This window comes from Choristoneura fumiferana, chromosome Z, assembly GCF_025370935.1.
Source record: "Choristoneura fumiferana chromosome Z, NRCan_CFum_1, whole genome shotgun sequence".
NCBI lineage: Eukaryota > Metazoa > Arthropoda > Insecta > Lepidoptera > Tortricidae > Choristoneura > Choristoneura fumiferana.
Genome location: NC_133472.1, coordinates 14,301,401 through 14,537,974, shown reverse-complemented (window position 1 = coordinate 14,537,974; position 236,574 = coordinate 14,301,401). Strand labels below are relative to the sequence as shown.

General features: G+C 37.1%; 7 protein-coding genes and 1 long non-coding RNA gene across 12 annotated transcripts in view; 3 read left to right on the top strand and 5 right to left on the bottom strand.

Moving 5' to 3' along the window:
• beta3GalTII (beta-1,3-galactosyltransferase 6) overlaps nt 1–4,004 on the bottom strand; it is a 24,629-nt gene extending 20,625 nt beyond the window's left edge. Inside the window, exons 1-2 of the mRNA XM_074088570.1 lie at nt 3,131–4,004; nt 485–678 (exon numbers count right to left, since the gene is read on the bottom strand). Coding sequence (XP_073944671.1) covers nt 485–678; nt 3,131–3,775 — 839 coding nt within the window. The 5' untranslated portion in view covers nt 3,776–4,004. The remainder of the gene's footprint in view (nt 1–484; nt 679–3,130) is intronic.
• Nucleotides 4,005–8,948: 4,944 nt separating this feature from the next.
• Nucleotides 8,949–62,580, top strand: LOC141428611 (probable multidrug resistance-associated protein lethal(2)03659). 2 transcript variants are annotated; one of them, XM_074088617.1, is made up of 29 exons: nt 8,949–9,354; nt 9,512–9,598; nt 12,573–12,658; nt 13,466–13,622; nt 30,822–30,947; nt 32,493–32,703; nt 33,605–33,827; nt 37,027–37,183; nt 42,744–42,946; nt 44,593–44,865; nt 45,345–45,516; nt 49,307–49,449; nt 49,787–49,939; nt 50,319–50,512; nt 51,254–51,445; nt 52,123–52,331; nt 52,694–52,857; nt 53,692–53,854; nt 54,424–54,487; nt 54,822–54,972; nt 55,583–55,709; nt 55,795–55,898; nt 56,292–56,409; nt 56,527–56,766; nt 57,155–57,341; nt 58,708–58,880; nt 59,582–59,681; nt 60,667–60,807; nt 61,247–62,580. In XM_074088617.1, exons 2-29 carry the CDS (start codon nt 9,522–9,524, stop codon nt 61,292–61,294), a joined length of 4,356 nt encoding a protein of 1,451 aa, XP_073944718.1. In that variant the 5' UTR covers nt 8,949–9,354; nt 9,512–9,521; the 3' UTR covers nt 61,295–62,580. The 2 variants fall into 2 exon arrangements, with proteins under 2 accessions (XP_073944718.1, XP_073944725.1); XM_074088624.1 differs by lacking the exons at nt 8,949–9,354; nt 9,512–9,598; nt 12,573–12,658; ... (3 more) ...; nt 33,605–33,827; nt 37,027–37,183 and adding an exon at nt 41,490–41,642.
• A 417-nt stretch (nt 62,581–62,997) lies between these two features.
• On the bottom strand, nt 62,998–109,102 carry LOC141428649 (uncharacterized). Its single transcript, XM_074088660.1, has 11 exons — nt 108,864–109,102; nt 101,157–101,372; nt 76,462–76,643; nt 76,202–76,297; nt 75,638–75,746; nt 74,488–74,621; nt 71,246–71,428; nt 68,682–68,822; nt 67,614–67,759; nt 66,579–66,743; nt 62,998–66,332 (listed from the first exon to the last, which is right to left on the bottom strand). The coding sequence occupies exons 2-11, from the start codon at nt 101,351–101,353 to the stop codon at nt 66,261–66,263; spliced, it is 1,425 nt and encodes a 474-aa protein (XP_073944761.1). The 5' UTR covers nt 101,354–101,372; nt 108,864–109,102; the 3' UTR covers nt 62,998–66,260.
• A 2,352-nt stretch (nt 109,103–111,454) lies between these two features.
• Nucleotides 111,455–127,135, bottom strand: LOC141438720 (uncharacterized). Its single transcript, XM_074102646.1, has 7 exons — nt 127,001–127,135; nt 121,430–121,500; nt 120,152–120,173; nt 116,820–116,925; nt 114,452–114,622; nt 113,645–113,776; nt 111,455–112,233 (listed from the first exon to the last, which is right to left on the bottom strand). The coding sequence occupies exons 1-7, from the start codon at nt 127,015–127,017 to the stop codon at nt 112,030–112,032; spliced, it is 723 nt and encodes a 240-aa protein (XP_073958747.1). The 5' UTR covers nt 127,018–127,135; the 3' UTR covers nt 111,455–112,029.
• A 2,392-nt stretch (nt 127,136–129,527) lies between these two features.
• On the bottom strand, nt 129,528–187,150 carry Dh44 (corticotropin-releasing diuretic hormone 44). 4 transcript variants are annotated; one of them, XM_074088495.1, is made up of 6 exons: nt 186,932–187,150; nt 154,811–154,862; nt 141,699–141,827; nt 140,644–140,736; nt 133,574–133,760; nt 129,528–130,963 (listed from the first exon to the last, which is right to left on the bottom strand). In XM_074088495.1, the coding sequence occupies exons 2-6, from the start codon at nt 154,811–154,813 to the stop codon at nt 130,923–130,925; spliced, it is 453 nt and encodes a 150-aa protein (XP_073944596.1). In that variant the 5' UTR covers nt 154,814–154,862; nt 186,932–187,150; the 3' UTR covers nt 129,528–130,922. The 4 variants fall into 4 exon arrangements, with proteins under 4 accessions (XP_073944596.1, XP_073944599.1, XP_073944613.1 ...); XM_074088498.1 differs by lacking the exons at nt 129,528–130,963; nt 133,574–133,760 and adding exons at nt 136,565–137,221; nt 137,687–137,843; XM_074088512.1 differs by lacking the exons at nt 129,528–130,963; nt 133,574–133,760 and adding exons at nt 138,360–138,583; nt 138,752–138,896.
• Nucleotides 187,151–215,177: 28,027 nt separating this feature from the next.
• On the bottom strand, nt 215,178–216,091 carry LOC141440960 (uncharacterized; the record flags this gene model as incomplete). Its single annotated transcript, XM_074105558.1, has 2 exons — nt 215,669–216,091; nt 215,178–215,589 (listed from the first exon to the last, which is right to left on the bottom strand). Coding segments are annotated over exons 1-2 (810 nt in total), but the record flags the coding sequence as incomplete, so codon positions are not given.
• Nucleotides 216,092–216,637: 546 nt separating this feature from the next.
• On the top strand, nt 216,638–217,115 carry LOC141438748 (uncharacterized). Its single transcript, XR_012452506.1, has 2 exons — nt 216,638–216,966; nt 217,016–217,115. It is a non-coding gene; the product is annotated as an uncharacterized lncRNA (long non-coding RNA).
• Nucleotides 217,116–225,466: 8,351 nt separating this feature from the next.
• IntS14 (integrator complex subunit 14) lies at nt 225,467–233,943 on the top strand. Its single transcript, XM_074088486.1, has 10 exons — nt 225,467–225,814; nt 225,900–226,054; nt 226,519–226,654; nt 227,756–227,865; nt 228,858–229,050; nt 229,765–229,862; nt 229,941–230,036; nt 230,468–230,651; nt 233,060–233,208; nt 233,616–233,943. Exons 1-10 carry the CDS (start codon nt 225,628–225,630, stop codon nt 233,850–233,852), a joined length of 1,545 nt encoding a protein of 514 aa, XP_073944587.1. The 5' UTR covers nt 225,467–225,627; the 3' UTR covers nt 233,853–233,943.
• Nucleotides 233,944–236,574: the final 2,631 nt, after the last annotated feature.

Genomic DNA, 236,574 nt, shown 5'->3' with positions numbered 1-236,574 from the left:
ATATTAGTATGATATTATGATGCCTTAATTGTTGAATTTAACGACAAAAGAAGTGAGATCTAAATGGGTGCCAAGTTCAATGGTCAGTCCTGAAATTTATTTATAACAATATAAAATATTTTATAACTTAAAATATCATTTCTTCTTATAACTTAGGATAATATATTGAAGCCTAAGGTCGGATTTGGCTAGTTTTTATAGCCTTCGCAAGTTGTAACATTGGCTAGTTCTGAGATACAAATTATTATTTTATTAAGTACCAACTAAAACTTTCACAACTTGTCAGTTACGATTATAACAAACTAGCTGTTGCCTGCGGCTTCTTCCACATTCTTTTTTTTATTTTGTTTCACACAAACCTTGTTCTGACAATAACAAACACAAGAAAAAGAATTATCCAATTTGGTGCCGTCGTTCGGGAGTTATGTGCGTACATACATTTCGGTGATTCATTTTTTTTTATATATATAGATAGAAGATATACCTTAATAGATCTGCATTCTTTCCAATAAAGTCCACAATGCTTCTGGAGACGACATATCCACCTCCAAGTGCATAAGGCAAATAATAGTCACATAGGAACCAGTCATGCTCCAGCCACTTGCCACTATAACGGTTTATTTGGGCTCGACCATTCATGTATCCCCAGTAAAGGCCCTTTGATGGTGAAGTTACCTTCTGAAATAAAATAAAAAATATGTAAAAAATACAACAAGGAAACTCTTTTTTCGAAGTTGGTAGTAATTATCAAGCTTGACTGCATTAAGTTAGTTAATTGATATTTGATGGTGAAACAGCCCCTTAATATTGAATACATGTCTCAAATTAATTAGTATGGAACCTCATACTGGCCCAACATACACTTGGCCGGTTTTTTAAGTTTATTTAATGTATAGAGGGATGGGAAAATTGTTTTTGAACTTGGATGGCAGATGCTATACAAATGGGATGAAACTTTACAATTTGACTCTTGAAAGTTGAATTTGAGAAATTACCTGAATTAGAACAAAGTACAGATAAAGTCAGGATTCACTGGAGGGGGAATGCTAATACCAGGACCTGCTTTACATTGAACTTTAAACAGGCTGAATTTAATCACCAAATGCAGTTTCCTTAGGACAGTAGCAACAGTTTCCTCAAAATAAGCTAACAGCAGCAAATGTAATCCCACTAATACAGTTGTGGTCATATAATTAAGAACGATTTTTTATAGAGAAGATTTTTTCAAAGTGACAAGTGTTACTAACTGCATATATATTTTTGTACTTCTCTCGGTATCGTAAAATTTTTCCGTACTAGCGGTAAATTACACACACACATACATATAATTACATACACATACATACATACATACATTTATATAATTGGCTGAAAGATAAATAGATAAACTTTATACATTACATCTAAACCTAGTATTACTACTTACTGGCTGGTCATATAATTAATAACGCTGAATAGTTTATTTTTTATTCAAATTTAAATAGAGAACGGACCGCCGCTTTGTGGTTTTAGGTTATTATTTGAATAATTTTGGCGCCATTTAGTGCCGTAAAGGCGATTGCTTCATATAAAAACAATGGGGAAAAATAAAACTTGTGATAAATCTACAAGAGAAGTAATACTAAAACTTCGCGACTAGAATTGGTCGTATAACATAGCCGATCATCTGCAATGTTCAAAAACTATGGTGTTTCACGCCATAAAGCATTTTGACACGTGTCAAACTACTTCTAATGTTCCGCGTGTACCTAGACAAAGAAAGGCATCTCGTCGAGATGATCGAAATATCGTTCGTATGGCAAAACAAAATCCTTTTAAAGGGTCTAATGAGTTGAGAAAATAATATTTTGGCGAAAACAACCCTTCAGCAGTCTCGGCACGCACTATTCGAAGGCGTTTGGTAGAAAAAAAGTTGCACGGAAGGATAGCAAGGAAGGTGCCTATGTTGAAACGGTGTCATAGGCAACCCCGGCTTGCATTTGCAAGATATGAAAACTGGACAGTCAGACAGTGGAAAAACGTTCTTTTTTCTGACGAGGCAAAAATAAATAGGGCGGGACGGCCTCCAAATAAAGCATTCGACCCAAAGTACACAAAAGTGACTTTAAAGCATGGCGGGGGAAATGTAAAAATTTGGGGATGTTTTTCTGGACATGGTGTTGGACCTGTTAGGCTGATAGAAGGAAATATGGATCAATTTCAATAAAAAACATACTGGAAGAAACAATGTTACCATATGCTGAAGGCATGCTTCTGGTTATTTGGACATTCCAGCACAACAATGATCCCAAGCATACTGTATGTACCGTTAAGGAATTCCTCACATCGTAATCAGTTTCTGTCTTAGATTGGCCAGCCAACAGCCCCGATCTTAACCCAATAGAGCATCTTTGGCGCGAAGTCAAGAAAAAGGTTTCAAATCAACAGTGCAGCAATTTAAGAGAACTGTATGACGTATTCTTAGAAGAATGGAACTCTATCTCTCTTGCGAAATGTCAAAAATTGATAGATTCAATGCCTCGCCGGTGTAAGGCAGTAATAAGAAGCCGTGGAAATGCTACTAACAATTAAGTTTAGTTAAAATGTATTACATTGCTTTTTTTTGTGTACAAACTTCACGTTAGTGTGATTTAGTTAATCTAAGTTTCAAATAAAAAAACTTTCAAACAGTTCAATAAATCATCCCTAATTATTTGTCCAGCTTCATTACTATTTGAATTTGTTACTAAAGAGAATAAAAACAAAATTTGTAAAAAAACTACAGCAATTATATTATTTATTCTTAATCCCGTTTGCTCTATTCATGTGGCTATTTCATAACGTAACTAGTTACTTCTAAGAAGGAACCACGACTACACATGACATGATTTAGTTAAAAATAATCTGGAACTTCAAATCGTTCTTAATTACATGACCACCACTGTATTATAAATGCAAGTTTGTAAAACTGACTGACTTAAATGAAATTCTCTATGCAGATAGTTTGAGTCCTGGTGAAGTTTTTTTTAACTCGGAAAATGCATAGTTCTCACAGTGATAAAAGAGAATTCTTCGCAGGCAATAGCTAGTATAGTAATAAGCATGACCTAAACCATTCAACATCATATACATATCAATTTCATCATCTCACCTGGTTCTTTTGTGTGACATATTTACTAAGCATATCCGAATTCATTAGTGGAGCAGAGGCCTCCAAGTCTTTAACTATTAAATCTATCCTGACAAAAGAATCATCATCACACTTGATTAAATATTTTAAGTTATCCAAATTGTCATTAAACCATTGAAAAGAAAGCTTTACTTTTAAAGCCAAATTTTCATATGTGTCAGTCAAGTCATTCAAGAAGACCATATCCTTATTTCTACTGTCTTCCATTTCAAGCTTGTCCCATTTTTCAGAGCTCAAACCTTTAGTTCCAATGACGAAATAAACTTGAACGAACTTGGGACGTGAACTACGTTTTTCTGTCCAGCTGTGGTTCCATTTGTACATTATCTCTCCATTTTGCATGTATAAGTTGTAAACAAATTTACCCCAAGTGTTCCGAATAACATTTCGCTTATTCGCATTGTCTGGGTTTGTTAATACGAGCACAGCAAATTCCACAAAATCGTCGTAATTTACCACTTGTCTTTTAAAATTGGGTAATGCAGATTCAGAAGTTTTGGCACAGCTAATTCGTAAAAAACACAATGTTACGCCGCAACCAACACAGAAGAAAAATACACTAACACGTATCATACTTCTGTATCTTTTTAGAAATACTGCTACCATTATCGTACGTACTGATGTATAATAATAGCACCCTTCGGGCTACTCTATTTGTAATTACTAGACAGTAATTTATGTGCCTTGTCTATAATGTTTTATATGTAATAAATCTTGTATCTAAGATCGTTTGGCAGAGCGTAATAAACTGAAATATTGAATTGAATGAATAGTAGCAGCTCGAAATGTTTTAATAAATATTACAAAACATTACAGTGTTTTCATTCTAGCATGGTGCGAGTGACACTTGACGCACGTTTCGTTTTACTCAAAAATAGTTGCTGCGATCTATATATATATATATATATATATATATATGGAAGTATATTTCAGTTGCATTGCCGTAAAATATTTGCTCATAAAGAACTATGTTATGCGAAATAAATTTAGCTATCAAATTTTTAAGAAACGTAATATGCATGTAACGTGACACCAGAGACTCATTTATATTTATAGTGATGTAACCTCTATAGTACTAATTTGTCTCTCCTTCCTCTTTGGTACTAATACTCTTTGGATGTGACCTAATGGATCATGAGTTATATCTTCCTTTTAGCCCTACGAATATATACCTATTCGTAGTTTTAGCCTTACTTATACTCCGTTTAATTTAAGGTTTGAATTAACGGTCAAATTGTAACACACTTTTCTCGGTATTTCGAACACAAATGGATTAAAAATGCCTACATGTACATTTATGAGCGGTATTTATTATGTTTTTATTACAGAAGTTAACACAATGAGGGCTAACGTTTTTGTCTCACTAGATTGCGCACTGTTCGTGAGGTTTTTAGTATGGGCTTTCAAAGTCTGTTGTTACGGGCGTGAAACAAAGTTTTAGCTTAATCCCTATTTAATACACCTAAAACCGTACCATAAAATATCGGCATGCCAAGTGTTTCAAGTCCCCGTTTTTTCGGAAAAAGGGGGGACAAAGGTTCCGAAAGACAAAACTGTTCTTAAAACCAGACATTCATTGCCCCGAAACGCATATTTGCATAATTAATTTCAGATATTGCAAAATATTCACAAAATTATTCTAATTATAAATAAACCCGCGTAGCTCACTCAAAACTATGAGATTTGAATTTCGGAGACCTCACCTAACTAGCGCCTCTAGCGACGAATTCATACGCGATAGCCCTCATTCTAAATAGTCTCGTTCATTTAAAAACGTGTCCAAATTTTACCGTTGTTTAATTTTTTCTAAAAATTTAATTGAATTCAAATGTTAAAATAAATGGAGTTTAAGTGGCAAATAATATTCCAACTTAGAATTTCACTAATATTCTCATCAAAATTAGCGTAATAATCGGATTAATGATGACATTAATTAAGATTAAGATTTTAAATTATTAGTTTTATCGACTTAAGTTTCGACTCTGGCTCTCTAATCTTGTGATATTGACCTGTCACCCGCACCATGCTACAATGAAAGTACTGTAAGTAAACTGTAGTGTCAATTCAATATCAATGGTGCCACCGGTACTCTACTACTCTTTGGGCGACGGTGACACTGCAGGGCTACTATTAAACTCGTAGTTCGTATCGTACCGTTCCTCTCGCTCTCGTATTAAATAGTATAAGTGTCAGTGACCGCACGACACGAACTTCGAGTTTCGAGTTTCATAGTTTTTTTTTCTACCGTACAACGGCAAAACCTACTAGACACTGGCAAAATTGTCCTCCAAGGGACAGAGCCATATTTTTGTAAAAATCTAATCTAGTTTCATAGTAGCCCTGCTGACTGACACTATTTACTTACTGCAGTATTGCCAATATGCAAATCCAAAATTATCCCAAATGGCACACAAAATTATCGTATTTTTTATCGCATACATTTATTCATATAATATATGAAAAGGTAGGGTTATTTAGGATTACCTATTATTTTGAGTATGTAAAAAGGAAGAAGGAAGTAAACAATAAATAAGTATGCTATGTCTAAAATATTATTATTAAAAATAATAACTATTTATAAGAAAGGACTATACTTCTCCTCTTGTTCTGTTTTTTCTGTTGATTATGTTGGTAGTTAGCGTTCATGTTGATCAGCAGGGCTACTACGAAACCCGAAACTTGATGTTCGTGTCGTGTGGTCTCTCTCGCTCTCATATTAAATAGTTTAAGTGTCAGAGGGCCCGCACGCACGACACGAACTTCGAGTCTCGAGTTTTGTAGTAGCCCTGCAGTGACGGTATTTCCATTTTGTTATTATCCGGGCCGGTAAATAATGTCACCCACCCGTCATCATTATCCAAAGAGTATTAGTACCAATATAGAAAAAGAGTGGCAACTCTATGGTCAAATTTGCATGTACGGTAACAAGCGCTGTCTGGTAGCTAGCTGAAGAACTAAATCTGACATAAAACGCATGTACATGCACGCACACAAAAAGCTTAACGTCTATAAAGCCCAGTTTAGACCTGTAAGAAAAATTGCGCTTGCATTTTTAACAAGTTTATGGTGCAAACGAGTTTATGGTGGTCACTTCACTTGGTCACCCGAGCGGAGCATTGTAATACAACTTAAAAAAACAGCAAAAAACCAGATAAATTTAAAAATCATCTGTGAAAGCCAGACAGCCAACAGACAGCGGAAAGAATAGGCTACTTTCCTCATATCAAATTTGGCTTGATGAATGAATATTTCCTGTAGTATTTGACTTAAGAAACCAATATTTATCGATTTCAGAAATTAAAAATGTACGATGGCCCTAAATTTTCAATTTAAATGTATAACTTTTAATTTTGAACACTCGAAAACACCGTCGACCATAAAGAAACCTAATATTAGGTACTAGACGAACCGACCTTGTTTGACAGCGTGATCGGAAGTGAGATGGGCCCGTGTAAGTTTGTAAATGTCTGTGTGAGTTTTAGAGTTGCCCTCACTGCTAAGTATGAGTTGTCTATAACCATAGGTACCGTATTGCCCCGGTATCCCCGTATATCCGGTATCGTCATATAGGTAAGGTACACAGTACAAATGAATCTTAAGGGCTGTTGCAGTAAAGTACGTACTAGAAACTTCATAAACATTTCTAAATTCTAAAAAAAAATGCCAGCAAATATCTGTCACTCCCATTCATGTCACTCGTCGTTAACTTTACACTAGACAGTTAGGGACTAGGATCGATAGATGTAGTTCAATAAACAGCCGTGACTATGATAGCTTTGTTTATGCAAGAAATGTGTGTTAATGTACAGTACTACATTATAGTTCCTCCACCTACACACTGTAAGAAATCACCCATCAAACCCATCTAGTTCTACCACTACACTACACTGACGCGTTTCTAACTCAACCAGAGCTCAACTTCAGAGCAACACAACACAACCGTTCACCATGCTACCAGATTCACCAATTTATTACCAATTATTGTTTGATTTTGTGAAATGTTGTGTTGCTCTGAAGATGAGCTCTGGTTGAGTTTGAAAGGCGTCAGTGTAGTATGTTGGTGGTGATAGATGGATTTGCAGATGTTCTAACAATGTAGGAGGAAGGTGGAGAAAATGCATAACACACATTTCTTGCATTAACATAGCTAGCTTATCATAAGGTTGCAGGTGAGCAAAGTAATTGTTTCAGTTAAATTGATAATATCAATTTGGTATGGACCTCCGCAAAGTAAACGCCTGATTCAATAAATTACACATTACTATATTTATGCAGTAGAAATATAAATTTTATTTTAACAATCATTTTTTTTATTCCACCAAAAAGTTTGTGAGCATCTGAACTCGGCGGACCCAAAGTTTCAACAGCAAATATGTACAGCCTTATTCATAAAAAATCCTTAATTGAGGTTTGATCGGTCTGTTACTTAGCAGACTGATTAAGCTTAATAGACGGTTGTCAAGAAGTATGATTCATAAACACTTGCTAGCAGTCTGCTAGTTGTTGAGCTGCTGATAGACGGATTAGACGCGTTATGTTGGCCACCTTGACAAATCAAAGACAAAAATGGCCTAATCGATAATTTAAAAAAAAAAATTGACAGCAGTGACAGCAAATTACCAGGAAAAAATAAATAAAAAGCGAGATGTTTGTTTTCCCGCCATTTCCGATCCGCATGTTTATGTTGTGCAAAAAGCCATAATTATGTTAATCATCCTTATTTTTATTTCATATTTATTGTTGCTAATTTAGAGGATTTTTAAATACAAATTCCTGAAATAATTTTCCTGTTTTTTTTAATCTGCGTAGCCCTGCCTTCACTATAAATATCTTCGGTACCTATGGTTTTTTGCTCTAGTCAAAGTCAGCTGTTCAAACTTGTGGCGGCCATTTTGTCACTTAGCAGAGAGATAAAGGAGGGTCTACGGTCCTCTAACTTTAGCAGAGCCTTGATCGACTGATTAGCGCTAACAGACGTTTATGAATCATGTTTTTTAGCATCGGGCCTTCAAGGAGCCTTCAAGGAGGCTCTAACTTTTTATGAATAAGGCTGGTAGTCTTTAGAGAGCCCTGTATTTTGCGGCGTTATTGCAGTTATAAGTTGATTGTTGAGTAATCAAATCAGTCGTATTGGTGATGATACCACATCTTTCACTAATTATACTGCATGTAATTTTCCATGGCATTTTCTAACTGAAAAGTTTAATAACACAAAATTGTATTACGCTGACTAGTACATAACCTTAAAACTTGTATTTTTATTATTGATGATAGTTTCTGGAGAAACTAAATAAGTTAAGCAAGTACTTACAATAAAGTGGTCTTCGCAAAAATAAACTTTAATTTCTGTCTATAGAGAATCAGGATCCTTTTTTGCATGTTACACCCACAGTGTTCGCATATTTATTTCACTGGGCACTAACCCATAATTTTCCTGGGGCCTTAATTGATGTGTTCTTGCGTTACGATAATAATAATTACTATATTTTTCATATGGCGAAAGTCATGGTTTTTAATGAAATATATCGAAGTTTTCGTTTTCATAATCACAAGAATATAATAATATTATATCAAAATTGTCAAATGTTTGTTTACGAGTTTTATGACGTCACAGAAAAGATAATCTAAATCTATAGATTAACATGGCCGTCAGCGTTTTCGGCAGATAACGAAAAGATAACTTTTAAATTAAAGTTTTTTTTTCTTTTGCCGCCAGAGGCGCTGACGTGTGCGTGAAAAGGTGACGTTGACGTTTTAAGTGTGCCCCCACTCATTATCATTCCGATCATCCATCACTTCCATTAGTTTTGTTTCTCTACCATACCAAAGGTGCTCGTCGTCACCTCTCTTCCATCCGGCACGTCAAAATTTTGTCGGCGATTTGTAGTAATAATTTTATTTTATTTTCTTTGTTTTATTCCGATTTTGGTTCCGTTTAAACTTTACCTTGAGAGATATTTCAAAAATTATGGAGCATTATTAAAAGGATCAATTTAGTTAATTTAATATTTTAGCTGATTTGTTTTAAGGGTGTCGTGTAGGTAGTTGTTAATTAAATGCTGTTCGTTTTTATTGCCGTGCTTGTAATTTTGAGGCATTATAATAATCAAATATGCGATTTGGTCTAGTCTTCTGAGGTTATACAGCTCGTAGTTCTTGCATCGAGTGTCCACCACCGAAAATCGGTAAGTATTATAATTTGCATGCTAACTGAAACAATGTTGTTTTAGGTAATATGCATGTCACGTTTTTTGTCCCACAGTTTCTGAAACAGTTACATAATGTATTCATTTATTTTATTTGTGTGTTGTTAAATTTTGCAATATTCAGTTTTTTTTCCAGATAACCAATCATGGAATCGTTAAAGAAAAAAGGCCGGCCTCCACATCCAAGGGCTAGTGCGAATCCCTTGTCTGCAATGACATTTGGGTGAGACTATTTTAATAACACAAACCTATTTGCTTTCATGGTTAACTTTAAGAAGAGTACCCACTTTCTATGACTACTGTAATCATAATACGCAAGTTAATATTTGTGCTTGCCCCTATGCGAAGTATCTGCCTTTTTCTGTTGTGTGATAGATAACCTCTTAAATCCTAGTGTACCTACTGTAAAAACTATAGTGTACATTAAAACACATGAAGTTAACAGAAAACAGAATAATAAGATGTACAAAGGCGAACTTATCCCAGCGGGTTAAAGGGATTTCTTCCAGTTAACCTTTGAACACAATAGAACATACAATTTGACATATCAAATGTAAGAAAAAAGGTAACGCTCACCATGTGGAGTATAAAAATTTCAAGCAAATAAGGACTAAATTTATTGAAATAGTTTCGAAAGTCATAAAACATAGTTCTCAGATTAGTCTGAAGCACTGTGTCTATTATAAAAAGTCAGGGTTTAAGAGTTTAAACGCTATGTATGAAGGTTTACTTAGTTTTGTTAGTACTTTAATTGATTTTATTGTCAGTTAACATTTTAGCATACATTACAATGGATCTTTATCAAATGGTCAAAAGTTGTAATATTTTTTCAATTTTTTGCATGCAAATGTTTCGTCAAATGATTGAATTGTTTGGTCGAAATTGTTTTTCATAATATATTGTTTGGTTGAAAAATTGTTTAGTACAACATTTGTGTGGAATAACATTATTTTGTGGAATGTATTTTAGGTATAATGTCATTCTGAATATTGTTACCACTAATTATGTGTGGAAAACAAATATTCATATAAAGTCTACGAATCTGAGGTGCAGAGCTCCTATTCCGCCTAGTTGCGGCGCTTCGCGCCTTGACACAATACTAACCTAAACTAACCTATAGATTAGTTGAGCAATCATGTTAGCTGGGTATTTTATATTGCGAGACCACTTGTGGGGGGGCTCTGCCCCCCATTCCCAATTATAGTTACACCCACCAATGTTATGGATTGCCTTTTTAGGGTTCCAGAGACAAAATGGCAAAAACGGAACCCTTATAGTTTCGCCATGTCTGTCTGTTTGTCCGTCCGCGGCTTTGCTCAGGGACTATCAATGCTAGAAAGCTGTAATTTTGCACGAATATGTATGTAAACTATGCCGACAAAATGGTACAATATTATTTTCAAAAAATATTTTTTTTAGTTTACCTCCCATAGACGTAAAGTGGGGGTGTTTTTGTTTTTCTCATCCAACCTTGTAGTGTGGGGTATCGTTGGATAGGTATTTTAAAATCATTGGGGGTTACTGAAACGATTTTTCGATTCAGTGATTTTTTTTGCAAAATATTCAATTTAAGTGCAAATTTTCATTAAAATCTAGACTATAACGGCTAAGTTTGCTTGAGAATTATTAGTAGTTTGAGTAAATAGCAGCCTAAGGTATAAAATATACCTAAACTTGGAAGATTCCGTATAAAATACGAAATCCTTAGAAAATATTACTTATTTTTTTCGTAATGGCTACGGAACCCTATTTTGGGCGTGTCCAACAAGCTCTTGGCCGGTTTTTTAGTAATTCATAGACTATATAATTTTAGACCAAAAGTTCTTTAGGATACAAAATATGTATGCAAAATAATCTTTATGCAAAAAAAGAAGTATGGCATTCTACATTATATTACACCAAACATTTTCAACCAAAAAGTTTTAAGACAACATTTTAGACCTTGCAAAGGGCACCCGATTATTACAATATCAAAAGTAAATAATAAACCTAAATGAACCTTTCATATGCATGGATAGGCAGACACAGATCATGGAAAATTAAGGCTACCTTTATCTATTTTTATTTTTACCTGTAAAATTTATAAGAAAATTTATTAATATTAGTTAAATGAGCAAACATGATTAAAATGCAGGTTTTTTACTGCTTGCTTACAACATCTTAACCTGTCCTCTCCCAGAGGCACAAATTTGTGCCCAAAATCCTTCGATCCTGTTATCCTGGGTGATGACAGGTTAATGCATGTACATACCTGACGTGGTAAGTTGTACTGCTTGTAATTGTATGCTTTTATTGGTTATTGCTAGATTACAAGTTAATATATATTAGGCTTGTACAGCTGCAGCATTGGACTGGCCATATAGTCAAGATCCCAGACTATCCGGGCTCCCCATGAGCCTTGCTTCCTGGGCTGACCGCAAACCAGGCCATAGGTAAAATAGGGTCTCAGGCCCTGAGCTTGTGAGGAGCCACCCACCCTTTAGACACATTCCAACCCTGAAAATTTGTATACTTTATTTCCTTTTCCTAAATTTACCTACCAGTCAAAAAGTAACATAGATTCAAAGGTGAAAAGTTATTAAAGGGTTTGCCATATTCCTGAATAGTCAACCTTGTTAACTCTTTAATGAAGATTGAGTTATGGACAACTAGCTTTAGCCCGCGTGGAATTCGGTTATCGCGCGCGGTTACCTCGGGAACTGTGCATTTTTCCGGGATAAAAAGTAGCCTATGTCACTCTCTGGCCCATAAACTATCTCTATGGCTATAAACTATCTCTGCCAAAAATCATGTCAATCCGTCGCTCCGTTTCAACTTGAAATACGGACAAACATACAAACACACACACCTAGGCTAGCAACCTGTCACTATTGCATCTTTTTTGTCAAACTTTAAACCTGAAATTGCTAAATGTGGCTCCGAAGCGGTAACGTTTCGTATGCTCTGCCTACCCCATTTGGGAATATAGGTGTGATGTTTGTGTGTTGTGTGTGTGTGTTGACAGACGATTCTGTACCTACTTATTGATCTGTGTTCCGTGATTTCCGTGTGCTGTGTTAATAGAAATGAATTCATCTTAAATAGCATAAGCGATAAAGCTATACATCTCTTGTCAAAATTTGCTCAACTACCTACCTATCTGCAAAAATATATTTTTCTAATGATATAATAAGCATTAATTCTGCAATTTTTTTTAGATGGACTTTGCCAATCTTTTGGGGTGGTTTGAAACATGAAATGGAAGAGGAAAACCTTTATGAACCTCTGAAAGAACATGCATCTGGTAAGAAGCTATAATTTGGTTGGACTGTAGCAAAGGGGGCACAGACAGATTTTTTTTTACCAAAATGAAGTCATAATGCCACATATTTTAAATGATGTTATCGAATAGAATACGTTAAAATAAGCGTATTTTTTGAACAACTTTTCTCTAATCATAAATGGCCGAGATATAGGGACCCAAAGTTGGACGAGCGAAGCGAGGATTGGTTAGTATGAATTATGATCACAACACACGAGTCGGGCGAGCGAAGCGAGCGTGCCGCGGCAGCGGCCGGCGAAGTGCCAGACCGAATTAAGCCGTTAAACTTAGCTATTGTTTGATCGAAATATAAGTTGAATGCTCGTTTTCTTTCTTCTACATCTCCTATCTCATCTGTAGTTGGTCACAGAGAAAAGTACCCCTATTAAAAGATGCTCATTTTAACGTACGTATATTTATAACAATCATTTAAAATAGGGCTTATACTAACATAAAAAAGTCCTGGCTCCATAGTAATTTTTGCTTGAAAATTTTCAGTGAAAGAAAAAAATTTTTTTCGCTTTTTTTTGATAATAGGGTTATTTCTTTTTTGACTCCTATGTTTTTGTATTGTTTTGTAAATTGTACTTATGGTGCCCCCTTTGGTATAGTCTGACCCATACTTTTGCTCAAATCTTAATTTCAAATTATTTTTGTTTCAATCCTAGTATTGAAACATATCTAAACAACGTTTAAATAATAAGATTTAAAAAGTGCAGCCCTTTAATATGGTGTACGTAATATTTACGCATTTACAACACAATATGCAATAACAATAACCTTGTTCAGGCCCCCTTGGAGACAAATTTGCCCGTCTTTGGGAAGAGGAAGTGGCGCGAGCTGGAGACAAACGTACGCCGAGTCTTCTTAGAGTAATTCTAAGAGCCTACGCCCTGAGGTGCATGCTATATGGATTTGTCCTCCTATTTATGGAATGCGGTATTCGGTAAGTAAATAAATAATTATCTTCGTTTCCTCTGAAATTGTAATCAATTGATATAAATATCTGGACTATGTTTCATACTGTCAAATTGGCCATTATTTTTTATTCTCAAATGATGACCAGCACTGATTACTCATATTTTTTTGTATGACTTCTACTCGTACCATCAGTCAAATAATATTTGGTGTACCACCCTAAAGTTAATAATCGTTTGCATGTCATAAAACTATAATGCCAATACATAGATGTGTCTGTCAACTTGAACTTTCAATTTTATATAGCAATGTATTAATTTTTATAGGAACTTGTTTAAAATTGATACACCACTTACTTGGCTGATGGTACAGTCACCAGCATTAATGTCTGCCACAGCGGAGCGTGCAAAAATATCTGACACGTCCTTCCGGCCCTAGAAATAGAGTCGTATCAGATATTTATGCACGCTTGTTGTGTCAGATATTGGTGCTGGTGACTGTACATATCCGTAATTTTACAGTTAACGTTATCGTGTTACCACTTGCTATTTATTTATTTTCTTGAGAGTAAACAGCGGCAAATCTTTCCAACAAACGCAGTCCTCATTCTTATCTTTCATCAATATTTCGCTAGAGCGCGACGATTTTATAGATAGAGATTTTTATTATAGTCTTATGGATTAGCTTTAATAAATTTGTCCTTTAAGATTTAAAAAGTGGCTTTCTAATTTTTATATTAAAAAAGTAAGGCTTTTATTTGAGAGCCTCAGGAATTAGAATAGAAAATTAAATAAAGCAATTTTTACACAAGTGTCGCAATATGTATCGAGACAGATGTAATTAACTTCTATTAAAAAAAAAAATATATAAGAGGAAAAAACGTGTCATTGAACTAAGAGGTAAATTGTGCTTACTAGATCCTTGTACTTTTTTAGGCTCAGTTTTGGCACGCAACAAAGTACAACAGAACAAGAAATGTCTAGGGGGTAGAGGTCAAATCTCAGAAATCAAATTGAACTCACTTCCAGGGGTCGGATTGGCATAACATTTGGTATAGATATGTTTGGATGACAACATACAAGTAATAGTGTAAATTTTTCATTTATCAGAAAGATATTTTCTGGTTTTCTCTCATGTTTCAAAAATTTTGCAGATTTATGACAACCATTTTTCGATTTGAGTGTCCGTTTTTGAAATGTTATCAATGACAAAAATGTGAAAATGATTATTTTAGCACACGTGAAAAAATTCACGGCGGTAATAACCTAACCAACAAAAAGTTGGAAAACCCCCGACATTGTCACTTCAAAGTTCAATATCTTAAAAACGGCTGAACCGATTTTGATGAAACATATCTAAGAACCATCGCTAGAAAATCTGATTTCAAATTAAAAAAAAACCGCATTCAAATCGGTCCACCCGTTTAAGAGCTACGGTGCCACAGACAGACAGACACGTACACACACACACACACACACACACACACACACACACACACACACACACACACACACACACACACACACACACACACACACACACACACACACACACACACACACACACACACACACACACACACACACACACACACACACACACAAACTCACACACAAACACACACACACACCACACACACAGAGAGAGAGAGAGACGCACATAGCGGTCAAACTTATAACATCCCTCTTTTTGCGTTGGGGTTTAAAAAAGAAGAAAGCTATCAAGCAGGCTTTAAAAGTTACGGACTTATGACCATTGCTTTAATAGCGTGGGCTTCGGTGCAATAATTTAAATAGATAATGAAAATCTATTAACGATTTAAGAATCACACGTAAAGTACCTACCCCAATCTTAGTTTAAAAGTATTTTCGTAGTTTCTAAACAATTTATGAAGAAATAATCGCATTCTGGGACTCTATAGGCATTAATAGGTAATATACACACACACGGTTATACGGTTCACATTTTGACGACCAGATGGCCTAGTGGTTAGCGAACCTGACTACGAAGCTTGAGGTCCCGGGTTCGATTCCCGTGTCGGGGCAGATATTTGTATGATAAATACGAATGTTTGTTCTCGGGTCTTGGGTGTTTAATATGTATTTAAGTATGTATCTATCTATATAATTATATTTATCCGTTGCTTAGTACCCATAACACAAGCTTTGCTAAGCTTATTTTGGGCCTAGGTTAATTGGTGTGAATTGTCCCGTGATATTTATTTATTATTTATTTATTTATAGAGGCTAGAACTTACACGCGCGTTTTTTTTAATCGCGTCTAGAATACCTACGTTTATAAAAAGTTTCATTTAATTTTGGAGTACATAAGTATATAATAAAAATAATAAACGTTTATTTCCTTAATAAGGTCGCCTTCTTTAATATATCTAAAGTATTTCGATGATTAAAATTAATGTAATGCAATGCATAAAATGTAAAGAAATAACTGAAAATGTGCTTTTGATACATTTAACAAGTCTTGTGATCAGTTCAATAATTATTATTATTATTATTATTTTTTAAGTAGCCTGTATAGTGTCCCACTGCTGGGCAAAAGCCTCCCCTCTTGACCTCCACAACTCTCGTTCTGACGCAATGTCAGGCCAGGTATTTTAGTTTAAAATAAAAAAATAGGTGACTAAACCGGAAAATATTTTTTAAAATACAGATCTAATGTACAATAAAACTCGCTGTAGCCCGCGACTCCGTCCGCGCAGAATTCTATTATCACTCACTATCCCGCAATAATCAATACGAGTAAATTACAACTTTCCGGAATAAAACTATCTATGTCCTTCCACGGAACACTAACTATCTCTATACCAGATTTCATATAATTTGGTGCAGCGGTTTAGACGTGAAGAGGTAACAAACTTACAAACAGACCATACTTTCGCATTTTTAATATTAGTGGGATTCTAACTCAAATAAGTAATTTTCTTTATAAAGTTTAGCGTAAGCTGACACTATTTTGTATTAAACTAGAAGTTGGACGCAACTTGTCGATAATCAGGCACTCTCTGGCCTACTCGATCCTTTGGCTTGTCGGAGGTATGTGGCGTCTCTTTGCATATTATACCGTATTTATCATGGGGAGTGTTCTGACGAACTCTTCGAATTGGCATTGATCACTTTTTTTTACTACTCTTTTTGTATCTTATTTTCTTAAAATATAGATAATTTCAAGATACTTATTTGAATATCTTGGCATAAAATGGCATAGTTCAATTTTTTTTTAAATATCAGATACGACGTCTCGTAAATTACACATGGCGGCTGAAACAAAGTGAACGGTGAAACTAGCTAGTTGTCAATGACAATAGATGCTAAATGTCTGTGTCACATTCAATCGGATGTTGTTTTGAGAAAGAGCAGAGATAAGTAGATAGCTTTGTCTGAAAAGAATCATATTATGTAATAACTACCTCTCTGCGAATTGTATACAAATTATGATACAATTTTATTTTTACTCATGTATATTTGGAACAGTTAAACTACGGCGTCTTTCTTTAAACATCCATTTCAACGAACTGAAAGATCTTTCTACGTTGGTAGTTGTAATAGGCGCGAGTAGGGACTTAATCTCTTCAGGTTTATATCATAATGACATCTCTTTATATATTTTAATGTTTTTTTTTTCAATTAATTACTCATTAGGCAGAAAACTGCTAGAGTACATTCTGTTTTTTATGTCAATACCTACTCTTTGGCTAATGTGACAACTGAATGACACCATGTCTGCTTGCGATCTGCGGGGGTACTACGAAATTCGAAGTTCGTGTTGTTCCGTCCCTCACGCTCTCGTATTAAATAATATAAACGTCAGCGGGGCGGCAAGATACGAAGTTCGAATTTTGCACTTCGTAATACAGGCCCTGCGTGACAGATACCATAGATAAACTTAGATACAGGTAAAGTCATTCAAGATGACGCGTGCCTTGGTTCTTATTACAATATCATTAATGGCTACTTTTGAAAAAAATCACGCGTCTTCGTGGATGGCATCACTAGGTCCCTTAATAAAAAAAAAAAGGCGAAAATACAAAGGCCAAACTAGGTCAAACATATTTTTGCCAAGATATATTCGTAGCCCTTAAGTATTTTTGGATCAGAATAGGACAAAATTGTTCAATAACCCTATCCCTCGGGATGGTTTTCGAATTAGGGTACATTGGTAAAATATGAACAATGCCAATTGCTGTCTGCGGCTAAATTCCACTACCGCACTTCGAGGAACCGTCTGTCTTTCCATCCTCACCATCTTGATGATTGGCAGTCTAGTACCGTGCGTTTTAAGCGAAACTTCTTTCCTCGCACGACGAAGATCTGGAATCAGCTTACTGCGGCAACATTCCCGGAGCGTTACAACTTAGGGATTTTTAAAAAACGAGCCTACCAATTCCTAAAGGGGTCGGCAACGCACCTGTGATTCCCCTCGTGTTGCGGGTGTCCATGGGCGACGGTGATCGCTCTCCTTCAGATGACCCGTCTGCTCGTTTTCCCCCTCATACAAAAAAAAACCGCCAGTATATCGAGTTCATCTTTCAAACTGGAAATCTTTCATTTATCCCAGCCTATATACGTCCCACTGCTGGGCACAGGCCTCTCAGAACAAGAGGGCTTGAGCCATAGTTCCCACGCGGGCCCTGGAAACATTTCAACTGGAAATATTTCATTAAAACTATGGGTAGTTTCGAATATTCGTGTACGAATAGTAAGACGTACATTATGTGTTGTTATTTTTTATTGTGTTATTTTTGATTTCCGTTAACTTTAAGGGGACAATAATTAAGTTAATTTCTCTAAGACAGTAGTGGCCTAACCTTTACTGTTTAAAAGATAATCAAGAGGTAAAATAATTAATTATTAGCAGTAAAACAGCGTAAAGGTAATTTATGACTATTATGAGGTTCTTTCGAAGTCTATAAATAATCCATGATAATAATATCTATAATTAATGCATGAAAAAATATTTTTATTCTCGAAAAATATTTTTTTTGTTCAATGAGTACCTATCGCGTATGAATTCGCAGCTAGAGGCGCTGGTGTAGCGTGAGGTCTCCGAAATGTCAAATCTCATAGTTTTTGGGTGAGCTACGCGGGTTTATTTATAATTAGAATATTTTTGTGAATATTTTGCGATATCTGAAATTAATTATGGCAAATATGCGTTCCGGAGCAATTAATGTCTGTGTTTTGAGACAGTTTTGTCTTTCGGAAACCTTTGTCCTCCCTTTTTTCCGAACAAAACGGGGACTATGCAACACTGTGGCATGCTCGATATTTTTATGGTACGGTTTTAAGGTGTATTAAATATGATTTTAATCTAAACTTAGTTTTTACACCCGTTTAAACACTTTGAAAGCCATACTTAAAAACCTCACGCAACAGTGCGCCATCTAGTGAGACAAAAAACGATAGCCCTCAAATAAATAATAAATCCAGTAAGTACACAAAATGGATTATATTTGTACATTAAACAGCTGACTAATTTATGGCTCGCAAAACATGAGTACAATGTAGCACGAGGTAGGTATTTATTTATTTACTATTATATTTATTTATTTAACATAAAGGTTTTAATTTTTTAGGCGTTCGCTTCATGTCTCGTGTCTTGTTTAATCTTTACACTGTTAATTAGTACTTATAGAAATTACCATAAAATCGAATATCGAATATTCGAATAATTCGAATATTCGAAGTGCAAGCCCTACCCACGATACAAGCTCAGCCTAGTGTGGCTGTCGCCGTTGTTCAAAGTTGTGTCTCTCCTTTTGGCAATAAAGCGTGTTTAAAGTGAGGTAAACTTTTCTTTTAAATTTTTTTTATATTTCCAAATTTCTAGAATTGTATCTGAAACAATCTCTCGCTATTTACCTCCGAATGAGTTTATTTTAAAACTTCATAATATTGTGTAAGTCAGTCACCGGCTTATAGATCTAGTGAATAATGTTTTTTCATCGTATCAAGATAAATACCAAACTTTTCCGACAAAACACGATAGCAAAACATTATTCATTACTTCTGTACAAAAATAGTGATAATAAAAAATCACAAATGGTTTTCGATCACTGTTTCTTATGCATATCTACAAATCTGCAACTCGAGTGCTGAAAACTAATTCAGCTTTCCCTGGATGCCGCTGACGCCGATGGGCGTCTGTTCTGCAGAAGCGTCGGCATCGCGGTATAGTACGTAATCTGGCGCTCGGCAATGAATGGGTTAAACTCATTACAAGTATTTATGTACTAGCGTTTACCCGCGGCTTCGCACGCATAAATCATTAGATACAGCAGTTGAATTGAAATTCCGGGATTTTATTAAATTCTCGTGGGAATTCCCTAAAATTACATCGTGGTTTTCATTGACGTTATATTATAACAACCATGCCAAATTTCATGACTCTAATCCCAGCAGTTGTTATTTCGAGATTTTATCCCTATCCCGTGGGAATATCGGGAAAAAAAAAATTGCCTATGTGTTATTCCAGATGTCCAGCTATATAAACGTACCAAATTTCCTGACTCTAATCCCACTGGTTATTAGTTCGAGATTTTATCCCTATCCCATGGGAATATCGGGATAAAAATTACCCTATATGTTATTTCAGACGTCCAGCAACCTACATACCAAATTTCATGACTCTAAGCCCAGCGGTTGTTATTTCAAGATTTTATCCCTATCCCGTGGGAAATGTCGGGATAAAAAGTAGGTATCCTATGTTTTAATCCAAGTTATAAACTAACTTGTTGGACGTTTTGTGGATAAATAAATAAATAAGTATTAGTAGGATTGGTACTAGAAAAAATTACATTAAAGCTTTATATTTCGCAGCCGAACCGGATAATCGGAAAATATTTTCGCTAACCTGCTGGCAATACCCATCCAATAACTAAGGATGGAAATAAGGATGATATGCAGAAAAGTATTGTTTTAATAAGGATCCCCTTTAAAAGATATCTCCAATCGAACACCCGAACATTAAATTTTGTAATAAGTACCTAACTTTATATCCGATAAGATAAGTAAATTCTAGGATCTCAGTTTATTGCTCATATGAATACGATTGATGATTCCACTGCTTGTCAATAAGTTTTATCAATGATGATGAATGAGACCGCAATAGCTGATCTACGAGTCTCTAGTATTAACTCTTGTAAGATCAATACTATTAAATAAATCTTAATAATACTATATACATAACCATATATAGTAGTTTAAAAAGAAATCCGTTAATCAGGAATTCTGACTGTAAATAAAACATGCGAAAAAATTGGTCAAGTGCGAGTCGGACTCGTACATGAAGGGTTCCGTAAACAGTTCAGTAAAAGTTTTTCTTGAAATTCTTCTAATATAAGTTTTTTTGTGCTAACTGTACTTTATGCCCCTGGTTACCAAAGTACTCGTCAAGACTCGTTAGTCCAAACTCGATGCGGTCGTGTCGTTTATCACAGAGTTCCTATGGTCACCCGCTAGCTTTATCATCAGATCCGACTCCGTGTTATAATAATATTGCATTTTCATCGGATTTATACATGCGTGTAAAATTTCAGCTCAATCGGTTGAAGATATCCACTTCAAATTTGAGTTGAAAGATTCCACCCGAGAAAACATAGTTACATTACATTGCAAATAAATATAATGCTTGTAGTAAGTTTTTGTTAAAATTTTCATTTTTAATACAAGCTTTTTTTGCCGAATGTACTTTTTGTTGACTGTACTTGCATTGTCGTCTAAACTATATATCTGTACCAAATTTCAAGTCTGTACTATTAACTATTGAGGAGTTCCCTCCTGCAGGGACGATCCTGGCAGGACTACCAAGATGTCACTGCCAGATTATTGTATTGTCACCAAATTTACACAAGTATGCCAAATTTCAAGCCGATCGAACAACTGGAAGTGGGTCAAATTTAGCTTTCAAGATTTGACCCAAACAAACAATAAATAAATAAATAAACAAACAGGGCAAGCTAAAGAAAAGCTTCTAAAAATATTGCCGAAATGTAATTGCAAGTATGTCGAATAATAAACAATTTGAATTCTCATCCTCTTTGGTTCTGGCTGTTTGCTTCTGAAACCATTTTAACCATTGCCAGCGAACGCCGCGCACGGCTCAAAAAAAATTGCTGTCTGTCAGCGCGGTTCATTCGCGGGAAATTCGGCGGACTTCGTATGTTGTGTAATTAAATAATAAGAAGCTCGACTAGTGTAAAACTGTATTATAAACCTTGTAAATAGTGTTAAATACTTAGTATGATTTTTTTAGTGTAAAAAACAATAGGTAAACATAGTGATTAATACGGTGTGGATTTGGCGAGCGCTTTATCAAAGTTGGCTTCATTGAGGTTTGTGGCTCATAAATTTCTGTATTAATTTTGCACAAAAACGAATAAACCAGACAATCTGCAGACAGTCACTATATTATATTATCGAAGCTTTTATAAAACATCATTAAAATCGCAAACTTAAAGGTAAATATTCAAACGATAAAGGTACCCGTTGCTAGGCGACTCGATCGCCTTAGCAGCGGCTAATAACGGCTAGCAACCAAAAACGCTGAAAAAATCACGTTTCTTGTATGACGACCCCCTTTAATTTGTAACTTTATTTTATTTTTAGTATTTGTTGTTATAGCGGCCACAGTGTTACATCATCTGTGAAAATTTCAAGTGTCTAACATTTACGGCTTCAGAGATAGAGCCCTGTTACAGACGGACGGACAGACAGACAGACAGACAGACAGCGGAGTCTCAGTAATAGGGTCCTGTTGGCACCCTTTGAGTACGGAACCCTAAAAAAGCCGTCAAGCTCCAAATCAAAGAGATGAAACGATCACTGACAAGTTGGTACTCTTCTCGGTGATTGTCAAAAACAAAAAAATCCAAGAGATGATCTTATGATAATATGACGTGTTAACTTATTTCGCACTCATCCCGTAATTAAACCTTATACCGTTTCAAAGAAAGCTCAGTTTTCTAATGTGTCCCATATACTGATTATTTTGGCTGCTACGCTACCAGTGGTGATGTGGAACTAAAGTCAGTTTGGACCTACGTAAAGATTATGAACAGTGCTCTATTACTGTATTCGACGGATACCCAGAAGATCTTAAAAATAAAGTTACGAAATCTGCAGAGCGCTTAAGAGGCGAAAACAACAAACGCCGAACAACTGCACAGAAATATTATTTACTGGCAAAATCGTTTTTTCAGAAACGAATATGGTGTTTTATTTTGAAATGTACCTACATACTTTCTTGTTACATAGCTACTGACATGCGACTACCTTTTGTTACAATTTCAACCTTACGCGCTGACTTTATTTAGCCCGCGAACTACGGGTACATCTCGTCTGCGTTTAGTTATATCCTTAAAAGTATATGAACGTTTGAAAATATGTTGAATGATTGATTAATCTGTTTTAATATATACTCAGCGGCATAAAATTTGGCCCACCCTTCATACAAAATTACCGATTCTGTATACGTTTGAGGGCCAGATTTTTTGGCGCTCAGTATTATAATCATTAATTAAGCAAAAAAAAAATATGTTTCAAAATGAAAAGACTTTTGGATAACTGAAAAAAGCTACGTATTTGAACATGAAAAAGTTTATTAAAAAATAAAAATCAGCAGAGCAGTTTTTCACTAAAAGTTATAGTGCAAAATGTTAAAAGTTCAATTTGCGGTGTCTGAAATAAAAAAAAAATTGGATACTTTTACATACATATTCTAAGTAGTACATAGGTACCTTACCTACGTATACAGAAAGAATTTCAGTCCGTGGAATTTTTCAGTGAACTATAGTTAACGATTTTCATGTTTAGGTAAAAATATCTAACTTCTCGTAATAAAAGTTGTTGGATAATTGTAATCGTGTCAAGTTTCATAGGCGGAAGAATTATTGGGAAGTCTTCATACAACGAATCTCCTAGTAGACTGGACTAAGGACCCAAATGGACTGACTGTACATGTTCATTAGTAGATAATAAAACATCTCTGAGTGCGATTTAACTATTTATAATTAAAACTAGCGATATTTATTAATATGCACTATGCACAAATTGTAAAAGTTATCACATGGATTCGGAACACAGACTAAATAGGTACACACACGTTGTTTAGTTGTTTGTGAAAATCTGTAAGTTCATTACCACAAGATAATTTAGTGACTAACCGCCGAAAGCATTGCATTGCGTTCGTAATATAAATTAAAGAAGCGAATAACAAATATGTTGATATTTTGCACCAATGTGAACGACCACTGGATTGATAACAAAGGTGAAAATGTTGCGAAATTATTGACCTGACGTAGGTTTGCTCAAAATATGTAGCTATTGTATAATTTAAGGTAATGCTGCGATTATGTTCGTCGTTTCCACATTGACCTTGCGTTTACCGTGAAGTCATAGCGCTAGCGGACACTATAACTACATTTCAATCTTTTGTCGTTCTCATTACTTGCGCGGGCCGTAGAGAGGCTACACGAAACGAAACGGTCATAACTTTACCTGCTTAACAATCGTATCGCAGGTTACTATTTTTTATATTATATATAAGTGAGCTACGCGTACAAAAACAGTTCCATTCAGACCCGTTCAGTTTCATCTCTTCTTTGCAATAACATTTTAATAGAATATCTTCTTTGAATAGGATTAAGAGCCACTTGCAGCAAAAAAAGTCACTAAAACTGTTTAGTTTAGAGAATTCCATTATGTTCTGACACTACTAAATCGCACTTTAATTAAAAACGAATCACATAAGTTTATTATTTTTCTCAAAAATGGTATAAAATGTTGCCATTACATCATCAAAATCGTCGCAGAAAGTAACGCATCCTGGAGACTAGGCTAGTGTCCAGGAAGTAACCTAGTACACTTGATATGTAATGGAATTTCATACTTACTTACTGGACAGTAACAGGTTCCTTTAAAAATTGCGAAAAAAGCGCGCAGCGGCAGTGTTGGTTGAGTGTAGTTAACTAGTACATATTTTGAAATGGGTCCATGTCATCATCATCATCACCATCATCATAATCATTTTCATCGCCAGCAATGACCATCATCATCATCAGTAACAATCATCATCATCTTCATTATCATGATCAAAATTATCATTTTCATCATTTACATCTTAATCATCATCATCATTTAAATCAAAATCTACATCATCGTCATCATCATCATCATCAGCATCAGCATCATTCATTATCATCAACTACATCATCTATATCATCATCTACATGATTTACATCATCTACATCATCATCATCATCATCATTATAATCATCTACATTAATTTTATCATCATCATCATTTACATCATCATTATAATCATCTACATCATTTACATCTACGTCATCATCTAAATCATTATCTACATCATCGTCATCATCATCATCAGCATTATTATCAACATCTACGTCAGTAGTATCATCATCATATAAATCTTTATCTACATCATCGTCGTCATCATCTTTATCATCTTCTACATCATCAACATCATCATGAACATAATTTACATCATCACTATCAAAGTCAAAATATCTTTATTCCATTGAGGCTATAACAAGCACTTGTGAATGTCAAAAAAATCTACCACCGGTTCGGAAAAACCTCTGTTGAGAAGAATCCGGCAAGAAACTCAACGAGGTATATTTTTTTAAACACATTTACAATATTATTAAATGATATCTATTCATCACAATTATTTCACTATCATCATCAACATCATTTTCATCTACATCATCGTCATCATCATTACCAGCCCATTTCATTTATACCATCATTTACATCATCTACATGTTCATGATCATCATCATCATCTAGTCCTTGTAGGTATGAAGATGGTAAATTTTGACGTAATTACAAATTTATACGGCACTCTCGGTGCACAAGTCCGACTCGCACTTGGCCGATTTTTTTAGTTGAGTTCTACCGCGACAACTTATTATTGTTTAATATTCCATATCTTATCAAAATAAAAACAAAAAAACCCTCACAAAGTCACCCATGTCGATCTCTTCTATCTCTATGACCAAGACACTTGTGTAAAGTTATGTACCTCGCGTGTTCAAAAGTTTTGAGACGAAATAAAAGTTACATAAAAAATTCAAAAATTAAGTTATATATATAAAATTTTCAGCTAATGATAAGTTGACACTAACCAACAATTACATGCAATTTCTACTCGAAATGACCGCCTCGATTCTTTATACAAGCTCTTAGACGTTCGCGCCAGTCTTCAATCGCAGCACGAATCTTCTCCAGTGGGCTTTGCTTCGCTTCTCTGATGAGGGCCCGCTTTAGAGAATCCAAGTTTGGATGGGACTTTTGGCAGGCCCTGAGTTCCAATTCAGTCCACAAAGAGTAGTCCAGTGGGTTGAGATCAGGACTGGAGGGTGGCCATTCTTCCACCGCGATGAAGTCTGGCAAATTTTCTCTTAACCAAGCTTGAGTCGTTTTAGCCTTGTGGGCCGGTGCTGAGTCTTGCTGGAAAATCCATTCTTTGCCATGAAATAAAGTACTAGACAGGGGTTTCACCAGTTTCTAAAATGTCACTTTGATAATTTTTTGCTTTCACCTTCACGCCTTGTTGGCAAAAATGGAGTGGAGTGACACCTTCGTACGAAACCCCCCACCATACCATCACACTCGCCGGATGATGGGTACGCCAGACATTTCGTGCTGAAGCTGGAACATCTTTGCTGCTTTTGGCATAAACTTTATTGTTTTGTCGGTGGAACTTTTCTTCGACCGTGAAAATTTTTTCATCGGTGAAGAGTATCTTTTTGGCATCCTGTCTCTTAAGCCACCCGCGTCGTAATTTACGAGTAATTTTAGGAAGATCTTTTCTAACCAAGCTTGAGTCGTTTTAGCCTTGTGGGCCGGTGCTGAGTCTTGCTGGAAAATCCATTCTTTGCCATGAAATAAAGTACTAGACAGGGGTTTCACCAGTTTCTAAAATGTCACTTTGATAATTTTTTGCTTTCACCTTCACGCCTTGTTGGCAAATGGAGTGGAGTGACACCTTCGTACGAAACCCCCACCATACCATCACACTCGCCGATGATGGGTACGCCAGACATTTCGTGCTGAAGCTGGAACATCTTTGCTGCTTTTGGCATAAACTTTATTGTTTTGTCGGTGGAACTTTTCTTCGACCGTGAAAATTTTTTCATCGGTGAAGAGTATCTTTTTGGCATCCTGTCTCTTAAGCAGCACTGGACAACGTTCGCGTCGTAATTTACGGAGGCGATCATTTAGGAAGTGAACTTTTCTACGACTGTAAGCCTTCACCTTGAGATCGTATTTCAATATTCTGTTGACTGAAATACGCGAAATGTTAGTCTGCAGAGCGAGTCTCTTCTGAGTGCGACACGGATTTCGACGAAGACGCTCTCTAATTTTTTTGATATTCGCAGTCGTTCTTACAGACCTCGGACGGCCACTCCTTTGGCGATGTCACGGAAAATCTCCATTGGTTTTTTTCCAGCCATATGAAGCGAAATAACAGTCGCACGTAATTCTTTTGTTCCCTCCATCACGAGAAAAATAGTTGAAATGAATTTTAAAATGCACAAATAGAACAGGAACATTCCAAATTCAAAACTAGAAAAAGAAATAAAACAGCTGCCAGTATTAATTTGTTTTATTTTTAATCGCGAAGTTTGTCTCAAAACTTATGAACACACGAGGTAGGTACTTACAAAGGAAGAGCGATACCTACTCAATTAGCTAAACATCCTTGGCCACAAAAGCGTCTATGCTATTCTGCAACTTATGTAAGTACCTAATTAGTAAAAACAATATTTTCATCCTTATGATTTCTGTCCTGTTGATTGGTAATGCTAAAAATATTGCTAACTGCTGTGGTTTTTACTAGTCACTTTGCTCACATGGACCTTTCAATGAATCATCAATAATCTGTGTCAGCGGAGACTTTGCTCCTTTGCCAATCAACCGGCCTTCCTGTCGAGCTCGTAATGCAACACTGTCGCGATCATTCTGCGCCTAATTACCGGTAGGTACTCAAAGCCACTAAGTCAGTTTTAAACGAAATAATGTCTACCGTGTTACCATAAAAAGATAGACAATTACAATTCATAGAAAACTGTTAGTTTTCTTTACGACATGTTTGTGTTTTTGGTGGCATGCATGACAAGTGGCGTCGTATCTCTAGGAGTTTTTAATCTAATTCGTTCAAGATCAATCTTTGTTGACTAGACCTTGACACTCCGTATTAAATTTAGACCATGTTTTAATTTTTTTGTTGTTGTTTTCTGCTTTATTAATTGTTTACCACTAACACTAGTTTTTCTAAGTTTGCACAAACTATACTAACAGTAATATGGATCCTTGGTCTGAAACAAATTTATTATTATTATTATTTTATTAATCACAGAGTGTTATGTGACTGAATGAATTATAGGAATGCTTTTATGACCTCTTGAATATGTCCACCGTGCGTCAATATTGGAGAATAAAATGTATGATGAAATGACAAGCGCTTGCAAACTTGCGTTATTTTATTTAGAAATTTGATTAAAATCGTGAATTTCGGATAAGTTTTTACCTCCGTGCACGTGAGCAATGAATCTAATCAAACCTTACTATTTCATTTTGGAAAGTTTTTATAACTAACAGTAGGTAAGTCTAAGATCAACATGGTTACTTGTTTGTAAAGTTACAAAATGCGTTAAATTACTGTCCTTCCGATTTAAATGTAGAATAAAAATATCGGCATGTAGTGCGACAAAATGGCATACCTACCTAGTGAATTTGTTGAAAAACTTCCTCCAAAAGTCCAAAGAGCATTGTCTTTAAGAGTTTCGGTTTACTTCTAACAAAGCAGATACAAGAAACATTACGATGCTATTTCGTCCTTGATAATTTCAACATTAAATGTACCAATTAAATATCATATATCCATCAGTGAATTGTCATAAGTGTCATAACATTATCGTGCGCGATAAGATGATCTCAAGTCATATACTAGTTATCACTAGTTTAAATGATATCTCAGTTATTATAGTACGAGTATAAGTTTCAGGTGTCTTATCAGTCAAGAAGCAACGACCTTCAATCGTTTTATTGCACAACTATCTCTTTTAGTGGGCATTGGTTTAAGGTGTATCTACACTATATTATACAAATTTATGTTCTTATTTTATTTTGTTATAATAGTGTCGGCACCTGTTTTTTTTTCGGTATACCAGTCCAGAAAACGTTGCTTGAAAATTTGTCGTAAGAAAAGCTATAAAAATAAATATAAATTATAAATATCGCAGGACAAATACTTAAATTTACAATCGTTATAGTACTTAGGTACATTGTTTATTATAGTATACTAGTATACTTGGTTTAAATATAGACGGCGGTAGTGAAAAATCTTTTCTTTTCCTTGGAAGAGAAATCTTATTGATATCACTGCGACAGATCATTCATTACAAACCTTTGGACAAATATTATATTTTTACACGTGAATAATAAATACTGTGATTTATTCTGTAAGGTTAATATAATTTTAATTATAAATATTACTAGATGGCAGGCCGTATTGTTACAAATTATAAGGATATTGAATATAAAGTTTGTATTTATTTTCGGTACGATAGCATTAAGAATTTTGTATAACGGTTGTTCAATTAATTTCCTTTACAAATCACGTGATCAAGTCACGTGACCGATCAAGAGGGGATAGCGAGACGAGGTCCACGTAGCGAAGAGAGGAGGACACTCGGAGAACGGCAATCACAGGAGTAACGTCTAACCACTTGATAGAATAAGTACGTGCGCATTTTTGTGAGAAATTGTTAAAAGTTAAATAAAAGAGTGATCAGTGATCCTACGTTTGATTTCTTATCTGACTCTAAAAATTCCATATAAAATATTACTTAACAATGCATTTGTATCATTTTGTACGTTTTGACTTTGTCACCAAATTGTTAGCCTATGTACACCTCGCATCATGAATAAAGCTGCGTGCTCTGATTCTGATTAATAATTTTATTTTGATTAAATGTTTTCTGTCCGCTGTTCGCTCAAAATGTAAAACTTCTGTTTTCATTCAGTGAAGTTCGCAGGCAGAGTTGCATTTGCACCATCGCTGGGCTCGGTACAGAACTCCCTGACAAATTGACAATCATGGACACCAAGGATGTGATTTTATTGTTCTATCATTCTGTTTTGTCTGCTGTCATCACTTCTGTCTTGTGTCGCGTACTGTAAACAATATACTCGTTTTATTTACCCTGCCACTCTCGTTTCCTTGAATTGGTTATGGGCCCTGAGTCACTAAAAATAAAACGAGTATATTGTTTACAGTAAGCGACACATGACAGAAGTGACGACAGCAGACAGAAAGGAAAGATAGAACAATATTTAAATCAAAATACAAAATGCACACATATCAAAAACTAGCCAGGGTGTTTATATTAAAATATAAACATGAAGGTTTAACAGATTTGCTTTTGGCTAGAGCAGCATTTCTGATGATTGAAAAATCGAAAAACAAAAGATTCCTTTTTTTAAACGGGTAAAGTAGAAATGCCAATCTATTAACCGAGGTAGAAGTAATTCGGCTAACAATGGCCTTACAACAAGTTTGAAAAAATGACAGGTCAGCCTCCTAATAAAATAGTTCAGTAGAAAAAATGCGTGTAACCTCTGAAACGTCTAATTATGGTAGTTGTCAAAATTCTGGTTCTCTGCCTTTTCCCAACTCACGATTCGCAAATGTTTCATTTGCCAAACTGTTTCATTTCCCAACTCAGGATTTTCTCTGAAACTATATTTTTTTCGGAACTTTCATAAAACAAACCTAACCGAACCTACTGTGTTCTATAAAAGCATAAGAATATACACTGAGATTTTTTTTTGGTTTCGGAGAGTTGAGAGTTGGGAAATTAAACTGTTACTCTGTGTGTAAGAGTACCTAAAAATGATTCCCACATTAATTCTCAACCATGTTCAATGACTATTATTAAGTATTGAAAATTGTTTTAACAAAAATAAAACTTTTCTTACGTAGTTACCTATGGGGTTTTTCTTTAAATTTATATTGAACCAAACGGGAAATAATACCCTCCTAAATAAAATAAAAAGAATACATAAACAACGGAGTGGGGTAACAAACATAAAGGAAGTTACAACCTAATAGGACACCTCCCCCTTATCGAAGGTCTGCAAAAAATAATATCTATTCCTGTCTGATTTTATCCCAGGATCCACCAGCCTGTCATGCTGGGTTCACTCATCAGCGCTTTCGAAAATAGGAGACACTTTGTACTGTATGACTGGCTAGCCACTTTACAGTCTGAAATTATACGACTCAATGCTACGCGTGAGAAGTGAGCATACATGAAGAGTATTGTGTATCGAATACAGGAAAAAATAACTATAGATCTCGTAAGAAAAAAGTAGTTCGTAGCAACGGTAGAATACTTGTTTAGAACAATAAATTAACTCTTTAAATAGTGTAATTAGACCGTGTCGTATCTTAACGTATATAATTAGTAATTACTAAGCCGAATACTAATATGTAAGGATCTACACTGAACGTGTTCATTAAAGTATGGTTTTAGTTCTTGAACAATAGTATGTAAATTGATCCGTAATGTAATGACGCTAATGACTCGATTTATTAAAGTGGTAGTTGAATCGAGTTCACAAGTATTTGTATAGCTAGTCTTGTCGTCGAAAGTGGCACTCTTAGTAGCGAACGTTGTGACAGTGATTCTCAGATCATATCCTATTTAAGAAACATTAGGTAAGCTGTGACGCTGGTCACATAGTGCTTACCTATTTTATTACTAGTGGGATATTACTATGGGTTTTGAATATATCGTCACAGGATTGCATAGCATAATCTAGCCGCAGCGCAAGTATGTACTTTCATAATAATTTTTAATTAATTTACTTTTTAACAATTGCACTCATATGTTTGGAAAGTAAATGAAGTGCCATAAAAATGATAGGGATGTAATGGGCACTTGGTTACAAAAACTTGTAACCAAGTTGAGGTTTTTTTTTTGATAGATTTTGAATATTTTATGACCTTTTAATTAAGTATATTTGAATAAATAAAGCAAATGGGTGGAAAATCTTAATTTAAGCCTTTTAGTTTAATAGTCCAGTGGAAAAATGTGGCTTGGACCTATAGTCTAATATACAAATCGGAAAGGGCTTTCACTATCTGTTTAATCGATGAAAAGTTTTTTAGAAGTATTAAATGATCATGCGTCAAAATAGTCTAAAAACCAAGATTTGAGAGCTACCTGTTAAAATAGATCTTTGATACTTCATTTCATTATGCATGGATACCAAGTCGAGTTCCATTGCAAATCTGAGATATATTGGTATTTTAGTATATGTAGTTAGTTTCTAAAACAGGTTTCTTTTAAAATATAATAATAATTGCCAGCTCGCGAAGCGAACGAGTTTGAAGTGTTTATCGAGGGCTAAATTAGAACACTAAAATAGAAATATCAATCTCTGCAATGGAATTCAACTTTGTGCTCATAAAACGAAATGAAGTAGTTTTAAAGATCCATTTAATGACCTAACTCTCACTCAGCTCTGTTGGTTTTATACCAGATTTCTTACAAAAAAGCACATGATCCTTTAGCATGTCTAAAAAATAGCGCGAATGGGTTGACTAAAAAACACCTGGCGAAAATAAGATTACCTAATTAAAATTAATCATTTATTAGTAACTTTCAGCCCAATATCGTGTTCACAATGAAGTAGCGCCTTTTTTTGATGTAAAATTTATTCATTAAACGAATGTTTTTCATTCTAGTGTTTTGTATGGTATTTCGTGTCTGTCACAGTCAGAGATTTCTTCTGAATGCACGCATATTTGCTAAGTTTTCAACGAATACTTATGTTTTCAGTCTTGCGCAACCAGTGTTCCTTGGGAAGTTGGTGGACTTTTACACAACTAGCAACAAGGTATCCGTGTCACTGGAAGAGGCGTACTGGTACGCCGGAGCTGTGGTGCTGTGCTCGGCTCTCAACGTGTTAGTGGTACATTCGTACATGATGGCGATATTGCATATGGGCATGAAGTTTCGAGTTGCCTGTTGCTCTCTCATATATCGAAAGGTTAGTTTAAATTAAGGATACTTAAGTACTTTCAATGGCGCATAATTAATATTTGTGTCAAACTCGTGTATTTTTATAATATCTAGGCAATTCTATAGTTATAGAAGTGTCTTGAAAATTCTTCCGGAATGTTTTGGCAGGTTATTGGGTTACTTTGACTGCACACCCCTGTAAAGGGTTTTCATGGGCATTTTCGGTTAAAAAAGTAATCAAGCCTTTGACGCGCAATGCTTTAAATATCGAATATGCCTACTACAACATTTGTCAACCTCACTAAAAAAACGACAATCATTTACAGGGGCGTTCAATCAAATTAACCCCCATTGTCTATTGAAATACGGTAACTCGTTTTATCAATACTGAATTCATGTTTTAGTCATTAAGTTAACATTATAAGAAACTATGTCCTATATACACAACCTACTCATTTAAACTTTGAATATGAAACGTGAAACTACCGAGAGACTTATATACTAATTTTTTGAGTATTTTACCCAATAAAAACAAACATCTTAAGGAAATCTGTTTATTTAGTTCTTATTTAGGTACATACCTACTCTTGCTGAACAGTTCATGTATGTAGAGTTCAAAGTCAAACTCAACGCCAAAAATAATTCTATAACAAGCAAGGTAACTCAACTCTGGAAAGGCAAAGCAAAGCAACTCTGGAATAATTTGAAGACGCCTTTTATAACTTTCAATTTTTGCACGCAACATTGCCTTTTCTTTTTAATGTATAGGCGTTTTCTAAATACTTAAACGATACTTTCACATTTCAACTTAACTTTTAGAAGGATTGATATTTAAATAGAAGAAAAATCGAATAGCGGACAAATGGCAGTTGATTATTCGCCTAGACGTTAATTCTGCGGTGGTATTTTAACGATTTGTATTCTTCCAGTCTTTGAGGCTATCGAAGACGGCCCTCGGGGAGACAACGGTCGGGCAGGTAGTGAATCTGCTGTCCAACGATGTTAACCGGTTCGATGTGGCAGTGATATTCCTGCACTACCTGTGGATAGGGCCGCTGGCTACGGTCATCATCACGTACCTTATGTGGCAGGAAATCAGCTGGGCCGCAATCGTCGGCGTCGGATTCATGCTCGCCTTCATACCGTTACAAGGTACTTCATATCTTACTGGTTTTGATAAGTGTCCGTTTTAATTATAAAAGTAAACATGTACATACAAGTACATATGTACATAATAATATGTACTTAAAGGGAATGAACAGGTTTCGCTTGCCATGTATCAGAGCTTGGAAATGGTGAGCTATTCTTATATTTTTTATTACTGTCATGAGTAGATATTAATTTAGATACCTACACCCTGAAGATGAAAATTAAAACAAAATAAAACTTTACTCATTATGTCATTATGTATGATTAAACTGATATGACAATACATTGCAAAACGAGTACTGATTAAGCTTTTAAATTTATTTTTAAGTTTCTGAATTATTGTAAGAAATGTAATAATTATCAGTTTTTCTATACTTTCTATATTCAATGCATTTCGTCTTGTGTTTAATACCTATCCACTTATAGTTAGGAAAATATTATAGGACAGCTACCATTAAATGACAGGATATGTCCTATGTTATGCAAGTAGCAAGCTCTCAAAACAGCTCACCCTTTCTGAGCTCTGGTTATTACAATAGACGATCCATAAACTTGTGGCCATGCTTGTCCGTTTTAGATAACAGTCAATTTTGATTTGTCTAAGACGTGTTTAAGTTTTTGTGATAAAGGCCAATAGTCCTTACTCTTAGAAAGAAAGAAAGAATACATTTATTTGCCAAAATTCGTACGGCTTAGCCTAAACAAAACGTCTGCAGCGCTCATTTTAACATCCGATTGCATCCATTGTGCGCATATTAATGAAATAATCTCGGATTAATTAGTAATGACTCTTCTGCGAGCCCATGCTAACTAGGGACAACAGGAACACGTCATCATCATCATCATCATCATCATAATGGTTTTAAAAGACCTATCCAATGATACCTCACACTATAGGGTTGGATGAAAAAAAAAACACCCCCACTTTACGTCCATGGGAGGTACCCTAAAAAAAATATTTTTGATTTTTTTATTGTAAATTACAGCTTTCTAGCATGGATAGTTCCTGAGCAAAGCCGCGGACGGACAGACAGATAGACAGACAGACAGACAGACAGACATGGCGAAACTATAAGGGTTCCGTTTTTGCCATTTTGGCTCCGGAACCCTAAAAAGATTTACTATTTAGGTGTCATCCACATTGTAAATAAATACATTATCCAAATTCCGTAATTTTAGTTGCAGCGTTTCTGACTTTGCGCTGATGACTCAACTGTGGAATACAAATAGTGCCTATCAGTGTGCCCTATACACAGCATAATGTTTACTTTAGGTTACTCTGATGGATGCGGACGGATGACACAGTAAACTGTTCACTAAGCACTGCTGATGTTAATACCGTTATTTATTAGTTGATACAATAAATGCGGTATTTGAACATTTTGTATATGTTTTATAAATTAAAACTACACAATGCCTGTTATCAAATAGAGAAACAATTATTAAGCTACCTTTACAAATAACTAAGTTATAAAGGTTTGAAATTCAAGATTAGACTGAGAAAGACATACTGGCACGTGACGTCACACGCCAGTAGCGCCATACTTGCTGCATAGAGAAAAGCGTTTGAGAAAGAGAGGTATATAGATTTTTCAAAAAATCACTATATCCAATTTTCAACGGATTTAAGTTTTCTCTTCGCTAAACACTGTCTGTACATCTATATTTTCGTAATAATATTAAGATATGGCAAATTCAGGAGTTGTCAAATACCGTATTGTAATTTAAAGAAATAAAGTTAAGGTTGAGGGCTTGTGTTACACCACTCATTAATAAATTTTGTGACAGATAATATGATGCCGTCTCTGTTTATTTTGACAAAACAAGCAGAGACGGCATCACAGATATCTATCACGTAAAATTTGTCAAGGGGTGATGAAAAACGGGCCCGAATAGTTGGAAATAATAAAGAACTAGTTGAACAAAAGTATAAAGGGAGAAAGACTATAAATTTGATGCATGGGACCATGTATCAAAGTAGTCCCAGATCCTAACAAAAAAATATTTGGTGCCACAATGGAATACGGTATTTGACAACTCCTGAATATGCCTATTAATATTATTATGAAAATATATACTCAGCGGCACAAAATTTGGTCCACCTTTCATACAAAATTACCGATTCTGCATACATTTGAGGGCCAGATTTTTTGCCGCTCAGTATAGATATACAGACAGTGTTTAGCGAAGAGAAAATTTGAAATTGGATTTATAGTGATTTTTTGAAAAAATCTGTATACCTGTCTTTCTCAAACACTTTCCTCTATGCAGCAAGTGTGGCGGTACTGGCGTGTGACGTCACATGCCAGTATGTCTTTCTCTGTCTAATCTTGAATTTCAAACCTTTCTAACTTTGTTATTTGTAAAGGTAGCTTAAAATTGTTTCTCTATTCGATAACAGGCATTGTGTAGTTTTTTAATTTATACAAAATAGTCAAATTCCGTATTACATTTGATGCGTATAAAATAAACAAAATATAAATAGGAACCTGTTTATTACAAGCTTTTAATTAGTTTCACCTGTCCCGTTGTCTGTCTGTCTATAATTAAATCTTGCAAGTTAAATTTGACCAACTTCCAGTAGTCAGATTGACATGAAATTTGGAATACTTATGTAAATAGCGTGACAATACAATAATCTAGTAGTGACATCCTGGTAGTCCTGCCAGGATCGTCTCGACAGGATGGAACTCTTCAACGGTTAAAAGCATCGACTTGAAATTTGGTATGCAAATGTATTTTGGGTGACAATGTAAGCACAGTCAACAAAAAGTACAGTAAGCAGAAAAAGCTTGTATTAAAAATTTTATTTTTATGGTTAGGTTATTTAACTTTTAGTTCTGTTGTTTTTTTATTGAACTGCGTTCTACACAAAGTTGTACTGTACATGGTCGTTTTATTTTAAACCAGCTCTTCTTAGTGTAGTGAGCTACATCATTTTTCGGCCATTTTGGTCCCCATCAAAGACACGATTTTTACACGATTGTTAAGTATTAGTATGACTAGATGAATGTCTCCGTTTTGATATGTTTAGATGTCTGCACATCAACACGACTAACTAACGTGCAGTTTTTTCTATGCATCTTATGTACTTTATTAGCGTCATGTATAGCTACCTACCTTGCGACTAACAAACGATTAAAAAGTTTAACTTAATATCACACATGTTTTGCCAGCGATTTGATAATCACGTGGTTTGCAGCTTACTTGGGCAAGAGAACATCAGTCCTGCGTTTGAAGACGGCTCTGCGTACGGACGAGCGAGTGCGCCTCATGAATGAGATCTTGTCGGGCATTCAAGTTATCAAGATGTACACCTGGGAGAAACCTTTTGCAGACCTCGTTGCCAAAGCCAGAAAGTACGTTCAAATTAATTGGTTACCTTCTCAAATATAAACTTAAAAAAAACCTCGTAAGACTATGTGTTTAATATAAGTTGCACACATTCAACCGTAGGACTTACAACTACGTTTTCATGCCATTTCACGAGAAGGAATCTTTAAAAACTTCGTGAAAAGACTCTCAAACATTTCTCATGCTTAAACATGTGTCTGACCCTAAACGAAGGTTTACATGCTACTGTCTACGTTACCCCCTGAATTACACGAAAGAATCTACGACCTATGTTCTCCAGACGACCCGTGAACAAGACATTTGAAGAACTTTCAAACATTTAGACAACTACATTGATCCGAAACCTAGCATATGGGCTTCTCAACATACTTCATATCCCGCTTGCAGCAGGCCGATGAATCAGTGGCCGTCTACGCGTCAGAACTGAAGAGACTGTCACAAAACTGTGAATTCAAATGCCCACTGTAAGAAACCTACTCTTGATTCATTCCTATCACTGCAATTATACGAGGTCTTAAAGATGGAGAAATACGAACTAAAGTACTACAGGAAAGCGAGACAACACCATTTTCGAAATTAGTACATACTGCGACTTCAATGGAAATCGGGAAAAATGAAAAATGCAACGATGTCTACCTCTATTCGTAAGTCAACAACCGACGTCATTAATAAAATAGCTCGAGTACGAAATGAACCGCCGCCGCACTCACCGAGAGATTAGTTCACCCGTTTCTATAAAGAGACTTAAAGGGTAAATGCTACCGTTGCGGAAAAGACGATCACAAAGCAAACGAGTGCGGTGCCATAAAACTATATGTCGCAAGGGTCAAAAAGAGGGTCACTTAGCCCGAGTTTGTTTACAGAGACGTGAACGTAATGAAACGAACTTACTGAACAACTCCACTAGCAGTCTGAGCGCCGACAGCGTCGGAGAGATCAATCTCATTAAGAGTGAAAAGTCTGATAAATACATTATTACTATACTTATTGAAGGCAAGAAAATCAACATGGAGTTTGACACGGCGCAACACTTTCTACAATTTCCTTAGAGACTACGAAATTACACATAAATAAGAAGATATTTAATACTAACATGACACTAAGAACCTACACCGGTGAGATCTTCAAACCCCATAGGCGTCGCATACGTCAAATGTAATTATAAACGCCAAAATTTCTATGGACAATTATACATAATCGACAAGGAAGTAGAACCGATTTTGGGTAGGAGTTGGATGAAAGAGTTCAACATTAAACTTGCCGACATGAGAAGTGTCGAAAGCTGCACAAAGATTCCGGAATTGAGTAAATTGCTCGAGGAATACGATTCCACTGTTTTTAATACAAACCTGGGGAAATCCCTAACGTTCGAGGCCACCCTGACTCTTAAGGATAATTCGCAACCGATTTTTATCAAACACGCAGAATTCCATATGCATTACGAGCAAAGTCGATGAAGAAATTGACAGACTGGAGAAACAAGGAATAATTACCAAAATCGATCATTCCGAGTGGGGTACACCTGTCGTGCCGATAGTAAAACCAAATGGAAGTATCAGGTTATGCGCTGACTACAAAATTACCTTGAATAAAGTGAATTAAGGACGAAAAATACCCAATTCCCATAATTGAAGACATCCTTGCTGAAATGAACGGAGGACAACTGTTTTGCACCTTGGACATCACTCAGGCTTACTTAAATATGGTGATGGACGAAGAAAGTGCCCTATTACAGACTTTGAGTACACACAAGGGTACTTTTAAAGTAAACCGACTAATGTTTGGGGTCAAGGTAGCCCCAAGCCTCTGGCAGAAATTTATGGACCAACTGTTACTGGGCCTTGAGGGAGTCAAGTGCTTCTTCGATGACATATAATCCAAGGATCTTCTGAACAGCAGCTGCTTACACGGCTTAAACAAGTCCTGCAGAAACTTAAAGAAAAGCAACCTTCGGGTCAATAAAGAAAGTGTCACTTCTTTAAGCAAAGTATTCAATTACCTAGGACATACGATAGACAGAAATGGACTGCATAAGAACCCAGACAAGATAAAGGCAATTTCAAATGCTCAACGCCCTACCAACGTCAATGAATTAAGAACCTTCCTAGGCATGGCAAATTATTACAATAAGTTTAATACCAAATCTTGCATCTATCACCAGTCCTCTGAATGCACTCTTGAAGAAACATACGAAATTTGTTTGGACTGCGAAATGTGAAAAAAGTATGAATTTAATAAAGAAAGAAATACTCAGTGAAAGGGTCCTAATACATTTCGACCAAGACAAACCTCTATTATTAGCTACAGATGCTTCACACCCACAGGCCTTGGTGCAATTCTGAGCCATAGACTACCAGACGGCTCTGAACGACCCATAGCATTCGCTTCTAGATCCTTGACCGAGAGTGAAAAAAATATAGCCAAATAGACAAGGAAGCGACAGCAATTTTCTGGGGATTAAAAAATTCTTCCACTACTGCTATGGCCGTAAATTCACTCTTATAACTGATCACAAGCCCCTAACGTCAATCTTTCACCCGCATCAGACATTACCAACTATTAGCACAATGAGATTGTTTCACTACGCTCACTTCCTCTCTGGATTCGACTACACTATTGAATATAAAACTTCTACAAAGAATGCAAACGCTGACTTTCTGTCACGCTTTCCGGTTGAGAAAATTAACGAAAATAAGATTGATCAACATTACATTTTTCAACTACAACAGATAAATATACTAAACATTTCGCCTGAAATAATTGCCGAAGAAACAAGAACAGACCCACAGTTACGAAAATTATTGGAAACGCTCCGGTCAGGCACGTCACTCAGAGAATCAGGATTCAAGGATAACGAATTAACAATACAAAATGACTGTATTCTAAAAGGTTCCAGAGTAATAATCCCTCAGAAATTACGGCAACAAATCTTAGAAGAACTACATTCTGGACATATAGGAATTTTGAAGATGAAACTACTTGCACGGAGTTTTGTGTTTTGGAAAAATATCGATAAAGATATAGATGACAAAGTTAAATCTTGTCGAACATGTCGATTAGAGCAGAATGAACCATCAAAAGCTCCTCTGCATCACTGGGAGAACCCGGCAGGCCCTTGGCAAAGAATACACATAGATTTCGCAGGGCCTATAATGGGCTATCAACTTCTGATTGTTGTGGATGCCTTTTCCAAGTGGGTTGAGATAATACCAACAAAGACAACCACAAGCTCATTCTGCATTAAGAAATTAGAAGAATTATTTGATACATTTGGCCTGCCTTACACCTTGGTCTCTGACAATGCTAGACAATTTGTATCACAAGAGTTGAGATATTCTTAAAGAATAATAATATTGTACACAAGACCATTGCCCCATATCATCCGGCAACTAACGGACAAGCTGAACGCTTCGTACAAATTATTAAAAAAGCTCTACACAAATTGGAGGGGGAGAGTGGTGGCATTTTAGATAAGGTTCGTACAGTTAAAGCTCTGCTTCGGGCCACACCAGTCAGTTCCGGAGATTCGCCATATATGCTCATGTTCGGAAGAGACGTGAGAACAAGACTAGCTGCGAAGATTCGAGCGCCACCAGATCCTGTACCCTAACCCAGGCCAAAGGTCAGAGAGTTCACATTAGGAAGCCGCGTCCAGGCACGGAACTACTCAGTAACCGGTAAGAAGTGGGAGTTCGGTACAGTAAACCGTCGTATCGGAAACCTACATTATGAGATTGCCATTGACGATGGGCGCACCTGGATACGCCACCTTGACCAGCTACTCCCGGCTCCAGGAATTCCTGGGAATCACGGCGGAGGTGTGTCATAGACTATTGCTGTCATGTCGTTACCTGGACACGTTTGTTTACATGTTTTGCTTGTCACTTGAAAATATATTGTGATGAACGAATTGCTCTATTTCATTTGATAATTATTTAACAAGTTCTGTTGTTTTTTTATTTGAACTGCGTTCTACACAAAGTTTACTGTACATGGTCGTTTATTTATAAACCAGCTCTTCTTAGTGTAGTGAGCTACAATCATTTTTCGGCCATTTTGGTCCCATCAAAGACACCGATTTTTACACGATTTGTTAAGTAATAGTATGACTAGATGAATGTCTCCGTTTTTGATGTTTAGATGTCTGCACATCAACACGAACTAACTAACGTGTAGTTTTTTCTATGCATCTTATGTACTTTATTAGCGTCATGTATACTACCTACCTTGCGACTAACAAACGATTAAAAGTTTAACTTAATATCACACATGTTTTGCCAGCGATTTGATAATCACGTGGTTTGCAGCTTACTTGGGCAAGAGAACATCAGTCCTGCGTTTGAAGACGGCTCTGCGTACGGACGAGCGAGTGCGCCTCATGAATGAGATCTTGTCGGGCATTCAAGTTATCAAGATGTACACCTGGGAGAAACCTTTTGCAGACCTCGTTGCCAAAGCCAGAAAGTACGTTCAAATTAATTGGTTACCTTCTCAAATATAAACTTAAAAAAAAAAACCTCTTAAGACTATGTGTTTAATATAAGTTGCACACTTTCAACCGTAGGACTTAGGTACAACTGCGTTTTTAATGTTTACTTTGAGATTGAAAAACTACGACCTTTTGTCTTCTAAGTGTTATCAGCAAAAAAACATTCGAACTGCAATAGCTAAGTGTATTCAGTAATTGTACTGCGAACAAATTATGAACGGCAAAAGAATCATTTTACCATAGAATTCACTGGAACCAACCTTTCCTTTGTTTCTTTTGCCATCAGACACTTCGAGTATTAATAGCTCACGGGCAGGTACTGTGCCTCGTTCTTTGGAAACCAAGCGAACTGTTTTATCACTACATAGACAACACTGATATGCATTCCCAGGCGTGGTAAATTTCTACCGCCGGGGAAATACGTATTGTATGTACATTTCGTTTTCAAATGTTTCGACTTGTTATTTGTTCGTTAGTTGTACCTAACGTAACCTTAGCTACATTACTACAACTCACACTGTTGTAAAGAGTACATTAACAGACAGTATTTTTTTAAATGTAAATACTATTAAGCGAGTATTAAGTTTTGTACGTTGTAAACGGCATACCAGATTTGGATGAAATTTGGTATGTAGATAGCTGAATATCTGGAATAACACATGGGTTACTTTTTATTCCGATACTCGTGCCACGGGATAGCAATAAAATCCCACAATTTAAATCATATTTTAAATGCAACGATGAAATCTACGATGTACTTTTTTGGAATTCATAGAAGAAATCAATAAAATCCCAGCTTACGCGCCCTAAGCCGTGGGTAAAGTCTATGGATATATGTATAGTGCATAATCTATTTCCATCGAGAAAAGTCGGATCGCAATCGAAGTACGACGGCGCCTAAAGTCTCAATCAAATATTTGTATTAAATGAGTGACATTTTCATGTTCATTAATATTTAACTTTATTTTATTATTTAGTGTCAAACGACAAAATTTAAAAATAAGAACTTATCAGATAAAATACGATGATTATGCACTGCACTATATCTGTAAGTTATCGTTATTTAATATGTTCAGGCAGGAGATAAAGCAGATTCGTGCGACGTCCTACATCCGCGGTGTACTGACTTCGTTCACAATGTTCACGACGCGCATCTGCCTGTTCTGCTCGATCCTGGCGTTCGTGCTCGAGAACAACGTCATCACCGCCAAACAGGTGTTCGTCGTCAGCAGTTTCTACAACATCCTGCGCCAGACCATGACCGTCTTCTTCCCGCAAGGTACTGTAAACTTATAAATAAACTCCTTTTGAATCATATCTACGGCCAAGGACTTTAATTCAAGGACCACCATGGAACCTTTTCAAAGGAAAAGTCATTACGATTTTCCTTGTTACCTAATTAATGCGATATCACTATGACGTTCACAGTGAAATGATTCCATGGTGGCTCATGAATTTAAAGTCCTTGACCGTACTTTATTTGATCCTTTTTTCAGTGGCGTGCCTAGGGTATCAGACTATGGCAAGCCGAGAGATATGTTTTAGTATTTTTTATAATTTAATGTAAGTACCTACATCCACCTTGTTGCCGTAAACTTCAATCTTCAGTTTGGACGAGCTTACCAAAGCGCACTGAAGGCATGCTATTACTTACTAGATGGAGTCCACACAAGGGACAATTTGGTCCATCTCCGAACTCATTCTCTCCCACAGGCACTGCACTTTACACCGCACTAAAACCAGAATACCTAAGCACTTATTTATTTATTGAAATGATTGCATCAAATCACAACGCTACGCTTCGAAATACACAATCATGAAGTTAGTTAGAAGTTATTCATCTCGCCCGCGCGTTCCAAACCAAACGCAACAAACTTCACACCGTAAGCCAGATTCAAAATTTCAAAGAAAGTGCTACATATGCAGCTATACATAGATATTTGCAAAATTAACGTTTTCCTAAGTATGAAGAGAGCGTTTGCAAGCCCCGTAAAAGCCCACGAGAGCGAGCGAGATGTCATGCTATTTACAATGTACGCCACTATCGCCGCGTCGACTCGCCGCGCCGCCGCCGGTCGCAATCAGCGCCACTAGCTGTGCCGCGGAATATTTATGCAATTCTTAGTATTTTACGTAAAATAAAGCGCGCTAAATTATTTAGACCCAATGCAAAGATTCGCCTTTGAATTTTAATTTTAATTATTAATTAGGCTGTCAGTCATAACTGAAATCCCTGCCAATGAGTTTACATAGCAGTACCATTACTCTCTGTCTCCGCCACTGCACGCTGTGTACCTACTTCATTAGAGTTCAACGTATAGGTCGATTCCCAAGAGCCAGCACGAATGGATTGAACGAAAGTATATAATGTCACATGGACATTTTTGTAGAATAGTGACTGATGCATGTTATTTTCATATTTACTCAGAAGTGTTTCAAATGAATGTAGTTTTTATGTGTTGAGAAAATCAATGAATATTTAAAAGGCGAACAATGAAATCTGGTGACTGATTCGGAAACATCTCTTCAAATGTTCTTTTTTTATTCTTTTTTATGCCATTGCCACAAGTTTCACTTTTGTGTTAATTAAATATCATATATTTTAACCCTCTTGCGCTCGCAGCGCCGATTCTGATGATCTTTGAATATTCAAAACAACCCCGAGATATCTCTAAAGTATCCCTGAAACATGCGAGTGGTAGAAAAATATCCTCGTGTGCAGTATTGTACGACAAATAATTAAACCAGGCCATTATGGGCGCTATAGACCCGGTTATTAGAATTGCCCCGTTATGTGGTCTCAATACATAGACCGCTTGTGTAAATAACGACGGTAAAAGCATAATAAGAGTATAACTGAAATAATGAAAAACCATTATTAAATAAAGATTGTGTACATTATTGTTCAACTGTGTATTTTTTTAGGAATCGCTCAAGTAGCTGAAGCTTCAGTTTCGATAAAACGGCTTCAAAATTTTATGTTGTACGAGGATACGAGTAAACCGGTCCCTACTCTCTCGGAAATACAAACATCCACGAAACCTAAAGTTAAGAAAGGCGAAGAGACTAAAGAGAGTAAAGACATCACTCCTCTCTCTCCAACCAAGAGTGGTTTAGAAATTCCGAGGGATGATTCTAAACTCACCGACGAGTCAAACGTTTCAAAAGAGACAAAGATTGAGGAATCTAAAGGAAATGGTAAGAAATTGGCTACAAGTTGTTTTCACGTTTACGTTAATCTCGGTCTGTAAGAGTAGCTTTCCTAACGATTTTAGTGATGAATTTAAATTTAAATTATCCTTTTTATTTTCACTTCATAGTAATCATTAATCTACCAATGACGTGCCAAAATTCAAGTCAATCGAACTATTTGAAGTGGGTGAAATTCTTTTGGATTTGATTACATTGTTTGTTCTACTTACAACTTAACTAGTACAGCTGATAAGGGTTCAAAAATCATTTCTATTTTCTCAAGTAGCCAGTAAAAGGGGCTAAAAACCCGTTAGGGCGAAATATATTTGCTTGTAAATATAAAACTGGAATGATCAAGGACCAGATGCCTTATTGTCTGACGCGCATGGAATCTCAATCGTTTTCACCACTTCTTTCTGTTACGCATTATAAGACGATGGTAGAAAGAGATGAAACAGAAGGTAAAACTAACATTTTACTTGCAGGCAGTTCAAATGTTGCGCCTCTAGAGTCAGGCGAAGAGGAAGACGCCGAGCTAGCTGCTCGCGTGGAGGAAGATCCTCGAGGGGTTCGGCTCAAACACGCCACAGCCAAGTGGATCGCGGCGCATCACGAAAACACGCTCACAGACCTGTCACTCACGATCAAAGCCGGCAAGTCAGTATCGTCATAAAAATCATAAATCAAGTATACAGTTAGAAATGTTTATCGCGTGAAATTACGATTAATAAAAAGGTAAACTTGGTATGTCTGTGTTTAAGAAGCGAGTCTGGAACTACTATAGTAGTTTATGAAATTCTTACTTAATAGGGGTCCTTAAAACACGAGTATGGTTTTATGAAACGAGGCGCAGCCGCGTCAACGGTTTTGGAACGCATTATAGAGGACTTATGATATGGGTGTAGAATCGTTTTTAAAAATAATTTCAGTAATGCAAAGCTACACTACCCAATATTGACATAGGTTACTTTTATCCCGGGTAAGTGCGAACTTCATGCTGGATGCAGACGAAGCAGCGGGCAAAAGCTAGAGGTAAATAAACACGAGATAACGATAAAACGCTCGTGTGGCGTAAATGCACACTTGAAAAGCATATATCTATCAATTACACAATCCTTACTAATATAATAATTGCGAAAGTGAATATGTTCAGTCAAGTTACAAAAATATGTATACACATTTTTATGCACCGAAAATTAAGGTCGCGTATACATATTTTTGTAACTTTGGCCGTATCGATATCTTAGCACTTGACTGTACATATGTTTATTTGTTTCTTACGCTTTCATGCTTAAGGCGCGTAACCAAATTCCCTTTATTCCCCTTTCTCGTTCTAACCTTACGACTTAAAACAAAAATATACAGTGTCTTATCTATCACTAATAATTGTTCACTTTATTTTATAACCGAAAACACACAACTCAAAAGTCAAATTCGTAGAATCTATTCTACACAAGCTAAAATATTGTCTAGGGAACTTGCAATATAAAAACAGCGCATTCGACCGGGTAGTCCCTTAGAGTACTCAACCGATTATGATGAAAGGCATTTAGTGATAATTTGGGATCTCTACAACAACATAGGATAGTTTTCATTTTGGAAAATTGCATAGTCACCACGGGCGCGCGATAAACGAATTACTCGCAGACGAAATCGCGGGCAATAGCTAGTGTTCAATAAAATCAATAATACAACGCAAATCAAGCGTAATCGGTAGTTTAGAGTAAAGAGCTTAAAATTATTTATTATGCCCTTTTAACTTAAAGATTGCTTATTCACATTTCTTGACACATTAGTAACACAGCATTATTATTGTACAAGCAATGGCTTTATTGCTAACCTTTATTCACGGCAAAACTGTAGACTTTCCAATTATGAGTTGGATATATGTACATGGTTTCTTCACATAGTTTCATCCATCTCGCTTCTCGAGCCATGACTGTGGCCGTGTCTACGGCACTCTGTGCTACGGCGAAATATAAAAGCATCCTTTGTTGTTTGCTCTGCATTATCGATGTGCCTTGGCAGTTTAAAGATCTCTTGTGAAATAAAAGGCCCGTTTACGTGAAATTACCGTCGCAATCCAGGTACAAACTATGATTTGTGTGTTGGAATGTGGGACGATATTGATAAACTATTCATGGCTTCGATTAGTCTGAACGACGGATTCTAACGACAAAGGTCAAACTCCACTAGCCAGGGGAGAGCCAAAGCCCACCTCTGTGGCCACATATTATTTCTATAAATTAACCAAATTACAGCGACACGACGCGGCTCAACGCAGCAAGGCAAATTCGGGTTGGTGGAGCGGAGAGTCATTCGAGCGTTTCAACCGCCTCATTTTCGTGGTAGCATTTTTTTATGACGAATTTGACGTCATGATAAATTATTTTTGGGAACTGTAACAGAATCCCCTACCATATCAACAAAAAAGTGGCCCTGAAAATAATACGGAAATAACGCTCGAGTAATGACCCTTGAATATTCTGCTAGCTGCCGCTAGTACAGTTTAGCCCGCCTCGGCATAATGTTTCTTCGAGTCTTTATGATTCTTTTCATCACACTTGCTCGTAAACAGTGTCGTAACATGCAGGCTACCTTAGTTGCAACCCCTCAAATAAAGCCCTCGACCTTAATGTGCTTGTCATGAAACCCGTGGTCGGTAAGTGAGTCATTGCGCGTACACATTGTCTTGCCATGAAGCCCAAGGTCGGTAAATGAGGCAGTGCCCGTACTGATGGTGCTGCGCGCGCTGCTGCAGGACTACATGGACCACCACCACATGCACACGCACGTTGCGGCGCATGCCGAGGGAGGGGGAGGGCGACGCTGCCAAGAGCACAGCCAGGTATCGCCAATATTTGGAAGAATTATATTTTTTCTTTTACAAATATAAAATTTTACTTGCAAATGTGATGAAAAACATTGTATGTCGCACGGGCGGTACTAGAATTACGAACATCGACTCATTAAAGCCCTCAGTCTTCGACTTCGGGCTTCTAATAGACTCTCTTTCGTAATTCCTTATTTACCGCCCTTAAGACACAATGTACTATTGGGCGCCCAACGCGCACGAGAGCTTGTAAAATGTCGCGTTACAACCCGATGTTGGCGCAAATTTAAATGAGATTCGACACTGACCGCCGTAAGCACTATCGTGTGTATAAAACATGCTGTTTTTATTTCATGTTGAACAATCTCTCTTACAATTGAGAATTACACTATAAAGAAATGTACCACGTTAGAAGAGTTGCGCCGCTCGAGTGCCGTCTAAATGCTTTTAGGAGAGGCTGCGCCGTTATTACTTGTACCTAGCGTTTTCTCCCTTTTTTCTTTTCTTTAAGGCCATGTTAGGTTACTATTCTCGCACTCAGCTGAAGTGGTTGCTAATTCGTCATCGACGTAATATTCACATCCTGTCGTTGCTCTTCAATGTCCTTTTTAAGCCTCAGTCCCCTACCTACCTTTCAGAAAGGTTCAGTTACTTGGCTGTTGGGTCTGGAAATTGGTTGCGGTCGAGTAGTAATCTTTCTCTCGCTTTTCCAGTCTCCAAATCCAAATCCTACTCTAAATCCTTCTCCGTGCACGCCGTGAGTCTGTGGCATTGGTTGCCAGGGGATATCAGGCCGGCACAGTCGGTTGCCACCTTACGGAATCGCTTAAGGGCGTACTGGCTTTACAGTTCTTCGTAAAATCTTAAAGAGGCAGTGTTGTGTTTTGTGTATGTGTGGTGTATATGTTTATTACATTTAGTTTATTTGTCTTGATATGTATTAGTTTATGACTTTATTATTATGCATTAGTGTGTATATATGTGTAGTGTGTGTATGTATAGTGTGTGTGCATATATGCATGTATGTGTATTTATAATGAATTATTTGAGTTAATTTGAAAGTTCGTTTCTTTTATCTTTTCATTGTACTCGTAGTCTTTTCTTGTGTCTGATATCCTGTCAATCGTTCAAAGGTTGACTGGAAGAGATCCCTTTAAGGGATAAGTTCGCCTTTGTACATCTTATTGTCCTGTGTTCTGTTATTTTCATGTGTTTTTATGTACAATAAAGAGTTTTACAATACAATACAATACTATTTAAACATTATTTATTCATTTATTTTACCATATATAATCTAATAATAAATATAGTTGCCTAACCTAAGGAAAAAATGTGAATATTAGGAATAACGAGTTTGGGAGACTGATTTAGCTGATGTATTTCAGTTCGGCCTTAGATCGTACCGTATATGAGATAGGCCGTGAAGCGTTGAGATGGCCCTGTCTTATGTCACACACGGGATATAGCAGTTGAGACGCATTGCGTCCTTACCCCTGCGGGCATTGGGTCTATTCTTGGGTTGGCACTTGCGCTTCCTACCCTGCTCCCTAGTCAATGCACGCCATAGCGTACGGGTTACAATGGCAGTCGTCGTTTAACAAGATGTTGTTTCAGGTTGATCGCGGTGATCGGGCCGGTGGGCGCAGGCAAGTCGTCGCTGTTGCACGTGTTGCTGCGCGAGCTGCCGCTCGTGGCGGGCTCCGTGCACGTCGGCGGCACCGTCTCCTACGCCAGCCAGGAGCCCTGGCTGTTTGCCGGTATAAAACAAATAAAATAATAATAATAAATATAATATAATGTGACAAGTAAAATAGCACGTTCAGCGATTAAACGCGGACGGTTTTTAGCACCGTCCTTCTTCAGAGTATTGCTTGAGAAAACTACGTGGTGCACTAAAACTGCTCGCGTTTAATCGTAGTGCTAAACCTAAGGGTTTGTTTCACCAATCTATTAAGTTCCCGTTATTTTTACCTTATGCCAAACAGATGTTTGTGTGTTGCGCTGATTGATCAGATCAAACACTGAAAATCGTAGAAACTCGTTTTATTCCGCTACTCCTTGTGTGATAAGTTGATAACTCTAGTTTGTTCACAGGGAGCGTCCGGCAGAATATCTTGTTCGGGCAACCGATGGACCGACCGCGCTACAACACCGTAGTTCGCCGCTGCGCGCTCGACCGCGACTTTTCGCTGCTCCCGCACGGAGACAAGACCGTCGTCGGCGAGCGAGGCGTCAGTCTCAGCGGAGGTTAACTTTTCTTTGTATTTTTTTCTTCAAGTTTACATACTGTTTGTTTGGATAAACAATTGACAGTCTTATTTGTGTGCGTGTTGGTTCGCTTCTGTGCTAGGGTTTTTTATTTTAATTTGTACTCTACTTTTAATTTAAAATAAAACCGGCCAAGAGGGTTTCGGACACGCCCAAGATAGGGTTCCGTTACGAAAAAATCAAGTTTGATTTTTCTAAGGATGTCATATTGCGTACGTTGTTTGTTGCCATGTATTCAGTCGAGGCGACATTGCTTTTGGTATAAACCGCGGCGGGACTTCGGCCATTTCCGTAGTTAAGTCAAAGAGTGTCAGATTATAGCTTTCGCCGGTCGTATTTGTAATAATGAAATGTGCAGGTCAACGCGCGCGCATCTCGCTCGCTCGCGCGGTGTACAAGCGCGCGGACATCTATTTACTGGACGACCCGCTGTCGGCGGTGGACGCCCACGTGGGCCGGCACTTGTTCGAGTCCTGCCTGGTCGGGTACCTTCGCAACGCCACGCGCGTGCTCGTCACGCACCAGCTCACCTTCCTGCGTGACGTCGACCAAGTAAGTGCATGTACAACGTGGCTTAACCTCGTAAGGCCCAACGTCCTCAATTTAGGACATATGTACGTCAAAGCTAATGTCAAACTTCACTAATTGACATTAAGTTTCCAAGTCTAATGATCAAATATTTGGTGTGGGCCTCACGAGGTTAAAAGTAATAACATATTTATGAATGCGAGATGCATGTGCGTGCGTGCGTGCGTGCGTGCGTGTGTGTGTGTGTGAGTTCGCGCGCGTGCATGCGTGCGTGTGTGTGTACATACAAATACAAAGTACATGAAGACCACTAATTTCGCGTAATTTCACTGCCTTATCTAATGCCAGATCCAACGGTTTACGCGAGCCCGAAGAACCCGAAGTTTTTCATCGCGCTTTTGATGCGGCACAGAACTTAATTGATTTGTCTGTGTCTTAAAGAAACATTCTTGACAGAGATTTATCCGGCCGCCACTACTGTTAGCATTTTGTTTCTTGTTTTTTTTTGCCGTGTTGTAAAAATAATTTCTTTATCTGTTTTAATTTAACACCTATGAATATAATGTTACTGGTAGAACAAGTCAGTAATGCAATGCGGGTAATTTTTCATCGGTTTCTGACTGTACCCACCTTAAGAGTACTTATAGTTTATGTATGTAGATAAAGTAATGTATGCAACTGTACATAATTAGGTCTTAAAACCACACTCGTGTTTTAAGGACTCTTATTACGTAACAGTTGCATAAACTACTATTTCTTACCCAGATAATAATCCTGAAGAACGGCACGATAGCAGCTGCCGGAAGTTTCGAGACGCTGAGTGCGTCGGGGCTGGACTTCGCGTCCCTGCTTGCTCGCGGCGAGGAGGAGGAGCGTCCGACCACGGAGCCCGCGGCGGCCGATCTCGAAGAATCGCCCCACGGCAGCTTCCGCATACGACAGATGAGCATACACTCGGTACGTTATCTGAATTAGTAGATAGCTCAAAATCTATAAGGTTTAATTTTAATTGCGACGGTAATCGCTTATTTTTTGCAAAAAACGTAAGGCTATGGTATTTTTTAACTTGATAAGCCAGAGGGCGAGGGTGAGCTTGGTAACCTGAGTATGACTTATGGCTTGTCAAAAAGAGGGTCGTAGGTTCGATCATGGGCCGCAAATCGCAAATTGCATTAATTGTAATTTAACATACTGCTCACACCTGCGAAGAAATTCATTGCTGTTCCCAATCCGCACTGGGCCCGCGTGGGAACTATGGCTCAAGCGCTCTCATTCTGTAAGGAGTGCTGTGCCCTGCAGTGGGATGTATATAGGCCGAAATCGTAGTAGAGGGTAAAAAAGTTGGTACCTATCGTCAGTATTTGGAAATTAATGTTGATCTAACTGTACTTTCTTTACTTATAGGATTTACAATATATAAAATAAATATTTTAAATGAGAACCTCAAATGAGTACAGTGTATCAACAAAAACAAAAACTAGGGTGAACAATAAGCGGTCTTATCGCTTAAAACAATCATTTCCAGACAACCATTTAGATAAAAATATAAGCTTAAGTGAATTGTTGAAATCCATTTTTTTTCTTACGAGCATGTGCAGTTTTATAAGCCATGTGTTTTCTATACTTTACTATAGCTGAGTTCAGTGGACAACTTGACGGCCACGGCGCCTCCGGAAGGAGGTCGGGAAGAGGCTGAGATGAAATCAGCGGGCGCGGTCTCCGCACAAGTGTACGGAGCGTATCTGTCGGCCAGCGGGCATTCGCTCGTGGTCACGCTGATGGTAGCTATAGCGATACTAGCGCAAGTCTTCGGCTCCGGCTCGGACTGGTGGACCAGTTATTGGTAATTATAGTTCTTGATATTCTTTAACTGAAAACGTATGTACGTGGTGTAATACTAGCATGCTAGCATTTTTACCGAATGCCTTGCAGTTGCCGTCTGAATTTGGCATTAAATTTGCTTTTTTGGCATAAGTTTGTCGTTAAAGGTATCACAATACGGATCGACGTGATTTTTGGCATAGAGATAGTTTATGGGCCAGAGAGTGACATAGGCTACTTTTTATCCCGGAAAAATGCACAGTTTCCGAGGAAACAGAGCGCGATAACCGAATTCCACGCGGGCGAAGCCACGGGCAAAAGCTGGTACATAATAATTCAGAATGATTCACAATAGGTTGCTGAACACATGAGTCTTGGTTTCAGGGTAAATTTAGAAGAGAAACAGCCCCAAGAATTGATGAATCGGATTGGTAGCAACCCGCCTGCCACACTCGAAGCGATACAAAACGTCACTCAGTCCATGCTCGATGATGTACATTACGAGAACTCGCTAATCAGTCGATATGAATGCATTTACATCTATACCGGTAAGTAAACGAACTTTAGGAAGCAGACTTTCTCCCTTATAGCGTAAATGTGCACCGGAGTTATATTTATGTGATCAAAGTGACAACTAGAACTGCTTGCAGACTTGCAGACCTCTCCGTTTTGCTACACAGTAGTATTTTAAAGTACAGAGAAACTTTAGAACGCATTCAGGATAATCGTTTAGGGACTATATGCTATGCTATAATAATATATTTTTCACTTCTCATGCTCGTAAAGTTCGTATTTATGCTGGATCTAGGCGACATAAAATGACTTTTTATGCTCTAGTGCATAAAGTAAAATCTTCATCTAAGACCAAGGTAATCAGGTGCAATAGCCACAAACAAAAAAGTTTCTATATATTTTTTGATAATTAAAAAAACAATCAAATCAATCAAAATAAATCAATAAAACTAAAAAAATATAATTATGTAGCAATCTATGAAAAATAAAAGGTACATAGCAAGTGAACAATGGTTTCCACTGTTACTATTTAATTTCCTCTCAATCGAAGTGAAAAGTGGTGTAAAACTCGAGCACCCCTCGACGTGCCTATCCGCTCTCGCCGTACCGGCTATATGAACGCCTCGGGTGAAATGGCTCGTTTTATGCTCTTGTTGTACAACAAACATTGTAAAAGAACAAATACGCAATAAATTATTTGATTAGATTTGATATGTGAAATGGGGCCAATCATAAAATAAGCCATACAAATTATGATGTCTTATATACTCCCTCTCAAATTGTGACGTAATTGGATGGCCTATATCCAGTGGTTTTTTTTTAACAAACGCAGCAACAACTGCCCTGCTAAACGTAGGAATGTATTCCAGGCATGGTGGTGGCGCTCGTGGTGATCTCGCTGCTCCGTTCGTTCATGTTTTTCTCTATGGCCATGCGAGCGTCGACGCGTCTCCACAACAAGATGTTTTCTGCGATAACGCGCGCGCCCATGCGGTTCTTCCACGTCAACCCATCCGGCCGTATTCTCAACAGGTTTGATTAACTTTAGTAGTTCCTGTTCACACGCTATACTTGAAAGGTTTAGGTAATTAACTAAATGTAAACAAAACAACGTCACCTGGTGTCTTAAATAATTAAATTCCCCCATTAAACTATATGTATGTATGGTATGGGTAACTAGATGGCACCATTGACTAGAAGTCCGTTACAGTCTTGCTTGTCCCAAACGTGACAAATGTCAGACGGACCTCATGTCATGATACTAATGCCATCTAGCGGTATTCCACCTGTCAGAAAGTCCCCATTGTCACTCCATGGAGAATCCGTGAAATTTCTTACAAAAGTATCGCTGCTTTCTATGGTTCAGATAGAAATAGAAGTACCTGGGCGACCGAGCTCCGTTCGGGCTAAAACTCGGTACCAAGCGTTTTCCCAGAGATAAAACGAAGCTAGATCGATTTTTCATCCCCGAAAACCCCTACATAGCAAATTTCATCGAAATCGTTGGAGCCGTTTCTGACATTCAGATTATATATATACAAGAATTGCTCGTTTAAAGGTATTAGATATAATCAATGATATATTTGATTGTTTTCTTCCAGGTTTTCTAAGGATATGGGCGCTGTGGACGAGGTGTTGCCCGCAGCTCTGCTCGACGTATTACAGGTACGTGTTGTTTATGAAAATTTACTCCTAGTTTACTACTATACTTTGAACCTTGAACTTCTAATGTAAATGTAAAAAAATGGAATTCATTCATTCATTCATCCCAGCCTATATACGTCCCACTGCTGGGCACAGGCCTCCTTTCAGAACAAGAGGGCTTGGGCCATAGTTCCAAAAAAATGGAATTATATCACAATAATGTTTCCACATACGATGTATCGTCTGTAATAGCGAGGTCCGTCCGTATCTTGAAAGAAACCCTTTTAGAAATATGTCGTAGTCAAATGTGTGACAGTTTGAACAAAGCTTTAACGTGAACGTTGTTTTGTTTCAGATCGGCCTCTCGCTGACCGGTATAGTTGTCGTCGTGGCCGTGGTAAACTACTGGCTGCTGTTGCCGACGCTGCTGATCGGTCTCGTGTTCTACGGCCTGCGTATCTTCTATCTCGCCTCCTCGCGCAGCATAAAGCGCCTCGAGGGTGTGAGTGAGTCATCTCTCGCAGCCCCCCCGCTATACACTCGTGATATCTGAAAACATTAGGGATTTATATTTACGCTTTGGTTTTATGAATTAGAATTCAGTTCACATAAAATAAGACTTGTATTTTCAAGTCTTGTTATGAAAGCGAAGTCCATATTCATGCGGCTACTTCAGAAAGTGATATTGTTATATAACGGACGTACGGATAGTGAGTGCCATAATGGCATGACAATTTTGATGTACCTGACTCCGGCTCTCATGTAAAATCAGAAACCCGAAAATTGTTTTAGGATCTGATGAATTGTATAGGGGACTAAATAATTCTCAATCTAAATTCCTATGTAGGTACCTACTCGTAGTACGCGAAAGCAGCCTCTTGTACTTTGTTGTACCTTCCATACTATTAGGGCCAGTACTCAAAACCACGATTTAGGCTCTTTACAAATTGTGCATAAATCTTCGCAGATACATTTTTCCAATTTGAGGTGTATGCCAGTGTGAATGTCAGTAATGTTTGTGACTTTTGAGATGTATCATCGATACCGCAAAACAACGAGGAATAGCTCATTAGTGAGTGAGTCGAGAACAATCTACAGTGGATGTGTTTTCCACAGCTCGCAGCCCGGTTTTCTCTCATCTGAACGCGTCGCTTCAAGGCATTACGACAATCCGTGCATTCGGCGCGCAGGAAGCGCTGGTTCGTGAATTCGACAACCACCAGGACTTGCACAGTTCGGCTTGGTAATTTTATTTTTAAATTGCACGTGACTAACAATATGTTTACATAAATATAACAAATTTTACTGTCTTTCATTGCATTTCCCAGGTACTTGTTCATCGCAACATCGCGTGCGTTCGGCTTTTGGTTGGACCTCGTATGTGTGGTCTATATTGCCATCGTCACGCTCAGCTTCCTCGTGCTTGGACAAGGTATAGTGGTCATTTTATTGATAACTATTTCACAAACAATTGGTTCCCAGCTCGATATTTTACGTTCAAGAAAGGAATAATTCTCATAAATCTTACGTCAAAGTTGTAGTGACGTTGATAAGTACTATTTCATGTTAAATTGACGCAAGTAAATACAACCTACCTATATACGACCCACTTACATTATACGATCTCCCGCAGTTATTACTGATTGACTGATTATTCATAGACATACCTTTTAGGAAGGATCTTTGTGGAGCTTCTTTCTACTCTTTCTGCAGTTTGGTTTTAGTTTGATTCTGTATTAAAATAGCCTTGGTCAGGTGAAAATGTGGCAAGTCAACTAATTTGATAAAATGTCCGTTTTGTAATTATTTTTTATTTTTTCTATAGAGGTTAGTGGCGGCAACGTAGGTCTCGCTATAACTCAGGCCATTAGCTTGACTGGTATGTTCCAGTGGGGCATGAGGCAGTCTACTGAGCTCGAGAACCAAATGACGAGCGTCGAAAGGTAAAATAATCCAAAACTAGTTATTTAAATAAACTAGTAACAAGTTTTCCTGTTAGCATTTTGCAGTATATCTGTGTGTATCTGCATTTGATCTATTTCTTGTTTTTGTGTGTCCAGGATAGACGAATACTCTAAGATCGAGTCGGAGCCTCCACTACAGTCGCCGGAGGGCAAGCGGCCGCCCCCGTCTTGGCCGGCGGAGGGTCGCGTAGAGTTTAGGCACATGTCTTTGTACTATGCACCTGGCGAGCCACCCGTGCTGCGTGATCTATCGCTTATAATTCTGCCGCGAGAGAAGGTCGGCATAGTCGGCAGGACCGGCGCTGGCAAGTCCTCGCTCATCAATGCTCTGTTCAGGTAAGCTTAACAGTAGCCGCCTTTCGATTTAAAACCTTTTGATACTGGTATTCTAGGTCAAATATACCTTATCGATGAACGTAAACAGAAGTTTGCTTTCAGTCATAATATTGCAAGATCGTTTTATACTATTAATTTTAATTCAATGAAGGACTTGAAGGCAGTCGATTATCGGTATAAAAATCAGTCTGATTAGTGATAATATAACTACTAAATGTTCACATGGAAAAATAAATAAAAATACCCTTTTAAAATCTTGTGCTCATGAACGAGGAACTCTTCTCGGGTAAAATGGCACGTTTTGTGCATTTGTCCCGTGATCAAATATTACGATTACGTACAAAACATATGGTAGAATTACCTAGTTCACGTAGCAATTTGGTTGTAGGCTGGCAAAGGTGGAAGGCGAGATCATAATCGACGGGCGTGAGACGTCTGCGCTGGGGCTCCACGAGCTGCGGAGCCAGATCTCGATTATTCCGCAAGAGCCGGTGCTGTTCTCCGGCACTATGCGCCACAATCTCGATCCCTTCGACGAGTACCCAGACCACGTGCTGTGGAGAGCGCTCGAAGAGGTAACTGGTTTTTTGATGTTATTTAACCTGCAACGATCGCACGTTTGTTACCCAAACGGGTTGAAATTTGTTAGTCTAATCCATTGGATCCGAACCTGTGCGGAAATTACCTCCAAAAGGGTAAATAGTCTTTCGTGAGGGGTAACTAATAAGATGCCATCGGACATCGTGGGTACAAAGGCGGCGAAAGAATCACACTGTACAGTCAAGTGCAAAGATATCGACACGGCCAAAGTTACAAAAATATGTGTACACGACTACATATATACTTAACCTTAAGGTCGTGTATACAATACATATTTTTGTAACTTTGGCCGTTTCGATATCTTTGCACTTGACTGTACATATTATAAGGGGTAAATGTAACTACAATCAGTAAGTGTCGTAATTTTTTTTAATTAGAGTTCGAGAGTGGCGGCACGTGACGTCACGCGGCACTTTAACGGGCTATAGCTTCATATTTTTTGTGGCTGATTAATCCGTCAGTTAGATTAGGTATCAGAAAATATTGGACAAAAAATTATGAAGATATAGCCAGTTAAAGTTCCACGTGACGTCACGGGCCACCACTCGAATTTTGACGCGCTTCATGTTTATAATTTTTTGTTTGATTGACAAATGAAAAAAAAAGTGACCAAGTGTTTCTGATAATCTAACGGACGGACTAAATAGTTTTTCACATCTCATGCTCGTAAAGTTGGCGTTTACGAGTATGCTGGATCTAGGCGACATAAAATTACTTTTTATGCTCTAGACTAGAGTGCATAAAGTAAAATCTTCGTCTAAGACCAAGGTGATCAGGTGTCAACAGCCACAAACAAAAAAGTTTCTATATAATTTTTATTTTACGTAAAACTAAAAATCAATCAAATAAATCAATAAAAACTAAAAAAAAAAAAATTATGTAGCAATGCATGAAAAATAAAAGGTACCCAGTAAGTGAACAATTCTTTTCACTATTGCTATTCCATTTCCTCGCCATCGAAATGAAAAGCAGTGTAAAACTCGAGCATTAAACCCATTTTCACCTCGACGTGTCTATTTGAAAATCTTAGGTGAAATGGCTCGTTTTATGCTCTTGTTGTACAATCTACTATTTTTTATCCAGTAAACTACCCAATCAGGGATAAATTCCAAAAAAAAGGTTGAAATCACTGGTCTCATCTAAACAGTATCTAGGTAGTCTGTTATAGGGTTTACGCATTCATTCTGCCCTAACCCTATACAACGAAGTGCAAAATTCGAAGTTTGTATCTTGCCGTCCCGCTGACGCTAATATAAGAGAGTGAGAGGGACGGTACGACACGAACTTCGATTTTCGAATTTCGTAGTAGCCCCCTGGATATAATCTGGTGGTCTTGTGCAGGTGGAGCTGAAAGAGGCGGTGATGGAGCTGGCGGCGGGTCTGAGCTCGCACATGTCTGAAGGCGGCGGCAACTTCTCCGTGGGGCAGCGGCAGCTCGTGTGCCTCGCGCGCGCCGTCGTGCGCCGCAACCGGCTGCTCGTGCTCGACGAGGCCACTGCCAACGTCGACCCCCAGTGAGTCTAAAGACCTCATAACGTATTGTCTAACGCGCTGACTGCATGCCCTCTTTCTACCCTCGTCTTATACCGCTTGATAGAAAGAAGTGGTGAAAACGATAGTGATTCAAAGTGTGTTAAATAAGGCTCAATTCGCACGAGTGTAAAGCGTCGCGTTACAAAACCGACTTATCGCCCACCGCTCAACGTGAAAAATTCAACATTGTTCGACAAAAAGCGCCGCGTTTTAAAAGCGCTGACGAGTGAACATAATATACTTGGGAATGCATTTGTTCTATTTAAAAGAAATGAGGCCTAAGGTGTTTGTTCACCCAGCCAGTCCCGAATGAGAGTTTCTTGAAATACTGTCCTGCACGATACTGCCGCCAACAAGCCTGTCACAGAAACCCTTCTATTTCTTAATAGCGTCTTGGAGTTATTTTTTTTTTGCTGTCAACTATCATATTATCGATGTGAAGTACGAGAAAAGATGTATTTAAGCTTATGAGTTATTTTGATCCGTCGGCTAGTTTGTCGTTTTATCATATTGTTAGTTCCACCCACACTTGACTTGACATGCCTAATATGAAAGAAAAAAAGAAAGACAATAATTTATTTATAACACCAGTGACACATTACACATGTGCAATTTCCTATGAACTGACATCACAACTTCATAATTGTTTTTCACCAAATAATAAAAATAATTCCTTTTTCAGGACTGATGCGCTGATACAAACGACAATAAGAAATAAATTTGCGGACTGCACAGTACTTACTATTGCTCACCGCTTACATACTGTCATGGACTCAGATAAGGTAAATTAGCTGGAAATTAATAGACAAAGCTTTGGTTTCCGAGGTGCCGCCATGTAGGGGCCGTGATGGGGCGGTAAAAGACGTCACTAGAACGTTGTCTATGTGGGCGGAATGGCGCGGTTTCCTAGAGAGCGGTGCCAATTATCGCTCTCTAGGAAACCACGCAATTTTGTTTACATGAACAACGTTCTGGTGACTTCATTCACCGCTTTGTTGCGGCCTCTGTGTGACGGCACCGCTAATCCTGGGAAACCCGGCCTTAACTCATAAGTGTAACAAAATGTTCATTTTAGAGAATAAATTACATTCATCTGATTTTATTTGGTTCTGATGCCGGTGTCCAATAGTTTGGGGAATTTTAGGTAATAATAATAATAATAATACATGTGTTTGTGCGCTTGTAATTATACATGTTTAATTTGAGTGGCAGTGACGCGAGCGAATGGCCGCATCACTGCCACACAAATTAAAGATGTATAATTACAAGCATACTTGATGTAAATACCGAATACCTACTGCCTTTTCGCAACGTAACGTTTGGCAACCTGTTTCATTTCGCAACTTTTCACTACGCAAACTCTAAAACTGTATATATTTCAGGATTTATTTCAGAGCCATCGTGTAGAACCCTTTAGGATAGGTTAGTTTATTAAAAAATCTAAAATATTGACTGTTTCAGAAATATTAAACAGTTGTGAAATTAATAGTTGCGAAATGAAATAGGTTGCCAAACGTTATTCGCCGAAACATGAGTAAACCTGTAAATACACATAGCGCCGCGCGCACAGATGAGTTGAACTATCTGTACAACTTGTAATTTCACGGCCCGCTTTCCACTATGACGACACACTGCGGTCGCCGCTGCTTCCTGGCGCCGTTCGTCCAAACCGCACTGTTCCTGCCCATCGCCAGCGTTGTCGTGGCCGGAGTCAAATAGGAGAGAAGAAAAAAAAATGGCGGTTGTCTACACTGATGTCTCTTGCAGGTGTTGGTAATGGACGCGGGGCAGATGGTGGAGTTCGACCACCCGCACATATTGCTGAGCCGGCCGGGCGGCGTGCTGCGCGGCATGGTCGACCAGACCGGCCGTGCAATGGCCGACATGCTCGCGAGAATCGCGTTACAGGTTCGCATCCATCTTATCTTCTACTAGCCTTTAGGATCAATTCACACCGAGACAGCACGCTGGATGTGTCATTGAGAGAATACGCTTCCGATACTAACATGTAGCGTTGCGTCGTGTCGTGCTTTGTTACTCGTCAATAATATAGCAGCAATACTAATAATATTAAATTCTTTCGAAATATTACAAACAATCAGTTTAGACTAGCTTCTACCCGCAGCTGCTTAATTTTCATATAATTCCCATGAGCGTTTACAAAAATTACATCATGGTCTTAATTTAGTTTGGATGAAGACACTAAAGTTCATGTTATAGATTTAGCGATTGAATTTTTGGGATTCTACATGCTCATAAATTACATGAAAATTTAGGCATGCATTTCGTTATGGGTTAACAGAAAATGTAAAATATGTTAACTAAATGTTATTTTGTTTTGTTCCAGTCTTATAGTAAAAAGCAGCTTTCAGCTACAGCGAGCGTCACCGAATGATCTAGAGAAATTATTATTTATTTTAGGATATTGAAATTGAAATTCACATAACGTTCCTATAATAACTGCGGTAATTAGCCATCAAACAAATAAGAATTTGATATGTTACGTGATTAAAACGGATAGTGCTCTAGGACGTTATGCATGTCCATGTCGTGGTGATAAAGGCACTGATACTTTAAACAAAATCGAATACTTACTAATCCTTCCGACCGTGTCAATATTATAATATCCGTTAGTTTCAATGTAAAAGTATATTTTATAAGAATAGTTTTTATGGCTTAATTTGTAATTTTAGAATGAATTTTATAATCGACGTGATTTTTCCTAACTTTAGACCAAATTAATTTGTAGGCCTCGTTACTTATGTTATGTTATATTATGCTACAATCGTTTTTTCCATGATTACAAGTAATAGACATACTAGTCCTGTATATCATTCATTTACTTTTTAGCTTTAAACTCTTGAAAATACTTCTGGGCATAGTTCCTTGCATAAAAGTAAATAGTATTAGTGATTTTGTTTTTAATGTCACTAAAACGGTTTGCTTGTAGGTACTGTATTATGCAACTAGGCCCTGTTTGATCAGACGTAAACATTTTGAATTCTGAGTACCTACGATACTATTAATTCTGAATTATAATTTCAATTCTCAGACGTAATTTGATACATATAACTTCTATTCACGGCAACTACACAAATGATTTTAGTTTCTCAATTTATAAACGATATCGAATAATGAAAGATCTTTAGAATGGGAGAGATCTTTTGTAAGGCGTGTGGCGTTTACTTTAAATCTATTGGAGCTTATACACTAGTAGTGTAAATAGTTGAGGTGCTAAAAAGTACTTTCATTGTACTTAATTTTTAAGTAAATTGTACGATGATGGCATCATAGATGGCTGTCAAGTTTTTACGTTACCGATTTTTCCTCTGGTTGCTCACAAGTGTACTTAAAATGTATTGCCAAGTATAAAAGTTGCATTGATATGCTCCTAAGGTGCCGTTAACAAACAAAAATATTTACAAATCGATATTTGAATCGCAAATACTGGTCTCTTTTAAAGTACCATACAATATTTGTGCTTTGAACTAACTAAATATAAAGCAAGAAGTAGTGGAATAAAAATTCAGTGATAATTTTATATTGGAAAATTATTGTTTCCAGGCGTCATATGTGATTGTAAAGATAATGTAAAATGCTGTGCCTGTTATTTTATATTATTGTATATTGGATAGTAATACCTAATGAATAAATGAAATACAATTCTTATGGATAAGATTATTTATTTGTTTTATAATGCAGCTGCGCTGTAATTGTTATATACCCTACTTGACCAACAGAACATTGAGTGAATTTATTTTAGACTCCTGACTTTGGCTGAACAAAAAACCCACACAGTCCGAGTTATACTTAGACCGTTAAACGCTAGGCGGAGAGAAACTGACCGTTCTGATTAGGGATGGATATTAAAAAAAAAATCAAAATTAGGTAATTCAATAAAAAAATGCTACCGCCCAAAGACAAATCCTCGGTTCTGTTTTTAATGATCATGGTATGTCTTCGATTGCACGGTCGAGGCTTATACTATTATAACTTAGGTACAGTTGACTTCAAAATCAATATGTAATCTTATTGCGTTCTAATAAGATAAAAACATCACACTTTTGTAGTCGATCGTACTTGAAATAAAACTCCAGCAATGGTCACAACTTTTATTGTAACTATAACCATCGATTACTAATCTACTACACTGGGCTAGCAGCGTACTAACGGAATGTTCCAAATATAAATCAATACACAAAGACAATCCAACAACTCCTTAACCGCACACCGTTAACGTAAGAACCAATCGCAATCTGTTTCAGTACAATTAACGATAATCGCCTGCCGATAATAACCGCGTGCAACATTCATAATTTATACATTGCTAAGTTTAATTTTAGTCTAGTGTCATTATTGCTACCTACTACTTACAACATGAGAAACTGACCACAACGACAATAATACTTTCGTTTAAATATAACCATAGAAACTATATTTACATAAAAAATGAACGAACTAATAAATAATGTACAAAAGGAAATTAAAAAAAAAAACACCGTAGCTCGCACTTTGATTTATCACAGAGCCCATAAACCATTTCATTTATTCGCCCTTTCACCTTTGCTTAATCGTGGATACATATGAAGCATCAACGAATCTTGACTCACCACGAGATGCAGCAAAATCCCAATGACGGCTATCGTTTTTTGTCTCACTAGATGGCGCACTGTTGCGTGAGGTTTTTAAGTATGGTTTTGAAAGTCTGTTATTACGGGCGTGAAAACAAAGTTTAGATTAAAATCATATTTAATACACCTTAAAACCGTACCATATAAATATCGAGCATGCCACGATGTTGCATAGTCCCTGTTTTGTTCGGAAAAAAGGGAGGACAAAGGTTTCCGAAAGACAAAACTGTCTCAAAACACAGACATTCATTGCCCCAGAACGCATATTTGCCATAATTAATTTCAGATATTGCAAAATATTCACAAAATTACTCTAATTATAAATAAACCCGCGTAGCTCACCCAAAAACTATGAGATTTGACATTTCGGAGACCTCACGCTACACTAGCGCCTCTAGCGGCGAATTCATTCGCGATAGCCCTCATTATGACGTAAGAAATAATTTAACCTTCATACTTTAACCCTTTACCAGGCCCCTCAGAACTAGCGTGTCTTCATACGTACTTTATATACTGTTACAACCGTATTTAACGCCTTGTAAAAAATGTATTTACGAAAGTCGGAGATGTCCTTTTAAACCAGAAATAAAAATGTGGGTTACGGTTATCCCATCGCCTGTCTAAGTAATTAACTGTCATACTCGATTTTGTCTTATTATATTCTTGATCAGGCGAAGGGATATATTCCTCCCACATCTTATTCTCCAGGGAAAGTCTTTAAAAGGAGATTTTACAGCTAGGTACATGAATTCGCTCCAGGTTGAACACAAAAACAGTTTTATTACTTACGCGAGTTTTTATGACACGACAAGACAATTTACCGGGCAATAGATCCCGCACAGTTAAACTCTAATAAGGCCATGGGATAATGTCAACCCACATCCTAATTTTGGTCATACACAAAAATGCATGAATATTTAGCAATGTTTAAGATTACATTACCTTTCAACACTCAAAATTTATAAAATATCAAAAAATTGTTCGATCTATGTACTTCTGTTTCATAGAAATTAAGGAAAGTGTTCCAATTTCTCCGTAGTTTACTGAAATTAGAGTTCAAGTGAATCTAAACGGCTGCCAAAGATATATTACGCGATTTAGAAGCGTGTTGTGAATGAAGATAATAAAATACTATTTTCAGGGATCGAGAAAATATTTTGTACGAGGTTTGGAGTTAAAACCTGACTACGGTAACCGATATAAGATGTGGGAGGAATATATCCCTTCGCCTGGTAAAGGGTTAAAAAGCTACCTCGATGACAATGGTCACCACTAACAGATGCCAGTAGTCTTAATTTTATTACCCTGTAGACTGTAGAGTAAAGGGTCAAGGTGTGCATTTGTAATTGTGCCCTTGCACTTGGCTCTTGTAATGTTATTTTTATATTACAACAACACTAAATAGTATCAATATGTTAGTTACAAAAACGGGATTAACCGCGAGGTGTCAAAATTAGTTTCATTTTGGCACTTAAACCTAACAAACTACTAGAGAAGTACATAGTTACAATTAGTACATCGATATACCTGTGTTTTAAACATGAATGTGAACTAAATTATATGATATGAGTAATGATTTCGTAATTAAATTATGAAACACTTCATTCATAGACACTGAGATCTCAGGAAACCGTACACATATTTCGAAATGACCTGAAACTTGTCTACTTTATACTATAATACTTAACTAGCACAATACGAACAATCGCAAAATTTTTGTTACTCACTTCTTTGATACCTAAAAGACAGTCATAAAATTTGGCATAATACTTATTTAAAAACTTTAATAGTACTTCTATATATTTAATTATTAAACAGACAGGATATTACTTCGTAGCACGTGAAAATAATAATTAAATAGCTTATTTTTTTTATGTGATCAAAGAAAACTCATCCAAGTGGCGCTTGCGGCGGCACATAACATTGCAATGACAGAAGAAAATTAAAATCAAAAAGAAAATTCAAAAGCACTAGCCTCATGGAATAAGTGCTAAGTTTACTGCCGAGAGGCAAAAGCATTCTTGTGTTTTTGCAAAGTACAAAAAGCGGAATCTTTAATTTACTAAACAGCTGTCGAGCTGCTAGAATTAGAAAATAAGCCGGTAATTTGACAAAATTTAGGTTATTATACAGCTCTTGTAGGGAAAAATTATTTAGAGAAGTTGGTGGGAAGTAAATATTGAAGAAAAATGCGGTTTATATGTATTTATAACAAAAGATACCACAAAGATGTAGTAGAGTTAAGTGTTGTACAGATAGGGAATAGTGAAACAGGCAAATTCAATTAGATATTATGTCAGAAGACGACCAACCAGTACATACATATACTTGGTTTGGATAGATATTTAACTAAATGTAAACAAAACAACGTCAATTGGTATCTTCAACATGAAAATGCCCAACTATCTAAACATTTATTTGTGTATTGAATAGTCTAGTTTGTATTACAATGATAGAAAAGTAAAATGTTTAAAATCCTTGAATGTACCAAATCTGGCGCTGAAGTTTGTTTACATTTAGTTAAATACCTATGAAAACCAAGTATAAATATAGTAAATAACTGTCTGTCCTATTTGTCACATATTAAATATAGCGTAAAATAGCGTTGCTGTAGAAAAAAATCGGTCGATAAAGGTGCTGCCTTAATTGTAAATCATGCAGCATTTCTTTAATACTGAGCAGTGTGCCCTCCGATTTGTTTTTTAAAGATAAGCGCTGGCGTTCTGAAAGTTAAACGAGAGCTGTCAGACTTCCCGAGCGAGAATTCTTGTCGTCTGAGTCCGCTAAGGTCGATGGTGGCTCCTGTAAGAAATCAAAGTTGTAAATTTGAAAATGAAATGTAAGTGGGTGGAATGAAAAAAAAAAAGCACCGGTACTACCGCCTCAAATGTTTAGCAATATCCTCAGGATTTGCTCAAAAATATGTCTCTAAAAAAAAGCCAGAACTTACAAATCTTAAGTTGAAGGTTTTCGTTGTTAGGTTTTTTTTGTTTAGATTTAAGTTGTTATATTTGCCGAATTGTCTTTCATTGGGTGTATTGTGTTAACCTTTGGGGAGACGGGCTGGGGCGGCGGCAGCGGCAACGCGAGTCGCAGCTGCGTCCAAAACTCGCGGTCTTGCACGTGCCGCCAAGGTACAAGTCGCGTGCGCCGAAGCACGCTCACCAGAGTTTCGCCAGAGTCTTTAGCTTCACGTTTCAGATTGGGCAGATCCTGCAAACAGCATGCCATTCAAATTATAATAATGGCGAAGCAGAAAATCAATATAAAACTGTGTACATACGTGCTGATAAGATTTGCTAATCGAGAGTTCATAAAACGAAGTCTTTCTACAAAGAAGGTTTTGTAATGCGAAGCTAAGCTAATTGTATAATATACCTCCAACTTACAATCAAATAATTAGGGCAAAGATATAAGAACATTTACTTTTACACCTTAAGAAGTAATATAGAGTCAAACTAAAACAGTGTAATACTGGTTACATCGGTGCCCTTGACCTTTGCGTATTTAGAATCATACTAAGCATTAAGTTGAAGCAAATGCGTCAGAGTACCGCCGATGTGGCGCTTAAACAAGTTTTACAATGAACAATGCTGTCATAACAGTTCCCATGAAAAACAGTAACGCAGGTGATCTGAGGACTTTTTTGTCGTCGATGTGATGACCGACGTAGGTACACCAATGCTCAAATCGCAACGAGTTTTTATAAGATTTAACCTCGCAAAATGATCTGCTATGTTGTAAGTAACCAATGTTTTCCTTTTTAGGGTTCCTTTTGTTCAAATTTTTGCTCACAAGTTTATGAACTCTACTGTACCCTCAAATTGTAGCTTAAGTTGTAAGGGTATCCGTTCATTTCGCAACTAACGTTTGGTAACCTGATTCATTTTGCAAACTCTGAAACTGTAAATATTTCAGGATTTATTTCAGGGCCATCGTGTGGAACCCTTTAGGTTAGGTTAGGTTAGTTTTATAAAAAACCTGAAATATTTACAGTTTCAGAAATTTTAAACAGTTGCGAAATGAATCAGGTTACCAAAAGAAAGTTGCGGAACATTAGTGAAACGGTTGTAAGAGTCATACCTGGAGCAATACGACGACGGGCGGTAGCGGCAGCGCGCGCAGCTGTCGCAGAGCCGCGAGGAGCTGCGCCGGCGAGTGCTGCGCCGGCGACACCACCGCCACCAGCGAGCGGCTGCGCGTGCACTCGCTCAGCAGCTCAGCGTACCCTGCGACACAACGCCTTATTGTAGGTACGCTCTGCTCACTCAAGAAAGCGCGCCTTTCCAATCGAAAAATCGAAGTTCGTGTCGTTCCGTCCCTCTCACTCTCGTATTAATTAATAATAAGCGTCAGCGGGATGGCAAGATACGAAGTTCGATTATTGCTCTTCGTAGTACAGAGCCAGTACTTTATGGATCTTAGTTGTAAGCACCTGTATCACGTCTGTGTGCTTAAAGCTAGTTAGCTAGTTTCCAGCGCATATGCTTTCTAAATATTAGGCTGCGTTTCCACCAGAGATGTCCGAGGATGTGTTGCGAGAAATCTGTTTTTCGTGAACCAATAGAAGGGCTTTATTTACCTATCCTCACTCCGCCCAGCTGTTTTTTACTAGAGCTGTGCTGTGCCAGGATGGGTAAATGAAGCGTTTCTATTAGTTCGTGAAAAACTCGCACATCTCTGGTGGAAACGCAGTCTTAGACACATAAACACTAGTTTTCGTTATTTATACAAGATGTTTATGTACAGTTGAAAATGGAACAAATCCTCCGGCTTTTCCTTAACGCGGGGAATGTTTTCCATCCACCACGGAACAAAAAATTGCATGCATAAATGTCTAAAGCCACGAGACTTTGTTTCGATGTTTTTTTGTGTTGTGAAAAACACGAACGCGTCCTTTGTCATTTTCGGTAGGTACTATGAGTCACGAATGCTAAGTTGTAAACATGAGATTTACTCGTACTACACATCGATTAATTCGGTGTGGAGGGTCGCGGTCGCGTAACGAGTTCGTTAGTGAAAGATCCTCGATGTCGTTATAAGGTTTTGACTGTATATCGGTGAGATAGGATAATTGGTAAACCATTAGATACTTAAAGACGGTAAACCTGTTGATTTTGACATGTATGTTTGGATGCAGTGATTACTTACATCGTTCGGGGTCGGAGGGTAGTTGCACGCCGCGCACGCGGTATTTGTACTTGAGTTGCAGCGTCGGCAGCAGCGCGCCGCGCACCAAAGACCCGTCCACCGGTGTCCAGCAAACGAGCACGTCAAACTCCTTCTCTAGAACTGAACATACACGACACTCAGTCACGAAAATCAAGCGTGAGGGCACAGTTTTAAGGTAAATTCTACTTTCTAAGTCGCTACAGATGTAGATAATGTTTTCTCATCATATATATTGCTTTCTCAAATAGCTTTAGTAAACTTCAGTGAGCTAGAGAAAACAAGATAAATACGAACTTTTCCGACAAAATACGACGGCAAAACAATATTCACTACTTTATTGAATCAGGCGTTACTTTGAGAAGGTCCATATTAATGAAAAAAATTAAAACATTTAAAAAATGAGTATAATTTATTTTCATTGCATAAAAACTTATAAACAAGAGTCTACGGCTCTGGATCCTGTGCTAGGAGTCCCTGTGTTACAGGAACAACTACTTACTTAATGAACTGAAACAATTACTTTGCTCAACCGCGACCTTATGATAGCTACGTTTATGCAAGTAATGTGTGATCATGCAGTTCCGCCACCTCCACACTGTAAGAACACACACAAATCACACAAACCCATCTATCACCACCACCACACTACGCTGACTCGTTTCGAACTCAACCAGAGCTCATCTTCAGAGCAACACAACCGTTCACCATACTAGATGTTAGACTGCTGATATGGAGTCTAACATGTGGTAGCATGGTGAACGTTTGCGTTTTGTTGCAGTGTAGTGTGGTAATGGTGATAGATGGATTTGTGTGTGTTCTTACAGTGTGGAGGTGGAGGCACTCCATGAACATACATATCTTGCATAAACGTAGCTATCATAAGGTCGCGGGTGAGCAAAGTAATTGTTTCACTCATACATAACATACTTAGTGGTCGTTCGTAGTCGTTCATAGTGAACCTTCATGAACACTTTCTTGGGAAAATAATGTAGCTAAGTATGTATGTAAGTATGTTCCTGTAATAACCAAATCCTAGAAGGTCCGTTTTATAACATGAATATTAGTTATTGTTATTGATTTAAATGAACAGACGTTTTGGGAAGTTTATTTTATACGGTAACGGGCGGTTTGGGAAGTGAATGTTCTGGGAAAAAAGCATTTAGCTAAATTGACGTTATGTGAAATTTATCTAATAGGGAAATTAATGTTTTGGTAAATGGGTGTTCTGGGAAACAAAGGTTTTGTTTATATTATTTTTTAGGAATATTATTTGTTGGAGAAGTAGATGTTAGAATATGGATGTTTTGGTACATGGGTGTCTTAGAAAAGAGAAGTTTTAAACCCAACGGATATTTTAGGAAACGGATCTCTCGTGCCTACGGTCCTACTTGGATGTTGTAAAAATCGGCCAACAAATATAGGATTAATGACTTAAGTTTCAGAACGCTTCAATCCGGTTATAAGCAAAGTAAATTTCCTTTAGTACATAGTTTTAATGTATAAAGAGTGTATGTTGTTTTTCAAAGCGTTAATGTCCTCGATCGGGTATATAGGAAGTTTTATGGCTATTGCTGTTATAATGTTTATGTATTCTCCTATTGGTCGATTAAGATAATATTTGTTCGTAACATGCATTCGGTCCGATTATAATATTTACTGGGGTTCGTATAGAACGCATTACACTTGCTATTGCACACTTACACCTTGATACATCAGTCTTTCACCCGACTTGATAATTTACTTAATAGCAATTCAAACTTATCAGAGATAGGCAGATAAGAAGCAAAGTAGTTCGAATTTAATACACCCGTGCAAGCTTCATGTACGAAACACTTTAACGGACCGAAATGTTTATAAATTACGGCCATTCATCGGTAAATTAAATATGCATGAATCAAATGCCTTTGTTGGGTAACCATGTGACATTGCTTTTTATTGTATTCAAATCATAACTATTGACTTATCATAGCCACAATTAGCTACAATGCAATAATATTTAAAGGAAGAAGCAAAACTTACGAATAGATAAGAACGAAAGTTATTACGAATAGATAAGTACGAAAGTTCGTATTATTCGGGTCTGTGTGTGCGTGCGTGCGTGAGTGTGTGTGCGTGTGAGTGTGTGTGTGTGTGTGTGTGAGAGAGTGAGTGAGTGAGTGAGTGTGTGTGTGTGTGTGAGAGTGAGTGAGTATGTGTGTGTGTGTGTGTGTGTGTGTGAGAGTGAGTGAGTGTGTGTGTGTGTGTGTGTGTGTGTGTGTGAGAGTGAGTGAGTGTGTGTGTGTGTGTAGTATCACTAAACTTTGTTTTTTTAGCATTAGAAAGAAGACAAACTATCTTGACGTCTTTTTAATGAAATACACTTGAAAAAAAAGTCACAGCACTGTAACATTAAGCAAGGACATATGATCATTTACATTATTTTGGGTGTCTTTGGTATAAGTAATAGCGACTGTTTTTTTAACGTTTTGCAATAATAAGACTCGTCAAGATTGTTTATTTTTCTAATGCTTACAAAAATGAAGCATAATGATGGTGCATGTTACCTCTGGCTCTCTGCGCAGGAGTGGCGGTGAGGGCTTGTGCGTGTCGCGCCAGCAGGCGCAGGCGCGGGGCGCAGCGGCGCAGCAGCGCGGCCGCCGACAGCGCGAGCGCCGCCGCCAGCGCCGCGGCCAGCGCCAGCGCGCGCCACGGCACCGTGTTGCCGTGCCACTCCAGTTCCGCGGGACCTGACGTAGGTAGCAATTACAAAGTTTTAAAGTTTTAATTACTTAATAAAAATAAAGAATAATATAAAACATTAAAGTATTCAGCCACTTCTTCAAATAAAATAAAAACCTGCAAATAACACATTGATACATCCGCAACAAGCCTCGTCAGCTTATAAAATACAAGGAAATGAAACGTTTACGAAGTTAATTTCTCATGCTTGACAAATTCGTAATTATTTTGTGCTAGATATAGGCGATATAAAATGACTTTTCGCTTCTCATACTCGTAAAGTTCGTATATGGTGGATCTAGGCGACATAAATAGTTATTTGTGTCACAAGGGAGCAAAATGGTGTATTTACGACGAGGGCGTACATTGAATCCAGAATGTAGCGAAGGATTCTACAATAGAATCCTGAGCGTAGTGAGGGATTCAAGTGTTAACGCCCAAGATGAAAATAATTTTGCTCCCGAGTGGCTCATACAACTTTTCACACCGAGCATTAAGAAACTTGAAAAAAATATTTTAAATATTATTAAAGAACAACCAGCGTAGAAAATGACGTGGCTTTACAATTATCAAGTTCAAAAAATGGCATTTGCAATAAAACTCTTAGAAAAGCCTTGAACAGAAAAGTTGCACTTTGCTCCCTCTCGTCAGGAAGGAAAAGTTACTTTTCTGAAGGAGAGGTGTGAAAATGACCTTTTATGCTCTAGTGCATAAAGTAAAATCTTCGTCTAAGACCAAGGTAATCAGGCGTCAACAGCCACAAACAAAAAGTCTCTATATATTTTTTAATAGTTTTTCCTTTTTTTTTGAAACTAAAAATTAATCTAATCAATCAAAATAAATCAATAAAACTGAGAATTTATAATTATATAGCAGTGCACGAAATATAAAATTAAGGTACCTAGTATATAAGTGAACAATTGTTTCCACTGCTGCTATTTAATTTCCTCTCAACCAAAGTGAATAGCAGTGTAAAACTCGAGCATTAAACCCAATTTCCCCTCGACGTGTTTATTCACCCTCGCCGTACCGGCTCGGGTGGCTATATGAACGCCTCGGGTAAAATGGCTCGTTATGCTCTTGTTGTACAACCTACTATTGATGCACTCGTGCATACTCGTTCCTAAAGTAAAATCTTCAATGTAATACCAAGGAATTTCTGTCTATCCACTCTTGCAAATGTATGTTTTCTCAAAATCGGTATTCAATCGCGTTGTTTGTAATCACTGCGCAAGGCATTTCAACAGGATACACAATCAATTTCGCCAAAGTAATTACAAAAGCATAGCCAGCAAATAAAAATTCCCACTTGAAAATAAATATGTACTTATTATATTAGCATTGCACCTTTCGAAAGACATATAATTACTGAATAAATAATCTGGATAAAATATATACACAAGTAATCTCGTAGTTAGGCACTCAATAATAAATTAAGTATTTCAGTCAATATGTACAAACACACAAAAATGATGCCCGAGGATAATTGTATAACCTTTGATTTATTATACCAATACAAAATCAAATACCAAATAAGTAATTGAGATCGGTAAGCCGAAATTTCAATATCAGCTGGGATCAAATTTTTACATGTAGTCAGGGTTATCAGTACCTACCATAAGCGAATCAAAGTTCTTAGAATTAAGATGCTGATTGGTAGAACATCTTTCTGATACGCTCAATAATCAGTTCTAACAACTTTCGGTACAAGGTTATTTGCTTAAGCAAAGACCATTTTATCTAGAAATAATACTTACGAGTATGTTATTTAGATTTAGATCATAAAGTTTAACCACCGTTAGTTATAAAATAATATGATAGCTTCCCGTTATGCGACAGACAATTAACTATACAAACTATATATATAGGTAGCTTCCGTGTGCCAACGGAACCTTTTTTTATTCAGTCGCTTGGTATGGTTAGCTATTAGTTAACGTGGTCCAGTTTTGGAATCCCGCCTTTTTAGTTCCTATGTTACATTGCTGGGGTACGGCTTAGCTACTAAGGTTGCGTGAGCCTAAAGGCGCGGCGAGTGTTTTTTCTGTTCATTGCGTGTGCTACAAGGTAACCACTGCTCGGCCTGTAAGTTGGCCGCGCAATGAACAGAGAAAAGTTGCCGGGCCGCCGGTCGCAGGTAGTCGTGACCGGGCCGTTATAATAACACTATATGGCTTTCACATACAATGTGAACGGCGAAGTTCCACAAGTACGCAAACATTGCAGAATAACTGTTTGCAGCGTATTTAGATACATACTTTTCGAATAGGTTCCAATCTATTTGGTAGCTACTTTATTTTTTAACATTTTATTCGCAATAACAATTTCAATCGCTTTGCATTGCTTTGCACACAGATAAAGAAGAGAAGGAAGAGAAGGAAGTCTGAAAAGAAAATTAAATTTCAAATGCAAACTCAAATATAATGCGCATTTCAATCGATAGTTTATATACGTCGTAACAGATAAAATAACCTCATTTCATTTTATTAAGTATTTGTGTCAATTTCTTAGAAAAAATGTAAATCATTAATATGATGTGAAATGTAAATCACATTATGTATGAATAGTTTTTAATTATTATAATTATTTGTATTGTTTACTCCTATCTACCACTATACTCGTAGTTTACACAGGTGCTTTTTTGAGCATGTACATACCTAGTAGTGGATGAACAGTGCAAATTCTACAGCTGTGGCAGTGGCTACTCATTTTTTTACCTGGGGGTTTTCAAAAAAAAAGTACCCGTTTTGCCTTAATTATCCTTAATTTTCCATACAAAATTTATTAGTCAGTTTTGTGACGGCCCATACAACGTGTCTGGTTAGCTGCGTCACAAAACTGACAATTAAAAGCGGGACACTTTTTTATTGCTTACATCGATAGTGCTCGTGATTCTGAGCAGAAATAGCCCATAATTTGTTAGGTTTAAAAAAAGTATAGGGTACACTTTTTTCTGAAAATGCCCAACTACAACTGTTACAGCCAAGTTTTGAGTTACCTGGTTCACGTTCACCTAGCTGTTTCTACATCTTGGTGAGTTTGGAAATTTTTGTGTCGCGAATTAACTTACGTGGGGGGTTGACGGACACGTAGGTACGCGATACGACGTTGTTGCTGTGCACGACGCATACGAACTTGCCGTAGTCCTCCGGCGACATTCGTCCCACCGTCAGGTACGAGCCATGTATGTTTTGCACGTCCTCCCTGCAACGACAAACAAGGTAAGGCACATTTTAATACACCTTAACAGGCTTAACCCCTTCCTGTGAGCACGATACTTTTAGACCTCTGTATTGCACTATCGAAGTTTCTCAACTCGCACGCATCAATACAAATTTCTGACGCTCTTCCTTCGGACTTTGGTCCTGGGGCAAATATCAGCCTGGAGAGAAATCTCTATTGTGGAATGTTTCCATTTATTTTATTAAATCATATTCGATCCCAACACATATAACTTAACTAAGAGCCGGGACAAAATAGGAAGTACCTAACGCGTAGACGACACCGGACATTATTCTTTAAAAATAAATTTTAATCGTAATATACTTATTCACATTGTTCATATTGATAAAAAGGACATCAAGATGAAATCAAAGTAATAAGGTGAGTCATATAAATTTGTAAGAACTAACCAACAGGTGGGAATTGGGTCAACTCATTACTAGGAAATGTTACCGCAAAGTTTAGTGGTAAAACCGTGAATAATTTAAACTGGAATTCAGAATTCATCATCAATCGCAACCTATACAGGGTGATTCGGGAGAGGTGAGCAGGACCAACCCTACACCATCAGTAATTAATGAATCTTCCACAATCACGGTCCACAATCATATTTTTGTAAAACCCAACACTTTTAATATTTAAGAGTTTTTGTTTGCAAAATCAAAAAGATTACGTTAATCTCACTACGACGGTACGGTACGATATTGTATTGTAGCCTAACTGAATCCGTTAGGGTTGATCCGGCTCATGTCTCCTGGATCATCCTGTATATGTCCCACTGCAGGTAAGGCTTCTTCTCAGAACGGGCCCAGTGCGGATTGGTAACTTCACACACACTTTTGAATTTCTTTATAGGTGAGTCAGGTTTCCTCATGATATTTCAAAAGCAACTTCACACGTAAATCAGGAAAAACTCAGAACCCGGGCTCGAACCCAGAACCCCTGCTTGAGAGGTCGTAGGTCAAACTAGGCATCGTCTTCAGAATTATCTTTCTTACCGTGATATATTTATTTCTCTTTGTGTGGGCAGTAGATCTCCTTCAGTGTCGTTGGGCCACACCTTTCTCCATCTCAGGTCGCTGCGAGCATCCGCTAGGAAAGTCCTTCCTGTGATATTAAAGTTTAAAATGATCCAATGGACTCGACTAATTCTGTACCAGTACCTACACTAAAACCAGGGGAAGTGAACAGCGTTGCTATTTAATCGCAATAGTCATAAATATGTAGTATTATATAATAATAACCGTTGACTAGATCGGCCTTGATGCAGGTAACCTAACTGAGACTAGACAAATAAAAAAATATACTTGACAACGCGTGTCTCATGTTAACAAGCTTTATTCCTTTAATTTACGAGTGCCACTGGGTCCTTAATACATGATAGCGTCATGAAAATGATCTAATCTACACATTTTTTTTCCTCAGTATATGAATATAGATCTCCCGGCTAAAGTTTGCCGATATATATTCTAAATCCATATCAATAGTTTAGTTGGACGTCTTCGCATCACATCACATTATAAGTACATTATACGTACTAAGGTATGTACTAATAAACTCACCAATCATCGCTTCGCAGAACAGACGTAACGGATGGCCTTCCTCCACCCACTGATCTTTGGACACGTACATAGTTTTCGGAGCTTCCGTTAATTTATCTACGAAAACAGATAAATAGGACATGTTATAAATATTTAAAGAATTTGATAGCATTATAGTAAATAAATAAACATGTTTGGGCATGGAAAGTGTCGCACGAAAGTAGCCTGGTGGTGGTGGCCTGGCTTCGGTTAGAGGATGAGTTGATTATAAGTGTGCTCACTCAGTATTTGCAGCTTGATGAGGTGATCTTGTGTGTGGGTCTGGTTGGAGACGCGGCAGGTGTACTCGCCGGAGTCGGCCGCGGACGCACGCCGCACGTACAGAGTCTGGTTGGCGGCTTCGGGGTACAGGATCAGGTTCGACCGCCCAGTCGGCCACGGGTATGGGACACCATCTTTGAACCTGCCGACCAAAACCGTATCTTGAAACTATTTTTTCATCACTCGCTCGTAAACAGTGTCGTAACATGCAGGCTACCTTGGTTGCAAACCCCCCCCCCCAAATAAAATCCTCGAACTTTTGTTCTTGTCATGAAATATGTTGGTAAATTAGTCACTGCGCGTACTAATACTGCTGCGCGCGCGCCAGCAGCAGGACCACACGCACACGAGGTTCAGGCACAAGCTGCGGGAGAGGGAGGGCAAGGGGCCAAGAGCGCAGCCTAAAGTATCGGCAATTTTTGTAAAAATATTAATTTTTCTTTTACGAGTACAAATAAGTATACAATCTTACTCGCAAATGTGATGAAAACCGCTCACCCAGACAAGAGATGTCGCTACTAAGCAATCAAATTAATTGGTTAGTTCCGAAAGAATGTGACGTCTGTCGACGAAACATAGATGTCGCTAGTGCTGCTGCTTAAGTAGCATAGTAGAAATAAGCAACCTGAGATACGTATGTATGCATAGAAAACATTCGTGTCTAGATTCCTGTCCAGCAGTGGTGTAGGGGTTATAACACGCAGCACGGATTGCTGAGGACCCGGTTCGATTCCCAGAGCTGGTCTCTTTTTCTGGTTTTTCTGTGCATCCATGTCTCAGTTTGTCTTTTCGATATCATCCAATCAATTAAAATATTTATTGATTTGAGAAAAATGCTAACAAAATTTCTAAAAATAAAATTAACACGGTCCGAACTGCAATGTCTGTAATTAACTAACCCAGTAACTAATAAATATTTTTTACGAATGCCAGTCCAGGTGCAACAGAGCGGTGAGTTTGAATTACGTACAATGTATTTTTTAGGGTTCCGGAGCCAAAATGGCAAAAACGGAACAATTATAGTTTCGCCATGTCTGTCCGTCCGTCCGCGGCTTTGCTCAGGGACTATCAATGCTAGAAAGCTGTTATTTTGCACGGATATATTTAAACTATGCCGACAAAATGGGACAATAAAAAAATTCAAAAAAAAAAAAATTTTTTAGTGTACCTCCCATAGACGTAAAGTGGGGTTTTTTTTTCATCCAACACTATAGTGTGGGGTATCGTTGGATAGGTCTTTAAAACCATTAGGGGGTTGCTAAGACGATTTTTCGATTCAGTGATTTGTTTGCGAAATATTCAACTTTAAAGTGCAGATTTTCATTAAAATCAAGCGTCCCCCTCCCTCTAAAATCTAAACCGGTGGGTGGAAAAATTTGAAAAAAATCAGGATGGTACTAAGTATATCAAACTTTCAAGGAAAACTATAACGGCTAAGTTTGCTTGAGAATTATTAGTAGTTTATGAGTAAATAGCAGCCTAAGGTATAAAATATACCTAAACTTGGAAGATTCCGTATAAAATAGAATAATTATTTTTTTCGTAATGGCTACGGAACCCTATTTTGGGCGTGTTCGACACGCTCTTGGCCGGTTTTAACTCTTTTCAGTTCCTTGTACAAAACTTTAATTTTTGGTTCAGCACGAAAAAAGCCTGTGTGATAACTATAGTTTGTGAAATTATAAACTACCTACATGAGTTGAAAAACAACCTAATGCAAATAAATTGCCAACTTTACAAGATTACAAAATTAATTTTATTCATCGAGAGAAAAGCCTTAAATGAAAAGTCAAGTACTTACACAAAAATTACATGGAAAAGGTTAAATGACAAATAAGTAGCATATTATAACAGGTACATAAGTCAAGTCAATAAAATATTATTTGTGATAAATAGCTTATAACTTGTATTTAATATCAGTGCTATCACACGCAAAAGATTAATTAAAATGTTTCGTGGTAAATTATAGTAAGGTGGCGCGCATCTGCGCCCGCGCCGGTCGGCACGCGGCGCGAGCGGCGATTCCGCGAACGGCTGCACTGATGCACTGACCGCGCGATGAGGAAACCGTGTGTAATCCCGCTACCACGCGCTGTATATTACCACAACAACTTTAAACCGTCATTGCACTACAATCCATTTAATTCAAACAACTTGTCAGAACGTTAAGTCCTACTAATAATAATTCTCGTTAACTCAAACACAATAAAAAAAAGTTGATTCATAAAGAATTAATTACATTACCTACTTATTGCCTTGTTTAAATTAGACGGCCGCCAAATAAATAACGGTTTAAATTAAAATAAACATTCGGTAGATGTTCAGGGCAAGGCCAAGTCGGGAATTGTTTCTCAGAATCGGAAACACGAGGCATACCTATTCTTTGCCAAATACTGAAGCGCAACTCGCCGGTGTTGGTAGCATGCTTTTAACCTGACGCGCTTCTGTATAAAAATAATAAATACCGTCGGAAGCTATGTTCTGAAAAAGAAAGCTCTGAATGTCCACAAATTTTGTTAATCGAAATAACGTGATGCGCTATTGAGAAAAATCAACCAACCATTAAGACGCATTTCTACGATCGAACGTGGAACAAAGATTCTGTAAGGGGTGAAGCAGTGGATGTTAGCTAGTTTATTACTAAATTAGTTTTGAAGCCTATTTAGAATTACATGAGAAAACTAAAACAATAACGCGAAGCGCAAAAAAAGTGCGATGAGGTCATCCTCCGGAGCAGTTTTGCGCCGGCCGCTGCGCCTGTGCTAATCCCCGAAATGACGCAAACCGGTCTTTGACCCGCGGCCGCGGCGCAGCGGGCTGCATCTCTACACCTTCCACTTTTGAGCGGAACCACTAGGACTCCGTCGGTTACGTTCTAAATGACCATGGCTGAAAGTTGCCACTTAACGAGCTAATATGCTGTTTTAGCGATATATATTCATTTATTAAAAATGCAGGCGTGTATATAATATCAGCGCCCTAATTTACTTTAAAGTTGTTTATGGAAATAAAATGTGGGGTGGTTTTCTAGGGAGCACTTTTTTGACACCGCAACGTCAAATTTAATAAAAAGCGGTGAGCCTGTGTGAAACCATGTTAAAATTATACTTCGTTTTTTTTAGCATTAGAATCTTGACGAGTCTTTTTATTGAAAAACGTTTTGAATTAAAAAAACAGTAACTATTTATTATATTATTACTAATGATACCAAAAGCAAGTAAATCATCATATGATCTTGCTAATTGTTACATATTTGCTGTGGCTTATTTTTCAAAAGGGTTTTTCAATAAAAAAAAACACGTAAGATCGTTAACCTTCTTTCTAATGCTAAAAAAACGAGGTATAGACCTTGTCGATTGCATAGAGAACGTTCAGTGACGTTATTCGAGGAAACTAGAGCTTTACAACTTCAAACACCAGCTTTAAAACACAGAAGATGAATGTCTATCTATGCCGTGAAATACCGCCGTTTTATTTTATTTGTTTTGTCACAGACAGCCCATTCAATAATCACAAAAGTTATGTAGTCCACCAGTTACCAGAGGATTAATAACGCAACCAGCACAGCAATACCATTATGATAGATTACTATGTCTCTAATGGCATTTAGTTGCTACCTAATGTGCGCGTTTCTACTAAGAAACATCATATGTACAGTTAATAGAAATGCCAGTTCGGAATGGCGGAAACGTTCAATGGAACGCTAAGAAAAACCGCAAAGTAGGTACAGAGTGTGGAAGCGGAACAAGTCGATCTTGTAGCATGGGATGAGAACAGGACCGGTACTGTACTGTCGACTACGCCGAGATCATCTCGCGTCAGAATCCTACTAATAGCATAGTTCCCGCGGGATAGCGGTAAACAAATTTTGAGCGGACGGACGGACGGACGGACGGACGGAGGTAACGGCTAGTTTTCTTTATACAGTTGGACAGTGGCTTTGATTTCCTGTTAATTCGCTACTACTTATCACTATCGAACTTCGGCTATTTTCCTTCCCGATTTTTGTACTTATTTTTTACGGTTTTTAGGGTTCCGTACCTAAAAAAGAAAAAAAGGAACCCTTATAGGATCACTTTTTTGTCCGTCTGTGTGTTCGTCTGTCTGTCAAGACCTTTTCTCGGGAACGCGTGGAGGCGTGGAGGTATCAAGTTGAAATTAACACCTATGTATTTAATACTCTTGCTTGCGGCCCCTTGAAGCTGTAATCAAAAGATACGGCCATTTGAGCCTTATTTTTCATACATTTCGCAGTGGAACCAAAACCTATAGGGTACTTCCCGTAGACCTAGAACCACAAAATTTGCCAAGAAGAAAGGTCTTATAGCACAAGTAAAGGCAAAAATCCGAAAAACGCTAATTTGTTGCTCCATCACAAACAATTTTTTAGGATACTAACTTATTTCATTCGATAGCGATGGTTTATTTCGACACTGTCTGCGTAGATCAAGGTGGCAAGTTGGTACACGCATGGACTACGGTTCACGAAGCAACATTGTGTTAAATATTTTCTACTTATTTTATATCTAGAGGGAAAAAAACAATCGGATAAAACGGGAAAAATTTTCGAGACTCCATCAACGATCTATTTACTTGTATAAGTTTGTACGGAACCCTTGGTGTGCGCGTCCGACTCACACTTGACCGGTTTTTTACATTTAATAAACCAGAAAAGATTAGTCGGGCCCGCAATCGAACCCTGCTCCTCATCATTCAGTGATGCGTGCTGTATCGTATACACATCAAGCCGAGCCATATGAAGCTCGGCATGACAATGACATGTCGCGCACACATAATTTCCGAAATGTAATAGTGATCTATTTATTGAAAACAGCGCTATCTAGCGTTTCTGGTGAACAGTATATGGACAATACAAGTAACATATTATTACTATATTACTTGTACCTATTGTGTTGTGGTATATGCTCTTAGAAAGATTACAGCTATGTATATCGTACAGACTAGCACATAGAGGGCGCTTAGCGACAAAAAAGATTCGCAAGGCAAATTGAAAATGACCGTCTCGAGAACACCAAAAGCTTTAAAAAAGTGTAAAAAATATAAATTGCGACAAAAAGCCACAAAAAATTAATGAATAAATGATTAAAAACACTTGGTCGTTTTATTTAATAACTTATTTAAATAAAAATTAAATTAGTACAAGACATCCGTAACTCCTATTTATCGTAGAGCGCATCACTAGCATTGACTGGAGACTATCGATAATGATTATATCGACCTGTGGAAAGCCCTACGACTGTCAAACAAGTACCACAGACTGTAAAATTTAACAGCGCTACATCGTCAATAATAGTCAACAACAATAATTGACTGTCTTATCTGTAGCTAGCTACATATTAGTAATCTGTGGAGAACACATTGAGAATAAAGCAGAGTTTAGACCTGCAAGAAAAATCTTACAAGTCTAAACTCGGCTTAACATAGTAGTTTGACTTCCATAAAGCCGATTTTATACTTGCAAGAAAAATCGTGCAAGTTGCATTACATTGCGGCAGTCCCTTGACCACTACAAACTCCTTGGCTTTACGGCCTCGCAATGTAATGCAACTTGCACGATTTTTCTTGCAAGTCTAAACTCGGCTTAAGAACATATATTTTAAGGGCTGAAAGCATAAGCCCCAATGAACGTAAATTAGTATTTCTAGTTAAAAAAAACTTTTTTTTTCATACAAATTAATTCGGCACGCAATGTATCGGTTCGGTAGCAGAGCTAACATGTACTAACAACTGATAGGTACTAACTACATTTGCTGCCTCTCAGAAACGTCAAATAAATGTTTGCATTACATTGCTGCTCGAGAAAAAAAAACTAAGTACTAACTACATACATTAGCAAAGGTAATTATTATATTTTTTCGATAAAACGGTTCGCAATAGTTAAAACTATTGTTGATTAAAACTTATGTTCTTATGGATGTCACACGTTGTGTGCCATAATGTGAGTCGGCTTGGTGTACATACAATTATGGTTGGTGTGTATGTATGGTGCATGTAGGAATGATGAGAAGCAGGGTTCAATTCCCGACCCAGCTAGGATTAGCTAGGATTTTTTCTTAGTTCTAGTTATACGGTACGGTATATTTCATTAAATTTGGCTATTTATTCAAGTAAATATTTTTATGCGATATGGTATGACGTAGCATAAATGTTTTATGCGATATGTAGGTATACTAGTACGTATTGGTGTCAAGTGGTGTATTTAATAAAAACAACACCAAGATAGTTCGTACAGGATAAAAAAATAATTATACTGTTATATGGGGATTGAGTGAGCCGTCTCGGTACAGCCAGGTGCGCGCTGCGTATGGGCGAAGAATCCCGCCGACGTAGCCCGCGCTTGAGAACTCGTCGCTGGTTCGTTCACAGCGCCATGCGACATCTGTACTACCTATCTGTTTTGTGTCTGATTGTAACACGCGATAACAGTTTTTCTAGAAACACCAAATCTAGTAGACTGCACTGCATTGAAGGAACGGATTCTCGTAGGCTGGCCGCCATGCCAGGTTTATGATGTGAACACGATGAAACATGTTAAAGTAGACGCCAAACAACATCTAAAGCTAAACAGACTACGATTTGAAATCTTCATTGTTATAGTATGTACATAATATACAAAACGTGATAGCCTCTATCCAAATTTAGAAGTCATTCAACAGTTTTAATTTAACACTACGAAGAAGTTAAGTTTTTCACAAAGAACGAATGCATAGTTGCGCATTTACCCATTATAAAGTAATATAACAAGCTCAAAGTTACATATTATTTATGCTATGCTAATATCCAGACGACCGGTCGGTAGGTAGCTGCCGATCCACAGACCTCACAATACCCACTTAGTTGGCATTCGGTAGCCGGCTACCGATTCTTGGCACTACGTGAAACTGCAAGTGCACAAGAATTTATAATGGCTTCACCATGCGGCGAATACTAAACATCGTGTCAACTCGGGAATAAGCCAATGACTACGAATAATAATTCTCTGAAAAAGTAAGACTCCTAGAATTACCATTTTGAATTTGGTTATTTTTACGTAAACAAATGCTTAGCAAGCAATCACAAAGAGACGCTCGCACTTTCTTACAGCAAAGCTTACGCATGATACTATGGTCCCGTGATCGCATGCGCCGCCCACAGTTGTTGTATGATCTGAGTTGTAGACACGTGGCCGACATTAATATATTTAGGGGCTGTTGATTAGTCTTAACTGACGGTTAAATGTAATGCCGTCTCCTTCTATTCGAACAAAACAAATAGAGACGGCATCACATTTAACCGTCAGTTAACACTTATCAATGGGTGGTGAAACAGCCCCTTAGTATTACCTATGCCATACAGATATGGACATAACTGCTTAGTTAGATAATGAACGTATGTAGGTTCAGTTGACCGAGAAAGAAAAATTGCTAATTGCGATAACAAACCAATCTTTTTTTCACGAAAGCTAACGGTGGTGTGTGATGTGGTGGCAAAACTGGCAAAGCAATTTTTGGTCAACTATATCAAAAGCTAAACGCAAAGAGACGAAAGGCACTTAAGTAAGTTTTACTTATTTGCAGTGCCTACCTATACTTTTTTAATGACAAAACGTTACCTCACCAGTAAACGTTTTCTTCCAATACCAATTCGATTTCAATATCATTCAATACACAGAAATAAGTGAATGAGACCACCCGGACTGACAACCGACGTCATAGTTTATATTTAATCGATCATTCCGATCCACGAGGAAAGCTATATTGGCTGTACTGCTTAGCGACAAAGTGCAAGCGTGACTGCAGTTATTAAGTAATGGTCTTCCGGGCATTGGTTTATGGTAAAGAGTTTGTAATAAAGGAGATGTAGGTATGTACGTTGTGGCCGGTAGGTCGGCGCGCGACGGGCGTCGCGGGCGCACGACACGAGCGGCATAGCAACTCGCCGGTGCTCGCACTCCTGTCACCAGCAGATGCACGTGCGATAATAATGCACACGCTTCTTGCCTTTTACTGCCTATTGCGATGGATGGATTTTCAATAACTTATCAAATGGTAGTAGGTATAACCGAGTAAGATAATATTTTTGAAAAAAAAAAAGATAAATACTCATAGAACTTTAGTTTATGAATAAAATAACTAAGATCAGATGCCCCTATCTCAAACTATTAAAAAAAATAAAGGATTGTTATTTACCATTTAAATAGCCAATTTATTACAAGCTTTTATGTAACTTGTTTACATTCTGCTACAGTAGATATAGACATATCAGAAGCAACTTCTATCCCAAAAAAAGGTTCTGTTTCCGAAAGATGTCAAATGGATTAACTTTAAAAAATATAGTAAGTATAAGTTTAAAATAATCGAATTTAATGCGAGAGAAGCCGTGGGCACCAACTAGGACCTACTCTAAATACCGAAACAGGGTTTTAATTGGCAGAAAATACCTTAGTTCTATAAAAAGTTTTATTCAATTATGCGACAACAAAAACACATCACATCTTCTGTTGTACATTTACAAAAACCATTTTGCCTCGTCTCTTTAATTACCGTGAATTGTTCTTATAAGTACTTAGGAAATAATTGTTCTTGTTAAATGAAAATACGCACTTGCTACTGATCAATCTGTATTTACTAGTGTAGTTAAGGTACATACTAAGTTACATATATCCAGCTTGCACGAACCGGTGACGAGACGGCAGATCAGAGGCGCACGCACTCATTTTCCCGTTAATTGGTTCACATATCGACAGGCTTGAGTGTGTAATTAAGGTTCCTGGAGCAAATAATTGTCTCTTAACGAGCGATGGCACGGCCCGCGCGACTACCGCCAATATCAAAGTGAGGCACCACGTAATCGTTTTATAAGAAATCATTACGCTAAAACAAAAGGCAGCTCTTTAATTCTGTCGTTTAATGGAAATATTTACTTTTGATCGAGATAACATTTGCAGTGGTAATGGCAGACAAGCTAGCAGCTACTAAGCCTTCACACTTAAAAAAAATCAGAACTCTTTAATTTTTTTTTAGCTCATTTAAAGTAGATAGCGAACTGGCGTGCCATCTACGATTCATCACAATCAAGTTAATACTTTGCTTAACAAAAGCTAGAATCATTTTGAAAAAAAAAATGTTTTTTCATAAGTCTTTATGTTATGTTATGTTTGTCAATTGTGTTTGTTTAAATACTTATTTTGTACAATAAAGAGTTTGTATCTGTACAAAAGGTTCAACAAGACAATAGTATAGTAAACCAATATAATCGATAAGGAAAGAATATGTAGAAATTTTAAATTAATTCTGTGGAGCAACCGGATGTCCTTCGGTATTTCGGAGTAACGATTTCGAATTTTAGACACATGTATGTACGAATATGAGTTATTGAAGTTCCTAGAATAAGGTCAACAGACTTATCGTAAAGTATAGGCGAAAAAAATACGAGAGAATTGCACATTGCACGAATGGTGGGCATTTGTTTGTATTTGTAAAGGAGAAACAAATATGTAGGTAGGTAGGTACTAACACATATGTTACATTAAATTTGGCGCTGCCGTTTTTTATGCAACGTTAGTGAAATCCACGACGTAATGTTAGCTAAATAGCCACGGGAAATTTGCGGAATCCTCGAATTTCAATTCAACTGCTAAACCTGATAGTTTACGCGTGCGTTGAACAAAAATTACGAATCTCGCTATGTAATTTTTCCAGTTCATCTTATATTACAGATATTTGTAGAAGAACATAAAGGATAATTATATTTTAGGCTCCGTCGGCCAGGCTCAGGCGAGTGTATCGAAAAGGCTCGCATGCGGCCTTGAATTAGGATAATTCCCGCGTACTGAGGGCTCTTACAAGACGACCGACCACTTATTATAATGAACAATGACAGCACCAGCAAAATGCTCATGTAAATTGCAAACATGGCATTATTATTAAGTAACTCGGAGGAAATTGTACCAGCGTTTTTGTCTCACGTTTCAACAGATTTACATGCCAATGTAATGCTAGTCCAGCTATTATAATTACTACTTTAATTGGTAGGTAATCCATACAGTCGGTATGCGAGGCAATGATGAATCAAAACCACGAAAACATATAAAAAAGCGGGCAAGTGCGAGTCGGACTCGCCCATGAAGGGTTCCGTAGCAGCAAGTAACATAATATAAAAGTTTCCTTTACTTTACGATTTTTGACGTATTAAAAAAAAACTACTTACTAGATCTCGTTCAAACCAATTTTCGGAGGAAGTTTGAATGGTAATGTACCTACATCATACATTATTGTTTTTTTTCTATTTTTATGTGAAAAATCTTAATGCGGTTCACAGAATACATACATACCAAGTTTCAACAGTATAGTTCTTATAGTTTCGGAAAAAAGTGGCTGAGACATACGGACGGACAGACAGACATGACGAATCCATAAGAATTCTGTTTTTTGCCATTTGGCTACGGAGCCCTAAAAACAAATCTTTCATTTGATTTTCATGAAAAAGCATCTGTATTATAACAAAGAATAGAAGAAAACAATTCAACCAATATCTATCGTACCTACCTACCTTACTAAAGTGAAAAGAATTTGTATGGAATTTCATTTATCGGATTGTTCATAATCTCGAGCATGACTTGTATTCTCAATATAATAATAATATCTAGCCGTTTTCGTCTACAGTGACTTGAGAATGCGTATTGCATTGCATTTATGAGCTGGGATGTGTTAATATATCGTCTATACCTATACATTAAAAAAATTGAACAAAAAATAGAACCGACCACAAAAAACCATGAAAATAATTTTCTACCAGACTGAAGTCGGTGCCTCAGCACGAGCCAGCAGAAGTGATTGGAGCCCAATATAAAGTACAGGTACTTTCATGTCCAATGTCACCTTTACGTGGTTAGCCTAAATAAAACCAAGATGAACAATATAAAGTACCATTTATTACAATTAACAATAATAAATTATATTAAATTTAAAACTGAACTGAATCAAGGGGAAAAAAACTAAATTCTATAAAAATTAGGGTCAGGGTTCGATGCCCGTCAGGTTCCCTGTTTTAAGGGGGGGTAGGGAAATTTGCTAAAACGCCCCAACGGTCAAAAAGGGTGACCGTTAAAGCTCGTTACACAATTTAAAAGGGGAAAAAACCGTAACGGCCAAAAGGTACCCGTCACGAATTAAATCGCAAACTAATTTAAATGTGGTTGTTTTCCTTTTCGCGCAGTACTCCCCTGATGCTGCGACGCCCGTCGTGATGTTGTAGCACCGGCGGTCGAAACGCGCCGTCCCTCCGAGGTCTTTCGCGGTACCGGTACCCCGAGCGTAGCCCCCGGATTCGGGAATTAGCACTGATTCTACACTAGGAAAGCACCATCAGGTCCTTTCCTTACAAGGACTTGTTAATTTACATTTTAATTTTAAATTAAATTATTTACTGTCGCGGAGACGTGACAGACGTCTCCCCGTGTGAAGCGAGGGACGAACGTGCTCTCGAGCTGAGTTTTGAGAGGTAATTTCAGACTGGTAGACCATTATTTTCATGGTTTTTTGTGGTCGGTTAAATTTATTGTTACAAAATTTTAGAGACTTGGTATTTGGCATGTGAAAATCATGAAGTGCACTAAGAAGAGATTTATTGAATTTCCCGCGGGATAGAGAACGGGAGTTTACCATACATTTTATCTTTGTGCGGACGAACTCGAGGGCAAAAGCAAATTTTATATATTTAAGTACTCAAATTCATAAATATGCTATACATATAAATATACCTAAGGCTTAGTATGTGTGTATGTACAGTCGTGTTCATAAGCATGTGAGCAAAAATTTGACTAAAAATATCGAACACCCTTCTACGCCCGTTAACAATAGATAGTTCGACCAACGAGGCTTTTGCAACCCGAATAATTCTCCCGCCTATGAAACTTGGCACATGATGAAAATAGGTAATACAAGATTATAGATATACAATAATCCAATAAATTTTCTTACGAGAAGTTAGGTATTTTTACCTAAACATGAAAATCGTTTATAGCTCTCTGCGAATAGTTTCTCAGACTGAAATTCTTTCTGTATACGTACCTATGTACTACTTAGAATATATATGTAAAATTATCCAATTATTTTTTGATTTCAGATACCGCAAATTTAACTTTTAACATTTTGCACTATAACTTCTACTGAAAAATTGCTCTGCTGGTTTTTCATCATGTGTCAAGTTTCACAGGCGGGAGAATTATTCGGAAGTCTCCATAACGAATCTTCTCGTAGACTAAAGAGTCGTGTTCATATATTTTTGATCAACATTTTGCTCACTAGTTTAAGAACTCAGCTGTAAAATTTAAATTCAAATGAATGATCAGGGGGCCTACCACGCTCTCTTAATACGATTCAGTTTAGGCTCTAAACTGAACTGCATCGCTATTTCGTACCACGACGTTACTTTTGCGATTCAGTTCAAGCACGGTTCAGCGACAGCGATACAGACATTTTCATTCACTCACTTCAAGCGGTTTTCGTACCGTGTCGCTTAACTTGAGTGGGAATTGAATCGCTTCAGTGTCAAATATAGCGATTCAGTATAAGTTACTCATTCTGTCAATTCTTTTGGAATTTTAAGGGTTTTACTTGGAATATTTTTAAATTTCAAGAACTTTTAAACTTTTATTCAAGTTTTCTAAGTTTATATAGGTACTCATGACATTGTGCTTCTTAAGTCCTCATTGATAAAACTAATTTTTCAGTGAGAAAAGAGAGTCGTGGATTAGTGACAGCGTAAACATTTTATTTGTAATCAACACAACGGTTGCTAAGAACACGAAATGACATAGAGTTATGGTTTTCCAAAATAAAGAGGTTTTAGTATACAATATTTGGTTTGCATATAGCGGCATCCCTTTCGCGACTTAGCGTTTCAGTTTCAGACCAGACACAATATCGGTCTTTCATTTACTTGTGAAACCATTGAGACTCAGCTCTGAGAAATAAACGTCGTGGTACCAATTTCGACGATTCAGTTTATTTGCCTAAATTGAACTGCTCTGCGTTTGGATCGTTTATGAAAAGATCATGGTAGGCCCCCAGCTCGTCCTGTCAAATCAAATAAACGAACGATTTACAAAGTCGTTAAAAATCGGCAATGATTAAGATTTACTAACTTTCTCCATATTCTTAATGAAATGAAACATCAATAATTCTTTAATCTTACTGGACTTGGTAGATTGATATAGCTACGAAACATAAATACAGACCACATTCGTTTCACTCCTGTACCTACAAGTACGAGTAGATAAATAACGAGAGTGCGTCTCAGTGGAGGTCTCGGAAAGATGATTAAATATTTGTTTTAAAGACGTGGGCGAGTGCTGTGCCGGACAGAAGGTGGGCCGCGGGGACACCTAAATGTTGATATTCACAAATCACAATACGGATTTTATTGCAGAACGTGCACTGGCAGCATAAACATTGCGGCAAGAATTCTCCTAACTCGGAACCAATAAATACCATCCCGAATACCTACTGCAAAGACCATTGTTGCATGAATGATAATGATCCGATTAGTGATAGGTATCGAAACGTCGAATGGTCATTGTCTCCATTTAATGTTCAGTTTCATATTCGCAATGCGTGTGTGGTACTGTGGTACTCGGGAATTATTCGTGGGTAGACTAAAATTGCATTGCGTTCAGTAAGTAGTTATGTGTACTACTTCAAAGAAATCATTATGTTCATTCATTATTGTCTGCCCGTGTCTCACATAATGTCAAATGTTCCCAGTAGATTTGCCATGAAAAACTCGAAGTGTAATATTTTGCAGACCTACACAACATTATGGATTCGACGAAGCTCCCAATAAGCCATCATAATACCTATATATCATATTTCCTCTTACTACGAGTACAACCTGCAGCGGTGGCCCATTAGTTTACTACGCTCGGTGTCACTGGAGATGTATTAAAGATTGCAAACTTTTTAATAGTTAATTATTATTTTTGTTTTATTAGTTTATAGTTTAGATGATTAAGCCTTAGTTTGTAGGTATAGGTTTAAGTTGTTTTTTTGTATAATGATTAACAATTATTTAACTACGTTTACTTTTTTGGTGGAATGAGTTCGGTATCACGCTACGAGGCGCTGGTTGCAGCAGCTAACCTGAGCAAGTACCTATGACACGAATTTTTTTGTGGGAATTTTATCCCAGCCAGCTTCAATTCAAAGTGTTTAAAGAGGAATGCGACAAAGATTTTAATTAAAATTGCAAAAAACAGACCTAACGTGGCTATCTTACAAAACTTCACTTTTTACAGTTCGCCGGGAATTTTGCTGTCAGTATCTTTTTTGTGGTTTTTAGTTTGTGTTGTGAGATTATAGAGGCAAAGCACTAATAATAGAAAGCTAATAATGATAATTTTATAATATAAATAAAATAAAGCGCCCTCGTGCAAAAGTCACCTATGTTCATTATGTTTGTCGCAATATAGGGTATAACCTTATTTTTAAAATTCATGAGTTTTCTTATGCCTTTCGTGGTAGAAGTAAAAGAATGTTAGTTTGTACTATTTTTAATTTACGTAATTTGTTTCTTTTTCTGCTGATCCCCATAATCATGTTTATTAGGTGCTACAAGTAGCGATTTAACTAACGAATTGTAAGTTTGAACGTATCAAAAATAAATGAAGCGTAGAATGAACATACCAAAGTTTGTGAAGCGTACATGATCTACGATCTATGTCATGTCAACATCCTCTATTTAGACAGAAGGTATATTTATTTTGTAAGCTCATCGACGTGAGAATCCACCTTAGCATGTTGGTAGCGTTTAAAGGTTATCTGAGCTCGACAAAATATTGATATCGTCTCCGGTTTCAGCTTTTAGTTTTCAGCTAGATATCAGCGAGAGCTTTTATTTATCATGATAGCCGTGTAACGTCGGCGTGGAGCAAACCGTTTACAATTTTAAAAGAAACGAATAATACAATCCGATTTTGAGTTTTGACATACATTGTAGTATAGGTGTGCCATCTGAGTTGAGGTCACGCACACAAGAACATGTCGTGTAATTGACAAGATTTAATTTTTATAACACCTGTAAATTACTACAGGAATCTAAAGAGTTTTGCCTCCTGAACATGGGAATATTTTTTTTATAATTTAATTCTCCATATTTAAAAAAATACAAAAAATATACCTGAATTTGCCAACACTACCACAGAATAGATATGTTTCCTTTGCCTTTTTTACCAGAAAAAGGAGCTGCCATAATTTTGACAACGTCTACGTCAGATTTACGTCATCTTTTTTTTTAAATAGAGACTAGACAAAAGTAATGGATCTATTGTGTGGTAGTTTTGGTGTTATGCCCTTTTAGAATAAGCCCATCTTAAAAAAAAAAAATCGTAGCGAAATTTTAAAAATATCAGCATCTTTCTCTTTCCAAACCGAATACAGAGAACGAATTAAATTGTAGTCTTAGAAATATAAAATCTTGTCAATTAGTTATACAGCAGGATTTTGAGGTTTACTCATTCATTTTCCTTTTGTGCAATAAGTTTTTTAGGGTTCCGTAGCCAAAATGGCAAAAACGGAACCCTTATAGTTTCGCCATGTCTGTCTGTCTGTCCGCGGCTTTGCTCAGAGAATATCAATGCTAGAAAGCTGTAATTTTGCACGAATATATATGTAAACTATGCCGACAAAATGGTCCATTAAAAAATTAAAAAAAAAAAAAATTTAAAGTACCTCCCATAGACGTAAAGAGGGGGTGTTTTTTTTTCTCATCCAACCTTGTAGTGTGGGGTATCGTTGAATAGATCTTTTAAAACTATTAGGGGGTTGCTAAAACGATTTTTCGATCCAGTGATTTGTTTGCAAAATATTCCACTTTAAAATGCAAATTTTAAATATTACAAATGAAACACTTAATCGAAAGAAAAATTTAGGCAAGGTATTGTAAATTATTAAAGTAGACAATAAATTACCTACCCAAAAAATCAGAAACAAAAGATAAAAAAGTTATACGACTACTAAAGGATTTTTTAACTCAGAAATGTTACTACAGTATAAATGAATATTTAGAAGAATAAAGAAAAATAGTTATCCTGTTATTATTATTGTAATTAAAGATGATCTCATTGCACTAAGTATTACTTGTCCTATTATCTATTCATTCTGTGATGTATAGTTTATTTAGATACCTTACATAAAGTTAATTTATAAGTATTCCTTAAACCTCTTCCTAAAAATTACATGAGGTTAAAATAGCATAATATGTTATGTATAAGTTAATTAATGTAATTAATTCTAAAATTGCCACTTCCCAACAGGGCATCATTTTTTATATATTTTTTGTAAAAGGTGTTGCAATAAATAAATACTGAATACTGTATGAGTACCTATAATTTTTGAGTTCACAACCACTTCACAACTCCGTTGTTTGAATACAGCCTACTCATTTTGAACTTCTACCTAGTGTCTGGGTCTACCTACACTATAGAGATTCGCGTCAGTGTCTAAATGCCAAAAGCTAACTTCAGAATAGGCATTGTATTATTTTCGTGTATCGTGAATCAGCATTCTATAGGATACAGGATCGATCGATCGTGAGAAACAAAGTGATCAGAATACGGGGAGGATGCGGTCATGATTACAACTAATTTGTATGGAATTCGGCGGCGGAGCCAGGACGCGATCACGCGCCAGCCTGCGGGAGTTCTCAAAATCTGATCATAAAAGAGTCTTGCAACCTCATCCCTCGCATTCCACGTAAACACGACACAAAGCGAAATAAATGTGTTTATACGCTTCTGATGTAGAAGCGTCAATTACTAATTGGATGTCCAATTATCAGGTGGAAGTAACGATGTTCTAAGTGCGTCTCGACGAAATACAAATAAATAACCGTTGTCAAAATGAACGCAGAAAAGATCTATACATTGATGTTACAATGGATTGGTAGGAGTCCTTAGATTAAACAGTAGGTGCTGACGGTAATTTTAGGTGCGTCGATTTTCTTCTATACTGGAGAAAACAAATATCGGATTTAGATAAAACTTAACGGCCGTATTTTGTCCTTTCTAAGGCCGGTAACACGTTTGTGCCCTTCTTGTCAAGCACCTGCAGGCACGGCACTAAGTGTTCTCTCCGACACGAGCCAAAAACGGCACAGATCTTTATTGTCCTGTGAACTTATGCCCTATGCGCTGCACTTAATAGTAAATAGTGAAAGGAAAAAAAAACGAATGGAGTAGATACCTACTGCCGATCGTTTTTTTTTCAAGACTTGTACCTACTGTTACAACGTTCATGGTTAAATTGTTTACAGTTAAATAAAAATAATAAGTTAAATAAGTTAAGTTAAACAGGTTTTCTGAATAAACCAAAACCGTTTTTTGTAGACGGATTAAATAAGGCCATCAACTAATTAGTCGATCACAGTCTTTTCCTACCTGCATAACGTACAAACACGTCACACACACGACACACATGCACCACACTTATACACAACAAGCAAACACAGGAACAGTTTTAAAATTAATCGATTCAGTTCAACAAATCCAGTCGTTCAAACGTGTCGAGACAAGATGTCCGTTTTTTTGTCAAAAGCCGCAGTGGGATGTCTGTATATTGTGTTAGATACCTATATTTTATTGCTACCTCATTAAATACCATCGATATCGCCACCATTTTAAATTAAGATACATATATCAAGAATTTAATGGAGAAGCAAGACAGCTAAATTCACAATATTGGTTTAGATTAGTTTGTTTTTGATTATTAGCTTTGTAAATCATGTAATTTAGATAATACATAACACATTTACATGTCTCCATTTGTTAAATAATAACAATAAAATGGTTACCCATTTTGATGGCTATTGGTTATGGTAGTACGAGTACCGAGTAACGAGTACCTAGTCGTTACGTTATCTGTTCTAGGTAAAAATAATTGGATACTAGGCGAGTTACTGGCAAAGTAATTCTATGCAATGAGCCGATACTTTTTCATTCGTAAAATTTTTAAAAGCATCGTCGCAAAAGCAGCTCTATAGCTAGTCTGGACAAATGAAACATAGAGGGGGGTACTGGCGGCGGCGAACAAAGAGCCTTCCGGGAAACGGCACAATACAGGTTCGCGGCGACGTGCGATACCTCCGCAGATACCGGCCGGGTACCTGGCCACGATGCCGCTTTGTCAACCCATTGAAGAAACGAAAACGCAAGCGACAATCATAGTACAATTGACATGATTTCATATTTCTAAGACTATAATTTGATTCGTTCTCTGTATTCTGTTTGGAAAGAGAAAGACGCTGATATTTTTAAAATTTCGCTACGATTATTAATTAATTAATTTAAAAACAATAAGATGTGCTTATTCTAAAAGGGCATAACTCCAAAACTACCACACAATAGATCCATTACTTTTGTCTAGTCTCTACTAAAAAAAAAGATCACGTAAATCTGACGTAGCCGTTGTCAAAATTATGACAGCTCCTTTTTCTGGTGAGAAAGGCAAAGGAAACATATCTATTCTGTGGTAGTTTTGGCAAATTCAGATATATTTTTTCATTTTTTTGTATTTTATTAAATATGGAGAAATAAATTATAATAAATATTTTTCCATGTTCAGGAGGCAAAACTCTTTCGATTCCTGTAGTAATTTACAGGTGTTAAAAAAATGATGTCAATTGTAACAGTACTAGTAAATCGAAATAGTGCAGTCACGCGCAAATTATATATTTTTTATCCCTAGACAGTATTAAACATTTCAATATAGGCACACGCACATTACCTACATTGTAGACGAATATAGGTTCACTCCTGCTGGCTTGTGTGTGATTCAGACTGGTAGTAAATTATTTTCATTGTTTTTTGTAGTCGGTTCAATTTTTTGTTATGAATTTTCTTAATGTGTGTATTAAATATCATACGCAAACGCAAGTAGTAAAATATGCAGGTGTGGCTAAGCCGTAACTGAGTCTAATATTAGGTACTTATCACAAGAAATAATTTCTAAAGTTATTGTTTTTGTAAGTGAAACGTCGTTTAATATAGTACAAAACATACACACCTATTTATTATAAAAGTGGTTAGATTACTATTGGTTTTTACCTTGTTTTTACGCATGTTAAAGAGGTACCTAGGTATTTATTTATTTACCAAGAACGCTAAAGCTTCATATAGGTAGTCCTCAACTGAAATAATACGTGTTTTCAGCCTGTATCATAAAAATAATAACTGACATCACCCACGCCCTAAACTATCGAGAATTAGGGCTTTGAAGGGTCAGAATTAAAGTACCCATAGATATAGTACCATCAGCCAAATAAGTGGTCTGTCAATTTTTAAACAAGTTCCTATCAAATGAATATGTTGCTAAAGTCGAACTTTCAAATTGACAGACACGTTTATTGGCATTATTGTTTTATGACATGCAAACGATTATCAACTTTAGGGTGGTAGACCACATTTGGCTGATGGTACATCAAAAACACTCGTGCTTAGTTGAACAGTTAGTAGTTTAATTTAATTAAAAAGAGAACTATATTTTCTGTCACTTAAATTTAGATTTGTCACTAAACTGCGATACCCTAATTATAATAGGTATCTATCCCTAAGAAATATATTAGTCACCATATTAATCAAAACTGTATATAAGTATGAATCATCAGATTAATGTAAATATGTAACTTAAATAATAGGTTGATCACTTTTTTTATACCCTGAATATAATAAGATCTGTCCTCTAAAAATAAGTCACGGCCAGCAATAATATATTTGTACCCAAAATAATAGATCTGTCACCTAAACTGGGTTTTATGATGATAATCTCTACCGTTCAAGGGCAAGTCTAATATATTCCGTGTCTTAATCAACGTGAACATTGGCAGAATAATCCACCATAAGCCACCAGCCAGCCAGCCAGCTCTTGAAGCCACCCTTAATTTTTCTAAATTATATTTGAATTGTTTTTTAATTAATATAATTTTTTTTGGCCTGAAAATTATTTATAGTAATTTAATAAGCTTACATTTTTTTATTGAACTGATTACGGTTTCTTACGGTGAAATTTATTAAATGTTCGGCATTCCTAATGATTGCTACTAAGCCATTACTGGAAAGTTTATAATCAACGTGACATAGGTAATGAACGAACAAAATTACATAATGGTTATTCATCGGACAGGAGTCTTTCGTTCGGGAGCGATTCGTTGTTCTAGAAAACCCATGAATAATTAACCCACCCGACCTTTCTTATGGTACTTAATTCGAAAATAGTAACAAAATGTTGATGAGGACTGGGGACGGACGTAAAGGCAAGCAAAATACGTTCGTCTATTGAATCTAGAAACAAAATTCGCGTAATTTTAGAACGGCAAACTCAACAGAAATAACACAATGTTCTACGAAACTCCGGAATGAAATGATTGCGTGTGACAAGCTGCAAGTCAAATAATAGGGGAGACCGAGGAGAGTTGTGAAAGAGGAGAGTAGTGACAACGTCGATTTTGGTAACTTATTAACTGCTAGCAAGCTCGCAACAAGACGCGTTTCCTAGCTCGAGACTTGAACTACAAACGCGCGCTATTGCGAGCTCGCTAGCAGTTAATAAGTTCCAATAAAATCGACTCTGTCACTACTCTCCTCTGTCACAACTCTCCTCGGTCTCCCCTGCCTATGATTTGATAAGTCAGCTGTCGGACTTAGCGAGTGAGTCACGGTCGTTCACGGCAACAACCTCTTAGATTCTCGGATTTTGCAATTAAATTATTAATGATGCAATTCGATGCAAAGTACCTATTGGATAACGTTACAGTAAGGGTGTAAACCGTTTGCACTTCTAAGAAGTTTCATGTCGAAATAAAGTGCGTGATGATTTGCTGTATAACAAGTTGGAACAAGTGGATAATGACATAATTCTTTGCCCCAACGGCAAAAGAGTTCTATATCGCAGAGCGTGTGAGTCAGGCTCACGCGAATGAATGAATGTTTATGTGTTTATTACTCGTATCACTAACAGAATGTAGATTTAAGTATTTTCAGTATCGAAGGAACTAATTGGCGTACCTATATCTGTGGAACGATTTGTCAGTCAATTTCACAGGTATTTCTAAGATACATTCATTTTTTGTGTCACTAATACTCATTATGGTGTCGTATATCAATAAGACATTTGCAATGAGAAGTACTACTGTGGCACGCGAATTTGTTTCTTCCTTTACAGATGTTATAGTTGTTTTGCCATGGATATATTAAGATCCTTGTAGATTATTTATTTTCTCAGTAGGTCGATTCGGTCATACTCGAATATTCTTAGAATTTTGTGATTGGATTTATTCTAGGAATAACATGAAATGCTCTAATTTTTTTCTTTCGTGTGATCGGTGTGATAGATACCTAATGATAAGAAGACAAATCTAACACAATAAAAGGTAAAGCTTGTTAGATAGAAGAAGATTCGATGAAGTTGCTGTTGAAGTCGATAAGTTATGTATGTACCTACTTTATTTTGCGGAACAAAATTCAGTTCCGCGAAACGTAAGTATTAAAAGAGCGGGAAACAAAGTTAATCTGCTTTCCGAGAAAAAATAAGTCTGCCAATTCGCACACACACGCTTATGTAGGTACAAGAAAATACATCGCACCTTTAAAATTAAACGGAACTAATTCGAAATTTTCTCATTTTAAAATTCAACCATATTGTGTTTTATTTAAAGTTTATTTTGGAAATGTGTTTGTTGGCCCAAGGGCTCCGGCATAAGACGGCTCAGATTCAAAATATAAATTACGTTCCCAGGTAAGTTATCTTCGAAAGCTAAGATACCTACGTTTTATTGGGCGAAAATGAACTAATAGCACTAGTACAAAAAGCATTTTACGCTCTAGGATGTAATACAACAAACAGATAAACTTTGTTTGTTTTGCATGCATGTGGGCGGAAATCTCTGGAACTACCAAACCGATTTCAAAAATTCTTTCAGTAAGAGCACAGGTAAGAGAAAGCCAAATCGATAGGCTACTTTTTATCCCGGGATAATGCAAAATCTCGAGAAACGCAGATGAACTCGCGGGCAAAAGTAATAATTTCAAAGTACCTACTATAACATTATTTTTTGTTGATTATTAATCAACTAGCAGTTGCCCTCGACTCCGTCCGCGTAGTAGGTATTTGTTTATCGCTATACCGCGGGAACTATGCAATTTTCCGGGATAAAAACTATCTTATGCCCTTCCCCGAGACTCAAACTATCTGTATACTTACCAGTTCTGTAATCGGTTAAGCGATTTAGACGTGATTGAGTAACAAACATCCAAACATCTTCACAAACTTACATTTATAATATTAGTAGGATTAGTAAGATGATATTATGATGTTATAAATACAGGTAGATATGTCCATAGTTTGCCGAAACAATGCTGTAGAACAGGCACAGGCGCTCGTGGAGCTGTGGCTTCTCAATTGTGCTTGACAGTTGAGTACCTATTACTCAAAAAGTTGTCCCGTCAGGAAATTGTCAAGAAATCTTTGTGTCAAGAAATTATTAGCACTAAGGACGAGATCATAAAACTTAAACTGCATAAAACATCGAAAATTTCTTGAGGCCAGGAAAACGTCACGAAATCACGTGAGGAATAAAATCGTAATTTTGTAACTACATCGAAACTTTCTATTGGATCCAACAATAAAGATTATCTGACTTTTTATCTCCTTTACCACAAGGTTTTGTATATATTTCAACACAATATTACTTATTTTTTGTGTTGAAATAGCGCCAGGATATTTTTTATTTATTAGTGGACAACTGAAAATGGTCAACTTTTTAAGAAATAGTTACGTCTAATAGAGTTTATGGCGTCCGAATACTTAAAAAAACAAACAACGCTCACGGAATAACATATCAGAAGGAAACTAAGTAAGCCGAAATTATTACCATTTGTCATAAATGTCTAACACTGTAGTTATCATGCTAACGTGACGTCGAAGAAAAGGACAAGTGTATGCCTTTCATAACGGTAGCAAAAAAGACAAAACGTGAATGTGTGTGCTGACGCTGCGTTGAGAAGCATGTTTTTCAGTTATTTTGTGAACATATGACGTTTCTTTGTTTATAAGTTAATACAATGTTTATAGCAATTTAGACGTTAAGAATTCGCTGTGCTCCCCCCTCACACCAGTTGCTACCTACGCACTTGATCATGCGACTAGATCGCGCTCACAATTGCAATCCGACTAAGTCAACAGTAAATGCAAGAGCTCAGCGCAAACAAGTTCGGTTGCCGGTAAATGTCTTGAACAATGACCTTGCATGCACAGGTGCAAATTTAACGTTTCTTGGGAAGTTAAGTTCATGCGCGAACTTATCCCCCCTACGTCGCCGAATGCTTAAGTTGCTTGCCGTCTGTAGGTAGGAATGGTTCAAAGTGGTTTGTTGATAATTACTAATTAAGATTACCTAAGAATTATTGATTTTCGTTATATACTAACAAAACTGATATACATAAAACACGTTGTATATTGGTCTAAAATATTCTAATAATAATAAACGTTTAATAGCGTTAATCTGCGTACATGACTATTATGCCGATTTCTGCGCGGACGCAGTCTGTATAACATAATCGGAGATACACACTCGTATCTATGTTATCTAACCTATTTATCGTACAGTCAAGGACTTTTATTCATGAGCCACCATGGAATCTTTTCAAAGACAAAGGCATTACGATTTCCCTTGTCAATTAATGCGATGTCACGACGTTTAAAGTGAAATGGATCCATGGTGGCTTATGCATTAAAGTCCTTGACACTACAACCTGTGCCCTAAGTGTAAGTTTTCGGTTACAAAATACGTCTCGTTCGCGTTCGCGTTAAAATCTCAATTTATATGGAAACACGAACATCGCAAACGTTCCGCTAGAGGCGCTGTTCGTGTTTCCATATAAATTGAGATTTTAACGCGAACGCGAACGAGACGTATTTTGTAACCGAAAACTTACACTAAGGGTACTGAACATAAGTACAACTTTGTAGAACAGTACCATAAATAACCAAACAATTCGTGTGTTTGGACATAAAGCCACGACGGTATTATAAAATACGTAAGTAAATACTAGTATACTTTCTACTGTTTTGTTTAATTTCAGGTCAAATCTGCATTGTCTGGTCTATAATACCTATACAGACCTTAGCTCAGAAGCGTGGTTAAGTACATAGGTATATCGGGTTATTATCGGTTTCACTATTTCTCCGTACGCAGTCGACTCGCTTCCGAGAATTACTCGCACACAGCGCTCTACTCGTAACCAGACAAACACGTCATTACTCATCGAACAAATCTATAGCAATGTGGGGTCACAAAAACATTTGTAAGTACACTTCCGTAGTAACTAAAATTAAATCGGGAAAAAATCGCTTTGCATTCTAATATTGTCTTTTCACGTTAGTTAAAACTTTTACCTCGCTTGCTACTTCTTTACGCAGCAGCCGGCAATGTTGGCCAATTATAGTCCGGCAAAAAAGAGTAGAAATTAAAAAGTTTTTAAGTTTTTTGGTTTGAAAGCTTTGAAAGGGATGACACTACAGTGTTGCCACTTTTTAATTTCTACTCTTTTTTGCGAGACATATGTATTATGAAGTAGACGATAGAACTTTCTATAAAAGGTACTTACCACTCGATGCTGCGATATCCTTTGACGCAGCAATGAATACTTTTGAAATGGCCCAGGAAGCCGTATTCGAAAGGGACGGGTTCTTTGGTGAACTGCATGTGGGTCGTCTTGGACGGGATGTTGTGGAGGGAGCAGAAGTTGGCGGCCAGCGCCAGGCGCGCGCCCATCAGCAGCACCAGCGCACTCAGCACCAACATCTTTGTCTAATCTTGCATCCTAAAACAAGAGCCTGATTAAACATAGCCATTTTCCGTCTCTAGTCAGTTTCAGATCAATGAAAACTTGAAAAAGTATCTAAGTAGATAGATTGCATAACTTACTAACCCGGGTTTCATACTTAATCTATTAAAATAAAAATCATGCAGCATGGAAGAGATCCCTTTTTAGGAATAAGCTCGCCTTTGCTCTCGTTTCTGTGTATTAGTATTTGTTTGTATTTTATTTTTATGTGCAATAACAAGTATGTATCTTGTGTCTAATGGGGTGGGTTGCAGCTCAATTGGAGGGGGCAAGCCATGAAATGCCCAGTAGTGGTTCAACTACTATCAGAGCGTAATAACACTGTTTATTTTTAATTAATTTAACTAATGAATTACCAAACCGTATAAGGAGAATAGTTTGGTGGCTTTACTGTTAGTTATTTAACCATAATGAATATATGCGAAACAAAGTTAACGAAACAATGCTATCGGAACAAGATAAGTTATATTGGTAACATGAGTTAAGCGAGTTTAGTGAGTACACACTTAACTACATGCCTTTAATAATATCCATCCTGTCTAGAAGACAATAACCGGTCTCAAACAATAGAAAGTTCAGGGAATTATTATGAGAACCTGTGGCAAAACCCAGGACCGAATAATACCTGTGCGCCTCGCCTACTTGCTAACAACTTCACAGTAACTTAACTACTTAAGAGCGCGCAAACATTTTGTCCCAACTCGTCACTGGCGCGATCTCCGTCCCACGGCCCGTGTTTCGCCCGCACACAACCACGGTTTGCTGTGTGCGTACGATGCGAGCGTTGCCGAAACATTAAACACATCTTGATCGTTGTACATTTTCCGTCGTAGTAAAATTAAGAAAAAAATTGTTGCGATATAAATATTTTTATTCCTTAACATAATAATTTATTTTATTACTTACAAGCTTTTTACTTATCTTGCCCTGTTAGTATGTTAGTTATTAGTAGGTATGGATAAAATTTTGGAAGCTAAACTTGACTAAATATGCGTTTTCAGATTAAGTTAAAATTTTACATACGTGTGTAAATCAAATGACAATGCAGTATATTATTATGATTTATGAAGCCTGATCTGATGATGGAGCTGGAAGGTGGCCGTAGGAACTCTGTAATAAATCTATATAACCACATCGACTTTGGGCTCGTTTGATTCGTCTTGACAAGTACTTTGGCCCTAGATGGCAACAACGTATAAAAATTACAGTCAGTAAAAAAAGCTGGCAATAAAAATTTAATTTTTCAGTGCGCGCAAAATATTTAGTTTCAATGTTTCTTACGCATATGATGGTATACTGTGTGAGGGCACGTAATAATTAGTAAATAAATGAATATTTCATCATCATTGCTCATAATTATTTTCATCTAATATCTTTAAACGAGCAATTCCGAAATCCCCGATATATATATATATATATATATATATATTTCGGCGATAATGTGTACGTGTATATAAGATATTGTATGAAATTTTACATAATTAGGCCTTAAAACACTCGTGTGATGCTATAACGATATTCACTTCGCTGGTATCGTTAACCCACACTATGGTTTCAAGACCCCTCTTTATGTAACAATTGCATAAAATACTATTAGTAGATTGTACACTACGGGGATAAAGCACTTTATTATGTCACGGGTACGGTATTGAATCCTGAGCGTAACGAAGGACTCCAGATTTAACTCCCGAGCGCAGCGAGGGTGTCGTGCGTTAACTCCCGAGCGAAGCGAGGGTTTTAAGATGGAGTCCTTAGATCAGATGGAGTCGACTTCTCTGGGAGTAGATTATTAACAATGCGTAAGGCGTCTAATTTAATGGACTACGGAGTCCAATGACATTTTAGTAACAGGAATTTCATTAGCTATCGTACATGTTCGGAGACAGTCTATCAAAACTGAGTAGTATCCTGGAATGTTTAATAAACATTAATCTTCATTTTATATGATTTCACTTGGTACGTACCTAATAAAATACTGTGCAAACTAGACAAAAGTATTATTACTGAATAAAATTGTGGCAAAATCTAATTTTTTTAAAGTTGAAAATGCGTCATACATTTTACATATTGGGACTTATAGAAATCTCATGATTAGATATATTCGACATTTCAGCCTGTTCTATTTTCCGTCTGAAAATAAATGCAATCTTAAAATCAAGAAAGTAATGTTATCATAAATCCGAATTGGATTAAATTTAACACAAAAACGTATTTATTATTGATCCTGAATGTACAGTAATGGGAATTAGTATTGATAAATAACCTTTTAATGGTAGTATAGTACCTGATAAAAAAATGCTATCTTAAAACCAAAAACAGTAATTTTACAGTAACTTTAATTCCGATTTGGAGTGAATTTAACAAAAAAATATATTTATGGAACTAGATTTCTATCTTGGATTTACAGTAATGGTAATTAATAATGATGAATAACCTTTTCTAAGCAGCTCATACTGTGTTAACAGTACTGTGTTTTTTCATCCCAAATGATTTTCGTTTATTGCCCATATCTAAGAATATAAGACTTTTACTGTACAACAAGATTTTATTTACTTTTATATCATACTCACTATCATACTAACAAACATACTAACAGGGCAAATTAAATAAAAGCTGTAATAACTTTAAGTTACATTTAATTTTTTTAATAAAATATTTTTTTTGCTGACTGTACCTTTGTCCCTGGTTACCACCTAGGACTCGTCAAGACAAATCTAATGAGCCCAAACTCGATGGGGTTATGTCGTTTTATTACAGAGTTCTTGTGGTTACCTTCCAGCTCCATCATCAGATCAGCTTCATGTCATAATAATAATATTACATTGTTATTTTATTCACACATGCACGCAAAGTTTCATCTCAATCAAAAATCGGGAAGTGGGTCAAATTTAGTTAATACTTACACACTACATACTAACATACATACTAATATGGCAAGTTAAATAAATGCTTGTGAAATGTAAAATGCATTTACCCGTATTAGTTTGAGTGAAAATTGCGAAAATTTAAAACATTTAATTTTAACATGTAAAATTACTTATCAAGTATCAAGCAATTGCGGACACGCTATAACTATCGGGTGTTTGCAGTAAAGGTTGATAACCTTGCGGAGAGCGCAGAGCGATACGTCCGTTCCTTGGGAGAGCCCGGCGCTTTCTGAGTCGTAACTATTAACGCGCGCGGTTATATAATCGATTTAGGACCCAAGTTTAGAAAATTGTCAAAATTAAATGAGCTATTATTAAGCGCTGAAAAAAATATTACAGACTAAACATTTCCTGTAGATTTATAATAAAATTGTTTTATTGGCAAATACATCACAACAAATGAGATAAAAAATGATGAAGTAGACCGATTTAGACTTTTTGAAGAATGGTATTTGAATAATAATAACTAATATTTTGATACATATGATGACCCTATGTCTTAAAAGACTATATTTCCTATTATAAAATACTAAAGTTACACTGTTTGTGGTGGGTTATAATGGAAATATTTCACATGAAAGACAGCTCTGACGCGTATTTTTGTAAAACCTCACTAACAAAATGATTTGGCAAAAAAAAATCGCTGACGGAAATAAATGGAAATTACCGCTATACATCAGAATAAGAGTTTATCTATATGTTACATTAGTTTTTCCTTAAAAAACGTAAGCATTTAGACATTAATAAGGCATTTGAAAAACCTCAAAATCGCTGAATGGGCAATTTTTCGTTTGCACGCTCTTAAGTGAGGTGGGTGAATTATTTTGCAGTGCCCTTAGTGTAACTTTTTGTTACAAGATACGTCTCGATCGCGTTCGCGTTAAAATCTCAATTTGTATGGAAACACGAACATCGCAAACGTTCCGCTAGAGGCGCTGTTCGTGTTTCCATACAAATTGAGATTTTAACGCGAACGCGATCGAGACGTATTTTGTAACCGAAAACTAACACTAAGGGCACAGGTCTTAAGTTTTCTTCTTGCCACTATTACAGGGAGCTTCCGACAATATCTTTGTATGCAATATTTACAACTGGATGCTCTTTAGCAAGTGTGTTAACCCTGATTAATTCTGCAATACAATATCAACCCTTAGAAAAGATTTTTTACAGTTGACATTGTATTGCAAAATTACCGTGGGTTGACTCAGTAAGTATTGCAAAACAGCATCCACTAGCTGTTACACGCGACTCCGTCCGCGTAGAATTCGTTTATCACTATCCCGCTGGAACTATGTAATTTTCCGGGATAAAAACTATCCTATGTCCTTCTCCGAGACTGAAACTATCTGTTTACAAATGTCATCTAAATCGATTCAATGGTTTAGACGTGATGAAGTAACAAACAAACAAACAGACTTACAAACTTTCGCATTTATAATACATATTAGTGTGAAATGAAATGAAAAAAACATTCAAATGGCTATGCAACAGTACCTAGATATCTCAATATACGCAGGGTGCAGGATACTTATGTAAATGGCAACCTTTTCCAACTACTCATTTATAGAGTAAGTGGTCGGCGAACATATGTGTTGCATGCAATACAAGGACCACAATCTCGTTCCGCGACAGGCTGAGCGATTTTTGCAATTACCGACAGTCGGCACACATATCTGACAGCAAATTGCTGTTCCCCCACGAGCCGTTGATCGCCTTCTCGGAAGCGCAGTTGCATCAACCGCGCGCATGCGCTCTGTGGCTGCACCACGCACCGCCTCTTAACTTATTGAGTCGAGGGCTGTGATGTGCGCATTTAGTTTCATAGTCAACTATGAATAGATGCGAACAAGTTCCCAATAAAACAGCGACACGAGTGTTTTCTGATAATGCGATCTTGTTTTGATTCATGCTCGTTGTAGCAAGCGCAGCGCGTCGTGTTTTAAAAATATCACTTAGGTGTGCAACGATACTGTCCGTTTTGTTTATTGGGGGTCAGCAACTTTGTGCAAATTTTTCAATTATAGTCTGTTCGTGCGTCTGTCTGTCATAATAAGTATTTTGTAAGGAACAAATACAGGTAACGACTTGATTTACCAAAATAACAAAGCTAAACAATAATACCTGTCACAAATGAGTGTGTGGTCTTTTGAAGGTGTAAAAATAATAATTTCTTAATAAATAAATAAATCAAGGGTACATGCATAGGTATTCTGGTATTCTCTTTGACAAGCCTTCGACTTAAAATGTGACATGAACTCCATAAACTAAGACCTGGCAGAATTGTCCTCCAATGAACATAGCCAGCCATATTATTAAAAAAAACTAAGACTTCCAACACAAGTAAATGAAAAACTCCGAAAATCATAGATTCAATTCTGAAAGATGTCCCTACCTACAGTCATTCCATTTTTATTTTTGCACCCGCCAGAATGCTAAAGTTTAAAGTATTTTTTTTACAGTTTTTAATTTCTACATAACCATGTGCCGACTCCGACTCAAACTTAGCCGATTTTTTTCATATGATATGATCATCAATGTCTGGGTCAAAGACAGATGTTTATTTTGCATTTCCACCATTCTACATAATTATACTCGTACAGTCATCTGCATTAATATGTATAACACACAGCGGAGCGTGAAATATCTGACCCGTCCTGCCAACCCTAGTAATAGAGTCGTATCAGTTATTTATGCATGCTTTGTGTCAAATATTGCTGCTGGTGACTGTACAACTAATTAAGTAATAGTTAAGCACGTGTCATTTTACTTTGGCCCCACAGCCTTCCTTTCGTTCCCCAGCTACCTATGTGTTGTCGTTATCTGCCTATTCTTGTGATATCGGCAAAACTCCGGCAGCTGCACGTACCGTCCACAGGAATGCGCATCTGTCGCTTGACATTAGTTCGCCAACGCTGCGTGCGGCTGCGGCAGCTCCAGGGTGATAGGTAAGTAGGTAGCTGCCTGATGCCTACCGTAATCTAGAATTACATAGCCTATACTAATATAATAATTTCAACGCGAAAGTGTGTTATTGTACGTTTGTATGTTTGTCCGTCTCACGTCGTAACGGAGCGACGGATCGACGTGATTTTGGCATAATGGTAGTTTATGGGCCAGAGAGAGCCATAGGCTAATTTTTATCTCGGAAAAATGCATAGTTTCCGAGGGAACAGCGCGCGATAACCGAATTCCACGCGGACGAAGCCGCGGGCAAAAGCTAGTATTTTAAATATGTACAGTAGGTATAGGTAGTGTCACGAAAGTTGAAGTGAGTGATTACACATACAGTTACATGTCGTGTAATGACAGCATGATTTTGACATTTACATTATTTTCATTTCATTCATTATCCTTTTGTGCAGTCATTTATTTTTGTAGCTAGCTAGGTAAGTTACCCTGAATGAATGCAGAATCTTTACCACCGCGGGTCTCAGTTGCTATACGTAGTAACTTACACTTTGGTTGTATGATTTGATTATGTATGATTTGAAAGCATTCACGTGTTTTAGGATTCCATACCTCAAAAAGAATAAATGGAAACCTACCCTACCCTAACCTACTGAACAGATTGAATTGAAAACTGGTATAAGAATCCTCTCCACGCTGTTAGACTCGCACTTGTCCCATTTCGCAGGGTTGTTATTTGTACCTATTTTGGCAGTTCTGAAGATTCTAATTTTAATTAGGTAGGTACTTACTAGTTACCATTAACATGTAAGGTGTTACGTAATTAGGTATATTACATAGATTCTAGTTAGTTTGGTTTAGCTTTTAGTCTCCTAGGTATATTTTCGTGCCTTTTTTCCAAACAGCTCTTTTTCCACGTTGAACCCCTACCTACCCTTGTTTGCTAGATAAATAGGGTTATGTTCGGTACTTGCCTACGGTTTTGCCACGAGGTTTTTTTTCGCTTTTCAAACACCTTTCTTCACTATGACTAACGTGGTAGGTACGTAGGTAGGAAGGAATTAGGTAATCTATTATTTACATAGTGACTGTAGGCACTTAAACACCTAAATTGATGTTTTTCGCGCATTAGCTACAGTTTTGTGTATTTATAAATAGTAAATAAACATCATTAAACCTAATAGCATAGGCCATGTGCCATAATGTTATAGATAACAAATAAGAAAAGTGTGTTTCATTTGGACTAAGTAGGTATAATAGGGACCTACTTATAACTAGTTCAAACAAGTCAAAACAAGTCTCTTGAATAAATGTTGCAGCGTTTGCAGGTAAGCACCCTTATCTGCCCACTTAAAAAAACACCTAAGCATGTGAATTTATATTATGTACTTATGATTAAGGACATTACTTTGCACGTATGTGCTAATTTTGAAATAATTACTGAGTAAAATGCGAACATTTCTAATCAAATCAAATGCTTTGTGGTGGCATTGGGTCCATATGTATTTAGGTACAACGATGTAAGAAGACTTGCGAGTAAAATAAAACAAATCAAGCAGAAGTTCGTAAGCCATAAGTCACAAAAACAATTGATACATCCTCTGTGTAAATAAATATAAAAGTTACAACTTACCAAGTCACAACTTTAAATCCAACTTTCCATACAAGAGTAAAGTTCTGTCCTAGGTGTCACAGTGATGACGTCGCGTCGCAATATTTTCTTAAATAAATATTATAACTTTATCCTCGAGTTATGTAGGGATAGAAGATTAACTGATGTGTAATTCTGTCCGGAATTTCGTATCTTAAATTTGACACAATCAACACATCCCACCACGCGTGCGACCTGCGAGCAACTGAACTGACATTCACATTTTGTTCACTTGAGTGAGTGAGAGCGCGGAAGGAATGAGCTGAGGGAGGAGTGAGTGAGTCATTCATTCGTTCGCATGAACCGACCGATTGACGAGTGCATAGCGAGTGTGCGAGAGCAAGAGGCTAAAAACGATACTTCCATTCAATGTTGAATTGAATTATTGACGTTGGCAGCGCAGCAGGGCTTGTTAACGTTACCAAATTCACATTATAAGTAACGTTACGTAACGGTAAAAATCGTTAAAATTATGGTTACGTTACCCAAGTAACGTTACTTCATAACGGTAAATTTTCTTTACATAGTAGCTAATAGTAGGGCTTGTTAACGTTACCCAATTCACATTACTATAAAGTTAAAAAAGTAACATTACTTCAATCGGTAATTTTTGTTTTTCGTTTTTCCGTGACCATGAGACTGAAATGAACTCAAAACGTCGGGACCGAAATTATAATCGTGAATGCATAATATAATTATTTTTTGATACGAATTAAATACAAGCACATACATACATATCATTATGAACCTTCACGCTGTGTTAATGCGTATAATTAATACAATACAAATATTCTTTTCTCAAAAATGACCGTAAAAGTTGACATTATTCTTTACATATCAGAAGGTGAAGTGCATAGTTTATGGTCAGCGAAAAATTAAAAAGTTAAAACGATTGCAGGCGCGCTAGCTCGACAATAATGAATTAGCGCGCCTGCAATCAGTCACATTTTTTTTAAAGTTAAAAAGGCCATGGCAATATTGGCACAAGTCGTATACATACAGCCAAGTCTAATGGCCGGTATCAGATATTTTGTTGGAACTCCGGACTTTTTCTATTGGGTCTGAAATAGCTTGTGGTGTTTTCGGTGGAAAAATACACCTGCAGTTTATTTTTTAATGAAAAAAGGCGGGAAAGCATAAGAAAAATATTGGAATATAATTTAATTTTACAATATATTTTGAGAAAAAGTTTATTCTATTTCAGAATTATTCACCATTTTTGAGAAAAGCTTTATATTAGTCTCGGCTGGAATAGCAATTGCTGGCTTCGTATTAGTTAAACGGACTCGCAAGCTCGTCCGTTTAATACTCATACTCAGCCAGCAATTGCCTACTTCCAGGCCACGACAATAATCTACTATTTCTCAAACATCCAAGGAAATGTCGTCCTTATCTTTGTGGTACCTAATGGAATGCTAGTACGTGTTAGTATAGCACTTATTGAAAATTCGTTCTATTTTCAAATTAGAGGATAGTTATGGAATTTCATACAACATTATCACATTAACATTATATATATATTGTCTTTTATTTCAGTGGGTTATTTTATTTTATCTACACCCATATCATCTATAATGCATTCAAAAATGGTTCAAAAAACCGTTGGCAATGACCAGCAACCGATTTTACTATGCCTCGTTTCATAAAACCACACACGTGTTTTAAGGATCCTCATTACGTAATAGCTGCGTAAACTACTATTATTGACTATCTAACATAGTTTGTGAATGATGTGTAGGTGTAGGTATTTAATTTTTAATCTCTTATTTATCTAGATTATATAATTAGGTTATGTAATCAGGTATTCAATATATTATGACGGGAATAGAAAAAAAAACAATTAATTGTACGGTTTATACCTAAAACGAGTGGTTTTTAATTAAAATAAGTTATTGTTTCCGACATGGTATTATTTTCTTGGATTTATTTGAGAAAAGCACTATACAAGCCTCGGCTACTAATCGTCCGGCAATCCCCTATTTCGCGGCCTCTGCAGTAATACTATTACCCCACTAGTGGGTTTTTTTTTTTAATTTTCCATTTTAAAATTTTACAAGCAAAGAGTTTTAAATGCCAAAAATAAAAAATATCGACTTATACGTAGAAAAATGTATAAATGTACAAAAACTAAGTATCATAATATTTGCACAATTGATTGTAATAATTATAAACTGTAATTGAATTACCTCAGATTTTTAATGATTTCCACCTTTTATTTATTCGAAAAAATCGCAGTGGCTGAACGCGTCGAACTTTGCCTGATAATTTTAGCTACTTAATCTAATTAAAAACAAAACTTACGCTACGCATGCGCATTACGGACGCGCCATTTTTGTAAAACTTTGCGTTGTTTTGTTTTTATTTTTCAATTTTGTGTTATTAATTGCCAATTTTCTCACAAATGTATTGAAAAACGTCGTATGATACACGAATGGCAAGGTTTTACAAACTCGTGACGATCACTCGTTAATTCATTCGTAAAACCTTACTTACCAACCTCGTACCACAAATGACTATGAAAATTAACGGAAATCAAAAATAACACGTAGGTAGTTAGAGCGGTTTTATTTCTTGTTAAAATAAAAACTTTAATTGTCAAAAATTAAAAACAGATATTTGTTATAAAAAAACTTTTAAATAATTACAGTACTGAACAGACTACAGTTTTCCACATTTTAATAATACAATAGTTTGTTATAAAATTCTATTAGCTATTACCAAGGGGTCATCCATAAATTACGTGACACACACCCACAGGCAGTTTGTGACACAAGAATAAAGTTTTGACTGTTTTAATAGCAACATGTATGACAAGGGTGGGGGGCTAAAAATGGTCAAAATTAGTTTGACGTACTTTATGGATGGGCCCTAAAGCTTGAAACTCTCTGACAGCGATGGCGGAGCGGTTCCGGTTGTAATATTTGAGGTAACATAAAAGAGTGCATAGAATATCGCGCGGGAAATACGCGTGGCGCGGTATTCTATGCGGACTTTCATGTTAGCTTGAATATTACATTTACCGCCTCCGCGCCACGAAGCACCGCTCCGCCACCACGGTCTTAGTGCGTTTCAAGCTTAACATATGTAGGAACAGATGTATCAACAGGTCCTTAAGTTTTTACCTAAAGGTATGTGTAGTTTATTTAGTTTATTTCTTCTTCCCCTTAGCGGGTAGCTTCTTGGCATGGCGCAGGTACTTGTACTGGCCGAAGGCGGCGCGCACCATGACGCCGCGCCACCACGCCTGCAGACGCGTGGCGGCGGCGCGCAGGCGCGCTTCTCGCGCCAGCCGCGCGGCGCGCTCGCGCTTGAACGTTAGCCATCCGCGCATCTCTCCCTCGTGCAAGTCGTACTGGAAGAAAGCCGTAGCCCCGTAGGAATGATTACACACACAGCTACATAAGAACTGGTGGCACAAAAGGAGAATGAATTAAATGTACAGTCGGCCCATGAAAATTATAAGCAACTTAAAACCATGTCACATTGACATTGACAACCTATTTTATCACGCGTACCACTCTGCCTTGATCTGGTATTAAACAAAGTATTAAAGTGGTCAACATTTTCATGCGCCGACTGTACATACACGACATGTTATTTACTACATAAACAGATGCAGCAATGCATATTGGTTTAACATTTTCCAAAATTTATCGTGCTCTCTCAATCTCAAAGACAGGCGAAATGACGCTAGATGTCGTTAGTATCGTGAGGTTTTTACGTTAGACGTTACGGTGTCTATACCTTCCGCCGCCTAACTTTGCCTAAAAGTCCACGACTAGTACCACAAAAACTATAAAGGTATAATTCCAATAATTGAATAGGCACTACTAGTATATCGTTAAAGCGATTCGAACACAATCCGGGAGTAACGTAAAGACGTCGCATAAAAAATGTATCTCAAAAATGCGTCAAAAATAGCCGTTTTAACATTAAACACTAAATAATTTATATCAATGGTAAAGTATATGAAAGTGTCACTCATTAACCGACTTCAAAAAAGGAGGAGGTTCTATGTTCCAATGTTTGTATTTTTTAATACAATAGTTGGTTTCGAATAATATTGGCTGGTTAGATAGATGTATAGGTGGAGTCATTGTCATTCACGATAACGCGTTAAACGCGTGCCTTGGTTCAGCCATCTAAATCTGCTTCGCCGACAACCTCACACTCCCCCCCCCTCCCAATTATTTACGTCTATATTATACCAGGCTTTGCAGGTTTTCCCGTCGTTTTATCGCCTCCATGTAGAGATCGCGCACATAGCTCGTTTATTTGCGCCGTGTCGTCGGATTCGAACACAATCCGGGAGTAACGTAAAGACGTCGCATAAAAAATGTATCTCAAAAATGCGTCAAAACTGAGTATTAAGTAATGAACTATTAGCTATTAGGCAGATTTATATGGCGCGTGGTACCTATAGCGATATTTCGCCTGTCTTTTAGCCTTAATTAGCTTCAGTGCCCATCGTATCGTACCTACAGCCGTTTTAACATTAAACACTAAATAATTTATATCAATGGTAAAGTATATGAAAGTGTCACTCATTAACCGACTTCAAAAAAGGAGGAGGTCCTAGGTTCCAATGTTTGTATTTTTTAATACAATAGTTGGTTTCGAATAATATTGGCTGGTTAGATAGATGTATAGGTGGAGTCATTGTCATTCACGATGACGCGTGCCTTGGTTCAGCCATCTAAATCTGCTTCGCCGACAACCTCACACTCCCCCCCCCCTCCCAATTATTTACGTCTATATTATACCAGGCTTTGCAGGTTTTCCCGTCGTTTTATCGCCTCCATGTAGAGATCGCGCACATTCGCCAGCCGCTCGTTTATTTGCGCCGTGTCGTCGGAGTATCGAACTCGCCAGTACTCTAAGGATGCTTCGCGCTCCTGTAAGATAAATTAACGAAAGTTACTCGGGGCTACCTACTACGAGTATATCAACTAACATGGAATATATCAAGTTAAAACGCTCAACGTTTAAACTCAAAATCTGGCAGAATATACATATAAGTTATTATTTATACCTGTAAAAAGAAAGGGATAGTAAAATTGGACGCAACTATAGTAAAACCTAGAGAAAATTGGTTCAGTTTCGAGGAGGCTTTTACCTGCAACGGGATTCTTGCAGAATATTTTTTCCTTTATGTAAACTTACACTAAAGTAACTACAATTACGTTACGATACTAACAAAATTACACTGAAAAAATCAAATTCTGTATAAATTATCGTTTTTTTTTTACTTTATTTTATTTATTTATATTAAATTTATTTATAAATAAATTAATAAAATAAATAAAATAAAATATTATATTATTATTATTTTAAATTTATTTATAAATAAATTAATAAAATAAATAAAATAAAGTAAAAAAACCATATAATTTGTACAGAATTTGATTTTGCAGTGTAATTTTGTTAGTATCGTAATTGTAGTTACTTTAGTGTATACACACACACACACACACACACACAAGTATATAATAAGTACCTGTACCCAACCATGTTTTATAAAGTAAAACATTTCCTCGCTTCCTGATACTGAACTGTAACTGTAAGCGCACCTTTATTTGCAGTTCGAATGATTTGACGAGTTCTTGATGCACGCGAGCCTCGTGGTCGACCCGCGGCGCAGTCGCACCCGCCCACTGGTATCGCAGTTCGAGGGCCTCGGCGCGCGCGCCTAGCCAGCGTTCGGCGTAGCGCAAACGCGTACCGGCGTTCAAGAGGTCATCCTACGAGTACAACAGGTTGACTCCGAAAAAAGTGTTACTAGCACGTTAACCCGTTCCGCGTCCTAGAGACTACTTTAGTTCCTAACTTTTTTGTGCGGCAGATGTCCTAGAGACTAATGGTAATGTAGTCTCTAGGACGCGTGACGGGTTAATTTATTTTTAAAACTACCGTCAAAACCGTTTATAGCGACACCAGTTACTTATAACGATGGAGGATGTAAAGACCAAGAAAAAAGTCCCAACATACCAACATACCTTCATACCAAAATAAACTGGTTACTTATACCTGGGTGTTTTATGAATAAAATTTAAATCTCTCCTGCAGGGCTACTACGAAACTCGAAACTCGAAGTTCGTATCGTACCGTCCCTTTCGCTCTTGTATTAAATAATATAAGTGCAGAGGGACCGCACGACACGAACTTCGAGTTTTGAGTTTCGTAGTAGCCCTGCTGTTCGGAAAGTTTAATTTTCATGGGTAGATAGAGATAGCCGGGTGGAAAATAGCGTTTTCATCTCTAGAGTGGAAAGTATTTTTTTTTTATATTTCGGTTAGCCACGGAGTCGAAGATAATTGAGTTACGTCAATGACACTTTTTTTTCATGTTTCGGCATGGCCATCTAGATGCACGTCGGTTAAGAAAGAGATGGAAGTCATTCGTGAAATGTGAAAGAAAGAGATGGAATATACAAATCCTACTAATATTATAAATGTGAAAGTTTGTGAGTGGAGTATGTTTGTTACTTCTTCACGCTGAAACGGCTGGACGGATTTGGATGAAATTTGGTAATAAGTTAGTTTATAAACTGGATTAAAACATAGGATACTGTTTATCGCGATATTCCTACGGGATAGGGATAAAATCTCTAAATAACAACTGCTGAGCTTAGAGTCAAGAAATTTGGTATGTAGGTAGCTGGACGACTGGAATAATAATACATAGGCTACTTTTTATTCCGATGTTCCCACAGGATAGGGATAAAATCTCGAACTAATAACCGCTGGACTAGAGTCATGAAATTTGGTATGTAGATAGCAGGAATCTGGAATATAACACATAAGCTACTTTTTATCTCGATATTCCCACGGGATAGGGATAAAATCTTGAAATAACAACCGCTAGATTTAGAGTCATGAAATTTGGCATGGGTGTTTTAATTTAACGTCAATGAAAACCGGGATGTAATTTTAGGGAATTCCCACGAGAATTTAATAAAATCCCGGAATTTCAATTCAACTGCTGTATTTTATGATTTACGCGTGCGAAGCCGCGGGTAAACGCTAGTAGGTAATAAAGGTCAAACTTCTACGTTCGGCGTTCAACCTCCAGTTTTGTATATAATTAAACTCCTTGGTCGTGACCAACTCGATTTTTTTATAGTCGTCCGTGGCAAGTGGCCAGTCGAAAAGGTACCGTTGGAGATTGGATATAAGTAAGTAAATTCAATTTATTATTATTCTATTTTTTTTGTAGTATTTTACTTTCCTCACAGTCAAATGAAAAGTAGAGTCTAAATCGGGTGAATGCGAAAGTTTGTGTGTGTGTGTGTGTGTGTGTGTGTGTGTGTGTGTGTGTGTTTGTTACTCCTTCACGCTAAAACGGCTGGACAGATATGGATAAAATTTGGTATGTAGATAGCTGGACATCTGGAATAACACATAGGCTACTTTTTATCCCGATATTCCCACGGGATAGGGATAAAATCTTGAGATTTCAAGCGCTTTGTTTTAAGTCTTGAAATTTTGGACAGTTGTTCTCAACCTCAATGAAGATCACGATATAAAGTTTAGGAATTCCCAGGGAAATTTTATAAAATCGCTGAATTTCAATTGTACCAGATCGAATAGTTTACGCGTGCGAAGCCGCGGGTAAATTCTAGTCACATAATATAAGTCTCGACACAAACATAGTCTAAACTTAGAATCGCAGATCGCGATATATTATCAGATCACGTTCCTGGTCGCACTTAGAACCTGCCCAAAGCTTCCTTTAAGCTTCCTTTAGTCTTTGTGGGCACACTTAGGCACTTCAACTATCCACAATATTGAAACTCCGTATTTCCTTTCTAAATTAAATTACAAAAATCAATCTTCAAATTAAGACAATAACTTCAATTTGGTGAAAGAAAGCGATAATACTAACTTGATCAAATTGAGAACAAAGTTTGCTTATTAAGCTTTGTTTTGTTCAACTTACTTTTAATTTATCCCGAAGAACAGCTACTTGATGGTCGCCTTTGCAAAGCTCTAGAGCCCATTCATTACGCTTTAATTGCAGGTTTTCAACCACCGACTTCTGAGTCCTGTGAAAATGAATATTTTTATTGGTAACTTATTACTAGGCTTTTTGTATTTGATTTAATTGGTCTGTATCGGTAGGTATCTGTCTCTAAACGTGAGTTGTTATCACATAGGCAACTAATAATGAGAACATTTTGCTACTTGTTCACTCCTGCTTTTAATTCGCACTTTTTTGTGTTGTCATATAGCTTTTAATTAATAACGGAACCTTTACCTACTCATCATTGAAATCTGTTTTTTTTTAACTCTACACACATCTCTCACATTTTGAGCAATTAACTTGTGACTGATTGACCTAGTAAAATAAGTTAAATAAAATTAGCCATATGACCTATATGGGCCCGTCGAGCTTTTGCTCTCGTGTAATGCCATTTCTATTTATTAATAGGTATTAGTTCTGTGGTTGTTATTATAAACCTGGGTTATTGATATCGTTTCACCTATTGACCTAGTCCCAAACTAACCCAAGCACGTACCTATTAGGTATAGTAGGTTTAAAAGTGTTAGTACGAGTATCCTTAAGAACAAACATACCTATGGCTATCTATAGGTACAGAATAAACTGCACCGACCGGAGATCGAAGCCACAACCTCAAGCTTCGTAGATGCAATATTAAATTTCTCCAATCACCGGGCCACGGATTCTAAACGTGGCCGATTTAGTTAGGGGACAGTGGCATTAAAACGCTCACGAAGAAATAAGATCATTAAGATCCCTTATGTAGTAAATAAAAGAAAACCGACTAAGAGCATGTCGGACACGCCCAAAATAGGGTTCCGTAGCCATTACGAAAAAATTAAGTAATATTTTTCTAAGGATTTCGTATTTTATACGGAATCTTCCAAGTTTAGGTATATTTTATACCTTAGGCTGCTATTTACTCTTAAACTACTAATAATTCTCAAGCAGACTCAGCAGTTATAGTTTTCCTTGTAAGTTTGATATAAGTACTCAGTACAATTGTGAATTTTTTCAAATTTTTCCACTCACTGGTTTAGATTTTAGAGGGGGGGGGGGGGGGACGCGCGAATTCATGTACCTAGCTGTAAAATCTCCTTTTAAAGACTTTCCCTGAAGAATAAGATGTGCGAGGAATATCCCTTCGCCTGATCAAGAATATAATAAGACAAAATCGAGTCTGACAGTTAATTACTTAGACAGGCGATGTGATAACCGTAACCCATATTTTTATTTCTGGTTTAAAGGAACATCTCCGACTTTCGTAAATACATTTTTTACAAGGCGTTAAATACGGTTGTAACAGTATATAAAGTACGTATGAAGACACGCTAGTTCTGAGGGGCCTGGTAAAGGGTTAATGAAAAATTTCACTTTAAGGTTGAATATTTCACAAACAAATCACTGAATCGAAAAACTGTCTTTGCAAACCCCGAATGGTTTTAAAAGACCTATCCAACGATACCCCACACTATCGGGTTGGATGAGAAAAAAAAATCACCTCCACTTTACGTCTATGGGAGGTACCCTAAAAAAATGTTTTTTTGAATTTTTTATTGTACTATTTTGTCGGCATAGTTTACATATATATCCGTGCAAAATAACAGGTTTCTAGCATTGATAGCCCCTGAGCAAAGCCGCGGACGGACGGACAGACAGACGGACAGACAGACAGACAGACATGGCGAAACTATAAGGGTTCCGTTTTTGCCATTTTGGCTCCGGAACGCTAAAAAGCGGCAGCTTCAGAAAAAAAATCTTAAAGGGGCGGTGGGCAAAATGAGTTGAGAACTTATACCATTGGTTAACCGGTTGTTTAATTTATATGTTTTATCATCATCACTGTATAGCAATTACTAACTGCGTAAGAGTTTCGTCGGTAAGCCTCAGCGCAGCGGCGGCGCGAGCGCGCCCTTCCTGCGTCTGCGCCGCTCGTCGCAACGCGTTCCATTGGCCCAGCTCCGCCACTTCCACCAGCGACTTGCGGATCACATCTCCCACCATTACACTAAAATGTCATAGAGTACCTAATGCAATAAATTCCGTGAGTGGGAAGGAGATTTTGATGTATTGTCAGTGCCTTTACGCTCCGGGTATACGCAATTCAGGGTGAAGATGCCCGTTCCAGAGACACAGGAATCCGAAGTAGTAACAAAGCCTTATAATTCTTATACCCCTGGTAAGAAGAAGCATTGCACAGGATGCCATTAACATTGTTTGACAAGAAGAGTAGTTATACTTACTAGTTAGGTGCAGGGTTTTAAGGTAGCTACCTAACGCTGCTGATGCATCAAAATAGTATCCCAACGCAAAGCTATGCAAAAAATTTGATAATCATAATCATGTGGTATGTAATTCATAAATAAATGCTTTGACTTCGGCAGTCACCGAAGTACCTAAACATTAAATGTTGGTGCTCATTTGTTTTCAGCAATAAAAGAAAACCTTAATTTTATTTTAATGTTCGAATGTTTTTTTGGATACCGATTTTAAGTTCCGAAAATACTATTCGAAGATAGTAAAAGCTGCTGATTACTACAGAATCATGACTTAAATTAAATTTTCGACCACTCGACGACGATTACTCTCGTGTACCTACCTATAGTTATATCACATATACATATATTTGAATTATATTTTCGAGTGATATGTTTTCAAAAATCGGTCACTCTTTTATTGAGTTGAGTTGGATTCGATTAGAATATTATTAGACTATACTAAATGCTAGTTAACTTAAATGTACTGTGGAGCCATCTGTGAGGGTATTCATCGTAACGTAACTTACCGGTCGGCAACGAGCTTGTTGTATTGCGCCTTCTCGTTTTTGCGAGCACACTTCCAGTATCGACTTCGAAGCTCTGTGCTGCCCTCTGGAAATATGGACTCAGAGTAGCACAAGATGGCAGTGTAAGTATGCCTCGCTCTAGTTCGCAAATTCGTCCATTTCCGTTCCTCTTCCTATAGCTAGCTAATTCTTAGCCATACAGTTCCAATTATGTTTCAAAGTATTTTTATATCGATTATAGTTTTCAAAGATTTGTATAGAATTAATATAATAAAATAGGAAACATAGCATTCATAATAATCAAACTATCGATCGACATTCTATCTAAACGCATTATAATGTATCTATTATATAACATATATTTTTCGTGCAATTCATCAAGAAATCATTATCATTATTTCTAGAAAATAAGTTTTTGGGCCATTATTCGAGCGTTTCAGCCGTCTCATTTTTCTGGACACTTTTCTGTAAAAATGGCGAATACTCTGACGCCAGTTTTTTGTTATCTGGTAGAAATACACGAGCTCTAACAAATAATCGAAAACGACATCAAAATCTACAGCCAATTCGTAAATTACGTGATCAGATAAATGAGGTGGTTGAAACATTCGAATAATTGCCCTTTTCGTAAAAAAATCATTTTTGATACAAACATTTCAAGTCAATCCGACTACTGGAAGTTGGTCAAATTTAACTTGCAAGATTTGATTACAGACAGAAAACGGTACAGCTGAAACTAAATAAAAGCTTTTAAAAACAAATCACCTTGATGACGGTGCTCATTTTAATTGAGGTGTAGGTACCTATTCATTTCAAAGTTACTTAAGTAGTAAAAGTAAATTTTTATTACGGCTATCTTTGAAGAAGGATGATGAGACCAGATTTTTTAATCCTAGTTACATTGAGGCCTTCATAATAATCGTTGTAGGTTAGCAGTACTAAGAGTACATACTGGCAAATACCTAAATCTAGTACAAAATCTACAACGTTCCACAGTGGGCGACAATTCAGTTGGTTCGAGTATATCTACATATATTGGTGCCTGGAAAGATATACTAAGATATTTGGAACATCAATACTCGTTGAAACGATTCTTCTTATTTATTGTTGTCTTTCAGTAGTTTTTTTTTTAATTAAATGTTCCATTGGTATTTGTAAAAATGCTTTCATTGTACCTAAACGTTGATTTTAGCGAAATACTCATAGCAAACATAGATCGGCAAAAACATGTAAGACCACTAGAATCAGAATATTGAATTTAAAAGACTTTTCATTGAAATAACAGATTCATTGGAACGAGCGTTGGATGTAGTCTAGTCTGAAAAATTAAAAAATTATAGTATACAAGTACGAGTATATAGCTCAGTCGGTGTCCTAACATAAAACATAAGGTACTCGTAGGATCTATATATTTTATTGTAATTAATATGAAAAAATCGACAGTGTGATAGAGAAACCACTGTACTTTTTCTTTTAGCGAGTGCTCAAAGTACCCAGTCATAAATGTACCTATAAAAAATTACTTAGATGTTTGTACCCACATAAATCGAACTACGTTTATATAGGCAGGTCTACTGCACGGCGGCAGACGAGTTGTACTTTTAAATTGAAAAATAATTTGTGTCACAGCGAGATTGGAGAACTTGAGTTAATGTAGGTAGGTAATCAAATCAGAACTGAAAGGGGCCGTTTCTCATTTTTGCTATGGGAGACGAAAGCTATTTGTTTGTAGATAGTTACATGGATTAATTACATTGCTTACCCTGAATCCTTAGCTGAAGTAGAGCCACCTCCAATACCAGTGCGAACAGCAGCGCGTCCATTTTACTAATCCTTAATTAACAAAATTTGTACTTAATGCACTAATAGTGAGAGCGATGCATTTTGTATGTAATAATTGATATTTTAGTGTGTTCAGCTATGTGTAACTAAGATTGAATCAGCGCATAGGTAGTTAAATCAACTCTTGAGGCGGAACCTGAGGTATCTACGTACGTATACATAGGTATATACAATATTCTATTAGTCTAAGATGGTTTTGATAAATCCTTCGAAAATACTTAAACGAAAATTTAGTGTGAAATAAATTAATAGTTTAAAAAACACTAGAAAAACACGCTTTTATAAATGCACGTACAAAAATAAATTATGGATCGTTCAAGTTGTCTCTATTTCTGGGCTGAAGTATAAACTATGTGCTTTTAATTATAATATTTGATTGTAAAAGCGAAAGGGCGCTGGAACAGGAGACTTTCTTGTTAACAAATACTTATACTAACTTCCTGGCGAAAGCTGCCCCCACGCTTTTACAATCAAATATTATAATTAAAAGCACATAGTTTATACTTCAGCCCAGAAATAGAGACAACTTGAACGATCCATTATTTATTTTTTGTTTTTACGTGCATTTATAAAAGCGTGTTTTTCTAGTGTTTCTAGTGTTTTTAAACTATTAATTTATTTTATACTTTTTGGTCTTTGTTAACGAAATATCTACACTATTCAATATATAATAGGTTTGTTATAACCTTGAAACCAGATCGTGATCAAAGTCCATTACGTGGCCTTTCTCACAAGTGCAAACACGGCTATGATACGATATTCCATCATGGAATTCCAGTGCCTATCTTCCGGCTTCATCATTAGACCTTGAAACCTGATCATGTTCAAAGTCCATTACATGGCCTTTCTCATAAGTGCCAACACGACTATGATACGATGTGATATTCCATCATGAAGTTCCAGTTTATATCTTCCGGCTCCATCATCAGATCAGTTCGACAGTACCATATTATTGTATTGTCATCACAACTACATACAGCTGCCAATTTTCATTACGCTACGACCCTTGGAAGATGGTTAAATTAGTAACCTTAGATTCTATTACATAGTTACATACAGGTCAACCTAATAAAAGCGTGTTAAAAATGGTAAAAGTTGCATTAAGTTTATTACGGCGCCCTATACGGTTGCGGAGTCCCGCAGCTCGTCAATATAATGATGACAAGTCCAAATTTTTTCTCGGAATACTGAACTTCAAAAGTTTCCCTCTAAATAAGTTAATTAGAGCGCACATGTTTCTCTTGTTTGCCAAGAAAGCGTTGATTTGAACGATAACTTTCCGGTCGACTAATTTTTTACCATTTATTTTTGCTTATAATATGTGTTTGATAAATGAGGGCTATCGCGTATGAATTCGCCGCTAGAGGCGCTAGTGCAGCGAGAGGTCTCCGAAATGTCAAATGTCACTGTTTTTGGGTGAGCTACGCGAGTTATTATTTATAATTTAGAAAAATGTTGTGAATAATTTGCTATATCTGAAATTAATTATGGCAAATATGCGTTACGGGACAATGAGTGTCTGCGTTTTGAGACAGTTTTGTCTTTCGGAAACCTTTTTCCTCCCATTTTTCCGAACAAAACGGGACTACGCAACACTGTGACATACTTGATATTTTTATGGTGTAAATTTTGTTTTTACACGCTTAATAACAAACTAACCACTAAGTTTACTTCAGGTAGGACCTTTGTCTACAGAACAGTGGCGCCACTGGTGAGCGCGGTAACGGTAGCCCTCATTGTGTCATTATTTTATTGGCACTCGTGCAGTCGAGGAAACTGAGTCATTTGCCATCGAGGAAACTGGATCATGTACCAGGGTAGAACCTTTGTGCTGCTAGACAAATGTCATCTTGACATCCCATACATTTTCCGAGGAAATCATAGCAAAGTTGTCTATGAAAAGGTTCCATCCGGTACGTGATTCAGTTTCTTCGACTGTGTCATAAAAATAGCTTGAAAATAAGGTAGTATCTTGTAATCGATCTGGGTAGCTATTATTTTACAGTTTAATCGATAAAATAAATTATACAGGGTCTACTTCAATTAAGAAGACACTTCCCAAATTCAATTGATAAGTACTAAATTTACAAAAAACCGTTACATGGAAAAAGATTTATTATCTTACTCAAAGCAAGAGCGTTCCTGCATATGATTTGGCTTAATTGCAGAACTAATGTGTGACGTCATCGAAGTGTAATTATTTAATTAAATTATGTATTTTGAATGTCAGCTTTCAAATAAGTATATCATGCGTTTTATCATCTTGATGTTTCTATTTCAAATGGGATGAGATCCCGTATATGCACTGACAACCAAATTGTATCGTATCTTCATAAAATGGATGTAATTTGCAGACACGGTACTTAATCATTTTATTATCTTTTACAGTAAGACGACCTTTTTATTGTACTTGACGTAATAGGTATTCTGGGTATTTGACATGCTTTTGTTTAAGTAAATTCGCTGAAATTGAGTTCAGTATATTGTAGAACGTTTTCGCAACAAGCGACTGAGGTAGTGACATGTAAATGACAATGGGTAGGTATAAATACACCCATAGTGAAACCAGTCCTTAGCAGAGGGGAGACCAATGAGAGTTATTACAGAGGAAAGTAGCGACAACGTCGATTTTTGGGAACTTATTAACAGCACGCGTTTGATAGTTCGAGACTTGAACTAAAAACCGACCAAGAGCATGTCGGACACGCCCAAAATAGGGTTCCGTAGCCATAACGAAAAAAATAAGTAATATTTTTCTAAGGATTTCGTATTTTATACGGAATCTTCCAAGTTTAGGTATATTTATTTTATACCTTAGGCTGCTATTTACTCTTAAACTACTAATAATTCTCAAGCAAACTTAGCCGTTATAGTTTTCCTTGAAAGTTTGATGTACTTACTACCACCCTGAATTTTTTCAAATTTTTTCCACCTACCTGTTTAGATTTTAGAGGGGGGAGGGGGGACGCTCGATTTTAATGAAAATTTGCACTTTAAAGTTGAATATTTCGCAAAAAGATCAATGAATCGAAAAATCGTCAAAGCAAACCCCTAATGGTTTTAAAATACCTATCCAACGATACCCCACACTATAGGGTTGGTTGAGAAAAAAAAATCACCTCCACTTTACGTCTATGGGAGGTACCCTAAAAAAATTGTTTTTGTTGTACCATTTTGTCGGCATAGTTTACATATATATCCGTGCAAAATTACAGCTTTCTAGCCCTCTGATAGTCCCTGAGCAAAGCCGCGGACGGACGGACGGACAGACAGACAGACATGGCGAAACTATAAGGGTTCCGTTTTTACCGTTTTGGCTCCGGAAGCCTAAAAATGATCTAAAAAACTATACGTCTCAAGGTCACAACATACAGAAAACATTAAATAATTGTTTTATGTAGGAACATAATAGTACATTACTGCAGAGGCCATGAAGTAAGGGATTGATGGACGAGTTCGGGGTAGACGGATAAAACGAGTCCAGCAATCCCTGTTCTGGCCGAGGTTTGTATAGTGCTTTTCTCAAACAATTTGAGGAAATATTTCATCCATCCATCGCATCGCATCGCATCGCATCGCATCGCATCGCATCGCATCGCTTCGCATTCGCATTCGCATCGCATCGCATCGCTTCGCATCGCATCGCTTCGCATCGCTTCGCATCGCATCGCTTCGCATCGCTTCGCATCGCTTCGCATCGCTTCGCATCGCTCGCTTCGCATCGCTTCGCATCGCTTCGCATCGCTTCGCATCGCTTTCGCATCGCTTCGCATCGCTTCGCATCGCTTTCGCATCGCTTCGCATCGCTTCGCATCGCTTCGCATCGCTTCGCATCGCTTCGCATCGCTTCGCATCGCATCGCTTCGCATCGCTTCGCATCGCTTCGCATCGCTTCGCATCGCTTCGCATCGCTTCGCATCGCATCGCATCGCATCGCATCGCTTATCAGAGTAGTGGTGGTTGGCTGTTCGTAATTTTTCCTTAATCAGTTTAATGTTAGTAAGCAAATTTAAAAAGTTAGAGCAGCGGACAATAATGGATTTTCATACATACTTCATGGCCTAGGCCAAGAAGTTATGTAGGGAGGTGATAGGGAGCCATAAATGAGAAACTTCATGTCTCCATTTCGTGACATTAACGCATACATTTCCGAGCATGTTTGAGAAAAAAATAACTTTGCTACATAAATAAAATATTCTTTTGACAAGTCGAGCTATTGTCATAAGCCGAAAGCGTCAACCCTTAATTCTAACCCCAACTACGGGGTGAGATGGGATTGTCTACTATTATGTGTTTATCGTTGAAACTATGAAATGAAACAAAAAAATATCATTGACAAACTAAAATGCATACATCCGGAACCCTTTTTTTGTATATGTGTGCAACATATAAAAATGAACTTTTATCCAGGTTTGAACTTCGATTTCGTCCCTATTCACCCCGTTTTTCGGTACCTTCCTCCACTACCTCTAGAGAGAAAATTAAAGCACGCGTAGCTGTGGAAAGCTTTTTCCAACAAAAGTCAAATTATAGCCGATTACCGCAGATTATAGCCGATTCAGTTTCCTCAACTGCTCTGTACCTATTGTACAATAGATGTTCAAGGTAGCGGAGCGGTGCAAATAGATTGGTTTGATACCTAATGACCAAAGGATAGGTACTTACTATCAGTTTCGATAAGATACATTTGTGTTTATGCTGACGATCGTACATACGTCTAGATACTGCAGGGCTACTACGAAACTCGAAACTCGAAGTTTGTATCGTACCGTCCCTCTCGCTCTCGTATTAAATAGTATAAGTGTCAGAGGGACAGCACGACACGAACTTCGAGTTTCGAGTTTCGTAGTAGCCCTGCTGATTATGGCCGCACCGTGTCGAAATTATAATAGGGCGAGGGTACGTTGAATTCGATAAAACGCAATCAAAGCGTTTTGCCATAGTTTACTTACTAATCAGGACACGTAAGCGGAAAATTGGCCATAGAAACGTCTTCATTATCATTTTTGCACTGAAAAAGTCTCATAGCCAGCAATACATGTCGGAGATGTCCATCATAATATAATGCCCCTACGAGTAGTTGTCGAAAACCCCTGTCATCCCAAACCGTGCAATAAATAATCAAGTTCATTTTCACGGAATAAAACATTTGGTTTGCGAAGTAGTGTAGTGCGTTGTTCGTCAGCAAAACTGGTAGAAAGAGTTTTTCGTAGCATTGTATAGGAACTACAAGTGTATATAAATATACCTACCTACCTACTTAGATATGTATTGTTATTAGTGATCGCAACTATTCAATTCGCAAGCAAAAATAATAAAACGTCCCGGTATCGCAACATCTTGAGCTCTTTTCGCCCGCCTTTCATTATTCCAGTCCGCTAAAGTGCGGTGCTAAAGTCAACGAATTTATTTAAAAAAATGTAAAACTTGACGTTATTAAAGCGTAAAGGTGATTAAAGCGAGAAAAAGTTGTAATCTATTTTTTACCCACCTTTCTTCTTTATCCATTTGAGTCGAATATAACGCAACACGATAAACAACTGATATTATAGTTCTGTTCTGTTCTCTAACAATGACAATAATAATTGTCAAGGACCTGAGGCCGTATTTAAATGACAGATTTCGCAAAAAACTGTCATTTGATTGCGATCGCGAGCGTCAGAAACGTTAGACAATACGGCCTCTGCTTAGTTTAATTGTAATAAACATACTGAGTCTCTAAGCGACGAAAGTCGCTGACTTCCTATTGACGATTGTTTAGTCGATAATATGAGTCTCAATCAACGAAGGAATAAATCCAACGGCCTTGTGAGATCTACGTAGGTGCTTCGAGTATGATGAAAAATTATAGGTAGGTGTTCGATAAAACACTTTTACATACTGTATGTGTTTTAACGTTACAAAGATTTTATTTTAATTTTGAGCATTAAAATCGCGATGTAGCGCGAACAATCACTTCGATTAAATGATACGTAGGCAACTAAATGTTGAATACTCGTACCTACCTACTCGTGGTTTTGTTTCACCTAAAATTCTACTCGATAAGATTTTTTTTTCAGATAGGTGAGTTGTTACATCCTAATAATACTTAATCATTAGAAGATAATTAGGCCGGAAAACCCGTGTGTTAAAAGCATCTGCATAACTTGCAATAGGGTAGCCCGATATAAGTAATCACATTACTCGAAAATACTATTCGAATGTGAAAAAAAAAACTGTTTTGTGTTTTAAATACGAATATTTAGGTGGTAGAAAATTCAGCTCTATTAAATCTGAGGGTCTATAGCGTAAAGTTTTTGAAACTCGCGATCACAATCAAATTACAGTGTTTGTACGTATGTGAAAACTGTAATGTGATTGTGGTCGCGAGTGTCAGAAACTTTAAGCAATAGATAGACCCTCTGGTCTATATAATAGTAAAAAAAATATTTGAGGTGTTTTTGCGGCAATAAACATGCAGCTTTTTACCACTTTCCAAAGATTTTCCCGAGTTATATAGATAATTCAAAAATCAATTCTTTGGTAAACCATCATTTACAAACAAATGCAGTGTTACAGATTTAATTTTTAGTTTATTTACCTGGGGTTACTTTTCGTAATGGCTGTCTTGCCGAAGCAGGTAAATGCCTACGCTAGAAAGTCATATCTATCTTAGCCGAGTTTATGGTCTTTTAATTGGTTTGTTTTACCTAAAGCAAAGTGGCAAGGGGGTCAAAAGGTATTACTCTGAATGACATCGAGAAAAAGAGCCAGTGCTTTTGATTACTCGATCGAACGGTTGCACTATCTTGTCCCCAGATACATACTTAAGCAAATGTCGTAGGTACAGTCAAGTGCAATAATAAGTATCTATTCGAGCCACTCAAAAATGTGTTACTACGGCCTTATTGCGTCAGAATAAGAGTCTGAGGTACTTATTTTTGAAACTTTGAATAAGTTCATATTTTTACACTTGACTGTACATAGTTGTCCACGACGTCATTGACAAATGAAGACAAGTCAGACTTATACAATTATTAAGTTAGCTTAAAATTACTGTTGTATTTGAAACCATTCCTATGATGAGCTGCTCCCGATAATATATTTATTTATTATGCAGACAATTCTTGCGGCAGCAATAAATAGCTTAATTGACCTTCGACTACATATATAAGGTACTTGCAATAAAGTAACAGGAAACATTAGAAATATATTCTGAAGAATCCCATGGGAAGCCCAGACACGGTTGCTGGCAATGGCACAACATTAATCGAACCATACTAGTATAGCAGGATAATTTGAATTTTTTGTATTTTTTTTCGCCGTTCATGCAAATTTTGAATTTTCTGCAGCTTCAAATAATTAATAAGCGGAATGCAATTATCCTGGCATCGAGGGTGAGTTTTGCGCCTCAAGCAAGAGTCACGCTCTCGTCTAGCGACGAAAACGTGTCGGGAGTAATGAAATCACGTGGCTCTAGGGCGCCTCTTTAAATTAAATCACTTGTAATTAGGTATAGGTACATCGGAGGCGCCGACCCTCGCGCCACCGCCGCAGCAGTGCCGTCGCCGCGCCGCCGCCGCTTCGTGCCGCGCCGTGCCGTGCCGTGCCGTGTCCGTGGACGGCAACACAGTATTTCCATAACGTGAAACCCATGCTACAACTGGATCGTGATCAAGTATAATCAGAAATTCATACGATTTGTATGTAGGTTTCATTAAAAACAAGACTAAAGACAAAGTGAAATATTGCGATAAATAAAGAAATTATGACTTTCTTTAAGGACACAATTATGCTTTATTCTTTGGGTTACGGTTACATTCTAAGTTTAAATATTTAGAAGAAGAAAAAATCGGAATGTTAAACTGGCATAGGTCACAAGGCACCTTGCGACAAGCGATCGACAAGCCGGGATCCATTCGCGTTATTCTACTTGCCTTGGATATCCGTTGCTTGCGGGCACATTATTGCGGCACTCGAGAGTGTTCCTACGTGCTAGAGATTGATGAGGTTACTTTTATAATAAAAACACTTAGAAATCCGGTTATCAACCATGTATGTGTAGGTAGCTAAGTATATATATAAAGTCCGCAGTACAAGAAACAAAAGTTCGCAAAAAAGTCTAATTAATGACATCAAAAGGGAGGTCGCGGCAGTAGGAAAGTTGATTGGGGTCTTTATTTATAGCATTTCAATTTAACGAGAAAATCAGTTCACAATAAGCGGTGGCGCTGGGGCCGCGGGTACCGAGACGGCTGTTCTGGAGTTTCGTATAACATAATGCAGCTGCTCCACAAGGAGTGTGAATTTAATTATAACCGCCTCTAGTGCCGCAATATCGATTACCGACACAGTATCAAAGGCATGAATACTCAATAAATACATAATTCACAAAAGGTTCAATAGAAGGCGTAGTGCCTTGTACATTTTGGTGATCCAATATCGCCGCGCACGGCCACCTTCAAGTATGTAGCATAGAAGAATAAACACAAATCAATAATTTAACGTTTTACTTGAACGTAATATTTATACTGTAAGAACTAGTACATCTTCCTACTTTTCACATGCTAACAATATTAAACTGCTTCACATGAATCTAAATATAATTTAGTAAAATAAATATTCACAAAGTATAACAGCTGCACTGTACAGTAATGACAATGACATATATAGTATTAATTACAATAATGCGTAGAACTAAACTAACAGGTAATGTAATAGGCCTAAATATTTTCCTCTAATCATATAACTTTTATGAATCATACATAATATTGTATATCCTTACATAATTAAGCAACGTTTCTATTAACGCATATATTAAGTTAATTGTCTGAGATAGTTGCCGCAGTGAACTCTTAGTACGTAGTAATATTATTATGCTTTACTGATTTGAATCAATCAATGAAATAAAGCGAAACTTTTGTTGCGTAAGAGTGCAGGCGACTACTTTAACCTTTTGAACGCCACGGTCGGCCACAGACGACAAAAAAAAAATCGGAAAATCTCTCCATAGGCGCCACGTAATGCCGACATGGCGCTTATGGCACGATTTTCAGTTATCGCGTTTTGCCGACCGTGGCGGTCATAGGGTTAAGAGTGCAGGCGGTCGCGGGCGGCGTCCGCGCCGAGCTGGCTGGCGCGGCTGGGCCTGGCGACTACTTTACTTACTACTTAATCTAGCGAACAAACCAAACCGTTAACAAAACACTATTCGTTACCTAATGAATAATTAAGTATGACATGTAGTACTACTAGTACCTAAAACACTGGCAGCTGTATATTAAATAGCTACATCAAATCTATGAAATAAAACAAAAGCAAAAACTAAAATCCACCTGTCGGCGAAGAGTAGGTAGGCAGCGTACTTATCATAGAGCTTGTGTATCGTAGACGTGTGCCTCCGGCTGGCATGGAAGCGCTCGGGGCCGGCCGCTCTAATTGTCGTAGACCACTGGACCAGGGTTCGCCCAGAATCCTGCGCAGAGCAATCTATTAGATACATGCCTGTGACTACGTCTTCATCTCGCCCTAATTTTGCACAGTCTCAAAATAAAATACGGAACCCTAAAAATTGAGGATATGTAATCTTTCATTAATAAATATTTTTATATAATCAGTTCTGAAGTTTCAGATTAACCATACGTAAAATAAAAAAATATATATTTTTGCTATATTAAACTCTTCTGTTTATTAGTATACATTCAGATTAGATATACATGGTTTGAACGCATCGAGGGACATTCCCGCAAATGTGAGATTCTGTTGCCTTTATAGTTACTCACCTTCCGCCGTCTAACTTTGCCTAAAAGTTCATTGCCATGACTAGTACCACAAAAACTGTAAAGGTATAATTCCAATAATTGAATAGGCCGTTAAGCGATTCGAACACAATCCGGGAGTAACGTAAAGACATCGCATAAAAAATGTATCTCAAAAATGCGTCAAAACTGAGTATTAAGTTAATGAACTATTAGGCAGATTAATATGGTGCGTGGTATACCTATACATTTTTCGTTGCAACCTCACACTGATTGTAAAGAAGTTTTGCGTCAAAATAACATTGGTGCCATTTCGTTTCGGTTTAACACTAAAGACTGCTTACGAGTAGGCGTGAAAGTGCTTGGACTTAATGGCCTCAGCAGACGAGATTATCCGGGCACACCTAAACGGGATAAGGAAAAACTTTATCCATGCCGGTGACGTCGTGGATTTTTATCCTGTATTAGTTGTAAATATTTGTGTATCAACCCAAAAGTTTTATAATACTTTAAGATCTTGTGAAACAACATAATACGCTGTATAATAATATGATCTGATGACACTCAAAGTTTTTCATGCAATTTGAAAAATATATTATTAGTAATACCAGCCGTAAATTTTTACAATGTGCCATTAAATGATGTTCTGCTAAGAGAATCTTAATAATTTATTGACAATTAAGAATAATAAAATATATAATAAGTATTCAATAAAAAAAGCTATCCTAGACTTATAAAACTTACATAAAATAAAAATAAAACCTAAAACTAAAACAAATTACTTAACGAGTACAAGTTAATTAAATGACATGCTAATTTTTCAACTGGTGCATAAATTTTGACATGTGATTTACTATCGTTATGAATTATGATAGAGTCGTATTTCAATGATCCCTGTGACATTTGAATTGCAATGATATAGTATAGTCTTGAGTATAGTCAAGGTCATAAACATAATTAAATGTACATACGTAACCAAGACATAAATGATATCTATTATGCCACTAATCGTGAGGTCTATGTCTGGATATTCGTAATATGTATATTTAACGCAATACATATTTAATACCTACCCTCGCCTGTAGTATATATTGTGCTGATAGAGTAATGTCAAAAAGTTTTAGAGTAATTTTTTGATACTGTCTGAGGGATTATCGTAAAATGATTCTATTAGTAGATTTTTTAAGAATTCTACAAATCATGAACAAAAAATGATAAAAATCATTGAAAAATACTTTATTTTATCAATACAAAACTCATATCAAAATTTAGGCGCTTATTCATTCTAGGACATACAAATGTATAACTTCGTAGGTCCTGACTTTTAAATCATACATCTACAGACCGAGCCAAGAATTCTAAGTTTTTGTACTCCACCAAGTACATTCGGCAGTTATTCTTAAAATTGATTTGTACTTTGTGAAGTAGACGAGGACTTACGAGGATGTAAAACAGTAAGTGTAAGGAACGCTTCCACAAAACAGATAGGTACAGAAGGCAATCACATGTATGTACGTACACTTTTCATACTACGCTCGGCGGTCGCTCTAGGGTTGTCAACTACTATTCTACTAAATAATAATATGTGTATTTATTTATTTTATATTTAGTTATACTTATATTAATGTTTTATATATTGTTTATGTTTAGGTACTTAGGGTTAACATATGCATTTATATTTATTTTAACGTTTTGCTCTATTTGTCGATTCTAAACTTTTATTGCTCTTCTCTACCACTCAAAGATTAGAGATCCCTTCAGGGATAAGTCCGCCTTTGCACTTAGCAGTTTTTTGTCTTTGCTTTTTGTGCAATTAAGAGTATAAACAAACAAACAAACTATTCTTGTAATCTGTGTTATGCACAAAAAACTATCGTGGTAGTGGCACTAGTATCTAGTTGTTTGATTTATTGTTGACAATGAAACGGGAAGAATGGAAATATAAATTAATAATAACTACAATATTTTAATTTAAATGTTATTGTTAACACTGGTAAAACGACAATTCACTTTTTAATTTTGAATTGAAACCACTCGAGCACACCTTGTAGGTATGTAGATTGATTTATGTACCTATCTGTTTTGTGACGCTACTAAATAAAGACAGGAATTTGTAAATCTTAGAGTACGATTGTTGGCTACAAGCACATTTCTCACAAAATAACTACTTTTAGCTTTGATAATGAACTCGTAGCAAGTTCGAAACGCTAACGGGTTTTATACCTTAACGCTCTGGTGTTCAAAGGGTTTAATGATATTGGCTGCAGGGAAAGTGACAAAAAACCGGCATAAAGCGCTGCATACTGACCCACCTGACGTCAACTCACCGCGTTTGCCGACGTTCTGGAGAAAGACTCGGTTGGCGACGGCCTGCCGCTGGCTGGCCTCGCGCATCTGCTTGCGGGCCACTTCCAGCATAAGCCGCTGCCGCAGCACCTCCATTGGGTTGTTGATCGAGAGCGAGGGCATCTTGCGCTTCGGCCGCGCGCGCCGCTCGCTGCTCCCCGCCACCCTCTGTGACAACATCAATCGGCATTAACAACCTATGTGCGTGCAATAAGTGCACTATTATTCTATCGCCATATGTGACTTGCGGACCGAAAAAGAAAGAAGAGAGAATACTTTAACTCTCTTTTCAAATTTTGCGGTTATAGCAATACACGCATTGTAATAGAAAACTGTTTGAGCGTTGCCAGTCTCGCTTGATCGTTACGCGCTTAGTCAGCGCCGACTTGTGCGCTTAAAGTCCATGCACGTACAAGAATTTTGCGAAAGCAAGCTTGAGCGGCTGAAAAGCTGCGTTAGCAATGGTAATTATTGTTATCGCATGATAGCTCCAGCTGTACTTGTGCAAAATACTTGCCCAGCATGCTTCTCAAGTGTGCCTTTGAAGCTGTGGCCGGTTTATAATACACTTTCTGCATTGCGTAATGCACTGAGTAATGTAGTTTACAAAGCTGATAGCAGGGCCCATAGTTTCTCGAAGCATATTAGTCTAATAATAAAGTGTTTTGTCTCATTTTCTCATACAAATTATGAGACAAAACACTAATATTATTAGACTACTTATATGCTTTGAGAAACAGGGCCCAGCACGTATAGACGTACGGTGGTAATGCCCTAATGTACCTATTGCAAATTTTGAAGAAATTTAAATGTGTTTATATTAACAACAGAAAAGTTTTTTTTATTTACAATTATGCGTGTATATTTTGCCAAAAAAACCATCTCTTATATTTTCACACTATATTTGTCCATAAAAACATTATAAATATAAACATAAATGATAAGAACAGAAAAAAACAAATGCGTGGAAAACAGTTTCATTTAGGTATATCATCATCATCATATGTAACTTTATTGCTAAATAAAAAATATTCTTATTCTTATTATTATTCTTATAAAAAACATACTACTTTGTGCTAACTTTCGCATGTATCTCTCAATATCATTATAAAACATGATACAACAAGTTTTATTGTCTTGAGTGGCCACTAACAGCCTGTAGGTACTTAGACAATTTGTACCTACCAAAAGCACATGATAAAAAAGTGCATCGGATAAAATATATTATTATACTTGTACAATGTTCGTTTTCTCGCCTGAGTATATATTTTATCAAGTGGTGTGCTTTTTAAAATATTGAACACCTTATTGTGAAGATCATTTCAGGCATTATTATTATGGAAAGAAAACATCTGGGTAACATAAGTTCAGCAAGGCTACTACGAAACTCGAAACTCGAAGTTTGTATCGTACCGTCCCTCTCGCTCTCGTATTAAATAGTATAAGTGTCAGAGGGACTGCACGACACGAACTTCGAGTTTCGAGTTTCGTAGTAGCCCTGCAGGTTAAATTCGATGAGATAGAATTAAAAATCAACATAATGTGAAACATTCATTAGATGCTAAAGTGCAAAGTCAAAGTCAAACTATCTTTATTCAATTTAGGCTATAACAAGCACTTATGAATGTCAAGAAAAAATCTACCACCGGTTCGGAAAAACCTCTGTTGAGAAGAATCCGGTAACTTTGTTGATACCTACTTTCTTTATTAAACGAATTAGGTATTCAAGTAACGACTTAAAATAAAAAACAAATGCTGTAAAATATTTAATTTTTATTATAAACCATGTGTATTACTACAGTTTTGAAATTTAAGATTTTACAAATCTGAGTTTGAATATAGTACTTAGTTAATCGCAGGAATTGAATCCCTCGCAACCTACATTTATGAACCTACCGACCAGGTACAGTTCTGTTGATTGTTTTTAGATGCGAGTAGAAGTGTGTGAAATTGATACGGCTAATTAACGAAGTATTGCAAAGTGGCCTTTTACCATATTGTTTCTTATGAAGCACCAAAGTAAGCTGAGTTAAAAAACAAATTATTTCTCTGCTGTTATTCATGGCTCAGAAATCTATTCATATTCATGTCCTTAGGAATTCCTGATTTTGGCACCCAAGTAGCAATTTGTATTTTGCAACTAGAAAGATTGTTGACACATCCATAAGCACAGTTTTTTTTCTAAGAAGTAATCAGTTGCGTGTAAAGGCTGCCTTTCCACACAACCTGGTATTCTGAATAGCTACGGTCCCTACCGTTTAATCAAAATACCATTGTGTAAATTTCAATAAGCTACAATTACATTGGCTTGTTGCTTGCAGACGCGAGATATGAAGGACTATTTTCATTAGGTTTAATGAAAAACCCACTTGTTCAAGAGAAACATACATAAAAGGCAATTCTTTTTAATATTGGCCTGATCAAGAATTGTGCACATGAAAGCACGTAATAATGGCAGTGTCTATTTATATGAAGTATAGTAGCTGTATAAATTTATTTTGTTTGTTTGAGTCTATACGGATTTATGAAGATAGGGTTAAGTACTAGAAACCAATAATTAGGCAGAGTGCTGTTCGCGGTAGCGTATATATGAGTGAGCTCTAAAAGGAATTATCAATTTGAAAGGTTTCATCCGACTTTGTCTACTAGAGGTACATCTCTATTTTATTTAAAGCGATGGTATATGGCCAATGTTTCTGAAAACTGTAGTGTCTGTAGTGCCTCTAAGCTAAGTGCTTTTCATTTGTTTGCCCTATTTATAAACGAAAACCAACGGTTTCGTTTTTATAAATAGGGCACATAAAGATTTATAAGTCAAGATACTTTTCCAATGGAAGGTAAGACTTCTTTAGTAGTGATTCTACCGTAGGTATTTATTTTAAGATCGTTCAAACACAGCAATTAAATATCACAATTACTAAACAAATTAAGTACCTAGGTAGATTTCGGATATTTATTGAAATGAAAACAAGTTTAAAGATAACAGTACCTTTATTGTTCATAGTTTAAAATCTCTGAAGGCAAAGTTATGATTCAGTGTTCAAATAACAATTACATAATCGTAAACATGCTTGGTATAAGTAGGTAAACTTAATAGACATTTTAAGATCAAAAGGGCTACAGATTTCATTATAGATACATCTTGCGTACAAACATTGGGCGCAGTTAACGACGACACATTGCCAGCTGGTTCATAAATAACGGTAATGCATGATCACAAAATTACATTTCCTGTATGGAATCGCACTAAATGCTCTGTTTTATGTTTAATGAGAAAAAAGGTCATTTTTTTTTTTTTTTTTCGATTACATTTCAATTCTGGAGCGAAATCATGTTTACAATGCAGCTAGTACAGAAGGTGGGTATACTATTATTGATACATAACTACAGCAATTTATTAAGTTATAGTTTAAGTAGCTGAATACACTTTCAACGGCTTAATGTGGCGACATATTCTATAAACCATATAGATTTCATTATCTAGTGGCTAACACTACTTAAAACAATAATTTCTAATAAAATTTTATCTACTTAAATAATGACATGGTGATATTGAGGATTAGAACTGTTTATTTAAATGGTGATCTAGTAGAATTTCTGCGAATCTAGAGAAGAGTCCCATTGCAAACCTGTAACAAAAAAAAATCGTTTTAATATTATTTTCAAACAGATAAAAAGCTAAAGTATGAGTACAATCAGTAAAATAACAATAATCTGTTTCCATTCCTACTTTTTAGACACGATCTTACATTGTGGTTAAATATAACATCGTATGTTGTACCCAGTACTTATTTTTTAAATGTTTAACTAGGTATAATCCAAAAGGGTATCGTCTTCGCTGAACTAAATTATGGGAGGTGTTTCTAAAAGTGAAGGTGTTAATTAGTAGGTAATTTACAAACGTGCAAAAATTACCCATATCTGCATGGTTAATTGACTGTGGCACAACGAAATCAACAATAGCACCGGTGTTAAATGTCCAACTGTTTGAACACCACCCTGTCTATGAACTACGTTCTGTTTAGGTTAGATAAAGCGAGTGTTCTTTATTATTGGGGACTTGAAGCCATTGCAAGGTGATTCAGTGTGCTCACCTCGTTTACCGATGTCGTTCAAGAAGTTCCTGTTGGCGGCGGCCTGCACGGCGTGGTCGTGGCGCGACTGCTCCAGACTCAGCTTCTGCCGCAGCACGGCCATCGGCAGGTCGATCGACAGCGACGGCATGCGCCGCTTGCTGCGCCCGCGCCACTCCTTCAGCGCACCACCACGCACATTAGCCAAACAACTTAACACATCTCAACTGCTACTTCAAACACCATGAAGGATCGAAACGTATGAGTACGTCCAGAATCCAGACACGAGAACAGATCACATTAATATATATTCACTAGGGAAATGTATGCAGTCGCTCATTTAAATTATAAACTCGATGAATATAACTCGAACCGAAACAATGAATCCAGAACAAATGGTATTCGCGGCAGTTCGGGGATTCAATTTGTAGCCACTGAGCGTGTCTTTCATTAAGGCAATAATAACCGACCCGGTTATACCAAATATTAACTTTGTTGTCTATAGCAAATTCAGCTTAAACGGCGATAAACTGATGCCGGCACGTTTTGATGAGGCACCGATTATCTGTTAAGAGACTGGCGATAACAAGGTACGCGCGAAAAACAATACCACTCCTTGCAGTCGGGTAAAAAGTAATAATACTTATAAGGATATCAGATCGAGGTTGTGAAATAGATACTACGCTTTTAGTTATACATAGATTTAATAATTATTAATAGTTACATACATAGATAGTCAATAAACCGTACAACTTTCATATCGAATACATAGACATGTTACATCAATGTACAGTAAATAAATAAACTTGCTGAATCTCGAATCACGAATCGTCTAGTTACTATTTTATTAGAGAGAATTCTTTGGACGGCAGCGAACAGCTCTGCGATCTAGTTTAGTGTTTCAGTTTGCAGTCCGAGCTACTCCAGGGATCTGCAAGATAACAAAAATTTACCGCTGCAAGTGATACATTGTTAATTTCAAACTAAATCAAAATTCTTTTAAATCGTAAAACTAAACTGTCATGGCATATAAAAATAAGTTGCTTAAAATATTTACTAGGTGAAACGAAAATAGTCGAAAGTCACCTCGTTTTCCAATGCAGTTGAGGAAGTCCCTGTTGGAGTGAGCGACGTGTTGGAGGTAGTTAGAATAGGCGTTGCGCTGCAGCACCTCGACGGCCGGGATCACGGAGAAGCCGCTGCGCGCGCGCTTGCCCGCGCTACGTCTCACCTTCGTACACGTACACCTCGTTTTAAACAATATTTAGTTCTTGTATGGCACGAGTGCACCTCTCTCTACTCATATTTTTAAATTCCACGCGCGCGTTCGTGTTATATAAGAACTAAATAGATACTACAGCGCCGCAATACTACGCGATATCGCAAAAGCGTGATGAGATAAAGCTTTGCTCTATGACCGTGTTTAAGCAATCAAAGGCTATGACAACTAATTATTGCTGTCTTAATAAGAAAACTTTGCAAAACATTACGAATTAAAAGATGACCACAGACTATTTCTTTTCGGGATGCGGGGCACAGCTTTATATAACGAGAAAATGAATAATTAGGTACTATGCGATAAAAATAAATAATTGGCGAGGAAAAATGAGGATGGGTTATATTTTTTCACACCTCTCCTTCAGAAAAGTAACTTTTCCTCCCTGACGAGAGGGAGCAAAGTGCAACTTTTCTGTTCAAGGCTTTTCTAAGTGTTTTATTGCAAATGCCATTTTTTGAAGTTGATAATTGTAAAGCCACGCCATTTTCTATGCTGGTTGTTCTGTAATAATATTTAGATTTTTTTTTCAAGTTTCTTAATGCTCGGTGTGAAAAGTTGTATGAGCCACTCGGGAGCAAAATTATTTTCATCTTGGGCGTTAACACTTGAATCCCTCATTACGCTCAGGATTCTACTTTAGAATCCCTCGCTACGCTCAGGATTCTATTGTAGAATCCTTCGCTACATTCTGTATTCAATGTACGCCCTCGCCGTAAATACACCGTTTTGCTCCCTTGTGACTCAAATAACTATTTCACGCCTCTCCTTCAGAAAAGTAACTCTTCCTCCCTGACGAGAGGGAGCAAAGTGCAACTTTTCTGTTCAAGGCTTTTCTAAGTGTTTTATTGCAAATGCCATTTTTTGAAGTTGATAATTTTAAAGCCACGCCATTTTATATGCTGGTTGTTCTTTAATAATATTAAGAATTATTTTTATCAAGTTTATTAATGCTCGGTGTGAAAAGTTGTATGAGCCACTCGGGAGCAAAATTATTTTCATCTTGGGCGCTAACACTTGTATCCCTCATTACGCTTAGGATTCTACTTTAGAATCCCTCGCTACGCTCAGGATTCTATTGTAGAATCCTTCGCTACATTCTGGATTCAATTTACGCCCTCGCCGTAAATACACCATTTTGCTCCCTTGTGACACATATAACTATTGAATCACTTAATTTGATCATTCAAAATATATTTTAATGTAACAACTACACCCTACGCTCCGGAAAAGGTTTTCGAGGACTTCAGAATGGCCATAATATATAATTCAAACGTCTCAAGTTGACATTCTAATTTGACCACTTAATTACCGTCACTAGAATGTACTTCGGACGGAAAGGGTCTATCCGTCCTAAGATAATTAATTACTTTTCAAAATAAGTAGGTGCCTGTACAACGAACGTTTTACAATTTACTTTATTTGAACCTTCAGACATAGCCGGAAAATGAACGGTGTCAAGTAGTTACATATTTTCCTGTATTTCGTAACTTGTAAAATCTTGATTAAAGTCACTCGAACACAAAGCACGAAGTCTAAGTAAGGCACGACTAATAATTATTGCACAGATCTATAATGATAAATCGGAATCTTTAATTTTTATTTACAGTTTTTTTTTTGGTGACCCACCAAATATGGTAAAGAAAAATGTGAAATATAAGCACCAAATAAGGTTAATATCTAAAATGCCTAATTTGGGTACCTGCGAGTCGCGAGGCATGTCCGCGAGCACGTAGAGCCAGGGCGAGCCGGGCGCGTAGCGCGAGCCCGCCAGTCCCGCGTAGCCCAGGTTTTCCTGGCAAACAATATGATTTAATTAATATACCTACACAACGACAGTGCGTGTAAAAAAAAATGCCACTTTCTAGCCTAGGTTTTCAAATAAGTTGCACAAGTAAGTACTCTGGTGAGCACGTTCCTACAGTGCCCATCCAATACCCGCTACGGTAGATCAGCTATTTTCCAGCCCGCGAACTCGGTACACAGAGATACCCAACGGTATTGCCGGAAAATATTTCAGCAAACTTCGTTTCGACGCGGCCCGCCGTAAGTATCTTATATATGTTACTTGTTTTTACAATGTCATACTTCAATGCAAACATAACACAAAAACGGTAAGGCCCTGTCTGTATATATAGCTATGTACGTATGTATACAACAGGATTCCGTCATTTCAGTAAGAGCCAGGGGTGTAGTGCGTAATATAGCGGAGACGTGCAAGGGTTAATATTTTAACTATTCCCTGACTTTAGTTTCGCAGGCGAAAATGTGACGAATACTTTTAAATGCAAATATCTGTATATTTATAAACACATAACAATAAATCTCTATTTCCCTTGGTCACGCCAACTTGAGAACGATTTTACCGATTTCATTTTTCATTTCGTTTGGCGCGGGTTTTTTATTAATGAAATGAATTTTTAAAAAATTCAATTGCTAGGCCTAAGTGTTTACGCGTGCGAATCCACGATAAAAAGCAAGTAAATAATTAATATATCATTAATTGCATGTATTTCAAATCCAATTTTGGTATCCTTTAGCTTTAATTTTTATAATAAGTATTGAAAAACAAGACTAAAAAGTTATTTCTATGCTTTTTTTTACTAACAAAGTGGATGTAATTGGCTAAAAAAATGCATAAATTATTGTGAAAACTTTCCGAACCATTTGACGAAATAATTATGATTAACTTAAAGAGTCAAGAGAAATGTGTTTTAACGTAGAGCATAATGTAAATATGTGCGCATTTAAACTAACATCGTCGGTTGTGAGTGAGTCGATCTGTGGCAGGTCCAGCGAGGACAGCGGAGCGAGTGCGTCCGAGGCGGGCGCGGCTGCCGCCCCCGCCACCGCCACCGCCACAGCGCACCATATCGCCCACCACATCTGCAACAATCCAAACAATACATGTTAAAATTGTAACTATATTTTTCATCACACTTGCTCGTAAACAGTGTCGTAACATGCAGGCTACCTTGGTTGCAACCCCCCAAATAAAACCCTCGACCTTAATGTGCTTGTCATGAAACCCGTGGTCGGTAAATGAGTCATTGCCCGTACTAATTTTGTTGTCATGAAGCCCAAGGTCGGTAAATGACTCGGTGCCCGTACTGATGGCGCCTCGCCGTGCGCGCGCTGCTGCATGCAGCACTACATGGACCACATGCACACGCACGTTGCGGCGCATGCCGAGGGAGGTTGAGGGCGACGTTGCCAAGAGCACAGCCTAAGGTATCGCCAATATTTGGAACAATTATATTTTTTCTTTTACAAATATAAAATTTTACTTGCAAATGTGATGAAAAACGTTGTATGTCGCACGGGCGGTACTAGAATTACGAACATCGACTCATTAAAGCCCTCAGTCTTCGACTTCGGGCTTCTAATAGACTCTCGTTCGTAATTCCTTATTTACCGCCCTTAAGACACAATGTACTATTTTATTGAAGCAACTAAATAAGTAACTTACAAAACTAGATTGAAGCTAAATAAGACTCCCGTGGCATGATCCCCGAAAGGCTGGTGACGTTGACATATTGAATGGTAATATTGTTTCGTTAAGAGAGGTTGTTACCAGCCCTCTCGTGACCACTATTTTTTTTCGTGCAGGTTCTGTATTTTCAATATACATTAATATGACCCCAAGAGCAGGTGCAGGGTGCAGGGTTGCAGGTGGTAGGACCTTGTGCAAGGGCCGCCCGGATTGCTACCACCATCTTGCTCGCTGGGGTAGGCAGAGCACACGAAACGTTACCGCTTCGGAGCCACTTTTAGCAATTTTAGGTTTTAGGTTTAGGTTTTAGTTTCAGGCGTAATTTTAGCAAGAAATTAAATTTAAAAATTACTAAAGACAAAAAAATCTAAAGTTGAACAAAACCTGTAATCCGGTCTCGCGCTACCGAACTTTTTTTTTATAAAAAAAATAGGCTTACGTTTGGCCTCAATCTCGCTTGAGAAGAGTAAACGCTAATTCAATTTCTTTCTTAAATAAATTTAAGAAGGTAAGTTTTATTTATTTTTTACCTTTTACGTATAATCATCTCTAAGTAGCGTTAATTTTTTAAGCAAAATCTTCAGGCTTTCGCTACCTACAGTCACCATCACTAATATCTGACACAACAATCGTGCATAAATATCTGATACGACTCTATTTCTAGAGCCGGAAGGACGTGTCAGATATTTTTGCACGCTCCGCTGTGGCAGATATTAATGCTGGTGACTGTACCTATGAAGCTTTAAAATACGATTCCCAAGCTCTGCCGCAAAAGCTTTTAGTGCAAACACCAAGAATGACGCGCGAATCAGGTTTGTGACTATTATAAAAATAATTATTTTTAACCAGTGTTGAGAGTACCTACGAAAGTAAGATAAATAAACTTTATTTGAATAATAATTCATTTAGATTTTTTTCAATAAACCTTACATATTAATAAAGGTAAACCAAAAATATATGACTATTGTCAAGAGGGCGGTATTGTTCTTAATTTATGTGGCAATAGTTCAGTATAGTCGGAACAATGACATCTTGACTTGTCTACAGCGTTAGCTACAGGTATGTTAGCTCTGATGTTAAGTTGGAAAGGTTTTGTAGTGAAATATTTTCATTCTCCAAGCGTTTTTTTTTTAAGTAATTTATTATAAACATTATTTACAATGATCCGTTGTTGACTAACGAATCGTTTTGGGCATTTTTGTATTGTTCAAAGAAACCGCCACAGTGACACTGACAATCATTAAAATTATTGCCAGTGTGAGAAATTAGTTCCAATGAAATTCCGCAACATGGCGAGTAGTCATATATTTCTGGTCAGGCTTTACCTATTGAAATTGAACGCCTTCAACTTCTAAATGGGACGCGGTGGACAACAGCTGCGGCTGAGCAGCTACGAGCGACCAGCGCGAAACGATCGATTTCAGACTATGACTTAGATTATTATGGATCGGCCTGAAAGCGTCGTGTGCATTTTTATAAGGTGGTCCTATAAATATTCAAAAGATATCTTTTATTCTGATCATGCCCCTCGCTCGACACTCTCGCTGAATTTTCGCTTAACCACGGCGTTTGCTTTTTTATCTTCCGTTTGAATGGAACAACGTACTTTCCTAATAATAAAGCCGAACCGATTTCTTCAATATAAATTTTCGATAAGCTAAGATACGATCCCAAAAAACTGTGTAATGCTTCAAATTTCATATAAAACACATCTGTTCACTATTTGATTTTCACAAAATCAAATGCGCATTTCGTCTATCATGTACAAATAAATAAGTAAAGAAAGTTTTGCCTCTTAACGACTAGAACTCAAAGAAAAAGCTATCAAAAATGTATCATTTAAAGCTTCTCAGCCAATAAAGGTGTTCAAATGCCATTTAAAGCAAGTATAGTTTCCGTCTTCATTTCAATCAAATACCAAATGTCTGGAACATTTCTCAAATTAATAAAAGAGCTGCCATTTTACTTTAACAGATATTTTCATTTAGTTTCTCTCACTTATGTTATTTATTCCAAAGGTAGGTACAGTCGAACCATTTGATTCCTTACCCACCATAGAACGTTTTACTTTAAGCGTCACAATGAATTATGATTGTTTTATTGGAGTCTTTTTGTATTTTTTATTTCAACTCCTAATTTGTTACTTTTACGGGTATCCCGTGAAACCATATCGAAAATACAGACTGAGACATGGATGCACAGAAAAACCAGAAAAAGAGACCAGCGCTGGGAATCGAACCCAGGTCCTCAGCAATCCGTGCCGTGCTGCGTGCTATAACCCTTACATCACCGCTGGACAGGAATCTACACGAATTTTTCCTATGCACGCACAAAACAAAGAATTTCCTTGTCAAGCAACGCGATGTCACTATGACTTTTCTACGAAAAGGTTCCACAGTGGATCTCGATTCAGTTAGTTCAATAGTACACACAAACCCAAGCCAATCACATAAATACATTCTTTCGATTTTATCAGATAGTTATTAATGCACCTGTGGTGGCATACCGCGGGGTTTACGTCAGGATTATTTAGACCGCCCTGCCCGCCCGAGATTACTGGCTAGTTAGGATTTGCTTTGTGTTCTTTTTTGTAAATAGTGTTAATACTCGAAGTAAGATTTGTATAAATTTCCTACGGTATTCTCTTTTATTTTAAAACTCTCCAGTGTATTTAGTTCGGTTGTCACAATATAATCGTTAACTGTTTTATTCTTTAGCCCATATTCACCAACACACATTCTGTCGTAAAATAATCATGCCCTACAGATATTTGATGAACAGGGTTCCAATATTTGAAAGCACATCTGAGAAAATACTGTCCATTCAGAATTTAGTTCAATTTGAATTGGGAGTGGAGTAGGACAAAGGTAGGTTCATTTTCAAATAGTCAAAAACTTTTTATGAGCGGCAATGCACTATACCTACTCAGAATTTACTAATTTTCCCGAATACCGAATTTTTATTTGTCTAGAATTTTTATTGTGAATTGTGAATAAATTAATTTAACTTACAGTTTGTAGAATTAATAAAGAGTATCTTTATCATCAACTTAAAGTAGACCGCCAACAAATTTTTGTAATACTCTGGTTCAGTAAGGGATCCAACCACATGCGACGTTTATTTATACTTATCGTGCTTCCATAGCCTATCGATAATCGAGCCCCTATAATATTATATTCTTAGAAAATACAATAGCAGCTGCCATTGTGCAGTATTGTGATACGGGTCGAATTAATTCCCTTCGATATTATGTATGTTCACTGAAATCAAACTGACATTACAGTAATTGATACCCGACGTTGATACCATCTGTCGAGATGTTCGCCACCAAGTATTAACTTATCCTGACCATTTTCGTTACGCTGACGTTTAATTAAGTAGCACCAATTATTTGCAAAATGAATTAGCTCTATTCGTATCAACTATGTTCTCATATATTTATATTCGGGCCTTATAGTTGTACTGGTGCATGGAGGATCATTTAGAGCGCGCCGGGCGGGGACTTTGCGCCCCGAGCCGACAAGAAGACAGGCTTTGCGATGCGCGTCAGATATTCGTCGGGTGCGGGATTAAAAGGTGGCCACTGCTCCGCCTAGACCACAATTTTATCAAAATAAATTTACAGTTAAATCGGTCTTTGGTCTTACTAGAGACCCCCTTTCAATCAAACAATATCAACTTGACGTAAAGTTGTTTGAGAATTCTACTTTGTTCTGTAACGGGATTGAAGCTTCGTTCAACACCACTAATATGATCCAGTCGATTTGTTAGGTTTACATAAAGTAGACTCTAAAATACGAGTGCATCGAGCTGTAAGCAACCTTCAACCCGCCCGACTAGAGTCTAACGCGCTGACGTTCGCAATCACATATCAACTTGACGTAAAGTTGTTTGAGAATTCTACTTTGTGAGCGAATGTAACGGGATTGATTTATACCTCTACATATATAAGCTTCGTTCAATTAATGAACGGGTATGCACCACTAATATGATCCAGTTCAGTGCTTGTCGATTTGTGAAATAGGTTTACATAAAGTAGACTCTAAAATACGAGTAATAAAGCATTTATAATAGGTGAGGTATTCGCATTTAAAGCGAGCTGTAAGCAACCTTCAACCCGCCCGACAGAGGCGTTGTCTAACGCGCTGACGTTCGCAATCACATTCACCATCTCTCTCTACCAGCGTCTTATCCCGTGTGACAGAAAGAAGTGGTGAAAACTATAGTGATTCGAAGTTTAGACAATAAGGCCTCAGGTTTGAGGTCGTACTCGTACGTAAATGGAGGCCTACCACGCTCTCTTAATACGATTCGGTTTAGGCTCTAAACTGAACTGCATCGCTATTTCGTACCATGACGTTACTTTTGCGATTCAGTTCAAGCACGGTTCAGCGACAGCGATACAGACATTTATCTACATGCATATCATAACTTCCCTATTATATGTTCAGAAACGACTATCAAATGGCCTTTATTAAAAAACATGGTATCTGCGGGTGCATCTTAATGTTTACATTAAAGTATCGGTAATACTTTTTTTAACAATGCATATCTGTACATATTGTAGAAAACTTATGACATGCATGTAGATAATAATTATTATTCAAAGTCAAAGTCAAAGTCAAAATACTGGCCATATCTGAACATATTATAGAAAACTTATGATATGCATGTAGATAAAGTTATGTATGCGGCTATACATAATTAGGCATTATGCACCAGCCACATAAATAACTATTTCATTCACTCACTTCAAGCGGTTTTCGTACCATGACGCTTAACTTGAGTGGGAATTGAATCGCTTCACTGTCAAATTTATCGATTCAGTATAAGTTACTCATTCTGACAATTCTTTTGGAATTTTAAGTGTTTTACTTGGAATATTTTTAAATTTCAAGAACTTTTTAACTTTTATTCAAGTTTTATAACTTTTCATAGGTACTCACGACATTGTGCTTTTTAACTCCTCATTGTTAAAACTAATTTTTCAGTGAGAAAAGAGACTCGTGGATTAGTGACAGCGTAATCATTTTATTTGTTATCAACACAACGGTTGCTAAGAACATGGAATGACATAGAGTTATGGTTTTCCAAAATAAAGAGGTTTTAGCGTACAATATTTGGTTTGCATATAGCGGCATCCCTTTCGCAACTTAGCGTTTCAATTTCGGACCAGAGACAATATCGGTCTTTCATTCACTTGTAAACCATTGAGACTCAGCTCTGTGAAATAAACGTCGTGGTGTGCGTCGTGGTATTTCAATTTCGAGGATTCAGTTTAGGTGCCTAAATTGAACTGCTCTGCGTTTGGATGTTTATGAAAAGATCATGGTAGGCCCCCAGCTCCCAATCCTAAGTACATAAGCTACCTGACATGTTTGTAGGTAATAAATAAGTCAAACGAAATTTTACCTAGAATGTGGCTTGAAAACAAATCGAAAACGCGATCGTCGCGAAATGTATATTTGCCAAATCTGAGGGCTATTAGGCCTTCGTGTGGTTTCCGTCGTGAGTGAACGATTCTCTAACGAGTGCCCTGTTTACACAGGATCCCTCTTGTTAGTAGACAAACTTCCGTTGTTTATATGTCGCTCGCCGTCTCCTGTCGCTCTCGTGCCGCGCAAGCCAATAACTACGACAGCGGTTCGGCTCGGCGACAGGAACGTGCCGCATGCTCCATTACTCCTTTCATACCACAGACATTGCGTTCCGCCGGTTTTTCCACTAAACTAGTACTTAGTACAAGCAAGCTCAAGAATAGCTGAATCTCTAACTACTTAACCATCTTTGCCGCAATTGCAAAATGTACAGGAACAGTTTGAAATGTTGTTTCAAATTAGTGACAGTGTCAAAGTACTAAGCGGTTTAGCTACTTCAGAGCTTGAACAATCAAGATTTAGATTGCTTGGTGGCACTGACCGTCCATATCAAAAGCTTTTTTCAAAACTAACTGAAATATTGTCTCCCCTCATTGCCCTAACAGGTAGTCATTATTTTCCTTTATTGCTTGCGGCTTCAACGCGTAGGATTCATATTGTACGTTATTCCCTTGAGAACTAACCATTTTTTCAAGTAGAAATAGTACATTGTACCTTAAGGGCGGTAAATAAGGAATTACGAACGAGAGTCTATTAGAAGCCCGAAGTCGAAGACTGAGGGCTTTAATGAGTCGATGTTCGTAATTCCAGTACCGCCCATGCGACATACAATGTTTTTCATCACATTTGCGAGTAAAATTGTATATTTGTAAAAGAAAAACTAATATTTTTACAAATATTGCCGATACCGCTGACTGTGCTCTAGGGAGCGCCAGCTCCGCGCGCTGCTGCACGCCATGCAGTAACAAAATCATTTACCGACCGTGGGCTTCATGACAAGAAAATTAGTACGGGCAACGACTCATTTACCGACCACGGGTTTCATGACAAGCACATTAAGATCGAGGGTTTTATTTGGGGGGTTGCAACCAAGGTCGCCTGCATGTTACGACACTGTTTACGAGCAAGTGTGATGAAAAATATCAAAAGTGTTATTCCAGAACATAAATCTAACCTTTGTTAAAAAAACCTGCCAAGTGCGTATAGGACGCGCTGTGTAGGGTTTCGTGCGAAGATGCGAAAAACATATAAAAACCGGCCAAGAGCGTGTCGGACACCTCCAAGATAGTAGCCATTACGAAAAAAAATCAAGTAATATTATGTGCGTTATAACACCATTAAAACACTACAGTCTTAAAATCTATTACCAGAAAAAGAGCGTATCTTCACGGCACTTACGTCCTTTTGTTGAGAAGCGCTGTTTTTCGGCAATAACTCAAAAACGGTATATCCGATCATGTTGAAACCAATTTTCGTTGAAAGTATTTATTAAGCGTTACATTCCCATATTTTTTGGACAAACGGTTTACAGGATAGAGGGGGGGGACGACACAGTTTTTGCAACTTTGGGAGCGATTATTTCCGGAAATCTTAACTTAATCAACATTTTTTTGAGAAACCTTACTATCTTTTCATAAGAGCTGTCGAACTATGATTTTTTTTTCAATTTCTGTTACGTGTATGGGCACTCCACAAATATATTTTTTTTTTTGTAATTTAACTACAAAACTACTCCAAATTTCATTGATATACATCTTGTAGTTTTCGAGTAAAATGCCTGTGACATACGGACGCACGGACAGACAGACAGACTGCCTTGACGAAACTATAAGGGTTCCGTTTTTGCCATTTTGACTCCGCAACCCTAAAAATATCGATAATTCGTTATATGTACTACATTTACGTATTTTTCCAGCCAACTGTAAAGTCGGTAGAGGAGAGCCACTTGACTCTAAAGAAAGTTATCACTTCAGAGATTAAGCTTTTGCAAACGGAGCCTTAATCTAAAAATGGTGGTCCCGTTGTGTGCATTAGCACCTTTGAATAGCACAAAAATTCAATTGTAAATGGAATTCACCTTTCGAGTAGCGAAACAGGAAAACATAAAAGAAACAAAGTTGCTAAAACATATTTGCAATAATTTAAGAAGTTTCAAAGGCATTCTTAATTCAATAGCCAACTCGAGTCCTGTTTCATTTTGTTATGTCGGACACATACCTAAATATTCATTTCAGCTGATGGAAGTGGGAGTTTACCCAGACGAATAGACGAAAAATACCATTATTTTTTGTCAACCTCCGCCGGAAATTCCGGAATTTTCCTAAATACACCCGGGAACTCCCAAAAATTACATTACCTGTATTATGACGAACACCCATGCTGAATTTCATGACTCTTGACTTAGTAGTTAAGGCTTTGATATTTGACTTAGATTCCGTGGGATATCGGGATAAGCAGTAGACGTCCACGTCTGGAATAACATACTATGTATGGGCTAAGCTATCTACATAACTTTAATCTAAATCCGTCCATCCATTTTAACTTGAAGGACAAACTTTAATAACTACTTAGCCTACTTAGCCTTCGCTCCACTCCATCACGTCAGTTAGTGACGCAATTATGATAAACTAGCCGTTACCCGCGACTCCGTCCGCGTAGTACGAGTATTCGTTTATCGCTATCCCGCGGGAACTTTGCAATTTTCTGGGATAAAAACTATCCTATGTCATTCCCCGGGACTCAAAATATCTGTACTTATACCGAACTTCATCGAAATCGGTTCAGTGGTTTAGACGTGATGAAGTAACAAACATCCAAACATCCAAACCTTCAAACATCCAAAAATCTTCACAAACTTTCACATTTATAATATTAAGTAGGATAGGCAAGGAATATCATCGTAATTAATTTTCGCTAACTTTACAGGGCGGAACATCAAAGATTTATATTTTTTTATAAAAAAAAGAAATGCCTTGGTATAAAACCACCACATAATCAACTAAGCTAATACTAAAGAATTTTATGATTGTTTTGTCACCAATAAATTTATTTCTTTTAACCTTTTCAGTGACTTACGATGATATTCTACAACATTAAAACATTAAGTTTGGAAAATTGTGTTATAACTGACATGTAGGTACAATTCTCTTTATAAGTATTCAGTGTTAGTATAATAAGGAGTTATGTCGAAGAATAAAAATGTAAATAGTAGTTAATACAATTTTTTTCATGCTATTGGGCATTTCTTATTCTTACGTTTTTTTGTGTGAGTTGTAAGAATTGAGTATATTTTTTAGGAAAATCAGTAAACTGTATATTAATTACCTTAGCAAATTACATCTAGTATTATTTTTGAATATAATTTTTGACGTACAAAAATTAAAAATATTTTTAAAAAAACTTTCACGTCCAAAATGTCACGGACCGTGTAGTGTCAGATTGGCGGAATTTGAAATAAAATGTTTTTTTCCGAAGAAATGTTATGTTATTTTGCAAAACATTACAGCAATTATGCAAGACTAACCTTTGTTCTATAAAATGAAATTAATAAAATATATAAATAATAATGACTATTTGTAAATTTTGAGCAACATAAAGTTTGTGAGTAGTTTTTGTGTCACGACCGTGAGCGATACTACAAAATTACGGTACTCGCTACAAAAGTAACATTGATGTTGGCAAGCCTTTTAAAAGTTTTTTAAAACAGCAACACTCTCTTCTTGTCAGATTTTCAAATGGCTGAATGTAGTGTGTATCTCGGTTTTTTTTAATTTATTTGTCAAAAAGGACAACCATAACGCGTCAACGCCGTGAACGAGTTTTGAACCTAATTACCAATGTCACATTATTATTTAAAACATAATTATGTAGGTAATGTGGTGTAGTTTAAGATAATTACATAAGATTTGTAAAACCATGGTTGTCTTTTAGGTTATATCGAACACGTTTCAAATTGTCGCGACCATAGTATGAAAAAAATGACACCGCCGTGGACTTTTTGAATACATGTTACGATGTTGTGACATTAAATTTCATTTGAATTACTCTGTGGATCTGTTATTATGCTTAGTTATATTGTTACATATGCATATAATTTTTAAAATTACCTTTTAAGGTATACTGATATTCCGCTAATCTGATTTTGTAGATGTCACGAAAGAACAAAACTATGGAAGAAAAACAGCCACATTCAGTAATTTCACGACCCAGGCACCATCTGTCACAACCGTGTTTATTACCTATTTTTTTTGCTTCCTGAGGGCATTAAGCTTGTCCATATACATAAAAAAAAGTATTACATTCTCAACACTCAAAAGTCGCAAAAGTCACAAATTCATTAATAATTATTTAATTAATATTATTATTTACTATAAATTAAATTAGAATCTAATATTTATAAAGATAACGATGCCTATGAGAAAACGGCGTGTCATTACGTGGCGTATCTTATATCTGCACCTGGCCATAGTAAATGTATGGGATTGATTGTACTAACACGCGTCAGGTAGCGTAGCATGGCTACGCGTATTATTAGTGTGTTTCTACCTTTACACATTTTTATTATTATTGCTTAATGAGGGCTATCGTTTTTTGTCTCACTAGATGGCGCACTGTAGCGTGAGGTTTTTAAGTATGGCTTTCAAGGTCTGTTATTACGGGCGTGAAAACAAAGTTTACATTAAAATCATATTTAATACACCTTAAAACAGTACCATAAAAATATCGAGCAAGTGTTGCATAGTCCCCGTTTTGTTCGGGAAAAAGGGAGGGCAAAGGTTTCCGAAACACAAAACTGTCTCAAAACACAGACATTCATTGCCCCAGAACGCATATTTGCTATAATTAATTTCATATATTGCAAAATATTAACAAATTTACTCTAATTATAAATAAACCCGCGTAGCTCACCCATAAACTATGAGATTTGACATTTCGGAGACCTCACGCTACACTAGCGCTTCTAGTGGCGAATTAACACGCGATAGCCCCCATTGCATTATCTTATTTATAATGGAACATATTTTTTTTTAAAGTAAATATAGTAACAAATAAGTTATTTTAAAGCAATGTTAATGTTTTTTTCTAGAGATAAAATAAATATTAAATTCGCAGGAATAAAATATTCCGCATTTTGCATTTTAAAGTTGAACATTTCGGAAACAGATCACGGAATCGAAAAATCGTCCTGGCAAAAACCCAATGGTTTTAAAAGACATATCTTACGATATCCCACACCATAGGGTTAGTCGAGAAAAAAAAACACCCCATCTTTACGTCTATGGGAGGTACCCTCTTTTTTTTTATTTTACCACTTTGTCGGCGTGACAGCTTTTAACTGTCTCTGAGCTTAGCCGCAGACAGACTGACAGACAAACGCAACTCACTACTCTTTTTGGTTTTTATATAAAACCCGGATAACTAAGTATAAAGATATTCTATTCTACGTTGCCTAATACTTTATTTTTTTCGAGCCTCGACTAATCTATGTGAACCTTGGTGATCAGATTTTTCAATTGATTATTTAGTCGTAGTTTGAAGGGATTTTTCGAAAATCCTACGGAAACGGACCATCCAGGATATTAACCTCATTCCAATGGAGTATTGTGTAAATATAAAAATCTACGCAGATTAAGTCACGGGCAAAAGCTAGTACATAAATACGGGTACTTCTATATAATTGTGATTTACATTTTTAACAGTACGGTATTGGTACGGGCTACATCAATCATTTTATCGATCTATCTATTTCTATCTGCGCGGGAACGTCTAAACATCAAGGATATTGTTGTAAGCAGTCTGTGATGGATGATCAGTGTGATAGCTTACATCCAGGTGTACACAGTCAATAGCTCCTGTTTGATTTAAATTCAACCTCCTCCCCGAAGGCAAAAGCGAGTAAAAATATAATATAAAAAATAAATATATGTAAAAATATCTCAATATACCCAAACCACCTTATTTCGTGTTGGAGTATAATTAAATACCTATTTAATCCCATCGCGATTTGCAATAAGTGAGTTTGGACTTCATAGTTTAATTTTGAAATTTAAAGAATTATCTGGCCAGCTAAAGCCTAAAGTCCTAACTTTAATCTCACATATTATCAAAACTGTCCACATATTTAATGTGAATCCCTGACCTGAACTACCTTAACCATTTCGAGGCTCGCACGTCAAAACTCGTTGTTATTGAAATGCAACAAGTGTCATCGACGGGATATCGGAAACGGGCAAATATTGGCAAATATTGGCTTTCCAGGTGCGACCGGATACGTTTCGAGAGGTTTCGAGCAACCCTGCCCGTGCCATAGGTACTCGTATCGTACGCATGCGACTGCCCGCCAATATTACTTTGCCAGTACAGCGAGCCTTCGGCCTCTCACTAAGATTAGCTATATTCCATTTATTTTAACTTTTTTTTATTCAACTGGATGGCAAACGTGCCAGTGGGTCTCCTGATAATAAGAGATCACCACCGCCCATAGCCACCTGCAACACCAGGGGGATTGCAGATGCGTTGCCAACCTAGAGGCCTAAGATGGGATACCTCAATTGCCAGTAATTTCACCGGCTGTCTTACTCTCCACGCCGAAACACAACAGTGCAAGCACTGCTGCTTCACGGCAGGATTAGCGAGCAAGATGGTGGTAGCAATCCGGGCGGACCTTGCGCAATAAACATTAAACATTAAAACATTTGAAACTTAATGGTAAAATTTGCACACGTTTTGAAATGAAACAACGAAACTATTTAAAAATTCTGTTAACTTCTATAATAAAAACAAAATAAATGTCGCTAATAAATGTACATGTAGGTATTTTTAGTACATTTTTGTTCGAAATACCGAGAAACGTGTGTTACAATTTGACCGTTAATTTCAAACCTTAAATTAAACGGAGTACATGTAGGGTGGTAAATAAATAATTTTGGTCTAGATCTACTTTTAGTTTCTACTGGTATAATAAAATTAATCATTCGCAGTGTACTTAAAATACTCACCATTTTGAAGTTTAAATATAATGGATGTGACTGAAGAAATTGAGAAAATTATCTGAAAACAAAAGAAAAAAATGTTAGTAAATTTATTTTTAATATATACATTGTTGGAGCCGTGGTGGCCGAGTGATATGACCTATGGTCTCTCAAGCAGAGGATCGTGGGTTCAAACCCCGGCTCGCACCTCTGAGTTTTTCGAAATTCATGTGCGGAATTACATTTGAAATTTACCACGAGCTTTACGGTGAAGGAAAATATCGTGAGGAAATCTGCACAACAAACCCGTGAAGCCATTCAACGGTTTGTGTGAAGTTCCCAATCCACACTTGGCCCGCGTGGGAACTACTGCCCAAGCCCTCTCATTCCGAGAGGAGGCCTGTACCCTGCAGTGGGACGTATATAGGCTGGGATGATGATGATGATGATATACATTGTTTACTGTGTGCAAAGAAAGTAATTTTATATTACAACTTCGATTCTATGAATACTTTTAGGAAGGTGATACGTCAGGCGACGCTTGTGAATCGTGAAATTTAATAAGTACATGATGACGTCCCTGAGTAAATACATAAGTACCTATATCGTTCTGAAATGGAGTAAAGCTGTATGTATTTCAGCAAAACTACCGCTCAAATATTTTTTTAATTAATTGTGACAATTAAATAGGGTGTTAATTTTTTCATACTTCATTCCCATTTCGAATTCAACTTAGTTTTTCTCCATTTGCGAATGGTATATCTAGTAGGTGTTATTTACGAAATCGTCCTCTGGGCATTATTTGTGAAATGCTCCAGATTTATAAAGGAAATTCCTAATTTAAATTTTAGTGATTTGATCGTTTGAAGGTATTAGATAAAATATCACTAATTTGTATTTATCTCCAACACCTGATTATTAGGTATAGGCAATGGATATGTATCGTCTACAGGTGCGTAATTGATTGCCGACGCTTCGATCATTCAGCCAAGTAGGCCATTCATGAAACACTTCAACAACTAATTGACCGGCCAGAGCTCCCACGTCCACGTGACAAGCGGGGGCGAGTATGCGAGTGTGACGGTGCAAGCTCGTGGGACTCATTTTTGAGATTCACAGCTAAAAAATAACACCTAGGTACCTACTAGTATTGCGATTGAGTATCAGAGTAATTTACGTTCATTTAAGCTTTTTCTTGCGCATGCGTTACCTACGGGCCATTTAATTGTAAATGACGTCTCACATTTAGGGAAGAGGATGACGAAATATTTTGGGACACTCGAACTATTTTCTTAAGTAATAAGTGGGAAAAGGAAGAAAATAAGTAAGACGTACTTTATGGATAGCTTAATTACTTATAAGTAGTATAAGTAATAACACAGTCAGTAATTCAGATCCAGTGAAATTTTTGACATTTTAACTTTATGAGGCGAGAGAAGGTTTACTCATCATTACCATCAACTCCCACTCTGTGTCTCCCACTTTTATGTAATTTATTAATTTAAATTTTAATCGTAGTCACAACTTGTTAAATCACACGTATCTTGTTAACACGAGTATAGGTTGTTTTTAACGGTATTTTATGATATATGTTATAATATTAAGTATATTACTTTCTTTCAGTTCTAATTTTTAAACCTGACATTAAATAAATCGATCAAGTGCGAATCGGAGTCAAGCATCGAGATCTCCTCACAAATTTGTAAGTATCTAGAAATTTTCAGTGTTAACAGTGTTTCACTCAGGAGTATTTGATTAAAATTTAAGCTTGATACCTCCACACGTTCCTGAGAAAATGTGTTTCAACAGACAGACAACTAATTTATGGAACCCTAAAAAGGGAAAGGGCTTTTAAATTTTCCTTCAACGATAACGTCTTCCCTATACATACTCGTATACCAATTTAAACTTGTTTAGGTTGTATGACAGGTAGCTATGCACAACACATACTTAATTCAGATTTGGTCAAGATTTGTAGGTGGCACGCCAGAGCAAATAAATAAAATCCCTATACACGGAAGTCCATATTTAGTTAAAAATAAATTTAGTGACTCACAGGTAGATGGCATGTGCCAATATTACAGGAAAGTTATAAAGTTTAGTCGTTCAAAAACATCGGTCTGCTTCATGTTAAAGTTAAATTGTATGTTAATGTTTCGAAACACTGTTAAAAGTATGGTCTAACTCACGTAACCGTCTTCCGAAAGGAAGGCAAACTTTTACGGGCTCGATTTTTTTCGCAATCACCTAGCCAGGGTCGAGCGCGCGCTGCTATCGACTGTACCGCGAAGTGCTTATCATTAAGCAAATATCTGTTATAACATAACTTTAATTACTTATATTTAAAAAGCTAAAATAAAACCTAAAACCGCATCTAGTGGCTGTCGGCCGAACACTAAAATGCGCGTATACTTATGGAAACATGGCAAGAGACGACGAAGCAATAGATATTTTGTGCAACAAGAGAGTAAAGTTGTTTTTTGCTGCGAGTGTTGAATTTGAATCCCGAGCAAGCGAAGGATTCTAGGTTAGAATCCTGAGAGCAGTGAGGGATTCAAACACACGAGATGCAATAAAACTTTGGTCTCATATGACACATACAACTTTTCACCTCAGCAGCGAGAACATCAGGTTAGAGTAAAACCACATATACCCCACCCATTTACAAAACAAACAATATAAAAAATATAAGTTATCCGATTACTAAGAAACAAATATAATAATCTCATTTAAAACCTTTACTCAAAAATATGATACGTACTGTCGCCATTACATCTAATCTAAATAGTTCCCAAAAATACCAGACAACAGCGGCGACCTTACCCATTGCGATGCTCCGGGCGGCAGGTCTTTGCGAGGCCCTTTGTCATTCGTGAAAAGTAGGTATGTTATAGTAGTGATGCGAAAATATAGTAAAAAAATAATTTATATTTTAAAATTCACTTGGGACAACCCAGAAGATCGAGGCCCCGGGCGATTGATTTTATTAAAAGAGCGGATTTTTTTGTCATTTTGGAAATATTTTGTTCTCATTTAATTTATTATCGATATAATTACTTATACTTACTATACCTTTAATTTGAGATTGTAATCAACACATTTGATCCTATCTCTCGCTTTTTTCGTGTTGAAGTGAAAGTGACAGATCAAAGTAAAGTTCAGTTCAATTATTTGGATTTCAGTGAGTAGACCCAGCACTGTTTATCATTTTAAAAAATAATTAAAAAGCAAGTTTTCTTCCAACTATGCTTTCATTTCATCATAACCGCACTAAATACTTAGCACAAAGCGGGACTTTTCTGTTCTAGAGCAGAAAAAATGTATGAAAATCGTTTATTGCATTGTTTTACATTTTTTTTAAATTGCACGACCAAAGAGGTAACACAATTATTTTGCTTTAAAAGAATCTAAAAAAAAATGTATTAATATCTAGTGTTAGGTTGGTAAACCTGACGGTCTTATGAAATTTGACAGATTGCGTACAAAAAATTGTTGCTACCAATCCTACCAAAAATAGTAAATAGCCGTATATTTAAAAAAACTTTGTGTGTTTGGTTGGCCAACCTGGCGTCCATCCGAAATTTGACAGATCGCAGGTAAAATATCATCTATATTTACTAACTCTGCCAAGAAAAAAGTAAGATATAAAAAATAAAAAAATGGCGGGAATCTTGCGAATTTTCCGTTGACGTTTTTTGAGAATGAGAATGTACTTACAAAAATGGAATCATCGAGTGCTAGTGACATTTCTGTCCTATTAATTGTTTAGCATAAGTTTTTGTTTCGTCTACTATTTCTGTAATATGTAGTCGAAATAAAAGCATATTATGCACCTCGCATTAAGTAATTTATATTGCCCTCGTGCTTTTTAAGGCCCTCGCTGACGCTCGGGCTCCAAATTGGCACTCGGTGCAATAATAAATAACTTTCTGCTTGGTGCAACAATGTACTATTGTCTTACGGAGTGAGCAAAATGCGATTTTGCTCAATGATTTTTAATAGCAAAACCTGCCTGTTTATTCTGCTGAGGTGAAAATTGAATTAATAGATGAGGATTAAAATCCCTAAGATGTACATACACTCATACATTATATTATATCAATTCAAAACTTTCGGTTCGTTCAGCAAATATAAAAATATTTGTAAAATATTATCTGTTTAAAAAAATATGACCAACGAGATGAATTAAATCAAAGCATTCCATTAGTTGAAATAATTGAAATTCCTAAGTTAGGACGAACGGTGAATTAATCACAAATAATGTTCATAATCCGCGAATTTAATCTTATCGCTAGCACAATAATACAATTATAAATGTAAATTGCGTGTCCTGATTCAATTGATGTACACAGTATTGTCTATTTACCTACTATAGTAAGAGAGTCCAGTAATGTTTTTCGAGTAACTGAAAAAAAATAAACTTGGTTTGGATAGATATTTAACTAAATGTAAACAAACTTCAGCTGCCAGAATTGGTAAATTCAAGTATTTTAAACATTTTACTAATCTATCATTGTAATACAAAGCAGACTAGTGTATTTCAATACAGAAATGTAAATGGTTAGATAGTTTATTGGGGAATTTCAAGATTTAAGACACCAATTGACATTACTTGCACCTACATCGCTGGAGGTGACTTTTTCAATCGTTTTTTTGTCCGTATGTCTCAAAAGGGTGGAACGACACTTTGTCCGCCTGTCTGTCAAGTTTTGTTACTCCCAAATTAATGAAACCTATGGGGTATTTCTTTTTGACCTTTGACATTATAATCATGTAAGGCATGAAGCAAGATATCACAGCACAAGTAAAGTAATCGCGAAATATTATTCGATACTACCATAGTATTTAAATTTCAGTATATTATTATTGGTGTGTCCAAAATTGTCGGCGGTAGGTTTTTTTAATAATACACATATTTATGTCTCCATCTATCAACATCAATAAAAAATCTACTAGCTACTACTAGCGAGTACATTGTTATTTCTGTTAAATACAAAATTGTCTCTGGCTCTCACACTATTACACTAAGATACTCTTAGAAGTGTACGTGACGGTCGAGTCCAGCACGCAGCGCCGGACGCCGCCCTAATCGACCGCTGATCCAATTTCTATCAATATTCTCAACTAATAATTTACATTTACATTACTATAAATAAGGTAGGCCAATCACGAACACACAAACAATCACTCATTCAATCAGACGTTAATATACATAATACGAGTATCATCGAAGCGTGAAAATACTTTACTACGACCATGTCGGCTCAGTTTCATAACATAGCAATGCACTTGCAGCATATGCACTTGCAGGATACCTACTAGATTTATTGTGAACGCGGGGATTAGAAAAACGAAATGATCGACAAACCGGGCATAGCCATTCGGAAGTAGCAGAACGTGAGGCCAGGAGACCGATAGGTATGTGAAATCACATTGCTCGATAATACCATTCGAAATTTGATCAAACTGTGTTACTGTAAAACTACAGCTGATATTTTTTACCAGTTTGAGCTACAATTACACAGTTTAAGAAAGGGAGGGTACAATTATACAGTTTAAGCCTTAAACTGTATAAGGGATAAGTTCGTCTTTGTACATATCATTCTCATGTTAACTGTTATTTTCATATGTTTTATGAGACATTTCCATTTCGTTCCAACATTTAGGTTTCATTTTATGTACAATTGTACTCTAATTGTGACTCGCACTAGGTCAGTTTTTAGGGTTGCATAGTCAACTAGGAACCCTTATAGTTTCGCCTTGTCTGTCCGTTTGTCTGTCTGTCTGTCTGTCCGCGGCTAAGCTCAGAGACCGTTAGTACTAGAAAGCTGTAATTTGGCATGAATATACATATGTCAGTCACGCCGACAACGCGGTGAAAAAAAAATCATATACATTTTTTTTAGATTACCTTCCATAGACGTAAAATGGGAGTGTTTTTTCTCTCGACTAACCCTATAGTGTGGGGTATCGTTGTATAGGTATCTTAAAACCATAATAGTACAAGCCACGCCGATTTTTCAATTTAGTGATCTGTTTTCGAAATATTTAACCCTAAAGTGCTAATTTTCATTAAAATCGAACATATCCCCCGTTCTTCGCTATTTCTATTTAGTGGGCCATCATAACGACTAATAATCCAAGTCCTGTGCACAGAAGTGACCAGTGAGAATATACCCTGGTTTAGATATAAAAATATGAGCCTATTTAAGTTGCTACGATATGATCTCTCAAATCAATCATTCATTATTTTGACAATCAATAAGAACATTACGCTGCAGGTACAAAGGGTTGCTTTACACTATACTACGCAAAAGTAATCCTTTAACCTCATAAATGAAAATGGAAATACCCAGTTACAATTATTTGATAAATATGAAAATATTTGGTCAGCTGCGTTTTCGGATGAATACCATAAAATGATTTCAATCAGCCGTTAAATTTGTCGTTGGATAATAAATTAATTAACGCTTTCCCATTCCTACAGTTTACGGATTCGGAAATGCATGGATCAGCAAAATTTAAACATTAAGTATATAAAACTTTTGTAAGAACTAAACATTAGAAAGGGATCATCGTGTCCTTTGAAAAAGCTACTATTTTCACAATAACATAATAATAATGTAAAGTAGAGTTACTCATAATCATAATCTAATTAAGCCTTTTTCAGGTAGATCGTAGGTGGATATACGTAACTGATCCGATCGGCGGTTAGATGGTGTGCTAATATTGTATTTTGTTGTTTCGCGTAATTTCCAAACTCAATGTTGATTCCAGCGCTGTCACCAAAATTACATTTATGCGTAATATGTAACTAACATTTTGTATTAATTCGCCTATACAGCATATACATCTAACTAGTATATTTGTTTGAATTTCTGTCATAACTGCGAGCTAGTAAACATTATGCAAAAGACGTTCCCTGTTTAACTTATTTATTTATACGAGCCCCAATGCAAAATAGTTCGTCTAGTTATACATTGTTAAGCCTATATATATATATATATATATATATATATATAATACAATACTCCGTCAAAACGACGTTACTTGTGCACAAAATAAAATAATCACTTTTTTTTAATGATACATGAATGATGAGATGTTACAGGATATAAAAAGACATGTCCCAAGTAAGTATTCGTTAGTTTCATAAATTATTTTGATTATATGAGTTCTGTATAGAAAGGGTTAAGATTTTTATACAGCTAAAGAAAAACCATGACTCACAGCACTACAGACAAATAGAGATTGAAATTAGCTCGTGATCACTTAAACTGGACTGCTGATCAGTGGCGGCAAATAATATGGTGTGACGAATCCAAATTTGAGATAATTATCGGTCATAAACGGAAAAAAAATAATTCGAGCTAAAGATGAAGTAGGTATTTCCTACAACTTGATTTAAGAGAAAGGTGAAGTTTCCTGACTCGGTAATGATTTGGGGTTACATGTCAGCACAAGGTGTGGGTCGCCTGCATTCTGTAGGAGGGACTGTTAATAAGGTAAAATACCAAAACATTTTGAAAACGAGTCTACTGCCGTACATTTCGAATTTGAAACATCAAAATGTCTTCACTTTTCAACAAGATGGTGCTTCCTGTCTCACAGCAAAGGCGACGATGGCCTGGCTTAACTCTAAAAAGATCCCTACGATGGAGTGGCGACGACCACCCGACGGAACAGTCCAAACTTGTCTCTCTATTGAAACCCTGTGATGGAAAATGAAGAAAAAGTTACGCAAGATTCTATTAAGATCAAAAGAAGATTCAAAAGAGAAAATTTTGTCAGTTTCGGATTCAACAGCTCCAGAAGAATGTGAAGAATCGACAGCTACTATGCCGCTGAGAATTAAGGCAGTTATTGGCAGTAGGTAAAGGAGATTCAATCAAGTGGTAGACGAACTATTTTGCGGGACTTACCACGGTAGCCAAACTTTTATGCGTCGACATCGGTGGAAGAATTATTTTTATAATAATAAAATAAGTTTTTTTATTATTTAATACTGTATTGGAAATAAAGATTATAAAATAATCATGTACCTGCTGTTTTTTATTAGACTCTTAAACTAGTATTACGAATCTATACTTCAATTTTAAACAAACGTTACTTTCAGTTTTACTAGTAGACGAACTCTTTTGCATTGGGGTTCGTACGGTTTTGTTGTATCGCTTTCTGCTGCGCTGTTCATAATATTCAAGAGCATGCGAGCGTAATGATACGTGTAGGTAATGTATTGTACATTATTATACGCTTCAGTCCAACCGTGTTTAACGCATCATTGTTGTTAATGTATAACAAGAAATTTAAATAATTACGCATGTGGCGTTTCACGTACGTTACGACTAACTTTTTTAAAGATTTTTTTTAACGACTTATCATACAATCTCGCTTTCTTAGTTATAGCAGGAGCAACAATATTCTCCTTGCGTATACATGTACGCTGCTTATAATAACTTTTTATGCTCTAATGCATTAAGTAAAATATTCATCTAACACCAGACAATCAAGCGCTAACAGCCGCAAACAATAGAAGATTACTTGTGTAATAAAGTTTTTTTTGTGTACTTTTATAATCCGTGCTATTTTATTTTTCGTTATTGTCAAATTTGACAAGTTATTGTAGAAATAGCAATATATAAAAATAAAAGTATGACTGTGAACCATTACTTGCAATGTTCTTTTTGTACAATATAGGTACTACAACTAGGTACTTAAATAGTAGCATGAGCAACAGTGTACCTACCTAACTAATGTAAATATGACTAGATTCTGAGGTAAATTTTAATAAAAAGTCAAGCAGACGAATCAACATTTTTTCCGACGCCACATAATTGTAATCTGGCTTAGCACCGCTCTTCGCGCCCGAGACCCCTGATTATTTTTCAGTACAAATAAATGAGATCTGTATAATGAACTAAAAACCCTTTATGTGCAATATTCATACTTTTTAATTTTCTCTTAAAATCAAAATTTCACCGGACTTTCAGATTATTGCGATGACACACCAAAGAGTTTTATGAGAGATATAAATAGTAGGTGCTGGCCGCTTAACGACAGTTACAGAAAATTAAATTAAATTTACCAATAACGAAATACCTCCCAGAATCAGTAAATAACTTTTCAGATAAGCTTTAAAATAAGTATGTATAGGATTACTTATACTATTTTATTATTTCGACTCCGAAGGTGTCAAATAAAACTAGCAAAGAACGAATATTTTCAGCAAAAACAACATTTAAACCAATTATTGAAACTAAAATAAGGAAGAGAATTCACAATCTTTTAACGTCAACATATTTTGTATTTGTGAGAAGACTGGTATAAAATACTACTTAATATTTTTTTAATCGCGGGTCTTTATTATAATCATCCCGCGAGTAATCTTCTTGATGAAAATCGGCTCTGACAGACGTTGATTGCTACTTAAATTCTTTAAATTAGGTTTTAATTTTTGTTTTTGAGGTAAATTTTGTTTCCTTGTCTTTCCGAGTAATAGCTGGCAGAGTAAAAAAGTTTATTCTTTTGCTCTATCTTCTTAACACTCGATTAGATACAATAAAGTTTAACTCTTTATTTTTGGACTACATGGAAACGACAAGGTTTGAATCGTTTTTTTTTATTTTACCAAATAAAGGGTAACGTTGTGTATTTAATTAGGTGTAGGTAATTTCTGGTAACATACTATCTATCCATCTGCTAAGAATTATGAGATATAAAAAAATAGATTCTGTTCTAAAAAGAAGTCCCTATCATAAAAAATTAAAACACGCAATTAACACTTTTAGAAATGTATTGATATTGATGACACTTCGTCACTACTTTTAGAAAAGCTCATATACCTCAAAATCAATATTTTTTCTGAGTGAACTTTTATGAACGTACCTACTCGTATTCTTTTGAGATACGAGATTTTTGAAATTATTGACGGTTTGACTTACGTAAAACGCTCCATTACGACGTCAAAATAATCGGTGCAGATTTACGTCCCGCCCGCTGCCTTATTTTTGTAACGTGCCAGGGCAGATGTGAACATACGGCGCGGTGGTAGCGGACAGGGCACTCCGAATTACTGTTACAGATTAGTTCGTAAAGAGAGTTGACACTTCATGTGTTAGAACTTAGAAACGAGCTTAGTGACACAATAGTGAGGTATTGTCTACAAGGACCAAATAGTCGAAAGATGGTTGAATGTATGAATGTAGGAACCCTAGTCAGAAACATAATATTTAGCAGTAGTTTGTCGAAGTCACCCTTCAATATCTAAGTAATATTTGCTTCCGTTTCGATTTTAGGAATTTGTGTGCTTTCAATAAAGAAACATTTTGCGTGTTTTGTTTATGTACCTACCTATTTAATCTTTACAAATATTAGGTATAAATGCGAAAGTTACCCTGTTGGTTTGTTTGTTACGCTTCCACCTCTAAAGTACTTGAACTGATTGTGATGAAATTTGATATCGAGATAGTTTGAGAGCCTGAAAAGGATAGGTACCTAAATATGTTTGTGTTATCCCAGATAGTTGTGTAATTCTTCGCAGACGAAGTTACGAGCAACATCTAGTAATAAGTAATATTTCTCACCTGATGAAAGGTGCAGATGATCAATGCTATCTTAGGGTTCTGGTTCTGTGCTTAGTTAGGGAACGCGGGCCCTTGGCTACCAACAATAAGGCGGGGGGTCGGGGGGTCGGGGTTGAGTCCAAGACCAGGCTCGTACTTATGATATTAAAGACAGTACTGCTACTGCAGATTAATCTAAAGGTGTAAATAACTGGTTCAGTAATCGTCTGTACAGTCTGAATGAAATAAAAAAAAATGTAAATAAATTCCATTACATATTTTCCTAATGACGATTGAAATGAAGGGCAGCTGCAGGCTGGTCTATAATTAACAGCAGTAAAATTGTCAACAAGGAAGGCTTTAATTCTTCAACTGCTCGTGTCTTTTTCATTATTTGATACTGAACAGCAATGTGTATAATTTGTAAATAACTTTCCTCTAAATTTCTGGATTAATCCCGAAACCCGAAACTCACTTTCGCTAAGCGTAAACAGGGTTATGAATTGTTGTATAAGTTCAAACCGTATAGAGCGCAGAGGGTTTGCTACGGAGCGGCCCCGACTATGCGCGACCAGCAGCGCGTCGAGTGTTTTCCCTGGTTGTAGTGCGACCAAGACGCTCGCTGCGTAGGTATAGTGGTTATGTAGGTACTTTAGGTACCTACCTGGCAATACACACAGTGAGCAGGGAAAGGGCTCGCCGTGACCACGGTTGCGCGTAGTCGTGGTAGGGTCGTAACTTCTAGCTGAGACGGCTAATATTTCCAAAAAGGTCTTTATTAAATATTTTATTTTATTATACACAGCTACTGTTTTAAATTAGGTGTATTCAACCAAGGACCACCGTAAAATGCTCCTAAATATTAGCGTTTTAAAAGATGGACTTGCATTTTACGTTCTAATCTAAATAATCGCTAACAATCAAGCGTAAAAACAAACGACGTGCAAAGTTATTGTTTTCTTTCTACCGGGACAAGAAGACCCATAAGTTCTGGTGCAAACCTGGATTTCCAATTGTCGATTGAAGCTTGATACAATACAGTCAAAGGAAGTGAATAAACACAGGAATTTTACAATCATTATTGTACCTATAGGTATGTAAGTCGGAACTATACTTCGATATTTGTGATGTGGCCGGGTATTCGTGAGAACGAACAAGACATACTTGCTATGTCGTTTTTCACTTAAGCAACGGAGATGTCATGACCAAAGTGTTAATGACCTGTAATTATGAGCAGACTTAATTTAAAAGTTTAACCGCTCTGAAATTTTATTTCTTTACTCGCTGGAATAAGTATGTTTTAAAATAAAGATTGATGTCACACTTTTTTATGTGTATGTTTAGACGGTAAAATTAAATTTATTTAGTATCATGCGAATTTTATAACAATTTTAATTAGTCTAACGTCAAGATGGACTGTGTCGCCCGTCTCGAGACATATTATTCCACACATAACCAACCCTGTTAAGATTTTAATCCCAAGTCAATGAGTTGATACCTAGCGACGAAAATGGTTGTTGTAACAAGTTATAAATCATACAACATACTCGAAATCCTTTGAAGTTTTGTTTAATAATTCGCGATTGTAAGGGGGTGCTTTAGACACTCCTATTAAAATTAAATTACAAGTATTAACAATAAGGTACCCGCGATGTGGATGTCCTACCTACGACATTTTAGACAGTTTTCGGTTTTCGACATAAACAAGTGGTAAACACCACGACACGACATAATATCTTTAAAGTTCAGATTTGAACAAAAAAAATATTGCGACAAATTATAACAATATAATTATCAATTATGTAATCATAACAGTTATGATGAATGTAGGTAACGTCTTAACATTTGACGACGAATCGGTTTCTGCTTGTAATGCTTAACAAGGGATAATAAACGGTACTGCAATTAATACGCAATTAATCACCTCGAAGCAATTTATGAAATAACTCCTAACGAGTCACGACGAACGGTTAATGAAGTGCCTTCTGCAGCCCCAGCTTTGATAGACTGAGCGCCGCTCACCTGTTGGACCGAGAAACTGCACTGCCTGCCACCTATTTGAATAATTACAACATCAATTTGGAAATTTTAAACTGTAAAAAAAGTGAAGTAGGTACCTACTTAAAGCGATACAACGTAAAAACACGTCAATACGAGTATATTATATGAATATTAGTTTTAAAATGACAATGAGCTATCTATGCGATTTATTTTTAATTTCTATCAGGGTGTACTTAAATCCTCGGCAGCGCGCATCTTTCTTTATTTCTATCATAACATAGAGCATCCTATGAGATAATATAATAATAAAGTATGCTTTTTTACTACATGATCTAGTTTTGTGTTTTTTATTAATGCTTGTTGACATTGCAGTTATGTTAAGTTGCCTTTTACATTATGGAAGATTGTATTGAGCGTTGCTTACCTAGCATAAGTATTCAAGTAGATGAAAGCCTTTGAAATTGTAATGAATGTAGGAAAGAACCAGTAAAATCAACGAGTAGGATTTATTCAATTTGAATGACCAGGCAGTTCCGAGATTAATGACCGCCACCTGGGCGAAGCCAACGCTGTAACACCTAGGTACACTACTACTCTTTTAAAATTGTATTTCAGTCTTGGCTCGTTTCTCAACAAAGGTAATCGTATAGACCATGGCTTTCGAAAGAAAAGAAGATGGTTAAAATGATGATGATGCAATGAGGGCTACTTAGTAACTTATTGGCGCCACTGCACTGTAGAAAAAGGTCCTGCCTGAAGTAGGTATAGTGGTTAGTTATTACGGGCGTGAAAACAAAATATACATTTAAATCATATTTAATACCATAAAAATATCGAGAATGCCACAGTGTTGCGTTTTGTTCGGGAAAAAGGGAGGACATAGGTTTCCGAAAGACAAAACTGTCTCAAAACATAGACATTCCTTGCCCCGTAACACATATTTGCCATAATTAATTTCAGGTATTGCAAAATATTCACAAAATTATTCTAATTATAAATAAACCCGCGTAGCTCACCCAAAAACTTAGAGCAATGCGGGCTTCCTACCGGAAGTAGGAAGCACGTAGGAAGCCCGCGTTGCTCTAAGCCTAAAAACAATGAGATTTGACGTTACGGAGACCTCACGCTACGCTAGCACCTCTAGCGACTTTTGACATTCATAAGTGCTTGTTATGGCCTAAATTGAATAAAGATATTTTGACTTTGACTTTGAGCGGTGAATTCATACGCGATAGCCCTCATTGCGATTATAGGTGTACCAGAATCTGATGGCATTTTTAAAAGTAAAAATACTTAGTGATTTTCACAGATTTTCATGTGGCAACTGTCAACTGGCAGCTGTGTGAAATTGTTTGTTTACCGCTGCTTACATTTTGTGATTCGTCTTCAACGATTGTTATCTGGTGAAAATGTCGAGAAAACCGCTTAGATCTCAAGCGAGGAATATTGTATACAATGTTTATAATACAATACGCGAAGGTGTAACTCAAACACAATCTTCGATTTTAAAGCGTGTCGTGGAGTTGACTGGTAAGTTGAAACGAACTGTTTTGATACTTTTAGGTTTAGGTATATTTTGTCTTACATAAATGCTACTTGTTACGGGGGTTCCCAAAACTACCATACGCCGAATTATAACTGAGCGAACCTCTAATGATTTTTGGAATAATTTTCTAGTTCTGGATGAGATTTCAAGTTGTTCTTTATACTCATTATATATAAAATTTTGAGAAAGATTAGTGTCATTATTATTTTTCACTTCTCATGCTCTTAAAATGTTACTTTGTGAAAAGAAAAAACCGCACAACAATTTTTTTTGCTATTTGAATTTTGAAGAGATTGGCTGTCCATTAGTCGAGCATACGTTTTTAAAAAGTAATATTGAAATTTTGAACAGACGACTGTTTTCTGTTTTCCTCGCATTCAAAGTGAAAAGTAGAGTGTTTAACGCGAGACTAAACAACCATAATGCCACTTGAACTATAATGAACTTGAACTTTTTTGTCATAATGGGATCATTGCCTAAATAAACAAATTTATTATTATTATTATAACCACCTTCGATCTGCTCGGGTGACTAAACCTCTCGTGTCGCATTATGGCTTGTTTTAGTCCCTTGATGAACAATCTACTATTATTTGTGAGCAATAATTTAATACTTTACGCCAGCAATATACCTACAACAATTTCATAATTAGCCCATCCCAATCCAACCTACTCGACTCGATAGAACTAGACTTAAGGGCTTAATTATGTAAAGATTGTATTAATTAAGGAATATATGCATACTATAAATAAAAAGATAAATATACATACACATACTCACTGTATACGACACGGTAGCTCAATTGCCCACGGACGCTAGGGGTTCAAATACCGGTAGAGACAATCTGTGTGATGAGCACAGATTTGTGCTACCAAATCTTGGATGGTTCTAAGTTTTTAAGTTCATATTTCTTTATACATTTCTATATAATTATATACTGCTGATTTTTATATCGTTATTTTACGTGTACCGTTGTACACGAATAGAGCTTAGTTTGAGTCATGGTATGTATGAAATTGTCCTCAGATATATTAAATTATTACCATACTGGGAGTTTAATAGGTATAATAGACCTCTAGTGTCATATATTTTTTGTTAATAACCCTAAAAGCATAAAAAATACATATTCGTCGAATCTTAAACTACCTCATTTTTTTGAAGTCGGTTAAAAATTACACAGTATCAATACCGTTTAGTCCAATTTCCCCAGTATTGCCCTCTACAATTTTTTATTTCCCCATTTGCCATGAGATTCTGGTATACCTATACAAGCGCGTTAGTTAATATGTGCTCGGGTGTGAAACATATTTCTTATATCCGGGCACACAAAAAAACAATTTATTTGGCCTTCCTTAACAATAAAACTGTTTACATTTAAATTTCAATAGGTAAATACCCCCTGCTTAGTACACCAGTAGCTATCGTATGAAAGTATGAACCTATTATTATACGTAGTAGATATAGGCACTTGTTCATAACGTAGTGTGAAAGTTCCATTCAAATTAGGAAATTCAAATCCGTGTAACGTTTTTCCGTATAAAGCTTTTCATTTGGCGCTTTGCCATTTTCACGTATCGATGTCTCATGGACTAAAAAAACTTTATTCCCTGTCGGACCAACATAACTATAAAACTACATCTTGTATCGCATCACATTTTAAGGGTCACTTGATTATAATTCTGTCAGCAGAAACGACGTCTCTATGTAAATTTTATTGTAATATAACCCTTACAAAAAGAGTGACAAAACTGGAAAGTATCAGAGCGGGCAGCGATAACAACGGTTAGACATGCGTAGGGTGAAATGTCGCCGCAGAGTGAGCATTTGTATAATTTTACGATTTTGTAAAGGTTCTAAGAGTGCGCTTGGTGAATCACCGTGCAGTGAACCAACTAAAACTTGTTGCGTTACGTTGAGAGGCCCTGGGACTTGCTGCTTTTCATTTCGAAACTATAAATATAGAATGTAAGAATTAAAATACAGTTCAAAGAATGAATGGCGGGAATATCGGGATAAAAGTAGCCTATGTATTATTCCGGACGTCCAGCTATCTACAAACAAATTTTGTTCAATTCCATTCAGCCGTTTTAGCGTGAAGGAGTAACAAAAACACATATACACACCGATGAAATAACATGAAAAACTTAATGAATTTTATTTAGGTCGACGTGCTCTTCATTTTTGAATGGCACGCAGCAATTACAATATTACACGCAATATTGCTCCACATCAAGATCCGTCTACTCTTCGGGTTACCGTATTCAGGGTTCACGCATGCAAAGCGGGAGCGATTGCTGGATGGATCTTACCGGATTGATTTATCAAACACTCATAAAAACGACTCACCTCACCTTTAGGAGCGCATTGTCCAAATACGTATAGATGAAAAAACAAAACCAAACTTAACCCATTAACGGCTGGCGGTGCCATATGGCATCGCCTAGTAGACGTTTAAATTTAGGTCCGTAATTTTGCGGCTATTTGTGATTAGTTGAGATTTTATGTATCAAATCGGTCTAGGATGAATACATCTTTTGATTAATCTAATCAATAGCTAATTATGATGCATGTTTCGGGAGTACAATCAAGGTAAACATCAGTGTTTGAATATATGTGCAAAAAATTGATAGTGCTTTCAACTACTTAAATGTTTTGCAATTTTGTTATTTGTGATTGGCGGTTATTATTCTTGTGTTTAGCAGTGTTAGTAAACATTATAATAGTACCATTAATTAAAGAGTTAATTAAGTAGACACTCTTTTTGTTCATTTTACAAGTAAATCTTGTTCGTCGATGCCAAACGGCACGTAGCCCGATATCGTTTCTTTTCAAGTTACTTTAAAATTTTGTGTTTTCCGTGTGTTGATACGCAATTGCAAGGTCCTTCTTGGTAATTGTTACAAATACTTTCCTGTTTGTGTTTAGCAGTGTTAGTAAACATTAAAATAGTACCATTAATTAAAGAGTTAATTAAGTAGACACTCTTTTTGTTCATTTTACAAGTAAATCTTGTTCGTCGATGCCAAACGGCACCTGTAGCCCGATACCGTTTCTTTTCAAGTTACTTTTAAATTTTGTGTTTTCCGTGTGTTGATACGCAATTGCAAGGTCCTTCTTGGTAATTGTTACAAATATTTTCCTGTTTATATGTTTATAAACATATTATGTTATTATTATTATTTTATTATTATTATTATATTGTAGTTTATTGGGAACTTTACTTTGGACGAAGCACTAGCAATTTTTTAGACGACCAGATGGCCTAGTGGTTATGACTATTGAGGTTTCGATTAGATATTTGTATGAAAAATACGAATGTTTGTTCTAATATGTATTTAAGTATGTATCTATAATTAATTATATTTATCCGCCATAGCTTTGCTAAGCTTACTTTGACTAGGTTAATTGGTGTGAATTGATATTTATTTAGAAAAGGACTCTGGTTATGAAGTAGACTCTTTATTTATAGAGCCTCCTGAACACCTTCCTTCTGATGAAGACCCGGGCGATAAAGACGAATCGGATGAATTCACATAGACGAAAACGTGGCTAAACTAATCGTGGAAGTAAAAGCAGAGCCTTCGATAAAAATACAGGTACCTAGTAAGCGTGCACGTCGGTCGAATCTTCTTCAGATTCGGTTTCTTCGCATGAATAGCGCCTCATAGGGCGCATCAATAAGGCCGTAAGAAAGTTAAACAAAACAAAGGATGATCGTAGATTTGTCAAGATGTAACTCCTGAATTGGTAATGATTCCTGAAGGGATTATGCTAAGTAAGGGAGCTTTCAGCACTAACATGCTTGAACTATTATTTCATAACTGGGGAAAGATGTGTATGCCTTATTGCAAGATTACATTATATATATACATTCCATACGCAATTTTAGCTTTGCAAAATTATATCTTTCTAAAAATATCACTATTGACTAGAGGTGAAACGTATTTACTGGAATAGGTTTTTGGAATAGATTTAAGGTTGGACCCCGCCCGCGATTCTTTTAGCGTACGAGTATTTGGAGTACGGCGGCTGACAACGTTCCGCCAACTTGATAACTAGAATTTATGTACACTTTTTAATTGAACATTTTATAAAAATTGCTAACAATCCTAAGCCTGTATAAAGTATGAAGGGAAGTTTTTAGTCGGTTTTTAATATAAGTTAAAATAAAAAAAAAATGAAGTGTGAAGACTGAACTCTGACGTGGAATTCGGTAGTTCGATATTCGTAAAACTAGTACGCGTATACGGGAGCGCATTTACGGGAATCATTTTGTTTACGCAATGAGTCAATTGAGTTAAGTACTCGTAGATACTCGTGGACCTAGTCTTTGGATCTAGTCTTTTTATGGACGCGTACTCGCAAGACTCAGTCCGCGTTTTGTCTAGTACGTCTCACCTCTAACTATGACTTTTATTTCTTAAGACACGGTAGACGGCTGGCGATGCCTTTCGGCATCAGTTATTTTTTTTCTAGAGGTTGGATTTCAATTTCAAATTTATAATTCTTAGGTTTAATATAATGACTTATATAAAAATTACCAAAATCAGAGACATAAAAAAAAACAGAAGTTAATGGGTGAAATAAAAGTTCCCGGAATAGTAAATCTCTATAGTCAAATTATTTAAAAATGTTATCTCTTCTTATAACGGTGAGAAAAGCTAAACCTCGGTCGTACCGCGCTCGGATTGACTAATATTGAATCTTTTCTTGACTTTTCGCGTGCTCCATAAACGCGGGAAACATTTATTCTCAATGCCTTTTGTAGGCTCTATACGAGCAATTTGTCACAAACCTCTTTGAATAACGTTTTCTTCAAAGCATAATCGGCCTTGACGGATCCGCGTAAATATCCTCTCTAGATTGGAGTAGCGGGTGATTTTCCCAATTCAAAAGCCTTAAATCGCGTCTAAATTAAATACAATAAAACAACTGAGCATCTGCTTTCTCATTAAAAATTGAGACAAGCCTTGATTGAACACGCGATTGGTACCTATACCATCTACAAAAACTATTTTTGTATTAGGACAAAACATTGACTTCATTACATTGTCACATTTACCTATTAGTGCACTACTGGGTCCGTAAATAACCTATTCTCTAAGATAAATTACGACATAAATGATTTATAAGTCGACGAACATTTATCAAACGACTCAAAGCTGCTGATCCCTTCAGCCTAAGACCATCACAGAGACGTTCGGAAGAATGATGTTTATGCCATTAAAGTTCGTGACTTTAAATAGGCTGTCGTCAGGAGAATTAATGGCGGGAGCAAGATCTCATCGGCGTAGTCGAGTCTATACCTGCGGGCTGCGAGGCGGTAGTACTATTAGTTATTCTGCGGCGAGGCGTAGCAGCTAGGGCGCGGCGCTACGAGTAGGTACGCGCGAATGGGACGCGGTCGCGTAGCCACAGCACGCGCTTTATTTACGTGAACCGCTCTAACTTTAAGCTATTTTAGGAACATTTTCTGGCTTTACATATCACTCGACCAATTATCAATCTTTATATCCAAGATTGACAAACTGAGCGACTTAATCGAACGTTATTATGCGAATAGAGTTTAGTTCCTCCAAACGAGTTGATACTTATTCAATTTCTAACAATCCAACCCAACAGTCTGTGAAGGTGTATGGAAATCAAAACATGGTACCATATTGGTGACGTTGCATTCGCGTCTATTAGATGATGCAAAGAGTTCTTAAATGTTTCCTTTGGTAGCATAATCTGAGTGAGAAATAAATTGTGATCATCAAATAAGTGATAAAAGTCAGTTTGCCGTGTTAGACGTGCCGTATAATTATTATTAGCCGTATAAGTAGAACGGTAGGTGCTTTCAGATGACAAATAAATTCTGTGGAAAGGCACTCAGGAGCCTGCGAAAGGTTTACGAGGATCCTCAATTCCAACATGATTACTATGCTCCTTTTGAAATTAACCCAGCGCATGAAACTGCTAAGTATACATAAATATTACGAGTTTGTATTTAAATAAGACAACATTTAATCGGAAATTTATAATTTCAATTTCATTTTGAGTGTGACTTTTTTACTTATATTCTAAGGCATGGAAACCTTTCAAATATTTTGGACTATTATTTATTTCATTCTATAACAAGAAAAGTGAATAAGACATATTTATAAAGAAAACTTAGGTAGGTCTTCGCTGTGCTGTTATCCCTTGTCTGATTGGCTATCGATTAGACTGTTGGCTGAGTTCCCAACTTAAACAAGGAGCCCTTAGTATCGCAAAATTAATTTGTTTTGTCAATCGTATAATACGGCTTGTTTATTGATAAATAATATTATTACGAGTATTCTAGAACTTTTTTCACCATTGATCTCATTGTTGTGCCTTTTAGTCACCAAAATGTATTTTCCTGTGCTGCATGTTTCCTAGTTAGAGTACGATAAAAGTGCACCTATTGTTCAGAAAATGTTCACGTACACAACGAACTTTAGTATGAACGGAAGTAAGTATAACAATAACATATACTATACTTTTGTGCTGGCAAAATGTCCCGTCATAGTGATGAAATACATATCTTTTTCAAGCAACATGATAAGGGTTATAAAAATGTCATAATGTCATTTGACTTTTCAGTTAATAACGTAATGATACTTAGCTCCACCTCATCATGTGCACAAAAATGCAATTAATACAATTAGCACGAGTGAAAAAGTAACTGTAAAACTACTCCCTTTCCTAACAAACTGAAATACTTTTTACTACTACCGTCAAAAGAAAGATCTTAAGTAGTTTTAAACGACCATTGGAATACTAAGAAAGCTTTCTCCTGTAAGAAATTGTGGAGTAAAAAAGGAATAAGAAAGTGAAAAGAAAACAGTGGGCAAGCGCCGTATCACCGCCCGCGACGTCGCGCGCCCCCGCTTGAAGTTTAATTTAAAAGTCAAAGTCAAAATATATTTATTCAATTTAGGCTTTAACAAGCACTTATGAATGTCAAAAAAAAAACTACCACCGATTCGGAAAAACCGGTTTAGCTGCAGCGGCCGCACTGTTCACACCGCCTTACTTTCGACTTATGGTTGATTAAATTGATGTTATCGCTTTCCCATAGAGCGAGTGAATAAGAAATGCGTGAAACTTCTTTCTTAAAAAATAAATGACTACATTACATGATCCATGATAATATGACACTTGTATTTTAATTGCAATCTAGACTTAATTTAATTTTGAATACTCCTTCTTGTAAGTGAGATGCGAGAGCTAAGTACCTAATCCTATTTCCAACTCTAGAAAAATGTTTAAAACAAAGTGGTTGGTTGGCTCCTTTATTTTGTCTAGAGTTTTGCCTTGTTAAAGGAATCTTGAATATAATATAAAGGCGACAAAGGGCGGAGATATGCTAACAAGCCTACAAAGCCGGGAAATCTCGACAAACTGACGAGGATTGTTTGATTCGCTTCGTATCTGTTTAGAAAGTGGTATTTTTATTTAAAAATTTAATTGATGTTTGATTTTATCTCTATCTCTACCCCTGGTAAAGGTAAAAACTAAGAATTCATGAATAGTTAATGCCTCTAGTTTTAACGGAAAGAAAAGTATAATTAGGAGGGCATGAGCATGGATAAATATTATTGTGTACGTAGTACAAAAATAATATTGGGTCATGTTATTGATTCGCCACGGGGCCTCTTTTATTTTCAAAATATTAATTATTAATTCTTCTAATTTCATATTTGAATTTCAAATGGAATACGCATTGATCATTTTATAGGTAAGTATTAATCAAACTCTTGCTCGTGTTATGTCATGAAAGGTTTTTAGAGAGCCCAATACCCAGTAGATCCGTTATTTGCTGACCTAGTTTGAGCGGCGTCAGTATAACCGCGATCAACAAGTGGCAAGCGACTATTTTGCTCCCGTGGCCGAGCATAAATTACGTACCACCGCAGATGCCCAAAAATTTGGTAATAATAACGAAATTATTCATTGTGGACTCAATAGTAAAAGTTTTTTGTTACCAGAAAAAGTAATTTTTATCATGGCTTGTTAGAAGCGATAAAGAATGCTTCATTATTTTTTATCAATATGTTTTGGTGGTATAGTGAAAGTATGCTTTAAAAAATTAAATGACGAATTGCCCGCCCACTGGTAGGCGCGCAGCAGAAAAACTGCCCGCCACAGAAACCACCCACTTGCCTATCTGTCAGCATCCAGCCCGTTATTGTTACAAATAAAAACATCTTTACCTACATTGCTACGTTTTGTATAACTATGAAGGTATGCATGCCTAAATGAATAGCTTCAAGGGCCGCTTGTGCGCTCCAGAGTTAAATAACGTTTCACCTGGGATGTGATTGACCAGTGCCATATTAAGGCTGGTTACATAGTTTAAGGCATCCCTAAGAAATTGTCATATTTATCTTGTACTTTCTTCAAATGGAAATAAAGCTTCTTTAACCCTCCTACCGCCAAAGTCAAATTAATATATAACTTATAAGAATTCGGTGTCACATTACAGTAAGTCATATATATTTTATAACATATATGTACTGGGCGGCAGGAGGCTAAGTATTTAATAGTTGCGTTGTGTAAAATTTGCCAGTAGCCTACGGTATAGGTGTACGGTGTCCTGATTACCCAATGAATAGGCAAGTTGATTTTCGCCTTTCTCCCAAAGCAAAGCTTTCAAATAAATTTTAAATTAAATAAACGTCAATCATATGGTGCTTAAATTATAAATACAATAATGATTTCATAGAAAAGCAAGTTTACTCAAACGATAACATTAAGTAGGACTTGGGTTTATTTTAGGTCTGAGTATTGAGCCAGGGTGAATCTTGGAACGTAGCTTGGTTGAGTTTCGTCGGCAACTGCAAATTACACTAAGGCGGTGGGATTGCGGCTGTCCTGTAGACCGCAACCACAGCACTAATGACATAGGTACTCCTATTAAGGCACTTAGATCAATATTTCTTTGAACATAAGTGAGGATATATATAGATAGAAAAAAGTTATAATAGTTCAGCTAATATTTATTAATTGAGTACGGCGGTAAGTAGCTAAACTTTAAACAATAGCTTAGAGCTGAGTACAAACGGGACACTAGAATAAATCAACAGAACTGATTTATTGTTGCTAAGCAAACAGCGATAAATCAAATGGAGGCGCGGCGCGGCGGCCGGCATACAATCCACTGGCCTATGACGTGACGGGTCAAACCTTACCGACTCTGTTCTACTGTACTTAGTAAGAATGCAAAATTATGTACTTTGCTACCAGTGAAAAATATAATTCGTTTAAATGGACTAAAGCGTTTCGGACATCTGAGAAGTTGCTGCATTTAAATGTATTGGAGAGTTGCGCCTAACTTCGTTAAAATAATATCATTTTCTCCATTCCTCCTTCGCCTACGGCTGCTAGTGGCTGACACCTACCTGTGTAAACCTATATGTTTGCTGATGTTATTTTTTTCGTTAGAGGCATCAGATATCACAATATGGTAATTTATAAAGGTACATGTTTAATTATTTAATATCAATAACTAATTTATGATGAGCCTAATGATGTGAAAAGGAGGTATGCAGCAAGTGAGGATACAAGGTATTTATTGCAAATATGATAGTCGCACGGATGACAGATTTATGTGTGCCATACTCGTATCGACGCTCGACAGCTGCGTTATGCATCGTGCTGCTCTTTATGCGCGAATTAAACTACGAGCCAATTACACTAGCTTCAGTTTATTGTTTAAATATATATTTTATCTTTCGTTCTGCAGTAAACATACAGCATACGAATGTTAAAGATAAATTAGTGTGAGGAAGCTCAGCCAATTCTCAATTATGAAGAATGAGGACTGAAAACCCCTCACGGGAGAAAAAGTTTGAACACTTGATTTGAAACGTTAATCGCGCCTGTGCCGCTTCCAAGAAGTTGTGATGAGAGGTGCCGATGAAAATGTAAAACATTAATTTGTTTCACTCTTATGCGAGGAGCGCGTGCTCGTGGCGTCACAACTTAGTTAATTTCGCCAGATTGAGCCTGTTACACACGTCATCTTCATTGCTTTTACACTTCGGCCTTCATAATTACCTACTTTATTGAAACTCTGCTTTTATTGCGACAATTTCCCTTTACACGTTGTGTTTCGAAATTGAAGTGAGTAATAAGGTGTGTGTACATAGAGTTCGGCGTAGGCAGAGATAATGACGCATGTAATAAACAAAATATGGGCAAAGATATAACGTCTTGAGCAGTTTAGTTTACACGATGTGATGCTAGAGCAATAACATGACACACGATATAACATCATTTGGTATTTTTAAACTTATACGACAGTCTATCTTCAGCAGGCTCTATATCAAGCGTTTTACTTTGGCGCTCTCCAATAAGCAACTGTACCTATAGATACGTAGGATTTTATTGACTATAGAAGTATCAAAACTCTTTAAACAAACTGTTCCAACCTGATCTACAGTACCTACTACTATAAATCAGGCAAATATTCAATAAAATAATAAAGAATCATAATAGGCAACACACACACACACAAACATCACGCCTGTATTCCCAAATGGGGTAGGCAGAGCAGACGAAACGTTACCGCTTCGGAGCCACTTTTAGATAGTGACAGGTTGCTAGCCTGTCACCTACGGTATACCTTAACCTATATCCTCTCTCAGTCGCCTCTTACGACATCCACGGAAGAAATGGAGAGGTGTAATTCTAACCCGACACCACACGGGAGTGTGTATACAATAGGTATTTAGAACGAACAAGGTTTTAACCATCTTCTAGTGATAAGCATGTATTTATTGTATGTATATCTGAACTTTTAAGCTACCAAAAATAACAAGTTTGCAATAACAAATTTAAAAAACCGGTCGAGAACATGTCGGGCCACGCTTTATGTAAGGTTCCGTAGTTCCCGACCGTCACAATAGGCGGACTTAAAAAGAGATAAAATAAATTAAATAGATATTAGTACTAACTATTATAGTTTAATTTACAAAAACTTAAAAACTGCTCAACTGTTTAAATTGAAAATAATTTTCCTAGAAATTTGTTATTAAGCTTAAGTTCCGTGATTTTTTTCATATTTTGACGATGCGGCGACGACGACGTGCAATTCAAAAGTTAGAGCGGGGACACTTTTTTTGAGCTTTCGGAGTGAATATCTCCAAAAATATTAACTTTATCAAAAAATGGTTTTTAAATACCTATCCAACGATACCTACCCCACCCCACACAAGTGAAAAGTAGAGTGTTTAACGCGAGACTGAACAACCATAATGACACTCTAACTATAGAACCACGCTCTGCTCGGGTGGCTAAACATCTCGTGTCATTATGGCTTGTTTTAGTCCCTTGTTGAACAATTTAATATTTTTAGTTTTTTTGTTTTTACCACACTGTCAGCGTGATTGATATGTATATTTATGCCAAATTACAGTTTTCTAGTACTAGGTCTCTGAGCTTAGCCGCGGACAGACAGACGGACAGACATGGTGAAACTATTTATAAGGGTTTGTAGTTGACTACGGAACCCTAAAAAAAGAGTTAACGAGTGTTGCCCGTTTGTAGCCTCGTCTCGCAACTGACCTACGATGACTGCAGACAGCGAAGTGCCGACTACGAAGAGGCATGACCCGAATGAAAAACGTGGTGCTGCTGAATAATGATCCGCGACAACTTGAACTTTCTTACCGCTAAAGTGGCCGCATAACAAATTTGGACGCTGTACTTTACTTTAAGTCACGTTGGTTTATGTTTTGAACTCGTAATAAAATCATGAAATAATAATAGGAAAGCAACAAAACGAGGGGTTCCTTGTCCACACTGGCATGAACTAATTATTCAATTGAAACCTAGCCGTTGTTCCACTTGATCCCATTTAAATAGAAGTCGTTTGTCCACATTAAAGCCTTTAGAAGTTAACTGTAGCCCAGCCCGATCTTCCATTCTTAATGTTCTAGTTTAACGGGTAAGCACGGGTACACTTCAAAAGGCATGCTTTCCATAATTTGGTTGATTTATGTAGGCGTTTCGTGCGCCGTCATTACTAGCATTGACTAGAAACTCAACCCTATAACGAGCTGTACGTACTTTATACTTGATGGTAATATTCCATTTTTAATACAGGGTGATTGAGGAGACGTGAGCAGAGGCCGTATTGCCTAACGTTATTGATACTAGCGCAATCGCAATCAAATGAATGACAGTTTTTGTATGAGAAATCTGTTATTTGATTGCGATCGTGAGCGTCAGAAACTTTAGGCAATACGGCCTCAGGATCGACCCTACCGAATTCTGTTACTTATACATGCTACTATATCGCTCCAATTAGTGAGATTAATGGTGTAGTTTTTAAATGTTGAGTCACAGAAAGTATGGAATCTAATACTAACTGCATAGTCACTGCAGTTAAAGGTGTGGGGCTTTTACTGAAATATGATTGTAAACGATCCATTATCAATTAGGTAACTGAGGCTGTATTGCTGGTCCTGCTTCCGTCTCCCGATTAACCCAATGTACATAGGTATGTAAACTCTTTATTATACAAAAATAAAGACAATATCATAATTTGACAATCGTTGAGATAAATGTATAAAGGATATATATATGATATTTAAAAAAATAGTAAAATTACCCTTTTTTGAACCTCTGAAACCCACGTGTTTGCCAAATGTGGCCAAATGATGCATTTTATTAAAGTTTTTTGCCAAACGTTGATTTGACAAACGTGGTTTTTGCCAAATTACGAAAATAATAAACTAATAGTTTGACGTGTAATGATTTTTTATCAAATAAACAGTTTGTGAAATGATCAATTTGTGAAATGTGATTTTATAAACGATTAATTTGTGGAACAAAAGTTGGCGAAACGTTCGTTGTGTCGTTCCTCGATGTTGATCATTGAATATTTGTTGAAACGTTTGTTGCCAAATTATTGGATACCAACTCTCACAGCTCAATAGTCTTCAAGAGTTAACGAGTAAAATAAGTAGGTAGTCGATGAAACTTAATACGGAATATTTGCCGCATATTAGTAGGTACGGAACCTTAGCACTGCGCGTACCCCGAATCGAACATTTAGCTGTTTTTAGGGTTCGGTAGTCAACTTTAGTTTCGCCATGCATGTCTGTCCGTCTGTCTATCTGTCCGCGACTCAGCTCAGAGACCGTTAGTACAAGAAAGCTGTAATTTGGCATGAATATACATACCAGTCACGCCGACAGTGGTAAAAAAAAAAATTAAGGGTACCTCTCATAGACGTAAAGTGGGGTGATTTTTTTCCTCGACTAACCCTATAGTGTGGGGTATCGTTAGATAGGTCTTTTAAAACCATTGTACGGTTGCCGAGACGACGATCACGACGATCGATTCAGTGATTTGTTTGCAAAATATTCAAGTTTAAAGTGCAAATTTTCATTAAAATCGAGCGTCGCGTCCATCCTCCCTCTAAAATCTAAACTATTGGGTGGAAAAATTGGGAAACATTCAAGATGGTAGTACTCGTAAGTATATCAAATTTACAAGGAAAATTACAATAGTTTAAGTGTAAATAGCAGCCTAAGGTATAAAATATACCTAAACTTGGAAGATTCCGTACACAATACGAAATCCTTAGAAAAATATTATTGATTTTTCGTAATGGTTACGGAACCCTATCTTGGGCGTGTCCGACACGCTCTTGCCTGGTTTTTTCAAGTCCGATAGTAGTTTGCAGTAACTGCAACGACTTTGTAGCTTAGCGCTCAGTCAACTGCTGCGGGAATTACAGGTTTCATTTAAGTTTTAACAAGGGTCGTTGGTGAAATATTTGGAGCGACAATTCGTTCATCCTGCTAAATTGGATTATGTAATGTGAAACTTTTGGGTATTGGAATGCATATTTATGGGTAACTCCAAAAATTGAGTCGTTTTCCTAAGGTTTAATTTTGTCAATTCGTTTATATAATGTACACTCGTTAAAGGCATTCTATCGGCCTCATGATCATGAACAATATACATTACATTACATACCGACTCACATTGCCTTGGTTGGTTGGTGCGTAAAATCTCAAGCTTTTATACTAATGAAACTTTGACTTATGTACAACGATGATGTAGAGTAGGTAACTTACATGTTTTATATGTATTGTATTACACAGACGTGAAGTCGTGTTACTTATGCAAAGTGCATGTGGGTAACTTGTATATCAACGCGGCAATGGAAAGAAAAATAATGACATGTATCTAAGTAAATTTACTCTAAGAAATTTACCAATTAAATAACGCCTAACACCGAGAAGGGTGCGATTCAATACAACAACGATTAATTTTATACAATCTAACGAATAAAAGTTTTAGGAAATAATTTATATTTTGTTATCATGTTAATTTTATTTTCAAGTCATAAATAATACGGGGCAAGCCTTCATATATATATCGCCATCAGACATTCGGATATATGTATTACAGGGTATACTTAGTGTCAAACACGCTTTGGCTTCGGCCTAATTGATGCCTCTAAAATAACCAGTACCACTACCATGAGTTTACAGTGACCGTACTCGATAGCGACGGCGTAAATTATTTGTATGGAGAATTGTACAGCGCCTCTACAAATAATTTACGCCGTCGCTATCGAGTACGGTCACTGTAAACTCATGGTAGTGGTAGGCGTCTGAGGCCGTATTGCCTAACGTTTCTGACGTTCGCGATCGCCATCAGATGACAGATTTCGCATACAAAAACTGTCATTTGATTGCGATCGCGATCGTCAGAAACGTTAGGCAATACGGCCTCTGGTCCCAGCGGACTCGTGATCGGGAAACAAAGTCAACATTGACAAAACTAAAATAACAAAGTATTGTTATGATCTTTTTGTTACACGAATTATTTGACAGGGGTAAGTCTTACGAGTACAAATAGCGTTTCTGGATCGAACAGCGAAAATGTATGATAAAATTATTTTCATGTAATGATTGGTTTAGTCATTTAATACCTCCTAAGACTTAACGCCTCCTACTTCCCTATAACTAAATATATACTAATAATTATGTTAAATAATATAAAATTTGGTGAAAAAAATTTAAAGCCTGCTCGATTATTGTATTTTAATTGGAACCTAAATAACAAAATTACAAGTCGATAGAACCAATAAGGTTGATTGTAAGTTGTGGTAGTTCCTATATCGGACAGACGAAATGAACAATAGCTGAGAGAGTCAAGGAACATATTGCAGCTTGCGGCTGTTAAAAATCGCCAAGTGAATAAGTCAGCCATAGCTGAACATTTATTGGAGTCAGGACCAATCCACTGGATTGAGCTTCATAATCCCAAAATCCTCTCCACGGAACGTCATTTCTACTCAAGAATGGTACGTGAAGCGGTTGAAATAAAAAAGCACAAAAATTTCAACTGGGACGTTGGATATAAGCTTTCGTCTTCGTGGAATCCTGTTATAAATACGAGTAAGTGTCGGCGTCGGGATGAATGTTCGGAGGGACGATCGGACGATGTTAGTGTTGTGTTTCGGTGTGATGGAGTAACAAATAAAAATGACCAAGTGCGGGTAGTTCGAGATACGATTGCCGGTACTTTTTGTAATCAAGTGCGGGTAGTTCGAAGGACTCACGCTGCTAGGCAGACTTGACACCCTAGACTTCAGTGGGGTTGAAACGTCGAGGTAAATATTACTAGTGTATTTTAGCGTAATAAGTCCCGTTTGTGGTATTTTGACTTTGAATGTTAGTGCTTCCGCTTGGTTTTTAAACTAGCTTGAAATTAGCTTACAAACGTTTAGCTAGGTACATAATTTGATGGCGTTTTACAATCCACAGTCTATCTACAAGCTTTAATATTGTAACCGGATGGGTAATTCCTCAGACCTTTCTAAATTTACTCTTAATTAAGACTTTGTTGCCTTTGGAACTCAAGGTTGTTTGATATCAAACAAATGACAAGCTGTGATTTTGTTTTGTTGTGTATCGATGTTAGTGTATATCATACTAACGTTTCCTTTGTATTAAGTACTACCTGGTATTGAGTCGATTTTGAAGAATTATTATCGGCTACAGTAATTATTACAGTGTGACCATATATGACTTCGCAAGTTTTTTTTATCAAAGATGCCCATGATTTAATTGGGCTATGCAATGCAATGCCTAGTTACTTGCAGTTGTCTCAGGCAATTTTTTCAAAGTATTGAATTGTTATCTTAGATTTATTGTTTAGACACAGATCCAAACTGAACTGAGCTAATCGCAACGAAGAAACATTTTTAATTATCGCCCAGGAAAGCGATTTTTGAAATTACATGTATGAAAATGCCATTCGAAAATGGTAAAACACTATGTAGGTACTAGCAGTAACAGGTACCTACACTATATACCTACCTATGTATCGCTAAAAACTGTAACTCAAATGAGCTTTTCTACTTTGGAAAAAATAATTGGGCTCTAATTTTCTATTTAGTATAGTAAGCATTCAAATTAAGCACATTTTTTTTATTATTTATATCCGAATGGCACTTACACATGCGTAATTTTGAAAGTCGCCACCGTTGGCTTAATGCAGTACCTACACCAACCCACTATCAATTTAGAGAAGGTAAAACTGTGTACTTTTTCATGTAAATAAAATAAAGAGTTCCCAATAAACAAGATACAATACGTTTGCTTTGATCAAAGCTCTTGATCTTACTTGTTCTTAAAGCATTAATTATTCTGTCCTTATATTGTAGGTACCACATATACTCGTAGATATACCACCTGTAAGTAACTAAGTAGCAATGTAAACAATGAAGTTTACAACTCGATTTTTACACAGTTGCAATGATCCGATTGGCTTTAAATTTGGTAAATGGGTGTAAATCCGAAGCTTATGCTCCTCTCAAAAAGATGATTTTTTCGCAAAATCACGTTTCTGATCACTTAGTTTTGCTAGTGGCACTCATGCTAAATTGTCATTAGTAGACTGCTATCCCGATATCGAATATCAATCGATTGGATATTACCTACCGTGTATATGACAGATCTTTAATTACAATCTGTTTTTGAATAAGTACATATGCTAAAAGTGAAGGAGCCGTTTATTTATTCATTTGTAAATATTTAAAGGCATAATTTTAGGCAAACATTCAAACACGGCGTAGTAGTCTAAGCTTTGCTGTACCTAATGTCTACTCAAACATCAAATAATACCTAAAATATGTTTTTAATCTTATTAATAATTAAGTAGAAAGGTTATTAAATAATTGAAATTCTAAATATAGTTATAAATAGCCGTCTTAAGACAAAATTGTATGTTAAAATGAACAAGCAGCCATTTACTTGTTCTCTGCGGGGACACCTTCGAGTATCTCTCATGGCCGCCGTCGGATCTGCGCCATGATAAAGATGTCATTGCTTTTAGGTATCCAATTATTTGAATCAGATTAATACCTAAGTACGTTAGGTAAAATAGTTTTTTTTGTACTGGCGGAATATCTATTTAATAACTACGTTAAAGTTAGTTAATGATTTACTATCAGATAAAAAAGCAGTTATTAAACATTTTATCAAATAATATGTAAGTAGGTACATATAATATATACCTATTACAGCAGCCCCGGTTTTCAGTTAAACTGTAAAAAGCGGAAATAAAATAAGAAGACAAATTCTTATCATACTTATAGCGTAACAGAAACGATGCGCATTTCAGACTCCAGTTTAACTTATCGCATATTAGTCTGAGTCAAGCTGTACATAATGATATTACATTATTTACCGGATGGTTCCTACCTCATCATGCATTTTATTGTTTACCAGTTTTAGCACGCTAATAGTCATTACTATAGTTAGGTCAATCCTAGATTTGGTTGAATAAACCGACAATGTAAAGCATTATTCATTCGCATTGCGGATAGAACAAAAGAGAAGGAATCGTTCATCATCTGTCATGGTTGGAAAAACTAGTAAATTATTTATTTTAATATCACTAACTAAGATAGGTTTTAAAATGGCCTTATTTATTATTTTTCATAAAAACAGTCGAATTTTAGCGATATTCATTGATTGCAAATTAAACTAGTGAACTTACCTCTGCCAACGATGTGCTCGTGTCACGCGCCGCGAAACTTGATGTGAAAGTTTTAAAGAAGTGTTAAAATTAAATGCACTGCGGAAAACCTACTCACAACTCACAACAAAAATGTTTAACAATAAGTGTATTCGAGTTAATGTCGGAAGTGAGGTGTAGTGATGATTCGACGGGGATGCGGGCCCTCGCAGTTCTCTGCGAGATCGTTTGCGGGAAAGTTGTGCGGCGCTAGGATGATTCCACTTGCTTATATCTCGCTGGCTTCGGGCCTAGCGCGCATGCGTCGAACCATTCATTTCACATCCTCAATGACCACCCCAGTAACTGTCACTGTCTTTTAATTTTCATGATGGCGACAGGAACGATAAAATATTTTTGGAGCACGTATTTGCTCCGCCGCCTTAGACAGCTTTAATTCCCAGATAAGCACACAATTACTACCAGGAATTTTTAATTAAAATGTATTAATGTGGGTCAATGCAGGTAAGATGAATTAACATATGAGGGTAAGCTTAGGTTACCCGCATAAATTTATATTTTCCAGTTGATATTCGGTACCGCTAAATGCCTCGTGTTAGGAATCAACATGATTAATATTAATATTTTTAACCAATTTCCACCTGTCTATGTGCAATTGTGGACTCGAGGTCATCGAATATCATACTCGATTTGCAATTTAGTATGAGCCCCTCTATTTACTATAAAATTTACCACTTTTTTACTACAGAGGAATAATTTGTAAGTACTTAAAAACTTATCCCAAAAAACGTTACCGACTCTATGACGTCACTTTAGAAGCTGTCATAGAGTGAGAATCATCATAACACGACCCAGGATCAATTTCAAAGCATTTCCTTTTTAACAAAAATATAGACTCTAAATGGAAGGATGACAGTCTCTAACGGGAGAACAATTGCATAATGTTCAACTTGAAGCGATAACAGTTCCAAGTTCCTTCAGAGTGGGGCTAGACTCGCTAGAGCTAGAATAAAAAGTGTCTGAAATAATTTAGTAAATATTATTCAAAAACAATTGTTTGTGAGAAAATGTAGACGGTGATTTAATTTTCACGGTTTATTAAAAACATTATTGAATTATTTTACTGTGTTTACTTATCGTTACAAAGCTTCATTTTAATTTTACCTCCTTGCTATTGCAGTAACGTGCCGCCTATTTAACGCCTTTCGACGGTCATTTTAAGGATTCCGTACCCAAAGGGTGCCAACGGGACCCTATTACTGAGACTCCGCTGTCTGTCTGTTTGTCTGTCTGCCCGTCTGTCACAGGGCTCTATCTCTTAAGCCATAAAAGTTAGACACTTGAAATTTTCACAGATTATGTATTACTGTGGCCGCTATAACAACAAATACTAAAAATAAAGTAAAGTTACAAATTAAAGGGGGTCGCCATACAAGAAACGTGTTTTTTCAGCGTTTTTTGGTTGCTAGGCGTTATTGGCCGTTGCTAAGGCAACCGTGTCGCCTAGCAACGACTAGCTATTTCGGTTAAAATATTTACCTTTTAAGTTTTGTGATTTTAATGATGTTTTTTTATAAAAGCATCGATAATATAATATAGTGAATGTCTGATTGTGTGTTTTATTCGTTTTTGTGCAAAATTAATAAAGCAATTTATGAACCACAAACCTCAATGAAGCAAACTTTGTTAAAGCGCTCGTCAAATCCACAACGTATAATAAGCGAATGAACCAAGCTGACAGCTGTTTTTTTTCTGCCGCGGCGCATGGCAAGAGTCTTAAGCGCTATTCAGCCTCTGACAGGGCGACATCCACAGAGGATGAGCATTTAAAATTGTTCTTTATTCAAAATACTTGCACCTTTACATTTTGGTGATATGTTTTACATTTTGGTGTTGTATTAACTTGTAATGTAATGTAACTAGTTATGTTTGATCGGGTGGAATTAACATTTCAACTTAAATTTGAAGTGGATATCTTCAACAAATTGAGCTGAATTTTTGCATGCATGTATAAATCCGATGACAATGCAATATTATTATGACGTAGAGCTGATCTGATTAGTTAGGTGTTGGCCATAGGAACTCTGTAATAAAACGACATGACCGCATCAATTTTGATCTCATTTGATTCGTCTTGACGACTACCTACTTTGGTAACCAAGGGCAAATTAGTACCTCGAGCAAAAAAAGCTTATTTTAGATTTTTTTACAAAAATTATTACTGAACTATTTGTTTTTAAAACATTGTACGGAGGTGCGGAACCCTTCATGCGCGAGTCGCTCGCACTCACACTTGACCGATTTTTTGCATACGCAAAGATTGTGCTCCTTCCTTCCCTGTACACTAACGCAAAATTTCACGACGCTGTCATACTGACTCTTAGTGAAAATGGATATTTTAGCATGGAAGCCATTCGGAAAATCGTCTACTCTTTTAAATATGTTTTTACTGAAGTATATTATGACTTTAATATAACGTTACACATTGATTCATACGAAGCCACAAGGTTGCCTGTAGTAAAATTTTGCTTGAAATATTTTTTTCACAGACACTACCTTATTTATTCAACCATTATTATTAGTTAATGCTCTCATTTATTTAGAAAGAAAAAGTAACGCGATATTTATATACCTACCTATGGCATATCTTTTTCTTTAAATTTTCCTTATTACGGATCGGAATAACTAAAATGAAAATTTAATGCAAGTTGTTTTACTAACAGTATTTAATTGACTGTACTTTCACTGTCATTAAACGTATTGGTGACAATACAATGTAGGTACCATCAGCCAAATATATGGTCTACCAGCCTAAAGTTGATTTGCATGTCATAATGCCAATAGACGTGTCTGTCAACTTGAAAGTTCGACTTTAGCGACATATTCATTTGATAGGAACTTGTTTAAAAATTGATAGACCACTCATTTGGCTGATGGTACAGTCACCAGCATTAATATCTGCTACATCGGAGCGTGCAAAAAAATCTGACACGTCCTTCCGGCCCCAGAAATAGAGTCGTATCAGATATTTATGGACGCTTGTTGTGTCAGATATTGGTGCTGGTGACTGTACATATAGGTACCAAATTTGAAGTCAACCAACCACTGGAAGTGGGTCGAAATCAACTTACAAGATTTGTACCAAACAAATAAATACACAAAACGAAGTTCAAATATATAAAAATATATTTTTCACCTCAGCACCTCAAACAGGCAGGTTTTGCTATGAGAAATCAGTGAGCAAAATCGCATTAAGCTCACTCCGTGAGACAAAGTAACTTTTTTTTTTTTAAATGCTGAGTACAGTGTTGGGTCTACTCACTGAATTCCAAATATTTGAACTTTACTTTGATCTGTCATTTCACTTCAACTCGAAAAAAGCAAGAGATAGGATCAAATTTGTCGATTACAAACTTAAATTAAATTTTTGGTATTAAAAATATATCGAAATATTTCCAAAATGTAAATTTTCCCGATCTTTTAATAAAGTATGCAACCTCGTTGCACGAAAGCCGCTTCTCGTGTTTTTTTTTATAAAATAATTCCGTATACGGCCTCTACAGTATAATTATTATGTGTTAAATTGAATGATTTTTTAACAAATCTATTTATGTTTATGTAATAGAAATCTTAATAAAAATCATATTTAAAGGTTGAAAGGTTGTTCAACCTTTTCAATTACCCCGAGATGATGCTTTTTGCAGTATTTAAAAATAATTGTGACATTAGTACAAGAAGTTAAGATTGCATGTTATGAGTATGCGATTTGGATTGTAGGTACTGGACACTTTTTATGGTTTTAAATGTAATTATTATATTTGATAATAATCGGATTTTATTTAAAAAAATGTGTTTGTTTTGTAAACAGGTAGGTACATGTGGTTTTATTCTTATGTTACATTTAAATTATGTTCTCGCTGCTGAGGTGAAAAATTGTATGTGTCACACGAGACCAAAGTTTTTTTGCATCTCGTGTATTTCAATCCCTTGCTGATCTCAGGATTCTAACCTAGAATCACTCGCTAACGCTCTTGATTCAATTATAGAATCCTTCGCTTACTCGGGATTCAAAATCAACACTCGCAACAAAAAACAACTTTGTTCTCTTGTTGCACAAATAACTATTTATTTCATTAATAATTCAAAATTTTTACCGATTTTACTTTTTGTTAACTGTACTGGCATTTTCATCCAAATTACATTTCCGTACCAATTTTCATGTCTATGCTATTAACCATTGAAGAGTTCAGTCCTGCGAAGGCAATCCTGACTGAACCACCAGAATTTCACTAAGTATAAGATTATTGTGTGTCATGTCACACACCCGATACATTTATAAGTACTATAAACACAATCAAATACCAGGAAGTGGTTGAAAAATGCCTGACAAAGAAACAAATAAATATGTACGAACGTTGAAAGTTATATAAAGCCTTTAAAAACTTTTAAGAAATGCCTTCTTAGCACCTACGATTCCAAGAGTTGCTGCACGCTGTGAGGTGGCAACCTATTTTTTTATTTCAATTGTTGAGATCCGCCTTTTTTAGTGCAAAATGAAGTGCACTACACTACACTTATTCCAAACAAATGAGTGCAATTGTTAAAATATATAGTTACTCATGTAATATCAAAATTAATTATAAATAAAGTTTATAATTACTTATATTATACAACAAGAAAACTTTGTGCGACCCCCATGTGTAACCTCTGATTTAAGTCACATTTCGATGAAACAGTGATACTTGGAGAATTTTTCGCTCTAATCTTGCAGTAGGTAGGTATTGTAATGATTCCCGATAGGTACGATTGACGTTTTTCATACATTCTTACGGTAGAGACTGGTCTCGATAACGCCCGAAATTGGGAACGTTCATGAATTGCTAATATTTAACATTGGACTATAAAGCAATTTATTGGTTGTCTTGTCTATATCACTTCGCTTGTGAAAGCAAATTGATGAATCCCATTAACAGTCATTATTTTTTGTACACTGAACAACACATTTAAAATTGTGATAATTAAAGAGAAGCCTGTGTAAGCCGTACTTTCTCAATTATGTCCTGTATATTCCGGACCAATTTGGAAAATCGTGCCGGTTTCCTTTTATCTGAAAACAGGATAAGTTCGTTTAAATTTGGTCACATATAGATGTAATGTATGTAGAAGTTCTTCAACTGGTGATCCACAAGCAACTGAGCTAAGACATCGAAATCAACCAGCTTAGACCGCGGTACAGTCGAGGGCATAAATACCTGTACAACCATACCTTCCTTCCACATTATTATCTTTCTTGTCTTTAATTTCCATATTGCCACAATACAAGTAATAGGCAGTAGATCGACTTCATACTAGCGCCCGAATCGACGCACGCACACAGCCAAGCGTAATTTACCTACACGGCCGCTTACCAATCTTCGCAAGACAAAACTACTCAGTGCCACGCCGCGCGCCGCGCAGTCCGTTCGCTGGTCGAGTGCTGTGTCGCGCCGCCCGCTCTATTCACCCTCGTTACGATTCCGTAACGTGGCTATAGCGCTCGGTACTAACTCTTCACAAGAATGAGAATTTTTTATGTGATTTAATTCAACAACAAGTCGTTTCAAACTTGCCGCAATAGACGCATTTTTTTTTCTATTACCAACTTATAATTTAACTAATAAAAAAATCATGTAATGAACATATGTTTTATCCCTACCCCTAAAGCTACTCACATAAAATAAAAATCTACACACGTCTGTTTCACTTTTTGTAGACGCCAACCATGGCGCTCCGCCCAGCTGCAGGTATAAATTTCAAGAATACGGCTGAGTCAAACTACTGGCTATTGCTTGTATTGTGATATTGCATTGTTATTGAGATTATATTGAATAACTAATATAAAAGTGAACCGCCAGAGCGGGACAAAAAAAATGAGACAGAGCAGGATGGCGCTCTACAACACCATTTTGACACGTTTCTCCCAAACAACGCATTATTTCTCTGGAATTTTAAAGCAATTCGATTCTTTGACCTTGGGAATCGCGAAAAACTTGAGAAAATATGATATTAGGTGTGCACATTTTGTATATTAAGCAAAATAAAATCACAAGTTCGAATTTCGAGCCAAGAACGAGCGATCCATTATATCTATGCCAGTGTTGCCATGCAGGAAAAAAGAAATCTATTCATTATCCTGCATTGCAGTCTGTAAAGCTCCCCATTCATAGCCGCGCGCCAGCAGGGCTACTACGAAACTCGAAGTTCGTGTCGTGCGGTCCCTCTAACACTTATACTATTTAATACGAGAGCGAGAGGGACGGTACGATACGAACTTCGAGTTTCGAGTTTCGTAGTAGCCGTGCAGATTACGTACTTTGCTGCGATGCCGACGCTTCTGCAGAACAGACGCCCATCGGCGTCAGCGGCATCCAGGGAAAGCTAAATTAGACGCCCATCAGCGTTTTCGGCACTCCAGTTGCAGATTTGTAGATATGCATAAGAAACAGTGTTCGTTAACCTTTTGTGATTTTTTTATTATCACTATTTTTGTACAGAAGTAATGAATAATGTATTTTGTTCGTATTTAAAGCCTGACCAGAAATATATGACTATTCCACGTTGTGGAATTTCATTGGAACTAATTTCTTACACTGGCAATAATTTTAATAATCGTCAGTGTCACTTTGGCGGTTTGGTTTGAACAATAACAAGAAATGCCCAAAGGCCGCCATCAAGGGGAATAATAATAAGAAATGCCCAAAACGATTTGTAGTCAACAACGGATCATTGTAAATAATGTTTATAATAAACTACTGGAAAAAAACGCTTGGGGAATAAAACTATTTCGCTACAAAAACTTTTCATATTATTATCGGAGCTAACAGGTAAACGTTGTAGACAAGTCAAGATGTCATTGTAGTCTGGTAAAAATAAGCAGTAATTATAGTTATTAATAAACTTTCTAGGTATATCGGAGTCATCGATTACGCGAAATATGAAAGAAGGTCGTTCCTCTTCAGATTTTAGGTCGCCAAAGAAAAAAGAAAGCATTGTTCCGACTATACTGAACTATTTGCCATATAAATAAGAACAATAACGCCCTCTTGACAATAGTCATATTTTGGGTTTACCTTTAGGTATCTTGATACGATGAAAAAACATTATTCACTAGATCTATAAGCAGGTAACTGACTATCCTACTAATCCTACTTATCCTACTTATCCATACTAATATTATAAATGTGAAAGTGTTTGTGTGTATGTTTGTCCATATTTCACGCCGTAACAGAGCGACGGATCGACGTGATTTTTAGCATAGAGATAGTTTATGGGCCCGAGAGTGACATAGGCTACTTTTTATCCCGGAAAAATGCACAGTTCCCGAGGGGACAGCGCGCGATACGTAAATTCCACGCGGGCGAAGCCACGGTCAAAAGCTAGCTATGCTACATATAAATTTAAATCTGACCACTGAAAACGGGTAAAATGCGACTTGCAGAATTTGAAGACAACTTACGTGCATACAAATATTGTCAGTTTTATACTCGTAAATCTTGCAAAAGGATTCGCATCATGTCAAAATAAGTAAAAACTTGACTGAATAGGTATCCCGTTAACTTTAAATAAGTAGGGACAGACATCTTGATTAAATTATACTCTGAAAAAATAGAAAAGATTAGATGGTCAGATGGCAATGGAATTTAGTTAATTTCGCCCTCCCTCTCCATACCTCGAGGCTCAAACCTTTGTAAGAACTTTGGTGACTTACGAAAACTATGTTTACCGATATAATTAATTATCATGCTCTGGGCATCATTAATGAAATACCCGGTATATTTCAGATAGATATTTGATGTGATGCAGTCGCACGCACACCATCCCTTCAGTTTTAAATAGCTTCTATTTGCGTACCTACACCTTTAAGATATAATTATTTCTAAATGTGAAAGATTTTACTAACTAGTAACCTACATGAAGGTCAAGAAATGTTAGTAAATAGGTAAGGTACAAATCTAGTGAATAATGTTTTTCCATTGTAGTTTGTCGCATAACTTCGTATTAATGTATTTATCTTGTTGTCTCAACTACCTTACTGAAGTTTACTGACGCTGATTGAGATAGCAAGAACAAAACTAACTTATCCGACAAAATACGATGGAAAAACATTGTTCACTACAAATGTACCCATTTGACGAAAAGTTACTCAGTAACAAAGAGCACAATTAAACGGAGAGTCGGCGTGGGCATTTTTCTTTCTCTAAACCTAGTCTAAGCCGGGTTCATACTTAAACAGACTTTTTTAAATATTTCAACGCGGATTAAAGTTTCGCCCTTTCCGCTCTTCTACAACGTGTCAGGATTACGAGCCATCGGGAACTGTTGCGATTAAGGTGATTTATACAACACGCCAACGAGATTTAAAAGTTGAATACTTAACTTAGATATGAGCTGGGCCTCTTCACGATTTACCACTTTTCGAAGTTCCGGGGTACCCGGGGTATACTCTATCACAGTTTAAACCAAATGAATCTCATTTTGCTGCTACAAAAGACTGTAGAGAAGATAGGACTACGTTGCCATGCATGTTACACAAGAATCAAAAGGAAATTAGTAATTTTAAGTATGTCTCGTTTTTCCAGTATGCTTGGTTCTCACTCAGTAGTTCAATTAACATCGAAGAACTAAGGATTGCTAATAATTGCTATATTGCTAACTTCCTAACTACTAATTTTAATATTTGTTTATTAAATTTACTTTCTGTTATTGTGTGTGTTATCGTATACCTACCAGTAATAGATACATGCGTGCGCTTGATTAGGTACTTATAGTTATACTTGCTAACTTGTATGCATGCTAGCACTCTACGTTGCTTGCATGTGTCGCCTGCTTGCTCGATTGGTTGCTTCTTTGAAATAGATACTTGCGAGCACGAACTTGTTCATGTAATGTCTGTGCTTGCGAGGTAGAGGTACACCATACTTAGATAATCAGGATCATCATAACATCAGCATCATAGTCGCCGGTGCATTATCATATTGCAAAATCGTGGGTAAAAGCTATTCTGTTAATATTATAAATGTGAATATTTGTATGTATGTCTAAGAGTTATAATATATTTGTTAAGTACCTCTTCCCGCCAAAACAGATGGAATGGCAAATTAAAATGGTGATGAATAATAGCTTATACCGTTAATCATCCCATAACCACCAAGATATATTTTCAAGTTTTTAACACTCAACAATACCCCTATACTTGGTTTGGATGGGTATTTAACTAAATGTAAACAAAACAATGTCAATTGGTGTCTTAGATATTGAAGGCCCCCATTAAACTATCTAAACATTTACATTTCTGAATTGAAATACACTAGTCTAGTTTGTATTACAATGATAGATAAGTAAAATGTTTAAAATCCTTGAATGTACAAATCTGGCAACTGAAGTTGGTTTACATTTAGTTAAATACCTATCCAAAACAAGTATAGATCGAAAACGTATGAACTTCCAGAAATTGAATGGAGTTTAATGTTACAGTTTTGGTTTTGAGAACCCAAATACTGTTTCTAATATAATTATGATAGGAATATTGGCAAATTCCTAAAGATATATTATTATATTCAACACAAGTATATATATACTAGCGGTTATCAAACTTCCCTGGCGCTGAATAGTCTCAACTTGAACTAGTATTCAGAAACTCGTCCACAAAACAATTTCCTTAAAGGTCCACATTATTATTATAGGTACCAATAAAGTATAGTTCTCATTTTTATTTTCATTTTCGCTGCTAAGAATGGCGCAAATGCTGTGCAGGTAAAGTATTATCAGTGAGATTCATTAAAATAATTTTACACTATGGCGGCTTTTGTACCTATTCAGCAGCTAACAATACACCTTTCCATGCAAAACCTGCAGTACGCTTTTCCTTGTGTATTAAAATGCTTAAGTGTAATCGGACTGCTAACGCACGAGCACTTTACTCAAAATTATATTTTGTATCCAATTTGCTCTCTTCTTGCTGTGAAAGAACAATATTTTGCTTCATCATTTTCAAGACTTATTTATGTGAAAATAAATTGTCAATTTTTTACCTATTTTGATCTAAACAACCCCTTTACCTCTCCGTGGTGCTCTATTTTCTATCCTTATTTACTGTAGCTCTGATTTATTTTAAAATCATACTTATTTAAAAACAGCTATTCGTTACCTAGGTACTGCCGCTTTACTTAAATGTTTTAAAATTTTCATGCACGTACGAAACATAGATTTTGTATATCGTTTTATTTTAATTTACAACAACGTGGGGCTTTTGTCAAATACTTGCGGCTTAACTACTTATAAACTATTTGGCAGTGCACGCACTGCATGTCCATTGTAGGTACATTATTGAGATCAAAAGGCATACCTACTCGTAGGTATTACAGTTTAGCTTAATGCTTTAAGTTGGGGTCACGGCAGAAACTACGAATACGAGTATATAATACTTGTGTACGAACATTACGTGATAGAAGTTTGACATAACGATCTTAGGCGGCGCAACCGATCTCAATATATAATTAAGGCTTTTACAGGTACAAAGCTCATCGATCAATTATAAATCTTTTGAACAAATAGCAGGATTGACGGGAGCCAAGCTCACAATGGGCAGGTGTGGAATATTTTAGGTAGAAGCGTAATATTAATTATCAGTAAAAAGCCGAGAAATGTTTTAATTTTACTTTGTGAGAAAATTTCACACAATTTATGCCTCCTTTCTATTCAGTGATTATTATGGAGAGCTTAATTAATTTAATCTTTGATTATGAAAAGAATTTGACTAAATCAACGGATTTGAGGAGTAGTCTATTTATTTTATTTGCCAGTTATTAAAAGTCAATATATCTTTCGTCAATTTAGGCTATAACAAGCACTTATAGGTGTCAAAGAAAATACTTACCACGTGCCTGGAGAAACATAAGTTAAAAGGGATTTGGCGTGAAATTCAACGGGTGGTTTTTTCAAGTGGTTTAATGACTTCCAAAAATGGTAATTTAATACAACTACCTACTCGTTCAATTTAAACACTAGACAAGCTTTTTGAAGTAGGGAATCACCAATTCGGATCGGAAATATTTTCAAAAATCCCTCAATGCCATAATCATTAATTTTATACGCATTCATGTTCTTTACAAGTTCTGTTTGATCGGTAATATGTATGAATTACGTATTTTTAGTTTTAGCCAGTGCCTTTGGCTTATCATCGTTAGTGGGAAAATCACATATTTTATATTTTTTTCTTACACACAATTATTTCAAATACACAAGGTGGATGGAGGATACCACCTTTGCTTATACCCTCCGCTTAGTAGATGGTAAATGCAAAAGAAATCTAAATGTCACTTGTTACGAGTACATTCTCTGCCCTCGAACTGCCCTGGCCACACTGCGTGTGCGCGGCGTCGCCTTCGCTGGAAGTGATGGTACTTAGTCAGCCTCAGCTCCGCGGCTGACACAGCGGAGCGTGCAAAAATATCTGACAAGTCCTACGGGCCCTTAGAAATAAACACGTCTCAGATATTAATGCACGCTTTGCTGTGTCAGATATTGGTGCTGGTCACTGTACAAACGAGCGCCGAATAAATGAATGACGACTTGCATTCACTTTTACAGGGCGCAACGTTATTCGCCACGTCAAGCGTATGCGAAGCCACACCGACCACCGTCAATCAAGCAAAGGTTTTTATCGACTGTATAGTATAGTCACTGTTTTTGAACTTGAAACTACCATGAGACTCACTCATATGTAATGAAATAAACCCGACGACGTTAGACATGATTCATCCGGGTTTTTTTCACTAAATCCATACTTCTACTAAACGTGTTTGTATGTTTATGTGTTTGTTTGTATGTTTGTCCGTCTTTCACGTCGAAACGGAGCGACGGATCGACGTGCTGATTATTGGCATAGAAATAGTTTATGGGCCGGAGAGTGACATAGGCTACTTTTTATCCCGGAAAAATGCAGTTTCCGAGTGAATAGCTCGCGATAACCAAATTCCACGCGGGCGAAGCCGCGGGCAAAAGCTTGTCCAAATTGTCCAAGTTTAGAAACTTATTTAGAAAAGTTTAATTAGAAAAAATTGTTTCCAAAAGTTAGGTACGAGTACTTGCTGTTCTGCTCGATGGCATACTTAAGCTAGTAGAATATTGTTTTTGTGCGTATAATATGCGTCCGTATGTGAAAAAATAAATATTAGCTTTATTTACATATACCTACTTAGCTAAAGTTCGGGACAATCGTAGCGAATCTGGTTGCTTCTTAATCGAATTAACTCTCAAGCCTTTCATGTAAAATCTTTTTCTACGCCATCGGGCACAACTCCTTATATTAATAAAAAACCGAAGAAGTACAGAAAAGGGAAAATTTATTACGTGAACTTTTCTGCTTGATTAAGTAATATAAGTATTGAAATCTTATTGAAATAAATAAAACGCTTTTGTTTTTTTTGTTAAGTCATTCAAATACAACCTGATAAGTACCTAGAACAATAGCAGTTGTTATTATTTGTTAGGTTTCTGCCACATCCCGTACAGCGCGATAGTGGATAAAATTAAAATAGATTAGTATAGTGAAATTGGGTCTTCTAATTGCAACTCGACTGCACATGAGCAATTTACAAATTATACTAATATAAAGACATTTACGCTCACACACAGGAGACCCACTTGCTCGTTTGCCATCCAGTCGAATAAAAAAAAACAGTTAATCTCCATATATAACCCATAATTTATTGCATATTATAGCGCTAGTGTTACTTAAATTTATACCTCTACTCTACTGATTAACTATAACCAAGGTCCTAGAGCGCTACATCCTACATCCTTGGGCACACCGACCCCGTGTCATGTCCCGCGTCACTACCGTTGTAAAGAAAATTAGCATTTATCTATGTTTTCTAAGCGGCTAGGCAAAATATCGATTACCAGTGTTGGCAATGACCTCTCAAGGACTCATCATTCGCAGGGACTTACTCATGTATAAAGTCACAAAAAAATAAAATCTAAGGCTTCCGTGAAGTCCTGAATGACGCAGCTGGAAATAATTTTGGTAAAGTATTAGGTATTGTACTTTTTTTTTATTCGACTGGATGGCAAACGAGCAAGTAGGTCTCCTGATGGTAAGAGATCACCACCGCCCATAAACATCTGCAACACCAGGGATATTGCAGATGCGTTGCCAACCTACACGCCTAAGATGGGATATCTCAAGTGCCAGTTATTTCACCAGCTGTCTTACTCTCCACGCGGAAACACAACAGTGCAAGCACTGCTGCTTCACGGCAGGAATAGCGAGCAAGATGGTGTTAGCAATCCGGGAGGACCTTGCACAAGGTCCTACCACCTGCGAACTATAATATCTTATATACTTGCGTTAAATATTAATATCTGCGAAATCTGTTTAGCAGTCTCAAAGTAATAAGCTGAAACAACACCTCTTCAAGACTTACAAAGGCTCTTGACGCGCTCTTGTACAACATTATATTGGTTACGTGTAATAATATTACTAATAATGGAGCTTCCGCAATAACGATCTACAATTTAGATTTTGTTAACGAATGATTTAAGTACGTTGGTATTTGTTATTGCTTTATTGGCTTGGCTTCCAACTCAAAACGCAAGCATGTAGTATAATATAATTTACCGACTATTTTTTGTACACACCATATATATATATTATAGTAAGCAGACATTTTTTTTTTTTTTAAATAGCTTATAATGTGTCCCACTGCAGGGCAAAAGCCTCCCCTTTCTTATTCCACTCGTGTACATTTCATAAGAAAATAAGAAAGGGGGTTTGGACCATAAGCCCACCACGCTGGTCCAGTGCGGGTTGGTGGGTCAGCAGGAAAATTAAAGAAGGCAAATAGGTAAATATTTTTGTTTTTAATTGTTATTTCATTCATTTACTTATTTAAACATTACTCCCTAAATTACAAAAAAAAACATGAAATCGACACTCTTTATGCCTAAAAGTGTTTTCACTAAGTAAACTTACATTAATTTCTAAAATATTGACAAATTTGAACCCTTGTTAAACGAGACAAAAATCGAAATTTGTATGTAGTTGTTAGCTACCTTCCTAGATAGGATACTACTTAAATAGCTTGTGCAAAGCCATGAAACGAATATAGGCTGGAGCTATGATAATATAATAAATTTTTACTAACTCCCTGTTCGCTTTATATATGCAATGCTTATGCATTTTTTACATCTTTCAGCTTAGATAACGGGCCATTAGATAGGCCCGAGGGAATAATGTTGCGTACATGGTTACAAGGGAAAGTGTAACCCTGGCCTTTGCTTATCAGTAGAATAAATATTTGGTTTAGGGCCTCACTTCGACACTGCGCGAGCGCTTTGGGAGCAGCCCGTGAGCGAGATTTTTCTAGCTTAGTCTTACATTTCCCATAAGACTGAGTAGAATGAATTTGAATAATTTAAAAGCAAAAAAGCACATTGAAACTCAACGCCAAGCGCAATGCCCTGGGATACCCACCAGCGATCGACCAATCGAATGCAAATTTAATTTATCTTTAAACTAGTAGAGCTGCAACTAGTATTGTCAATAATATATATGTTAAATAAATCGGTGGTTCCTTAACTTCGGGCAAATTTAGAGTTTATAATAGTTTACTGAGAGGAGCCATTACGGGAAGAAATAAAATTTGTCGTCTTAACTACGTCCTAAATATTTCATGTCCACTTGAAACCTTTACGAGGCAAACAAGGCAGCAATTAATATTTTTATTAAGGGCCGCCATCCAGCTCATCAATATTAAGCTCCCCTCTGGAATCGATATTTCTTTATGTTACGATTATCCAGTGATCACAATTTTATTAAGCTTGAGCTCAAGGAATTTTCCTTTCCATTTACAATCCGGTTGACGACTAGTCGAATTCGTTAAAAAAAGATCACGAGCAGGAAAATTTCAGCTAGGCTTTAACAAATCTTGATAATGCCCTTTTTATTAATTTGATGTTAGCTCATTATCCTGTTTGAATCCACTGGGCTGGGAGCCAATGAGTTCGATCTTCGATCTTCCTCCTATAATTCCTGCTGCCTCACAAAGCTACAGGACTATAGGAGTTATTGTACAATAATATTAATTCTATTGCAGTGCAATACGCTAATAATAGACAGATTCACAGTAAATGTCGAATGATTTTTCCTATGAGGCAATGTGATTTCACTTTTATTGTCACAATTCAGCTGGTCAGAAAGGTAGGGAAGGATGACTGACATACTCCTTCGCGGGGAAAGTAGCTAAGTTTCCAGCTTTGTGCACCGTGAACCTTCCTTTAAAATTTACGCCATGCTAACCGTAAACCTTTGCGAACTTCCTACAGAATAAACAGTTCGATTTTAAGCTTGATTATTATTAGGTACCAAAAGCATTGCAGGACTAAAGGACCAAACAGGAGAACAAGTAAAGCAATATAACAACAATATAGAGGCGTGTTGCATTGTTGTGAATTCAATAATATTCCAAACACGTAGGTATTCACGTTTGAATACGACTACTGTACTGAACTTGGAAATTTCTCATATGCCGAGTACCTATTATTAATTACACCTGCTCGGGGCAACAAGCGCTTCAAACGTTGAGTGACGACGGTGATAGGCACTGGGGAAGTTTCGACAATACCTGATCGCTTACGAATAAGAATTTAATTTCATGTGCCCATCATTATTAGTCGTAGTGCCCATAATTTTTTTACTACTTAGTACCTACTATGTTTGCATGGTAGTTTTCTCTTTAAATGTATAGGCGCTTGTTGTAGGTATACATACGGTCCATTTTGTTTACTAGAAAATATGCGGATTGTATATGAATTATTGTTTTAAATGAGTGACATTTTCATATCGAACTTAATTATTTAGTGTCAAATGGCTAAACGAAATATGTACGGCAGTACCATGGGTACTGAAACTAATTTGGAAGAGCACAACAAATACGAACTTCTCCAATAAGATACGATGAAAACTATTATGCACTCTTATGCACTACATCTACTTATATAATATTTATTTACATTTAGATATTCACCAATACCATGCGATGACTAGATAAAAGTATAAAATGTCTATATCATACGCAGTATCCACTTGGACAACCCTGGTGTCATGCTCAATCAATCAGAATGCAGTGATCGCCATATTGGTAGGACATGGCAGTTGTTATTTTCATACAAATTATATCATATTTCTACTCTGTTGATGACGTGCTCGACGTTTATAATGCAATGCACATCTTTTTGGAAATTCATCAATTTGGAAAACTGGACATACTAAATTTTCTAGTTATTTTTTAAAAATCGCTGTTCTTTATGAGTCTTCGATAAAGTCACATGTTTCGTTGTTACCAATCGGATCTCAATCACAAATTTTCACGTAATATATGATAGATGTTTGCCATATTTTGCAGGATATTACGTAATAAATAATAAGTCTGTGATCAACTATTTAAAAGGGCAATCACAATTTTCATACGTAGGAATTAAATTTTCTATAGTTATGAGAGTTTAACTATCTGAAAGTAAATGAAATATTTCACAGTAAGTTGCGAGGCAAATACTGTCTAATGATTTATACAAAAAAAAAACTTTTCTTTTGAAGTCTGATGATCGCACCGAATTAGGTGTTATTTAACTCGGCCCTTTTTCTGGATTATGTTAATCCCACCATTTATCTTACCTTCAGGTTCAGTAAAGAAGATTTTTTGCTCCAATACTTCAACCATTTCATAAAAACGGCACCTGATACTGACTTAAGTATCTTTATTTAAACTTAACGCATGATGCCATGGATACCTAAAATTTTGTGGATCAGGCTGTTAACATTGTATCATTGATTTTCCATCAAGATATTCAAGCTTCCTATGAGTTGAAAAAATACAAAATTGTACAATATAAACAAGTACTTAGGTACCTAGTACAAGGTACATTTATTAGTATTGACTAGATTTTTCCGAAACAATCGAATTAAAATCTTATGTACATTATTCAGCAGTTATTAAGCTACGAATAGAAACATTAATTTTGTAACTAAGAAATCAGTGGATAGAAATGAAACAAGTATGCTGGATAGAAATTAAATAGACAGGAATACATTATATTCCAGAATTAGCTATTTTTATACAATAAAGGGTTTACATACGTACAATACACACTTTCTTGTTGTGGAAATTATATCGGCCACAGCATTCAGAACTGTTCGGAAACAGAGACAAAAAATTAACTAACTCAACAAAAACATTTCGTAAAAATTGAGATGATTTGCCCATAAAAAGTAGTGAAATATAAGTATAAAAGCTAAACAGACAGATGTAAGAAAAATAAAAGCTAAAAGCATAAAAATATATGTAGGAAAGAAAAAAAGTCCATATGATGCCCACCCCTACCCCTTGAAGCAGTAAAAATTCAAACTTCCCAGTCAATGCAATCAAATCGTACCTACAACCATTAAAAACTGGTTTTTCTTTCCATACAAATTGCCCTAACTGAAAAACCAATAGGATAGATATGTATACTTTCAGTGGTCCTAGAAACTGGGAATTTGGTATGAAGGTAACTCTTATAAGCTATATATAGCATAACCCATAACAAAACTATGAAAATGGATAGATAGGTATACTGTCAGTGGTCCTAGAAACTGGGAATTTGGTATGAAGATAACTCTTATAAGCTATATATAGCATAACCCATAACAAAACTATGAAAATGGATAGATAGGTATACTGTCAGTGGTCCTAGAAACTGGGAATTTGGTATGAAGATAACTCTTATAAGCTATATATAGCATAACCCATAACAAAACTATGAAAATGGATAGATAGGTATACTGTCAGTGGTCCTAGAAACTGGGAATTTGGTATGAAGATAACTCTTATAAGCTATATATAGCATAACCCATAACAAAACTATGAAAATGGATAGATAGGTATACTGTCAGTGGTCCTAGAAACTGGGAATTTGGTATGAAGATAACTCTTATAAGCATATATAGCACAACCCATAACAAAACCATGAAAATCTATTTTTTTATGTGTTTCTGTCTGTCAATAACTATCTAAAATGACCCCACACTGGGAAATTTTATGGGTTGGTTAGAAACTTGTAGTAGTAAAAGGTCTAACTAGCTTGAAAAGATAGGTATTTCCTATCAATTCATATAAAATTAATATATATTTAAAAGGGAGAAACGATAAGTATACATACAGTAGCGGCCGGAATTTGTAACATTGAAAATACTTCGGCTGCCTCGCAGCGCCGTTTCTACAAAAGTATAAAAGAAGTCCTTTTACCCAATTAGTGATTGAAAAGATCTGTGGAGGAGGTGGTCACTTCGTGAATAGTAATAAGCTTATTTTATACGAATAAATCTCTGCCGCTGAGACCGTAATCTTACAACTGAACATGGTTTCGGAATTGTCCATGGTAGAGGAATAATTGAACTCTGTAAAGAAACAAATAAAAAATAGTGTCTCCTTTTGGTGTTTATTTCATGTGCGGGTGATAATTAACGTAAGTAGAGTACACAGGTGATAATAACCGTCTTAAAGGTATTACTCTAGGTGTAGATAATAATATTATACTAGCTTTTGCCCGCGATTTCGTCTGCGTAGATTTCAATATTTACACAATACTCCATAGTACAATCGAACCTTTAGTCGAACCATTTGTTTCAGGGCCATCGTGAAGAACCGTTTAGGTTAGGTTAGGTTACTTTCATATAAATCCTGAAATATTTATAGTTTCAGAAATATTAAACAGTTGGGAAATGTTTTTGCAGGTGGTAGGACCTTGTGCAAGGTCCGCCTGGATTGCTACCACCATCTTGCTCGCTAATCCTGCCGTGAAGCAGCAGTGCTTGCACTGTTGTGTTTCGGCGTGGAGAGTAAGACAGCCGGTGAAATTACTGGCACTTGAGGTATCCCATCTTAGGCCTCTAGGTTGGCAACGCATCTGCAATACCCCTGGTGCTGCAGGTGTTTATGGGCGGTGGTGATCTCTTACCATCAGGAGACCTACTTGCTCGTTTGCCATCCAGTCGAATAAAAAAAAATTAAAAGGTGCGAATTTAATCAGGTTACCAAACATTTTTCGCCGAAACATTAGTAAACCTTTTGAGTCCTGACCTTAGTTTGCATCAAAGTCCAGCTGTTCTCACGTGATGCGCGGTCAAATAAACGATAAACAGACAAAAATTCTAAAAACTGTTGGAACGTGTTCTGTTATCCCCAGCCAACTTCTTTTCGGATATCTACCATGTACAGACTTTCGACTCTCTTCAGCTTTATTATATGTACTAGAATTTACCCGCAGCTTTGCACGCGTAAACTATTCGATCTGGTAGTTACAATTGAAATTCCGGGATTTTACAAAATTCCCGTGGGAAATACCAAAATTTATATCGTATTCTTCATTGAGGTGTTGTGTTAAGAAGAACTATCCCGTGGGAATATTGGTATAAAAGTAGCCTATGTGTTATTTCAGACATCCAGCTATCTACATACATACATTGTCAACCACTGTATATTTTTAAATAAACACATTTTCATTTTCATTTTCATACCAAATTTCATGACTCTAAGCCCAGCGGTAGTTATTTCCAGATTTTTTCCCTACCCCGTGGGTATATCGGGATAAAAAGTAGTCTATGTGTTATTCCAGATGTCCAGCTATCTACGTACCAAATTTCATCCAATTCCGTCCAGCCATTTTAGCGTGAAGGAGTAACAAACATACACACACATACAAACTTTTGCGTTAATAATATAAAGTAAACACATCCTACTAATATTATAAATGTGAAAGTTTGTGAGTGAGTAAGTGAGTATGTATGTTTGTTACTTCTTCACGCTGAAACGGCTGGATTGATTTAGATGAAATTTGGCAAAAAGTTAGTTTATAACCTGGATTAACACATAGGATACTTATTATCCCGATATTCCCACGGGATAGGAATAAAATCTCTAAATAACAACCGCTGAATTTAGAGTCATGAAATTTGGTATGTAGGTAACTGGACGTCTGGAATACCACATAGGTTACTTTTTATCCCGATGATCCCACGGGATAGGGATAAAATCTCGAAATAACAACCGCTAGGTTAGAGTCGTAAAATTTGGCATGGGTGTTTTAATTTAACGTCAATGAATACCTAATTAATTTATTGTCCGCTGTTCTAACTTTTTAACTTACTAACATTAACCTGACAAAGGAAAAATTACGACCAGCCAAAGAAGCCAGCGAAGTGAAGCGATGCGATGCGATGCGATGCGATGCGAAAGGATGCGATGCGATGCGATGCGATGCGATGCGATGCGATGCGATGCGAAGCGATGCGATGCGATGCGATGCGATGCGAAAGGATGCGATGCGATGCGATGCGATGCGAAGCGATACGATGCGAAGCGATGCGATGCGATGTGATGCGATGCGAAGCGATGCGATGCGATGCGATGCGATGCGATGCGATGCGATGCGATGCGATGCGATGCGATGCGATGCGATGCGATGCAATGCGATGCGATGCGAAGCGATGCGATGCGAAGCGAAGCGATGCGATGCGATGCGAAGCGATGCGATGCGATGCGATGCGAAGCGATGCGATGCGATGTGATGCGAAGCGATGCGATGCGATGTGATGCGAAGCGATGCGATGCGATGCGATGCGATGCGATGCGATGCGATGCGATGCGATGCGATGCGATGCGATGCGATGCGATGCGATGCGATGCGATGCGATGGATGGATGGATGGATGGATGGATGAAATATTTCCTCACATTGTTTGAGAAAAGCACTATACAAACCTCGGCCAGAACAGGGATTGCTGGACTCGTTTTATCCGGCCTCGTCTACGACTCGGCCGTCTACCCCGAACTCGTCCATCAATCCCTTACTTCATGGCCTCTGCAGTAATGTACTATTATTCCCCTAAGTGGCGGTCTCACGGCTTGGTCCAATGTCAGTTGTCGTAGTATTAGATAGTAGGATAGTAGGATTAAATGGTTTGATTGGCACCGTCATCATAAAAAAATGGGGTAGTAGGTAATGGATCTTCATACAACATTACTGCCCTGCCAATATAAATTCGAATATTATTATCGCCTGGATTTTCGAGAAGGCTGAATGAACGACTTTTAAGCCTTTTATTAGGGTAATGTTGGTACTCTTACTAAGCAAGTGTAGGTAGTATTTAGGTATCAAAAGGTACACATTCATCAAAAGTGCCTGCGGATATTTTTTATCCCTCGACAGTTTTAAACATTTCACAAAACATCAAAGTTGACTAGGGATAATGAGTAGGTAGGTATGCGAAGACTTTGTTGGCGTGTGTATTTTTGTAAGCTCTAGCCCGACTTGCATTTTGTCAGTTTTTTTAGGGTTCCGGAGCCAAAATGGCAAAAACGGAACCCTTATAGTTTCGCCATGTCTGTCTGTCTGTCTGTCTGTCCGTCGCGGCTTTGCTCAGGACTATCAATGCTAGAAAGCTGTAATTTTGCACGGATATATATGTAAACTATGCCGACAAAATGGTACACCAAAAAATTCAAAAAAAAATTTTTTTAGGGTACCTCCCATAGACGTAAAGTGGCGGTGATTTTTTTTCTCATCCAACCCTATTATAGTGCGGGGTATAGTTGGATTAGTCTTTTAAAACCATCAGGGGTTTGCTATAACGATTTTTCGATTCAGTGATTTTTTTGCGAAATATTCAACTTTAAAGTGCAAATTTTCATTAAAATCGAGCGTCCCCTCCCCCCCTCTAAAATCTAAACCGGTGGGTGGAAAAATTTGAAAAAATTAAGGATGGTAGTAAGTAGCATGATTATGAGTAAATAGCAGCCTAAGGTATAAAATATACCTAAACTTGGAAGATTCCGTATAAAATACGAAATCCTTAAAAAAATATTACTTAATTTTTTCGTAATGGCTACGGAACCCTATTTTGGGCGTGTCCGACACGCTCTTGGCCGGTTTATTTTTATAAGAGTTGTGTCTTGAGATTGTTTGTCAATAGTATCAACTTCTTCACTATAATCGTTATTTTTTTTCCTATTATTTAGCAGTTGCCCGCGACTCCATTCGCGTAGAATTCGTTTTTCGCTATCCCGCGGGAACCACTTATGCAATTTTCTGGGATAAAAACTATCCTATGTACTTTCCCGGGACTCACACTATCTAAAACGGTATCGGTATACCGAATTTCATCTAAATCGGTTCAGCGGCTTAGACGTGAAAAGGTAACAAACAAACATACTTATAAACTTTCGCATTATAATATTAATGGGATGAATATCGCAAAAGCAATAACGATAACGAGTCATGCTTTAAATATGGCGCTAAAGTATAAGACCGTTTTAGCAACTCGGATAGATTTTTTAAAGTAAACCTTAATTTTTTTAGGTATAACTAGAGCTATTTTCAGTAATTTATTTATGTACTTATATGTGAAGAGTTCCTTCTGCTCATGATCCTTGACCTCTACATATTTATGTAAAATGTTCTGGATACGATAACAAAATGCTGGTCATTATACCGGTCAGAGGTGACGATGTTATTTCTGATTTAATCCGTCGTAGGTACTAAGCGGAAGGAATAACAGGAATTAGAGTTAGGTAGTTGTGGGAGTTGTGATCTGACCTACGTGCTTTTGCCTCGCGCGCGACGTCTTCTCGTAATCCGATTTTCCGACTTCTTTTAGGACGACTTTGTAATGCTTACCTAATTTTCACCTTTTTCAGCTTGGTAGGTACTATTAAAGGTAAACCCTATTATTGAAGTCTCCTTTCGCTTTTTAGTACATAACCCAATGAATCAAATTTCACTTTGAACTGAGGCATCACGAAGATACACCATTTAATTGATGACGAGAAAAATTGATGTAGCTAAAATTATTTATTTAGACTATATCTATGATGATAAGGACGGAGATGCATGTTTTGAATGTTATTGTCATTTACCTAGCATAATGTCCTACTAATATTGTAAATTAGCTGTTGCCTATAACTCTGTCTGCGAAGAATTCGTTTTTCGCTATCCCACAGGAACTGTACGGCATAGAACTATATATATTGTTAGCCTAAAATAATAAAGTTATCTTAAATCGGCTCAGCGGTTTAAGCATGAAGACAGACGTGAGATGAAATAGTTAATTTAGTTTGTGACGATGTTTGATACTCAATCGTGCAATAACGTCCTTACCGATTTTCATGAAATTTGGCCTTATACTACGAAGTGCAAAATCCGAACTTCGTGTCTTGCCATCCCGCTGACGCTAATATTATTTAATACGAGAGTGAGAGGGGTGGTATCATACGAACTTCGATTTTCGAATTTCGTAGAAGCCCCCCTGGTATGTAAATAGTTAAAAGTCCCGGCAAAAGACTTAAGAAAACTTAATGAATATAAAAATGAACTTTTGTAATGTAACCTTAGCACGTTAAATTACAACCGCTTAGATTAGTGACTTTAAATTCGGCGTGGGTTTTTTATGCAACATTAATGAAATTCACGAAATAATTTTTGAGAATTCCCTCGGGTATGGGGCATATTACGCATATTAGGCAAAGTTCTGCGCAGGGGGCGACACTAGCACATAATGTAAACCGCCATGACAACGTCAGTTCTGTTTTTATATTTTGTCGCCATGATGGATCATGACCAATAGTTATTTGTGTCACAAGGGAGCAAAATGGTGTATTTACGGCGAGGGCGTACATTGAATCCAGAATGTAGCGAAGGATTCTACAATAGAATCCTGAGCGTAGCGAGGGATTCTAAAGTAGAATCCTGAGCGTAATGAGGGATTCAAGTGTTAACGCCCAAGATGAAAATAATTTTGCTCCCGAGCGGCTCATACAACTTTTCACACCGAGCATTAAGAAACTTGAAGAAAAAAAATCTGAATATAATTAAAAAAACAACCAGCATAGAAAATGGCGTGGCTTTACAATTAGGTATCAACTTCAAAAAATGGCATTTGCAATAAAACACTTAGAAAGCCTTGAACAGAAAAGTTGCACTTTGCTCCCTCTCGACAGGGAGAAAAAATTACTTTTCTGAAGGAGAGGTGTGAAAAGGGTATTAATACCTACAGAAATCATGACATATTGATTAGTAACAAAATAAATGTTATTTACATCGATAGTAACGATAGAGTTATATTTCCAAAAAAATAATTGTAATAATATGGTATTAGCATCCTACGGACATTTAAGATGCTCAAAAAACATAAACCATAAGCATATGGTATGTGCTAGTGCTGCACTCTGACGGCATAAAATTGCAGTAATATTCCCTATTCTTACATTAAATTCAATTTCTGGCCCTAATGTTTTACGCTTGGGAAGCTAGGGCCCAATGTTTGAATACAAACTTTTATTTTTCAGTAACTCGTAGAAGCAATACTAGGTACTATACAGGAAGGTATGAGGCATGGAAACTCCTACAAAAAGTTTCATCATGCTTTTAATTGTCATTCTGGCATACATCTTTATTTTCCGTCACTTGTCTATAGCACAAGTACTTACTTTGTGTTATGACATCGACATTCAGATCATCCCATCCACATCCACACCGTGAATAAAATCTGATTTCCGACATTAATTCATAACACCATGCAACCACAACAGCTTTACGCTTATAAAAAATAATTAACGACAGTTCAAATTTAGGATAAAGATGGTAAGCATAAACAGAAATATGATTCATACCTTACCTACCTAAAATTAATCAGTTACCTCAACCGACGATAGGTTACTGTATTATTTGATTCATCAAATTCTTAGATTTTATTATTAAATATTATTAAATAGATGCCTTGATTAATTAGAATAAACATGTGGACAAGAACGTGATTTATCTATGCCATCGTCTCTTTAACATTTTACTCATCGAATTTGTTGCTGATGGCGCCAACATTATTTTTTCATAAATATGTCTATATACTAGCTATTGCCCGCGACTCCGTCTGCAAAGAATTCATTTATCGCCATCCCACGGGAACTATGCAATTTTCAAGGATAAAAACTACCCTATATCATTCCCTGGGCCTCCGACTAACTTCTAATTTAATATAATCGGTGGGTGCAGCGGTTTAAGTGTGTGAAGAGGTAACAGACAGACAGAGTTATTTTCGCATTTATTCGATAAAGATATTGGAACTGGCAAGGAAGTCTCGTCAATATCATGGGATGTGACGCGCACCGTCTATACGTGATGCGTCGAATTACCATTTTAATTGTGGCACGCCAAACCGTTTTGGGCTCGCTTGCACACGCCTAGCGGTGACAGGCGTCCAACCCTCTGGAAAATGTACGCCGGACGCTGACAGTTAATCGCCTGTACGACGGGCTTTTAATAGGATATTATAAATCGGAATATTCGATAAATTGGATGGACGGTGTTGTGGGTAATACCTTGGTTGACGCGAAAACTTGACGGCTCAAATGGTTCATGGTTTTGAATACAAATTAAAGAAAGCTGCAAACAGATCTAGATAAAAAGCTTACAGTACTCAGGTAAATTATATAGTATAAAGTAAAGTAATACTTTATACTATATAATATAATAGGTAAGGTATTAACCTACTTACCTACTTCTAGTACCAATATTTAGTCACCCGCATTTTTTATTCATAAACGTTATATTATTTTTAGCTTCACCTCGTATATTTATTTATTTATTTCAAGTCTTACAATATCCAGAGATATAGGTTATATGACAATGCAAGTTTAAAATAAAGCTTGCATTATTTTTTTTATACAAAAAGTTCTTTTTAACCCTCGACGCAAAAAGAGGGGTGTAATAAGTTTGACCGCTTTGTGTGTCTTTCTGTCTGTCTGTGGCACTGTAGCTCTTAAACGGGTGGACCGATTTGAATTCGTTTTTAGGGTTTCGTAGGTTAGCTTAGGTTTGCTAAGACGATTTTTCAATTCAGTGATTTTTTTTAACTATACCTAACTATAAATGAAATATTCAACTTTAACCCTTTGACCATTATTTTTTTAAAGCAATGAATCGAGAACTTTAACGATACGCACAGCATGAATGATTTTTTTTATGATTTTTGAGAAAGAGAAATGTATATATTATTGCAGGGTTTCCGAATTATGAGACGGCAATATGTTTGCCGCTATCAGCCAAGGGCATTAAGTGACAAGACCGTCATGTCAGTTTGCCGGGGGAACTACGGGTGGCACGACGTATCTAAAATAAATAAATTAAAAACCAATAGATGATTCCGTTGTCATTTCTAACTAACACGGCTAATTCAGCAATAAAGGTAAAAGGCAAATTTGAAGTATTGAATTAAGCTATTGCTCCATATATAAATCAATAACAATTGTAGCCTAACCCACCCTTTCCTTTAATAAACACCAGACACTTAACGGATAGTGGCAAATATATTGCAGTCTTCATTTTTTTAAATTATCAAATAACAGATTTTTTTTCTTTAAACTTTATATCGCCAATCTTGTCTCTGAAAGTAGAGAATTGTGACTATCGGATAAATCCAGCAAACAAAATTTTATTTACAAACATTTTTGTTCAATTGTAAGGAATAGTTAAAAATCTAAGTTCAGGCCTAAGAATCATCATTTAACATGGGTTGGAATAACGTTTATCTGCTATTCTTTTTTTCGTAAATTGGTACGATCGAGTATGTTCTCTTATGCGAACCAAAAGTTATATTAACTAACAACACGTTCATTGAGAAAAAAATAAAATATCTGAGTCTTATGACGGCAAATATCTTGCCGTTACCCACTAAAGGGTTAAAGTGCAAAATTTCATGAAAATCGAGCGTCCCCCCTTTAAAATCTAAACCGGTGGGTGGAATTTTTTTTAAAAATTCACGATAGTAGTAAGTTTATGAAAATTTCAAGGAAAACTATGACTGCTAAGTTTGCTTGAGAATAAATAGTAGTTTAAGAGTAAATAGCAGCCTAAGGTTTAAAATATACATAAAACTTGGAAGATTCCGTATAAAATACGAAATCCTTAGAAAAATATTACTTTGTTTTTTTCGTAATGGCTAAGAAACCCTATTTTGGGCCTTTGGGCTCTTGGCCAGTTTTTTATTTGAAATTATGTTTTCTAGCGATGGTTCTTAGACATGTTTCATCAAAATCGGTTGAGTAGTTTTTGAGATATTGAACTTTTAAGTAACAAAGCCGGGGTTTTTTTCTTACCAGGCGTCGCCATCGCCAGATTAAGGTTATTTATGTAGTTACTTAGTGATAAATAGGCATTATTTTTATGTAAATTTTTGTGGTAATTTTGAAACTAAGTACTCGACCTTAGGTATTTGACTCTACTTTTTATCCTAGAAAAGCGCAAATTTACAGCTACTGTTAATATTCTAATAAATTTGGGTTTGTTGCTATTTTAAAACAAAACACTTATCTTAATAATTTAGAATACCTGCAGAACTCCTTTTAGTAAGAGTTTAATTATTGTTAAAGGGCCCTTTAATGTGGTCGACGGTCAAGAGTAGCGAGCGCAGCGAGGTAGCGTGCTTGCTGGAGTAATTCCCAAAAATGTAAAGAGTACATTTTTGAGAAGGGACCCTTATTTACACCTACGAAGTGGCGAAATAAAAACAATACGAATGCGTAGCGTAATATTGACGAAAGCTAATTTCAATTCCAGGTTTAAACTTCGAGCTTCAAATATGCCCTATAACTATAACTTATTTAGTAGACACGCACCGGCTATCAAACTGACGGTGGGCACGGATGGCAACGGCAAGTGTAACTTGGAACTGGACTTGGTACTTTACACCATAGGCACCTTCTGCGTGGTCCTGATCATCTACGTCGTCACCAGAGGCTGGAAGGGTTACACGGCTCCGGAAGAAGTGGACTTGGGACCGGTGCAAGTTCCGTTCGACCGCACGCCAACAAACATAATTCACTACTGATCTCAATATTGTATATTTCATTACTTTCACAGTAAATTCGACTATAAAAAGATTTAATAATTTACTTAGTATTGTGATACCGCGCTAAGACGGGTTGAGACAGTTACGACACTCGGCGCTCCCACAAAATATGGCTTGCGTACCCGCCTGGTACGACATTGTACAGTCATGGCTTAATTTGCAGATATATAGTATTTTTATTCTTTATACTTTATATCTAAATACTTTAAATATTACATCTAAATAAACTTTATCCAAACGATCTCATTTTTTCCATTATTTCATCATAACCAAAACTCAAGTCTGCAAAAAAAGCCGTATGGTAGATGTCTGAGCGATGCGCGCTGGACGAAGCAATACCTAGGAGACGTCCATTCTGCACCAGCAAGTCCCCCGCTCGAACCACACAGCGGCCTACATCTTTCACGCAAATGACTTTGGTTGTATCCACTCTCTGGATCATCGGTTGTGGTAGGGAACAGTTGCCTTTTCCGTCCAAACTTACTGGCAACTTGGTCAGCGATCTTACAGTGTTCAGCAACGGCCGGCCAATTATGTAGGCGGGATGCTCCCATTTCAAACTCAAACCTATGTTTATGCCAGTGCCACATGCAGCTAAACTTTCGGAACTCACAATTATTATTAGTTTTTTAGCGACGAGACCTCCGTGTTTTATACTTGAAGTACGTTTCACGTTTACAGAAAATCCTTTCTTGCAGCGTGGACTAGAAATAATAATGTGTTAATGATTAACTGATTCGGTCTTCATTTATTTATAGACAGAAAAGTTAACTTACTACGTACTCAAATGAGCTTCCTAAAAATAGAAAAATTGGCCCAGCTTTAACGCATACTTGATTTGCGAGCACTGTCGAGAAACTTAACACAGCGCCTACGCACAGCAGTTCCTTCGAAGCCACGGAGTGAATTCTTGCGACGAAGCGATACTCATCCCTTTTTACCAAGTGACAGCTGTTTTCAACTTTATTAAAAAACTCTTTAGGGTGAAAACCCCGATAATGCAATACAAAATTATTGACCATGCAAACTGCTATGACAGCAGAAATGACTACTAATAATGTTACTATTCCAATTTTACTGTTTTTTGATCGATCGTCCCACGGTCTGTTGACAAAATTATATTCAAATGAAATTTCTTCTCCGAATCCGTCGTATATCTTATTATTATGATTTTTATCCATTTTATTAAGAAATAAACTGATCAACGGTCGGTTTGTATTCGCAGACCATCTAGATACACGATGACGGCTGACGGGCATAGAGAAAGAAAATGTTGAAGTGCCTATAAATTGCCTATTTTCCAAGTCGGGTGTCTCATAAGAGACAATTGGGCTCCATAGAGTTCGCAGCGAATATTCCATTTGGCTGCAATCATCCTGTGATTTCATGCCTGATGCAAAATAGCAACGCATTTCAACGCCCTTTGTCTCGGCGTGAGCGAAATTGCCAGCTTCCGCCAATCCGCGAGGTCTGTCGTGGAACTTATTTGTATTAAGCTACATAATTTTTACTATGACTTGGTACAAATTGTTAATAGCATAGAAACAATATATGTAGGTACAATACTTGCTACTACCCATAGGTATTTAGTTGTACTGTTTCTTCGCACTTTCGATATTTCAGGGTTCCATGCCACAGTTAACAGAAACGGAACCCTTATAGGATCACTTTGTTGCCAGTCTACTTGCCTATAGGGTATTTCTAGTTGTTCCTAGAAACTTGAAATTTGGTATGAAGGTAGTTCTTATGGTGTACTGCCTTTTCGGCGAAATATGTTTCGCCAAATTTCACTTAGCAACCAACCTTTCGCCAAAGTTTCATTTGGCAAACTAATATTTGGCATAACTTTACTACACATTTTTTTTATTTCGCAACATTTTTACATTGCAAAATTTTACTTCATCACACATTTATGTGGCAAATAATTATGTAGCAAATGATTGGCTTAGGCAAATAACAAATTGTAAAATAACATTTGGGCAATTTTTTACATTGCAAAGTTATACTTCAATTTGATTTGTGCGAGCGAGCGAAGCGAGCGAGCAAGACGGTTCGGAACAGAAGCGACTTGGATAGTTTAGGTTCAGAAGGCTAAGGCGGGAGCGAAGCGGAGCGTAGCTCCCGCCTTAGCCTTCGATGTTAGGTTTTTTTTTTATAGCAGCCAGGATAAATGACACTAGAAAAGTAGGTTGGATGCCATTCAATAAGTTGCTAAATTAAGGTATGCCAATCAATACATTTGACGAAAACATAAATGACATCTTAAAAAAATTCCAGGTCATAATTTGCATAATAATAATTTATCGAATCATTAGTTGGGAAATGATATCAGTGCGAAACGTTGAGTTGGGAAATAACATTTCGCCTAAATAAAAATATGGGATAAATAGTTTGGGAGTTAATAATTAGCTAAATAATTTTCGCCGATACATTAGTAAACCAGTTCTTATATCACAAGTCTCAAAATCTTTATTTTTTATGTTTGTCTGTCCATGTTAGTAACCATCTGAAACCTTTCTAAAACTTTGCTAACACTCGATATTCTTACAAGTATGTATGTAAGTATACCTACAAATAACGGCATGGTCAGTGCGCGAGTCCATCTCGCACTTGGCCGTTTGTTTTAATTAGTCTTTGAAGTTATTTAGGTTAACTCACAAACTGAAACTTTAATACATGTTTAGTAATTGAGTAATTAGTTCGCGGTCACACTTGGAACCTGATAAAGTTTTTCTACTTAAGTACTTAGTTGGATTTGCTGACATGGACATGCACTGTTTCCAGGTGTAAGATTCTTAAAAAAACAATTGATCCGAGTGTAATACAGTGTAGTTCGTTTAGTACGACTTCGCATTTAACAACCAACCGTTTTTAGCGACGTAAGTATAGGCATATGTTTGATTTTAATATGAGCCACCCTGAAAGTACATCCGTTCGTTTAGTACGGCGTCCAGTTAGTACGACGTAATATATCACCGGTCAAGCACCGGTCCCTTAGCCATCGCTATAACCGGATTTTACTGTAATGTGGAAACTGACTTGTATTCATATGTGAGTTTATAGCCAGCACGGTCTATGAGAACTTTATCAAGGGCGTCGCCAACCGATCGGGGGAAGTTGGTGGTTGATACGTATATGGATAATTTGAAAATAATTGTAGGTACAATCAAAAGCAGTCAGAATGTCTAAGAGGGGGGGGGGGCTTGGCAACGCTCTTGAAGCTTCTCACCCTGTCGCAGTTTCTTGTAAGGTTTCCTATCAAAATCATCAATCAGCAAGGTACGCAGCGTCAAATAAATGGAAGCGGCCTAGGGCTCAGATACGTCGACAACACTGCACATCATTAAGACGCTGTCAACACCAAAATGCCCTTGAGGATTTGGGATTTTAGCTCCGCCTACTTGCTCCCAGCGCTATTCATAAGTGAGCGGCGAGAAGCAACAACAGACAGGACATCGTTAAAAAAATATAGTTGGTTTTTATTCATTTTCGTAATTAAAGTGTGAACAGATTGAATGAAATTCTTCAAACATTGGAAACATTGTTCGCTTACTAAGTACCTTTTATTTTCTTCTGGTTTCGCCGCATGTTATAAACTCGCACTCGCACTTAAACACAAAAATTATATTAGTAACATGTTGCATAACACTTTCCAGGGTCGCCAAGTTAGTGTTTTAAATATTCGAGTGATTTGTAGTTGATAGTAAGTGGCTGTTTAGAGGTTCCCAACGTAAATAAAAAAAAACTACTTTAATCCCTGGAGATTAATGAGGAGCTTTAGTCCCAATATGCAGAGACTAAAGTTACATTTCAACAGCATGAGAAGTGAACAATTTATTAATCATCAATCATACGAAAGGTCTTTGGAAGGAATTGTGTGACAGGTAATAAAGGCAGCCGGTGAAATTACTGGCACTTGATAAATAAATAAATATTGAAATAAAAAAAGTATGGATTGTTTGTGAAATATGACTCGTTAGTTATTTAGATATGAATATGTTCACTTCATGTTTTTAATTGCAGACTCATATGTCTAAAAAATAAAGACATAGAACCGTTTAAAGATGATTTTAGACCAATCTTTGCAAAAAAATTTTATCGAGCGATATTGTCCAATTATGTATCGAGTCCGTCCACAACCTTTGAAATATGATGAATATCAACATATTTTTTTTTGATGCGCTAGAACAAATAGTTTTTCTTAAAAAACTGCTTAAATAACATCAATTTCAACAAAATTAGGTCTTGTCAGCCTCTTAACACGACATATTATTATTTATATGTGAAATTAACCAACCTACTTCGCTTCATCCTCCATCTTTGGACGACCAAGGGATGGGATTCGCGCGTCTGTTTTTTCGGATGAGTAGGTTAGGGCTATTCAAGGTCAGCGTGAATAGAGTTACTGAACCAGTGATTTACATCCTCAGGCTCACCTACACAATTTTATGGGGCGATCTTAGGCTACAGGAATATTACCTAACACGTTGGCTGCCTTAAGCATCACCGGTGGGATCATGTAATCATTTCTGTATGGCCATGAGCAAAATGAGCATCACCGGTGGGCTCAAAAAAAATTGCCAATTAATTAATAGTTTTGTAGTTATGTTACGTTAACGTGTCACCGGTGATGCTCATGACCACTTCAGTAATAGGGCAATGCCATGTATGAGCATCACCGGTGCGATCACTACATTTGTATGGGGCGTATGGCAACACTTCAGGTGAAGTACGGTGGGCATCCTTCGTGTTAGTAGTGGTGTGATACAGCTGGTACCTAGTTACTTTGTAATATCAATCAAAATAATCAACAATCTATAGTCTATACAATTAATTGAGCTTTCTAAAGTACGAGTAGTGATAGTGACGGTTCGAATAGTTCAAACGTCAGTACCCCAGGGAAAAGTTTGTGGGTCCGCTTAATAACAAGAATAAGCCCTTAGTTCGGAGACTTCGCCGGGCACGGTGCGGGTGACGTCTGCGCCGGGTTAAGGGGACTTTTCGTGCGCCCGGACAAAAACCCTCAATTTATTTTGTAACTTAATTGCTTGTTACTATGCCATCGGCAGACGTTATAGATACCTATAAAGAAGGTAATTAACGCATTCAGTAGGTACATTATAAGAGTTTATACCTAAAATTTGAGAACTATAACTATAAATGGAAGCCGTGATGGCCTAGCAGTTTGACCTATGACCTCTCAAGCAGAGGATCGTGAGTTCAAACCCCGGCTCGCACCTCTGAGTTTTTCGAAATTCATGTGCGAAATTACCTAGGTAAGTACTTACATTTGAAATTTACCACGAGCTTACGGTGAAGGAAAACATCGTGAGGAAACCTGCACAAACCTGCGAAGCAATTCAATGGTGTATGTGTGAAGTTCCCAATCCGCACTGGGCCCGCGTGGGAACTACGGCCCAAGCCTTCTTATTCTGAGAGGAGGCGTGCCCATCAGTGGGACGTATATGATAATGGGCCAATCAACTTTTTTACCGACACTAATCTCTCCACGACATTTTTCAAACAATTGCAGATTGTTGTAAGTACCTAAACATATTTTTTCTGTAATTTAATACATGGTGTACATGAATACATGCCATTCTACATAAGTTTAAGCTATTAAACCGTGAAATATCTTGTTGGAACTACGATTTTTTGGTAACGCCAGAGACAATTTTGGTAACGCAGGAGACGCCCAAAGAGTGCGTAAAATAGTTGATTGGCCCTAATAATAAAATAACACCATAATTATAGTAGTAGTATAGTAGGACCAGCAGTGATATAGCGGTATAGCACGCGGTACGGAATACCGAGGCCCTGGGTTCGATTCCCAGTGCTGGTCTTATTTTTCTGGTTTTTCTGTGCATCTATATTTCAGTTTGTATTTTCAATATAGTAGTACCATCAATAACACTATCTTATGGTACCACGGAGTAAGGCTTCGCCCAGTTGGAGGCACGCTGCTGAGAGTTCATCATTGTGTTGCTGTTCTACTATGAACCATTTGAACGCTTATATATGCGTTTAAAGCACTGAGTGAATATCAAGTGAACGTAATTATTATACGCGTTTGAGGCACTGAACGAAGAGCGAACGTTGATATTGCCTTGAAAAGAACCGGCCAAGAGCGTGTCGGACACGCCCGAAATAGGGTTCCGTAGCCATTACGAAAAAATTAAGTAATATTTTTTCTAAGGATTTCGTATATAATATATGATTTCGTATAATATTCCAAGTTTAGGTAGGTATATTTTATACCTTAGGCTGCTATTTACTCTTAAACTTCGAATAATTCTCAAGAAAACGTCCGTTATAGTTTTCCTTGTAAGTTTGATATAGTACACTATCCTGAATTTTTTCAAATTTTTCCACCCACACATTTTTGAGAATTTGCACTTGAAAGTTGAATATTTTGCAAATAAATCACTGAAGCAACCCCCTTATGATTTTAAAAGACCTATCTAACGATACCCCACACTACAAGGTTGGATGAGAAAAAAAAATCAGCCCCACTTTACGTCTATGGGAGGTACTATAAAAAAAACTTTTTTTGAATTTTTTATTTTACCGTTTTGTCGGCATAGTTTACATATATATTCGTGCAAAATTACAGCTTTCTAGCATTGATAGTCCCTGAGCAAAGCCGCGGACGGACAGACAGACAGACAGACATGGCGAAACTAAAGGGTTCCGTTTTTGCCATTTTGACTACGGAACCCTAAAAAATGTTGTAAACATGACTGCTGGGGTGACTTGAAGTTTTAGGAGCATTCTTAATTACTCCTGAAGTATCGCGTATGAGAAAAATCTCATTAGCTGTGGTTGCTTGGTGGTAAACCCGTGAAATTAATAGATGCTTTTCTGATCCACCTGTAAAGAAATCTTTATAGTATAACGGCCCATTCTCATAATTGGCAGGTAAGTCTATTTACACGTTAATTTTCACTATCACCTACTTAGAATTCTCAGATTGACTTGAAAGGAAGGATTGTGCAGACCATTGGTATAAATATGTAATCGACTTATCGGTACCGGATAATCAAGTGTTAGATTATCAGCAGAAAATAGTACTTTATGTAGGCATGCAACAAGTGTATAACAGGAATTTTCCGAGACTTTTAACTACCTTGGATGCTGTGTTAACCCTGATTAATTCTGCAATACAATTTCAACTCACTCACTCAGGTTGACTCAGTATTGCAAAACAGCTTCCGTATATCATGTTTGCACTGTTGCTGTTTAATTTCTTCACAATTGAAGTGAAAAGCCAATGTAAAGCAGCAGCAGCCAATGGCATACTTACATAACTTGTTTTTATATAACTCATTTTATCCTCGTTTTGACTAGCAATAAGTCATTTTATATAGTCTACCTCCAGCATAACTTCGAACTTAATGTGAGAAATGATAGGGAATTCAAATTTTATTAAGTAGCAAAACTTAATTGGCTTTTCAGCTGTTTTGTTGTACCTACCTAAATAACATAAAACACAATATCTCACAATCTTAACAATAATAGCTTTATAGTTGCAATATCACTCGTAAAATAGCGCTCGGAAATTGGTCTTAACGACGCTGCATACAAATTGGACCTCCGTCGTCCGGCTCTTTAATTTATATCGGTCGGCACTTTGGGTCGGCAGGACTGACGAAGTTTCTAGTGCGTCACTCGGTGCTCGCCAGCAGGGCTACTACGAAACTTGAAACTCGAAGTTCGTGTCGTGCGGTCCCTCTGACACTATTTAATACAAGAGCGAGAGGAACGGTTAGATACGAACTTCGAGTTTCGAGTTTCGTAGTAGCCCTGCAGTTCCGTCCGAACTAATGAGGACCTTCTGCCGATGCAGGCGGCATGTTATTCCTATATTAATGCAGTACCTAGCTAACACCAACGTGTGCCGGTTGACGGTATTATACACAATCATATTATAGTTAAGCTAAAACATAAATATAAACATAGGTAGGTACACATTTCAAAAAACACGCGGCATTCGCGCCTGAAACGACTCGGGGGAGGGGGTCTGGTAGGTAAAGAGCAAAGTAAGCATAGGTATACTTTTTTAACGCTCATTAGGGTAGGTACCGCTATCAAAGTCGCAGGTATATCGGTAATCCAACTGAGTATGGATATAATATTGATGGAACGACTTTAATTGTAAATAAATGGTGCTACTTAGACTAGATTTAGTGCTTGACCGATGATCAGTGTCGACGTTGGTCAAACGCGACATGCAAGGCCGCGGGACTGCTTGCTACGCTGCACTCTCGTAAGAACGATAAGAACGCTACGGTCATATACCTACGAGCATGTAGCTACGTCGCGCGGACATGAATCACCGGTTGAGCTCGTAGTTTGAAGTCTATCGGTTGATTGCAGTAATAAATTAGGTGCATTCAGTGTGACGTTGACGTGACGACCAGCTTGACGCAATACCGACTAATTTACCGACAGTGATGTACATAAACACGGAATCGTTGAGCCACTTGCCTTGCACTTGCCACTGTTCGTAATTCAGCCGTGTAAAGAGCGTTTTCCGATTATCCAATCCGATATCGGTATCGGACGCCGATACGATATCGGGGCAAGTAAATGTATGAAATATGATCCGATATCGGATCGGATAATCTGAAAGACATGTACATATTTCATACATTTTACTTGCCCCTATATACTCGTAACATTAATCGAGTTAATTAATGACAATGATTTTTGGCTTTTGTAGTACGAGTGTCCGTCGGGTAGATAGGTACTAAATCCTAACTAGGTACATTACATACATAAGAATTTAAAAGATGATCGAACAATGCTGTCGTAAAGTTCGTGTTTATGCTGGATCTAGGCGACATAAAATGACTTTTTATGCTTTAGTGCATAAAGTTAAATCTTCGTCTAAATAAAAATAAAAATCAATAAATCTTAACATTTATAAAATTTATATAGCAATACCAATACCTACATGAAAAATAAAAAATACCTTTAAGTGAACAATTATTTCCACTGTTTCTGTTTAATTTCTTCTCAATGACGACCGGATGGCCAAGTGGTTAGAGAACCTGGCTACGAAGCTTGAGGTCCCGGTTTCGATTCCCGGCCGGGGCAGATATTTGTGTGAATAATACGAATGTTTGTTCTCGGGTCTTGGCGGTATGTATTTATGTATGTATAAATACATATACATAGTACATACATACAGTATGTTTATCCTTTGCCCAGTATACATAGTACAAGCTTTGCTTAGTTTGGGACTAGGTCAATTGGTGTCAAGTGTCCCATGATATTTATTATTTATTTATTTTATTTATTTAATCGATGTGAAAGCAGAGTGTAAAATTCGAGCATTAAACCCATTTTCCCCACGACGTATCTATTCACCATATCTATTAGCCATATGAACATCTCAGGTGAAATGGCTCGTTTTATGCTGTTGTTGTACAATCTACTATTGTTCGTAACTGTTGGTGCCAGAAGGCCCTCAAGAAGACTTTATTTTATGCACTAGAGCATAAAGAGTCATTTTTATGTCTCCTAGATCCAGCATAAACACAAAATTTACGACCATGAGAAGTGAAAATAATAATTCACGAATTTTAAAAGGTGAGGCCCTTAGCCAACTTAATAAGGACAGAAAATAATAGGTAGACTCTTCAAGGTATAACTTTACCACAGTACAAAAAAGAGCAGTATAACGTCTTCATACAAACGGCCGCAACGCGAGTTATACCTACGCGCCACGAATTCTCAGCATAATACCTCAACAACCATCACTCATCAGTCGCGAGTGCTCCGCGGTTACGTACGGACCCACGCGCATTACGTACCTACCTTAATATGTCACAACGATATAAACAGTATTGATCGGTGTACGGATGTTTAAATTTATCTAATATAATATAATAAAAACGTACCTAATGAAGTTATTAAAGATATAATTAACAGCATATCTTACACAAATCACAAGAAATTAATAAAAATGGGTATTTAGCAGGTTTTCGTGTTGAAGGTTAACGAATTAGGCCAACGACATCCCAGAAGAGGCGCAAATACTTCTCCGTAGCTAATTTGTAGGTAGCAAATGTACGTAGTGATGAAGCCAAATCAAACCGTTTAAAACATAATAAGTTTTGTAGTTTATTAAAATAACGTAAAATGCATTTTTGTCAAACACTACTCAGTCCCTTCCATAATTTCCTAAAGCTCCTATCCTTTCCCTACTTTAAATTTCGTATGACATTATCAAATCAAATACATAACTGAAGAGTGATAGTTAGTAGAGTAGGCAGCCCTATCGCGCGTTGCGTAGGTAATTATATCAAGGACGCTGCCGAGACGGTTTACTGCTCCTTTTTTGTACTGTGGTGACTTTACAGTTGCGTTCAGTACCGTTCAGTATTAAATTGATGGGTGTTATCTATTAACTATAGTCGTTTCCCAATTGGCTACGAAATAGATTAAAGTAATTAATGAATAATGAATGAAATTAAATACGAGATATAAGAATTGCAAGTTGAGGCTGTATAGTTTAACTCAATCTACGCCTACCACAACACAACAATCTTTAAAACATCGTTACGTCAGTTTGACTTTGACATATCGCATACCGCAACTGCAAAGCAAAGCAAGATCGAGATGTTATAAACAAAAAACAGAATGCGTTTAATTGTGTTTTTTGCTACTCGTTATACCAAAAGATAATTGAAAATATCTTGACTGACTGACTGACCTGACTAGAAATAGCGCTCAAAATGCCGACAGTTATTCTTTTAGACGTTTCCTTGTCGATGTCCCGGCCGGTGCTTACGCTCGACCCCACGGAAAACCATACCAGACTCACTGTGGCCGCTGCTGCCATTAATTCCTTCCTGGATTTTCTATCTATGCATTCTAGATTAGAATATGTTGCCTTAGTCACGTTTTCGTCCATCTGTGAAGGTAATTTTTTACAAATTTCTATAGAAGTCAAACTTACTTAACTTTTAATCTAACTTCTTTAATATAATAATATGTCTTGTTTTAGTGGCGGTGCCATTTACTCGAGATTTTGAAAATATTCGCTTAAAGTTACCGCTACTAGAGGAAGGAGACAAAACATGCCTGGATTTGGCACTAGCTGGAGTGAGCCAGCTTATTCTTAGCGAGTGGGGTTATCAAACTCCAGTCCAGATCATAGTGGTAGGTTTATTTTACATTTAAGCGGTAGTGGAGGTTCCATCCATAATATGATGTTTTGTATAAAAAATGCAACTTATTTGATAAAGTGACTGATATTGTTAGCGAACAAAATGTTAATAATCTCATGAGCAAAGCAGTGTTTAAAATTATGTGTATGTGTATTACAGAAATTTTGTTGCTACTCTTGTACAACATTACTGTCAATTTTGTGAATTACCTATTTACTGCCTGTACCTACTTACACCATTCAACAACAGCTATGCTGTGGTTGACTTCTGATGTATTATTTAACACAAGAATTGGTCATCAAACAATGTCAGACTAGAATCATACAGCATATAATCAGTTTTCTGAACAGTTTTCTGAAGGATTAAAATGTAATTATCATACTAACCTCTTCACGGCCACAAAACAAACCAAGTGACAGGATGGTAGTTTACCTAAACTGTAAAACCCTTGAACAGGTCACAGATGGCAACATCGGTGGAGGCTCAATTGGACGGAGTAGGATCATCCAAGGGCTGCCACTGCCTGCTCCCTACCCTGTTAGAATCCATGTGTTACCCATTGCGTCACCTGCTGATCCCTGCCTGACACATGGTAAAAATTACAAGTTTATGACTAATACATATTATAAATGTGAAAGTGAGTATGTGCCTATGTGTTTTATACAGTAAAATTACATATCGACGCTTGAAAGGAGAAATTGACTAAGCAACATGTTTTTAAGATAGTGAGTTCTATGTTCTATACATATTTGGAATCAGTAAATTTTACAGTATAATGTTGGGGCAGATATTTGTATGAACAATATGAATATTTTTTCCTGGGGCTAGGATGTTAAATATGTATTTATCTACACAAGTTTATCCTTTGCCTAGTACCCATAGTACAGTCATGATTGTTAATTTGGGACCCACTTAAGATCGAATACCTATCTGTCATTTTGTATGACAATTCAACGGACTTTTTCACTAAATGGGTCCCAAATTAACAATTGTGACCGTACAAACTTTCTTAGTTTGGGACTAGGTCAATAGTCCTACCATAATTTTATTTATTTATTGACATACATCAAGCACCTGATTGTAATGAAATTTGGTATAGATCGTTTGGGACCCTGAGAAGGATATAGATAGGGTTAGGTAAGTAGTTTTTATTCTGGAAAATAGTATAGTTGTAGAGATGAAGTTGAGGCTTCAGCTAGTTTATTACCTAGCATTAGCCTGGATTTTTGTCTGCTAAGAATTTGTTTAATTGCTATTCTATGAGAACTATGCAATTTTCCTGGATAAAAAATTAACCTATATCATTCCCAGAGTCTCAAACTTTCTCCATGCCAGCATTTTTTAACCTGTAGTCTGCAGACCCCTAGGGGTTCGCGAGTATGTGTATGGGGGTCCGCCGTTTTATCTATGGACATTTGAATTAATACCAACTGTCCTAAATTTTTTACTCATTTTTTTTTAATTATGAAATTATATGCTTGATTTTCTAGGGGTTCGCGTACTGAAAAAGGTTAAGAAAAGCTCTATGCTATACTTCATCTAGTTTCGCAATTACTTTCGTAATTATAATATTAGTTCGTATTAAACCCAATACACTTGTGAAAAATTTTTAGAAATCAAAACTGTACCACGTCATGTTAGATCTTGAAATAATTTTGGGCTATGTCTAGTAAAATGTGAATTATATTTCTAGCCATGCCACTTTACCAGAAGATTGTGGACCTTGCCACATCTGCCAATAATTCAAGCGGAAATGTCAGTAGGGGATCCATATACTGCCTCGACCAGCTCACAGTGACTGCGGTGAGTTTATACTGTAAATGCTAAGTTACTCCAACTTATTCTTGAGAAATATTTACTAGTGATGTGCTTATTTCTCTTCATAATCCTACTAATATTATAAATGTGAATTTTGTGAGTGAGTGAGTATGTTTGTTACTTTTTCACGCTGAAATGGCTGGACGGATTTGGATGAAATTTGGCAAAAAGTTGTTTTATAACCTGGATTAAAACAAAGGATACTTTTTATCCCGATATTCCCACGGGATAGGGATAAAATCTTGAAATAACAATCGCTGGGCTTAGAGTCATGAAATTTGGTATGGCGATAGCTGGACATCTGAAATAACATATAGGCTACTTTTTATCCCAAACAAATATTGAAATGTAAACCGCTGGGCTTAGAGTAATGACATTTTGAACAGTTATTCTTAACACAACCTCAATGAAGACCACGATCTAAATTTTGCGAATTCGCAGGGTGAATTTTGTAAAATCCCGCAATTTCAGTTGTGACCGAATAGTAATAGAAGCCGCGGGTAAACTTTAGTACATACATATATGCGTTAATACACTGGTTTCTAACCGTGTTTGGAATGTACAACTGAAAATTGTAGCAACTTCATGTACCTCATTTACTCCTTCATCTTCATTTACCCTTTAAAAACAGGTTTTGTGCCCACTCTAACTAATAATAATGTCTAGTTTGTTACCACTCCGTCATGAGACACAATTTTACCACTGGAGGTAATCACCCCTTAATTTATTAAATCATTTGTTTCTTTGCGGAAGTCCATATCAATGAACTAAACACAACAATTACTTTGCTCATCCGCAACTCGACTTTGGTCTAGCATGGTGAAAGTGGTGTTGCTCTTGTTGCATAGACGTAGCTATCATAAGGTTACGGGTGAACAAAGTAATTGTTTTTAGTTCACTAATAAGTTTTCTAAATGATTGGTTTTAGTATATTATATAGATAGACTTACCTGAACTTATCGTAACTATTGCTACAGGCAATAACGTCGATGTCGCGACTCTGTGAGCAGCACTACCAGGAGTTCACCTGCACTCTAAAGTGTGGGCAGCTGGAGGCGCGAGTGCAACTCTTCCCGGAGCCGCACCCCGCCGTCCACGAAGGCTACGCCGCCACGTATACTCTATCCAACGAACTGAATATAATCGGATTCGTGCATCAAAATGAACTAGGTAACCCTTGACTTGACTTCGAAGAAGGAGGTTTACATTTTGTATACCTATCGTTTTTCTAATGAATGTTGGTTGAACGATAATTTTTCCCTGCGAACTGATTTTTAATCGAAAGGATCTCTAATTCTACTACACTAATAGTAAAACACTAAAGAAAGGCCCTTCTTATATGTAGTAGTAACACGTCTGTATTGACAAGTTGATATTTTATATCAGAAAAATAATAATAAGAAGTTTATTTGTTTTTTCCACCACCAAGTACAATGAAATAAACTTAGATACTACAATACAATTTAGGTGTAATTGACAGTCTTGGGTGGGGGAGACTGGTGCCCGAACTAGGAATGCCCTGTGTGTCAGGTCACCAGGTCTCCAACCCTCAGATGTCCGCAACTACTGAATTAAACATGAGCAAATGCAGAAGAACAAGTTTGAACTAAAAATTGTTTTGTAAATAATATTATACAGCATGCAATCCATACATAGATTGCCTGTAATGACATATAAGTATCCTTACGAATTAGACTTAATAATGATTAGATTAAATGACGTAAGTTCTCTAATAATTATGTGCTATACTTTTATAAAACTAAACCTATAAATCATGGTAAAATTTGTGAATTGGATAATTCTCAAACTTAAAGAAGTCAGTTTTTTTTTAATAATGAACGTTATTTTCTGTTCTCGGTATTTAATCAATATGCGCTTCCACAGGAACTCCTATTGCTGTCAGCAAACATTTAGTTGTACCTCAAGCTCAAAACGGCAATTCATCAAACAGGGAAAATTATGGCTCCAAAACTCCCACTAAGGTACTTTAATTTTAATGTGAAGGGATAATAAAATCTTCTTTTATAAAGATTCGTAATAATGATTAATTCTGTTTGTAGGATGGCTCCAGTATAGACGGCAGTTCACCAGACGAGGAAGTTGCAGACCCCAGCAAAATAGCTAATTTCTGCGTTCTTCTTCATGGAGCACTAAAAGTAAGATCGAAATTTTTATTACATTTAAACAGCGCGCCCAGCATTTCATAGCGGCTGTCACTCATTGCATTGCACACCTATTGCCAGAATTTTATTTTGCTATAGATTTGCGAACCTTAAATGTCCTCCCACAGAACACTAGCAACCCCTGCTCTAAGCTATCGTGAGAGGGACGGCACGATACGAGTTTTGATGTAGCCCCTGTATTGGCGGGTAGCCATTATTTTATTCAGTTGTTTTCTTAGCGTCTTTCTTTTGCCGAGCTGTGAAGTGTTTAGACACAAAATAATTTAATTTTTTGCATTTTTATCCTCGCAATGTGATGAAAATCATTGTGTGTATCACGGGCCGTAAGGGGATTACAAACTCGTTAGTAATCTTCTTCTTACGGCCCTTAATACACAATGTACTATTAATGTTTTTGTGCGTAGGTGGAGTCGATGGCGGCCATAGTGGAGCTAGGCGGCGACTGGTGGGGCGCGATGGTGGCGTGGTGCGAGGCGTCGCGCGCGCGCCGCTCGTGCCTGCTGCTGTGCGTGCTGCGGCCGGGCGCCGCCGCCGCGCCCTGGCTCGGTCCGCTCGACCAGCTCGGCGCGGGCGACGAGACCTCCACCTGTGAGTATAACAGCGACGGCGACCATGGAGCTGGGCGGTGACTGGTGATGATGCTGGTGACGATACCTTCAAACAGGCCGCACACTGAAGCTACCGAATAACGGTTATCCATTAATGTCTTCTTCAACCTCGAAATTGGCAGAATCATCGATAGTATATACGTTATGCCAATCCAATTTATGGAAAGTGTACACAAACCGATTTCATCAAAATACTTGTATAAACAACCACTGGATCGAATCAATAACACATTTATCTATAATTCGTGTCCTTAACTATTGTATTTTTCACCTATGATGAGTTCTGTTACACTTGAAAATTTTCCGAATTACGCATACTATGTTCGCAATTTTTTTTTAAATAATTTCTTAGTTTGAAGCAAAATAATCATAAAAATTAAAAAACTGTACATTTTAAAAATATATAGCAATATCAGAGTCCATTAAATAGACTCCATCGAATACGATAGAAAATTATTTATTTTTCTAAATGACGCAATGTGTGAAACAGAGTAGTGACGTGGCACAACATTATCGGCAATTGCCGCAGTGCATTATTCAATAACAATGAACACTAAGATATTTTAAAATTTTAAATAAAACTTGCAAGATTTTGTAAACGCGGCTATTTGGAACATGACCGCAGCCATCTTGTGCCACTTGTGGCCAGCAGGGCTACTACGAAACTCGAAACACGAACTTCGTATTGTACCGTCCCTCTCGCTCTCGTATTAAATAGTATAAGTGTCAGATTTATTTATTTATTTTATTTGACATTTGTCAGAGGGACAGAACGACACGAACTTCCGAGTTTCGTAGTAGCCCTACAGTGCTTGTCAGTATCACTATCAGTACGAGTGCGTTCTGACAGTGATACTGGCAAAGTGCCGAAACGGTCTAAAAATACTGTTTTGAACTCCTAGAGTCGGGAGTTTGTAATTCGTTTGAGGGATTATTTTGAGCGAGAACGAGAAAACGGTGGCCCGGTGGGCAGAAAACTGGAAAATATTAGGCACTTGTCCCACCGCCGACGATGAGCGAGAAGCGAGTAGAGCGAGTAACTAGAAACGAGAGTGAGCAGCGAGAAGCGAGTGTAGTTTTGTCGCTGGCTATAAGCGAGTGTTCGAGTGCGACGGGCGATTACAAACGTTGACGAGCAGTTGACATTTAACTATTGCATCTTAGATTAATTACACTAAAAAGTGTGAAAAAAAATTATAACAGAAAATTTAACCAACTACAAAAAACCATGAAAATATTTTTCTACCAGTCTGAAGTCACCTCAACACGAGCCAGCAGGACTGATTGAAGCCCAATATAATAGTGCGTAGGTGAGGTAGACGACTATAGGTCCACTCCTGCTGGCTCGTGCTGAGGCACCGCCTTCTGACTGGTAGAAAATTATTTTCATGGGTTTTCGTAGTGGGTTTAATTTTTTGTTTTTTCACCAAAACTCACTTGATTTCAATATTTAATTTTCATTTGAAAAATCTTCGCAAAAATCTGACGTTATTTTTTGAATGAAACTCTTGTATAATCTCTAGTAGCATAGACTAGCGTAGAGATAGTGGAAAATTTGTCATTTTAAAAATCGATTAATACTCGATTAAATAAGCGATTATTATTTATTTACCTTAAAATTAAAACACTTTACTTTTATAGTTGAATAAACAGTCTTTGGAATTAAATCAAGTATCGTAAATAATAAAATAGACAAAAATACTTTGATCTATTCAATCAATAAATTAATCGATTTATTGAACAGATTCATTATTTTGCAATAGGTTCTAGGTTTTCACATCATTAAATAAATGTCTGTAGTCGGGTTAATGGCGTCTTCGTTTACCCTTTCTATAAATTGGATTGGCATAAACCATAAATGGAGCTATATTTCCAAAAAAAAAATATTAAGTCTAAACAGATAGGCACAACACCTCGGGTCACGGAAGTCACTCCAGGAAGTCGTCGGTAACGTGAAGAGTTTACTAGGCTTCCTCTAGGAGCTAGGCTGGCTTGAATAGTGCCTACAGCCAATCATGCAAAATAGGCGCATTAAGTCGTCGAGTTGCGGAAAACAGCCAGCTAAAACAACCTGTCATTTTGTCGCTTGTATCTAAAAGAGCGCCAAAGGCATGACTCGCGCGGGGCGCCTAGATGCCTAAGGGCGGTTTCAGGCTAGCGTTTTTTCTGCGCGTATACTCTCGTTTTTGGCATACCGAGCTTACACACGCTACATTAACATTAACTTAACGCGCTTTCAAAAACGGGCTTATACGCGCGTATAAAACTCTAGTCTGAAACCGCCCAAACGCCAGCCCTTTGTTTTTAGTGGGAGATTTGTTTGATTGGATCTGTTTTAAACGTACACCTTATTCTTTACCTTTGTGAACGTTGTTTTGTGGTCCGCAGCGGAGGCGTTCCCGGTGCGGTCGTGGCGGTCGTACAGCGGCGGCGGCGCGGGCTGCGCGTGGGCGCGCCCGCACGCGCTGCTTGCCGACGTCCAGAAAGTTCTACGACATGCGCGCAAGCTGCCTGACAAGACGCAACACCTCTACAAGGTACGACGCGTGCCCAGAAGCTTGGGGCGCACCTCCCCGCCCCCGCCCCGCGTTTCCGTACCAAATTTCAAGTCGATGCCATAAACCGTTGAAGAGTTCCGTCCGAGGGAGATGATCCTGGCCGGAGCACCAGAATGTCACTACCAGATAATGTATTGTCGCCTAACTTACATATCCGGCCACTGAAAGTGGGTCAAAATGAACTTGCAAGATTTCACCCAACAACAACAACAATCAGGGCAACTTAAATAAAAGCTTGTAAGAAAACAATTAAATTAGACCTTAATATTCTAATAGAAGTCGCGATAACGTTTATTCCCGTTATAAACCCACGCTAGTATTTTAAAGCATCTTATTATGTAACAGTCACATAATCTACAATTCACTCGATTGTATTGTATCTGTAGGAGCTGAACCGCGTGCGGCGCGCGGCGATATCTCTGGGCTTCTCTGAGCTGGTGGCGTGCGTGGGCGCGGCGCTGGAGCGCGAGTGCGCGGCGCTACCGGCGTCCGCGCCGCCCGAGTGCTCGCTGCAGCTGGCGCACGCCGCCGCCGCGCTGCGCGACCCGCGCACCGCACTCGACGTCAAACACACGCTGCAGCCGCTCGGGCCCAACTTCACCGTCGCCTCCATGCCGCACTAACCGCGGGGCGTGGGACGGCATGAGACGCTGCAGCCGCTCGGGCCCAACTTCACCGTTGCCTCCATGCCGCACTAGCCGCTCAAGCTCAACTTCACCGTCACCTCCATGCCGCACTAAACGCGGGGCGTGGGGCGGCATGAGACGCTGCAGCCGCTTGGGCCCAACTTCACCGTCGCCTCCATGCCGCACTAACCGCGGGGCGTGGGACGGCATGAGACGCTGCAGCCGCTCGGGCCCAACTTCACCGTTGCCTCCATGCCGCACTAGCCGCTCAAGCTCAACTTCACCGTCGCCTCCATGCCGCACTAACCGCGGGGCGTGGGGCGGCATGAGACGCTGCAGCCGCTCGGGCCCAACTTCACCGTCGCCTCCATGCCGCACTAACCGCGGGGCGTGGGACGGCATGAGACGCTGCAGCCGCTCGGGCCCAACTTCACCGTTGCCTCCATGCCGCACTAGCCGCTCAAGCTCAACATTACCGTCGCCTCCATGCCGCACTAACCGCGGGGCGTGGGGCGGCATGAGACGCTGCAGCCGCTCGGGCCCAACTTCACCGTCGCCTCCATGCCGCACTAACCGCGGGGCGTGGGACGGCATGAGACGCTGCAGCCGCTCGGGCCCAACTTCACCGTTGCCTCCATGCTGCACTAGCCGCTCAAGCTCAACTTTACCGTCGCCTCCATGCCGCACTAACCGCGGGGCGTGGGGCGGCATGAGACGCTGCAGCCGCTCGGGCCCAACTTCACCGTCGCCTCCATGCCGCACTAACCGCGGGGCGTGGGGCGGCATGAGACGCTGCAGCCGCTCGGGCCCAACTTCACCGTTGCCTCCATGCCGCACTAGCCGCTCAAGCTCAACTTTACCGTCGCCTCCATGCCGCACTAACCGCGGGGCGTGGGGCGGCATGAGACGCTGCAGCCGCTCGGGCCCAACTTCACCGTCGCCTCCATGCCGCACTAACCGCGGGGCGTGGGGCGGCATGAGACGCTGCAGCCGCTCGGGCCCAACTTCACCGTTGCCTCCATGCCGCACTAGCCGCTCAAGCTCAACTTTACCGTCGCCTCCATGCCGCACTAACCGCGGGGCGTGGGGCGGCATGAGACGCTGCAGCCGCTCGGGCCCAACTTCACCGTCGCCTCCATGCCGCACTAACCGCGGGGCGTGGGGCGGCATGAGACGCTGCAGCCGCTCGGGCCCAACTTCACCGTCGCCTCCATGCCGCACTAACCGCGGGGCGTGGGGCGGCATGAGACGCTGCAGCCGCTCGGGCCCAACTTCACCGTCGCCTCCATGCCGCACTAACCGCGGGGCGTGGGGCGGCATGAGACGCTGCAGCCGCTTGGGCCCAACTTCACCGTCGCCTCCATGCCGCACTGACCCGAATAATACCGACATGAAAAAGCCGACCCCTTTTTTCGTGTACACGCCCATAAGAACTGACATGAGTTGAAACTGTCGGAAAATACAAGCATTTTTGTCGAACAAATCGTTCAATACTCGTTATTTATCCGACACGTTCGATTAACGCCCACGCGATGGGGCCGCCGGTACCAGCTCTATGACCATCATTTTCTTTTTTGTCATTCCGCAATTACCCTGAAGAACTGCCATACTGGTACAAATGATCTTAATATTTTGTGTCACCATCGCCGGGTCTATTATTACAATGTGACATAAGGAGTATGAATGTTCAGTTAGCTATGAATGAGAGTGACTCCTATACAACACGTTCAGATGCCAACTTGTGTTTTAATGTTACAGATCACCTTGTATTGTAAGTTTTAATATATTTAAAAAAAAGTGACTTTCTTTATTTTGCCATTAAAAGCAATTAGGCTACCTTTTTGGCGAGTACATTGTACTAGATACTCGCATATGGGTGAAGACCAAAAAGTTGCAAGCTTATTCCATTGTGACACGAAAATTAATCATACATGTTGTATGGATAATTTTCGTGTCACAATGGAAAAAGTTAATGGAAATTAAAACTACGTGCTAACGCAGCTTCAACGGTGTGCAACTTTTTGATCACCAGCCATATGGCTCTGTCCTTCGGAGGACGATTTTGCCGTTGTATGGTAAAAAAATCTAGAAAACGAGATATGAGAGACGGAACCACAAAAAAATATAAAAACGATGAATGTGTCAATCATTGAGTAACGCTTTATATATATATCCTACTAATATTATAAATGCGAAGGTACTTCATCACATGTAAACCGCTGAACCGATTTAGATGAAAATCGGTATTCAAATAGTTTGCGTCCCGGGAAAGGGGAAAGGACGTAAAATATTTTTTATCCCGGGAAGATTACATAGTTTCCGCGGGATAGTGAAAAGTTGAAAACCGAATTCTACGCGGACGGAGTCGCGAGTAACGGCTAGTTTAGTTATTAATTGTTCAAACAAACCGCGCACGTTGATTTTGTATTACCTTGTCGTGAAACGGAACGGGCTTTACGATATTTTTTTGACATTGACAGTCCTCTAGTGCCTAGCGCAAAGATAGCGAGTGCGGCTACATGCAGTCGCTCGTTTGCAGCGATAAATCTTGTCACGTGACCCCATTTTAAATTTTCCGCGACTAAAAAAAGTAGCGTCGAGCAGCAGCATCAAGATGGCTGCTTGCTAGAATGATCTTGGTGTTGGAAGCTGATTTCTTAAATAGCATTGTTTTTGCCGAAATTGAAGAGGTTTTTTTTTTTCCTGCGATAAAACTCAA

Excerpts from the sequence above, each read along its gene's own strand:
- LOC141428611 (XM_074088617.1), top strand. The coding sequence starts at position 9,522 with ATGGAATCGTTAAAGAAAAAAGGCCGGCCTCCACATCCAAGGGCTAGT. Across the intron at positions 42,947-44,592 it reads GACCGTCTTCTTCCCGCAAG|GAATCGCTCAAGTAGCTGAA; the intron begins GTACTGTAAACT and ends GTATTTTTTTAG. Across the intron at positions 51,446-52,122 it reads GACAGATGAGCATACACTCG|CTGAGTTCAGTGGACAACTT; the intron begins GTACGTTATCTG and ends ACTTTACTATAG.
- LOC141438720 (XM_074102646.1), bottom strand. Across the intron at positions 120,174-121,429 it reads ACTTCAGCTAAGGATTCAGG|ATAACAAAAAACTGGCGTCA; the intron begins GTAAGCAATGTA and ends TATTTCTACCAG. Across the intron at positions 112,234-113,644 it reads GGGAAAACCTGCAAAGCCTG|TACGACTTGCACGAGGGAGA; the intron begins GTATAATATAGA and ends GCTTTCTTCCAG.
- IntS14 (XM_074088486.1), top strand. The coding sequence starts at position 225,628 with ATGCCGACAGTTATTCTTTTAGACGTTTCCTTGTCGATGTCCCGGCCG. Across the intron at positions 227,866-228,857 it reads ACCAGCTCACAGTGACTGCG|GCAATAACGTCGATGTCGCG; the intron begins GTGAGTTTATAC and ends CTATTGCTACAG. Across the intron at positions 229,863-229,940 it reads GCTCCAAAACTCCCACTAAG|GATGGCTCCAGTATAGACGG; the intron begins GTACTTTAATTT and ends TTCTGTTTGTAG.
- LOC141428649 (XM_074088660.1), bottom strand. The coding sequence starts at position 101,353 with ATGTTGGTGCTGAGTGCGCTGGTGCTGCTGATGGGCGCGCGCCTGGCG. Across the intron at positions 74,622-75,637 it reads AGAGAAATAAATATATCACG|GGAGGACGTGCAAAACATAC; the intron begins GTAAGAAAGATA and ends TTGTCGTTGCAG. Across the intron at positions 71,429-74,487 it reads CGTGTCCGTCAACCCCCCAC|GTCCCGCGGAACTGGAGTGG; the intron begins GTAAGTTAATTC and ends TACCTACGTCAG.
- Dh44 (XM_074088495.1), bottom strand. Across the intron at positions 140,737-141,698 it reads ACTCACTCACAACCGACGAT|GAAAACCTGGGCTACGCGGG; the intron begins GTTAGTTTAAAT and ends ATTGTTTGCCAG. Across the intron at positions 133,761-140,643 it reads ACATGCCTCGCGACTCGCAG|AGGGTGGCGGGGAGCAGCGA; the intron begins GTACCCAAATTA and ends ATGTTGTCACAG.